Source organism: Drosophila obscura, unplaced genomic scaffold, assembly GCF_018151105.1.
Source record: "Drosophila obscura isolate BZ-5 IFL unplaced genomic scaffold, ASM1815110v1 contig_200, whole genome shotgun sequence".
NCBI classification, from domain to species: Eukaryota; Metazoa; Arthropoda; class Insecta; order Diptera; family Drosophilidae; genus Drosophila; species Drosophila obscura.
Window position 1 is genome coordinate 581,533 of NW_024542791.1, and position 283,798 is coordinate 865,330.

Below are 283,798 nucleotides of genomic sequence, written 5' to 3' on the forward strand. Positions count from 1 at the left end.
CTCTCTCGCAGAACTTTTATAAATGGCACACATACGCAATATGTGGATATGTGTATGGACAGAATGACAGAGTGAAGGAGGGGATAGAGAGAGGGTGGGGCAGACAGAGTGTGACTGTAACATGGTTTTGTTCTGTGGCTGCACATTCTCTCTGCTCTGCTGGCTGTCTGATCTTGCTGTCACTGCAATGTAACGGTGTGCGTGTCCTGATGTCACTGCAAAAGTATGTATGTGTGTGTGCGTGCCTTTATGTAATCTAGAATGTGGTCTTATTTACACAGCAGCTGTATGAGGGAGATAGAGTAAGTGAGGAGAGAGAGGAACGTTGTTCTCCTCTGCTGGCACCCCCATTGCAGGATTGTATTACATAAGCGACAAGCAGGGCAGGGCAGGGCAGGCGATAAGTTTCGCTTTTTTTATGCACATGTGGGCGTGGTACACACCACACATACAAACACAAACAAAGAACGAATATACACATACATACAAACACTCCTTTTGTCTGTCGAGTATTTTGAACCTTCCAGGCGCTGGCCTTGAACCTACTACTGTCGATCGGAACGGACAACGACGGAGGCGGCGGCGTCTCGGCTCTGGTCTGCTCTGCTCTGCCGAGTGTTTGCAAAACAGAAACCCCACACACAAACAAACACACTCACGCGGGAGCGCCTTATGAGTGGGGAGTTATAAAAACGACTTCAATTCATTTTTATTTGTTGTTGTTGCACCCCTGCAAAGGGTATTACGGTTTGGGCCAGATGTTTGTGGAGAAAAATTGAGGAAGTATCTCTTTAGTATATTTTGTACAATCAGGAAAGTTTGGCATTTGATAAAAATCGTAGAAATATAATAATAATAATAATACGTGCCAGAGGGAACCATCGATCTGCAAGGGTATCAAAAGCTTCGATCCACAGTTGGGAAGACTAGACCTTATTTTTTCTCATTCTCGTTTTTGTTTTCGTTCTCTTTTGTTCTTGTTCTTGGCGAGTGCCAGCGAGCCTACAGTTGTTGGTTTTGCCATTCACATTGGCAATGCGCTGGGGACGAGACTCGTATTTGCCTGACCCCACACAACATTGCACGCACACGCACTCACTTCTATATATGCATCTGATTATGTGTGTGTGTGTGTGTATGTGTGTTGGAGTCTGTCGCAAGACCTTGAGATCGTTTCTTGGCGTTGGAGCCTCACACTTTTTTTCCTCCGCTGCTACTGCACCAGCCTCCCCCCAAACAGAGGGAAACAACTGTTTTTACACCCTGTACATGTTACATGTACTAGAACAAGTGTATCTTGTATCTTTTGTGGGTGAATGCAACAGGCAGGCCCCCTCATAAACTAGATTCAGCGCTCAATAAAATCCATATGTGTCGATTTCTGTTGGGAAAAAAAGGGAAAAGACACTATTTAATAGAGCTGGGGATCCCAGCCCATTCCTAGAAACGTTACAGGAAATATTCGACATTTTTTAAAAAAAAATATTAGCTCCTAAAAAGTATACGGGAGTGCTTTTTAAAATACATATTTGAAAAACTAGACCCAAAAAAGTGCTCAACTTTATGTTGTTTTTATCCAAAATTGCATCTTATTGGCCTGCGCAAATATCAACCTACCAATTAGTTAATTTTCTGCTGATAAATCGGAGCATATGGTTTACGTCTATAGCGTTATACTTGCTCTGCTGTGTTAACTTCTATATTTGAGTTTCTGCTTGCTAGCTTATCTGAACCAGGGCCACCAGTTGGTTGCACTGGGAGCTGGGGCTGGGTCTGTCTCCTCGCTCTATGTCGATTACGAATGCATTCTGCTTATCACTCTCGATAAGTGCCCACCAATTTGTACATACTCGTACATACATAAATGTGTATGTAAATGTGTATGGAGAAGTGCAGCCGTCAGCTGTGGCCTTTGTTTCAATATTTATCCACTCAGTCTGTGTATACATATACATATAAATGTTTGTATATATGTATGTGGGTGGTGGAAATAATTCTAGATTTGATAAATGACGGAGTTCAGGATTTTCAGAGGAGTGAGCGAACGATAAGCAGGCAAATACTGACGGTTTCTTTCCACAATCTCGTATTTGACCGATTCGCCACACAGAATTTGGGTTCAAGGCTGATGAACCGAAGTGAACTGCAATTTTTGTGTGTATTTTGTTTACGACTTCTATTGCATCACACTTTTGTTTTATTTGCGATTACATAGTACATATGTATGTATGTATGCATTTGAATATATATTTGCATCTATAATTGACGCTAATTGAATAATCTCTGAGTCACATTCACTGGCCAATATGCATCACACGCAAAATGCTCAATTTGATGTGAATGGCAACACAATAATAATTTTAAATCGATAATTCCTTAATAATCATCATTTTGTTTAGTCGTCAAGCCGTAAGTTTTAACGTTTAAACTTGATCTGATGGGTGTGAAATATGTTATGTAAGCGCGCTCAAAGTCAAGATTTAAGCGTAAGCGGATTTTTAATGGCTTAAATTGATTAATCTTGATTTGCTAAATGTTTATTTGCAGATTTATACACATAAAAAAGTTCCTTAGTTGCAAATTTAAGCTTTACATATGTAAAAGATAAGTCTGACATTTTCGCAGCACTGCACAAAGTCGATATATACTGCTGCAGGGTATATTCTTATGTATATATAATGTATTATATAGGAAACATCGTTTAATTAAGAAGATTTAACACTGTGAAAAAGAAGGATAAAAACAACAGCTGAGAGCACATACAATTTCTGCCCTGAATTTCTGCTCATTCCTCTGGATTCCATTACTATACATATATACGAGTATTTTGTATATTGTATCCCCCTTGCCGTCGTAATTTGTGAGTTGTTCTACATTGAGATTTATGCGTTCATTAACGACAAGTACACAATTCCTTAAATCTTGAAAAACAAAATATATGTAAGTATGACTAAATATGGACTTACTTTCATCTGTAATGTAATGTAACGTATTTTATTGCTACGTGCATGAAGATGCATGTACAGCGTCTTCCATTCAGATCGCCAAACGTGACTCAGTTACTCATAGGAACTACCGGATATTTGTCATCGATATTTAAATTATATGAACGTTCGTTAAGCTCAAGAGAATAGGGTAATAATAGGGGAAGAATAGGGGGAATAAAACTTTCTTCGGGTTCTTAAGTCATAGAGGGAAAAAATATAATACATATGTATGTATTTATTGCGTAATTGAATATGGAGGGAAGTGGAAATTCGTACATATGTACATATGTACATATTTTTGTTCCTTAGCCCTGATGTACATTTGATGTGATGTAAATTTGGATGATGAGCATCTACCCTTAATTCACTCCCAAACGATTTGCATTAAAGATAGAAATTTGTGTGTTCATTGGTATGATTTTATAGAAATAGTAGTGGATCAAAAACAAAAGGGCATGCAGTACAAGTAAATGTACAGCTGTACATACTTACATACATATGAACGATGGTTAACCAACCATTCCACATCTCGTTCTAGAATCTAGATTCCTAAGACGTTTCAATCTGGTTTTCATACCCTCAGAAATAAATACATATGTAAATTCTGTTACACTCCCACACACACACACAAACACACACACACACGCGTGCAGAAGTTCGCATGTAGTAGAACACTTGCACTTGCTGTTCGTCTGTCACTCTCCCTCTCTGCTCCTGTGGAAACACAACACTTGTCTGACTCTCTCACTCTCTGTCTTTCTGTTCCTGTCTACGCTTTCTGTGGGAGGGGTGGGTAGGGAGGGAGTCTGTGTGCTTGTAAATATCCGTTATATGCGAGTTGTTTTCGAATATGTACATATGTATGGGAGTGTGTATGGATGAAACAAAGAAACAACTTTTCTGGTTGCACTCTGTGTGTGATGTTGCAAATGTGTGTGATGTGACCGCCAACGCAACGTCGTAGTTGTATGTACATATGTAATTGTTGGCGCTGTTTTTGTCGCTGTCAAGTCCAAGTCCGGCGACTTCCGCGTGCAAAAACGCGCGTAATCTCGCCATAGACGCGACCAACCCGATCACCAGACGTTCTATATATGTACGTTCTAATGGCGCTGCTCTCACTCTCTCTCTATCTCTCTATCGAGCGGGAAGACGCACCTGCACCTGTTTTTAGTAGTTGGTTCGCTTTGTTTGTTTGCTTAGTGATTCGCTTTTATCTCAAGCATCGCGTAAAGTTTAAGGTTTATGAATGAAACGCAGATACAACTACAGAAACAGCTACAACAAACACGACACAAAAACTGCAAACAATCGAATGAATGCCTCTATTAAACGTCCCTCTAAGGGGCGCGGGGGGTTGGGTGTCGCCAGGGTGAGGCGTGAGTCAGTGGCGTTGCTCGTGATAATCATTGCGACGCGAAGAAAGACTGACAAAGAGAGCAGACGGAGAAAGAGAGAGAGAGATCAGAGTTGAGAGCGGCGCCGAAAATTCAGCGATAGATGTGCTTAAGGTAGCCTGTGTTGATAGGGTATACTAGGCTGTTCGTGGAAAGGGGACCTGTGGGAGATCTTTGAGTATATCCAATATACCACTAAGGACTTTGCCTAGTTTCCTAGTCAGGCAACTTTCTTGGTACAGTCCCTCCGAGAAGCCCGACCCCCTTACAATCTAGTGGGATCTTAAGTTACCCCCATTTACATAGAGTACTAGAAATTATGTATTACAAAATATGTCTAAGTGTCCATGCCGCATTTAATGATATTTTAACAAAACACAGGGTATTTCCTGCGTGTACTACTCTTATTTTTGCTTACTTGTTTTTGTTGGATGAAATTTTTTTGGCTTTTTGTTTTGATCGCGACGTTTTCGTTTGTTTTTTTGTTTTAATTTGTTCCGTTCCGGTCTCACGTGTTGTTGTTTATTGGGTTATTGCATATATTATATGCACATGTAGTATATACCAACTATATATGGGGTTTATTTGCGTCTCTTTTAATTTACCTACACACATACATACACCAACATATACATGTATTACATACAAACATATATGAAGAATTGCATATTTTCAATTTCATTAATTGCGCCACAAATTACAAAAGAAATTACCGAAAAGGCTTGGCGTCGCCGCCGCTAGCCGCGTCTTTCGTTCTTGGGTTTTTGGCCTTTTGTTTTGAAATTAAATTTCACTTTTCGCTAGAATTTTCGAAGCAGACTTTTGTTTGTTTTTGATTGGTTGTTGTTGTTGTTGTTGCCGCAGCGCCAAACCAATCGAAAATGAAATTGTTGCAGGCAGGTCGCAGTCGCTGCCGCTGCATTAATCGCTGTCGGCGTCAGTGTTGCAGCAGCAGCGCAGTCAAATGTTCTAAGAGAGAGAGAGAGAGAGAGCGAGGGAGAACAAAACGATCGAGAGCGAGCAAGTTCAAGCAAAGGAGAGAGCCAGACCAGACACAGGCGCAGCTGTTGGAGCGAACAAGTTCATTGCTAAGGTGAAACATGTTGGCCATCGAACATGTTTGCGTTGCATGCTGCGGCTCGACTTGTGGGGCTCTGTTGCAGAGCGACCCAGTTTATTCTTTGTTGCCGTTGCTTTTTTTAATGCTCTTACCTTACCGTCGTGTTCTTTAACGGGGTCCCCGCTTTCTCTTTTTATTTTGGCCAAGTCAATTGATATGCTGCGCTATGATGTTTGATGTTGGGAGTCAGTCGCGGCCAACTATCCCTCCCCATCACCCCCTCCCCTGACGATCATTCTCAAATCGTGCCTGATCTTTGCTTCAGCCCGAAATCGAATACCAATTCATGTTCGCTATAATGGTTGAGGGCCTCAACACGAACGAGCAAATCCAGCGCTTTGCATGAGTCAGGATTATTAACACATACATATGCATGCATAGATACATATGTATGTATGTATATACATATATACTTGTCCAAGCACTCCATTCATACACTAGTAAGAATTTTTTTGAAAACTTTACGGGAAAACAACGTTTTGATGGTTATATATGTACATATGTATATTTTTCGGTTATGCACAGTATTAACCTTATTAAGTTATCAGATGATTCCATTACGAGTATAGCAACAGAATCGGTTGCGTATGCCAACGACACGCAAAGTGAAAGACGAACGAACTTTGCTCTTGAGGGCGTAAATGCTGGGAAGAGTGTACCCACACATTTGCTAGTTTCGCATCGTCCTTATTGCGATGTTAAACTTTTCAAGGTTAAGTCTTTGGCTGGCGTCGCCAGCGTGCAATGACATTTGGTCATGGCTATGGCTGGGTGGAGGAGGAGCGGGGCAGTGCTGGGCAGGCAAAAGAGGGACCAGAAACATCACACGCACACACAGACGCAACAAACAGTTCGTTCACTTGCCGGGAACTTCTTCTCTTCCTGCTCCTCCCTCTGACCCAAGTGTCTGCCACAATTCCTGCGCGACTACAGTGGGTCGGAGCAGTATGTTGTTGAACTGAAATATATGAGTTTCGCTTTCACTAGGTTATGTGTGGAAAAAGCATACCCATTGTTCTGACACGGATTACCGGGACTAGATTAGATTCCGATTAACTTGAGATTAATGAGGATTTCTGATATTATTGATGCATATACGGATCTCGGTCACATGTCCGGAATTTACCCAGGGTCTTTTCAAAAAGTATCCATTGAATTTTACAGTCAAGCTTCCTGAAGGCTAAAATTTTCTCAAAGCTGCTCATTAAGCACTTTCTTGGGGCTTTGCAACCACTGTGCCACTCTCTATCTCTCTCGTTCTATCCGTCTCTCCCTGCCCTCTTCCACCCTGATAATAGTCTGCTCGTCTGGATGTTATTGCTCACGTACGCTCTCCCTGTCGGCTGGCTGCACCCTACGCTTTTCGGCTGTGCAGTTTCCGAGCATCGTTCTGGCTTTGAGCAAGGACAATGCCGTTGCATACGTGATCGAGCATGTCGCAAAGGCCGCCCAGCAGACGACGAAATTTCATTAGCATGGCCCAAGCTTACATAAGGCTGAACTCAGGAGCGCGGCAGGAAGATGACTGTTTGTGTGTGTGTGTTTGTTGGGGCGTCGTCTGCTGCTTGCTCAGTGAAAGGGAAAGGTTATTAGACTCGTCCTGGGCACGGGGTGGGGGTCCAGACATTGGCCGCTGCTGCTCCTTATTGTTATAATAACCTTTCGGTTTTCTGTTTTCGCTTTTCGGTTTTTGCGGAGGGATTTGTCGACGGAAGAGCATGGCATGGCATGGATGGATGTGGAGGTGGAGGTGGAGGGGGGATCCATCCAGGACGGCGTCATGCGTTGTAGGATGGCGCAAAGACAGGAGCAGAGTCACGAGGAGAGCCACGAGCAGAGCCAGGAGCAGGTCCCCGAAGGCGGAGGCAGGTCGGGCCCCGGTACAAGTGCAATGACAGCAGTCGACGTCGGTCGGCAGCATTACGAAAGGCTCCCTCCCACGCAGTCACTTTCTTTCGCATTCTCGCTCTCTCTGTCTCTCTCTCTCTCTCTCTGTGGTATGGAAGAGCCGACAAACTCTCGGCCCAGTCACAGGCTCAGATTTTTTCGGGGATATTACGGGCATTGACATTGGACTACAGCAACCTCCTGGCAGGCGTCGACAAATGGCGTCTTTAGTTGAATGCACGAGGCGGCAGCACGCAGTAAGGTTACAGGACATGGACCCGCTAACGGTCACAGAGGCCTATGGCCTCTAGGCCACAGCCACTGACCAGAATGACAGCTAAATGAAATCGAGCATTGGATAAACATCGAGTGTGGGATTAATTTCCAAAAATATACTAAAATAGAAAACCAAAGTGGAGCTTTGCGCGGTTGAGTGTAATTAATCTGCAAATTCAGTGGAGTTCTTTTTAAAGTGGGAAAGTTTTTTGCACCCCAAATATCATCGTATTTTCTAGATGTTTCGGAAGAGTTTGCAGAAAAAATTAATTGTTGTGTTTCGAAAAAACGAGTAGTTTTTAAATTCAAATTTAAAACTTTTTTATTTCAAATATTCCGAAAAAAAAGGAAAAAATTAGTTGCCGTCTTTCCAAAATGTGTGTGTAAAAAAAAAAATAAAAAACTTATTCAACCCGTCGAAAATCCGAAATTTCCGCCTGCCCACGCTCAAAATCTGGCGCTGATTTCTTATTTGTAGCAGCCTGCAGATTATGGGTCTACCATAATACCTTAATTTAATAAATTAAATTGCCATTATCTCCGTGTTCCGTAAGGATTACTCACACACATTTTAATATCTCAATTTCTAAGCAGATTGTGAATGGTGAAATGAAATTGATTGTGTTTTTATCAAATTAGTTGTTGTCGATGGTAGTCACCCACCGAATTAGTTCGATCAACTGAAGCTACATACAAATACATATGTACATATGTACCAATGTCATCCATTGTAATGAGTCACCTATTGGTGCAATCAGGTGCCGGTAGCTGGTGAACAAAGTGGGTTATTAAATTGAATCAGGTCAGTTATGGCATTGAAATTATCAATTTGAAATCAAAATTATTAATTTCGTATCTACATTACTACATACTCGAATACATTCATGATTGACCACTGCAGAAATTTCCGTACAGCAATGAAAATTATAGTTTATAGACATAATTATTTAAACTTAATAAACCGTGATATCATTTTGTTTGAACGGACGCCCATGACTTTAATATAGTTATCCGTCCAAGGAGGATGTCTGCTTAATTGATGTGGAAGAGGATTCCAACATAGCTCAGATCCAGGGGAATCTCAACAATTAGAATAACTTTGTTGCTCCTTAAGTTCCAATTTCTGGACACATTTTTTTTTACAGACTAATTCATAAAAAACCTTTTTAAATTTTGAAAACCAATTTTAAGTGTAAATTTTCATTTTGACCTTTAGTTCAATACAGTAAAATTAGCCTATTGTATGAATAGGACACCCCACGTTCCAGTATTGGACTTTCCCCACATATTACTCTATAATCTCCGGCAAATTCTTGTAATCTATCGCAAAAAAAAAAAAAGTTTCTCTAATACTCGTGGTAGTCAAATTTCGCAAAGACGAATTGCAAAAGAAAATTCGGTTTCCCTAACAGCAGAGAGAAAATGCTGCCAAAGATTTTATGAGGTCAAAACTCATTACAGTTGTGGCAGTTGTGGCACGCTGTTGCATAGTGTTTGCCTGCACGTTAGCCCCGATTTGGCGAGTGGGAAAAAGAAAAGCTGCAGCAGCAGAGGCGGTGGCAGCATCGGCCCATGACAGTTGCAGTTGCAACTTTCTAATGCGGCAACAGCAAAACAGGCGATGCAGCAGCAACTCAAAACGGATGTGGATCGCGGCAACAACTGCAACGTGAACGTGGGGCGCATTATGTGTGCCACAATGCAACAGCAACAACAACAATATCAGCATCAGAAACAGCAGCAGCAGCAGCAACATGCAACCATCTAGCAAGAGCAAGAAAGAAAAACGAATTTCTCCAAACTGCTTTCCACTGCAAATTACTTAACTATTTTCCCAGTTTTCGCTTTGTCGTGCAATTTGCAAGCAGTGGTTGCATGTTGTTGCATATTAGCCAGAGCCAGAGCCATGCCCACAATAGCAAAAAAAAAAAAAGGGGCAGCAACAAGCAGTAAGAGGAGACACAAGCAGCAACATGAGATACAAGCAGCAGCAGCAGCAGCAGCAACAGCAACATGAGAAACTAGCTGCAACCAGCGCGCCAGTGAAAAGTTGGTCATGACAATCAAATGGCAAACAACGTGCAAAATTCAAGGGGAGTGTATGTATGTATCGGTGAGGTGCCTGCGTATGGGTGTGTATCTATGTGTGCGCACTGATGCATTCCGCCTGCTGCAACTGCAACACTGCAATTTAGGTGAGCCTAGGGTCGGTCTCCCTTCCTAGCAAAAACCCTCGCCATCCATCGGACAACTTTTGCAACTGACACGACAAGGGGGGGGCAGACACGGCACGGAGAGCGAGTGGTGTGGAAAGGACTGGAGGGACAGGAACCCCTGGCAGAACTCCACTTAGTCACTGGAATGACTAACCGACTGGTTCGACCCTAAATTCCCGAATGAGTCAGGGTCTTCAGCTCTTGGCCCAGACATTAATTTAAAGTGCAGACGTCAAGTTCACTAAGGTTCTTTTGGGAAATGCAATCAATGGAAGCGATGGGAAAGAGTCATCATAGAAGGATTTGCCATGAGGAATGTGCAAAAAAATTATTAAAAATTATATAAAAAGCCACTAAAAATAAATTAATTAAAAATATAAATATATAAAAGAATGCGCGTGTTAAAATTTAAGACTTAAAAATAAAAATCAAAGATATGTCTGCATTGGAATTGTTATACATTTCTATAATTTAACTTTTTTGAACTTTCTTCAAACATATTGAAACACTTGAAGAGATTCAACAATAACTGAAGAATTTAAAATTAGATTTATTAAATAATTGTTTTTGTTTATATCGAAAAAATGAACACTTATGGAACATTTTTGATGATTCAAGTATGGGATAAAAAATACTATTTTGACGAAATTAATTGTCAGCATAAATACTTACCTATTTAAGTACAACTAATTGTAGAAACTTCCCTCCTTGGCTGGGATTAAGAATGGGTACACTGAACAAAATTTATATTATTTGATGACCAAAGACAGACCAGACACGGAACGTAACGATTGTAATTTTTATAAATAAATTTAAATTGAATTAAAAATATAATATAATCTTTAAAATTTCCAATTTTCTACTTAATTTCTTAATATACTTTTCAAGGGATTCTAATGATATGTTGATACTCTGTAATCAAGCGTATTTTTTTAAAATTTTTGCACGGCAATCACATGGATTGTAAGCTTTTTTCCGCAGTGTACATAGTATATACCGTTACCCCCTTTAATTAGAAACAAATTAAGTGTCCCTCAAAGATAGTATTTATCTTGGATCTATTAACTTCTTTCTCTGTTTCGCTGTATCTGTGTTTCTAATTATATTTTATTTATTTTTTGTTAGCTTGTTTGTGGGCTCAGCCCACTTTTCGATGGGCGATTGTGATCTGTAGTCGTCCCAGTGGATGGTGGATGGTGCCCCAGTGATCTAATAAACTCCGCATTGTCATTCGCTTCGCTTGGCATCTCTCGGCCACACACACACACACATACAGCCAAAACATATACATATATAGAGAAAGACAGACATAGATACATAGAGAGAAAGACAACTTCATTTGTCACTCAATGCCCAAAGCACCGAACTGGGACACCATTCATTAATTTATCGCATGCAAAACAATCCGCCAAATACATGCATAATGTGCACCGTGTGTGTTTGTGTGTGTTTGTGTGTGTGTGGCAGCTGCAATCGGTGGAAATGCAGCCGACACACAAAAAATAGAAAGTTTTTCTCTTTTGCCAATTGCCATTGGTTGGCCGGGGCAGCATTTGCTGCAATTTTCTCTTTGCAATTTGATTAAATAAAAATATTGTGTAAAAGCTGTGGCTGTGGCTGTGGCAGTGGCAGCAGCGCAACTTTCCAACTGCAGTTTTTGGCGCTATGTAGCTTGCCCCACGACTTCTAAGTCGGTTACTAGATGCAATAATAATTGCATTTGTCCCACTTTACTTTCACTTGGCCAACGTGCGGTGCAACGGCAACAGCAACGGCGAAATGCAACAAGCAACAAGCGACAGGCGCAGCAGGCAAACCAGCGACAGCGACAGCGGCGCAAGCGTCGACTTTGACTTTGTGTGCCTGTTGCATCTCTCTCTCTCTCTCTCACTCTCTCGCTCTGTCTTTCTCTGTGCTGCATGAAAAGCTAGCTGCAAAAACTTTTTCCAGTCGCTTGGGTGGAAATTGTTTGCCGTTTGGCTCTGCCTGGCAAAAAGGAAAAGTGGGTCAAGCGCACCATTGTTGCACTCGTAGTTAGATGCTGTCGCTGCTCTGTTGCAGTTTGCAGTGGTTGTTGCTGCTGCTGCTGCTGCTGCTGTTACTTGTTGCATGCCACCCCACTTAATTGACAATTGCCTGCCACAGAGCCCACAGAGTTTTGCTGTGGCATTTGATTTATGAAATTGGGTTAAAGCTGCTTTCCTTTTTCATACCCATTGTCGGGCACAGACACAGACAACAGGCAACAGGCAGGCATTGTGTCGGGTATTCTAATTTTGCACAAAATTTGCTTACGCAAAGAGAAGGAAGGGAAGATTTTTGCTATTATCCTGATCCTGTTATGCAGCTACGGAAGATGGCCTGGCGTACCAAGGGTTCCCGGAATTGTCTTTCATCAGTGACATTCTAGTAGACTTCAGGGAAACAAAATACGAGGTTGGTGCGACCAGCCACAAAATCAAAATGGAACGACACCTGGCCAGTCAGCACGCGTAAAAAAAACATCAATATATAAAGTGCCATGTAACATTTATTTATTCAACATAAGACATTTTCAACACTGAAGAAGATGCTTCTCGCCTCTCTTTCCTGGAAAAACGAACACTAACTTAGTGTTCGTTTTGACAGAAAATAAGATCCCACGCGGCTTTGGGGCTCTGTCCAGCGAACATTCAGTCTTGGGTGTAGTTGGGTGCAGGAGGAGCCGGAGTTACATTCGCAACGACCTCCATGTTCAACATGGTAGATCTGGCCAGCTCGGAACGCTGCCTGGATGGACTTTGGCCAAGGGCGAACGATTCCAAGCGGGCTTCAACATCAACGAGGGTCCTCTGACTCTGAGAAACATCGGCGGCGCCTTGGGTTCTGGGCAAACGCAGGCTGCAGACATTCCTTACCGCCAGTCCATGCTGACTATCCTGCTGGAGTCGACCTACCACGCATGAACTACATTACCCTGGTGGCTTCCTGCTGTAGCTCATCCGAATACAAAATATGGCCGATACCTCCCCTGGGCCACACGGATCGAACTCTCCAAATTAAAAACGAGCCCGGTGGTTCGCAGGGATCCCCAAAAGATCCAGATCTAGGAAAGATGAAGAGTCCAGCTAAAGAAAATGCTTTGAAAATGGTCCGCCGAAACGTGTTACCTTCTTAGACAGGTCATACTTACAGGCCATGTTGAGGGCGTGGAACGGGAAGAACTTCCCAGTGATTGAACACGGAATCATGTTAATGTTCAGTTTTCGTCGCTCGGCTGCAGCTTGATTCAGTTGCAACTCCCGCCGCAGCCATTGCCCGTGGCATTTGCATCTCCTGGGACGGCGACTTGGGACTTGGGAGAAATCATTTTTTTTGGATGATTTTCTTTTAGTAAAAAATCAATTAGGGGCATAATCGCACTCAAGGTCTACTTAGTCATTCAGCTGGAGGGCTTCGGGACTCACCTTCTCGTGTGGGAGCGGTTCTTCTGATTCTGGGATACATGTTGGCCATCGGCTTCTTTTCAATTTAAAGAGTCCGTTCCGCATAGCGCAGGGTGCTCGAGTCTCGGGCACATTATATATTCAGTCGAACAACAGTTGGAAATCATCAGGGTGACGGCGGACCTGGCCAACAAGTCCTCCAGGAGAAAAGGCAGCCTGGACTGACGGTAGGGAATGTCTGCACCCCGCGTTGGTCCAGATCACAAGGCGCTGGCCATGTTTCACATAGTCAAATGATCCCAGTTGATGTTGAGGACCTCCCTGAATCGTCCCGCACTGACCAAAGCTCATGCGCAACCTTGCGAGCCTGCCAGATGGACCAGGTTGCACATGGAGGTCGTCGCGGATGTAGCTCCGGTTTCTCCGGCAGCCAACTTCCCGGCCAGCATAATAATTTTGCACATGGCTTGGGTTCGCCACGCCAGGCGACTGCCCGCTAGCCAGAGCCCATAATCAGTTGATCCAGCTACCGCCCGGGCGGAGCTGTCCACCGCAACGGAGGTCTGATGGAATACGAATACAACACAATGCAATACGAATTAAAAAAGGATATAGAATCGGAGCTAAAACTTTTGTGAATTAATTTTCTTACCGACTCCGACCGACTTGCCTGATAACTGTGCGACGAATTTTCTCGAAGTTAGAATGTTGAGTATAAAAAATGAAAAAAAAAAGTGTTGCAAAACGTCAACCTTTGGCGGCGTCTGTTGAAAATCTGTTCGAGCCGCGTTTTCACGCTATGCTACACTGTGCTGAATGGCTGTCCGTTCCTACACACGTGATCCAAAAATGGAATTGGTAATGGATGATGGACATTGATGAAACATTGTATGAGTAAGCAAACGGATGTTGAAGGTGTAGCCGAAGGTACAGGTGGATGAAGGAGCTGGGACCTGACGGTTTATCTCGTGACAGCCAGACATTAGCCAGTATTGGCAGATCTATTTTTTCTACTAAAAAAAAAGCACAGTATATATATATGAAGTCTCAAAAGCCATTCTTCAGGCTATGGCTTCAGGCTCGCTTTTATTTGAATAATTTTAATTTGAACATCTAATCAGCAACCAGTTGGTCTCGGTTCTTATTAGATATGTATACAGTTCTTTGTGTACGAGTATTTTTGTGTATTGTGTGCATCCCAGAAAGATTCAGCGAGTATGTATGTGTATGTGGCGAGGGCATCACAAACTCCATCAGAGCGAATTATGTATTACAGTGTCAATTATGTGTTGATGTTGAAGACTGGATTTACTGTCGCTGACGCTTTTTAGTTTTGAACAGAGTGGTGTGAAATACAGCCCGGCACATTGGACAGCTCTGAACATATCCATCATTTCTCGCCTTAAACGTCTTTTGAATGCAACCCTTGCAGAAGGAGTGACCGCAGGGCAACTCATAAGGATCTTCCATCTCGAGCAAACAAATTCGGCAGGTTTCACCTACTTTTTCTTTTTCTGCATTCTTTTTGGGGGTCTCCTTAACAGTTTTTGCCTTTTTTGTGGTCTCCTTAGCGGGTTGTCGGCTGGCCTTACGCTTTCGCGGCATTGTATTGGAATCACGCCTGGAAACAAACGCTTTTAAACGAAATTTATTTTGCATTCCAGCACATAAATGTGTGTTACCTGTTTCGTAGTATTTTCAGGACGCAAATACCCAGGAAAATTGTTGACATAAGAAGCATGTTTAAGGGCGACATCACAAACTGAACTGAAACAAACTGATACTTGGATAATATTCTTATTGCTTGTTGCGAGTGCAGTACGAATATGCGTCATTCAGCACAGTGTAGCATAGCGTGAAAACGCGGCTCGAACAGATTTTCAACAGACGCCGCCAAGGGTTGACGTTTTGCAACACTTTTTTTTCATTTTTTATACTCAACATTCTAACTTCGAGAAAATTCGTCGCACAGTTATCAGGCAAGTCGGTCGGAGTCGGTAAGAAAATTAATTCACAAATTCACAAAAGTTTTAGCTCCGATTCTATATCCTTTTTTAATTCGTATGGCATTGTGTTGTATTCGTATTCCATCAGACCTCCGTTGCGGTGGACAGCTCCGCCCGGGCGGTAGCTGGATCAACTGATTATGGGCTCTGGCTAGCGGGCAGTCGCCTGGCGTGGCGAACCCAAGCCATGTGCAAAATTATTATGCTGGCCGGGAAGTTGGCTGCCGGAGAAACCGGAGCTACATCCGCGACGACCTCCATGTGCAACCTGGTCCATCTGGCAGGCTCGCAAGGTTGCGCATGAGCTTTGGTCAGTGCGGGACGATTCAGGGAGGTCCTCAACATCAACTGGGATCATTTGACTATGTGAAACATGGCCAGCGCCTTGCGATCTGGCCCAACGCGGGGTGCAGACATTCCCTACCGTCAGTCCAGGCTGACTTTTCTCCTGGAGGACTTGCTGGCCAGGAGCGCCGTCACCCTGATGATTTCCAACTGTTGTTCGACTGAATATACAATGTGCCCGAGACTCGAGCACCCTGCGCTATGCGGAACGGACTCTTTTAATTGAAAAGAAGCCGATGGCCAACATGTATCCCAGAATCAGAAGAACCGCTCCCACACGAGAAGGTGAGTCCCGAAGCCCTCCAGCTGAATGACTAAGTAGACCTTGAGTGTGATTATGCCCCTAATTGATTTTTTACTAAAAGAAAATCATCCAAACATAAATGATTTCTCCCAAGTGTAGGAAGCGGAGAGCAGCGGCAGAGAAGGATGTTCCTCGTCCGAGGAGATGCAAATGCCTCACAAAACGTGCGGCTGCCTCTCCACGGGCAATGGCTGCGGCGGGAGTTGCAACTGAATCAAGCTGCAGCCGAGCGACGAAAACTGAACATTAATCAGATTCCGGATCCAATCCCTGGGAAGTTCTTCCCGTTCCACGCACTCAACATGGCCTGTAAGTATGACCTGTCTAAGAAGGTAACACGTTTCGGCGGACCATTTTCAAAGCATTTTCTTTAGCTGGACTCTTCATCTTTCCTAGATCTGGATCTTTTGGGGATCCCTGCGAACCACCGGGCTCGTTTTTAATTTGGAGAGTTCGATCCGTGTGGCCCAGGGGAGGTATCGGCCATATTTTGTATTCGGATGAGCTACAGCAGGAAGCCACCATGTAATGTAGTTCATGCGTGGTAGGTCGACTCCAGCAGGATAGTCAGCATGGACTGGCGGTAAGGAATGTCTGCAGCCTGCGTTTGCCCAGAACCCAAGGCGCCGCCGATGTTTCTCAGAGTCAGAGGACCCTCGTTGATGTTGAAGCCCGCTTGGAATCGTTCGCCCTTGTCCAAAGTCCATCCAGGCAGCGTTCCGAGCTGGCCAGATCTACCATGTTGAACATGGAGGTCGTTGCGAATGTAACTCCGGCTCCTCCTGCACCCAACTACACCCCATACTGAATGTTCGCTGGACAGAGCCCCAAAGCCGCGTGGGATCTTATTTTCTGTCAAAACGAACACTAAGTTAGTGTTCGTTTTGCCAGGAAAGAGAGGCGAGAAGCATCTTCTTCAGTGTTGAAAATGTCTTATGTTGAATAAATAAATGTTGCATGGCACTTTATATATTGATGTTTTTTTTACGCGTGCTGACTGTCAGTGTGTCTGAGTAATTTTTATCACTTGCATAGAAACGGAGTACCATGTAGCATGGCGTACACTACCCCCCAACGTTCGGACCAGCTTGTGGTTTCGATCTAAAAAGCAAAAAAAAAAGCTTTCATGAAACAGGAGACACTCTCTGGATATAGCTGTCCCGTTTAAACAGGCCTTAAGCAAAGACTCTATAGAGTCTTTGCCTTAAGGCATCAAAATAATTTCCCCATACTCCTTCAAATATTGACGTTGTGCAACACTTTTTTAAACTTTCATTCTACCTTCGGGAATATTCCTTTGCACAGCTGTCAAGGAAATCATTGGAAACGGTAAGAAATTAATTTTACAAAAGAAAAAGGTTACAAATAAGCGAAAAACGTTTTGATTTCAGTCGTGATCGACATAGCGAAATGGCGACTAAAAAGAGCGACATGCCAGCTGGTGCTGAGTTGCCGCCAAAGCCGGAGCCGGAGCCAGGGAGCAGCGATGGAGCAGGAGAAACGTGCCCAATTTGCTTGGGTCCGAAAGTGAATCCTATGGCATTGCCATGCACTCACTCGTTCTGTATGATCTGCTTGGAGTTTCTGGCTGTAAATACATTTTTGCGCGATCTGGGTGATGGGCTATTGGAAATGCAGCGTTGTCCGGTGTGCCGCAACTGGTTTTGCATTTCGCAAACATTTGCCAATTTCCAGTCATAATTCTGAAGGATGTGAATACAATACGTACCTGGCATACCTGTATCCTGAAATTATACACAAAACCAAAATAAATTCCCATTTAAATAATTATATCTGAATGTACGCAGGCTGTAAATGAATTATGTGGTGAGTGGTTGATTTTTGTAGCACTTACGGGGAAGCATATCCACATCTCTCAAATTCCTTAAGCCACTTGATCCGTATTCTGCCTGCTGGTTACGAGTGCCAGGCGCCCGCTCTACCATTACAGCTTCGAGGAGTCGCACTGGCCGGACCCTTTTTCTTTATAATCGTTGCTTTCACCTAACAAAAATCTCCAAAGAAATAACCTATGGTCTCAAGGTCTAGGCCTTTTTACAAACAAAGCGACGAACAATTCTATTTATTAAACATTTATCTACATATGTACAGGTGCTTGCATGGTGTACCCAATCAGTCAACAATTCGTTAGTTTTCGCCTGTGAAAAATGAATCGATTTGCATATACATATCAAGGGATATATGCATAAGGGATTCTGATTAAGAAATTCAAACATTCATTTTCGAGGCTGGCCACAAATTGGGTTGGCATAACTCTCCAACTGGAATATGTAAAGCAGAATCCACTGATTGCCATTCCAACTCAGTTGGAATTCGGTCTTTGGCAGCCCCCTGCTCATGGGACAATTGGCGTTAAATTTCGTTTCCGATTTCTGCAGAGCGTTTAAGTCGCGGAATCAGCTGTCATCTGCTGCACCCAATCTATCCTATTTCGGAACCAATAGCTATATTTCCATGCAGGGTATAAACCTGCATATCAGCACCTTCATTTCTTGTAGTAATATTTGTGGATTTTTTTTTTTTTTGTGTTAACATTTCGTCAATTTATTTACTATCATTTAAAGTTTCTTTATATATTACTCAATAGTACAGTAGATCGAACGATTCAATCTGATAATTGTGGGGGGGCGTTTTTTATAGTTAGTTTTTCTTTTGTTTTTTTTTTCTTCTTAATCTTTATACATTTTGCGCTTTGTTGAGGTTTGCTGTACATATACAAAAATTACACTTTATATTCAATTGTTTTTTGTTTTTGTTTTTTTGTTGTTTTGTTTCACAAACTCATTTCAAAAGTCTTTTGTCCTTTTGGTCTGTAGAGTTTGTGGCTAAAATATTTACAGAGTCTGAATGTTGTTTGTTTAGCGTTCGTTTGATTGGTTTTTGGCATCGAAATAATAAATAAAAAACGGTTATTATTACACTTTAAACTTAGGAAATATTGTGGATCAGAAATGGCCCCATAGCCCGGAGTACTTTTAGCTCGGGGCTTTCAGGGTTTTTTTTGAACAGTTTGTGGAAATGTTTTTAGTGGACAGTCAATTTGCCACTGGCTTTGGGGTAGGTCCTATTTCATGTGTTTCATAGATTGACTTGAGGGGGTGGCCGGCATGGGAAGGATAAATGAAAATGAAACTAATATAATAGCTGGGAACGGCGAATGTTTGGTTATCGTCGATGCAGTATGTTGGACAGAGTGCGTATCTGCTTCTGGAGCTCCGAGTCCATGCGATAGCACTCCTCCTCGATGATGTCGCGCATCTCACGCAACGCGGGCAGCTTGTCCGCCTGCATGTTGAGCAGCTCGCCAAAGAACTTCGACCAGACATGCTTCTTGAGGTAGCGCGGCAGCTTCTGGCGTATGTCCCAGGTGGTGCCGCGCTTTTGCGGCTGCATATACTCGCCGAACAGCATCACATGGACGGTGGCCGCAATGCAAAAGAGATCCGTTTCGTATGACCAGGGTCGCCCCTCCTGCATTTCGATGCAGGTGAAGCCATCGGTCTGCACAACCTTGCGGAACTTTGTGTGTTCGCCGTCGGGAAAGAGCGACATATCGATGGCACAACCAAAGTCAATGAGTCGCAGCGAGGGCAGCGGACTGTCCACGCTGGGCACACGCATCAGCAGAAAGTTATCCGGCTTGATGTCCGCATGGACGATGTGCTGGCGATGCAAATGATCCACAATGTTGCATATTTGCGCCGAGAAATGCATGACCAGCGACTCGTGCATCACTTTCGTGGTGGCCTGGCGTATCTTGTTGTTGATGTCCAGCAGCGAGCCAAAGGGCGAGAATTCTGTGGCTATCAGACTGGCATTTGGCGCAATTATGGCCGTTGAAATGTCCATCAGTCCCGGCAGCACCTCCGGCTCCGTAATGCGTTTGAGTACCTACAAATAAAAGTCCGCATTTAAGTGATCCATAAATGGTATGGCTTTGCTTTTATCCTTACCTGATCACATATGTAAATCTCCCAGGTGTTTGGCGGCTTCTGGTACTTGAGCGCCACCACATTGCCTGTCCGCGAATCGGTGGCCTTGTACACCGAACCGTACGAGCCACGGCCCACCTCCTTGTCAATGTTGAACTGCACACCCTCGAGCACGTTCAGGGTGCGCGTATTGGAAATTTTTGGCAGTGGCGTTTGTACGATCTTGTAGCTGGCATGATCATCATCGTCGCCGGGGAAATTCAGTTTGGTTAGGAAGGCGCGACACAGTTCACTGTTGAACGGATCGATGGCCTCCTTGGCCAAATGCCGGGCTATGGTCTCCACAGCCTTCGATAGACGACGCTCCTGCGCCTCTGTGTCATGTTGCGTGGCAAAGTACGAGTTCTCCTGGAATGTGGAGAAGTCCGTCAGTGCCGTCGTCGCGTTGCCATTGTTGTTCGTGTTGTAATTGTTATTGTTGTGCGTTTGCAGCGTCTTGTTGCCCGTGGCATTCGCCTGCGAGGTGTCCCTAAAGTGTAGCCGATCCACAGCCAGGGCCAGCGAACTGTTGGAGTTGTCCAGCCCAGTGGCACTCGAGAAGGAGAAGTTGGCATTGTCATTGAAGGTAGCATTGTGTATGGGCAGGGCGGCACTTGCCGAGGCAGTGGCTGCATCCACTGCACCAGAAGCGGCAGCAACAGCAGCCGATGCCGCATTGGCCGAGGCGGCCACTCCCACCACATCCGCTGCCGAGGAAGAGTTGCTGTTGCTGCATAGATCCGGCTGGAATTTGTTACGCTTAACCTTGGTGCGCGCGCGACGATAGCCGTTCGCCTCGCTCTTGGGCGTCGATGTCTGGCCAAGCAGATACGGATGGAAATGGTGGCCGCCATTACGCTGACGCTGTATGCTCGCTGTGGCTGTCGCCGCTGGTATGGGAGAGCAGGCGGGCTGTGGTTCCAGCGGCACATGCGGCTGCTGTGGATGCTGCTGCTGCTGGTGGTGGTGCTGCTGTTGCTGATGCTGCTGCTGCTCTTGCTGTTGCTGATGCTGCTGGTGGTGGTAGATATTCTCAATGGTGTAGGCACTGTACGTGCTGCTGCTCTCCAGTGTGCGCTCCTTCTTGAACTTGATCTTGATGGAGCGATTCTCCTGTTCGAAGGTTGTCTGGGCACTAAACTGCACGCCCCCATTGGTGTATCGTTCAGTCTGGTTGTCCTCATCCACTTCCTCGTCGTCGTCCTCCTCCGCCTCCTGATCGGAGTCTGTATCCTCCTCTTCCTCCCCCTCCTGCTCACCTTCGTCGTCCTCATCATCGTCGGCTTCCTCCTCTTCTGGTATCTCCCCAGCATCCTCTACGGCCACCTTCTCTGCCGCCGCTGCACTGGTGTCTCCTCTGTTGTGTCCGTAGAGCGCTCCATCCACGGCAGTCATGTAGTACGAAGCCTCCGACTCGTAGGAATCATAAAGTGTCTGCTGCTCCTGTTGATCCAGCTCCTGCTGTTCCTGCTGCTGCTGCTGCTGCACTTGTTGCGCCGTCGGCTTTTGCTTTCCCTCCAGCATCTGTTTGTATTTGCGGGCCAATATCTCCTCGGGACTGTACTCGATGCCAGCGCCTGGCGGATATACCAGCTGCTTGGCATAATGACAAACACGCGACGGATCGTCGGGCTCCTCCAGCGTTAGGGCTGGCTTCCAGGTCTCATGATTATTCCGGCCATATGGATGGAAATTGCGCGGCAAACGTAGTCCGGCTACTTCAGAGTTGGCAGGAGATGGCGATGGAGTTTCAGCTTCCGCATTGCTGGTACTTCCATTGCCATTATGTTGCGGCTGTGGCTCTGGCTGGTGCGCTGCTTGTTGCTGCTGCGGCTGGGTCTCCTGTGGCAATGCCTGCTCCTGTGTTGGTGGTTGAAAGTGCGCCTGAAAGTAACATTTTGACATTAGAATCTTTGGCCCAAAAGATATGGATAAGTGCTGATACCAACCTGTGGCGCATACTCTGGCTGGCTGCTGCTGCTGCGGTATTTGTGCTGTGGCAGGTGGTGGTGCAGGTGGGACCTGCTGCTGCTGCTGCTGCTGTTCATAGCGCGGCTGATCCTGGTAGTGCGTCTGATAGGCAGCCGCCTGTTCCTGAGAATGAGCCGGCGGTGGCGGCGGCGGCTGTTGTGGCGGATATTGCTGCTGATAAACAGATGCGTGCTGCGGCTGTTGCGGCTGCTGATATGGCTGTGGACGTGGTGGATAACTTTGCGGCAGCTGTTGTGTGTAGTTGGCCAGCTGCTGCAAGGCATCTGGTTGCGGCTGTTGTGCCTGCTGCTGTGCCTGCTGCTGTTGCTGCCGCTGATAATGCAATGATCGGGCATAGGTAAACTTTGTGTGCGCATGTTGGAGCTCGGCATTGCTTTGGGCCTTCTCCTGGAAGGCCAGGTTAAATACAGCCTCGGCATCCTTGAACTCCTCCCGCGACTCATAGTAGCTGGCCCAGCCAATATAAAAGGCGGCCACTTGCCGCCCCGTGCCACGCTGGAACAGCACCTGATAGAAATGCAGCGGATCCGTTTGCATGGCAATGTACTTCAGCCACAGGCGCACCATGCGTGCGTCCTGCCTGTAGTAGTCGCTGTGCTCGTACTCGGTCAGACAGCGCTCGAGGGTCTCGCGGAATTTGAGCTCCGGATCGCTGTGCGCATGGTTCTCGTACCAGCAGATGTAGTTGTACCAATGATCGAGGGGATCCGGTCCCTGGTACAGCGATATGGCATGCTCCCACGCCTGCTTATCTTTGAGGAAGCCGTTCATCTCGTCGGGACTCAGGCTACTCGCTTGAGTCTGACTCTGGCTGGGGCCTGTCCGCATATACGAGTGCATGGCCATTGCAATAAGAATGTGCCTACTGTTGTTGCCCGAATCCTGATCTCCCAATCGGAGTCGGAGTCGGTGTCGGTGTCCTGCCTGCGGGCAGACCGAGGTTTCGTAATGAAAACAAAAAATTTATATCAACAGAAGAGGAAACACACTCCGGATGCAAGGGGGTATCGGCCGAGCTATCGGAATACGAATACTCCAACGCAAAACGTTTGTCGCACACAAAACCTAATGGCGTTTTGCCATTGGAACGCGGTTATTGCACCTAATTTCCATCAGTTTTTCGCCCTTTTGGCTACGATCACAAAAATATTTCTGCGTTTTTATTTTTTTTTTTTTTTTAGCTTACAAATCAGTGTGACCGTGGGCTTACCGATAAAATGTACCAGCTGACCCCCAGAAATATACCAAAATATACATTATAATTTTCAAAATATACCGTAAATATACCGAAGAAAATTAAGGTTATGTGTATGATATTGGAGCTGAGCTACTTCGCAGTTGCCATTTATCGGAGCTCCGGAGCCTTCCACATTCAGATTAAGGTAAAGGTGGGAGATTAAATATATTCTTATATACCGATATACCGTAAATATACTTTGAACTCGATGTGCCGTCAAAATATCCCGAAAAGTATATAGTATACCGTAAACGGTCACTCTGTTGCCCATGGAATTTGTTAGTGGTGGTGCGATAGAAACATCGTTATTGACAATCAATGTCGATATATTATAAAGAAAACAATAAACATTGGCTATTATATCTTTTAATAAATTTAGGAGCAACAAATAATTGTTATCATAATAAAAGAGTTGATTTTGTCAGACTTTGTAGTTAAAATTTAGCATGATAAATTGATATTCTGCAGTCCGATAGCTCTGACTTCGATAGTTGGGCCAGTCACAGGAATGCCAGCTAGTGTCCCATCCCTACGTGAATGTTTTAGCTACTGCCCGACAGAAGGCGCCCCTGTGCTCGGCTATTACTGCATTATATTATTGTTTTTTTTTAATCAATCGCCTAAGCCAAAATACTGCAACATTCAAGTGTTGTGTTTAATGTTATTTGTTTCAAAGTGCATATCATAGTTTAGTGTAGAGTTCCCTTGTCCCTCCCCCACACGCACCAAAGCCAGACACGCGTTTGCTCTCCTTCTCCACCACCATCTTCCCTTACGCTTACGCTTATAGTTTTGTCGACCCCTGGCCGTGGAATTCCCCCCCAGGTGCAGCGGCAACGCAATAGCAGCAGCAGCAGCAAGCAGCGGCAGCGTTTTATCGATTTCACCGCAAGATTTTCCAAAAACGGCTACAAACTGCAGGCGCCCGCGTATCCGCATCCCCCGTGACAATGGATCCCGTGTGTCCCGTGTCCCGTGTCATCCGATCCGTATGAACAGAAACTGTATCAGATGTTCCAGAGCTGCGAAACGACGCACTGCGGCCTGCTGGACGAGACCTCGCTGCTGAAGCTCTGCTCGCTGCTGGAGCTACGTGACCAGGGGGCGGCATTGATCACCAGCCTGGCACCCGCCAAGTTGGGTGTTTCCTTCGGGCAATTCAAGGAGGCGCTGCTCCATTTTCTGGGCGCAGAATTCGACAGCAGCACAGCGTCGCCGGGATTTATGGGTAAGAGAATAATCTGTTTGGGTATTTGGTTCGCGGATTAGCGAGCGGGCGAGCAGCTGGTGGAATGGTCGCGATCATAAAACCGATCTATGTAATCGCCACTTTTTATGATTAGCGGCTGGGTTATAACCTACCTGATCGTTCGCCACAGGATGCCTCAGGTAGCCGACTCTGACATATAAGAGCAGCTCTCTGGCTGGCAAACACATTAGTCCTTGTTGAAAATGGGAACGCGCTTCTACTATCGCCGCGCTGGCGGTCAAATCACAGATCCAATAATTGAAAAATTAGCCGCACGCTTTGGTAGAGAATTTGACAAGCAGCCACAACAACTTTTGGCTTTAGTTTCTCATTAATTTCTTGGTGTTTCTTTTCATTTTAGAGCGTTCTTTGGTCATTAGCGATGAGCCACTGGCCAGCACATATATTGAAAGTCCACCGGAATCCTCGGATCGCGAGGTCTCGCCCAAGCTGATTGTGGGCACCAAGAAATATGGACGCCGCTCGAGGCCACATCAGGGTGGTGGAGGACTGTATGAGCTGTCCGTGACGGACTCGGACAACACGGATGAGGATCAGCAACAGAAGCAGCAAAGGAGTCTCAATGGCTGCGATGATCTGAGTGTACAGGTGGGTCCTAGTCATTATTTCTAATGGATTTCTAGGGAACTTATGTCTGAGCAGTGATACGTGAGTGAAAAGTGGAGCTATAAATGGATGCGGCTAACAAATGGAAGAGCAAATTATGGCAGAAATCCTGCCACAGCACTGACTTTCTTTTGGTGAAAAGCTGCCATTTTTCCAGACTTAAATTTGTCTTTGAAGAACCTTCTTTAAGCACGACTGAACGTGTTCGTTCCTGTTTGAAATTGCTGATTTCGGCGGCGTTTTTGTTGCTGAAACTCAACTCTTACCCAGCTCTAATCCGAATCTACCATCTTCTGTGCAGGTCCAACGTTCATCCTCACAGAGCGATCTTCCAGGCAGCCGGCGACTACGTTCCGTCCATACCAGCGGCAGCAAGCTGAAGCGTTGCGCCTCGCTGCCCGCCCGCAAGAATCTGCAATCGCGAATGGGTGGTGCAGCCACAGGAGCGGGTGTGACATCGCCCACGGCGGCCAGCAAGCTGAAACAGTTGGCCAAACAGAATCAGCACCAACAGCAAAATAGCAGCAGCGTCGAATCTCTGGGTAAGTACGATAAAGAGCAAACCCCATCCCAATCCCCGGCAGTAAACTGCCAGTTCCCAGTCACTTTTGTTAGCCCAAAATGCCCAGAAATTATGATTAAAGCAAAGGCAAAAACACTACTTGTTGTTGTTGGTACACACCGCAGGCACCCACCTCCTGCCTGCCACTGCCACTGCCACCGCACCGGCGTATGAGCACGGGAGATGCTACCACGGCGGACGTTTGTTCTGCTGCAAAGGTTTGTGCCGCTCTCTCTCTCTCTCTCTATATCTCTCGCTAGAGGAGGAGCATTCTCCACATCCAATTCCAATTCCAATCATACAAATCCGGTATCTAATCGCACCCTATGTAGCCCGCACCGTTTAATTGTTGTATAATCACATAAATACGTTCGTTCCTTGTACTAGATTATATTTACCTTTCTCCTGTCTATTACCCAAAAAGAACAAAGAAAAAACAGTTGAAACTCCGCAGGGGATTTGATTTGGCAAAGAGATATATGAATGTGGATAGTTAGGATAGTACAGATAATACAGATAGATAGTTATATTTGAATTAGTGGGCACATAGGCCACACATTGATACTCGACACACTCACAAAAATGCTAGAAAAGAGAAAAGAGCTAAGCGCTTCGAGCAAGAAAAAACAGCATACATGTTGTGTGCATGATAGTTCATATTGTTTTTGTTTGAGCAAAGGTTAGAGTTGCGAAATCGTTATTAAAGTAACTAAAATAACTTTAGTAAAGTGCTTTCCCGTATATTTCGTATTCCGTTAAATTTTGGAATGCCTTCAACTTGATTCCTTGCACATTGCAGTTGGATATTAGCTTCCAAAAAGATTTTTCGCTGCATCTAAAAAAATTCTGCAAGAAAAATTACATGTTCCGTTTAATTTAAGTTATATTTTCCGTTTAATTTCGGTTTTTTTTTTTGTAAAAATTCAGCGTAAAAATTCCGAATCGCTAGTGTTAAGTGCTCCCTAGTTCGCTATATCATTGGAAGCAAAATTGTCCGTTCGCTTATGTGAAATTTGCACAGCAAATCCACTCCCGAATGTTTCCTTGAAGAACCTGAGCAGCCACTTAGCAAAGATTTATATTTATTCTGTATGCCAAACTATTTCCACTGTTGGATGTTAAGTAAAAAAACAAGTAAACTTTCGGCGCCTTCGCTTACACCATCACCACTCACCACCCACCACCCACCACACCCGTTCCCGTTTCCTTTCCCTTTTCCTTTTCCACTCCCCCCACACCTGGTATCTTGGGCTATAAATGTGTACATATTATATATTGTACGACTGACTCGTGCATAATCTAATCATTATTGTTTGCTGAATCGCTAATTGCCGTGAGAATTGCAGACATCGTGACGCCGCAGCAGCTGGAGATGATTAGTGCGGAGAGCATTATCGATGCCTGGGATCAGGCCAACATCGTCAACAGTGGCGCCCTGCTGCATGCCCTGGGCTTTGATGAGGAGGAGGTGAACCTGATGCAGCTGACCAAAGTGCTGGAGGAAGAGTCACGCAGTCCGCTGGAGCAGGATCCGCACACGAATACGCTGCGTGCCTTGGTGGCCCTGCAGTCGTCCGAGTTGGCCAACTATCGTCGCGCCTATCGGCAGCAGCACGAGGAGAATCTGAAGCTGCGCTCCGACAATAAGGCGGCCAACCAGCGAGTGGCTTTGCTCGCTGCCGAGGTGGACGAACGGCATGCCACGCTCGAGGATAACTCCAAGCAGCAGGTGCAACAGCTGGAGCAGCGGCATGCCAGCATGGTGCGGGAACTGACGCTGCGTATGAGCAACGATCGCGACCATTGGACGGCCATGACGGGAAAGCTGGAGGCGCAGCTAAAGAGCCTCGAACAGGAGGAGATTAAGCTGAAGACGGAGCTGGAACTGGTGCGCAACGAGAACACCGAACTCGAGGCCGATCAGCAGAGGGCGCATCTGCAAATGACTGATCTGCTCGAGCAGAACATCAAGCTGAATAACGAGCTGTCCGGCCGTCATCAGCATGGCAGCAGCAGCAGTCCCGCGCACAGTCCCCATAGTGCACGGCGCGACAGCGTCGACAAGTCAGCGGCGGAGGAAGAAGAGATGCTGCAGCTGATGGAGAAATTGGCGGCCCTGCAAATGGAGAACGCCCAGCTGCGCGATAAGACTGACGAGCTGACCATCGAAATTGAGAGCCTGAGCCTGGAATTGACGCGCACCAAGACCAGAAATAAGAAGCAGGAACAAGACTCAGCAGAGGCAGCAGCAGCGGCAGCGGCCAGTGGTGTGGCGGCCACAAAGCGACGCGGCGACTCACCCAGCAAGACGCACATCACCGAGGAGAGTCCGCGTTTGGGCAAGCAGCGCAAGTGCACCGATGGCTCCGGTGGCGGTGGCGAGTTGAGCGATAATAGCAGCAGCAACAGCGGCGACTGGCTGGCCCTCAACTCGGAGCTGCAGCGTAGCAAGAGCCACGATGAGGAGCTGAGCAGCCTGAAGCAGCGCATTGCACAGTTGGAGGAGCAATTGCAGGCGGCGGGCACCGGCACAGGCACAGCCACGGTAGCCACCCCAGAGAGCCGCTGCAAGGAGCTGGAGGGCAGTCTGGAGCAGATGCAGCGCGCCTATGAGGATTGCGAGGATTACTGGCAATCGAAGCTGGGCGAGGAGCGTCAAATGTTCGAGAAGGAGCGCCAGATCTACGAGGATGAGCAGCAGGAGAGCGACAAAAAGTTCACCGAACTGATGGAGAAGGTGCGCGAATACGAGGAGCAGTTCAGCAAGGATGGCCGCCTTTCGCCCATCGATGAGCGCGACATGCTCGAGCAGCAGTACATCGAACTGGAGGCGGAGGCCGCCCAGCTGCGTTCGAGCACCGTGCGCATGCTGGAGGAGAAGTCCGAGGAGATTGGTTCGCTGCAATGCGAGATTGAGGATCTGCGGCAGCGCCTTGGCGAGAGTGTGGAGATCCTAACCGGTGCCTGTGAACTAAATTCGGAGTCGATTGCCCAGCTGAGCGCCGATGCGGGCAAGAGTCCGGCCAGTTCACCCATCAGCTATCTCTGGCTGCAGAGCACCATCCAGGAGCCGGCCAAGACGTTTGGCCAAGCCGCCGGGCCAGCAGATGAGGCCAGTGGTGGTGGCAGTGCTCTCGATATGCTGGGTGCTGGTGGTGGCTCACCATCGCACAAGGCGACCAGTCGGTGAGTATTCCATGACTCTCTCTCTCTCTCTGTGTGTGTCTCACGTTCTGTTCCCCTCTGTTGTGGTTGTTGTTTGCATCCTCATCATTTCCTCATCCTGTATATATGTTTTATGCCTCATTTTAACCAATATTTAAGCTTAAACTAAACTAGTACGTAATATATGTGTTTGTCCAATAAATATAATTTATAATGCCGAATGTTGGGTCACGCTATGTTGGGGGCTTACATTTTTCATTTTATTAGGAATTATTCACAGATTCTAGGAACTATTCTTTTATTTATATAAAGTTAGCGCATAAATGTACCATTTTTATTGAAGTCATAAAATATTTTTTATATTTTATAATATTATATTTAATACTACATATACTACATATGATATTAAATCTAAGTTTATTCCTTGTGGGGCTTTTTAGAGTTTTTGCCAGTTTCGTTTCGTTTTAATTCTTATTTATCGAGGACCGACGACTCTCAAGTTTTAAAATGTACAATTTTTTTTTTTTAATTAGCTTGAACATGAGATCTTGCAGTACTAACTCCCAGGGCCAGCGACTGTAAAGTTATTTACATATCAAAGCTTTGGTAATAGCGTATGGGGTCATTATTTTGTGATTACTTTTGAACACAATACCTACCCTTCTACCATAAAGAAAGACTTGGCGAAAGATATAGAATACATAATGCATCATTTCCAGATCTAGCAAAAATGCAATAAAAAATGCTGAAAAGATATGAACTTAAAGAAGTCCGAAGCAGAAGCATGTCTTGAACATTTTCCAAATAGCTTTAGGATTCTATGATTGATTTATTGTTCGATATGTGTATAACAATCCGATCCTTAAAAATAGTTTATAATGGGAAAATATTCGAATCCTTCAGTAATATGCGATTCTCAACACCTATTATCAAGTATAGATATATCCTATAAGTCTGCAAAATACTTGCACCCACCTGCACGTTATATATATTTTCTTACTGTCTATGTGGAGATTTTAAATTGATCTCAAACTTTGTTTGAACGTTATCCAACGACAGAAACAACCTCACCACCTCGGAGACGTCCATCTTTAGTACCACACCGTTTGACAGCACATCGTCTGGTGGGTCGCCCACCAACAGTGGATCATCTTCCGCACATGCGGGGCCGTCCGGACCAGCGCCAATCAGCAAACCCAAGCGATCGCAGAGTCCACAGCAGGCGCAGTCAGAGGGAGAGATAGCCGATTGTGAGACCTCGTCGACGGCATCCAACAAGAGCTTCGATACGCACAGCGTGGTGTCCACCAGCAAGGCATCATGCCGCAGCCACGAGAAGTGCAGCAGTCCCAATGTGCTGAAGGAGGAACTGAAGCGCCTCAAGTTCTTTGAGCTGTCGCTGAAAGAGCAGATCAAGGATTTGAGCCTGCAACGTGACGGTTTGGTCATGGAACTGCAACAGTTGCAGGAGGCGCGACCTGTGCTCGAGAAGGCCTATGCGGTGAGACATTTGAGCGGTTAAGTAAAGAATTAGCTTGATGATTAAATGTTGAAATAATTGCAGCGAACTACGCATCCAACGCTTCAGCAGCGACTGAACCAACTGGAGCTGCGAAATCGCCATCTGCAGAATGTAATCAAGCAGCAGCAGCAATATACCGAGTCCCTGATGCAGCGTGAGTGCCGACGCTCAGTCTTATGGCATTCCCACAATTGCAATATTAATTCGCTTTCTCTCTGGGTTGTTTGTTTGGCATTTAGAATCCTGGCGTCAGCATCAAGTGGAGCTCAACGATTTGCATGGCCGCATCGAGGCGCAGGGCGTTATGCTGGCCGATCAGACGCAACGTCTGCAAAATGCCGACATTCTTGTCAAGGATCTGTATGTGGAGAATTCGCATCTGACCGCCACCGTGCAGCGCTTGGAGCAGCAGCGTGCGCGCGTCAATCTAATACACCAACAGCAGCAGCAGCAGCAACAACAGCAGCAGCAGCGTTTAGTTGGTGCCGCCCTGGGCGGACTACCAGGCATGCCTTAGTCGAAACCAGAAGACAAAACAAAAACCAATTAATCAATCAATAGAGAGACATCGAACTTGAACTCATGCACCCATGCAGCGTATCGTTATGAATGTTATACATATATACATAAATAGACTTAATTTAGTAACTGTTTTTTGTGTGCATTGTCGTTTGTAAATGAATGTTGTTCGACACGAAAGAGGCACAGCATCGATACAAAACAAAAACAAAACAAAACAAAACAAGAAAACTAAACTCAACTCACCCACGCGCAAAGAGGAACAATCTCCAACACACTAATGTACCAATTTGTAACACAATAATCGACTAATAACTTAAAACTAAACTAAACGGAGAAACTATTTACACGCGCGCGTATTCGTTTAAAAAATACACAATATATAGATATCGGCTATATATGTTGACCTTAATAATTGACTACGCAAGAAAAAATAGTTAACGTATATTACATATTAGAATTATATTAGACGAAAAAGAAGAGAGAGAGAGAGTAAGAGAACAGTATTTTAAATTTGTTATGCCCCCACGTTTATCAAATGTTTATCACGTGCCCAATCCAAATGCATCGGAATTGTTGTTAATTTTATTGGTAGAACAAACAAACAAACAAACAAAACAATACAAAGCAAATGAAACAAAACAAAACAAAACAAAATGATCTATGATATTGATATAAATACTATGTAACGAAAAAAGACCTGTACATCTATCTGTAAACCATACGACACTTATCTTATACATACATCTGTACAATTGAATGTATTTTTTTTGTATTTATGCGATTTAAGTTAGCCAATACTCTTCGATTGCATTGCTTTTGCGAACGCGACATTTTTGTTAAACATTTTTCTGCCGCACGCGGTTCTTGTATCTGTTGGGGTAAATCCCCCTGATCTAATTATGTAATACATATTTCGGATTCAACACATTTAATTAGTACTATATGTTATATGTATGTGTGGTCAACGCTGCTTAACCCAATACTTTCGATCAAAGTAGAAATTTACTTTTTAAAAGTATAAACAAAAAATATCAACAAAATATTAAAAAAAAACCAAATATAAAATTATTTAAAAAACGCATTACCATTAAATGTTTATATTATATTAAGTAGGATGTGGATATGGGATACACCTCCTCTTGAGAGTATTGGTACTCATTGGATGCGGTTGACGTTGATTCGCTTTACGAATTTCCCAAAAGGGAATGGACTTCGAAGCTGAACTGTTAAAATATAAAAATATTTTAACAAATACTTCGAAGTTTCAAAAATTTAACAGGGTACCGTTTTTGCTTGAACCTTTTTATGTAAACAATGCAATAAAAAGGACTTCTGAAAACTTGCCAATCTTGTAGAAATTTTATGTATCTATTGGATAAAATTATTTCTTTAGGATGGAGAGGGCCAACTAGCTAGTAATAATAAACGGAATATCAAAATCGAGGAATATCAACGTTGAATGTTTCGAAAAAAAACAATCGATACTATCGTAGTAGTATCGGGCTCAAATAATTATTAAAAAACCATTGAAACCTTTTAGGAACTTGTCCATTGCAAAAATTAGATGCCACATGTCGATTTGTTTACAAATTTGTCTTCGTATTTTATAGCAGCCAATCCAAACATATCAAAAGCGCAACGACTGTAGCTCGATACTATCATGATAGTCTCAAAACCATCGATAGTAGAGGCTAGCAGCAGAATATCGATACTATCGATAGTGCCGTCTTTGGTTTGACACCTCTAAGAATAACAATAATAAATAATGTTGTGTTTTTCGTTTGTTTCTTGTGTATTTGTGGTTTTTGTGCATCTAACAAATGGTGAGTCCCAAGTTAAAGTCCATATAAGTGAAAGTAATAGGATTCAACCGTCCCAGGAGGCGGGAAAAATCCAGGGACGACATGTTTTTCACGGCTTGTTTGCTTGGCCATGTGTGTGTGTGTGTGTGCTGTTGTGTGTATTGCGGTTTGTTTTGTTATTCGATACGTGAAATGGCATTAACTTAATTAAATTAATGAATTCTGAAGGCACTCTGAAACAGCGACTGGCAAGTCACAAATAAATGCCAACAATTTTCTGTAGAAAAAGTTCCAGCACTTGAATGGCTGCGCCATTAATGTTGCAATGGCCAGGATATACCGAAAATCGTCCTAAAAGTGTCTAACTACATTTGTTATAGGCCCAAGTGTATGCATAATGTTGCTAAATGCAATTATAATGATTGCATTTAATCAAAATTTGTTTGCCTGCCATTTTGGACCGCGTTTTTCCTTCGTCCACCTGCAGCAACAGGCAGGCATTCCTGTACATTTCTGATTGGGAAATGTTACTCAAAGCAGTCTTGGAGACGTCATTCAAACTGAAACATTATTGCCGTTCATTGGCGTATATATATGCTGTGTCATATATTTTTGTGATATCTTTTCATAATTAATTTGTTTATAAATCAAGTTATTTTTCATGAGAATTATTTACATTCCGCTTACATGTATCTCAAAGTCAGAGTCTACACGTAGTTTAACTCTCTACATGTATTTTCCACCATGTTTGATTAAAAATATTCCAGCGAAAATAATAATAATGTGCCATTAGAAAATGCACATTCTAAAATTTATATTCATATTATAATGTTCGGATCTGCATAAAAAATAAATCTGTTTATGTGACAGAAACATTCAGCAGTCTACATGAGCAGTTTCACGAATTTGTCGTCAGGTGTCGCCTTGTCCTGGGAATGTAGAGTTATGCCGCTTATGTAGAATACCATGTAATTATTTTGCATAGCGATTTTTGCTCCCGTGTTAATCCTTATCTGATATACTTGACAGATTGAAAATATTTCGTAATATCATACAAAAATCGACATCAATGAAATTCAGAATGTGATTTTGTATGTAAGAGTATAATTCTTTCCCCTGATGTATTCTATGGGATTCAAAACAACATTCTTATTCCAACCGTTTTACCAATTTCACTTTCACCTTTTGCTTCGTTCTTAACACTAAACCATTCTCAAATGTGAGATCCTCCAATCGAGTCACTGGCAGGATCCTAAAGTTCCTTAAAACTGCGGCCAGGAGTACTTTGATCTCCAGAATGGCAAACTTCTGTCCAATGCAGTTCCTCTGGCCGGCACTGAAGGGCACAAAGGCAAAGGGATGACGATCCACTGTGTTCTCGGGTAGGAATCGCTCAGGCTGGTACTCATTTGGGTTTGGAAAGTGGCGCGGATCCCTCATTATGTCATAGATGTGGATGTTGATTTGTGTATCCTTTGGCATAATCAGACCATTCACGACACACTCCTCCATACATTGGCGACCAATGAAGGGAACGGAGGGAAACATGCGCAAGGACTCCTTGATCGCACACTCCAGGTACACCAGCTCATTGAACTGAAAGACACTGATGGAATCCGTGTCCTCGGGGAGCCTTGACACCTCCTCCAGGCATTTCTCCTGCACCTCTTCGTGCAGGGCCAGCATCAGCAGCGTGAAGATGAGGCACGTGGAGGTTGTGTCGTATCCCTCGAACATGAAGGTGTTCACCTCATCGCATATGCCCTGATGGTCGATCTGCCCATCCGCCTCGGCCGCCAGGAGGGTGTCCAGCATGGCGTACCGCTGCTTCTTGCCAAAATCATCCACGACGCCGAGCTCCTTTCGCTTGAAATCCCGCCGCCTACTCTCGATGATGCTACTGGAGAAGTCATGGGCAATCTTCAGATTATCGATGTGCTTCCGATAGTCGCCGTAAATATAAAAGTACAAACTGTTGTACAGAAAAGGATTGCAAATGCGTTGCATGATGACAGCTTCGATGGCATGGATCGATTCGCGGTATTGGAAACCCTCTGCCATATCATCCAGCTTGACGCCAAGAGCGGTCTCTGTAACGAGTTGAAATTATGAATTTAAATATGAATTAAATTATAAATACTGTTAAATTCAGAAATTGATTTACTGCAAGCCGGTACAAATTCCATTTAATATTGCGCCTCTTATTTAATTTTTTCATTTGAACTTGGACCCTGTGAAGCAATTTCCACTGCAAAGTCTGCCAGTCATGGTGATATAGTTAATATGAGATGTGTTTCTGCACTTACCGCATATATTATTCAAAGTAAACTGCGGAATGACTTGATTCAACACCAGCACCTCGCTCTCCCTCTCCACACTCTCATGCAGCATTTTGACCAGCTTGTGGCATTCTTCCCTGTAATATATTCATGTTAACAACGAAAAACACTCTTGTAGAATCAATTGCTCACTTGAAAATGGTCAGAAAAGACTGCAAAACATTGAAATGAAAGGCGGGAGTCAAAGCCTTGCGTCTGGCGTGCCATTTTTGATCTGAAAGAAAAAGGGGGATTTAATAAATGGGGCTAAAGAACAAACTGAAGCATCATCACACACCTGTGCTGGTCAGCAGACCTTCGCCAAGGAATGGCCCTAACAGACTATAAACAACGTTTTTAGTCAATAGTCTGTTGCTCTGGAATATCTCCTCAGCGTCCTCGGCTCTAACGACATTGTACATGGGCATTGAGAAGAAGTACCACAGATAATTTCGTCCCCGGGCATTGGCACATGAGTCGCGCATGAAATTAAACACGGAAGCTGGAAATATCCACACTCAGAGTTGCCTTACGACTGGCTGCTATTCCCACTTACACGGCGTAAAGTTGACCAGATCAAAGTTATTGCCGAACCGAGTTCTGCCGGGCATGACGGCTATTTTACTTTCCAGCGGACTGCCATCTTCTGTTTGAATTCGTTTGCATAGGCTCAGGACGAAGTAGCTGCGGTTGAGACGCCGCAACAGGACACAGCCAAGGAGCACAATCAGCGGTAAACCGAGCAGAATTTCAAACATTTTTTGTAGCTTTTACAGCGGAGAAAAATGAGGCGCCCTCACAGATTAAGCTCTAATCTACAAATGGCTGTTGACGATTAATTACTAAGTAAACTGAACGAATGTGTTTGCGAAATAATTATGGAATATACCTAGTATATAAATACACATGTTAACATACGCAATGATCTAAATGAACCAGAGGGGTAGATCGGTTTCGATCATTCCTATGACACCTTCAATAATATTGAATTTTAAAGTGAAACAAGTATGGTCCAAAATGTTCTCCTTTGTGGCAAATAATGCTCCCCAGAAATTTCATAATCGGTGAATTTTTGGTACCAATAATTCCGATTTGATATAGAGTCAAAAAAAAAGAGTCATACTAGTACGCGTTATATTCATTGGTTTATTATTTATTTATTATTTATTTATGGGTTTATTGGTTTTTTTTTTTAGAGCATTTGGGGTAGAGTTATTCCATAGCTTGTCGCAGGGTATAAAATAGTCGAGATTTTCAAGGAGAAAATAAATAGTAGCCGCAGCGATCTATTAATCCATCAAGTCATTATTGTTTCTGTTTTAAATGACTGGAAAAAGCTTTTTATACCCGTACTCAAAAAAAATTAAGGGGATTTTTTTTTTTTTTGAAAAAAAAAAATGGTTTTAAAAAAAAAAAAAAAAACCCCCCCCCCCAAAAAAATTTTTTTTTTTTTCCTTATCCCCCCCCCCCCCCCCCCCTCTTTTCCTCCCCCCCCCCCCCCCCCCCCCCCCCCCCCCCCCCCCCCCTCCCTCCCTCTTTCTTCCCTTTCCCCCCCCCCCCCCCCCTTCGTTAAACACAACAAAAAAACAAATTTTTTTCCCCTTTTTTTTTTTTCTTTTCTCTTTTTTTTTCCCTTTCCCCCCCCCCCCCCCCCCCCCCCCCCCCCCCCCCCCCCCCAAAAACAAAAAAAAAAATAAAAAAAAAAAAAAAAAAAAAAAAAAACAAAAACCCCCCCCCCCCCCCCCCCCCCCCCCTCCCCCCTCCCTTACAAATTTAAATCCAATTTAAAAAAAAAATTTTTTTTTTTTTCCCCCCCCCCCCCCCCCCCCCCCCCCCCCCCCCCCCCCCCCCCCCCCCCCCCCCCCCCCCCCCCCCCCCCCCCCCCCCCCCCCCCCCCCCCCCCCCCCCGCCAACGAATTAAAAAAAATTTTTTTTTTTTTTTTTATTATTTTTTTTATTTTTTTTTTTATTATATATAATTTAAAAAAAAAAAAAAAAAAAATAAAAAAATTTTTTTTTTTTTTTTTTTTTTTTTTTTTTTTTTTTTTTTTTTTTTTTTTTTTTTTTTTTTTTTTTTTTTTTTTTTCTTTTTTCCCTCCCCCCCCCCCCCTTTGAAGTAATAAACGTACTTAAATATAATAAAATGCAAATGAACAGGTAACGCATTTTATTATCAGAATAAATTAAGCTGCAAGTAATTTTTGGTACATCTTTGGCAATGAAGTTTTCGCATATATGTATGTAATTCCTGTAAACATTCTACCTTCGCACCAGCCTAACCTGTACATTCTCTTGTGTCCTCATCACTATGCCATACTCAAATGTGAGATCCTGCAATCGAGTGAGTGGCAGGATCTTAAAGTTCCTTAAAACTGCGGCCAGGAGTACTTTGATCTCCAGAATGGCAAACTTCTGTCCAATGCAGTTTCTCTGGCCGGCACTGAAGGGCACAAAAGCAAAGGGATGACGATCCACTGTGTTCTCGGGTAGGAATCGCTCAGGCTGGTACTCATTTGGGTTTGGAAAGTGGCGCGGATCCCTCATGATGTCATAGATGTGGATGCTGATTAGTGTATCCTTTGGCATGACCAGTCCATTCACGACACACTCCTCCATACATTGGCGACCAATGAAGGGAACGGAGGGAAACATGCGCAGGGACTCCTTGATCGCACACTCCAGGTACACCAGCTCATTGAACTGAAACACACTGATGGAATCCGTGTCCTCGGGTAGACTTGACACCTCCTCCAGGCATTTCTCCTGCACCTCTTCGTGCAGGGCCAGCATCAGCAGAGTGAAGATGAGGCACGTGGAGGTGGTGTCGTATCCCTCGAACATGAAGGTGTTCACCTCATCGCATATGCCCTGATGATCGATCTGCCCATCCGCCTCGGCCGCCAGGAGGGTGTCCAGCATGGCGTACCGCTGCTTCTTGCCAAAGTCATCCACGACGCCGAGCTGCTTGCGCTTAAACTGCTGGCGCTTGCGCTCGATGATGCGACTGGAGAAGTCGTGGACTATCCGCAGGTTCTGCAGCTGCTTCCGATAGTCGCCGATCAAGTAAAAGTACCAGTTGTAGTACATGAGCGGATTGCAGACGCGTTGTATGAGGACTTCTTCAATGGCATGGATGGCTCTGCGATATTGTTTGCCCTCCGACATGTCATCCAGCTTGACGCCCAGAGCGGTCTCTAAGACGAGAAGGGGGATATGCATATTAATAATTGGTGTCGCCACTTTTATTGAAGATCAAAAGATCGATTGGCGTTTGAACTTTACAGCATTAAATAGCTGCAATTAGCCAGCGACTTACCGCAAATACTATTCAGTGTAAATTGTGGAATGACCTGGTTAAGGTCAAGTTCTCCATCCAACTTTTTGTCTAGCACTTTGATCAGCTTATTGCATTCCTCTCTATCACAAATCAAAGATTAGCCACAACATAGTCATTCCCATTGGCTAAGTACTCACTTGAAGATGACCAGAAAGGACTGCAAAACATTGAAATGAAAGGCAGGAGTCAGAGCCTTGCGTCTGGCGTGCCATTTCTGATCTGTTGAATATATATCGAGGGGGGTTAAAAATTGACTGATTTGATTTCAGATATTATGCCAACACAAACCTGTGCTTATGAGCAGACCATCTCCCAGAAAAGGTCTCAACAGATCGTAGATCACATTCTTTGTGATCAGTTTGGTGCTCTGGAATATCTCCTCGGCCTCCTCGGCTCTGATGACATTGTAATTTGGGGCAAACAGAAAGTACCACAAAAAGTTTCTGCCCTGAGCTTTGGCAGCAGAAGCCCGCAAAAATTTGAACAAACTGGCTGGAGAGGAAGAGTCCATTAGGCATCTATAGACTACTACGAATAGAAACTGTCTTTAATTACAGGGTGTGGCGTTGATAATGTCCAAATTGTTGCCGAAACGCGATGTGCCCGGCATTACGGCCACTTTGCTCTCCAGCGGACTGCCATCCTCAGTGCGCACGCGCCTGGTAAGCGACAGGATAAAGTACGTCCGATCGAGCCGCTGGAGCAGCAGCCACACGGCCAGGAGCAAGAGCGGTGTAGCCAGCAGGGCGATCAACATGATTTCTTTTTGTCGCTATAGTATTTCCCGCCGATCCGTTTCACGGCGCTTTTCACAGCCCACTGGGTCATGGAATATTGTACACAGCTTTCAGCTCAAGTCGCATGCTGATAGTCACAATCAACAACTGTTTTGTACAGTATATATTACTTTTATTATCAGCCTGTTGTGTGGGTAATTTAATCCTCATGTGGATTAGGATTACTATAGCATTTGGATTTAACAAAAGTCTATTGATGTTATTTGTGTGGATCCATTAGGATATTTCATTACTTGCTCACCAAATACTGTATCGTAGATTATGTTGTAAAGACTATATACGAGGTGTGGAGCAGTCGATCATTGGCGTTGTTATCAGTAGCTCCCGTAGCAGCTCAGTAGCTTTTTTTATATACTCGTATGAAATTATACGCGATTAAAAAAGCGCCAAAGTTCAATACAATAGATATGTATTTAAGTCTTTACTGAAGCGCAACTAATGGAAGGGAGCTGCATAGCAAATACTCTTCACGAAGAATAATATTTGTTGGGAATATTAAATCACAGTCGCCTACAATTTCACGACATCTCTAAAAGTGGGCTTATGTATGCGCCTCCCTTTAAACACAAACTTTTAAAGAATTAATTTAAAGAGTTTGGTAAAATAATTTCCACATTGATTTATGATTTATCTATGACCACCATAAATAGACATAATTATATGCCTTACTATATAAATAGGCTACAAGTTCGAATTCAGCAAACAAGCTGTGTCCGTTCTCTTATGGGTAATTTTTACAGCCATTCGACGAATGTGCCCAACCAGAAACCGGGAACACGGGTATTAGTCAGGCTTGACGTGTGATCTATTAATGACCATATATCATATACAATAATAAGTAAGTATAGGTACATCATATACTAAATATTACGCGGCACGCGATTCAACACACGTTGGGGGCACACGCCCCCAAAAAAAATAGTAAACAGAGAATATTCGGTAAAATTAACCATACTAGAAATTTTCAATATGTATAAGTATTTTCGAACAAGTAAAGTGTTCATTCAAATACTCCAAAGATTGTCCATCTAAATGATAAAATTCAAAATGGAGACTTTCATGACCCAAATAAAAAAAAATCCACTCTGCACAAGCACAAGTTCAATGTAAGGAACCTATAAAAAAAAATGTACTACCCATGGCTCCATCCAATTATCATATCAAAACCAACAACATCTAATTGATTGCAGCTTTTAGCAAATATCAAAATGGTATTGAAGGCATTTACAGTATTCCCCTAAGCGGTTCGATCATATAATTTCCTTTATAGGAGTACGAGTAAATGACCATTCCAGATTAATAACAATTTCTTGGCTTTGCCTTGCCGAGATTTCCTCCCAGTCAATGCCGCATATTTTCCCATCGTTCCAACTATGGAACTGGCTACAAACAACAAAAAAAAAAAAAAAGGAAACCAAAGGAAAGAGCATAAAAAGCAGCTAGCAGCAATGTCGCATCAAAATGCCGCATTGATTAAAGTTTGATTAGCTTCGGCCCGAGTAAGATGGCGCATTTGGGCTTGAAGAATTAATTTGAGCCAAGTTTGTAATGCGCGTACAGAAATGGCAGCAGCAAGAGCAGCAGTCAGCAAAGTCTCAGAAGCAGTTGCAATAGAAGTAAATGTTGCAGAACAAAAAAATAAAACGAGTATGAAAAACAGAGGAGTCTAACAAATGTGTGATACCTGGTGTACCGTGTAGTCAGTGTAAATTATTTTGTTTGTATCAAACGAGAGTAAACTCTCGAAAAATTACAATTAGGTTCGAAGGAAACGAATTTAAAATAATAATAATAAATATGTAACCATTGGATTTGTTTTTGTTAGATCTCTAGCTAATAGAATTTCTGAAAAATAAAGCAGATGCGTATCTGAAATATTCTGGCTGCCACAGGCTGCCTTTTCATTTCCCAATTTGCCATAAGTGAAAGGAAACATTCCTTTATGCTTAGCTTTCAAGGTGCAAATTAAAAAACATCGCTAAATATTCTAGGCCAAAAATTGGATGGACAACTCCTGTATAACTGATACTCTGATACTCGCTGCATAAAGGGGTATCAAAATTAAATCACTGTAATTACATTTTCTGTGGAAAAGGCCTGGAGCCGGAGACGAACGCGCAAACATGTTGCCCGACGAGTGCGTGGACATTGGCGACGGCAATGACAAAAATAGTAGTCAATGTGCTTCATGGAACAGACGCAGCAGCAGCAGCAGCAACAATCACAGCAGCAGTGCAGCAGCAGCAGCAGCAACTGCATTTGGGCATGAAAAGTGCAGTGCCGGCAGTTGGAAAAACTTGCCCTGAAAAGCAAGGCCTGTCTCTGTTTCTTGTTGTTATGAACAAATGTTATTGCAACAACAAACACGAAATGTGCTGTGCGGCAGGAACAGCAGTACCAGTAGCAGCAGCAGGAGCAGGGACAGGAGCAACAGCAACAGCAAACAATACTCATTAAGATGCAAAAGACGTCGCTTGCCGCTTTTTAGAATTACTAATTGAATCGACGCGATCAGTGGCAATTGCAGCGGCATTGCAGCCACAACAAACTGCGGTGGCGGCATTCAATGTTTGTTGTTTCAACTGTTTGTTGCACGGCTGTTGATGCTGCCCCTGTTGCCACTGTTGCCACTGTTTCCACTGTTGCTGTTGCAGTTACAGCTTCCGCTGCGGTGTGAATATACAAACATACGCATTTTTATTTATTTATGTACGTGTCGATTTGCGGTTTGCCATTCTGGTAGGGCCCAAAGCTCTCCCTCCTCCCATCTGAAACTGTATATCTGAATCTGAGGCAAAACAGAGCAATATTGTTGATGCACATCTGTGCAATTCGCTTGGGGAAATCGCTAAAATAACAAAGACGGTGGGGATACCAAAGGGCGAGGCTGAGATGAAGGATTACTTAATTCTGCGAGGACTAATAAGAAAATGTAGCAAATTATTCGAGGAATTCTTAAAGGAAGGGTGAGAAAAAATAAATAAAAAATAATAATAACAATGAGAAATTATTACAGTACTTATCGGAAGCAGTATTCTTTTATACTTCCTAACTCATTTTAAAAGAAAACCCGAAAGCTAACGCCATTAAGCGATAATCTCTTTCTTTGACTTATAAATAAGTAATATAAATTAGAGCTACTTTATTGATTGAGATTTAAGATGGTTTAATTAATGGGTTGATTTTGTAAATTAAGGATTTATCTGATTTAAAATAATCAGATTTTTCTTTTATTGAGATAATAAAATAATAAATTGATAATAATTAAAATAATAAGAATAAATATGTAACCATCGGATTCGTTTATGTTAGATCTCTAGCTAATAGAATTTCTCAACCATAAAGGAGAGGTGTACTGAACATTCAAGTTGCAGAATATTTACTTTGTAATTCGATAATGAGCAATACATATCTAGGATTCCTAGATCATTCTTTGTTTTCCCTATAACAACCCACTTAACCTTTTTACAATACAATTCCCATTCCCAGTTCTTCGCTCTTTTAATTTAAAATTCCCAATGGAGAAGTGGCCTTTTATGATTTTCATTTGCATCCGTTTTCAACAATCCTGTCAGATTCCGAACATTTTTTGTAAAGTGCAGCCAGTGAGAGATCTTTTTTCCATGTTTTTCAGTGTTTGACCTTCCCTCCTGCCAGTGGGAGGGGCTAAGCACATAATCGTGTAGCAACATGTTGCTTGGGCGCGCTGCAACATTTTGTTTATTTGTGTGGCAACATGATTTTTCAATTATTGCAGCGGCATGTACAATTTTTTTGTAAAGCGCTTGCATATTTACCTTAACACCTCGTCCATTCCATGTTGTTGTAGCGCTTTTTTTCTCGTAATTCTTTTTTATTTTGAGTTGTGGTGTTTCTTTTTTTTTCTTTTAAGTTGCGTGTGTTTGCGACAAAAACAACAGCAAAACAAGTAAGGATGCCTTTGGCATTCGATATTGCGACTATGTGATACCTACCTTAAATTTGGTTTTTTTTTTTAAATACTGAATGGAGAAATAGTTTTACAAATAAAGGAAAATATAATAAATTAAAAAATATAAATATAAAATATAATAATTTAATAACCTTTTACTTGAAACGTTTTTACAGAAGTTGCATATCGAATTCTGTTTGATATTAAAGTTCCCCAGCTGGACATTGCTTCGAGTAATTAATCCAGCACTTCGCTCCTGTGCTCGCCTGTGCTACATACTGACCCCACTGGCACAGGGTATCAAAACAGCAACAAGCAACAGGCAAGAGCGGCGACGGCGACGTTGACGCTTGTTAGCCATGTTGCCTGCCTGACACTTGTTGCACGGCCCCGGCCTGGCACGGCATTCTACCTCAGCAACCTTTTTGCGGTTGCATTGCCCCCAGAAGATCTGGTGTTGCCACTGTTGTTGTTGCCCCTGTTGTTGCTGTTGCTGGTTGCTGTCGTTGGCGTGTGTCTCTCGCTCCACTAAACTTTTAATTAAAATTTTGTCGTATCACAGTGGCTGGCTGCTGCTTCCTTTTGTGGCTTGTTAATGTCACATGGCAGAGAACGGCAACGGGTCGGGCCAGCGTTGATTTTTATGCAAATTTTTGCCAGCTTTTGGTTGATTTTTTTTTTGTCGGTTTTGGCCACCGACTTGAGAGGCTTCCAGAGGCTAGGGTTCGGGTCTGGGTATCGGGTTCCCATGAAGAGTAGCGCGCCTCATCATTAAGTTGTCATGACCATAATCATCTTTGGCGACGGCCATAAATGGTGGGGCCACTGTCCATAGATCCAACTATGGTATCCTCTCTCTCTCTCTCTCTGTCTGTATATGTCGCTCCAAAGCAATCCATCAATATGGCAATTGGAATTTCCTTTGGCAGAGTAAGAAAAAATAGAAAACTTTTTTATTGATAAGAAAATTGGCCAAGGCCCCAGTAAAAGGAGTTTTTTTCTTCATATTTGGAGTGGCAACATCATCCCATATGGATTTGGTGGTGGCATGCACAAGATCTCTGGTTGCGGCAATTGGCCAAGATTTATTGACATAATGAAGACTAATTCGCGCGTCTGTGGCCGCACATTTTGACAATTATTTATGTTGTATTAAGTTGTTTGGCGGCTGCGCGCGTGTAACGATGTAATTAATTGCCATGGATTAGATGGCAGCATCGACTGAGGCCTGAGACCTGGTCACGCAGATAGCAGAGGCGGGACGCAGTCGAGGCCGAGACACATACTCATACTACGACACTACTACCTGGCCAAGAAAGCAGCTTAGACCCATAAACAATCGAGTTTATGCTCAGACTTCATCTATGGTGATCTGAAATGGAAGCACTTCAGTTGGTTATTCGATTTTTATGCGATTTTAAAGCGATTTAAATATGAATAACAAAGAATTTCATGCTCGTACGAGTGCGTATGAGCAATTAATACTCTTCAAGCTAACTGGAACCTGAATGCTCAAGTTTTGATGTTGCTTTTAATTTCACACAAGAATGTCGTTCCGAAAGAGAACGAGAAAACTTCTGAAAGATGCAAGAAAATTCAACACTTTCCCTAAAGAACTGAAGGCAAAATTACAGCAATTTAATTTTAAGAAAAAAAAATTAAAACCCTTTGAAAAAATAACAAAAGTGAAAAGAAAATTGCTTTCTTCATTCAGACATCTATCAAATCAAAGGAAGGTAAAATGTTTCTGCTCTCACAAATTATTTGCAAACGAAAAACCTAAAAATAGCAGTTCCAATAAATAAGATTATTAAAATATTTTTGCCTTTCTCGTCTCTCATTTTATTTTAAAAAATCTAAAAACAGACTGTGCACTTCTTGCTCACATGCATTAAAACCAAACTAATTATTTTTTACTAATATCAATTCCTACCCGCATTAGATATTAGCAGCTTAAGTGTCCTACCACTTTACGTATACGTATTATTACTTTCAATTTAAATATAGATTAAAATATAAAACTGCTGCTGCCTGGAATCAATTAAAAAGCAAATTTAATTTTAACAACCGCTTCGAATGGCCGCAGAGAGACGAACCATAAAGTGTACACAGACTTCGGTCGAATCGGAGACAAATGGAATTTCCTTTCAGGGGATTTGTTTTGGTTTTATTTTGCGTTTCAGTTTATTTGCGAATTTGTTTTTTTTTTTATAGAGCCGCTACCATTATAATGTTTATGGGTCCGAAGCTCATCAAAGTTTAAGCAGGCACTTTATAGGCAACTTATGATTATTTCCACCTTTTGTTTGTCGGATTTTTAGAAGCTGCCAGAGACAATAACGAGTGTTGACAGCCGCCCCCTACCCCCCAAAAGCCCCCCCACCAGTCTAGTTAATTTTCCTTAACAAGAAAATCGCACGAGACTCGTAAAGCTTAAGAGAGTTCCAGCAGAGACAGCGATGGGGAGAGTGACAGTGAGAGCGCGTCCCTTGGGGGATCAAACGTTTTTTGCCGCGCCAAAAACGCGCGCGACTCGCGTTCAAGGCACTAATTGAGTGCGACAAGGCGTCGGGGTGGGGTGTGTGGGGTGTAGGGTGCACGAAGCCCGGTGTGGCAATGCGTGGTGTGGGGCCCTTTGGCCGACTTATCCTTGTGCAACGAAAAAAAAAATAAATACAATTTATTACGTATGCTGCCCCATTCCCAAAACCAAAAGCCACAAGCACACACACACACACACACACACACACACACATGAAGGACAATGCCGACCGGCCTGCTCCTCCACCTACCGCTTATATTTATTGCTTCCACGAAACGCGCGCGTCGGTTCCGAGAAATGTCTTTGGCTCAGGCGATCTCCTCTCCTCTCCTCTTCTGCCCTATGTCGGCTATCTGTCTGGCTGTGCGGCCAGCGAGCGGCTTAACAAGTCGACACTTTTCTTCACACCTCTGCATAGTTGGGCCAAGAATTTACTTGCCCATATTAAGCTTAATGGCAGCCCCGTTGCGATCGTCCAAAGGTCCGTCCCCAGCCCATCTGATCAGCGACGCGACCAGCAAGCACTGACCAGTGGCAGTTTTGCTGGCAATGCGGTTATTAAATGCAAAAATTAAGATAAGCCGCAGAAGGGGGGTTTCTGTTTCTGGATATGAAATGGGATCTGGTCCCCTACGGCCTACGGTCCCACTCACCACAGGTTAGCGTTAACGATGCCTCGAAAAATTGGCAGTGGCCCGCAGCTAGACACTAGTTCTTGGGGCAATGTCATGGCTAATTAGCAATAGAGAAGAGAGAAACAGAAAAACAGAAAAACAAGTGGCCAGCATTGGGGTGCCGAGGCTTTAATTAGCCTTGAAGATTGAATGATCTTTTTACGCTGGCTAATCTGAATTATTATATTATAAATACTTGCCAGCTGCAGCTTAACTTCTCTCACAAGAATAATATGTTTAAAATAAAATAGTATAGGGTAAGAGGAGGCTTAGAGGAGGAGCAGTTCAACCGAATGTTATTCCCTAGGCACACAGGGAAACAAACTATAAAATACCTTCCTCTGCCTGTTACATGCCGCTGTAAAAATAGTGCATACCCTAGTAATCTATCGAGGCACAAAGAAAAGGGTGTATTCCTTCTCTAGGAAATATCCGACAGTCTTCTGGTCAGCCAACATTTGGATGGTTAATATTTTCTCCAGTTCGAAGTCGTGGGCATAAATCGCCTCACTTTATGCCATTGAGCATGGGCCTGGCCCAAAGCTAGCCAGAGAGAGGGACAGCGAAACCCTGTGGCAGCTGTGACGCTGACGTTGCCCATAGAGTGGGCTTTTTATAAGGCCAACGATCGTAAAAATACAAAATTTATATGCACTTAATTGCGGTCTCCTTTTGGGTCGCCAGACCAGCGGAATGGTCGCTCGCTGCTTCAATAAAAGGCAACCAAATTGTCCCTGCTTATGATGCACTGAATCAGCTTTGAATTGTCACAGACTGGAGGATTAGCAGGAGAAAGGGGGCAGCAAGTGGCAAGAGATGTGGCATGACTATTGGTTTTTTTTGTTATTCCCTCTTTTTTCCTATGGACAGACGAAGTCTTCTTGCGCTGTCATTCTACAAGATGTTAAACTGATTCTAGATTGGATTGTAAGGGCAATCCACATAAAGAGAAATCTACTATTTCCTAGGGCAGGTTTTTGCAGGGTATTCAAATCGGTGCAGCAGGCGTTTCAGCACCTTTCCTTGTTTAGTTGGCTATCAAATGTTACCCACAGTACGCATACGAATATTGATTTCATTAGCTGTTATCGGTCAGGCTTCAGTGGATATGATTTCTGCATTCAATTCTAGCTGGAGCTCCCCGCCCCACTGTGTATTTGCCGTCACAAGTTCTGCGTTGCGATTGCGTTGTTGGAAGCCTGCCAGTCCGTGTGTTGTGCAGCAATTTAATTAAAAAGTTCCAACCACAATTTAATTAGAAGAGTCTGCGCGCACTTTCGCATTGGCGTTTGGGCATGGGGCATGGGAACTGCTGCAAGGCAAGGGGCTAATGACGCGTCCCAGTGGCGACACCTCATCAGCCTGTGGCCAGCGGCCAGAGGCCAGAGGCGGGTGGCTGGTCGCGGGAGGCTGCCTGGTCGCTTGGCAATTGCCAGATATGACTTTAATTTCATTTAATTGGCAAATGGGCCTGCAGCAATGCAGCTGGGGAATGCTCATTACGAGACGCACTTTAATAAGCTGCGAGCAGGCGAATCGAGTGGGAATGTGTTGATCCAAACCAGACGGTGAACGGCATTCGCTAAGCTTATTTCCTGTTGCCACGAATTGGGCATGCTTGGGGTATGGATGGGCTACCCATCTTTCAGCTCAGCCTCCAGCTCGCACCAAGGTTCATCCGTTTGGGTTGTTATAGGAAACTAATCAAGCGATTTGTTGCGCATGCGCGTGAAGCGCTAAAATGTGCAATTCTCAACCACCAAAAATACTTCGCTTTGCCATCTTAATAGCCTGCGTCCGCACTTGGCTGTCCGGGGCCAAGTCGGAGGCTTTAAGCCCACCGAGATTTATGCCACCAAAGGGCGCAATATATTCCGATATGATTAATTGTGCGTCGCATTTTCGCATTCTCCTCATCCTCATCCTAAGCCACAGCCCCAGCCCCAGCTACAGCTACAGCCTCAAGCTTCCAACTCCAGCTCCAGCGATGCAAAGACGGCGATAACAACGCCGCAAAATATTTCTCGATTCTCCACAGTCTCTGCTCTGCTCTGCTCTTCCATAACTTTTTGTGGGGATGGCAGCGGACTGGACACGTACGAGAAATTTCGCGCTTTGCTGGAAGCCACTCGGATGCTGAGATTCCGCAGTATGAGGCGGCATACTCCTTGCAGCCTCAGCTCAGCTTTTATGCAAAAAGCAATTTATTTCCTTTTTTTTTTTTTGTTGTTGTTGCCTGCCGCTCAATCTATGCGCAGAAATCTCACTCACTCGCCAGTCGCTTGCCCAACACACACACAGACGTAGAGAGAGGTTGCTGTGGCATGTACTGAGTATTCATGCAATCCGTGCCTCACTGTACCATGCGCAAGAGATGACTGACAATGATCAATATACAATCTGCATATGCATGGCCCATGCACTACCCGGCTGTAGGTATTTACCTTCTCCAAGAACTGAACTGAAAGGCAACGGTTAGAATCGCCAGCAGGAAATCCAATTGGACGCACCAAATTTGTTTTTGGCGAATCGAAAGAGCATTCCAATTGAATAAAATGAATAATCCATACAAGATCCCTGACCAGGAAGCAGTTTTGATCCTATAAACTGCATAGGAAGATTTCTAAAATGCTAGCTGCTAGGACACTATAAAAGCTGGCTGCTATAAAACCATAAACGCTGACTGCGTGAAGATAATCAAAGCTGGTAGCTATGACACTAATCATAAAAAATGACTGCTATGAAACTATTAGGGCAAGCTGCTATGAAACTTTATAGGCTGTCTGCTGTGGCACTCCAGCTAATTTCCTAGCTGTCAGCTTATAGTAATATAGCAGTTAGCTTATAGTTAGATATCATTCATCGCTAGTCAGCTGGAAGAATTCGATAAGAAAACAAGAGACCCTCATAAAGGTTTGCTGATGGTCCTGGAGGAGTGTGTTGATTATAAATAAATATAAATAATTATAATTTATATATATATGTATGTATATGCATATAAATATTATAAATAAATAAATTATAAATTATTTTACTATTTATTTGAATTTAATGAATTTAAAAATTGAATTTAATTGAATTTTAAAATTGGTCTTTAGACCAATATAAAAGTCATTGTATTTATAGCTAAAAGTGGAAGTATTCCAACCCAATGTGTATCCCTCCAAATATTTGTTCGCTGCGTTCCTTTTCATTTTTCCCTTACTTAGTTGTATTGCCACACAACAGCTAAAGTATCTTTTCTTGTCTGGGCTGTCCCTACCTCAAAACTCGACTCGACTCTGACCAGACTTGAGCGTTTTGGGCCACCCTGTGCCGCTCCTCTCAGGGTCTCGTCTCGTCTTGGATCGTTTTTTGTTTTAGTGCAAAGTCGTGTCTGATTTTGCATAAAATGTGTTCGAGCCGAACTGAAATTGAAATTGAAAATGGCAGTGCAAATGGAAATGAAAATGACTGAAATGCCGTCCAACGTCAGTGTGTGCTGCAGGGGTTTGTCTTTCTTCTGGGGGCCTCGGGGGTTTTGGGTTTTGGGTGGGCTTTTGGCGAAGCTTCTTCCTGCCTGTGGCAATGTTTCCGTTGAACCCTAATCAGTGTGTCAATATATGCTTGAGGGGGGGACTCTTTGCCAACGCTGTAAAGTGTAAACAAGTTTGAAGTTGAATTGCATCTCACTGTGGCAACCTGTGTATGACTTGTATCTGAACCGAGAGAGAGAGAGAGAGAGAGATAGCTGCCAGCCCCCCTCCCCGCAAACACCCACTGACAGAGTCAACCAAAATTGAGTTGATTTTTATCGCTGTCACATTTATGACATTATCGGGCGGGAATCGGTTAATATTAAAACCGAGGGACCCAGGCAACGTACGAGTAGACGCACGATCATTCGCCGCTGGAGTGCAACACCTTCCTGCCATGAGGGTACAGCGATTGTGTGTTTATTATGACTATTATTATTGACAGCCCCTCGTAAATAACCCCAGCGTAGAGGCATAGCCGGGCAGGCCATAGGCTCGCTGGCTCGCTGGCTCTCTGTTTAAATTGAGCCTAACCACTCGAGTGCATTCATAACCCATAAAGATTAAAGTCTTACCGATAACCACGCGGCACCCTGCCACATTTGTTGCTGCTGCTCTGTTGCTCTGTTGCATGCAGCATAATTAAATTTAGTAGAAAGATAGAGGGCAGCAGCACCCACAAACAAAACCAACAACAAAAAAAAGCAGAAGAACTTTTGCTTATCAACATTTAATTTGTAAATGTCGATGGTGGGCCAAAAGCGAAAAAAATAAACCGAACCAAACCGAACCAAACTGAAAAAAAATACAACCTAAAAATAAACTGGTTCTTAATTAAAACGACATTGTCGAGTTCTCTGTAAATAATCGTAACGAATCAAACGACAACATAAAAAAAAAGAAACAGGCAGAGGAACACCGACCCAGAGAGGTCCAGAAACGAGTATCATCAGAGCAGAGCCCTGTACCAAAAGAACACCCAAAAAAAAAAAAAACCCTAAGCCCCAGAAAACTACGCCACGCAAAGGTCTCTCTCCCGCTCCACCAACTCTTATAATTTGAAAACATTTTTCTGCCGTTCCCCACATTCAAACGAGAGAACTGATGGTGGGGGGTGGGGTATAGGGATCACATGAGGACGCTGAGGGGTAGGTGGGTAGGGGCCTGGCCTGGCCTGGCTTTGGGCCAACATTTCTTCTTGGCCTGTTTTGGATCTCCCTTTTTTTTGTTTGATGCCGTCCGTTTCGCCGATTCTGGTGTTTGTGTCGCCTCCAACTGATTTATCGAGAGCGCTGGCACTTGAGACGTTTTTTAATTATATTTTTGGTCGCTTCAAATGACAAGAACTATTAATTTTTGTTCCTCGCATTCGTGGAGTCTTTGGGAGTCGTAAAAAAAGGCGTTAAAAGGCCGCGCAGGAAGACGAATCGTTAGCCATAAAAGGAAGGCAGTTTTATGGGAAGCAATTTTGACGCTGATCACTGGAAATTAAAGGAAACGAAAACTATTTCGGTTCGGCAGTTCAAATAGATAGATAGATGGAGATTAGACAAGGAGTTTTAGGGGACTAGAAGGAGAGAAATCAATAGAACTTGTTGTTTAAAATATACATATAAAGGAAGATACTCCCAGTATCTGAAGTGTGGCATAAATTACTATATAAGTGCCCCATCTCTCGCTTCCCCAGTCATCCCTAAATATTGTGCTTGTGACCCAGACAACTCCAAATCCGAAACTCATTTATCACATATTTAGTCACACTTGCAATCATTTGACATATCTTTCATCCAGGCACATGCAATGTTAAATCATGAATTTCATTATAGATTGTTAGAGGGGATGACTTCAGAGAAAATCGAACCACAAAGGGTTGCAATTATGCATTGGATATGCATAAAGAATTGAATGGGAAATTTTTTGTCATAGGAAAGAAAAGAAAAGGGTTGGAAATATGACCAAATAAAATGAAGGGAAAACTTCACAAACAAGTCCAGAAAGTACCCTTGATTGAGCACACAAATTGGTTTAACATTAGAGACTGCAAAAGTGCTTCCTCTCTGATTATAATCCTCAAACTTCTACAATGCTTTCCCGCTGCTATAACTGTTGATGTAATGCCCTTTTATGTAATTTGGAATAATTGTGGCAGTCTAATTGATTCGGCAGCTAGCAGCTGCTGAAGCAGAATTCCACTGCCAGAATTCCCAGCCTGATTCGCGGATCCATTAAGAGTCGTTCCAGGCCCCAGTTGTTTATCCCAGTCTCAGTCCCTGTGCTGGCTGCGGCACTGTGCGTGCCACGGCAACGACGGATCGGACCGGACCGCACCGGACCAGGGCGAAACAGTAGCCAACTGGCATGGAGTCAAGCCGCCACATAATCTGTCAAAAGAAAAAGTTCATAATAAATCAAATGTCACGTAAACAATATTATTAAAATGATGCAGTCAGCGACACGGCACTGGAGATCCCAGAACGATACTCTGGCCCGAGTCGCAGAGCCCGACCCAGACAACACTCATTAAATGAGAGCCTGCGGCGGGCAGAAGGGATCTTTGGGTCTTGCATGCAAAGTGAAGCAGCATTGGGGCAGCTTCCACTCCAACCTCCAGCCTCATTCTCCTGCTCCTACACGTTGTCGTTGCTTATCTGCGGCTGCGGCTGCCTCATTCTGCTGCTGCTGCTGCGGCAAGCATAACGAGTTGGGGCATTTAAGCCCCAAGCCACACACAAAAGTTACAAACTGCCATTCAGGTAGAAGACCCAGAAACGGAAAGAACTACACTGAAACCAAAAACCATACCCAAAATGAGTAAAGAATATACAAAGTATTATGGAAAATAAATCATGCACAGCGCATGTATTTTGTTTTTGAATTTTCTCGCGCATTCTCTTTTTGGCATCACTTGTCGCAGAATTTTGCTGGAATGTGGTTATAGAATTTGTTATTTATCGCAAAAGCGAAGCTAAGTGCAGGCTTTCCCTCAGTGTAAGAATTTTGGTTGAAACAGTGATGGGGCAAGGATGATGGGGGCAGGACAGGAGACGCGAAGATTGGCGAGTTTTTGTGCAGCTTCTGCGCGCATTTAGGACGATCGGTCCAGCGGGTTTTTTGTCAACGTCGCGTCGCGTCGCGCCGTTCACGTTCACGTCCAGGGCCAGACGTTGGACTGGGCATCCCGAGAGCCGACAGCAGCTTTGTGTCAAAAAGGCCGGTCCCAGCGCTGTGCCCGTCCTCGATTCCCGTCTGAGTTGCAGGTACGCGTTAATCACACTTTACGTTTGCCGTTTTTCAGATTTTGTCCGCTGTTTTGTGGTGGCTGTGGCTGCGGCTGCGGCTGTTGTTGAAATACATTTAAAATTCCAGCCACGTTTGGCGGCCAAGCGAATTGCCTTGGCATTAAATTAAAGGCTTTAGTGCCACCAGCACCAAGGTCCGCCAAGGAGTAGCAGCAGCAGCAGCAGCAGCAGGAGGCTGCCTTTTGTGGGCCTTTGGGGAATATGCTCAGGCTGCAAATTTCACACCTTTTGGAGTACAGTTGCAGGACCCAGCCGCCAGCCAGCCAGCCAGCCAGAGAGAGAGAGAGAGAAGAATTGAGAGAGCGAGAGAGAGAGAATGTATTAAGTGTAGGCGTGAACCTTTTAGGAACCCCCCGAAATGGATTGGGGTTGAACCCGCCATTAAAGCGTAACGAATACCTTTCGTTTATGTAATTTGCTTTGTAATAAGTTGTGTAGAGCCTGGACCCTGGTCGTTGAACCAGCCAGCCATTGCCCATATCGAGACAGCAGCAGCCCACTCTAATCGATAATTTATTGCAAGCCAAGGGAACAATGCGCTGCACTCCGAGCATCCAGCAGCATCCAGCATCGGGCATCGTTCATCGTTCATCGACTGTGGAATCAGCTAAGTCCCAGTCGCAGTCCACCACCCCCGCCCTACCGCTTGACCAGCAGAAAAACAGAGCTAAGCCTATGGGGACTATGGAAAATGCAAGTTTGCGTTCTGTTCTGTATTTTCTTTTTTTTTTTCGTTCGTTCCTTTGCTGCATTTTTTCCTGTTTGTGGCAGATGTGGATCTGGATCTCTGGCCGTACGGACAGAAAGAGAAAACACGAAGCTGTGCGAAGCTCTATGGCGCAGACTAATCTGCCAGAACATATCGCCAGGAGACTGGAGACCCGGCTTAGGTCCCGGCTCTTCTCCTCCACTGGGGGTTAGTTCTCTTTGGTTTCCTTTTTGCAACTTCCTCGTCTCGTTGAATTTATGTTTAAGCATTTCATGGCATTGCCATTGCCAGTCCACGTACTGTTCTCGATATGAGATCTTTTTGTATGGTCTAGGGATGTGTGCGTGACACGCAAAATACAAAAAATAAATATTTAAAAATTGATTAAAAATATTAAGCAAAAGGGAAGCAATTTTAAGATTTTAAAAGAATGTTTAACTTACTTTTGTTGCTAGTACTTTTGTGATAGTCCTTTCTTGCCAAAATAAACATTATTTAAAAGCTTTTTTTTCCTTCCAAAATTATTTAAATATTATTTCGAAAAGTTTTGAATACTTTAACCTTATGAATGAGTGTATTCTACACTCTAGAGTTCCCTATGAGCCATGAGCTATGAGCTATCATCTACAAGAGCTAATCAGATTGCTATGCTAACATCTAAAAGTGTTGCCTAAACTGGGAGAGGAGGCATTATCGAATTGTTTTCGTAACTAGCTCAAATCTTTAACCCAAATCAGAGTTACCAGTTTCAGTTTCAGTTACAGCCATAATGAAGCCGCTCCTTTAAGCAAACCATAAATGCGCCTCTGACTGCATTGGTTCAAGACTTTTTTGTGTGTGTTTGCCCATATATAAATTCTGCTCGTGATTTATTTTTGTTCGTTGACCATCTCTATAGGCCCTGTTTACGTTTTGCTCCTTGCTGCAGCTTTCGTTCGCAGCTTGGCCATAATATTTATGCCGTTTGTGTGCCCTTTGCTGCCTGCTGCCTGCTGCTGCCTGCCACAGACGATGTCTCTCCTGCAGCTTCATCTCCAGGCTGATGGCGGCTGCTGTTGCTGGCTATGGCTGTGGCTGTGGCCGGGGCTGGCTTTGTGCCTTCAGCTGGGTTGGTGTGAAATAATGATGCCGTTGCACAGATAAGGTGCCTTCTAAAAGTGGAGTTTCGTGCCTGCCCCATTGTGATTGGGGGATTGGGATTGTGTGCGATCGGGCCTTATAGAGTGGAAGGCAGCACAAGAAGGAGACCAAGACGAAGACGAAGATGGAGTTGGAGCTGGAGTTGGAGGAGCCAGGAGGGCCTGCGCTGGAGCCACAGAACTGGAGACAGAGTCAGCACAAAATAACATAAATGGCTCGACGTCAGACGAGAATGGTAAATCTTGAGCTGTGCATCTTGGGATGCAATTTGAAATGTGCTTCGTTTGGGGTTTTCCTCTCCTCTCCTCTGCATTCGTTTCGTTCTTTTCGCTCTCTACTGTCCATCGTTTGGCGTCTGGTGTCCGCTGTCCGTTGCAATTGCAAATTTCTTTTAATAAGCCTTTTGACGCCTCGATGCCAATGCCAATTGTAAATTGCTTGGAACCTGCTTCGAGGGGCAACAGAGTATCTCAAATTATATATACTTAGCGCTGCAGCCCTTCCGGTCCGATTGAAATAGCAGACCAAATGCTTGACGCAAACTGAGACGAGCATAATGAGGCACTGGCACTGGCTCTGGTACTGGTGCGGGCACTGCGGGAACAAGGATGAGGTGTAACCCTCTCGTACCCGTACCCAGCGGAGGTCACTGGCGGTCCAGGTTCGAGTCCGCGTTGGCACTTGGATAGATGTCTATAGTACAGTGTGGGTCAGCAAAAATAAAAAAATATAAAATATAAATATAAATATACAACATAAAAATATAAATATAAAAATATATAAAATATAAATATAAAAATATATAAAATATAAATATAAACACAAATATTTTATGTTTTTTGCCAAGATTCAACTATGGAAATAAATCAAAGAAATTCTCTAATACGGGTACTTCTCATGGTGTATAGTAATTAATTAATATTAGGTAATACGAGCAATAAGAACATCTTTTGCTCGAGCTATTTCTCTGCACCCATAGCATGCGGTAACGGGAAGTTTCTATAAAGAATTCAAATTATTCTCGTTATTCAATATCTTCTAAAGGATCTAAAGGATACAGATTATGAGTTACTGCTGAGATATATAAAATCATAGGTAAAAACAACGCTTAGTTTTTTTTTCCAACAAAACGATCCAAAACCCTCTAAGCTTTAGACTCCCTGGGACGTCACTTGTTTTCAGCCCATCAACTGCCATTATTGTCTTGAAACTCACTGTACAATTACCGGGTACTTTGGGCAAAGCAATGCGAGTGCCAAATGATGGCGATGGAGGGGGAGGCGCAGAAGGAGGGAGTATCCATTTCTCATTTCGTTTTTTAACAGCCCCGTTGCCTGATCATTTATCTTGTCAAAGCTAATTTAAAGTTGGGGATCTCCCGCCCCGTCTCCGTGCCTCTGCCTGCGCGCCTTTGCTGCTGCTGCTTTCCTGCTGCCTTATTTCGCACGTGAAGTGTTAAAGAGCAACAGCCACAGCAACAACAATGAACACTGAAACCCACACACACAAAAGATCGCAATTTATTTCTTCCCGTGGCACTGGGGGCTAAAGCTGAAGCTGAAGAAAAGAAATTCAACCAAAAAAAAAAAAAAAAATATTCGTCAATTTTTGTGCAACGTCACGTAGAGCTTTTGTTGTTGTCGCGCTTGTTATTTAGCTGTTTTTCTTTTTTTTTTGTGTGTGGGGCAGCATTAACACCATGTCGAACAGTGTGGCGAGGGTTAGGAGATGTATTACTCTTTGTACTTCCTATACTTCCTATATGTGGTAGGTGTAGGTAGTTGGGAAATGGTTTATATAAAATTAAATACGGTTATGAAAGTGTGTGACATTTTAACTGTGTATAGATCGATGCATTGGTTTGTTTTTTAGGATCATTGAATGAATCTTAATGTTCACAAGAGAGTGAGGCATTATTTTCATTATTTAGGCTGTAAGGCTGTAAAAAACCACGTATTTTTAACCGTATTTGATCTGTTTGATCTATCCCCAAAGTTTTCACTCAAAAGCGCACTACTCTAGCATTAATAGTGTTCAAAGGCCAACTGTTCAAATAGCCAAAAACGACAGCTGCGCTTTAACTTGTTTACCTGATTCAGGATTATATTAGGAATTTTTCACGTTTTCCCTCTTAATAAATTATAAATATTATAATTATAAATCTCTTTTGGGAATTATAAATCAGAAATATTTGATTGTTAGCCTCCTGCTTTATGGCCAGGTATTTTCCTTTGCCCACGGTCCACTGTCACTGCCACAGCTTGGGTTTGGTGATCTTGGCATTGCCATTGGAAATTGAAAATTGGCATTGCTTACTTATTCATGCGTCAAAGCCGACTCTTTGGCATCTTTTCGCAGCAGCGTCTCTGGGGGGAACGACAAGTCCCAGCGACTGTTTGTGACTCCCTGACTATGCGACTTGCTTTATGCGTCCATTGTGTGTCGTCTGGCCAAGACCAGGCCAGACCAGGCCAGACATTGGGTAGGCAAGCTGGGTAGTGGGTAATGAGCTGCTGCTGCATGTGTCTAGCCATAGGACATGCCACCGCGAGTCTGCCAGTCACTCATCAATTAGACTTTTCCTCAAAAATCCACCCGAAAAGTGCTGCTCGCAGCCAGACGAGTCTGCTACTCTGTTGGTCTGTCTTTGTGGTCCATTGTTTTGGTATACCTTTACGGAGGGTACTTAAGCTTTCTCATTGATCCTTGGCACAGGAGGAAGCAGAATTTTGTTATCTTATCAAGTACATATGTGCAATGTGTTTTAGATTAGCAATTACTTCCCAGTTGGATGCTCCTTTGTCTGTCGCTGGCTGCTTATAGTTTATTCTTTTCCCATATCTACGCACTCCAAACATAGTCCAATTCTATCTGTATCTAATAAACAGATATTTAAGAGTATCTACAGCTTCGTTCTGCGCGGCTACCCTTTCGCTGTGCCTTGTTTCTTTTGGGGTAAAGGCGAACATGATGTTCGACACCACAATTTGTGTTGTACTTCGTGTACTCGACATTGGGGATCCAGGAGAAGAGAGGATCGGGCGGAGGAGACGTCGTCGTCGCGTCTTTTGCATTGCAAAGTACAAATGGGGAACGACGCGCAGACGTCGCTGCTGTGCAACGACCCTGAAGGAGCCGCCTCCAAATCGAGCTGCAGCATTGTTCAGCCACTGCGCCTGGCCTCGGTTCGTTCTGTGGCAATCAATTGTGGCATCTTCCTCCCTTTCTCTCTCACTCTCTCACTCTATATCTCTCTGTGGATGCGGCAGAGACCTCGTTTGGTTGCTTGGATTCCCTGGGCTCCGGGTTTTGGGTCTGGGGGCTGGTGCTGGAGTTGTTGGTAGGTGATATTGCCTTATCTGATGTGTCATTTCTCTGTGTCTGCTTCTGTGACTCTTTGCACGCGCATTGCGAGCCTTAATTTTTGGTCAACAGTTTTTTGCTTGTTAGCCAAGTTATGCGGCGACCGCAACGTGGCCCGGCCACAGCCCGAGAGCAAGCCACCGAGCCAAAAACCAAAAAAGAGAACGAAGAGAGAACGTTTACCACATTGCCCAAATAATTGTCGTGTGTTAGGCGGCTACGTCGCCATCCTCTTCCACATTTTGCCAATTATGAGGCACGCTCCACGCGCGTCTCTCCCTGTCTCTCCCAAAATGTTGCAGCACGCCCACATTCTCACTCCGACTCCCACACCCACACCCACTGTGATATGGCACCTTCCACCTCATAGCTGGCCTTTGTGGCCCCCCAAGCCATAACCAAGTTTTCCTTGGAAAGTCCAGGCCATGCCATGCCATTGGAGTGTCCCCCGCTATCAGGCGGCAGGCATCGGGCAAAAGTTCGCCTCTCCAGCTGGAGACCAGACCCCATTCCGATGCCGAGACCCATTCCCCCACGGTCTGGGCGAGCAGCATTCGTGTTTATCAAAACGAAATGAAATGAAGATCTGCATAATATTTCCTGCTTGGCAAATAATGGTGGCAATGCCAGAAATTGAGAGACATGGAATTCTTTCAGTCAATATGCGGGTCCTGGCTGCTATGGGGATGGTACAAAAATGTTCCATATTTAAAAAATAAGATTTATTTAGTTATATGTAGTAAGATTTATCGTTACTTAAAGTGCAGTAAAAAGAGGAAGTTATTTTTGGAAGGATTATACATTTTCAGTTTTTGGTACGAAATATCAAAAAAGTCCCATAAACTGGGATTTTGTGCTTTGGTTTATTATGTTAAATTATATTATATTATATTATATTATATTATAGTATTATTATATTAATTATATTATATTAATTATATTATATTATATTATATTATATTATATTATATTATATTATATTATATTATATTATATTATATTATATTATATTATATTAATTATATTATATTATATTATATGCTATAAAATAGATTATTATATTTATTATATTTTATCATTTTTATATTTAACATTGGCACCCCATATCGAATATATATAATATATTATAAAATATAAATATATAAATAAATAAATATATATAAATATAAAATATTATATTATATATTTTAAAATCGATATACAGTGCCAAGGTTAAATCGAAATTTATTTTTTATTTGTGTTAAAATAAAGAATTTCGCCGAATTAAATGATATTTTCAAAACGATAATGCTAAGGGATTATTATCAGTTTATTGACCTGACATTTCCTGAGCTCAGATTACTTTGAATATAGAAGCAACTTATTCCCTTCAAGCTGTTCTTTTCTCTAGAGTCTAAAGCTTAGACAACGATCATCAGTTATCCAGCTTCCACATCGAATGCAAATTAGCCACAGCAGCAATATCTCTTCTATCTATCTATGTATCTCTCTTCGATTCCCTCAATGGCAACGTGTGGCAAATCATAAAACATTTCCAATCACAACAGCCGCATTTGAATTTCAGTTTCGGTTCGGTTGTAGGCTCCCCCATTGTTCCAATGGCTCCAACCACAAAGAGCATTTCGTTGTCTAATCAAACGAAATCACATCGAATCCGAGAGTCAGCGATCATCGATCTTGTTCTACTTTTCGAGCTCAACCTTTTGTGTTTCTTTTAGTTTAAATATATTTTTTTTTTGGGTTTTTTTCAGTCGTAACAAATTTCTTGTGCCCGAGCGGCGCATACCTCGAGGCCAGGCCATTGGCAGTGGTTAACAAAAGCAATGGGCCATTGTGCCACAACAATTAACATTTCCAGATCGAGTGGGAGTTTGATATACTCTACTCCATCTGGTATTTATTGATTTAGCATTGCTATTAACAAATTTGTGGGCCAATTAACTACATAGATGTCTTTTGCTGTTGGATTAGCATTTAATGCGAATTTTAGCGATTGCGTAGGAGGAGTCTGGTGTGGCATAACACATTCACACAACATTCAGCTCGAGAGATCTCGAAGAGATATTTATGAGGGTGCGCGATCGTTAACGTTATTCATGGTTCGATGTATCTAACTGGTACAGCTTCTGCTGCTGTTGTTGCTTCCTTCCTTCTTTGGTTTAATGATATCAAATTTCACTTTGTTCAGCTACTATTTTAAATGCTTATATTCGAAATACCAGCAGGGGGGTTTGATTTGTCGAGGAAACTCTATTTCGCTTGCATTTTAAAATATGTTCTGGTTGAAGGAATGCTGCTGCTTCGGTTTGTTAATAAATCTTTGTGGCATTTTTGAGGATTTTATTATACCTGTATTTCATGAATTTGCTAACATTTTGATGCTCGTTGATGCTTGTTATGTATTTGATAGTTTCTGCTATCAATCTTTTGACAGATCGACAGCTGTTTATATAGGGAAACATACTTTAAGTTTTGGTTTGCCTGTTTGGGAACTAATTTTACTTCATCTATCAGAAATTCTTACTCAAATGTAAACTATGTTTACCAAAAATATTTTTGCAGTGTGTAGATCACTTCCGGTACAAAACAAGACTTGAGAGAATTTTTGAAACGTACTTTTCTACAATTCAAAAAGATTTAATACTTAATTCTTTTATAATAAAAAAGGAATTAAATGTGGGTAAGCGGTATAACCTTTCTACCTCACTTTTAATGTGTGTTTCGGGAGACATATTAGAGGTACATCCATGTCTGTTGTATCCTACAATTGTAGACTCGAAAATTTCTGAAGATCTCTTGAACAAAAACAAAAAGCTCTTTGGCAGCTGTCGGCGAATGTTCGCTTCTGCTTTTGGCCCTTGACTGCCAGACAGTCTTTGAAAGTGATACCATGGCATGCACAGATACACACACACACACACACACACAGACAGACAGGTATGCTAAGACACACAGCTATGTACAAGCCCATACATCCCGTACAGTTATAGTTCGGCGGGGAGGACGACGACGACGCGTCAAAACACTCGAATGTGTCAGGCCTTTAACACTTTTACAATTTGATTTGCGTTGTCTCTTTTCAAATGCGGCTGTCGTCTTCTCTTCTCCACTCCTCGTACGTTTGCCTCCCACCCCCTCCGCCTTTGGGTCGTTTTTATTTTGGACACACTCGCGCCTTGAAGGTTCCCCAAAACAAAAAACAAACAAAAAAAATACAGCCAAGGGACAGCCACAGTCGGAGAAGCAAAAGCAAGAAGCAGTAAAATATGTAGATGCTCAAACGAAACTAAAGAGCACTAAAAAAGCAAAAGCAAAACCCCCCTCCTTCCATACCGATTTCCAGAGTCTTCTCTCTCTCTGGTTCTGCGGTGTGTTGTGTTGTGTTGTGTCTGTGCTTGTTGGCATGCAAGACGAGCGGGCAGCACTTCATATGACGACCGACCACGAGAGACGAGACCCTTTTCAGGGGCCTCCTCCTCCTCCAGATTGAGATCGTCGCTGTCTTTATCATTGGGCATCTCTATCTATGCATCGGTGTGTGTATGTGTGTTTGTGTGTCTGATTGTGTTTTAAGGTGGAGACGTGCGCGTGACACGATTATACATACATATGTCGTGATAGCCAACAACTTTATACCCTCTAAAGATCAGCTAAAAGTTCCATTTGCAGCAAACTTTTGCATATTTTTTTTTGTGGATGCAGTTTTGTTTTCCCTAACTTTCGGGATCAAAGCTGCTCCCCCTCACGAACCAGTAATGGTACATCTCTATTTGCTGTGTACCTTTTGCCGCTGACACTTGCACATATTTTCAATTTTTGTTCGGTTCCTGGTTCTGCGTGTTTTGCGGCTGCTGTCTTGTGTTGTGTTGTGTCCCCTGCTGAAATTGTAGACAATACATTTATCCGAAATGCGCCTCTTCACACTTTGGCATTCAGCAGAGATACTCGAGTCGAGAGATACGCCAAGCAAGAGAGGCAGAGAGAGATTGAATTACATGCCAACGTGGCTGCTGACATATCATCCAAGTGAGAGACCGACTGAGCATCCGTTGTACCATCCATCCCCATGCCATACCATACCCAATACCCAATCCCCATCCCCATCTCCATCCCCACTCGCATCCAACGAAATTGCCGTCTCAGCGCGCGGTTGGTTGCATCAATTTCAGCGCTTTTGGGTGACATTATTCAATTTAAGTGTTTTCTATAGAATCTTCCCCATAATGAGCATCATGACAGGAAATCTTCAATTGCGGCAAGAAAAATTGCTCGTTGTGCTGTACGCCGCCGCCTCTTTGGGATCACTGTGGGATCCATGGCACCGACTCGTCGTCGTCGTCGTCGTCTGAGCGGCCTTTGAAATCGAGAACTGCGCAAAACTTTTGCCAACGTCATAGGCAATGATGGTCTATGGCCAGAGACATCACATCTCTACGATGGCCTGCCTGGTGGGGCATCTAGGACCACCCAAAATGTTGAACTGCGTCAAAGATGAAGGAAGCTGAAAAATTATGCGGCTGCGTTTTTCAATTACAAATCAAAACGTCAGTCAAATGTTGAAAAATATTTGGGAAAATACATGCGTACACATCTGATTATATAAATAATCATCATAAATGCATGACTGCGCCTGTCAGAGGGGTCTGGCAACACGACGTGGCATGAATCGAGGTGGTGGCCCTGGGTGGGCATCGAGTTGCACATTCGTCTGAAATAGGAAAAACCAACAAAGCCAAACCATAAAGCCATAAATAATAACAAAAGACGTTTGCCGAATTGCATTCTGGATGTTCTGTATTTATGATAGATGATTGATTGCCAGATTTAGTACGGTAAATATGTGCGCATCGAAATAAATAATAATTATGATACAAAAAAAAATAAGATGTAAAGAATAAAGTTCTTAAACTTGAAAATTTATTTAAAATATATGGAAAGGGAAGGATTAATGGAAAGGTTAAGGAAAAATTATCATGAATATTCTTTATTATTACATAGATTTTTTATTCTTGAAGGAATTTTTGCATGTAAGCTGTAAGATAAAATATATGCTGTAATTCGTCTGTTGTAGCCATTGTGTAATATTTTTAATCAACAGATTAATGTTGAATATGATAGCCAAAAAGATGCATTGATAAATGTATACAGAAAATATGGATGGATCAAGGGAGTGATCGAAACAAAGATAAATAGCTCTTACAGATATTGAATTATTCCCAAAGATAGAAAGCTGAACAACATTCCTTCAAATTTTAGCTTGATTGTTGTATTTATGCATTAATTTATCATTCGTCTAGTGCCCGCAGAAGAAACAAATTGCTTTATGCATTCCAAATATGTGGATCAATCAACAAAGCACTCCAAAAGCTTCTTCATTAGGCCAATCTCCTCATCTACTACCTTTTCTCTGGAGAGTTGTATTAAGTTATTTGAGAAAACAAAAGTGCGATTAATGATGGAACGATCTATTTTCTTTGGGAGGGCTCTCTGACTCTGACTCTCTGACGCTGCTGTAGACAAATTGATGTGATTTCAGCAATTTGCGGCCATTCTTTCCAGGCGAGAGATCATTATGGTGCATTTATGCCCGGCCCGGCCCAAATTGAAGTGAGGATTCCCCCCATCCATACCCCAGCCAACACCTGGGGGCCCCGAACACTGACAGTGCCCATTGACAGTGCTATTATACGATGAGTTTTCATTTCTCATTTGGGTTCGTTTTTCTTCATTTTTGTTCTTTTTTTTTGTCTTGTTCTGGCGTGATCCGAACGAAAATTAAGGCTGCATTGTGAACCGAAGCAATATGATTAAGCAGAAAAATGCTGCAGAGGCTGGAGATGAGAGGCTGCAATGCTGCATGGCCCAGCTGCAATCAGCGGGTCCAACTTGTTGTAAACAAATTGAAGTGGCACTCACTCTCCTGCTTTTCCTCCTCCTCCTCCACCTCCTTCCTCTTGTTGGCCATTACGGATTGCACTCGGCTACGGTTTGGATCGTACCGTACCCCTAGGGATGCATGGGGATGTACGTGCCTTCATTAGGCCATGCAGAGCGCGTAGGCCGAATGTGTAAACACATTCGGTGAGGGTCTGAGGGGGCTCTCCGACTGGGGGCTCTGGGCTGGGGGCACTGATTTCCATTCCGAATGCGTCTCGTGTGCTATGCGTAATTTTAATTGATTTCATTTACGCAGTTTTGACTAATGTTCACACGCCCCCGATGGAGGGTGTCCGAGAGTCCCAGAGGAGCAGCAGCGGGGTGCAGCTCATTTAGCATAGACTCGGCGCGTTGATGGACAGAATCAGAATCCACAACTCCACAGCGGCTGCTGCTGCACTCTGGCCGCGGCCACATTCGCTGCCGCGGCCAGGAATGTTATTTTTGGACCCCCATGTCCCACTCACGCATCCGCCGGCACTCCCGTGCCCGCTGCCAACCCACTCTCAATGCATAATTTCCTCACGAAAAAAAAAACCCAGAAGAAATCCGTAAAATAATATTCACTTTGATCTATTTTAAAGCAGAGACTGCAACTTTTTGCTGAATTTAGTTTAAAAGCAAAACGAACAAAAAAATATCATATTTTTAATTGCTAGAAAAGTGCCAGCACTCTGTCGGTTGACCCAATTTCGGGAGTCTTTCCGCCTGGCTAGGGGTTTGTCGTTGGTATCCCATAGAGGATACTTTTCTTTTTTTTTTTGGTGCTTGGATACGAATTTAAATGGTTTTGCGGGGTATAAAATCATGTGTTATTTTGGAAGTTACGTAATTTTATGCTGGTTCTAAATTTGATTTAGATTGATGATGGTGCACCCAACGCTCTAATGCGAATTTTTCAAAATATTTAAAACATTAAAGCCAACAAAATATTATTTGGTAGTTGATTTAATAGGATTTTCAATTTTTTTTAAATCAGAATTTTGAAAGGGGATATTCTGCATGATATTTTAAGGTTTGTTTTAATGTTTTCCAATTTTTTACAAATTTAAAAACCGTATCTAACCTTTAGATATCTCCCCTAAAAAGTCAGCTCCATGGTAATTTAAATACACAATTTATACATTAATTTACACTTCATAAACTTCGTTAAAAATACCTACTATTAATGCCAGCTCCAAAAAAAAAACTCCTCTTAAATTGAGGAAATATTAAAAAAAAGCTGAATATAATCTTATTAAACTATTTTATCTGATGTGCATACAACATCTATCATATTTTATTAAACGTTTCCCCTACTTAAAATCTTTTGAAAGTTCCTCTTAATTTACATACTCGCATATGCAATTCTCCCACACTCTGTTAATGGCCCCACTCTACAATCACCTCTCCAGCGAAACTACTTTTGATTTCCCCAATAGATAGTCTTGGCTTTTGGGGTTTCCTTTTACCCATTTCTGCCATCAATCTTTGTGTTGACATCCCCCCACTCTGAGCGATTTGGCGAAAACGTGTGACTTAGTCACAAAAAATGAAACCAACTTTAAATAAACCTTAGAGCTTGGTCGGTGGGGGCCATCAATCAATCAGTCACTTAATATGAATATGAATATGAACCCGAACCCACACATTCATTTGTGGCGAGCATTCGCTTAGCATTCATCATTACTTATGTATTTTGTTATCTGTGGCAACAATGTTGGCAATGTTTTTGTTTTGGGTCTGGCTACTGCTGCTGCAACTGCACTCGAGATTGGAACTCTGCGGCAGGCCTTATTTTGTATTTTTTTGCTGTTAATGCAACACTTGAAAGAAAAAGCACAGACACAGGAAAAAAAATACAGCTAAGCAAAAGTTCAGTGAGCGGTCGGACAAGACCGACCGAGACCCCCCTTTAAAAGTCGGTGCTGCTAGCCAGACCACACCCAATTGATTCTCACTCTCTGACTGAATGACCGACTGGCTGTCCCGTCACTGAATTCATTTGTAATGCAGCCGGCATTTGCTTTTATTTCCCCGTAATTGCGAATCTTTTGAAGCGATGCGAACCGAACCAAACCGAACCGAACGACGCTTCGCTCTCGAACTATATCATCATCGTATGCATATTGATTGATTGCCGCGGCTATTTGCTAGGCAATTTGCACGTGCTCCAATTTGTGCTCGAGGGGTTTGGTTTGTTGGTTTGTTGGTTGTTGTCGCCTTGCCTTGCTCTCTGCATAAGGAATTAGTTACCCCGGCACCTTTCCCAACACTGAAAGGAACCACTTGTAGACTTTAATCTTTAAAGATTGAATTTTCGTCATAAAGCAGGAAGAATCAAAATACAATAGAGAGAAATTTTACTGAGACTCAGTGAAGAATTAAAAATCTGCAAGTTTTTTTGCTGAGAATATTTCTCAAGAGCATAATACTCATATGTGTGATTTTCCCAGTGTATTTGTTACCTTACCTTTTCCTATCAATTGATTGTTGTTTTGCTGCACCCACCTGGATTGTCACGTTTCTTTTCTTTTCTATTCTGTTTTGTTTTGTTCTGTTTTTGTGTTTTGTTTTGGTTTGGTTCTTGGAAAGACCCGTAACTATTCCACCCACCATTCACAATCTTTGATAGATGGCTTGTGTAACTGCCAACCGAAGCGAAGAGTGTTGTCTGTGTGCGAAACGACACACACAAAATTATTAGCCCCAACAACGCTTTGGGGGAATTACGTAGCTCAGTCTGCGAATGGAGTCGACAAGTGCCAAGGCACTCAATCAATTAGCGATAGTCAAACACTCTCTTGGGGGACATGTTTGGGTCTTTATCAATTTTGGATTTGCATAGTCAGTGCACTGGGCTGGTGGCCTGTGCAGTCCAAAGGCCTTAAATACGCTGCTAAAGTTTTTGGGGGAGTTTCAAAAATCCAAAGAGTTTCAGCAGAGCTGATAAGACAGCTGCATATATTGTAAGATGTACAAATAATATTGAAATTTGAAAACATGCTCGAAAATGTTGTCTTAGAAATTGACTTAATTGATTTTATCGTATTATTAAATGTGTAAAAATAGTCCACTCAATGAAATCCACTAATAAAATTGATATTAGCTTTTATTCCGTTTGAAACTTTTTCTTTGTAGGTAAGAAAGCATTTAATAGATTCATTAAACAAATAAAAAAGTTCTTACCGTCTTTCATTTTATAGATTCTTGTACATAGATTAGATCATCTAAAAGTCGTTCATTTTCTATATTAGCATTTGGTAACCGTAACATACCACGCCTTCTCCCAGTCCACCCCCATGCCATTGCAGTTTATTATCGGACTGGCACTCGCATAATTCATCGGACAGCATTTTGACAGATTTACGCTAAAAATTGTGCGCGTTTTGCTGGCGATTTTTGCCCACCCAGCGAGAGCGCGCGTTTTCAATTGCCCGTTGAGTGACACACATTTCATTTCCCTGTGTGTTGTGTGTGTGTGTGTGTGTGCCTCTGTCTCTGCCACTCGAAATGAGACGCATCATAAATAATAAATAATGTTTTGATAAGTCCGCTCAGGCCGAACCACATTTTGGTTTATCAAATGATGTATGAAGTTTGTTCATTAGTTTTGGCAAATTTATCTGGGAAATGCTACGCTCCCTCTTTCTGCCCCTCTGCCACTCCTCTGACGTGTAGTCTCCCCCCTTCCGCTAAGACACAGAGTCTGAGCTGCTTCCGCTGACTGCCTTTCATGCAGCCAGACCATGAAAGTTGCCCAGTGGGAGCCCCGGGAGCTGCCAGCGTCAACGATTCGCACCTCAATGAAGTGGATGAAACAAAGTCCCCCCCCTCCCCATCTAGGCAGCAGCGTGGGCCGACGAGTCGTCAGCGTCATCCTCGAAAGTCTGGATTGCGTGCAGACGACAGAACTAGACGTAATCTCGGCAGGCCTGTCAAACAGTATCTTAAAGATGCGCGCAGACGTCTTTAAGTCGCTTGGGAGACGGGGGCACTGGCAGCAGGAGCAGCAACAGGAGGCAGACTGGTTTTCGAGGGAAGCGGCAAATTACAGCCTTTTGACCAAGTTTATGACACACGTTTAGCTGGCAGTCTATGAATCCCACATGCAGTCAACTTTGCCCACGCTCATCCGCTAAAATACGGGAAGAAACCCCAATCCAAGCCAACTCAACCCAATCCCCTCTCTATTGAACTTTTTGCCCCACCAATATCTTCCCAGAGACGGCCCTCTGTATTTCTATTTTCAATTAAGATCTCGTATTTCAGGCGCCCCACAATCCGACAATTGTTGTTGTTAAATTATTAATTGACATTTGCCTGGCGCCAGAGAAGAGCAACAACACAAGTGCGCCCAGTGCCAGTACCAGTGGCAGTGGCAGGGCCGTGCTCCCCATGTCACTCTCCCGCTCTATTTTTTGTTTGCCGCTGTTTCTCTCTGCTTACAAATTAGTTACACAGTTTTTCAATTTACTGCATTTCTGAATGGTTTCCGTTGGTTCGTTCTTCTTTGTAGGTGAATTCAGTGCGAATGTTTGGCCAGACGACGAAGCCATTGCGGCCGCATTGAATGCCATGGAAATGGGATCGGGACCGAGTTTGGAGGGATTCGAAGCCATCACACACGACAACGAGAAAGTCATGGAGAGTGGTAAGTGTCCAAGCAATTAACAATGATATCCCAAGTGGTTGACTTGAAGTGGTTAGAAATAAGCCTTAAGTGAATTTTCGAAAATTGAATTGAGAATTATGTATAATAATATTAAGGATGGAGGATATCAATTGTATATTTACATATTGGTTCTAACACGCAGAAGGCCCGCGGTTTGAATCCTGGGCGAAAAAAGATACAATACCTCTTTTGTATTAGTTTTTCTAGTGTAAATAATTCAAAAAAGAATATTACACCTGTTTCCGCCCGGGATCGAACCGGGGGCCTTCTGCGTGTTAGGCAGATGTGATAACCGCTACACCACGGAAACCGATATACTTGTAGTGAACTAACGCGAGCCACAAAATTGTATTTTCACGGAGACTGATATACTATTGGGAACTAACGCCAGTCACAAAATTGTATTTCAATAACCGCTACACCACGGAAACCGATATACTTGTAGTGAACTAACGCGCCACAAATTGTATTTTCACGGAGACTGTATACTATTGGGAACTAACGCCAGTCACAAAATTGTATTTTCACGGAGACTGATATACTTATTGGGAACTAACGCCAGTCACAAAATTGTATTTCAATAACCGCTACACCACGGAAACCGATATACTTGTAGTGAACTAACGCGAGACACAAAATTGTATTTCAATAACCGCTACACCACGGAAACCGATATACTTGTAGTGAACTAACGCGAGCCACAAAATTGTATTTTCACGGAGACTGATATACTTATTGGGAACTAACGCCAGTCACAAAATTGTATTTCAATAACCGCTACACCACGGAAACCGATATACTTGTAGTGAACTAACGCGAGCCACAAAATTGTATTTTCACGGAGACTGATATACTATTGGGAACTAACGCTAGTCACAAAATTGTATTTCAATAACCGCTACACCACGGAAACCGATATACTTGTAGTGAACTAACGCGAGGCACAAAATTGTATTTTCACGGAGACTGATATACTATTGGAACAACGCCAGTCACAAAATTGTATTTCAATAACCGCTACACCACGGAAACCGATATACTTGTAGTGAACTAACGCGAGCCACAAAATTGTATTTTCACGGAGACTGATATACTTATTGGGAACTAACGCTAGTCACAAAATTGTATTTCAATAACCGCTACACCACGGAAACCGATATACTTGTAGTGAACTAACGCGAGGCACAAAATTGTATTTTCACGGAGACTGATATACTTATTGGGAACTAACGCTAGTCACAAAATTGTATTTCAATAACCGCTACACCACGGAAACCGATATACTTGTAGTGAACTAACGCGAGCCACAAAATTGTATTTTCACGGAGACTGATATACTATTGGGAACTAACGCCAGTCACAAAATTGTATTTCAATAACCGCTACACCACGGAAACCGATATACTTGTAGTGAACTAACGCGAGGCACAAAATTGTATTTTCACGGAGACTGATATACTTATTGGGAACTAACGCTAGTCACAAAATTGTATTTCAATAACCGCTACACCACGGAAACCGATATACTTGTAGTGAACTAACGCGAGCCACAAAATTGTATTTTCACGGAGACTGATATACTATTGGGAACCAACGCTAGTCACAAAATTGTATTTCAATAACCGCTACACCACGGAAACCGATATACTTGTAGTGAACTAACGCGAGGCACAAAATTGTATTTTCACGGAGACATCTATTGGGAACTAACGCTAGTCACAAAATTGTATTTCAATAACCGCTACACCACGGAAACCGATATACTTGTAGTGAACTAACGCGAGCCACAAAATTGTATTTTCACGGAGACTGATATACTTATTGGGAACTAACGCTAGTCACAAAATTGTATTTCAATAACCGCTACACCACGGAAACCGATATACTTGTAGTGAACTAACGCGAGCCACAAAATTGTATTTTCACGGAGACTGATATACTTATTGGGAACTAACGCCAGTCACAAAATTGTATTTCAATAACCGCTACACCACGGAAACCGATATACTTGTAGTGAACTAACGCGAGACACAAAATTGTATTTCAATAACCGCTACACCACGGAAACCGATATACTTGTAGTGAACTAACGCGAGCCACAAAATTGTATTTTCACGGAGACTGATATACTTATTGGGAACTAACGCTAGTCACAAAATTGTATTTCAATAACCGCTACACCACGGAAACCGATATACTTGTAGTGAACTAACGCGAGGCACAAAATTGTATTTTCACGGAGACTGATATACTATTGGGAACTAACGCTAGTCACAAAATTGTATTTCAATAACCGCTACACCACGGAAACCGATATACTTGTAGTGAACTAACGCGAGCCACAAAATTGTATTTTCACGGAGACTGATATACTATTGGGAACTAACGCCAGTCACAAAATTGTATTTCAATAACCGCTACACCACGGAAACCGATATACTTGTAGTGAACTAACGCGAGGCACAAAATTGTATTTTCACGGAGACTGATATACTATTGGGAACTAACGCGAGGCACAAAATTGTATTTCAATAACCGCTACACCACGGAAACCGATATACTTGTAGTGAACTAACGCGAGTCACAAAATTGTATTTCAATAACCGCTACACCACGGAAACCGATATACTTGTAGTGAACTAACGCGAGGCACAAAATTGTATTTTCACGGAGACTGATATACTTATTGGGAACTAACGCTAGTCACAAAATTGTATTTCAATAACCGCTACACCACGGAAACCGATATACTTGTAGTGAACTAACGCGAGCCACAAAATTGTATTTTCACGGAGACTGATATACTTATTGGGAACTAACGCTAGTCACAAAATTGTATTTCAATAACCGCTACACCACGGAAACCGATATACTTGTAGTGAACTAACGCGAGCCACAAAATTGTATTTTCACGGAGACTGATATACTATTGGGAACTAACGCCAGTCACAAAATTGTATTTCAATAACCGCTACACCACGGAAACCGATATACTTGTAGTGAACTAACGCGAGCCACAAAATTGTATTTTCACGGAGACTGATATACTTATTGGGAACTAACGCTAGTCACAAAATTGTATTTCAATAACCGCTACACCACGGAAACCGATATACTTGTAGTGAACTAACGCGAGCCACAAAATTGTATTTTCACGGAGACTGATATACTTATTGGGAACTAACGCCAGTCACAAAATTGTATTTCAATAACCGCTACACCACGGAAACCGATATACTTGTAGTGAACTAACGCGAGACACAAAATTGTATTTCAATAACCGCTACACCACGGAAACCGATATACTTGTAGTGAACTAACGCGAGCCACAAAATTGTATTTTCACGGAGACTGATATACTTATTGGGAACTAACGCTAGTCACAAAATTGTATTTCAATAACCGCTACACCACGGAAACCGATATACTTGTAGTGAACTAACGCGAGGCACAAAATTGTATTTTCACGAGACTGATATACTTATTGGGAACTAACGCTAGTCACAAAATTGTATTTCAATAACCGCTACACCACGGAAACCGATATACTTGTAGTGAACTAACGCGAGCCACAAAATTGTATTTTCACGGAGACTGATATACTTATTGGGAACTAACGCCAGTCACAAAATTGTATTTCAATAACCGCTACACCACGGAAACCGATATACTTGTAGTGAACTAACGCGAGGCACAAAATTGTATTTTCACGGAGACTGATATACTTATTGGGAACTAACGCTAGTCACAAAATTGTATTTCAATAACCGCTACACCACGGAAACCGATATACTTGTAGTGAACTAACGCGAGCCACAAAATTGTATTTTCACGGAGACTGATATACTTATTGGGAACTAACGCTAGTCACAAAATTGTATTTCAATAACCGCTACACCACGGAAACCGATATACTTGTAGTGAACTAACGCGAGGCACAAATTGTATTTTCACGGAGACTGATATACTTATTGGGAACTAACGCTAGTCACAAAATTGTATTTCAATAACCGCTACACCACGGAAACCGATATACTTGTAGTGAACTAACGCGAGCCACAAAATTGTATTTTCACGGAGACTGATATACTTATTGGGAACTAACGCTAGTCACAAAATTGTATTTCAATAACCGCTACACCACGGAAACCGATATACTTGTAGTGAACTAACGCGAGCCACAAAATTGTATTTTCACGGAGACTGATATACTTATTGGGAACTAACGCCAGTCACAAAATTGTATTTCAATAACCGCTACACCACGGAAACCGATATACTTGTAGTGAACTAACGCGAGGCACAAAATTGTATTTTCACGGAGACTGATATACTTATTGGGAACTAACGCCAGTCACAAAATTGTATTTCAATAACCGCTACACCACGGAAACCGATATACTTGTAGTGAACTAACGCGAGGCACAAAATTGTATTTTCACGGAGACTGATATACTTATTGGGAACTAACGCTAGTCACAAAATTGTATTTCAATAACCGCTACACCACGGAAACCGATATACTTGTAGTGAACTAACGCGAGGCACAAAATTGTATTTTCACGGAGACTGATATACTATTGGGAACTAACGCTAGTCACAAAATTGTATTTCAATAACCGCTACACCACGGAAACCGATATACTTGTAGTGAACTAACGCGAGCCACAAAATTGTATTTTCACGGAGACTGATATACTTATTGGGAACTAACGCTAGTCACAAAATTGTATTTCAATAACCGCTACACCACGGAAACCGATATACTTGTAGTGAACTAACGCGAGGCACAAAATTGTATTTTCACGGAGACTGATATACTTATTGGGAACTAACGCCAGTCACAAAATTGTATTTCAATAACCGCTACACCACGGAAACCGATATACTTGTAGTGAACTAACGCGAGGCACAAAATTGTATTTTCACGGAGACTGATATACTTATTGGGAACTAACGCTAGTCACAAAATTGTATTTCAATAACCGCTACACCACGGAAACCGATATACTTGTAGTGAACTAACGCGAGCCACAAAATTGTATTTTCACGGAGACTGATATACTTATTGGGAACTAACGCTAGTCACAAAATTGTATTTCAATAACCGCTACACCACGGAAACCGATATACTTGTAGTGAACTAACGCGAGCCACAAAATTGTATTTTCACGGAGACTGATATACTTATTGGGAACTAACGCCAGTCACAAAATTGTATTTCAATAACCGCTACACCACGGAAACCGATATACTTGTAGTGAACTAACGCGAGGCACAAAATTGTATTTTCACGGAGACTGATATACTTATTGGGAACTAACGCCAGTCACAAAATTGTATTTCAATAACCGCTACACCACGGAAACCGATATACTTGTAGTGAACTAACGCGAGGCACAAAATTGTATTTTCACGGAGACTGATATACTTATTGGGAACTAACGCCAGTCACAAAATTGTATTTTAATAACCGCTACACCACGGAAACCGATATACTTGTAGTGAACTAACGCGAGGCACAAAATTGTATTTTCACGGAGACTGATATACTTATTGGGAACTAACGCCAGTCACAAAATTATATTTCAATAACCGCTACACCACGGAATTGATATAGTTTTTGGAAACTAACGGCATTCAACGGCAGCGAATCATTCCAAGAACCGCTATGCTTCACCACGGAAACCCTGGGGTCCCCAGCCAGAAACCCAAAACCGCTTTACCACGGAAACTGACATACTTATTGGGAACCAACGGAAGCCAAAAATTTCATACCAAAAACCTCTACACCACGGAAACCGATATACTTATTAGGAACCCGGAAATTTTATTCCAAAAACCTCTACATAATGAAAACAACTGACAGCATCCCCACGATTGTTGCTAGAATTAAACGAACAACAGAATTGACTACATAAATTCGAGCAACTTTCAAGTATAGCATTTGGCGGTACCGCTTACAACATCCTCGATAGTATAGTGGTCAGTATCCCCGCCTGTCACGCGGGAGACCGGGGTTCAATTCCCCGTCGGGGAGAGATGTAAAATCATTTTTTTTTTCTGTTTTGTTAAATTTTTGTAATTTTCCGTGCTATATTTTCGTTTTTTAGGGCCTATTCAACAAGAAGCTAATTAAACGGAAAATCCTAAACATAGATGTGCTTGTCTCCTGGTTTATTTTGTATGGTATCCAAATTCTGCGTACTAGTTTTCAATATGAATCCAAATCCAGTGGTTTAGAAAAAAAAATTATTAAAAATAGTCAAAAAGAGAACAAGAAAAACAAAAAAAATTAAAAAAAAAGATTTTTCATCTCTCCCCGACGGGGAATTGAACCCCGGTCTCCCGCGTGACAGGCGGGGATACTGACCACTATACTATCGAGGATGTTGACATTGGCTTGCCAAATGCTACAATTGAAAATCGTTAGAATTTGTGTAGTTAGTTCTCTTTGTCATATAATTCCGTGCCCAGAGTTGTGGAACTTCGGTTTTGGTTTGGAATCGCGTTTAGTATTGAATCTTAAATATTTAGACAGGCCTACAATTACCCTCAAAAGGTGTTAATGGCGTTGGGAGGATTCTTAATACGCCTGAAAATTGTGTTTGACGCGTTTTATGTCACATCGGGACTAACGACTGTCTGTGAATATACAGGGTGGCTAGTAATACCGAACTTTTTTAAAGCAATACTACTCAAAATCAAACATGATCAGACTTGAATTTTCTTATGAATTCTTTTTCTTACGTTTATTGTGAATTGATTCCACAGAGTTATTATTTTGACCAATTGATATTGCGAGCTCTTGAGCTGTGGAAGCAAAACTAACCTTTGTTCAAAATTGCATTTGCAAGGAAAAAAATATCGTAGTTTTGAATTCCCCTAAAATTGAAGGATTATGTGATGCACTGTATCTTGTGTTGCTTCCGTGTTTCTTTTTGAATCTTATGTTTTTTTGCACTATCATTCATTAGCTTGGAAAACTTAAATTCGTAAATTTTCCGTCACGAAAATCCGTTATTGTGGACGTTTTTCATGTGCATGCATATCTGAGAACTGCTATACACGTCCCTAATATCTCAAATTTGTTTTATATCTAAAATTACTAAAACTTATTACCATCAATAGTCCAAAAAACTCTTAGAAATACTATAATTTTAAGAACTATAACATTTTTTATTGGAATTTCCCTCCCTATTATTTCGCACAGCCCAGAGTCAATTAAATATGAAAAAAAAACATGTTACTTTTATTTTTTCACCGTTACAATAGAGTTTTTTACTTTTATGACTGTATGAAGATGATAACATTTATGGATTAATTAAAAGAATCAAGAATCAAATGCCAGCTGATCTGACTTTTAGAATTAAAATAGTGGAATAATTAATGATTAGCAAAACCAAAAAATAGATCTTATACTAGAACATAGATCATGAAACGTTCCACCTTTTTCGAGTTTTCCGTTAGACTTCGGAAATTCAACATCCTCGATAGTATAGTGGTCAGTATCCCCGCCTGTCACGCGGGAGACCGGGGTTCAATTCCCCGTCGGGGAGAGATGAAAAGTCTTTTTTTTTTCCTTAATGCCTGGTACTAAAGGAGTAAATATAGCATAATTTTAGAATTATAAAGATAGTATCTAGTTGATATAAACATACATGTAACAGCAATAATAAACCATTTCCGTACCTATAATCTATACATATGTATGTACATGGGAGAGAACCGGCTTACACATTGTCAAGCAAATGCATGACTCGACCCGAAGAGAGCCGAACGTGAGAACTCCTAACCGAAGAGGCCTTTTCGTGTGCTCATGCAAGTGTGTATCCGTCCATGCTGAGCGATTTTATTCGAGTGATTTTTATGTGCTTTTGCAATTATCCATTACCGTTCTTTGATACATATTTACTTACATGCAAAGATAGTCTTTAGTACCAAAGTGACTTAAAACGCGTCAAACACAATTTTCAGGCGTATTAAGAATCCTCCCACCGCCATTAACACCTTTCGGGAGTAATTGTAGGCCTGTCTAAATATTTAAGATTCAACACTAAACACAATTGAAAACCAAACAGAACTACATACAATTATTCTAACGATTTTCAATTGTAGCATTTGGCAAGCCAATGTCAACATCCTCGATAGTATAGTGGTCAGTATCCCCGCCTGTCACGCGGGAGACCGGGGTTCAATTCCCCGTCGGGGAGAGATGAAAAATCTAATTTTTTTTAATTTTTAGTTAAATTTTTGTAATTTTCCTTGCTTTATTTTCTTTTTTGAGTGGCTACCCCCAACAAGAAGCTAATTAAACGTAAAATCTTAAACATAAATTTGCTTGTCTCCTGGTTTATTTTGTATGGTATCCAAATGCTCCATACTAGTTTTCAATATGTAGTAAATGGTTTTGAATTCAAATCCAATGGTTTAAAAACCCAAAAAAATGAGCAAGAAACAGATTAAACACAAAAGAAATTTAACAAAAAAGAAAAAAAAAAGATTTTACATCTCTCCCCGACGGGGAATTGAACCCCGGTCTCCCGCGTGACAGGCGGGGATACTGACCACTATACTATCGAGGATGTTGTACGTTACTCGCCAAATGCTATACTTGAAAGTTGCTCGAATTTATGTAGTCAATTCTGTTGTTCGTTTAATTCTAGCAACAATCGTGGGGCCTTCCTTTTTGGTTTGGTTTTGCGTTTAGTTTTTAATTTAATATATTTAGACAGGTCTAGAATCACCCTCAAAAGGTGTTAATGACGGGGGGAGGATTCTTGATGCGTGTACAAATTATGTATGACGCGTTATAAGCCGCTTCGGGGCTGAAGACTCTCTGTGCATCTACGGCAGTGTGCAGGCATTTATGAGAGAGTGTGGGTAGATTTATGCGCAACGCTGCGTGTAATTATAATTTATCGTTGTTGAAATTCCATAAAACTTTAACACCTCTCACCTTGGGACCGTGAAGTGCAGCAGAGAAGAGAACAGAAAAGAACAGAAACCGAAACGAACCCGAGAAGGAAACAAAATGAGGAAAGATGGTGGAAGAAGAGGCCCTGTTGCATGCTTAATTGCACTTCACTTTGATGAACAGTCATGGAGGGGGGTGGTAGGGGCACCACTCGAGAGTGTTAATGATGCAACAGACTCAAAGGGACAGAGTTGCATTTACACCTTGGCAAGTTGTGTTCCACCAAGAGATTTGGTCTCGTTTTTCGAGTCGATTGTTTTTCTGTATCTCTAAGATCCAAAAGCATTGCAAAAGTGTGCAAGAATGGAACAAATTCCAAGCATTTTTCCACATGTTGCCGACAGCATGAAATGTCTTTCGGTTTATTTATACACACAATGAAAACTGTCGCCCACGTTGACACAAATTTCTGGTACACTACGAAAATTTCCATGCTGCAGATACACAGATACATACGCCGAGACTCGACCCGGTGGTATCTGTGAGATGGCTGGACACAGTAGTGGCTGCTGCTACCAACACAAAAAAGAGCCAAGAGAACAATCTGTTGTATGTATGTCTGCTTTGTTTTTGGGACTGGGATCTTTGCCTTTGACTTTGATTTAAGGCCCAGCCACACTCCAAGTGACATCTCCTCGAGAACCTTTTCAGTTATTCAGTAAGAGGACGACCGGAGACCCTTTTGCCTTTTGTCTGATTTGGGAGCCTGTTGCGCACATCTGTTGGCCATGTTGAGAATGTTGAGAGTGACCCTGCCAGCAGAGCAGCCGAGAAGGTTTCTCTTCCTCTCAGTATCTGTATCTGTATCTAATGTGAGCTCTAACAATAAACCCAAAGATACAGATTCGTTACAGATACAAACGATCCATTGGGCCCGCCACTCTGTCTGGCTGCGCCCGTTCTGTATATGTTTATTGTGTTTGGATTGTGGATAGGAGAGTGTTCCCCCTGTCTGTGCCGTCCGCTTTTCACACGAAATACTCAAAAACATTCAAAATGGAATACAAGTTCTATTGTATACAACAGAATAAAATAATGGCTATTTGCTCGATTCATTGCCGGAATTTCCATCTCCACCTCCTGCTGCTTCTCTTGCTCCTACTCCCAGCTCCCAGACAGTTCTTCAAACTCAAATACAAATTTCAAAGCACAGTGCAGTGCTAATGGAACAGGTAAATTGGAGTCGAGTCTCGGTTAGGGGCTTTTTAGCACAGGTGCTAATTGGGCAGTGCAGCAAATCCTCACGTTTATCTTTTGGGCTTACTCCATTACGCGCATTAGCACGAAGATCGTATGGAAATTTCGCGCTAAAAAGAGTTTTTTCAGCATATATTCAGCCTCTAATCAAATGCGATCCGCACAAGTCATGGACTCTGCGCATTCCACTTCAAGCCACGTTGCATGCACCACTCCACTCCACCTCTACGGCTGTAAAACTTAGACCTGGGCAGGCCAAGTGAACGAATCGAATAGGTAATATGTACATATAACATTTTGGTGCTCAGTGAAAGCAATAGCGTGGAAAATTGGGATAAGAATATTGTAAATTATCTTTTCAGCAATAAAAATGAATAAAAAGGTAATGCCTTTTCATTTATTTATGATGAGGATTATCTTTTATGGTTGCTTATATAATAAACTTAAACATTCTGTCTAGAATATGAGTATTTTATCTTTCTTCTTAATTCAGTTTTTTGACTGGTCCCAAGTGGTGTTAAGAATATGTTTCTGAACATTGCTTGGAAATTTTCTCAATTAATTCTCGCTTTTGTTGAACCAACATCGTCTGAGTTTTTTGTTAATCATCTGCATTGGATCCATATCATTTGAATTCTTGGAGGTTGGTTCATTGGTTCAAAGTTTAGCAGTTGCTCGAAGAATTATCAGGGGACTTTTTTAACTTATCGCTAAAAATTATACCCATTCTTGATATCAACGAAGTGCAGCCATAAAACAAAGTTCTTTTTCAATACATTTAGCACCCGCCAACTGATGGATAATTTAAGAAATTATGAAGCCAAAACTACAGAATGATTCTTGAATAACTCTACGAAATATATGGCTGCCGTTGATTCCGATTACTCAATCGTGTTGGTCTGGTCTTCCCCTTCCGCTGAGATCTGATCAAGGGTATCTGTAGAATCAAGTTGATTTTCTGGTTCCCCCAAAACAGTGGCCCTCTGGCCAGCTGCAGTTTACTGCTCTCTTGGTCTCTGGTGCAGCACTCAGTGAGTGCCGCGTCTGGCTGTGCGCCGCATGACTCCTACACTTGAGAAATCACACCTCGGGGGCAAAGGCAGGGGCAGAGCAGCACAAGAAGTGGCTGCCACAACAACAAAAACCACTAAGAAATCTTGGCATTCAGGGAGCTAAAAGGGCATCATCTATAGATTGGACTAGACAAAACCAGAGCAAAGCAGACCCAGAACCAGACCCAGACCGAGGCGGAGGCAAAGGCGAAGGAGCAAAATGAATTATGGCCGCGGGCGTGATAATAAACGGGAGATCAGTCCGCCTGGGTCTGGGGTTGGGGTTTGGGGTTTCGACTGGCGGAGTTTGAGAGGTTAAAGTTCGGGTGCACTCGCCTGTGGGTTATCGCTGAACAAAACAAATGGAAATAGCTTTTGGCTTTCTCTATGTGAAAGTTAAAATAATCATTAGAATATTTGTACAGTCTTTTTAGTGGTAATGGTGCTAGACGCTTGGAAAAAAAAATATTTAAGGTATACAAAATTTCACCTGCGGCTGGATATTAAGATGATATTAAGCTTTTATATTCTGTGAAGTGCGGATCAGAGATATCTCTTAAATGCGTTTTTAATGCGGACAGTGCTCGGAGTGTCTATGACTACCTGGTGGCTAGAAAGGAAGAAGTGCTAAGCGCTTCTGACACCAGGTACCAGGCACCAGGCCGAGACGAGACGAGACCACAAACAGAAGACTATCGTAGACCATAATTAGCCGCGACTACTGTGCGGCTAATGAAGGCAAAGAGGCTGGACAGCGCGCTCTACGCTCTGCAGAGGCAACCGCAGCCGTAGTGATATCTGCAAGTACGTGTATCTCATGGATACGCTCGTGAGAGCAACAGCAAAAGGAGTCAAACTATTAGTTGGCAATGGTGTTGCTGCTAATCACTGGCCTGGTGTGTTGCCTCGAATCGCTAACAAATTCGACCAAAACTGTTATTATTGTTGCATGCTGCTGCTGCTGCTGCCCCCATATGCAAAAGGGCCCTGCAATTATGCACCGACCAAGCTCCTCCCAGTCCCGCTTCCTGGGGCACGTCCCCCCGTATGCGGCCGTATCTAGATATGTCAGTTATAATAAGCAGCAACGAAATACGAGCGCACAGACAACGGCCACGACGACGACGACGACGATGCTAACCAAAGATCAAGATACACACGCTCGAGCTCTCAGATACAGATGCACCCGTGCACACATAGATACACTCATACTAGGGTGAAAAAACTTGAAATTCAAGTGTTCTCTCTCTCTCTCTCTCTCTCTCTCTCGTTTTGTTTGTTGGCTCTCTCGGCTCTTGTCGGCTTTGCTCTCTCTCTCGGTTTTGCTCTCTCCGGTGTTGCTGAGATATGTTGCCAGCTAGGCGCAACAAGTGCCGCAGCCAAATGTTGCTGGTACACCGTTACACAGGGCGTAATAGGTGGATTTTAATATACCTGTACTCTAAAAGGAGGATTAAGGGGTATATGGATGTGTGGGGAAAGGTTTCCGACCCCATAAAGTATATATATTCTTTGTTCAGCATCAATAGCCGAGTCGATTTAGCCATGTCCGTCTGTCCGTCCGTCCGTCCGTCCGTCCGTCCGTCTTGTTGAGCGCCTAGATCTTAGAGACTATAAGCGCTAGAGCAACCAAATTTGGTTTCCAGACTCATGTGATATCACATTGCTACAAGTGTTTTTCAAAATTTAAAATTAATTTATCGATTCAGCGAAAAAGGATTTTTGTTGCAGCTCTAGTGCTAGGTGAACGAGGTCCTAGCAACATTTCAGCTGTTGTCATCACACCCGGCAACCGGTTCTTAGCAACATCTGCTCTCAGCAACATCTGCTCTCAGAGCGTACATATCCATATATATTCTTGTTCATGAAAAATCGCGCCGAATCTTTGTTTGAATGTTCAAAGTTGCGGCCGCGTCGCTCCGTGTTTCACATTTGCGTGCGTTTGGCTAGAAAATTCGTGAGATCTTTGTAACCCATCCCCGTTGATAAAATCACACAAAAATAACGAAAATATATTATAAAAAAAATAATAATATATAGTTTATAGTTCTACCTGTTGCACATTCAGTATCTGATGTGTTATGTGGTGCGCGTTTTGTGACGTATTCGTCTCTGGTGTTTACCTACGCTTCGTGTCCGAACAACACACTCGAGGTTGTATAAATACACACACATGTTTACGGATAATATTATTAACTAAATAATACAAAAGAAAATGTGTCTCAATCAAATCAGTTTCAACTAAAAAATAATCAACAACAGAACATAAGAATATATCTATGAAAAAGAGAAATAATAGTGTTTATTTTGTGCTAGTGCTGATCGATTAAAATCAAACCAAAATAGTGCCAAACGTTCTTTGAGATCCAGTACAAAATAATAATAACAACAGAGAGAAAGAGAGAGAGAAACAAAAAGGATTGAGGATTGAATTTCACCTGATTTGTATTGCCACCTTTCGTATATAATTATAATCAACGTGATCACGCGCTCACACCACACCACACACACACAAACAAACACACAAGAGGATACAACAACAACAGCAACAACAACGCTTCCAACACCAGATCCAGCAACAACAACAGCAACAGCAACAAAAGCTTCTTGCATCCGTTCCGCCCTGCCTACAAGGATCAAGTTTGGCAGAACCCATAATTCTGCGTCTGCTTCTTCTACATTGGGCTCCATGGTGTCGCCGGCTTGACCGACGCCGTCGTCATAGCCCCGCCAGCCCCCCTCTCGGCTGCCAGCTCCTGTCGCCGTCCCCCCAACGAGGCGCTATAAACAAAACCCAAAAGAAGAGAGCATACGAATCCAGTTCTTTGGCGCACACAGATACTCCGTGGAGCCAGAGAAAGAGCGAGAGAGAGGGAGAGAGAGAGAGAGAGATTGGATCCCCCTTCCTGTGATCCACGATCTCGTGTGCTTTTGTTTTGCTTTTGTTGCGCGCTGCTTCGCGTTTATTGTTTTGTTGCACAGCCCAGAAGAGTGAAGAGTGAAGAGGAGTGGAGTGGAGTGGAGTATAGAGAAGAGAAGAGTGTGTGCAAAGGAAGAGACTCTGTGAAAGGAGAGGAAGAAGAACACAACCACAACACCAACAAAGTTGCATTGCAGCCGCCTGCCTGCCGCTGCACCCCGCCCCACCCCGTACAACAATCATCAGACATGGCGCCGAAATCCAGAAAGAAGAAGGCTCATGGTAAATATTAATATAACATTTCTTTGCTTTTTATACTCTCACAATGCTCTCGGAATGCGAGTCGGTGGAGTACGGCTGCGCGATGTTGCCATTCGTGCAACTTGAACAAAATCTAAAAATCTCAAACGATCTCCGTGAACGATGGGGCATATGCGTTCCATAAAGAGAACTGGAAGAAAGTAAATTTGGGAAGAAATCAAAAGCAGCTGTAAGCCGAAAACTGGAATCTATAATGTCTTAGAATGTCCTCCAAATATCCGGAGTGCCGTCTAGAAATTCCTGGAATGGAAATCATTTTCCCTTGTATATTTTTGGTTGGCTGCATTTGTTGTCCCTGATGTCTTATCCATCTTGAAGATCTTGTAGATTTTAGTGAGATATGAAAAGGAGCAAAATATTGTAGCCGAAAGATACATCTACATTTATTTCCAACAATAACTGACCTTTGATTAGTGCATTTAATATTCGTATTGGCTCTTATTTGTTTGCCACGATTTAAGTTTCCCTGGGGAATGGCTGGCCTTTGGCTGACTCTTGTACTTGGCCATTTATAGTTTTATTTGCGATTCTCTAAGAGATTTCCCCCACCCCTAAAGCTTTCACAGGAGAAGAAGAAGACTCTGCCCGGCCAGGTCTTGGCCCGCTTATCGTGGAGCTGATCGGCAGTACGGGCCGGGTACATGTTGGTGCCATTATCATTGGTACCATGATCATTGTCGTCTCATAAGTATGCAGCGCTCATATTACAAATCTTTGAGTTGAGCATATCCTGTTGGCCCAACTCTCTCTCTCTCCCTCTCTCTTCCCGCTTGTGTTTTCAATTGAAATTCGTTTAGTTTTTCGTTGTGTTTCTAATTGCGTTTTGTTGTTCAGTTCGTTTCGGGATCTTATTCTATGTATGCCAAGTGTGCGGCTGGGATTTAGACAGAGGACAGAGGACAGAAGACAGAGCCTGACCATCCCAAGGAGATCCCATCGGCTTAAAATATGCGACGTCTCCGCCTGTCGTTGTCTCCTTTTTTCCACTCCTGAGAGTTTGCCCATGTTTTTCTTAATTTTTTATGACCCTCAAGCAGGTAGAATCCGGAAAAAAGAGAGGGAGGGAGATACAATGGGGCACCGGCACCCCTTGCTCTGATACTCAAAATACAACAAAAAAAAAATAAGGAAAAGAACGAACAAAAAAGATCAGCTGTCAATTTTATGGGTGCCACAGTTCTTGTTCTCTCTCTTTCTCCAACTCCAACTCCACCTCCACCTCTACCCTCGCTATCTTTCTCCCTCTCTCTTCCTGGGGTGTTGCATGCTCATATTTTATGCCTTTTTTTGTGTGTGTGTGTGTGTGTGTGCCCAACGTTGTTGTCATTTCATTTCATTTGCTTAGATTATTTTGATATGCATCTGAGCATTTGATTTGATTTTGGGACGGGCACAAAACGAATTTTATGACTGCGCGTGGGGATGGATTAGGGAATACACAAAACAGGCATAGCGCATTGAGTATGTTAAGATAATCCCCCCCCTTCATTCTTTAGATCTTTTAATAACTCGGATAAGATTGTTATTTAAATACGAACTGTATGCAAAGGCAACACTGCAACACTTTTGTGGATCTTTTTATTAGCCAACAAACAGCCGGATTCCAGCTATCTCACGTCATACTGCGTTTACGTGTGACTGGCTATTATCCAAGTGGCAGAAATGGAATAGATGATTTTTTATTGCAGGGCAGAACAACAATGTACGCCAAGGTCAGATTTATTATAGGGTTTACTTGTAATACCAATACTTCTGGGTATGTACATAGCTGCCTTCCTATCATTTTATTCGAATGAGGTCACGCCCATATGAAACATTTTCTTTAACAGGGCGGGAATCCAAGTCATTCCAAAAACACGTCATACAATAAATATTTAAATACGAAAGATGCCTCGTAAAATGTTATCATAAAAATGCAACTGAAGTCATAGAAATATTCTGCTTTAAAATGCCGATTTAAACTGGTGAATAATCTTTGAAAAAAATTAATCAAAATCTGTCCCATGTTATTTATTTCTTAATTTTTGTAAGCATTTTTCGTTCGTTTAGAAATAACAGAAAAAAATTAAATCATTTTTATACCCGTACCAAAAAAGGTAGGGGATAAGATGTGGAAAAGTGGGTGTCAACGCAGAGGGAAACGTTCGACCCCATAAAGTATAATTCTTGATCAGCATCAATAGCCGAGTCGATATAGCCATGTCCGTCTGTCCGTCCGTCTGTCCGTCCTCCGTCTTGATGAGCGCCTGATCCAGGACTATAAAGCTAGAGAAACCAAATTTGGTTCCAGACTTGATACATGCAAGTGTTCAAAATTCGCCCCGCCCCCTTCCCCCACACAAAGGACGAAAATCGTGGCGGCCGTTTAAGAACGATAAAACTAAACCGTATCGAGTCCCATATCCCATTCCAATCTGAATCAGATCGGATCAAATTATAGCCAGAATGAAGAAACGTTCCCCCTCCCCCCCCCCACACAACCAACTCTTTTCCCCACTCGCACACTCTGCTCTTCAGCGCGAGCAACCCCTAGGGGGATGTAGAATCTAATTGGAACATTACAATCACATGTAAGATGTAGAATATACATTGTATATGTAGATGTAGATACAATTAGCAAAAAAATGTAAAATGTAAATTTCTAAAATTCTAAATCATAAGCTCAAAAATGTATATATGACTGAGTACGGGAAATGCGTCCCCAGAGCGACTCACACGCCTCTTTTTTATCGATTTGTAGAGCGTAAATTTTCTACGTTATTTTACTTTACTTTTCTATATTTTATTCATTTGATTTAATCTGAAAATAGCTTGCCTTAAATATTATTTAAATTCTGCCTTTGATCTGCATTTTTATGCGCTTAAAAACGCCTTAAAGTCGCTTTGGCATCCCGTCCAGCTGCAGAGCAGAGCAAAGCAGAGCTGTCTGATTATATGATTTGCTTTGTGCAGTCACAGTCACAGTCGCAATCCCATTCCCAGTACCCGGTCCACAGTCCTCAGTCTCTCTTAATAATAAATTCGCCACGGGGGGGGTACGTCGTTCCCTGTCCCGTGGCCCAGCCCCTGCCCCGTTTCTGGTTGTTCTTTTAGTCAGGCGGCTGGTTGGTTGGTTGCGCCCATGACAAATCGCAACAAATGCCAAACAACAGACAAGATAAAACCCTCGAAAGCGCAACAAATACGAAAAACACCTTTTGATGTGGGCATTGTGTTCAAAGACAAAAGATATCAGGCACGGCACAGCACAGCCACACTCTGGCAGGGAAATCCGAGTGAATTTTCCTCGAAAATGGTTCAAAAGAAAGTCAGTTTTGATTGAAACTTTAAGCTGCGCAGGACAGAAGGGTTTCATAAGAGTCCCTGATATGGAGCGACATATGCAGTGCCTGGGGGGCAGTCGTCGATTCTGTTGAACGTGCTGTGCTGTGCTGTACAGGCTATGATGATCGAATCGAAGCACTCGACATGTTTCGTGGAATCACCTTCAACAAAACAAAACTCTATGCTTTCTAAACTGATATAGAATTTGATGATAACACGCCACAGTGATAGTGTGCCTACGTATGCGTATCTGTGGGGTGTGTGTGTGTGTGTGTGTCTATGGCAGTACTAATTCTCAGGTATATGACCGACCGACTGGCCGCTGTTTAGGTTATAGGTTTGGTAGTTCCCGACCTAATCTTATCAATTTTGTCGTCTGCCGCCGCTGCCGCCGCTGCTGTCGCCTGTGCACGTAAACAAACAAAATAAAAAAATATTATAGTTATAATAATAATAAACGGAAAGGGAAACAAAAACAAGTCAGAATGATAGTGACAATATTTCGACTATGGGATACCTGGCAATCAGATCATATTTCGATTTTCATTGAGCTTCGATGATAGGTCGAGCAAACTAAATAAAAAATACACTTTAATAGGAAGATGCCAACGTAAGATTGTTTTCCAATGAAAAGGTGAAAATGAAACTGCCTGTTGCATAAATCTTTGCTAGTGAAATAAACCCTTGTACCCCACACAGTATCTGGTAAAATAATAAAAAAAATCATTTCTGCTCTAAAAACCCCTTGATTTTACGACCAAACGTGTGCCTGCATGTACAATTTTTAAATGCATTTTAGTGGCATTTTTAGCCGCCTCAGCGCATAACTTACAGCTTTTCACCCACAGATCTTTTCGTGAGAGAGAGAGAGAGAGAGGCATGCCCCAAAAAAACAACAGTAACTGTACCCTTGTCGAACATCTAAAACATATATATTATATTTCAAACTGACGTTTGTGCTGACCATTGACCGAATAGTTTTTGTGGCTTGCACTTTTCACACGCGCGAATTTCCTCAGTGAAATTTCATTTATTTTTACTTTAATTTAAATGCCAACCTGTCGATTTATTTTTTCGCTTTCGGCCAAGACACGCAAAAGAGGTCATTGATTTGTCTTGGGGTGGGCCTTTCTGTGTGTGTGCGTTTTCATTCTGAGCGATCAGCAGAAACCCCGACTAGACGACGACGCGACCACCAAAAACCGCTCTAAATGCTGTCTGGTCGCGTCTTTAGACGGAATCAGACAATTGGTTTTTGTCTGATCTGGCGACGGCTTTTTATAATGTCGGATCGGTGCTACGTGCATATCATTGAATCAGCTATAACTCTGACATTGGGCTGGCCTAAAGTCACATGAGTTTAAGGCAAGAAAAATGCTAGAATTATAATTGATTCCCCCATGAGATTAGCTAATTTTTCCAGGAATTGCAATAACAAGAGATGTCTTATAATAATTTAAACGGGTACTTTCCCCAATAAAACCTGTCTAGAAAAATGCATCTAATAATGCAATATAATAGGTTTTATTATGTGTATTCTTTTTGTTGGCATAATACTGAGAAAATTGTTGCACAACTTAGACACAACTTAAAGGGCTGCAGAAAAATGGAAATATTAAATAGAGGAACGGGAAGTTGCAAGAATAAATTACATTTTAGTGAAGTGTTTGATTAATGATCACAAAATAAATATAGGTATCAATGGGAAACTTAGGAGACTTGTTCTGAAAGAGCTTATTAAATTCTATGTAATTTTAATTCCTACAATTGTTGGGAGCATCTTTTTGTACATTTTATACGTTTTTTATGTTCATATTAAGATCTCCATTCATTATCGGATAAGTAGAAATTATTTGTTTAGTTTTATTTTCTCGGCTCGGCTCGGCTGCGTTCCCCTGCGATTCGAGTGCAGCGTCCGCATATCCTGTTCTGCGGATCAATCCCATTCCCATTCCAATTCCATTCCAAGCGATCCGATGCGATCTGTCGCCAGCGTGTGGAACACACATGTGCTGTGAGTGGAGCGCGTGAAAATGACGACTAAGGAGAGTCCCAGAGTCCGGGGTATGGGGGCATGTATGGGTTCTGTCCGCCTGCGGGGCTGATGAGGATGAGCGTTCGTCGTTCTGCACCGAGGAGATGCGGATATGCTGAATGCTGAGTAGGCGGCAGCTGCTGCTGTTTGTCAAAACATTGGCATGGAATTTTGCTGTGAGGCGAGGCGAGGCGAGGCAAGTGAAATGAAATGTATCTGCCAGATACATATGCACATCTCTCACTCACTCTCTCTCCCTCTCTCTTTCGCTGTCTGGTGGGGCATATGTACATATGTAAATGCAGTTTCCTGTCAGGCAGAAGAAACTCCATTAGCGGACAATAACAACAGCAGCATCCACGAATTCCGCTTAATTTCGTTGACGATTAATCAAAATCAAATAAATGCAAGTAACTTGGATGGGTAGATGTGTACTCCTCCTCCTACTCCTACTCCATCTACTACTGCTACTCCACTCCTCCTGTCTCCTCTGCCCCGACCTGCTCCCGCTGGCTGTGCTGTTGATGGATTTCGTGATAAATGAAGTGAAATTTGAGTGAATTTATCTCAGAGATCCGTTGTTCAGGCTGTTCTTGGGTTGTTTTTTTTTCTTTCGTTTTGTGGCATCTCCACAAACAAATGCGTTAAATGCTTCAAGCGATTATCTTATGGTCTGCGCACAGACCTCAACTTTTGGATGATTTACATACATACATAAATATGTATGTACGGGAAAGAGTACAGATGCGCGTACAGTGGCGGGTTCTCTCCAGTTAATGGCACCTTTAATGCTTTATTAGTTTGGTTGTAACTTTCTTTGGATGTAAAAAGATGGGCACACAAGGTATTAAAAACATTCATCATATTTTGTCTCTAGTGGTGCTATTTTTATGACCCCCACTGTTGGCATACGCATCAGCCATGCACGTAGCCATGTCCCCGTTATTTTTACGAGTTTGCTTTTGGCTTTTGATTTATGCAGAGGATGCTATCTCTACGCTGCTGCATTCTAGCTGTATTCTACCGCAGACTCTATCTTTCACTCTCTCTTCCCTCCTCCATCTCTTCGCTGACACTGGCTCTCTCAAGGTCAAGTCTCTTTATAGCAGCCTCTCCCATTAACAGTGCTCTGTTAAACGCGATCATTGTTTACGGCTGCTAATTGGGAGAGAGACACGTTCGCTCACGTTTTGCTTCGATGTCCAAAATTCTATAACTTTTATTGTACTCCCTGCCTGCCTGCCTGCCTGCCTGCCCATCCTCCTCTTCACCCAATCACCTATTGTTTGCTGGCGGATAGGTAAATGTGTCGCACCGACAGACAGCACGGCGGCATGTTTATTAGACTGCAAACACAAACACAACAACAACAACAACATACGTATGTACAGTGGCAGACAACTGTTAGCCGCACAATGGGAAAAACGAGAATTCGCGATTCGCAAATCGCAAATCGCAAATCGAGAGCCAATGACAACGCACAATGGCACGTTTTGCTCATTTGGGCGTATGTGCATGTCATATAAAGAACCTGTCGCAATGATTTAGTCTTTCGACTGTGGGATACCTGCAAAATCAGATTTCAGAACTAGGCAAATATTTTATCATCAGAAAAGCAACCAAATATTGGTACTACAGTCATAGATCATTTTGGGTGTGATAAATATATAATTGGAATGATTTTCAGCACAAAAACTCGCTTAGGTAGATTAAAGCTTTATATGTAAATCAATTAAGTAGATAAAAAAGGGCAATTCTATTCGATATCTATATATTTCAATAGATTTAAATATTTTGAGCGAACAGGCAAACTGGAGAATTTGTAAAGCTTGTAAGGAAATGCATCTTAATCTTCAACAAATATATACCCTAGGTACTCATTGAACCATATACATACATATGTACGTATATTTCTATAAAACATTTGCATTTGTTTCTACCTATATATTTGGATAAATCATTTGCATATTTTTGGTTTCTTACGCGTACACATGTATTTATATTTGTTGTTGTATTTTTCTCTCATTTCGCTATTTAAAAGCCAGCACACGTCATGCTTGTCGCCGGGGCAGCCTTAAAAGGCAGCGATCGGATCGGATCGTAGCGGCACAACAGCATTTGATTCATCATCAGGTGACCAAAAAAAAAAAAGGCAAAAAAAAAAGCATAAGACTAATTGCCAGGGCACTCAAACAGTCGGGCAGTCGAGCAGTCGAGCAGTCTGGGCCTAGAGTCGGGCCAGCAACATGTTGCCATATCCGAGGTACCTATCTACTATATAGAATGGTCAACATGTTGATAGTGGATCCGGTGATCGGTTGGATTGGCTGCGTTTGTGACTGGGCTTTTGTGTATGCCGGGCGGGTTGTGCCCATAAATTGAATTGACATTTTGACGCGACTTGCATGGGTTGTTGGCCGAGACGGCCCACCCACATTGGCATAAATCTGGTATGCAAATTGGCAGCATGGGCGACAATGTTTGGTTGCTCAATGATTCATCATCATCATCATCATCGGCAACGATTCCCTGTTGCCTGGACATCCGTTGCAGTTTGGGTTTCCTGTTTATCTGTCAGTTGAAACAGGAAAAGAGGGGCCCCAAAAAATTGATAGCTGATGGATCCTTGGGCAGAATTTGCATTCTCCACTCCAGAAATTCTCAACAAAACCCGCCCGCCTCTAGACAATTGCAACGTCTCTGAAGTCAGACAACAAATTGCAGATGCCAACAGAGCAGACAGCTTGACTTTATTTTTGTGTCGCCAAGCTATAGCCATATTACGTATGTACATATATACCAGACGATGTCTGAATATATATGTATGGTGTCCAAGTTTATTTTCAGCCAAATAGCATTTGGTATTTTGTCTGGCAGTCGCATAAATTTCAAATTAGAAACAAAGAGAAAGAAACAGCCACAAGGCAGACACTGCCACAGGCAACGACATAGTCTACGACTACAACTAATTAGCTGTTCTGTTGTTTTTATTTTAATTTTGACCCAGGCCCATACAGTCTCCACCGCAGGCATTGCCATAGCCAGCTCATCTCCATCTGTTGGCTACCGGCTACTGTGGATGCCTCCCGCAGTCGGCGGCGGAATCATCACGTCAAATCTTTGATTTTAGTGACTTTTTGCTAACGCCTTCTCCTGATTAGCATTCGATTCCAATTTCAATTTGAATTTTGATTTCAATTCTGTGATCTCCGATCAGCAATCATCATCATCATCATCATCTTCATCGCCCCAATATCAATATCAATGTCGTTGCTCCCTGCTGTTGCCTGCCGTTGCCTGCCGTTGCTGGTTTGCTCAATTCGATTTCTTGATAAAAATCGCCATAAAAATTGTATCAGCTGCTGCTGCCGGTGCCGATGAATTATGCAAATCGAGTATTCGCAATACATAAACAAGCCAATGCCCAAGATGCTTTTTTTTTTTTTTGTGTTTCTTTATATATTTTCCCTTCATTGGAATTGCAATGTCCGTCCATAAATGTCAGCTGGCCGATAAGATTTTTATGTTGACTGTTGATTTTTATTTGTGATTTTAATTTTCCCCCATACATTGATTACTTTCAATTGCTAATTTATGTTTGATTTTTAACCTTTTTCTGCATCTGTTCCTCTCGTTTCAGGTAAGTTCGATATCAAGATCAAAGCGAAAAATCTAGAAACGGGAAGTTTTAAGTTCAACAACAAAGGGAACCTAATGATTGGTAAAGTATTTGGGTTAAAAGATGCAACAGAATCAAAAGATATCTTGAAAAATCGGAGATTTTTCTCTAACATTTATTTTTGAGAAGTAAAAAAAAAATTAATTTATGATTTATTAAATTACCGCCTAAAAATTCATATGAATTTCCATCGACCACCTTTAAAGAATTTTTCAAAAATGTTGCACCTCTTCAAAAATTGCTGGCGACTCGCGCGCGTTTTAAAACGCCTCTCTCTCATGGGTGGTCCAGCCAGCAGCAGCAGTCGCCAGTCGGACGCTGCACTTGCCAGCTGCTGCAATATTTCATATTTGTGAGTGCATATGTACATATGCTTTTGTGTGTGTGTGTGAGTGTGTGTATATTTTTTGTAATTTTTTTTAATAATTTTGCGCTTGCAATTAAAAATCATTAAGCCAAATCAGCGCGGTCTGCCCGCCGGGCTCTCTAATTAAAGCTGATTGTGTTGATTTGCAAAGGGGGAAAATACTGAAAAAAAACTCACAAAAAAATATAGGAAAATTATGCGAAAATGTATGTGTATGAATGCTGCAATTGTTTTTAATTGCCAGAGAGAGAGAGAGAGAGGGGGAAAGGAGAGTGAGTACATAAGCCAAAATTGTGTCGAGACATAAATCTGGCCATCTGCTCATTTGGGAAAAAAACTTCTCCTGGCCTTTTGACTGCGCTGGCCTGGCCTGGCCTGGGATTGGCTTTTGGAGGTTTGTTTTACGAGTATTTCGCTGTTAGCATTTCATTCATGATTTCCAAGACACAGAATTCCGAATAGAATTGGAAACACACACGAAACAAAAAATAAATGTAGAAATATAAATAGGCAGCACAGGCATTAATTATAGCCATTTATAAGGAAAAATCGTTTTAAAAGTTGTCATGCCCGAAAGCGTATGGAGTGGTGTGTGTGTGTGTGGAGTGGTGTGTGCAAACCAAACAGTCAAACAGCCGAACCAGCCACAGCCTCAACAAAGGCTTGGCAACCGCAAATACAGCATCGAGAAACCGAAACTCGTTTACCTTCGCCATCGGTTCTTATTTTTATTAGGAAAACAAACGATTTTGTTTGGACTTTAACTTTTGGTTAGAGTCTTTTCGCTCCCCATCTCTCTCTCTCTCTCTCTCTCTGTACCCAGCCGATGATTATTCTTGTAGATTTGTATACCCAAAAATTCGGAATTGGGGAATTGGAATTGCGATTCCCACAAGGATTTATAGAACATAAATCTGGGTCCCTTGCTGTTGACACCTCCTAGGCGGCGGGGGCTCTAACTTCCACAGAAAGCGACCTACAGGGAGGATTTACATAAATTTCCAGGTATATTCATTTTGACAGCTATCTATAAGCGTTAGTCAAATTCCTCATGACAATGCGAATTCTTTTAGGAATTTAATTGCTAAGCTGAATTTATTTATTATAATTTCTCAGGGCAGTGTGAATTCTATTTTGGCTTTAATTTCTTAGCCGAATATACGAGTATTCGATTAGTGTCTTTATTTGGTAACTAATTGAATTAGATTGTGGGACGGATAGTGGATTCCTTAAGTTATTTAGTTCTATAAATGGTTCTGTGCCATTTTGTTAATGAATATATTTGCTGGACTAATTTCGAAATTAGCAGAAGCACTGAAATTGAGATTTATTAGGAAGTTTATTTAGGAGTTCTTTTTTTAGTGCCATAAATGCTGAAAGTTGTCTTAGAGATTTACAATACAGTGGCATGAATCCGAATGGAGAAACCCAATGGAATAATTTTAGTTTTTTGCTTCCTATAGTTCAGTTTATTTATCGCAAATTCATTACCTAATTAAAGTAATTTAATAATTGATTTAATTTAAAAATCAGATCTTTTTTATCATTTGTTCACCGTCCAATGGACAAGGCGACCCAACCACCCTTTGTTAGTCCGTATAAATTACAAATTGTACATTGATTGCAATCAGTAATTACTGGAAATTATATTTTGCTTAATGTTCTGCATCGGTAATTGCCTCTTTAAAAATCGTAATTAAATCCATAATTTATCTATGGCTTGAATTTAAATTTGCAGCATTATTAACCGCCTTTTAAGCTTCACACTTCACACAATTATTTAGTGTCTGTTTGCTAAGCTTTGAATATAATTTCTCCTGGCAACAATGGATCGGCTAATTAAAGAATAAACTACATATACATTTGTATGTGTATGTATGTACTCGCTGTCTGTACATATGTACGTATCATCGGATGTATGTACTTATGCGGGGCTATCTATAAGCCCATTGTTCATTGAAGGGGCGTATATGCAAAATGCAAAATGGGTAGAAAACAATTAATTGCTATTGATTTACGGGGCGTATGCTTGATTTATTTAGCAATCGTTTGACCAAAAACCAGGCGGGCATTCATTTCCCCATTTTTTTTCTTCTCTTTTTCTCTATATTTTTTATATCCCATCCCGCACAAATAAAAAATGTATTTTATTTATTGCCCGCGCATGTGGGCTCCAATGGCACACGAAGGCGCAAAGCCCTGTGGGCATATAGATGATGACTTCATTGCCATTGTTGCAACATCATCATCCATCCAGCAATGGTACAATACGAGTAGTACTTCAAGCAAAAAGCAGTAGCTGCCGTAGCCATATAATGGCCAATGGCCTGGATACAGACCAGCAGACCATTCAGACCGCTGGTCATGCTCCTTCTCGAATGAAAGCATTTGTCATTCAACGTTCACGCATGACAATATATCCAGTCAATTAATGGAGACTCTAGGAAGGAGATAAATATTAAGGACTATGCGTTGGGATAGATTCCACCTCATTTATTTGGCATCTTTTGAACTTAAAGTTTAATAAATTTTCAGCACCACCAAATCAAGCTGCTTGTAATTGTAGGATGATCAAAATATCTAACACTCTGTTAAAAATAATGCTGAGGCGTTTGTGAAGTTATGGCTACTGCTGTGGCTCCGACAGCCTCTGTGTTTCTGTGATCTGCCTTCTTGACACTTTCCTGTGTTTCCTGTCACTGCTGTGACTGTGTTAATGTGACTGCTACTCCCACTCGAACTCTGTTTTCTTTGCTGTTACCAGCTCTTGTTATTGCTCTTTCTGCTGCGAGTATATCTTCAGTCAATCCCCAGATAATTTATGCAGCACTCTATGCTTTGCATTTCAAGCAGTTTCCTCTCGGATCACAAGCTACTCAAACAGGTCTAGAAACCAATGTGTAGACTTTATACATGATTGTATATAAAATACATAAGATCGGATTGGTTTGGATCGGCTTGTGGTTGGCTTGGCGAGTGGAACGTTACTTTTGAACCCGGATGTGGCAGTGTGCGTGTGTGTGTGTGTGTGTGTGTCTCTCTAATGCGAATCAATTTGAGGCTAATGTAGATTGCTTTCGATTTATGCAGATTATGCAAAGGGCGTTCCAAATTGAACCATTCATTCTGGTCTTGTCTGAGAGCTCTGCTCAATGACGCAGCTGTAGGTGTAGGATTTTTTATGTCTGAGATTCGAATTCGAATGGTTTACGGGTACGGCGGTGGCACGGAGTGCTCCCCGGGTGCCATCCACAGCATCCGGCTGCCCACGCACCAGACAGACATTTTGTTCAGTATTTTGTTAAGCCAACTCTCTCTCTCTTCATCTCTCTCCCAGCTCCCTTTTGGTGTTACCCAAAATTAGTCCCTCCATTGCCCACGCGTCTCGCGTTTTTTCTTTTTTATCGCCTAGAAGTCGCACTCGCCTGGCTCGCGCTTGTTTGGGCGTTTGCGATTTAATTAAAAATATGCGACACTTAATTAAAACGCATGCGACGAGAGACGGAGACACTTGCAAATATTTAGAGAGACTGCCGCGCATTTTATTAAGAATTTTGACAGCATTTTGATTAAGAGCCAGGCCGCAGTTTGTAGTACCAGACCCAGCCAGCCCCAGCCCCAGTCCCAGCCCCAGTCCCAGCCCCAGCCTCCAGGCACTTGTGGCAGGTTGACGACGCTGTGATGCTGATGCTGATGCCTGAAGCTAAATAACCGACGCCCACGATAACAAATTTTACTTTTTCGTTTTTTGTTGTGCTTCTGCGGTGAACCGCTCAACGAGTTATGGGAAATAACTGGTTAGCTGATTTATCTATAAGCCAGCGATGGAAGACAAAACAAGTAAGAACGGTGTGATCGTAGCTACGACTATGCGATACCTGCTAAGCCGATTTGTATTGAGTGGGAAAATATCTAACAGCAGCTTGCATATCAGAAATTGGACTTAAGAAGTCTAAGTCTACACTAATCCCCATATACCATTGTCCGCTACGTCTGCAGGGTATCGAAAAAGTCAGCCATTCATGCATCTTACAGCTGGCCAAAGGCAAAAACATGTTTGTATTGGCTGTGACACGTTTTGAAAGTCAATTAAACGCTTGTAAAATGCATTTATGCAAATCGGAACGCATTTGGAATGTTAGCAGCGAAACAATGGCTGTTAAGCCACTGTAAAAGTCACCGCTAACAGCGATGCAACAGAGCATGAACAGTGGCAGGAGATGGGCTGATCTGACTGCATTTTCCAGCCATTTTACCCGTCGTAGAAACGCGTATATCAAACTGCGGAATGTCGTCTTATCTGGTCAATAGATTCATTCTGGGTGAACCCATAACAACAAAGAAAGAAACATATAAGAAAGAAGTGGAAGTGCGCAAATGCCTTGATTAAATTTGGCAAGCGCACAAACAATTGCTTCAGCCACATCTAAATTGGCCCCAAAAAGAATTATATAGCCAAGGCAAACAAACAAACATCGGATGAATAGATGGATAAAAGGCCAACGTCAGCAAGTCACAAGTGCCGTGGACCGCACAAAAATAAATCTGCCAATAAAAATAAATCCATCCATGGTAGATAGCATACAGTACGAGCCATAAATGAGGTACTTATATAGCCGGGCCTAAAGACAGTAATAAAGTCAAATGCCACCAAAGCTAATTCATTAGGGGACTGACTGCCTGAAATGATGGAAAACAACAGAGGAAATAACGACGCCCACTTTGTGTTTTTAATTTTGAAAAATTTGTTTTATTTTTTAAATTTTTTTTTTTTATAATAAATGCCAACACGAGTACGGCTACGGGTACACGCCTTGGTGCGGCCTACGTTAAACAATAAAATTGAACATTATTATATAAAATCGTATCGCACAAAAACAAGCCATGAAAATGAAAACAGACGCCCACAGGCCCACGGGCCTGAAAGGAAAATGATCAGCGGAAAACGTGCAGAAAGGCAGCACATAGTAAGGGGAAACTTTTATACTCTTACTGGATAGAGCAGGGAATTTTTTTAATCTTAAATTTAAATATTCAAATTTTTAAATTTAAATTTTTAAATTTTAAATATAAAATTACTGAAGAATATACGTATATAAGGCAGGCCTTAAATTTCATGAGATTTTCATTCTGCAAGGTACCTTATCCTCCTGCTACTGGAACAATCTTGCTCTGAATCTGCCTTGGAAAAATATATACAATAAATAGTTCCGTAGTAAACAACTCTTCAGTCACAAGACGCTAAGATCTGTTCACATTTAAATGTAGATTAGACTCTCATATCGAGCGAGAGTATTTCCCCAATTCGACTTGTTCTGCTCACACATTTTCCCCCTGTCTATTTGGGTTGGGTTCGTGTCTTGGCTGATTATTCTCCACCTTAGACGTCACAGACTTGGATTCCCATTTGTTGTTGTCGATGGCCTGCAGTTTGCCCGCTGATTTTGTTTGGATTGAGTTGGGCGCTGCTGTTTAGATCATTGATGAGCTCACACCACCTGATTGTACTACGTACAAGTAGCGTAGAGTGGCGGGAGAGAGAGAGAGAGAGAGATTTGTATACCTATTGCCAGTATATATAGCAATCACATGACTGACTGACTCTTGGGTTGTTTTGCATAGCAGATCTCGCGTTGTGGCAGAGTCTAAAGCGGTGGCAAAAAGCATTCCAAAGCAAATGAGGAAGAGATGGATGGCAGCTCAAGCTGCAGCTTGGCGGAGCCCATAGAATAGATATTTTTAGCGATGTTTTGCGGCACGATCACGACAGTGAGGCGGCAGGCGATCCACGCCCACAGCCACATCTAAAGACCCAGCCCACAGCCCACAGACCCAGAGAAGAGAGAGAGAAGATGATGATGATGAACGGATTGTGGGGGAAACTGCTGCACCCATGTGTGCGTATGTGTGTGTGAGAGAGAGAGAGAGCAGCAGCGTTGGCAGCGGAAATCGTTAGCTGAATCATGCCATAAAATATTCCCCATATGCAACAGACGACAGTGCGTTGCAAAACCATAAAACCCAGCCAATTTATAGAACGTTGATCTTGAATATTTCCCAGCTTCCCAGATCATCAAAGATGCACAGAATTCAACGATTGCCTGCTCGATATTTTACTCTTGCAGAGCACTGTTAATGGCTTTTGCCAAGCAGCTGCTCGCTGCGTTGCAAAGACTAATTAAAATTGCAATCCATATAAAGTAATTACGTTGCGGGTCAATGTCGTAGTCTCTGTGGGGTGGGAGGTGGCGGGGGGATTGCCTGACCAAATGTGGCCGGCCCCCCCTGCTTCTACGACAGAAATGGCAATCAATGCGGCGCTTTGGCTTGTAAATGGAAACTCTGAAATGAGACAGGCTTAGATGGGCTTGGAAACTAAAGTAAAATTCATGAGAAAAATAGCTGGCAGGAAAAACTGAACAAGCGAAAACATTCACTCAAGTTTCCTTATGTGAGAAGTAGTGTCAAAGATATCGCCAAAAGTCGAACAGCACACAGCCAGATAGATAGAGGCGGCGATTGCTGTGGCACCTCTAATTGAATTAAAATTCGTATGGCACACACATATATTTCGAAGCCAGATAAGTTTCTTATCAAATCTTAAGCACTCGCACAAACATCATTGAACAAATTGAGTTAGCCTCAAATAAAAGTACGTCTGTTATCAAATAAGGTTGAAGCACTTATCTTACTGGGTTAGCTGTTGGCTTAACTTAGCAATTGATTTACTAAGCTGCTAATCAAACTATTAAGCTGTCGAAAAGGGCTGACATACCAGAGAAAAAGCTGCTCTTTCTTTGCTTAGCGCTTATAGTTCGATCGACTAAACTTGGTTCTGATTGTCTGCAGTTTTTGTACGAATATATAAATCGTTTATGATTGGAACGTTTATTTTTATGATTTTATGATTTTTTTGTTCTGTTATTTGTTTGCCCTTGTCCTCCTCATGTTGTGGGGGCATCTTGCTGCAATTTCCTTTTCGTGTTTGAAAGAGTTTCACATAAATATTGTTGTTTATTGCGAACAGCTAACACACACACACACACACACACACACGCACACACACACACACACACACTGACATGAGCAACCTGAAGATTGCTTTGTTCCTGGGCCTTCCAGCAAGTTTCAGATACGTTTTTTTTTTGCTTTTGCTTTTGCTTTTGTTTTGTGTTGTGTTTGTCGGTTTTGTTGAGTGGCAAGCGCGTGCACTTGGCGCCAACTTGGAGCCGCCACATTGCCTTGCCCCTGCAGCAGCAACGAGGCAACAATTTGATTTCAAAGCGCGACGTCTTCCTCGTTTCCTCCTGCCCTACCCCCCCTCAGCTGCGGCGACGTTGTCTGGCGGATGCCTTCGTCCGCGGCGCGTTTCATAATTTGGTTTTTCCTTCTGCTTTTGACTCGTTTTTTTTTTTTTGTTTGTTTGGTGGCCCTGCTGCAGGATCTGCTGTGTGTACAAAAATTCATAATTTGTCTGCACCGCAAGGGGCTACTGTGCTACGTGGATCGATTCTCGTTGCTGCTCCCTGGTAGAGGCAGCATCCAGGCAGCGCGAACAAGAGAGTGGGAGAGAGAGAGAGGTGTAGAGGGGAGCAACAGGTATGGCAGATGTGAATAATATATGTATAAATGCGACAATGAAAGTTGAAATACAATTGAAAATATCTTTGGCAGCAGCAGTCACGTTTTCGCCCAGCCTCCCCCCAGACACCAGACATCAGATACCAGATACGTTTGGCGCGATAAAAACAGCCAGCAAACCGCCTCGCGGGCTGCTGCTGCTGTTGCTGCTGCTGGCAGCTGCTGTCGTTTGCTATTAAATTGTAATTAAATTATTATCTCGCGAAGGCACTGCTGGTGGCTGCTGATGGGAGGCGTGGTCAGATGCAAACAACATCCGCCAATTTGTTGATTTGTTTCGCATTTTGCATGCGCTCTGTTTCTGCTGTTTGCTGCAGCTACAAAAGTATCTAGTGGCACAGCTGTATCTGCGGACCTGTACCTGTACCTGTACCTGTGAGTGGCTGCAATTGGCATGCCGTCAAATATCTGCAAACAGCCTTGAAGACACGCGACTCGCGACTCGCTCTCGCACTCGAATCGCGGGTATCCGTCAAATGCAATTGCCACCAAAAAAAAAAAAAACTTGAAGCATGTCCGTGTGTCTCATTGTTTGTGCCACAAAAATGCACAAACCATTAATCACTAGCAATGTATCTTTAACTGGTTTAGGAGATCATTCTATGGCCCCCCGATCTCCATTTTGTGGGAATGTTTTTGAGTGTCTTTGCGGGATGTTTGTTTGTTTCTGGCATCACATAACAAGCATAAAAAACTGGGCAAAGAAAGGTAACCTGAGCGCTTGTTGTTCCCAGCCCAACGAATAAACAAACAGAATCCAATATCAAAATGCGAAGTTTGGTTGGGGAACGCTGCAAGTGTATCTGCCATTTGGGCGCTTCTTTAAACGATTGCTGCACGAACGAATGAGCGCAACACTTTACGACATATAAATAGTCGAGTGCGCTATAAAATGTGTCTAAAAATAGTGTTAAACACAGGCACAGCACCCCCGCACAGACGCTGTCTTTAAGCCATAAAAAATATGGCACATTCAGGCGGGCATTAAATGCGTTTTTATGAATGAAACTGCACTGAGACGGACGGGCCAGTAACAGCGTCTGCAATTAAATATTAAAGATATTGAGCAGGTCGGGGTGCAGGCTACGGGATCCAGCCATGGGAACATCCACACAGCCACACAGCCACCCACTCATTCGCGCACTCAGCCAAATCGAACCGCAGCGAAACGAACTTAAAACAAAATATTCACAGCGGAAAAGCTGCAGCTGCAGTTAACGAATATTTGTGTACCCTTGCACAGTAAATAGAGAGAGAGAGATTGCTATTGCGGTGTCTCCTTTTTTTCCCGGAGAGAGTACAACAAGTGGCCGTAGCTCATTCATGCAACGAGTGCCGCCTCCTCCTGTGCTTCCAGTTGGCCTGTCGCATGCGGCAAATGGCCATAAAACGCGCATACTCGAACATATGCCCAATACTCCGAACGCCCACCCATAACTGTAAAGCTGTAGCCCCAAAGACGCAGCCGTCCAAGCGTTGTCCAAGTGCAGCCACAGAGGCAGCCAAGCAGCTACCGAACAGGCAACAAGCAGCAACAGCAGCCAGCAACAGCAGCCAGCAACAGCAGCCAGCAACAGGCAGGCAACAGCAGCCACTTGCAACGAGCTTGTAATTAGTTGCAGATTTGCCAGCGACCTGAATCAATTGCCCGAGTTACCGTTACCCTCAGGCCTGGCCCCGCACCACACCCCTCCGTCCAGCGGTTCCAACTCTTCATGCTCAAACGCATTTTCATGGTAGAGTGCGTCGCGCGCGGTTTGCCAGCGTTTTTAATCGCTTTGCCGGACAGTTGGGGGGCTTAACACAATTGATTGATTCCTGGGTTGGATTATTAGCGCAGCTTTTGGGTAAGGGATAATGCCAGAGATACGACGACGACAGTCAGCCCACGCTTCAAAGCTCAAGTGCATTTTAAGTGGCCATCCAGCTGTGGCTTGCGAGCGTTTTGCCAGCATTTAAAGTGCATATTTGCCTCATAATGGATTGACGTTGGCCAGGGATAATACTTAGCATCAGACATATCAGCCCACGCTCGAGCTTGAGCTCGAGTCCAGAGCGATTTGCTTAGATAGTTAGTGCAACATTTACGATCTTAAAGTTGATCGATACAGCGGGCTACCATTGCAGTTGCATAAACGATTATTGATCTAAGTATTCTCTGAGAATCACTGGGTGGACAGTAATCGGCTTTATGATGGTAATTGATTGTGCAGTTCCCCTCCCCAGAATGCATTTACAGCGGCTCAGAGCGCGTTTCCATGCAAGTATATTGTTATGGGAAGAAGCTTAAACAGTGATTGGATTTGCTATTATTTTTATGCGCCACTCGGACAGTAATCGGCTTTTTCATTGTATTGATTATGCAGAGTGGTGTATTGGATAGGTACACAATATATTTGAATAAATTGGATTTTTGCTGATGAGAAGTATTTATAGTAATAATAGAATTTTCTTAGTATTTAATATTGGAATAGCAGTAGGAAGGGAATGGGTTGCACAGCAATCTTCTTAATCATGCACAGGACATGCAATTTGTGTGTGTTAATTATTTTTATTTTTTTTACTATTTATTTTTTTGCTTCTTATTTATTTTCTTGTGATTTTTTCGCTTGTGCAACGAGCTAAATCTCGTTTAAATATGAGAGAGAATTAACTGAGAATTTCTATTTGCACATATACCTCTACAGTTTGTGCCCATTAGATATATGCTTAGCCCATGTGAGCCCATTACTTATTCCTAACTCTTCCTTTCTCTTTCACTTACAGCCCGCTCCCTGACCTGCTACTGCGATGGCAGTTGTCCGGGCAATGTCAGCAATGGCACCTGCGAGACGCGACCCGGCGGCAGCTGCTTCAGTGCCGTCCAGGAGCTGTACGATGAGACGACTGGCATGTACGAGGAGGAGCGCACATACGGCTGCATGCCACCCGAAGACAATGGCGGCCTACTCATGGTAAGTTTGCGGCATATGCACAAAGAGGAATTCCATACTAAATTTGTTCTTTCATTGCAATTACAGTGTAAAGTGGCCGCTGTACCGCACCTGCATGGCAAGAACATCGTGTGCTGCGACAAAGAGGACCTTTGCAATCGCGACCTGCATCCCACATTCACGCCCAAGATGACAACGCCAGCACCGGAGCTGCCGGTGAGCAGCGAGTCCGTGCATACGCTGGCCCTGTGCGCCTCCATCATCGTGTGCCTGTCCGTGTTCATGCTGATCGTGGCCACCCTCTGCCTGACGTACAAGCGGCGGGAGAAGCTGCGCAAGCAGCCCCGCCTGATCAACTCCATGTACAACTCGCAGCTGTCGCCGCTGTCGCAGCTGGTGGAGCAGAGCTCGGGCTCCGGCTCGGGTCTGCCGCTGCTGGTGCAACGGACCATCGCCAAGCAGATCCAGATGGTGCGACTGGTGGGCAAGGGACGCTACGGCGAGGTGTGGCTGGCCAAGTGGCGGGACGAGCGCGTGGCCGTGAAGACCTTCTTCACCACCGAGGAGGCTTCGTGGTTCCGCGAGACGGAGATCTACCAGACGGTGCTGATGCGACACGAGAACATACTCGGCTTCATTGCCGCCGACATCAAGGGCAACGGCAGCTGGACACAGATGCTGCTGATCACCGACTACCATGAGATGGGCAGCCTGCACGATTACCTCTCCATGTCGGTGATCAATCCGCAGAAGCTGCAGCTCCTGGCCTACTCCCTGGCCTCGGGCCTGGCCCATCTGCACGACGAGATCTTCGGCACGCCCGGCAAGCCGGCCATCGCCCATCGCGACATCAAGAGCAAGAACATACTGGTGAAGCGGAATGGACAGTGCGCCATCGCTGACTTTGGCCTGGCGGTCAAGTACAACTCGGAGCTGGATGAGATACACATTGCGCAGAATACGCGCGTCGGCACACGGCGCTACATGGCCCCCGAGGTGCTCAGCCAGGCGCTCAATGCCCAGCAGTTCGAGGAGTTCAAGCGGGCGGACATGTACTCGGTGGGCCTGGTGCTGTGGGAGATGGCACGGCGCTGCTATACACCCATTTCGGGCACCAAGACGACAACCTGCGAGGATTATGCACTGCCCTATCACGATGTGGTGCCATCGGATCCCACCTTCGAGGACATGCACGCCGTTGTGTGTGTGAAGGGTTTCCGGCCGCCCATACCACTGCGCTGGCAGGAGGACGATGTCCTGGCCACCATCTCCAAGATAATGCTGGAGTGCTGGCATCCCAATCCCACAGTGCGACTGACCGCACTGCGCGTCAAGAAGACGCTGGGACGGCTCGAGGCGGACTGCCTCATCGATGTGCCCATGAAGATTGTCTAGGCCTGTGCTTTGCACCCACCCCCCCCCCCCAAGTACATATATATTAAATATGTTTTGTAGTCTCGTTCTAGGTTTGACCTAAGTTGCATTTAGTTTCCTTCTGTTTTTCCCTGTTTCAATTTCAAACGACAGAAAAGTCTTGTGCCCGGGAACTTTCTAGTTATAAAGTTTTGTTTCTTAGATCTAAGTTTGTCGCTGGTACTTGAGGGGTTCCCCTTTTCAGAGGTGCCTATACTACGGTTGCTTAAAAGGGCCGCGCACTGATTGTAAGCTAGAAATTGTAGCAATTTAATTTAATTTAATTTAAGGTTCATCTACATCTAGATCGTCTTTTGTTGTCAAATAAGTGCCCATGCAAAATCTTTGGTTAGAAAAATGCTTTAACTATTTGAGAAATATTATATGCACACACACAAACACACATACAAATGTATGTAGATATATTTTGAATATGAGAAGAACAAAAAAAAAAAACTATCGAAATTCGAAATTTACATGTAAAATAATAACCGCAGTAGCGGTTTAGTTATTGTGTGCCAGCTTTTTGTACCGAACTGATCGGAACAATTGAGGTAATACAGCATATAAACATGCATCATATATGTATGTGCTACTTGTATGTATGTTCTGTTTTGTATTCTAATGTTTAAGTTAAGTCTTAGCCGCATTGTGCAAAAGATACTAAAATGCTGCCTTATGTAAAATCCACAGAATTAGTTGCCTTAAGACAGAGTGTAAAGACAGAAGCCAGGGAGCTAGACTTTTTACCCCCGCCACCCTCCATTTACATACACATAAATATATTTATATATATATATATATATACACTATATAGCGATCGTGAGTCCTGGTTCTTTTGTTTTTGTTTTGTGTAAATATGGCAAAGATGTTTATAGGCCGCTAATCATACATATACATACACATATGGTATATACATATATATTATATATTATCGTTATAAGCGATGCTGTAAATACTTATATGCGAGTAGTATCTCTAACTGTTTAACTTATGTATGCCTTATCGAGTAATCCTTTTGTTTAAGCTACAACTAGACACTAAACGCTATATCCCATAGGAGCAGTTCGTAAGCTATATATATACACATATATATATAGATATAGATGTATACCGACCGATTATGGATGTGTAATGCGATATTTCAGTTTTGAGTTTTCAATTTTCAATTTTCAATTTTCAGTTTTGATTTTTCATTTTTTGTTTGTTTTTGTTTTGTTGAGTATTGCGCATAGACCTAAACAAGAACTAAAGTTTTGTACGAAAGCGTTTAGTTAATTTATTTAAAAATAATAAAAAAATTATTATTAAACCCAAAAGCTTCTTTTTCCACGTTGGTTTTTGTGTATGTCAGCAAATAATGATTACCCCCAGACGCCCGCCTACTCGCCCGCCATCATCTCCATGAATTCTGTAAGAAAATTACGCGGATTAATTTGACATCTATATGGGAAGGATGGAAATCAGAACGCACCATCAAAGTCCACAGTGCCAGAGCCGTCCGTGTCAATTTCGGCAATGATGCCATCCAAATCGCTGGACGAGAGCTTGTCATCGAGGGCGGCCAGGATCTCCTTGAGGGTGGAGGTGGTGATGTAACCATTGCCCTCACGATCGTACAAGCGGAAGGCCTCCTTCAGCTCCTTTTGTATGGCCTCGGCATCCTCCTCCTCCAGGAAATGGGCGGCAATGGCACAGAAGCCATCGAAATTCACCTTGCCGGTGTCCTCGGGATCGTTATCATCGACCAGCGCCTGCAGTTCGCTCTCCTCGAACATCTGACCCATGCTATTGAGGATCGTCTTGAGGCGTAGCGTCTCAATGAAGCCCGTCTTTTGTGTGTCGAACATTTGGAATGCCTTGCGCATGATGTCCATTTTCTCATCGTCCTCCTGCATTAAGCGTTAAGCGTAAAAGTTAATCCGTTGGCACGGCTGATTGCACAATCAATGAAAATAAACCGGATAGATACCATTTTTGTATCTGTGTGTGTGTGCGTGTGTGTGGGGCTGCGCGCGGATCTGTTCGTGTATCTTCAATTCCGATCTCCAACTGAATAGATGGCCTGCTGCTGCTGCTTCTGCTTCTGCTGCTGCTGCTGCTGTTCTAGAATGCGTTCCAACTGCGTTGGCCTGCGGGCGCGCACTAAACCGATCGTCTGGCCAAGATCATTATTTATAAACGGCATATTTTGCTTAGTGGAAGCGTCACGCAGCAGCGGCAGCAGCAGCAGCAGCAGCAGCAGCCCACCTCAGCAGAGGCAGAAGTCAGAAGGCAGCAGCAACAGCAGCAGCAGCAGCATCGCTGGCCGAGGCAGAGCTGGCGTGGCAGTAGCAGCCTCATCCATCCATCTGTCCATCCTTCACAGGGGGGTAAGTACTTTCATCCACATACATATGTATTGCTGCTTTCGGTTTTCGGCTTTCGGCTTTCAGCTTTTGGCGCAACAATTTATTAACCGCGCCATCGGAATGCGGCTGGTTGTGGGGGAGGGCTGGAGAGGGTGCAGTCCCGCAGACTGATTCTGCCCAGACGCAAAAATCTCAATCAGATCAAAGTGTTACAGGTGCACACTGGTGGCAGGGGGGTGGCTTGGTGTCGGCTGATGTCTAAGGTCGGGCCAAAGCATCGACGACGTCATCAGGTCTCTTCCATCATCTTTTTTTTCCGCTTGCCACAACGCAGCGCACGCCACGCCACAGTTATGCAAAGAGCAGCAGCACACACACACACACACACACACACACTCCCTACCAAATGTGTGTGTGTACCAGCATCCTCCCCCACATAACGGAGAGTGTGTATGTGTCTGTCTGTCTGTCTGTCTGTCGTTCGGTCACTCAGTCACTAAAAATCGACTATAAACGTCTTCACAATCAGTCACAAAATCAGCGCGATTTTCTCACGGTAATTGTATTTTTAGTACTTTATAGCAATTTTTGTCCATATGATCGTGAGTGGGCCAGATGCCCACTGGTGCTGCTGTGGCCTGCCCACAGTTCCACAAGATCTCTGCGGTTAACCGCCGCCCTGCTGCCCTGCCCCAATGCTGCGATGATGCGATTGTGGGGCTCTCTCTCTCTCTCTCCTCTCTCTATCGCTCTGCGCAAAAATGTTGATTTGGTTTTATATTTTTGCTTTAAAACAAACAAACAGGCATTCGGGCACTGGCAAATGGACATCAAGGAAGATGGACAGGCCGGCCAAGTGTGTTTGTTTCGGGCATGGGGATGGAAACTTGGATGTTGTAGTTCTCTGTTCTCTGTTCGCTGTTCTCTGTATCTGTGGGTAACCTTCCGGCGGCATTTTTTGGCAAAGGCAGCAGCAGCAACAGCAGCAACTTTTGATGGTCATTTGATTTTTATTATTTATGACAAAACGTGAAACACTTTTGGAATGTGTCCCCAGACAGGAGGTTCAGCTGCTGGGGGCGTGCAAAACGGGGTTCAGTGCGGCTCGATTGTTTTTACATACATATTTAAGAACAAAAAACAACAACAAAAAATGATGTGTTGCCCCCAGCAAAAATAGACCACGACTGCGGCACAAGTTCTAATTTCGTTGCTGACATGAAATTTAAGGCAAGATTTACGATGTAATTACCAAAACAAATGGTATTAGCCAGGAGCGCAGTCAGTGTGGTTCACAGCGAAAATATTTAACAATTTGAAGCATCCAGGTGGATGGTAAATGGGAAGCATATAGGAAGCAGTATGTGGACGCTTATTATTTTCGTAATTGCATCAAAGAATTGCCATAATTTAGGTTTTAATTCGACTTTTCAATGATCAGTCAATCGTATTGGGTTTTTCTTTTGAGAAAGAAAGATCAAAGCATCTTAGAGCATCTTAAATTGAATTAAATTCTCATCAGGTAGGGCTACAACTCTTTCCGGATCGCTGGACAATTTTCATTGACTAATTCATTTCCATTCCTCGATAAATGATTGTTGCATAGCCCCCAATTGGGCCGCATCTTCGAACAGGGCCGCAAGAAATTCAATTACAAATGTTCCGCATGTACATAAATATGCAAAGCATATGTACATATGTATGTATGTATGTACATGTGTATGAATCGTTCGGCTGAACGAACCGAAATTGATTTAAATAGTTTATGCAACGTGGTGCATCTCGTCCGACAATCAGAACTCTGACTGAACTGGACACAGCCGGGGAACGTGTCTCCGCTTTTGGCTTTTTCTCTTCTATATAATGGGTACACGGCTAATGGTAACTGAACCCTCAATGGAACCTCTGTTATTCCAATTATTTTATATAGAAATTGCATGGCTTTGGGAGCTTTAACTTTTGTGTGTATACCCAAGAGGGATATGAATAGAACTTTATATATTCCTAAGGGTATTTCCCTATCCTATTTGCTGCTTTTTCTATTACTTGGATGCCCTTCTCAATCAGGTCGACATGTTATATATCCTGGAGAAACACAAGTGAACGACCAAGTTGATGTTGGAGCGAACACTATGCGCAATGGGCCTGGACATGCGCCAGGAACAAGCTTTAGGTATATGTGAGGTCTGTGTAAAATAGTATGGGAATATTTTGGGCTTCCAACCGTTGCCCATTATGAGTGGGCTTTTCATTTTCCACATGGCAATCAACAGGAGAGGCGCAGCAGCGTCAATCATTTCGGCAACTCGTTGGCCCAGATGACAGATGCCAAAGCAAAAGAGCTGAGAGCTACCTCTTGGCCACATTGTGCAATGCCAGTCTGTGGGTGTACACATATATCGAAGGCAATTTCACGCGCCTTTGGCTGTATTTATAATGGAATTTTTGGTTGCGAGGGGCGGCTAGCCAAAAGCCAAAAGCCAAAGCCGAACCAATTCGAATCGAATTGAATCGAATCGAGTGAAACCAAACAAGTGTGTGCATTCCGTAACTATGAAGCGACGACAGCTCCGGATGCAGTCAGTCAGTCAGTCGGTTGGGGCTCAAATCCAAATCAAAGCAGGCGACAATGTTTGATCGATAAAAGTCAAACGAGTGTGTTAGAAAGTCTCAACGTTTTGGGGCTGCTAGTCACAACTCCGAAACAAAGTCAATATATTTAGTAACTAGTAAGCATTAGAGGCAGTCTGAGCTGGCGCCAAACAACGCGGCACCGCACTGAAGCAGAACTGAGAGCGAGCTGGACAGCTAGCTCCTGCTTGGGCAGGACAGAGTAGAGCAGCAGCAGCAGCAGCAGCAACGACAATGGAGGAGCTGCAGGATGCGAGCATTCACCACATGACCGCCAGGGTTATAACGGCCATCAAAACCGCCAAATGCTATGAGCCTGTCTACAAGGAGCTGCAGCGCCTCGCCTGCAGCCCCAATGTGGATCCCATCGATATGCGCAACACGCTGGAGGAGGCCATCAAGGGGGCCGGCCTGGAGACGGAGATACGCAACATTGTCTACAATCTGGTGCGCAGTCGTCTGTGCAAGCCAGAGGCCACCACCACCAAACAGCTATCGGTGAGTAGCGCAGCTATACGAATATACACAATTGATCGGTGGGGACAATATCGTATAGATATATTCTGGTATAATACACTAAATAAATTCACGGCCGCTTGGATCGATGATTGTGGCGTAATTAACCGTAAGTTGTAGCTTACAAGCTAAGACCGCTCGTGAGCCATGTGGATCGCGAGAGCGAGCTTGAGCCAGATCTGAGAGCGCTAACAGAGAGCGCTAACAGAGAGTCCAAACATTGTAACAGCTGTTAACGCAGCGCGCTAGCACGCTGTTACTCTGTGATGTTAACAGCGCTGTTGCGTACACTTTGAAAGGCTGTTAAGCAGCCCGGGACGAAGCGGTCAAGAGACACAGACCGTGCACAATGACGACTGCTAACGTAAAGTCGACTCCTTTTCGCTTGCAGAAAACCACGCTGAGTGATCCTCTGGGCTATCTGAAGCGAGCCGGAGTACTATGGGATCGACGGGTGCGCAAGAGCTTGAATGCCATGTGCACGGAGCTGAAGGTTCCCCTGCATGGACAGCCACGTATCAGCGCAGATCGGGAGGACTTTATGGCCAAATGGAATGAGCTGAGCAACTACAGCATGGGTGAGAGCACACAGTCACAGATGCATTTCCGATGCAATTAATGAATGAATTATAATGAAATTTTCAGATCTAGCCAACTATCGACCTGTGTACGCACCCAAGGATCTGCTAGAGGTGTTGCTCTCGCTGAAAGGACCTGCCAAGACCACCGAAAACACAGAGTAAGCAGCCGCTCAGCGCCAGTCCATGCTCTGCACTCTCAGCTTTTCCCTAACCCACAGCCAAATTCCACAATGGGAATTCTCGCACATTGCTCTGCCCGTGAAGAATCTCTTTGAGCTGCGGACACACTTCGCGGATCTGCTGCGCAGCGACGGCTACCTGGGTGTGCCGGATCTGACGACGCAGTGCCAGCGCATCCTGGAGGGTCGGCATGCGCCCATGTGTCAGCATTTCCTGAAGAAGGGCTGCACTCCGGCCCCATATCGAGGCGCTCTCTGGGCCGCTGTGCTGGATAGCAAGCTGCACGACTATGTAAGGGATAGGCAAACTTTTAATTAAGCACTATCTGTAGATAATCTCTCGCTGCCGCAGGACATAGAACACTGGCAGAAGCTGCGGAATACAGTTTGGACCACGGATCACATTGTGGACAAGCTGGTCTTCAAGGACATCCAGCTGACGGCCTCCAATGATGATCAGTACTTTGTGTTCGAGGATGTGCTCTATCAGGTGCTGCTCTGCTTCTCCCGCGACACGGACATTGGCAACTGTGTGGACTACGAGGCGTTTCCGGTGAAGGGCAGAACCTACGAGGGACCACCCTCGGGCGTGGTGCCCTTCCATGGGATTTGCATGTTCGCCGCTCCCTTCTGCTATCTGTACGATTCGCCGGTTAATCTGTACTATACATTCCGTGCGTTCTATATACGATACTGCCACCGACTGACCACCATCAATACGCATCCCCAGGGAATTGTCAGCCTCTGTCTGCTGTTCGAGAAGCTGCTGCAGACCTATGAGCCGCAGCTCTGGTCGCATTTCCGTGAGCTACAGATACAGCCGTGAGTACACACAAACGACACTTTGGAAAGGATTCTAATCAGCCTGCAATCTTTACAGTTTGCGCGTTGTCTTCAAGTGGCTAATGCGCGCCTTTTCCGGACACCTGCCACCCGATCAGCTTCTGATACTTTGGGACTTGGTGCGTAACTTTCTCAAACTGCTTTCGATCGGAAGACTTCAAACCCCGTTCAATCATTTCAGATACTGGGCTTTGATAGCCTGGAGATTCTGCCACTGTTTGCCATTATTATTTTAAGCTTTCGCAAGGAGAGCCTCATGCAGGTGGCTTCCCTGGACAACATCGAGGCCATACTGGCGGATCTGTCCTCGATCAAAGTGCTGCCCCTTGTTCAATTAGCCCTGAGTCGAGATTAGTGATTCGAATCGGTGGTTCGTTGCTGGTGAAAATTCTATGTAATTACTCGTATTAAATTGAAATTGTCCACAACTGAAAAAACGATCGATCCAGTGGGGCTGATGGTTTATTTGCGCGTCTCAAAGTCCAGCCAGATGCCGCCCTTCAGGGTGGCCATAAAGTAGGTGTCATCTAGCTCGTTGTCCGTTCGTGTCTTCGGATTGACTTTAATTTCAAAGTTCTGCACAATCTCCACCAAGGCGGCCTTGAGTTGGGTGAGTGCAAACCGCATGCCTGTAAGCAGAAGGATCGGTTCATTCTGATCTGAGACTGACAAAGACCGAAACACACCTGGACAAACGCGCGGTCCGTCGCCGAAGCCATAGTAGACGCCAGCTTCCCGATATTTGCGCACACCGCCATTGACTTCCAGGAAACGCTCCGGCTTGAATGCCTCCGGCTCCTCGTAGTACTCAGGATCGTGGTGCATTGAGTTGGCGGGAATGATCACCACATCTCCGGGCTGGACACGCACGGTCACACCATTCTTGTTCACAAAGTCATGGGCCTGCGTCACCAATTTGCGGGCGGATAGCAGGGGCGTAAAAATACGCAAAGTTTCTGGGAGTTCAGAAACCATGGAAATAAATTGGGAGGAGTACTGCCTCGGTGGGCAGAGGTCAGTGTTTCCTTACCGTGAATACAGGCATCGATGTAGGGCAGTTCGCTCAGCTGCTCAAAGGTTAGATCTCCCTGGCCAATCTCATCGCGCACCTTCTGCTGATCCGCCGGATAGCGGCCCAGCAGCAGGAGCGTGTGGGCGAGCACCAGAGCCGTCGTCTCGAAGCCATCGGTGAGGAATGTCATCGTGTGCGATGTCAGCTCCACGGTGTTCAAGCCCTTCTTGTCCTGCAGCTGCAACATGTAGTTGAGGAAGTCATCGCGCTGTTGCTTGGGATTCTCTCGCCGCAGAACGATGCTTTTCTCCATGATGTCGAAGAAGAACTGCTCCACATCCTTGGCGAACAGCGCCACGCTGTACAGCTTGCGAATGGGTGGCCAGAGGTTCGCGGCCATGGTGTAGAAGATGAAGCCAAAGGACTGCTCGAACACGCGCTTAATCATGCCCACCAGCGGCGTGGGGGTGTCCGTGAAACTCTGGGCGGAGATGCCCAGCACGCAGTCGGATACCACCTCGGTGGTGTAGCACAGGCAGAGATCCTTGGCATTGTTGCCATCGGCGGTGGCCATGCGCTGCTGTCGTTTGATGTAATCCACAAAGGCCTTGCACACGCTCTGCGACACTGGATAGACGGCCTTGACCTTTTTTGGGGAGAGAGCGCGAGAGAGAATTGAAAATTTGTGGGTAAGAAGATGCAATTTAACCCAAGAAAATAACTCAATCAAAGCTCTAAAATTCTCCGAGAACCAACAACCTTCAATTGACAGCGCAGTTTTTATATTTCATTGGATTGCTTCTCCTTTGATAGTCTATACCAGGCATCGGCACGCAGTCACTCACATGCTTTAGTGCGTCTATGTGCGAAGACACGAAGGCAAATACGTTGCTTATTTCTCTGCCGCTGCGGCAGCCGAGCAATTGTGCAAAGGGCACACGAAGATGGTTCTCTGCCGCGGCGGTAGACGAGCCGAACCGCACGAAGTTTGTACGCTCTGCGTGTGCCGACTTCGCTGCCCGAGATTTATTCAATTGCACAGTGCATACGACGCTATGCGATTCAGATGTTCAATCAGTTAGAGCGACACTCCCAGTTTGCTATTAGATACATCACAACGTCAAAATACACTACGCTACAAATATGCCCACGTAATTATACAGCAGCACTATCGGCACTTACTTACCCGATTGGCTGATAGTCCGGGTGTTATCTCCGCACGCCTCTCCTTCCACTCCTCTCCCATTAGTACAAATGGATTGTTGGCCAAGATCTGGTCCACCTTTTTGTTTGCCTATAGAGAGAGAAAAAGACTGCGGTGTAGCGAGAGCTAAGAACAGATCTACGAGTACCTTCACTTACAAACTTTCCAAATTCGTTGTCGTGAAAACTACGGAACTCGCCCACAAAAATCTTGTGTGCATATTCCGGACACAGAATCATTAGCTGTGGGACTCGTGTGTTGAACACACCCACAACCCTATCCGTGTCCTTGTACTGCCTGCAAGTGGAGCCAAAATTGGGAAAATACTTAAGCCTGAGTGTAACGTAACTTTTCCTTACCGATAGATATCATCAATGTCGTAGGCCATGTTCCGCTTTTGGGTGAAGACGCTGGGAAAGCTGCCCACAAAGGGCCATGCCTTGGCCGACTTAATGCCACGCTTCTTCCAGTAGCTAAAGTTCCAGGTCAGGAATATGTAGACCAAGGCCACCAGCGCGGCCAGCAGCAGCAGCAGGGCACAAATGGGACACATGATGCGACCGGTCGACAGCACAGATGGAACCAACTGAGGCTCAATTGAGCAGCCAGCCCCAATGATTTCAATTGAACCTGATGTCAGTCGCAGCTATATACGGGTACGGCGGGGTGGTGGAAATCACTTGGATTCGCCTAATAAATAAATTGATAGAACGAACTGGCTGTTTGCCGGCTGCGATTCCGGGATGGAACACAAAACACACAGCACAACAGCCCCCACCAACAACGTTTCATTGTGTGATAAGATTCTGGTTTGCTATCAAGATCAAGAGCTAGAATTATTGATGATAAAAATGAATAATATACAAGGCACAGGGAGAGTGCTCTTAGGCACTGGCTGCCCTGTATCACTCTCTGTCTGCCTCTCTTTTTCTACTCTCCATATACTGGAAAAAGGTTGCCCGCCCAAGTCAGCTTTCACTGTCCTATTTCTGTAATCTATGAAGTAAAAAGGTGCACTGATAGCCATACAAAAGTCTTTTGAAATCTTTAATAAAGTTCTAATTAGTGTTTGCGCAATTTTTACTTGTAATTAAGTATTCTTGAGGTATTCTCACTATATTCAGATGTGCACTTAGAGGGCTCCAGTCTCTAGTATTAAAGGGCTGCGGCGTTACCTGATCCTCGGGCAGCTTCACCTCTCTGAGCACAGTCGCAGCACCACCATGTAACATTCGAAGGAAATATACATGGAAATAATCTTGATTTGAAGATCAATCTTCTCGAGTGACTTATTTTTAAAGTTACTTGGTTGGCACCAGCTGATCCATATTAAATTGTTTTATATTATGTGTGTAGTAAATTTAGGCAGCATAATGCTTCTGCTTGGTGTTGGATCTATATGGGATATACCCTGGAATCAACAAAAACATTAAACAAGTAATCCATGCCCAACCAAACCCCATATGTCAGATTTGGGATCGTGTGAGACTGCTGGAAAAATATCAGTATAGTTCGGCACCTCCAGGTGTGAACACAAAATTCTAAATTTTCAAATATTTATTTCGGTTTTTTTTTGTCAATTAGATTTAAGTTTAAAGTGATTATTTTTTAGAAAAAAAAAAAAAAAAAATGGGTGATGAATCCCCAAGGACACTCAGAGGACAGAAATGACTAAGAGGACTGCTACACTAAGCTACAGGAACGATTAACAAGCGAGAAGTGAGTACAAGAACATACATACATATGCATGTACATATGTAAATGGTATGTACAAGTAATACGCTCAACAATCCAACAGGTACGAGTGGCACACTTTGGAATATTCAAAATTAGAATTCGGCGATTAAATGGGGGCACATTCAATGGCATAACAAAATACACTATAGAAACTGCAGGTTCGTATTATCAAACCAATATGTTGATCTTTCTCAAACTACAATACTTGTATGTATCCTACAGGTTCACATATGTATTTCCACGGCATTGGCTGGTTGCCAAGAACCAAGAACGGGGTCTTTGGCGTCGTCGGGGTCGGCAGTGTCTTTGAATATTCGGGGCTGGGCTTCGGGACTGGGAATCGGGGCTGGGCTTCGGGACTCAGCATTGAGATTTGATTTGAAACTTTATATACTCGTTAGCTCTGAGCTCACACCAAGGGAACTTATTTTGATACTAATTTTAAATATATTTTGATACGAAAATACATAGAATTGTCGAATTATTATTTTAAGGCTACACCCTAGAGGGCCTGGGAGGACTCAGAAGCCTCGAGGAACTCCGATTGGATATTCGGATGGATATTGATGATTTGATTGAAATCTGCCGACTGAACAAATACAACTCGACTACTTAAGGATAATGTCAAAACACGACCTTGGGGAAATATCGGAGAAGTGCTGAGAATTTTAATGAGGTTAAAGAAGGAAACATACATATATTAAGCTAGTCAATTCTTCAATATCATACAGACCAAACTGAGAACTTACGCTCTCTATGACAAAAGAGAATGTGAATGCCTCCGACTACAGTAATAGCTTACAATAATAGAAAATTTTAAATGTTTCAATTAAAAATTCGCATTAATATTTAATAATATTTATTAATGGAGAACTCCAGTCGAGTTGTCTCGGACTAAACCTTTCGTTGCCATTATTTTCCTAATTTTATTGAAGTGGGTGTTTTTCACATAAAAACATAATTATTATTGTTTATTCACTTAGTTTTTGAAATTTCCAGCCGGTAAAGCGCCATCTGTTGGTTTTTACACGAACAGCCTTTATACAAGCAATTTGACATCATTGACATCAGTACTCTACAGAGCTTAAAATAGTTTTTGCTGCCCTTGCGAACAACGAAAAGCAACGCAAAGTTAAGCTTCCCGGACGTTCCAATTATCGATATTTTGATTATACAGCGCCCGCAGCAACTACGAATTGCACGAGTCTGGCAACGCCACAAAAACGACGTCACATTCGTTTTATGTTGTTTTTTTTTAACCTTAATATGTTAATAATACAATAAAAAAGACTTCTGAAAACTTGCCAATCTTGTAGAAATTGTACGTATCTATCGGATAAAATTATTTGTTTGTTAAACAAAAATCGATACTATCGTGATAGTATCGGGCTCAAATAATTATTAAAAAACCATTTAAACCTTTCAGGAACTTGTCCATTGTAAGAATTAGTTGCCACCTGTTGATTTGTTTAAAAATTTGTCTTCGTATTTTATAGCAGCCAATCCAAACATTTCAAAGCGCAACGACTGTAGCTCGATACTATCATGTTAATCTTAAAACTGTCGATACTATCGGATAGCAGAAAAACATCGATACCATCGATGCCCTCGATGGTTTGACACCTCTAGTTTGCATTGTTTTTTTTTTGTTAGTTTTTGTTCGCTTTTATTAACGTTTTCGGGTGCTGATTCGTCATCGTTCGCGTAGTGATTGTGTGGTGTTTTCGTCCCAGACTTGTTACTCAAGCTACTACAAGACAAGTTTCGAGTTTTGAGTGCGTTCCGTCCTTGCTATTTGGAGTTTGACCTTTCTTCCCCGCACTTCCGGGGTGAACTATTTGTGTAGATGCGCTGCTTGTGAAATCCAGAAAATAAGATCTAAGATCATCCCGTACACATCTCGTCTCGTCTCAATCAGAGTTCGGAGCCGCAGTCGCAGTATCAATCATTCTGTCGCATTCGCCTGTTGCGCCTGTTGGGGTGGAGCTCTCTCTTTCGCCTCTCTCTTCTCTCTCTCACACTCGCTCACTCTCTCTCTGTGAGTTTCCCCCACCCCGTTCAGCTGTTGCGTTTGCGTGCGTGTAGGCCAGCAGCAGCATTTTATGTCCATTTGGATGGTGGAAAAAATATAATACTCTGTGTCTCTGGCCCGATGTTTAGTGCGAGAAAATTGTGATATACGGCACGTGCCCGTAGAGCTGTTGTTCTGTCTGGGACACTGCTCCTCCTCCTCCGTTGCACAATTACTGTGTTTACACTGCCAACAGCAACAGTGCCACCAATACGAACACCAACACCCATAACAGTGTTGATTAGAAGGTAAGCAACAGTAAATACTTATGTTTTGCAGTTTATATAATTCCCCGTTTTCTTTCTCCCTCATTCGAGCAACTTGTTTTACCCGTATGTACATATGTACATTTGTACATCTATAAGATACATACTATACATGTATAGATGTATGTATGCATGTCCATATGTGTGTAGCTGTGGGATGTATGTACATACATACTTGTATTGCTATTAATTTACGCTTTCTGCTTGGCTGCTTCAATTAATTCTTTGGTTTAGTTTCTGCCTGCTGCCCGATGCTCTTATACATTTTGCTTAATTACCACACAAGCCCCGTACCCCGTGCCCCGTACCCTTACTCTCTCATAAGTATCTCTCTTTTTCGCAACAAGCAGCCGCGCGCTCTCGATCGTGGCAAGGGAACTCATTAGCCCTCCTACCTATCCCCTAAAAGCACCGAAATGAAGTTTCTGGCTGGCCCATGTCTGCCCATACCACGATTCTCCTCCTCTGTGTGTGGATACCCTTGGATGGGAGTATGTGGATTATTCCAAGCCCCCAATCTATAGCACAGATACAGATCAATTCAGATTCCCGAATGGTATTCCTTCCAGTTGGATATACCTTATCCATCATTAGCTCGTGTTGAATGCTCTCTGCTCGTGTCATTTTACTCTTGGGAAATTTATTTGAAATTGTCTAGTAAAACTGTTATATCTTTTACAAAGTTCAGGCAATTTAAATCAATAGGCCAAATTCGCTGTAAATTCCTCAATCTGTAAGGGTATCTAAAGCCTCGACTCTGAACCAAATTAAATTTAATATCTTAAAAATCAAACTACTATATCATATAGTAGCTGCCATAGAAACTACCGATCTGCAAGTGTATCCAAAGCTTCGGTCCCATAGCAAGCGTTTCTTTCTTTCTTTTTGTTTCGTTTTCTTGCGGCTTGTTGAATGTATTTAAATTTTATTTGTTCAATTGTGAAAATCGCAGTTTCACAAAATTTGTGAAAGTTTTGGTTTTCCATAACTTTGGTTTTCCTCTCCCATGGAGCGGCATGAGCGTTCAGTGGCCATGCCATGGATAATTAATGCAGCACAGTGATTGCTTTCGGCTTCTCTTTAAACAATAGGAGTAAATATTTCCACTGTAGAGATTGAATGGGAACCGTTTAATGTTTATTTTATTAATATTTCGGTAGTAATTTCAGTTTAGTAATTGCAAGTAATTCTCTAAATGGCGGTAGTTACTTCGGCTTAATCCTTAAATAAATTTTAAGAGGTATTTAAAAGATCGATTTAAAAGCAAATATTTTATTTGGATGTTTAATTTGTGTTTTTGGATTTCTTTGCCTTTGGTATCACTTCATTTATAATAAATCAAAGTTTTGGTTATCTTTTAATCTGATAAAAACAGCTGTTAGATACGAGTAGATGACGAAATATATTTCATAAATTTGGTAAAATAAACTAAAAATAAACCTTTTATTGATCCATGTATGTACATAATGATATGTCTATTTCAGTATGTATTTTGATACAATTTTGAACCAGAAGTTAGTTTCCATTTGAAGGTCATAATAAAAACAAAAGTGAGCTGACCTTAAGATGAAATTCTCTAGTAACTAGATTGATATTTCGTTGATTAATTTTTTGGTTTTAATTTAAATATCTTTTGCCAAAAATGGGAGGAAGTGATCTACCGTGATCTTTCTACTTTATATCCTGCAATAACTTTGATATTAATTTCCCTTTTAATTTGTTTTTTGGCTTTTTTCCCCTTGCAGCTTCATCTATATGTTGTGCATTGTCCAAAAGATGTTGTGATGGCAAAGATGGCATCGGGAGATCTTTCGCTGACCAGCACGAGCAGTCAAGAGGGTGAGTGGATCGTTCATTAATCCCATGCGAATAATCTCTGAAGCTGTACTTTTGGTTTTCATGCAGAAGAAAGCTCGGAGTATGTGGGCTATGACAACACACTTCGTCCGCCGTCCAACTCCAGTGGGAGCACCACGGCCGCCAATATGGCCAACAACAATGGCCCCACCAAGGACGTCAACATCAACAGCACAGCCATTGTGGGGGTGTCCGGCAGCGGACACGGGAACGGCAAGAAGTACGAACTGCTGCAGTCGCAGTATGAGGTGGCGGTGCGGGAGCTGAGCACGCTGCGGCAGCAGCACTCGCACACAAAGCGTCGCTGCGAGGAGCTGGCCACCGACCTCAATCTCTACCAGGAGCACTACGTGGCCGACAGCAAGAAGTTCACGGACATGGTGGAGGAGAGTGCGCGGCTCAAGCGGAAGCTGATCCTGCTGGAGAACCAAAGTCAGCAGAGCCAGAACCAGAATCAGAATGGCAGCGCACAGGGAGCGCCTCAGGGAGCGGGCGGCAATCCGTATTACTTTGGGAAGCCCTCCACCTGCGATGGCAGCTGCAGCGACAAGCTGGCGGAGCTGAAGAAGGAGCGCAGCATGCTGGTGGTGGAGCGGGAGAAGTACAAGAAGTCGTACATTGAGCTGGAGAAGGAGCGCAACTACTATCGAGAGCGGGGGGACGAGAACCAGACGCTGAAGGTGCTGCTGTCCAAGGAGACCAAGAACGTGGTCTCGCTCACGGAGGAGCTGAACCAGCTGCTCTCCGAGAAGGACAACGTGCTGCAGGAGACCCAGAAGATGTCCGACGACCTGGTGCTGGCCAACAAGGAGATCGAGCGTCTCAAGAAGGACGAGCAGCTGTGCCGCACCGAGATCAAGGCGCTGCAGCTGGCCAATGCCGAGCTGAAGAAGCGCGACCTGCTCAAGTCGCGTGAGAGCTCCTGGTCGAAGGAGTTCTCCTCCAGCAGCAAGGAGGACAGCAAGGAGCTGGAAAAACTACGCAAGAGCCTGGAGAAGGCCCTCTCCGAGGTGGATCGTGCCGGCCAGGATGCCGATGAGGCGAAGCGAGTGCGCGACTGGGCCATCTCGCAGCGCGAGAAGATCGTCCAGGAGCGCGACTCCGTGAAGACGCTCTGTGATAAGATGCGCCACGAGCGCGACAAGGCCATCTCCGACTCGCTGATGGCCATACGCGACAGCGAGAAAATCAAGAAGCAAAAGGACGAGGCCCAGAAGAAGATCGATCTGCTGAAGGAGCAGCTGGAGAACCAGAACCTGGACAATGCCTCGCGCCGCAGCTTCCGCCTGAGCAGCTACGAGGGTGAGGATCTGCTCGAGATCGAGCTCTCCAACTACGATCATGCCGTCGATCTGGGCATCATACTGGACGACAGCAACAAGCGGAAGCTCGTCTGCGGCGTCACCAAGAGCTCGCCCGCCTTTGGCAAGCTCAAGATCAACGATGTCATCTGCAAGGTGAACAACATGGACTGTCAGTCGCTGTCCCGACGCATGGTGCTCGACGAGATACGCGCCTGTGCGCCGCGCAGCCTGCTGCTCGTCTCCCGCACGCGTCACAGCAAGCGGCATCCGTACTCCGTGCAGCTGAAGACACGCGATCGCGACACCCTGCACGGCCTGCAGCTGGACATGGGCGTGTTCATAGCCAAAATCGAGCAGAACTCGCTGGCCTTTTACGAGCCCGAACTGGACGTGGGCGACCGTGTGCTGAGCATCAACAACAAGTCCATGGACTCGGTGCAGTCCATCGAGGAGGTGATGCAGCTGCTCAACGATTCGCGCAGCGACAGCCTCAACATATTTGCCCTCAAGTATGTGCAGGATCAGATGCAGATGCCGCAGGGCGGCGAGGGACACTGCCGCATGACCACATCCTCGGCGCAGACCGACTCCATTGACTCCATGCAGCAGTTGAGTGGCGGCGGTGCGGCCAGTGGCTCAGGTGGTGGAGGCGGAGGCGGCGGCGGCGGCGGCGGCGGAAGTGCCACCAAGCACCCCTCGAAATTTGCGGACTTTTTCCTGCGGAAGCTTAAGTTCAGCAAGCCGGGCACACCGGACGATAACTTTGAGCAGGATCACGACGATGCCCTCGCCGCACTGGACTCGGTGCTCAGCGAGAACAGCTCGGAGAAGAGCAAGGAGAATCTCTTCAATCGCAAGAAGCGCACCAAGAAGGAGAAGGAGGCGGCGGCCAAGAGCATGGGCACCTGGCCGCGGGCCAGCATCTCGCACGACAATCCCACGGGCACCATTGGCCAGCGTGGCGGCGAGAAGAAGCGCGCCCTCATGTCCCTCTTCACCGCTGGGCCCATTAACGTGGACAAGGACGATGATGTGGATGTCCATGCGGATGCGGTGGTGGGTCATGTGACGCTCGACAAGCCGCTGCAGCAGCAGCTGCAGGATCTGCCCCCGCCACTGCCGCCGCAGCTGTCCAAGCCGCTGGCGCACATCCGGAATGCGAATGGCAGCGCCATCAAGTCGCATCCGAATCGCAACTCCAATCCGGTGAGCTCTGGACCCTCGGCCCTGTTTCCTCCCTCCGGAGTGGGCGGAGTGGGCGGCATGCCCGGGCATCCGGGATATCCATCCCATCCCCGGCACTCGCTCTACGGCGCCACCATGTCCGCCGCGGATGAGCCCCAGAAGCCGCTGCAGCGTGCCGCTCCCCTGATGGGCGCCAATGCCCGCGTGAAGATGCCCTCGCAGGACCGCTACGGCGCCCGGCCGCACAGCAATCACCGCCTCTCGCTGAATATCACGCCCAGCGGGGATTTCTACCAGCCCAAGACGAGCGGCCAGCAGGCACAACAGCAGGTGATGAACGCCAGCGCCGGAGGTGGTGGAATGGGCATGGGGATGGGCATGGGCATGGGTATGGGTATGGGCTCCGGGACAGGGCCTGGGCCGGCGGCCGGGGAGTTTCCCGTGCGAAAGCAACAGATCTTCGATGTGTTCCATCCGCCGCCGCTGCCCAAGACCAGTGCCAGCTCCAACTCCAACTCCAATGCCGTCTTCATGCCACTGAATCCGACGCGGGGCATGCCCCTGCATCCAGCCGGAAGCCAGCCGGCGGACGTGATATCGCTCAAGTCGCAGAACTCCATCGAGTCGATACTGTCCGCCAAGAGTCCGCCCATTAGCGAGTACAGCGTCTATCCGAAACGGCATGTGCCCATGCCGCAGGCGGTCAAGCATGTGCCCAAGTATCCCAGCGACAGCGAGAGCATTGGCTCTGGCATCCTCGGCATTGGCACGGGCATCTACTCGCAGCAGGCCAGCCACATCTCGGGCAACCGGCACACGCAGCTCTTTCCCACGTTCGCGCCCAGCGTCCAGGGTCTGCGCAACACGCGCCGCTCCAGTCCACTGACGCTGCCATCGCCGCCGCCACAGCCACTGGCCACGGTGGCCCAGCATGACAGCAGCAGTGCCATTGGCATACCCACAGATCTGGACTACCCGCATCCGCAACAGCATCAGCATCATCATCATCAGCAGCAGCAGCAGCAGCAGCACATGAATCCCCATCCACTGCCCCATCCGCTGCCGCCGTACCTGGACTATGGCCACCCAAGCCATCCCAGTCATGCTCCGTATCCGTATATGGGCGGCGGGGGTGGTGTCATCTACGAGGGTGGCACCTTCCCGCGGAAGAAGGACAACCAGAGACTGCGCATACCGTCCAATCCGAGTGTTGCCAGCAAGAGCAGCAGCATGGTGAAGAACAGCTCGGGCTCCATCGACCATCACTATGTCACAAGCATGGCGCCGGCCTCGTCAGCCTCCTCCTCGGACCGGGCGCCCGTTTCGCTCATGAGCACGGCCATCCATGCCAGCTTTGGGGTGAGTGTGCCCGGTGGGGGAGCTGCAAATGGGGCTGGAGCTGGTGGCGGCGGCAGTGGCCGCGGCTCGCCAATGCCCCAGGTGCACGTGGAGGTGCTCAGCCATGGGGCTGGCAGCGGCAGCAAGCGCTGCTCCAATGTGCCCGCGGATTTTCTCTGCCCTGGAGACCTTAGAAGAGTCACCATCGACAAGCGCGACAAGTCGCTCGGTATCACCATTCAGTGCAACAACAACGGGGGCGGCATCTTTGTGTCGACCGTGGCTGACAAGAGTACCGCGATGCGTGCCGGTCTCCAGGTGGGCGATCAACTCTTGGAAGTGTGCGGCATCAATATGCGGGCGGCCACGCAGGAGATTGCGGCCAATGTGCTGCGCCAGTGCGGCGACTCCTTCACCATGCTCGTCCAGTACAATCCGGAGAGTAAGCAGATCGATGCAGCAGCCCCAATCGCATCCAAACTAATCTCCGGCTCTCTCCCTTTGCAGAGTTCCCTTCGATGGAGTACGAGATGGGTACGCACAATCTGGAACCAGAATCTCCCCTCAACCATTCGGGCTCGCCCACGCCGCGCAACTCGCCGCGTCCACCGGCCCGCAATGTGCTGGCTCCGCTGCCCCTGCAGCCGCTCACCCTGCTGCCATCGGCAGCGGCGTCGTCCGGTGGCTCGCGAGCACCGCTCTCCCATCAGTCCATCAAGGATCAGAGCTTCACCGACAGCCTGGAGAACCAGTCGGACATTAGCAGCAGCCAGGACATGCCCTCGTCGGCGGCCACCACCACCACGACCACCGCATCGGCCACCTCGACTGTGTACGATGAGGACCCCAAGCCGGCATTGCCGCCGCCTCCCGTCTCCGTTCCGGCAGAGAGTACGTAGAGCCACTCTATTCCTGTCTGACTAACCCAGCTCCTTGTCCATTACATGCCTTCGCAAGGGGCGCAGCAGCAGTAACCGTTTCGACTCAGGTACACACTCTAGCTCAGCCGTCGAGTGGGTTGGTTGGGCTTAGCCACAATCACAGTAAACAGCAATAGAATAGGCAAGGGACAAGAATAACGGACAAACAAGTAAGAGTGGGAAATGCACAGGGAATGGAACAGAACCGCGATCCTTGAATGAATACTTGCGGACGAAGTTTGTGAAGAGTTGTACACATTTTAGCTACGCGTAACTCTCGTATGCGATAGTCCTCCTGTGGTACCCAATATATTCCTAGACTGAGGGAAAACAGAATCAACTGTGAGCTCTTCAAAATATTCAACAGAAAGGCTTTCCAAACTAACAAAAATTTCTCGCTAACAGCCTTTCCGTATTGGCGCTGAAACTAATTTTGGATTCTTGTTTTTCCAGCTCTGCGGTACGTGACGCTGCACATGGACAAATCGAAGAACCTGGGCATCAAGCTGTTTGGCGGCAACAAGGTGGGCATTTATGTGCACGATGTGGCACCAGGTTCACCCTCGGATCATGCCGGCATACGCAAGGGCGATCAGATTCTGGAGTATAATGGCGTTGACCTAAGCGGAGTGACTGCCGAGCAGGCGGCCAATGAGATCTCCAAGCTGACGGACACCGTCACCATGCTGGTGCAGAACAAGCTACACAGTAAGCATCCTGCACACATCCTGTGCATCCTGTGTTTCCCGTATTAACTTGCATTTTATTATCCGCACAGCACTCAAGCAAATAAAAGACGAGCCGGGTGATTCGTTCTACATCCGCGTGGGGTTTGATCGGATCGGAGAGCTCAACGAGGACGATTTACGCTTTGTGAAGGATGAGGTGCTGTATGTGGACAACACGGTTTTCAATGGCACCTTTGGCCTGTGGAGAGCTTGGAAGCTGGACGCCATGGGGCATCGGAAAGAGTGCGGCATTATACCCAGTCAAATGAAGTGCGTACCAGCTTAAGGCTGCTTAATATCTTCCATATCTATGCGTATGTTCTATCCGTGTTGCCTTGCAGGGTGGAAGAGGAGCTGCGCTCGGGCGAGGTGGTCGACTGTGATACGGGAACCGCACGACGCGGCAGCACCTCGGCTCGGCGTTCGTTTTTTCGTCGCAAAAAGAACCAGCGCAGCTCGTCCCGCGACTCCACGGAGATTGCCAGCTTCAGCAATACGCAGCTCAGCTTCTTTCCGGACCTAGGCCTACTCAACGATGATGGCGGTGCCCTGAGCTATCAGCGTGTGGAGCTCTTGGACTGTAAGTGGTGCCAATCCCAATCCCCAAAGGTCATCTAATATCGCTGTTCTTGTCATGTAGCGCCCACACGTCGGCCCGTACTGATCATTGGACCGTTGTCCGAGTGCCTGATGGATCGCCTGACCATTGACTTTTCCAATCTGTTCAAACTGTGCGAAGTGACGGCCATGGACTGCTCGCAGGAGGCCATGGAGGAGGGTCTCAAGGAGAACATCTTCGTGGACTATCGCCGGCGGGGCAACAAGTTCGAGTGCACCACCGTGGAGGCCATCAGCAATGCCTGCAAGAATGTGAGTGGACCACATATGCTATTGAGTTTCGTAGCCTTTTCAATGTTAAGAGTTCTGCCTTTAGGATCGACGTCACTGCATCCTGGATGTGTCGATATCGGCCGTTGAGCGGCTTCAGCGTCTGCAAATCTATCCGATTGTCCTGCTGCTGCGCTTCAAGTCGGCCAAGCAAATACGCGAAATCCGTGATTTTGGCACTGACAAAATCTCGGCCAAGGCAGCCAAGGAGATGTACGAGCGGGCCATGAAGCTGGAGACTGACTACAAGCAGTACATATCAGGTGCGAATCGCAGCGTTTATTTCCACCCACCACCCTTGTGTGACCATTTTGTTTGTTTGTTTTTCGTTTGCCGTCAGCCGTCATACCTGGCGTGAGCATCAAGCACATGTGCACTCAGATCAAGGATGCCGTCGACAAGGAGCAGGACAAGCTGCTCTGGGTGCCCGTCTCGAGTGCCTGATGGCAGCAGCAGAATGGATTTCGCACATAGTTTCCTAGATTTAATTAATGCTAAGTGGTCCGAGCCTAGTATTTTGCAATGCGTATCAATATTATCAAGTTTTGTATTCGTTTCGTTCAACGCAGAGTATTCTATGGGCGTCCGTAGATTTTGCAAACGGCAGCAAGGATGTTGTTTGCATTTAGGGCGCGGTATTTCTACTTGTTTCATCGTATCCGTCAACTAATTTATGAACTATATCTGTAGCTGTAGCTGTAGCTGTAGTCAAGTATGTTCTATATGTTTTGTCTGCCTGTCTGTCTGTCTGTCTGTTATAATTCTCTGTAGCGAATTGTCCACAATTTATTATTATATATCAATATTTATATAACTGAAAGGAAGTCTGTAAGGCATCTAAACTACATACATATGTAATTGTTCTACTTTGTCTGTTTTGTATGCTATCAATCTACACTTTATTATTATGTATTATGTAAGTACATAAACCTTTAGATTTGATACACACACACACAGACACACACACCTATAAACCAATTTAGTGGCTTTAATTCCGTTCAACTGTTTAACTGTGTATATTAAATAGTTTCCAACTCTAATCTAATGTGAGATATATATATATATATATTTCGAGCTTTACTTACTTACCTGTCGTGTGTGCCTTTGCCTTTGAACCTGACAATCAGAACAATCGGCTGCCAGTTGTGCAACATTAAACGTTTTTTTATTCGATGAACAATATTATTGGATTAATGGATTGATTGATTGGGTGTTTAAAAACAAACAAAACAAACTACAAAAAAAAAGAGAGAACACTATCACTAGCCGTAGGTGGTAATCGGTTAAGCTGTAATGAAATGAAATGCTTGAAAAGAATATGCAATTTTTTCTACACATAAATACAATTTATATAAATCTAATTTATCATACCCATATGTATGCCTTAAAGATTACAAATTAAATATATATATATCAACGTATTAAATACATTAAAATCTATTTTATACATACGTAAGCATTCTACATATACATACATACATGCAATCTATATGGTATATACATACACACATACATATATGTATGATTGCGTACATTTTTGCAATAAATATTTTTCCAAAATGCCTTCGCTTTTTGCTTTACGCTCTAGATAATGTTATGGCCACTGTTTTGATATATATGCATTCCCAATCTGGATTATGGATTATGGTTAATGCTTAACTTAATCTGAGTAGATATTTATTATTATTACTATTATATTTTATACATAAGTAAATTAAATACCATCGGACACGGCACGTGGGCCGCGATATGTTCAAAAAGTATTTCAAGGTACATTCGCTCTTCAAAGTGTTGGCTAAATCGGGCACTATGTCTGCCTATATTTACAATGACATAGTGCCCACGCTTAAACGATAATCTAAATGCTATGATTATGCTATTCAAATGGGTGCTATTAATGTTCGTAGCCCTTAGACTAGCTGGAAAGTGAGACTGAAAGATCTTGCGGGAGGGTGCGGGTACTCCATTAAATCTAAAAGAAATATTCTATTCAGCTACTGTACAATTGATGGATTCATGCTCTCTGGGAACTATCCATCGAAGAAGTCGAAATCATCGCGTGGCCTATACCACTCCTCGGTGGCATGATCGTAGATGGCTCGCTGCACCTCAGCCTCTGCGGCCTCAATGGGGTCCGCCCTCGGTGCCAGTCGCTCCTGCGGCGCATCGAAGCTGCTGTCGGAGCGTGGACTGCGTGAGGTGGCCCGGAACTCCATCGGTATGTTGTAGCACTTGCAGATGCAGCTGGAGGGGAAGCGGAACCAGTCGGAGAAGATGCCGCGGCACTCGTTGTGCGGATCGTAGGCGAGCAGACGATGCAGCCGATACTGCTGCTCGCAGCGGCAGCCATCGCGGCAGAACATCTGCTTGAACTCCTGGGTGCACTTCTCCCAGTGGACGTACTGCTCGAACGGATACAGATTGAGCAGGGCCAGGACCTCACCGCGTGTGTTGTTCGCCCAAAAAGGGGCCACCACCTCATCCTTCACCGGACAGGCATTGCTGATGAATAGAATGAAATGGGAGGGGGGAGAGATTAGCTTTAGTTCAGAGCAGATCTATGATTAGACTTACACTCCGCGCATGTTGCTGCTCACCGCCACTGGCTCCTGCTTCATGGCATCCTGAAAGAGTTGACCCTCGCGCACCAGTCCCGCTTTTGTTGCGGCTCCTGTCTGAGCTGGAACAAGAGCTGGTCCTGGTCCTGGCGCTGGAGCTGGCGTGGGCGCTGCTGTGGTGCTGGTGGTCAGCGGCCTACGCTGCTTCTCCGGACTGAAGCCTGTCGAAGAGCCGGAGAACAGGGAAGCAAAGCTGACGGGCGTAGTCACCGATGGGGAGATTGCAGGCGAGGATTTGGTCGCATTGCGACGTATCAGCACGGTGGCTGTGGTGCTTGGAGCCGCTGTGGTTGTCGTCGTGGGCACAGCCCTCAGAGTGGCCGAAATGGTGGCGGCTTCTGCAGGCTTTCTCCTCCGACTGGCCGTGGCTGCGGAGCTTTTATTGGGCCCTGTGGTGGGCCTGAGAGTCGTGGGTGTCGGAGCATCCGCCTGCACCTCGCTGCTGAGATTCCGCAAGCCCAACTGAGGCGAGTCGATGATTTGGATGTTGTCCCCAGTCCCCGCACTGCCCGGCGATGGAGTGGTGCTGGTGCTCGTTGAGATGGGAACCTCGTAGACACTGTTCGAGTCCGGATTGGGAACTACTGGGGGATTCTCAAGAGGAGCAGCAGCTGTGGTGCTCGTACTGGTTGAATTCGAGGTGGAGGTGGGTGGCAATGTCGTGGGGCTGGAGGTGGAGCTTCTGGCCGTGGTACTGGTGGTGGATGGCGCCTCCGTTGTTGTCGTTCCCTTTGTAGTCGTCGTCGTGGTCGTGGAAACTGGTCGGAAGTGCGGCTCCATGAGCACATCGTTCCCTTTGTAGCTCACAAAGTCATCCCGGTCACGATCACGATCCCGATCCCGATCCCTATCCCGACCATGCATCAGATACTTGGCGCTGCGACGTCCTCCATCCTTGCTGTAACGCTCAGCGGTGTCCTCCATATCATCGTCATCCACCTCGTTGTTCTGGATCTCATCGCGCAGTATGGATATGTGTCGCACATCCCCGTACATGCGCTTCATCAGTCCCTGGTTCTCATGCACAAATCGCCGCACTGCATGCCAGGGATACGCGGTTCCGGGCAGATGGCAGAAGGCCTGCTTCCCCAGATCGCAGGGAATGGCCGCCAGCATCTGGGCTCTGCCGCGACGCGACATCTTGCCATTGGGTGTGCAAGAGTTGGCCGAGTCGAAGCCGAAGCCTGTGGCGACAATGGGCAGGGCTACCATTACGACCAGCAGTAGACATAGGATGACATCGTCCTGTGATTGTGGAATATTTGAAAGGAAAATTGAATAGTTTCACATTTAATTCTACAATTTATTGCACTTTTGAACCTTTGGGTTTAAAAGTCTCTGGGCAATAAATGTTGTGCATACGAGCCTTCAGATCTGAACTTAGCTGAGAAAATACCTTGTAGGTTAGCTACAATGATTTCCCGCAACTGTGCAGAGGCTTTTCCATTCTGAAATTGTTTTGCTAAAAGGCTTTTCCCCATAATGATTGAAAATTTGTTTGCTTTTGGGGTTGCACAGGGCAAAGATCTGCAGCTTTGACGGCCGAAGAGGAAATCTTATTTGAAATGAGAAATGAGAATCGACTGGTGGTCGCTGATAAGCAAATGGCGTGACGCTAAAACTCTCTTTTTATTGGCCTGGGAAGTGGGAGAATGCGAGGGATTGGAGTCGAGTGCACCTGGCTCTCACTTGGGGCCAAAAACAAATTGTCTCCGTCTGCCGTGACCGCGCCGTGACGAGGCAGAGTCACTACCAGAGCCGCTGGAAAATCAAATTTTACTTTCACGCAAAGCCAACGCTGGACAATCACAAGTCATAAAGATGATCGATGTGCATTTGCATGCCACAGACTGCATCTATAAAGAGATAGATACATATATGCAAAGAGAGAAGGAGAGAAAGAGAGAGAGACTGACTGGTTGCAGCAACAAAGCGGATGAGTGAGTGGCCACCGGGCAACCGGCAACCGGCAACCGGCGGAAGACGAAAACGAAGACAACCGACAGATGGCCAGGCCACTGCCGCCAGCCGGCAAAGTGAAATGCAAAGAGCAATCAAAAGCGAAATGGGTTACTACCCAAGTAAAAGTAAATTGCGGCACAGGCCGCCGCCTGTAAAAGTCCAACCGCAACGCCGCAACGTCGCAACGATGGAAAATCCCAGGCATTTCCCCACCCCCCCAGTTAGTGTGGTGGGGCCCTTTCAACTTTCCTTTTCGGTTGCACAATTGTTGAAAAACTGTGCTCAGACGTTTCAGTCGGTGGCCAGTCCTCGTTGGCCAAGAGCCCGCAGCCCAGAGCCCCCGCCTTATATGGCAGATATAGGGAACGGGCCTGTCTCTTCTTTCTCTCTCTCTCTGTCTGTCTGTCTGTCTGGCTGGGCGAACCGGTTCGCTGCCCAAAAATTGATATGCATTCAGTTATCGCCTATGCCCGGACTCGCATTCGTACTCGTACATACTACTCGTATTTATATTATATCCATATTATATGCCACACACACACTCGCATGTAAGTATCGATCGCGAATGATTCACTCGCCCTGCCGAAAAGAAAGTGTTCGGCTGGCTCCCTTGTGGTTTTGTTAGCGGATGTGTGTATCGGTGCCATAGTGCGAACTTAACACGCTACACGATTGGACTATGTTATGTCATCTGGGGGTTTGGGCGTTTGGGGGAAAATTCCAGCCTCCTGATTAGCATATGTAAACATTTGACATTGGGTCAACACGATTGGGTTGACTCTATTTCGTAATAGCTTCTCGGAGCATTCGTTTCTCTCAAGAGGAGCTGCAGTTACTATATATTTTTACTCGGAACATTTTGTTGGTGTTGTGGTATGTAACATAAAGGGTATTTAATGAATTACCATACCAATTTAAATGTATTTAAGGTGAAGCTTTAATTTCATATCGGCTATCCCAAACTAAACGGAAGATATTTGCAACTTTTGGCATCGATCCCTTAGATAAATGATAGAAGTATTCAATAAGGGAATTAAGGCCACAATCCACACCCCCGCGAGTCACACTTTAAATCACAAAATTAAACTCTATCCGCATAAATCCCAGAATGAGTTTCAGTAAAGGAATCATTTAATTCTAATATGAATAATGTTGTTCCAGAGCCTGTCAGAAAACATCTTAACATTTGCTGAATTCCTAGAAAAGATCGAAATTATACAATGCCTCGGAATAAGAAGAGGCATATGAAGGGGCAAGTAATTTTCGCATTCCTTACCACAATGTGGGGCAACTATTTTTATAATCATCTTCCGTACAGAATCACCACAATCAAGTGATTCGCTGTGCCTCCCCCACGTTGGGCAATTATAATGAGAAAGTGATCCGAATGATGATTAGATTATGGGGGGATGAGACCGCAAGATGGGTGCGAAGTTGCGAATGAAATGAGACTGTGGCTCTCTTTCCAACTAATTTGTGTTGAAAACCAAATCAGGTCAAACCGACAAAGACAAATGCGAGTGCCAGCGATGCCTGAAATGGAAAGCAGAATTACTTTCGCTTTGTTTGGCCAGGGTATCGCGATCGGTGGGAGCATTAGTGTCGATTGTCATGTGCAGCAAGACAATTAAACCGAATCTCATGCAGCCGCGGGTGAGTCGAGTCGAGTCGATTGGAGTGGAGTGGAGTGGAGTTTGAGAACGGGTCCATAGATCTATGGCTATGGCCATGGCTCTTCATTAACATTGTCATATTTCTTGGAAGCGACAACGGCCAGTGGAGGCCAGAAGGAAATTGGAGCAAGTGATGCTGCTGCTGCGGCTGCTGCGGCTGCTTCAGTGGCTGTCAGCAGTCCGAGTCGGTGAAACAAATCAATATGTCCAATCAGCCGTGAGAGCTTGCCCCGCGAGCAGTGCCGCAGTGCCGCAGTGCAAATGGGCATTAAGTCAACTTGCATCGAGGAAGACATTTGTCAATCGTAGACGCTGATGCCGAGCTGTCGCCACAGAAATGTATTGCAACACTTTAATGTGTCAGCGACTTTCTACGAAAACCAACCAGATGGGCAGGACAAGGCAAGGCAGCAGCAGCAGCAGCAGCAGCAGCAGCAGCATCTCTCGGCACGAGGAGATGTTCCAGTGTATGTCTTCATTTCCCAAATACAATGTTGCCCCAAGTCTTTCCCGCTGCCTCTCTTTCTCTCTGTCTCTGTCTCTCTGTCTCTCACTCTGGCATTGCAACTTCAACGACAGCTGCTAGAATGAATTATTTATAAATCCAATTGGCTCTGGAAATAAAGTTGATGTTACATTTAACCAAATTTGGTGGTGCGGTGGTTTCAGTGCTCTTTGCTGTGGATGCTGCTGTCTCTGCTGCTAATTGCCAGCCAGCTGGCGAATGGTGAAATTTCCACAAGCCACAAAACAAAAGACTTAAGCGACAAACTTGACTTTAGCTGCAGCGCCCTCTACACTGGATTCCCACTTCCATTCCCATTCCCATTCCCATCCCTAGATCGAATGCATATTCATGGATCGCTAATTACTCGATGAAATTTCACTTGTGGCCAACACCGGAAAAGGCCCCGCAGACCGCCGCAGTCTCTACCCAAATTGGCAAGTGGCTGTTTTTGGCATTCGCCTCTTTTTTTTTGTTTTTTTTGTTTTGTTTTCTGTTTTAGTCTTACCAACTATCGGGCCAAAATCCAACAAGTCAATCCCCAATAACCAAGGTGAGCCGCGGCCCACAGTCGGAGCCCCCCACCCCCTCCGATTTGCTCTCGAAGAAAGTGAAACTTTTTTTTTTATATTTCATTTCATTTTCGTCTCTCTTTTTGGGATTGCTTTTTTGTGTTGTTGTTTGTTTGCTGTTGGTTATGGTGTTGTGATTGCGTAGTCATGCGTTAAAAAAACCACACACAAAAATCGATACAGCGACGATACAGCCAGAAGTTGTTAATATGCATAAAACGCTTAGAGCTCGGAGCAGCGCCCAATGGCTGATCGATTTCAACACATTTTTGAGAAATGGAAACGTCCGAAGACGTGTGACCATCTCTTAATTGCGTTTTCATTTTCATCAATGGAACAGGGCCCCAATAGCCCATGGCCCCATGGCAGCCGAGGGGCAATCAATCAGTTACTCCTGATTGACACTAATATGACAATTCCCTGAGCGGTAAGCTGTGGAATCGAGGGTTTCATGGTTTATTGGGGTCTTTCAGCTCTTTTCTGACAAATATATATTTAATTTATTTAATTCTATTTATTTAACACCAGTGGCAATAGTTGTCTTGGCTTAACAGATCGAAATAAGGAAAGCTGATTTATTACAGTAGTTTGGGGTAGGGAAAATAATTCTAAAAAGCAGTGCTGCAATTCCAACAAATGCTCAAAGGAAATTAATTTAATTTTACCAAACCACTGCACACATTTCTCCAATGGCTGTCAGCTTGTGGCATACGTATTTATTTCTGTATATTTTGGTAATGATGAAGTTCGTAGAGGAATTCTAATCGCAGTTATAAAACTTTATTGCTGTCGATAGCGAAACACTTCCCCTATGCAAACTCTTTATGTTGGCAAACAATTCACTCACTCAAAGCACAGCTAGGGATAAAGATATAGCTGAAGATAGCCAAAGAAACAGTTACACAAGCAGCCCAGCCCCACTTACCGTTATTAGCTGTGTGATCCGCAACCGCCTATCCATTTGGGTGCGCTTCATTGTTCACTTTCACTCGATTGACACTCTCCCAATGCCGAATGCCGAATGGCAAATGGCAAATGGCGAATGGCAAATGCAAAACTTAATGGCAAATAGAAATCTGTCAAGGATTCGGCAATGTTGGACAAAGACACTACGCGGCGGAAATTATTGCTCGGAGTGGAACGGCCTATATGTCCGTCCGCCGATCAGCAGCTGACGAAAGTGTCGCACACTCGGGATCACATCCACATACACATTCGGGATAACAATTAGCGGTAAAATCCATATTTTCATTTAACTACACACAGAGTTTTCGCTCGGCTTGGATGGGATGCAGTTTTCCGCGACCTCTGGTGCCCCGCTTTCGTGCTGGGCTCTCTGGCTTTTCCCAGTGTAACCGCTGCAAGACCGTGTGGAGAAGGAAGTCCCAAGTCCCAGGCCGAAAATCAAAATCACGTTCACACGCTTCGCGCTCACGTTTGCAACTGCGCCAACGACGCCAAAGACAGCACCAGCTTTAGCTTCAGCTTCAGCTCCAGCTCCAGCTGCAGACCCCGTCCCAGAGACCAAAGCCAGACCCAGACCAGACCAGACCTCTCTCCCCTTTGCTCACGACAGAGAGCGAGCCCCAAGATCGGTCGGCTGGGGCTCGGCTGCGCAAGCGAAAACGCTTTTTATTTTTACGGCTCTGTTCGGTTTTTTTTGTTTTTGTTTTTTCTTTTTTGTTTGATTTTGTTTCTTTCTTCTGGTTTGGTTTTGTTTTCTGTTTTTTATTTTTGTGTCTTTCTGTCTTCTTCTTTTTTTGCGTTTGCAGGAAAACTTTTTCTTATTTATTATTCGAAGCATCAGCAGCGTCGGCGTCCGCGTCGGCGTCCGCGTCGTCGGGTGGCGGAGTAAATGCAAACATTGAAAAACGAGCGAGCGCGCGACCAGCAGCTGAGGCATCAAGTTGGCATTCCGACTAACAGATACCTGGTACGTGGCAGAGAAGGTAGTCTGGTAACAGCTACAGCTAAATTTCTAGATAATCTCCACTTAGACATTATTCTTTAATGATTTTTTTTACAGCTATCCATCTAATCAAAACATCGAGAAAATGTGCGCTAATTTTGCTGTGTTCTTTGATTATTTTTCTCTGGTTAAAGAAACTGTCTGAGCACCATTGACTGAGGATTATCTGAGGATTACAAGTCCCTCCAGGCAGTATTGGGTACATCATAAACCGTTTAGATACCCACTGAATATCGTTCATTAATTGCTCCCACCCTTCCATCTCTTTTTATTTACCTTATTTAAGCACATAAATAGTTAGTAGTGCGCTGACTCCCAGGGCTTTTGACGCTTTATGTATTTATTTATTTTTCTATATATTTAAATTCACTTTTATCATTTTTAAAGATCATTCTTTTTGTGTGTAAATTATCATTAAACATCTCATCAAACTACCCTCTGTGCTCGCTACGAGGGCAGGGTATCCAAAGAGAATCAACAAATATAAATACTAGCAACAAGAAACAGCGCCACACGCAACGCCAACGAAGAGCGCGGCCAATGTTGATGTTGGAGCCGAGTCCGAGTCAGAGGCAGAGGCAGTGGCAGAGACTGGCACTGTGAGACCCAAGAAAGAGACGATGATACGTCTTTGGGGCTGGCACTACGACGACGAGTGCGTCGTCTCGACTGCTTAGTAGGTCAGTAGTGGACCTGAACATTGTTGTTGCTTGGGTTTTTGTTTTGATTCATTTGCTGTGGATGTTGCTGTTGCTGCTGCTGTTGCTGCTGCTGCTGAGGATTAGACGGTCAAAGCTTGTTTTGGCGCGCATCTTCATGGCTTGATTGGGAGTGTTGCAGTTGCCGAGGGTTGCACCAATGAGTTCTCAGATATTATGAGTATAGCTAAGAACAGAGTTTGAGATTTTTCAGTTTTTTATAGCTTCTTAAATTTGTTCCCCAGTATTGTTTTATATTTTCTGTAAAACAATCAAAAATCATTTTCATTTAAGGGAATTAGTGGAATTTATTTATTGATAGTGATAATCCCTTGGAGTCTTGTCTCAGCCTTTCGAACGTCTCTTCGAAGCTCTCCAAGTCCTGTGTATTAGTTCGTACTCCCTTCAGATCGCATACATTGTTATCCCATAACTTATCAAGTGGCCCTCGCTGGCGCCTAACTGGACAGAACTGTTGAAAGCCACTTGGTGGCCGGGGCTAGCCTCGGTTTAATTATTGTTGTGTGTTTATTATGTCTTGCCCAGCCCCCCGTCACGCCCACAAGGCACGACAAGAACAGTATTGTGTTCATTTGTTTCTTGCTGTACTTATTTTTGGCTTATTTTTTATTGGCTGATTACATGCCGCCACACGTCCACGTCCACGTCCACCACTTGTGGCAGAACTGCCAGCATAGCAGGGGGATATCGGAGACCAGCACATGGAATGGGGTGGTCCCCATGCCTCACGCCTGACGTCTGACGCCCGACGCTTCACGTGTCCCTTACCCAGTGCCAAACTGGTTCCCTGCCAAATGGATTCGATTGCGAAATACTAGCAATACTACGAAATACATGCAAACTTTTACAATAAAACACTGTTTGTGTGTGGACTTTGGATGGATTTCGTTTATGGATTTGTCGGCGCTAAATGGCAAACAAACTGTGTGTGTTTCCTCATGCAACTCATGGGCTTGTATGCATGCTCGTATCTGTAGAGATACATACTATATTTGGGGTAGAGCAAGTGAAAGTGCAAAAATAATAATTTTGGTTGCGGTTAAGCGAGCTCCAGCCCAGAGCTCAGCACAGATCCCCACACGTAGCAGGTTCACGGCACTTGGGTGCTTTAATCATGTGGTCCCAGTTCTACATATAAATACTACCTGCGTTTGTACAGACTTACAGTGTGGTTCATACAAGTAAAGCGGGGAAAAAAGATGGCGCAATAAATACAATAAAAATTGCATTGAAACCTTGCGGCATCGAAGCCCGTGTGAGTGCTCCAAAAATAACGATAATTAGCTGGAATGAACTCAATCATTTCGAGTAAGTGTAATGATGCAGTTCCAGGCAGTTTCCTGTAGCTTTAAAGTGTCCTTCAATTGGGAACTTTAACGTTGAAGAAGCACTAAAAATGGTGAAAAACTTCAACTTTGGATCGCTATATCTTCAGGTATATCCATTCTATCGACACGAATCAACAAATCCTCTAGATCCTCTAGGTCTTTTGTGACCTTGCGTAATTTTTGCAATTTTAGTTGAGGGGGTGGAATAGAGAGTTATAGAGAATTATTCAACCCCACCCAAGTAAAATTTCGAAAAGTGCGCAAAGCCACAAAATCGCGATTTTTAAATTTATAAAAAAGATTCGTAATTCGAAAAATGAGGAACTCATTCCACGCTTGGAATCGAAACATTCATCAAGACCATCCATCAGTTGTAATCCTTCAGACATCTTTCGTAACTTGATCCTCGATTGGCGGCTACTGGCGAGGCGTATTATTTGGGGTTATTCAGCGCAATGGATATTATGACTTTTTTGCACCCCAAATAATGGCTTAAATATGCAATCAGAACAATCCCATTAGCGGCCACAGCCACGCGTTGCAGCCACATCTGTGCTTCGTCTCCCAGCGGGAAGCATCATCATCGACGCCATCATCATCAGCTTTAGCTTCAGCTTCAGCTTCAGCCTGCAATTATTGCTTGCGACGCCGAAATGTCTGCACCGAGCGGCAGCTGGAGCTGGATGCTGGATGCTGGATGCTGTCTCATGGCGCGATGAAAGTGCCCCACTGGCTGTGGCAGAAGGCAGTTTCCCATGCGACTTCGAATGGAACTGCAACTCGTGTTCATTAGCGTCAGCGTTGGGGCAGGGGGAAATGCGTGGCGTGGCTTACAACAACATGAACAGACAGATAGAAAGAGAGAGAGAGAGAGAGAAAGAAAGAGAGACATATGTGTATGTGCGGACAGACTTCAAAGATAATAATGTTTGAAATTTTCAGCAAACAGACAAATAAACGTTCTACTTTCACCAAAGCAGCAGCACCAGCAGCACCAGCAGCGGCAGACAGGCTGGGAGAGTACAAAGAGTAGGTTGGGGGTGGAGACGTTGAGAGGTGGTGCCATAAAACAGATGATTGGGGTGCCAGAACACTTACAAATATAAGTTACGGAAATTAGAGATTCAGTTTGAATTTTAGCGGTCATAGCAGTCGGCTGAGTGAAATATCAGTCGGCTTCTGAAGTACTGCATGCATGGCATTATACAGCACTCTACAGTGAACGCCTTAGTACGTTAGTGGACAACCGTTTTGCAGCACTGTACAATCAGCTGTTTGAAAAAAACAACAAATTAAATAAACATTTTGGAAAAATACACAAAAAACTGATGGAATTCGTAGATAAAATGGATCTGGAGAATGAGAGAGTGCTCAAGCTGATATTCCCCGATGGTGTGCCAGGTATTTGATTCAGTCATACAGCAGCGATGGCAATGAAAATAAAATTTCCATTTCCATTTCCATTCGAGACAATCTGCGTGGCAATCCCGAACTGGACAACTATCTCGGAAAACTGGGCACCTACAAGGTGGAGCAGCTGAAAAAGGAGCAAACACGCCTGGCCGACGAGACCAAGACCATATTGGAGCAGACCCAGGACCTGGCCATCTCCAACTACAAGACATTCATCACGACGGCGGAGAACTCGCGGTCGATATTCAACGAGTTCCTGAAGACGGAGGAGCAGGTGGGCACACTGATTGGCAAGCTGCCAGAGTTCAGCGGCAAGTGCGAGCAGTTCCTGAAGGACTCCGCCGAGCTGAACGAGCAACGGCGCCTCAATTCCATAACGCTGCAGAAGAACGCCCAGCTGCTGACGATACTCGAGCTGCCGCAGCTGATGGAGCGCTGCATACGCGAGGGACGCTACGAGGAGGCCCTGGAGCTGGCCGCCTACGTGCAGAAGCTGGGCCAGCATCAGGGCCACATTTCTGTGGTGAACGTAGGCTTCTGCTGTGCCCCCCACCAAAGATGTTTATTGAAAGCATTTACCCTTTCAGAGCATTGTGCGGGCCGTGGAGGCCTTGTGGCACACCATGCTGGTGCAGCTGGTGGCCCAGTTGCGTTCGGACTTGCAGCTGCCCAAGTGCCTGCAGATCGTTGGATACCTCCGGCGGATGCAGGCATTCGGCGACAACGAACTAAAGCTGAAGTTCCTGCAGGCTCGCGACTCCTGGCTCACCTCCTGCCTTGAAGCCATTGCCACAGCGGATGGTAAGCTACCGGAATGGATGCCAACAGATTCTCTCACTCATTGAGCGTCGTCCCTACAGCCCAGCAGCATCTGACCAAGACCATCGAGATCACGCGCATCAATCTGTTCAACATCATCACCCAGTACCGGGCCATATTCCCGGAGGAAGAGGCCGCTGCCAAGGCGACGGGCGGTAGTCTGAGGCCCTTGCAGGGTGTTAGCTGCAACGGCGATCGCCTCTTCCAGGCCTGGCTGCACAACAAAGTCGGTAATCGCTTGGCAGACGCCCTCCTGTTGATTTTAATCTCTCGCTCTTCTCAGATCAATGCGTTCTTGGAGACGCTCGAGAAGGATCTGGAACGCGGCGTTGGATCCATTGAGACGGTCTTGGGACAGTGCATGTACTTCGGGCTCTCCTTCAGCCGCGTCGGTGCCGACTTTCGGGCCCTCATGGCCCCCATCTTTGTGGGCGTGGTGCAGCGCAGGTTCGAGGCCAGCATTGAGCAGGTGAACGAGCACTTTGAGCAGGAGCTGGAGAGGTTCACGCTGATCAACAAGGTGACGCTGCACTCCCGCAAGCAGCTGGATCCCGCCTCGCTGTCCGCCAGCGAGCACGAGTCCTTTGCGCCACCAGAGACTCTTCTGGACTTCTACCCACTGGCCGCCCTCTGCAACGGCTATCTGAATGCGTTGAACGAGCTGCGGCTCTGTGCCCCACTGGCCCTGGCCACAGACGTCACGTGCTGCTTGGAGCAGTCGCTGCAGCTGGTAGCTCAGCGGGTGCTCGCCTTCTACCGCCAGGAGCAGCAAGCCTTCACGGGCAACGAGCGCGAGAGCTTCGTGAAGCTGTGCTCCTGCCTGGCCTACGACCTGGTGCCCTATGTCCAGCGCTGCATCCACGGCGTCTTCCCACCCCAGTCGCTTACCCTTCACCTGGGCATCAGCCTCCTGCAGCTGGAGCAGCAGCAGCTCACCTTTCTGCAGCAGACACGCATCCTAGAGCCCCTCAAGCATCTCCTGCCCACCAAGGTGCTGCTACAGCCACCGCCTGCCCAGGCAGCCGCTCTGGAGGCAAAGCCCAGCGTCAATCTACCCGTCGCTGCCGAGGGATGAGTTCTGGTAGCCATCAATCTTTCCACATTTCTAAACAATGTTTATCGGCAGTAGTATATACATACTCGTATGTTTTTATTCGTTATACATGTAAATAATAAAGATTAAATATTGAATTTTATATGTGAGTATATGCAAAAGAAATCTCTGTTCGGGGAACATTTCCCAAATGGGAATATCTAATGCCTATTCCCGAGTGTATTGGCTCCGCAAGCCTGCATTTATTTATTATGTGCATTGAATATTGATGATAAGTCCTCCCTTAATCGCTCTCAGATTCGCTCTCTTTGTAGATCTCTTTATCTCTCTCTTAATCGCTCTCTTCTACGTCTCTTCCTCTCTCTCTCTCGTATGATTCGCTCTCTTCAACGCTCTCTTCCTCGCTCTCAGATTCCTCTCTTCATCGCTGTCTTCATCACTCTATTCTACGTCTCTTAATATCTCGTATGACTCCTATGATCTTTCCATCGCTCTCTTCCTCGCTCTCTTCATCGATCTCTTCATCGCTCTCTTCCTCGGTCCCTTTATCACTCTCTTCATCGCTCTCAGATTCGCTCTCTTCCTCGGTCCCTTTATCTCTCTCTTCATCGCTCTCAGATTCGCTCTCTTTATCTCTCTCTTCATCGCTCTCTTCTACGTCTCTAAATATCTCGATTCCTATGATCTTTCCATAGCTCTCTTCCTTGCTCTCTTCATCGCTCTCAGATTCGCTCTCTTCCTCGGTCCCTTTATCTCTCTCTTCATCGCTCTCAGATTCGCTCTCTTTATCTCTCTCTTCAACGCTCTCAGGCTCGTCCTTGGAATCGTTCCAGTCTGAATCTCTCCATTTGGTGACAATAACGTACGTTTCAATGTCAATGGCAGTCATAGAGTTCTGAAAGTACGAAAACATAAAGTGAGACTTTGTGTATGCCTATCCTATCCTGTGGGATATACGTTTCGCTTACCATGGCATATATTTTAGCATATGACCCGGTAGTCCGTATCTCCAATGGACCTTGAGTTGAGGGATCTCTCACTGATTTTAGAGTTTCCAGTGAATATTTGATGAAGTAGACGTAGGAAAAGAAGCTTAAATTTCCCACATAAATACACTTAAGATATCGACATTCTACAATAATGTTATCATAAATATATTGGTGTCCAGGTCGGAAAGTGATTTCCAGATTCTCAATATTAGTCATGTTAGCCAAGAGGGAGAAGCTTCCATAGTCTCTGAAGCCACACTTTAGTCTTGTGATTGAATCAACCTGCACGAGGTTACGAGCCTCCTCAAAGTCGATAAAAGTGCGCTCTATAAATAAGCTATTTAATTTGGTGGAATCCTTCAGTGAAAGTGCCCGGAAGAGAACTGCTAGAGAACCCCTTTTGGGGAAACAGGATATTGTCAGATCTTCGAGGTGCAAAGACTCGGCCAATCGCTCAATGCCCTGGGTATCTTTGATTGGGAGCTTCAAGGACTTCAGTCTCGGAATTCGAAGAATAAGGTTTATTGCGGTAGCTAATTCCTGACCGACTGCCAGACCATCGATAGTTAATTTCTGGATATTTGATTCGCCAGAAGATGCAAAAGCAGTGAGCAGATCAACCAGAGAGGTTTCACCTTCCCTAGTTGTTATGCCCAGATGCTCGATGCAGTTTCGCTGTGACAGTACATCCAGGCCCTCTGTGCTGCAGAACGCGCACTCGAGTCCCTTCAAGGAACCTATAGCTGACACTTCGGTCACCTCTTGGGGGGTGAGACCTGCGCCCCTTACAGCCAGATGTACCAGTGTGGGGCACTTGCTGGCGGCAAGACTCCCAAGAAGGTTCTTCAGGGAGCCCGCTCGATGGGAACCAACAACCAGCACTGCCAGATGGGGAAGATGAGCCAGCTGTTCTATTTCTATATCCTGAACATGGGATACACTGCAGACGAGGGTTCGGAGGGACTTCATTCGACTCACTTCCCTCAGCTCTTCATTGCTCATTTCATAGCGCCTGTCCACTCTCAGTTCCTGCAGAGTCTCGCCTTGACACGCGGCCAGCTGTCTCAAGAAATCGCGCATGGAGCCATCTTCGAAGACTCCAGCAATAAAAACCTTCCGCAAATTCTGCAGGCCAGCTAGGGGATTCAGTTCAATGCCGTTGGATAAGTCATCCCCTAAATAGACATTTAATGGAGAAACAGTCAGTTTCCCAGTGGACTGATCGAACGTTATTTCGTAGGGGATAAACCTGGAATTGTGTCTCAGAACTTTTAAAACTTGGAAATTGCTTAAATGGAGTAAATGCCGCAAACTTTCTTCATGTATCCTGCCTCTAAAATTGTTCAACGAAGGAATCCTGGCCAATTCCATAGTGTCACCAAAGTCGAGACATTGGTGTGGTATGTTCAGACTCTGTAGATTGGAATTATATCTCATTGCTAGGGCGGCAAGGAGTTCTCTCAGGGACCCACCACTACGCTTTTCTAGATCCATATGGGTTACAGATTCAAGGCGGGCTAAGGATTCTATCGCGAGTCTTTTGTGTCCAAAAAAATCCATGTCAAGGTACAATTTATTTGTTTTCCGATTGAAGGATATCCTCCCCTTGCCGATCAGTAGATCAATTTTATCTTGACAGGCCTCCAAAATTTTGACGAGGATCTCACCCGATTCCAAGTTGGCACGAGGGGACAGCTTTAAAGCACAGCCTATCTCAATTCTAGTCAACTTCGTGCAGGAATCTGTAACTGCAAGGACACCAGGCAATATATTGTCTAACTCTTTAACGCTATTCAGATTCAGATATTCCAGTTCGGTTAGTTGAGACAGAAGCTGAATGTCCAGATGGTTGAAGAAATCACATTCCAAAGTTCGCAAAGATCTCAGGCGGGCCAGTTCCTTTGCCTCCACAGCATTGATCCGTCTTTCCAAACACAACTTTTGTAGTGTCTGCGGCTCCTTCGAGGCCAGAGCAGCCAGGAGGCCCTGGAGGCGCTGGAGGGGTTGTGGGTATGAGTATGATTGCGCAGACATAATAGTCAATTCTTCGAGCTCGGGTAGCTCCGCTAGGAGCTCAGCGTTACTTTCATCGTAAAATCCACACGTCAACCTCTTCAGGGATGCGATTTTAGCTATTGCTGCGGTTTCCCATGCCGTGATTTCTCTCAACGACAAGTCCGTCAATGTGGGTGCGTTCCTGAATCCATTGAGAATCGGCTTAAATGGATGAATGATTGAATCGCGCGATCTGTCAAGACCCAGAAAAGACAAACCTGGCAGAGTCTCAAGGGGACTGTAGTCGAAGGCATTCGCAAACTCCATGTTCAATTCAATTCTAAGTTTCCCACTTGGTTCGTATGTTATTGTCGAAGGGTCTAGCTCAATAATCATTGCCACCTTTGACTCCACTATAATTCTCAGAACTTGCTCGCATAATGTCCTAGAGTCGTGTTTGGACAGTATCTTCAAGTTTTTGAGTTTGGTCAATTGGGACAAGAGCCCAATGCTCTGGGGATCGTCAAATCCACACTCCACTCGCGTTAATGTAGTGATCTGGGCCATTGCCTGCGTTTCATTGTGGTCCAATGGTGCGTCGTCTATGTACAATCTGTTGAAGAATTTGCTCTGAGTGCAGGCCAATTCCTTCAGAAGAGGCTGAAGAGTGCCCTTCTCGTGAACTCCTTTGATTTCTAACCATTTCAGTCTGGGAATCTTAGCCAAAGGCCTGTATTCGCTTGCATCGCAGTCGGGTCTCATTTTGAAGCCGAGATATTCCAACTCTTCGCAATGAGGGACGATCGCGGCCAGCCTCTTTCCTCCCGTTTCATTGTTCATGAAGGACAAAACTCTCAAGTTTTTGTTCAGACGGCAGATTTCAACCAAATCATCAATATCCATCCGCACATTCAATCGGAGTTCCTCGAGGCTTCTTAGTGCTCCCAGACCCTCTAGGGTGTAGCCTGAAATATACAAATGTTCCATGTTAAATACGTATGCCCCTAGACCTAGACATATAATGCTCTCACCCCGCACATCAATGTATAACTTTTTCAGATTTGGCTTGTTTTGGAGTTGAGCTATCACGGTGTGAAATGCTTCAAAGTGATCACTGTGGAATGATTTGGGACGGTACATCAATTTGACTTTCGTACATAGTGATTCCCTGAGGGCGTGGCTTAGATTCCGCCAGAAGGTTTCCCTGTACTTTGCTGGCATATTCTTTAAGTTGGTATGAAAACGTCCGAAATTGATGTAGCTAGTTCTGATCTTAAGGAACAAAACATGTCTAAGCCTGTCATATAGATCCTCATCCCATGTTTCAAGCATATCGCGGAGCCGCTCGCTGCAAGCGGCCAAACTAATGAATTCTTCATACTTGGTTTTGTCGGGGACATTTTTTCTCTCTCTCTCGCAGTTCTCATTTATGTACTTAAATATTTCAAAGATGATCTCAGGTGGCAAATTAAAAAGGCTCACTTGACTCATTTTAAGTTAGTCACGGCGTTTGATTTGTTACAATTGCGAAAGGTTTTTTTATTGAGACGGTTATTGTTTTTTTATATTTTTATTTAACTTTGTTGTTTCGCTGGAAAGTTTTTGCTTGTCTAGTGAGTCACTCACACATACACACGCACGATAAGTTTACTTTTAACATAATTTATAATGTTATTATTAAAAATTAAAATTTTGTAGTTAATATGGCATCAAGTGCATGCTATATTAATGCGCAAAAATACTTTATAATCGCACTTTAACGTATGATTTTATATATATAAGCTGTACGGATAATTTACACGTCTTTCTAGCTCGCCAACGCCCTGGGAAATGCAACCAAAGTGTTTGCTGCCAGCAGGAAAAAAGCTGGGCGCATAAAAGCTTTTTTTACTACTCTCCGTTTCGCCCGATAAGACCATCCGCTTCTATATCGGGTACTCAGGCAGTACTACAGTAGGCACACATATTATTCGGACACCCTTGTCACTCTAGTTTGAATACCTATAACTTGGCGTACGGTTGTATAAAATTAACTTTTTCTGTTTAACTTAACCGTACGCCAAGTTATAGGGGTTTAAACTAGAGTGACAAGGGTGTCCAAATAATAAGTGTGCCTACTGTATATATGGACTATATATGAACGTAATCTAACGATTTATTTTACCTATACAATAAATTTGTAGCGCCGCATATTCTCTCTCCCACTCTCGATCTCTTTATGTTTACGTCTTTTGTTATCGCTGTTCGCTTGATATGCTGAATTTATATTTTGGTCAATGCGGGGAATCCCCACTCACCGCAAAAATCTCTCTCTTCTCTGACATTAGCTTCTAATTTCCTATGAAATCGGTGATGGTTCCTTAGCCGTGTAAATCCCCACGTTCCCATTGAAATCTGCACAAACCTTCATTTACTTTTAGAGCTGTATACTGCAGCGGTTCTTCCAGTCAATCGTTTTGTAGAATCACAAACTTGCCCAGCAACCAGACTCGCGGTGTGAGGCGCAGACCTGGTTGTGTTTTTGACCCACTAGGGACCGTGGTAAGGGACAGGGTGTCCGCGAGAGTGCAATAATATTTTTACTTTAGCGCCGAACGATCAAAAAGCGACGCTGGGGCGTCCAACCGTCAATGCCAAAGCCAAGCCAAAGCGGAGCAATCAGCTACTCCGTACCGATATCTCTCTACCCCCCCCACCCAACCTATCTTACGTCTATAACCTGACCAAAGCGTCGACATGGCGGGTCAGATTGGGCATGGTTACGGGGTGGCGTGGATTGGTCTGGACACGAGACGCGTTTATAAGCAATTTCGCGAACAATGACTAAATTTCGAGAAAAGCGAGCGACGATTTTGCTGCTGCTGTTTCTATGCTGCTGCTGTTGTTGTTCTAGTTTGCATTCGAATGAATCTGAATGCAACGCAGTTCGCCGAAAATTGGAAAACATGGCAGCTGAATGGACAACAACTAGTGGAACAGGAGGTACCAGAGGTAGGATTGGCGACTGGGCATCGGGACATGGACATCGGCAGAGACAGAAAGAGAGAGAGAGAGAGAGCAGCTCAACATTCAGCGGCGGCTTATCGTTCAACGTCAGCGCCGGATGCGTTTTGTGGCCACGGCCTGTGTGGGTGCAGACGATAGTCGGGGTGTGGGTAGGGGTAGGGGTAGCTATAGCCGTATTCGGAACCGGAGCGGGATCTGTTTGGAGGCTTCTGTATTTTTAAGTCCACCACTAAATACAAACGAAAGCACTCAAGCACAAGTTGGCCACGATTTCCCTGTCCCAAAACCAATTGCCGGCCTACTCCACACACACACACACGACTGGCACGCATTCCATTCCCCTTTCATAGGGCCGTAGTCGTAGTCACAGCCGTAGCCGTAGTCCGGGATGTAGTCCGGCCTGGACTCGTCATAGTACAAATGGAATTTGGGATTTTGATTGCGAATCGAAATAGATTTTGTGGTATTTGGGCAAGCAGTGCGAAACAAGCGACTAACAACCTGAGTCTGTCTGTGTATCCTTCTCTGTGTGTGTTTGTATCTGTGTTTGCACAATGTGCATGTGCATGTGCTAGTGCATGTTTGTGTGTGTTCATTTGTTACTTTGGCATCGCACGGACAACACTGCGTATACGCGCTTTATTCCATCCGTTGATTGATTGAGTTTGTGGAGGCTTTTTACACGCTTTACGCTCGCTGCCTTCGTTTTTGAGAGCCCTTCGATTATTCGATTTTGGATTTTTTCAGACCCCCTTCCCCGTCGTCGCCCCCACCACCCCCTCCTCGTTTCAGTACATCTGCTCTGTTTGTGCTGGTTTTTGTGCCGACCATTCGTTCGTTTTAATTCCGTTACCAAGTTGATTTTGTTAACCGGTAAAGTCGATTTTGCAACACCTGAAAAATTGCTGCTGGCAAAAAAAACTAAATAGAGACAAAGAGTACTTTTATGGGTCGTTCTTGGCAGGTTTTTTTTTTGGTTTTGCGAAATCCTTATACAATTTTGCACGTTCTGACGCTAAAGAAATCAGTTTATAGTATTTTAGATCATTTATTCCGCTCAATCAGGGATACCTTGACGAAAGAAGGGAATTCTAAGCAGTAACACTTTTAAAGTAAAAAAAGTATCTGGCAAATTCTGCAGTGGAAGCACTTCTGAGATTTACCATAATAATTTGATAGTTTGATACCTCATCGACTGGGCGCTCGCACATTAAGAGTCAGCAGAAGAGTAGGCAAATTAAATGCTCTGCGTAAAAGGTAATTATTTTTATTTTGGTTTTATTTTCGTGGTCTCTGTAGCTGCCTTAAGTACAAATTGGTATTTTTTCAATTTAAATAGACGCCACACTCGCACAGAGCACAGACACACATATGTATTTACACTCAGTCAGGGGCTGAGCAAAGCAAAAAAGAAACAAAAAATTGTTTGTTCGTTGTTCTGGAGCCAATATGAACAGTAAATTTTCGAGTCTTTGCCCAAAGGGCCCATAAATAATAGTTATTTTTGGACAACGATTATAGAGTACACAAACAAATACAAAAATATGACCTAGATGTGATATCTTCATGCCTAATCAAATAGTTGCACACAGAAGGTCTGTACTGGGTTCAGAATCTACGACACTAGCAATGGTCTGAAAGGAATAGCTGCGAGTGTTTGCATTAGTATCGGCTTATCGTTCAAGCTAAGCCTAGAAGCCTATATTCAAATTGATAATAAACAAATAAATAATAAATAATAATAAATATAATATTATATTATTATATTATAATATAATATAAATATAATAATAATAAATAAATAAAAAGTGAAGCAAAGAGATGTTTAATTATTTAATTGAGAATGGATTGCTACGTGCTTCGACAGTACGTATCATACGAATAGTGTTTGGGGTTTTGTATGTACATGTGTGTATGTATAACTGAGGTTACTTTTGCCAAAGAATTCGCTGAATAATGTCCAACCCTTGTTCAGTGTTCTGGCATGGATATTGTGTGGGTTGGCGAAGCGACGCGACGCGGTGCGATGCGATGCGACGCTGCTGTGCCATTGTCCGGCTGCTAATTTATCGGGATAATTGCCAAATGACCAAATGGGGAGTTTTATTACAGCTGCAAGAGTGGTGGGAGGAGCAGAACCAAAAGCCGAAGCAGGAGTACGACTGATGAGCAAAGCACAAAAATTGCCAGACAACGGAACGGAGCACTCCAACCATCCCCCCGACTAAAGGCAACGGGACTCATGTGGCACGTCTGGCTCAGGCTCAGGCTCTATCTCTATTTGTATATGTATCTATATCTGTATCTATAGCTTTTGTTGCTGGCTCTTACCCTGCTCAACCTTCGGCTGTTGCTTCTCCCCATTTCTGTGTATTTTTAATTGTAATTCATAAATTACATTATTTACCGACTTCATGTGTGATTCCAGGGGGGGAGGGGGTACATAAGAGGTGGGTTAGTTAATGATGCTGCCATTTGGGGATTGTTGCCCCGCACACACACCCACACACACACACCTAAACACACATGAGCTGGAAATCGATATCCCGGGGCACTGAATATATATCCACAAAATGGCCTTCTCATAAATGTCAACTTTGGGCTGTAAACTGTAAACGAAATTGAATTGAATTTGGCACTTAACACCGCGTGCCGTGCCGTGGCGTGCCGTGCAGCGCCGTGAACCACTCTTCCGAGTCAGTCGGATTCAATTTTGCACTGATTCAATTTGGATTCTTTTACTTATTCTTTATGCAAAATTATTGCCGCAGCGTATTGAGTCGGATAAGGGCCCAGCTCCCAGCTCCCAGCGCCCAGCGCCCAGGGTGGGGCTGTTCAACGAGTTGGAAAACACCCAGGGATTTCAGCGAAACTCTGCGGAGAGACAGCACTGAGACTGAGGCCTCTGCGTGTATGTAAATTCGCAAACAAATCACTCGAGCTCGGGAAATACCCTTAGGGGAATCCTTTGGTTATCCTTTAGCGATTTTTCAAATAAACATGCAACACATTTTTTAGAAACTCCTTCCCAGCGTGTCTTTGGCGCTGCCAAACTTTGACGCGTTATTTTTTCCTTTTCTTTTTTTTTTTTTTGGTGGGGTATCAGATTTCCGTCCAACTCGTTCGCTCTCCCCTGCTGGCATGTTCGGCGATGATGCCATGCCGCTGACGATGATGATGACAATGCCAGAGTGCGCCTCGAGGACACTCGGCTGACATGTGGGAGCGTATACCGTTATGGGCCAGGCTAATGGGCTGCCGCGGGCCAAAACGCTCATGACTTTGACGGATTTTGCTGCATGCAAATTCTGTTAGGTTTGCCTGATTAGCTTTTGGGGGACAGGACATAGATATAGGTGGGTGGGTGGATTGGGGGCAGGGAGCTAATCGCCTGGGAATCTGGTGGCATTCTTATTTGACATATCATTCAGCTACATTAGGAATTCACTTAGGGAAGACTACAGAAACCTTGCTGGAGCCACAGTGACTCTCCTATCGAGCTGCTTTCGATTGGTAGCTGAACAAGACATCACTTTTATTTTTTTTCTTTATTATTTATTTTTATTTATTTATGTTTATTTATTATTTTTTATTTTTGATGCAAGCCTTCGTGCACTCATCCATGGTCTCAAACTGATTTTGATTGCCTTGGCAGCCTCCGTAGATGAACTCGAAGCATTTGTTTCCGGTTTTATCGTAGGTAAATTTGCGCAACGCCATCCGACAAATACCGACGACACCCGGCGGCTGACCGCAGGGAGTCTCTGCATGGAATTGGGAGTATTTATGTATATAAAATATGTATGTGTATAATTGGGTATCAACTGCACATCAGACGCTCACCGGCGGTGCTGGCACAGGACGCTCCACACAGTATCCAGAAGAGCAAAAATAGCTTCATTTAAACGCAGTTTCGTTTCGGGGCAACTCAAATGATGAAATGATCACTTTTGTGCTCTTAAATCTTATTTGCAGCATGTGACGGAACAAATCATATTTTGCATGATTGGTTTCGGCGTTGGAGTGGAGTCCCATGGTCATGCCTTGGTAAAAGAAAATGTTCTGGAAATATTACAAATTGATTTGAGCTTAAAATAATTTATGGCTTACAACGAAACCACTATAGATCCAAATTTTCTGGTCAAAGTATGGTAGATAGAATTTACACATGGGCTATGACAGCCGAGATTCTGTGCTCAATCCAAACTCATATATTCAATTAATTCTCAACGATTCAATCGATGGCACAGTTCCATTAAATTACATATTTAATAATTAAGTATTTGTTTCTAGTTTGGCCATTACGATACGTGGGCTATATTTGACTGATGCAAAGGCAAAGACCGAGAGCTGAATCTTCATATCTGCAATCTTAATATCACTGAATACATCAAGGCACTAAAAGTAATATGTTATACAGGCCATAAGCCAGCTCATCAATCAGATCTATAAGATTTTATGTTTCAGATATTCCTAATCTAATTGTACATAATTCGAAGTTGCGTTTTTTCAATGGCATCTATTATTTTATTATTTTTATTTATTTCTCTTTGTTTGATTTAAAATTGACACTGAATTTATGGAATGAAAGTTATCCAATGCACGTGTTCATCTGGCAGTTCCGCATTTAATTTGTCATGGAGCATTGATCCAAAGTAGAGAGACAAGTTCCCCCACAACTGATTGTTGCCATGGTAGCTACCAGATCGGTTAATTCTTTTGTGCTGGTTCGAATTTCGTTCGGTGTATGCTTGGTACCCGTGAACCTCGGCATTCCCCATGACTTAATTAGCGAATGCCGTGTCTCGGTGGCTCTCGGTGAATGGAGGCGACAACGGCACAAAAGGATCTGCAATCAATATCCAAGTGCAAGTGGGCGGGCGGGCAACGCCCTGGAATGCACCTCATTATGACAATGGCGAACCAGCCAACCCCTCCGGCAACCCCATTTACTCTCCCACAAGCTGGTCTCCTTCTTGTGGGTTTTCCAGCCACTGCAGCTGCGAAAAAAAAAAGAAAATGTCGCGTTGCAACAAAGTTGAGTTAAAATCTGCTGCTCACCTCCAGTCCACCGTCCCCGCCAGACTACACTTTCCATCTGCTGCCCTCCTGCTTGATAGTTTTCTACAGCTTTTTCTCGGTTCCTTCTTGTTTTCATTTCACAATTTTTATTTTATTTCATACTCGTACACACACATAGATCCGATGTGGTAGTGTCTGTGCAAGTCTGTCTGTATATTATATTATTGCAACGCGAACCAATAACCATCGAGCGGGCAGCTGGAGACGCTGACGCTTCAGGATGCCATTGGCTCTGGCTGCCCATCCTCGTGCCGGGACACAATGGCTGACCCGTAGAGTGTCCCTCCCACCGCCGCCCAACCCCCTGCATTGACCTGATTCACCTGTCCGCACCCAGATATCTTACGGATGCGACTGGGAATACAAAAAAAAAAAATGAAAATGAAAATAAATAAAAAAAGGCTATGGCAGGCAGTGTGGGTGTTGTCCCTCCCATTTACCCATTTCCCCATTTCACCATTTCCTTTTGTATTGTGGTTATGATAGCGAAGGTGCCAGCAAGTCGAGCGGAAGACCACAGAACCCGCCATCCGCCATCCGCCATCCGCCGCCCTGTCACATCCTTCTCCTCCGCCTCAGCACATCCTTGGGTGGCCGTATGGCAAGGGGGCCATTGGGGGGGGGTGTCCTGGCAATATAATTTATTGAAGTTCTGGCATTTTTCAAAATGAAATTCTTTTTAACGATGATTGAACCTCGTACGTGGGTGTATGTATGTCCATCCGTCTCTCTCTCTCTCTCTCTCTGCCTCTCTTGCTGAGTGGGGATACCCCTCTCACTCTTCTACACACTGTCCTTCCTTGGAATATCTTGGATCCATTCCATGCTGATGGGTTTTGCACGTTTGGCCTGTCCATTGAACGCCATATTATTGGTCGATTGAAAAGTAAAACATTTTTTATTATCAGCACGTGTGCCGTGCCACCCACTGACCCCCCACACAAGCACAATGTGCCGTTTTATGGCCAGGGGGGAGAGAGAGTGAAATGTGTGAAAGATAGCGGAGATGGGGGAGGCGGGATGGGGTCTAGGAGCAGGCTACTGGTGTGGGCGTGCCTCTGACCACCTGTCGTCCGACGGGGCATCCATAAAACTTTCGACCCAACAACTACCCTTGGGTGCGCCGCCTCCAGTTACAGCTTTCGCAGCACTCCTCGCACTCGCTCCCGCTCTCCTTTCTCTCTCTCTCTCTCTCTCTCTCTGTCTCTGTCTCTCGGGCAGGTGAGCTCATGGGTTTTATGATGCCCGACCCCCAGCACGACTGCGGGCGACCCACACCCCAGCCTCGACCCACTTTCGGTTCCTTCATATTTGATAAGCAAGTTGGTGGGTTCTTTTCTTTCCTTTCTTTTTACTGTTGCGCCCCATCAATATCCTTCAACTGCTCTCCGTCCTGTCTCCCTCGCTGCGCTTCTCTCTTTCTCTTTCTCCCTCTCCCTCTTCCTCTTACACTTTTATATTTCTCTCATTTTCTGCATCTCTCTTTCTCTTTCTATCTCTCTATTTCTTGCCCTTTCTCTCTCTCTGTGTGTGTGTGTGTGTGTGGTTATAAAAATATTTCATTCAATTTTTTATTTCTGTTTGGCGCTTGGCTTGGCCTCTCGCTCGCTCTGCTCTGCTCTGCTCCGCCTCACGTGCCTTTCCTTTCCTTTCCTCTGCATCTTCCTCTTCTCATTCTTCTTCGTTCTCTTCCTTTTCCTCCTTCTTCTGTCTCGCTTGCACTGCTCCGTTTTTATGTCCAGCGATTTATTTTGCCGAGCCAGCGGACCACACGGTTTCTCATTTTTTCTTTTTTTTGCTCTTCTACTTTTGTTATTTTTGCTGTCCTTTCTCTCTTCCTTTTCAGCGGCCACAGGTCGGCGGTGTCCTGTATACTTTCCCCATCCCCGTTCCCACTAGAGGGGGGGCACCCCGCCAACTCCTCCTTTCCTTCCTTGCAGCCGTCTTCAGCTTCATAATTTCCCGCCCTGTCCAGAGCATTGTTTGCTCTCTCTCTCTCTTTCACTCTCCCGCTCTGCTTTCACCTCCTGTGGGTGGCTAGGGGGTTTGTGGGTGTTTCGCGTCTCCTCCTCGAATATGTCTGCGGCCACTGCTCCTGGGTCCTGTCGCCTGGCTCAAGTCTCTCCTGGTCAAGGCGGTGCCTCGGCTGGGTTCGTTTCCCCTCGGCTCAGTTTGATTTGGTTCGTTTAGGCCAGGTCCACTGCCACCCTGCCTCCTCCCCCACTGCTGGCCATGTTTGTTTGCACTTCTATAACAATGTTAGCCAGTCCGCGCCTAGGCCATGTACTGGACTCGCTGGGCCCGAGTATGGGCTCCTGTTGGGGTAACTGCTCTGTGGCTGCCTCTAAAATATGATGTCATACTTTTACTACACACGCTTGGGGTGCTAAGACATAATAAAATGTTCATAAATTGGATATGCTATGTACAATGTACATAGGAATGTACATATGTACATTGTATGTACAGTTCTCAGAAGCTAATCCTACCGCTAACCAAATTATCGTTCATTTCAATTTCTGATTCGATTTCAAGAGGAGACAGGAAATAATCATAAAAGTAGCAAAATATATCCAATCTTTTCCCAAATAAATATTGGAGAGGGAGAGAGAGAGGGATCTTCTAAATTCGGATAAATATTCTTTGGATCCTGGTAAAAATGAAATTAAATTAAGAGAGAACATCAATTGGTAATCATGAGGTAATCCTCACAGCAGATGACTCCATTAGAGAGCATCGAATCGGCTGGGCTACGAGACGCGAATGGGATGTGGAAAGCAACCTGCAACTAATTAAGCTTAGGACCAAATTGAATCGGCAAAATAAGAGCTACTCAAATAAATATAACTATGTACATCTATGGGAAGTATACAGAATATACATTTGTGTGTACATATATGTATGCATGTGTTTATGGCTCACATAGTAATACGGAAACTTTTACATCCGTGTGTGGGTCCGAGAGTGTGGTGTGTGCTGGTGGTGGTGCTCTAGAAACAGGCACTCAGCTGGGCCAGTTCTCTGGGCCAGTGCTTGGCCAATTTATTTGTGCCATTAAAATTGTATGATAAAGCGGGTCCATTAATTGTGTTGCTTAATTTTCGTTTTAACGCATTTTATCAGGCCAAACAACGAACGACTCGTCGTATCCTTGGGACGCCAATGGGGCGGAGTTCTCCCCCCGCGCATAGACGAAAATAATGTCTTACAGCTGGACTAATGTGCTTTCATTTGTGGCACAGCGAAATCGATGGACTCTAGCCAAAGAGACGCTGATATGCTACATGCCACAGGGAACGCACGCCTCTCGGTGACACGAAGCTGATTTCTGTTGGAGCTGAAGATGAGTCTCCATCAAGATCAGTTCACCTTATAAAATATATTTACTTACTTGGGCATACATCTATGTATCATTTGATGTACGTGATTCAGTAATTTCTATGCTGCAGAATGAATTTATGAATTTCATAAGGGATACTGCTATGTCCGTTATACACATATCTATACTAAAATAAACTAAAGGATATATGTGATGATATGTGTGTACAAGTGGCAATGACCAGGAGCAAACGCATACTAGCTTAGGCGGGTTCGACGCTTACATATATGTATATATATAAATAAACATTTATTCCCCTATATACATACCCACATGCCATATAAGGCTGCTGCGTGGGAGGGGGTGGGGAGCACGAGTATATATGATTTTTATTGTTATTGTTTTGTCCCTTTTATGATGTTGCACGTATCGCAGTAACTTTCCCAGCATGTGTGGGGCGGGTGGGCGTCCTCGTGTATCTGTGTCTTGGATGTATCCAAGATAAATACAAACACACATGCCATGCACACACACACACTCACACACACTCACACTCACACATATATAAATGGAAGAAAAATCGAAAGGAAAAGGAAGAAAAAAATGAAACAATAACGAAACGAGAGACGCTGTTGAAGTTGCTCCTGAAATAAGCTCTCCGACCCACCCACCCACACTCATGCCACCACCCACCCAAACAGACACACACACACACACACACACACACACACACAGAGATATGTATAACCTTGTGTATACGGTTATAATTGGGTGGCATTGAGGGTGCCGCCGCATCGCCTTCGGATATGCGTGGGGTGGCAATCGCGCCTGACTTTGGATTTCACCCCCAAAAACTGCTTTCTTTTTTGGTTACTTTTTCTTTGCTTTCCTTTTCGTTCCTCTCCTCTTTGTTGATTTAAGCGACTCCAGTGCTAGGCTGTGTGGGTGTGTGTGTGTGTGTGTGTGTGTGGGTTTTTAAGGGCTGCTCTTGTTTGCTGACGACTCCCTTTACCAGAGTTTTCCCTCCCCCCACCCCACCGTACCTTGCTGGCGTCAGGGTTCCCACTGCCTGCTCCGTTTCCGTTGTGTTTGTGGTTGTAATTTGAAGCCAGAAACAACGGGGAGAGTAATGCAAGGGTTCGTTTCCGTCGCGAGGGTGGGGGCTGGGGTGCCCCATACGAAACGTTATGGATTATGATATATGTACTATATACACACACATAACTTTATGCAATAAGCGCAGGTTCGCTCTGAAGCTGTTCTGTGGTTGGCTGCTTCTGGTGGATCCATTTCCCCGATTGGCTGAGGGCTGAGAGCTGAGGCAATGGCCATCCACTTCAAATTCATATTTCCTGTGGTTGCTTTCATAATTCCACTCCGGTATAGTGCGTATGCGCAATATTCCATCAAGGAGGGCGGAAAAGAAGCATAAATGAGGCATGGTACAAACGGGTTACCTGACTTGGCACTCCGATGCATTCGATCTGGCGCATAAGGTACCAAACTATTAATGTAAAGAATTCCTTGATGATGAAACATAAAATCTTGATATTCGATCTGGGGCAAGGCAGTTGTATTCTTCATCTCACAGACCTTTATCTTAGTCCGGGCATTCCCCTACCCCATAACCGAGCTCTCCCATTTCATTTTTATTGCTTTTCCCATTTTTTTTTGTTGTTGTTGTTTCCTGTGCCTTGCCCCATCCGATTATCCCAGCTCTGTGCATCCCCGTTGCTGTGTTGTTATTGGTTTTTTACTTTTTATTCCCTTTGAACTGGACACGGATTACACTTCGTCTTGGGGTCCGCAGTCCCCCTTGCTCACATGTGCATGACTGCGATGTTTTTTCTTTATATTTACTTCTTTTTTATATTTAATTTTTTCTGCTTTTTTTATTTGACGAAACTTCCGTTAGTTTTTTAGCATTTTCTGCAGAAAAAAAAATAGTAGATTTATTATAAGCGTTCTGTCGCATGTTTAAGAGAGAGAGAGAGAGATGGAGAGAAGGAAAGAGAGTGAGGTGGGTAGGGAAGAAGAAAGTCTTATGTGAATACGTGCAAGACTCCCCCACCCAAAGACCCGTACAAAAGCTGCTGACGAACGTGACTCCATACAGCACACCTTCCCGTTCTCTCTTTTAGACATTAATTCACATGAGTCTACATGTGTGTGTGTGTGTGTGTGTGTGTGTGTATGCGTGGGTGTATATTTTCCAGTGTTGGAAAGAGAGCGAACGAAATATGGCTGCTTGATCAGAGGGTGAATGGGTGGGATAACTATCATATATTTCTATAAAACCAAAGATTCTTGCACTGAATTGTAGGGGTTTCATGAGCACAATCGAGCCGTAAGAGCATCCACTTCTCTTATTCTTCGTTGCATTTTGTTTCAACATTTTTATGGCTGAAGTGCGAGAGGGAAGCCGAAGATGTCGTGGAACAAAAAGCGATGCGAGTGAGGCAAAAACAAATTCGCCGCAAACTAAATGTGTTTGTGGCATTTGATAGCGTCAACGTCAGCGTCAGCTCTCCCCTCCACCCCCGTCCAGGTGTAGGTCGCGATTGAGGTAAACGAACAGAAGGGGCGGGGGGGGGGAAATGAAGCTGAGGCAGAAGCGGAAGTAAATGGAAAAGAGGAGAAAAAAAAATTAATTTTATCCTTTCCATTTCCGTTGTTGCGTTGTTTCGCTGTGTGCGGTTTTCTCTCACTCTCTCTCGCTTACCCTCACTTACTCTCGCTCTCTTTCCTACAGCATACATGCACATGTGTGTGTGTAAGTATTTTCATCATACTAGTACTAGCATGTGGCTATTTCCGCTTCCTTTTTTATTGATGCTCCTCGCTCTGCCACTCCGTTGTCTTCTCCACCTTTTTGCATTATTTTAACGTGTGCTTTTCTCGCCCCTTCTACAGCTCGGCATAGACTCCGAACTTGTGAAGTGCCAGGGCATAATGTGTGTTGGGTGAGTGCATTAAAATATATTTTCCACTCGATCTAGCCAGACCCATAGCCTTTATAATAATGTACCTACATTTTTTAATATTTACTGAGAATTGTATACCTACAGCTTTTGGTTTAAACGTACATTTCCCATTGTAAATTAAATCCGTAGAAGTGGAAAAATCTTTATAGAGGGTGTCCAAGTAATCGACAATAGCTCACATATCCGTGTTTTTTTCTCCACCTTTTGTTATATAGTAAATCTTGAGGTTGAGCACTCGACTGGACGCCATTTTTTATTTTTTACCTTCGGCATCCTCCCACACCCGCTCAACCCACTCTCAAGCTCCTCGCCCCCTGCCACTGACCAACTCGACCCAGGCAGATGGTCGAGCGTCGCTTATTTTTCAATTCTGTCAGTTCCGATGGTCAGAAAATGTCGCTGGGGAGCGGCATACAGCGCCGGCCTTTACTCAGATTGCAAAAGGTGTAGGCGGGTGGGTGGTTGGTTCTTATGGATGGATGGGGGTTGGGTCGGGTCTCACCCATAAGAGTATATGTTTTATCTACGAAATAATTTATAGAAGACTCGACCCAAATGGACAGTGCCAAAGGGTTCCATTTCCTTATTCGATTTCTCTACTTTTTTTCTCGGTCGTAATGTGTTCAATACTTGGGGTTTTTCCCCATTTTAGATACTGAAATTTGAGCAGGAAGTTGTTATACAGTTGGGGGGGACTCACACTTTTCGCGCAAAAAAATCTTTTGTTGTCAATGTGGGATATGGGAAATCAGGCAATCTCTTTTATGAGTACGAGAAGAAGCGAAGAATTATGTATGCATGTACGGAATGGCATTAAAATTGTATAAGAACATATATGAGATTTAATTAAAGTCTTGTAACCAACTGATACGTACGAAAATACTTATATTTATGTATAATATAAAAATAATGTCTCCCTAATATTAGTTATACATTTTTTAGACTTATAAAAAAAATACAAACATTTAAATTAAAATGAATTAATGATTTGTAGAACCCACATTTCCCTTAAAAGCAGAAAGAATCGAATTCGGATGACTCTAACTTATTGCTAGCATTAATTCTGGCTACCGAAGCGGGGCACTGGAGAGTAATTAAAGTTGGGGAAGGTTGGAGACTTGTGTACAAACCTTATGCGGTGACAAGTTAGCTGGTTTACTTCCAGATATGCAGTCAGATTGGACGGGTCTCCAATGAATATAATTTTGGAGGAATCACATGCTATATATGAACAGTTCACAAGACAGCTCTACGACACTGCTCTGCTTGGCATTGATGAATGTAGAAATATTGAAAGCATTCATAAATGGGAACAGAAACCACATATATGAGGAAACGTTTAAGCAAGGTATTGTACTTAAATAAACAAAAAATCATCACCAAAATTAAGAACAGACATTCAAGATGTATCCCCGAGTTGTCTTCATCTAAGCGAAGTGCGTCCCTGGCGCTGTCTCGTCCCGCATTTGGCTGTCAGGCAACGTGGCAGGGATTCATCCGGCAGGCAGGAACCCTTTGAATGACACAGCCTGTAGGCATAAAATTATGTGCGCAATGCTAAAATTTTAATTCCAAATTTGATTCCCAACTCCAGCAGCTCCAACTCAGCCTGTGCTCGGTCTCCATCTCTTTTTGTTTTTCCTCCGAGGAGCAGGGCCACAATTTTCTTAATTTTCGCTGGATAAGTTTGCCGGAGCGTGTCGCATTCGGAAACCGCTTGCTTAAGGGAGGGGAAGGGTGGCCGTGGAGGCGCTATCGCGACAAAGACATCTCGGGGAAGGAAACATTTTTTGGCTTATGCCAAAATTACATCAAAAAGCGCTGCCGGAATGTAGGCAGACGTGGGCTCAGGCTCGAATGGGAAAAGTGGCAAAAGGATGGTGCTGGAGATGGAGGCGGACTGCAGGAATGGGATGGAATGCCTGGGCGTTGCCGACTTCGAAGGAGGTTTGTGTGAGGAAATGTCAGGATTCTTGTACGAAACTTCCCGGATAAAGATGGAAAAGGAAAGAACGCGTACGGCTACGGCTACGGCTATGGGTGCATGTTCGGGTGCGGGGAGGGAGTGATTGCTATCTTCATAATGACTTTGAAGTGTCAAACAATTTTCGAGAATTATCAACGCCGTTCGTTTCGTCTTTTGGCAAAGGTGAAAATTAAAATGGGACTTTTTGTTTAACTGAAACTTGATGGGCCCAACGGGTAGGCAGACAGAAGATATAATTATAATTTAATTGAAATGAAATTGTCGCTTAACTCAAGTGGGGATGGATGGTCGTTGAGGGAGGATGGCCCCTTGGATGGCCCCTTGGCTGGCAAAATAAGATTAAATCGCATCGAAATTCGAGACGGAAAACTTTGAATACCAAACACCCAATAAGTTCTCATCATTTTTCCACATTAATCTTAATTTCTGAAAATTACTATGGAGTGGAATCCATGGACAGGTGGATTAAAAAGGCATAGAGAAAAACTCTTCTACACACTTGTACTTCAAAATCGTAGTAAGGGCTCAGAGCATGCTCACCCTTGTCCTTTAAAATGGCCGCAGGCCCAACTGAAAAGTTAGAATAAGTGAGTCAATAAAGGAACAGGCCATCTTGTGCCGACAAGGACACAAACTATTTGCACACCAATTTAATATGCGGCACAGGCAGGTCGGGCAGGCCGGCCGGTTGATGGAGCTCGGATGGTCAGCTGTCGAAGTGGACACCATGAAGTTGCACAAACGCAGGGGGGGGGGGGCCACAACAGCACCGTCCACAGGGCTGCCATAAACCCATGAAAGAGAAAACAAAAAGTGAAGTAGGCATTTCTACATCTTTCGACTATTGGTTACCCGCTACTCAGAAGTGACACACACTTCTGTATCCTCAACTGGCCCAAGCAGAAGATAAACATAGCAGATTAATAAACTCCGATCGAGTACATGCGTGTATCGGCATCTACACGAACATAGCATACCCTTGGTCTGTACGATTAAAAGGGGTAGAAAAACGGATAAGTTTTGCCCAGGTTCGAACAATGTCCATGGAAAATCAATTTAATTTTTACTCATGTTCATGGCATGGCATGGCCATGGCCCTTCAAGGAGTTTGGTGGAATGGAAGCGCGGGGGGACTGCCCGAGGTGGAAATTTCACTTAAGTCACTTTGAACTTTCGTAAGATGCCATCAAAGTTAGCTCCAAAGTTACTGGTCAGTTGATTTTTCTGCCCCCAAGGGAGGGACCATTACGCCCGATATTTACATTTTACCCAAACCCAACACCAGGGGAAACCTTTCCTCGAACACGATCTGAAACATCGTTGAACAGACGCAAAACTTTCAGTCAATTTTTGAAGCATTTTTCTTTTTACTTATTTTTAGTTACAGGTGTGACAGGTCCTGTCACTATTGTGTATAGAAGGAAGCAAAATTCAATTAATATTTAACCAAATATATTAAATGAAATTAGATAGAAATTTTAAGATTAAATCAACAAATATTTCAACGCTGCTAACTAGCAAATAAACAAACAAACAGGTTTATCATCACCAGACAGAGTATCCCAAGGATAAGTTTTATTCAAGGCGACTTTTCTTCCAAGGGGATTAAATTATGTAAAATATATTTCCAGCTTCCCAGCATATTCTCTTTTGAGTGCCCAAAATTCGTGAGTCTTGCCCAGTGCCATAACAAAAAACAAAATGGCTTGCTTGCACGAGTAGTGTGTGGAACACGAAGATGAAATTGGAAAATCCGAACAAGAACAGGGACAAAATGAAGAGGGGCGAATGGACTTGGGGAGGCAGTGGGAAGGGTGTGGCACTTACATGACATGACAATAACTTTGACTTGACCACTCGACCGTTTCTCATATCTGGCCATCCATTCGAGGACCCCAGTCGCCCAGTCGCCCTCCCCCTATCCTGTCTCCTTGTTTGTTTGTGCTGTAGTCTTGTCGGCAGACGCAGGGTCAGATGGTCAGAGGGCTGACGGACACACAGCCAGAGAGACAGATGGTACAGGTACACACACATACAATATGTGCTGTGTATGTGCTGCGAGTCGTACAAGTCCGTCGTAATGCTCTTTTTTGGCTCTGATGCGATGCTTGAACAAAGAGAAATATTTATGCGTCGACCAACTTGACCAACTATCTGACTCCACTACCACGACCATTGCCTGCGGACGACTACGACGACGACGACGACGACGACGACCTACGGTACTCCAAAGCCAGAAATTCCCAATTCAAATCCAATTCGAAATCAAAGCTCCGCCAAAGAAGTGTCTCCCTGGACAGGGACAGGGACAGGGACAGAGAGGGTTGAGGCTGAGGTTGAGTCGTCCGGCGTGTTCTCAATGCTGTGTGTTTATGATGAAAAATGTCCAAAATTACTTTTGCCAGGCTTCTTTCTGGTCCAGAGTACATTGGATTGCTGTATCTGTGCGATGTGCCTGTGTGCCTGTGTGCCTATGTGCCTGTGCCACAGAGCGTATGCTGTGGCAGACACATGATGACCTTTTTGGGTATGGCACGAAAGGGTCAGTCCGAGACAACTCGACTCGAGTTCCCCATTAATATTTAATAATGCGAGTTGTTGATTGAAACATTTAGAATTTTCTATTACACTACTTGCACCCTCCTTCCCTTCCTCCCTTCCTCCCACCCTCCCTCATTAGAATAAATATCCCATTTCGTCAGTCGGCTAAAAGGGAGCTGTGATTTTATTTGTATATCGGAAATTAAATTGGAATAATTCAGTGAGGGGATGTAATGCAGCTGGAAGAGTCTTCTATGCGTCTTCTGCTATGCATCCATGCATGTATCCATCCCACATCTATCCATTCTCATTTATTTGGCATTAATGTTCCATTTTCAGTCCAGAAGGATTTGTTCAGTATCTTCCCCTTTGGACAATCAAATACAATTTATCGATGCCCGTCATCTCAGTGATCTGAAAACAAGAAAGCACAAATTGATGCATTTCTATCTATCCTGCGGGATATACGTTTCGCTTACCTCGTGTTGTAATGCAACATAATTTCGTATCTCCAATGGACCTTCAGTTGAGGGATCCCTCACTGATTTCAGAATGTCCAGTGTATTTTTTAGGAAGTCATCGGAGACGACTTTCATTCCCAAATCAATAGTCTTAAGCTTTCGACATTCTCGAATCATGTCAAGCAGATGCCCAGAAATATTTACAAGTCCATTTCTCGGAGTGATTTCCAGTCTCTCGAGATTAGTCATGTTAGCCAAGAGGGAGAACCTTTCTTCGTCTCTGAAGCCACACTTTAGTCTTGTGATTGAATCAACCTGCACGAGGTGACGAGCCTCTTCAAGGTCGATAAAAGTGCGCTCTACAACCAAGTTATTTAATTTGGTTGATTCCTTCATTGAAAAAGCCCGGAAGAGACCTGCTAGAGAACCCCTTTCGGGAATACAGGATATTATCAGATCTTCGAGGTGCAAAGACTCGGCCAAACCCTCAATGCCCTGGGTATCTTTGATTGGGAGCTTCAAGGACTTCAGTCTCGGAATTCGAAGAACAAAGTTTATTGCGGTAGCTAATTCCTGACCGAATGGCGGTCCATCGATAATTAATTTCTGGATATTTGATTCGCCAGAAGATGCAAAAGCAGTGAGCAGATCAACCAGAGAGGCTTCACCTTCCCTAGTTGTTATGCCCAGATGCTCGATGCAGTTTCGCTGTGACAGTACATCCAGGCCCTCTGTGCTGCAGAACGCGCACTCGAGTCCCTTCAAGGAACCTATAGCTGACACTTCGGTCACCTCTTGGGGGGTGAGACTTTCGCCCCTTACAGCCAGATGTACCAGTGTGGGGCACTTGCTGGCGGCAAGACTCCCAAGAAGGTTCTTCAGGGAGCCCGCTCGATGGGAACCAACAACCAGCACTGCCAGATGGGGAAGATGAGCCAGCTGTTCTATTTCTATATCCTGAACATGGGATACACTGCAGACGAGGGTTCGGAGGGACTTCATTCGACTCACTTCCCTCAGCTCTTCATTGCTCATTTCATAGCGCCTGTCCACTCTCAGTTCCTGCAGAGTCTCGCCTTGACACGCGGCCAGCTGGCCCAAGAAATCGCGCATGGAGCCATATTCGAAGACTCCAGCAATAAAAACCTTCCGCAAATTCTGCAGGCCTGCTAGGGGATTCAGTCCAATGCCGTTGGCTAAGCGATCCCCTAAAGAGACATTTAATGGAGAAACAGTCAGTTTCCCAGTGGACTGATCGAACGTGATTTTCCTAGGGGATAAATGGAGAGAAAAACAGTTTAAGCTTTTGCGATCGATTTAAGAGTTAATTACAAACCTGCCACCGATTCTTTTTTCAAAAACTTTGAAATCGCTCAAATGGATTAAATGCCAAAAGCTTCGCACATCGGAGAGTTGCCCTGTGAAACTCGTCCACGTAGTAATTTTGGCCAATTCCATGGTATCACCAAAGTCGAGCGAGCCCTTGTCTATGGACAGACTCTGTAGATAGTGAGTAGTTCTGGTCGCTAGGGCGGCAAAGAGATCTCTCAGTGAACCAGCAGCAAGGCACCCTGTTATTTCCAAATGGTTTAGAGGTCTTAGACAGGCTAATGCTTCCATCAGAAGGTTATTTCGATAATACAAATTTATTGCCACGAGCAGTTTATTTGTTTCCCGATCAAACGATATGCAGCCGCCGTTGATCTGTATATCAATTTTATCTCGGCAAGCCTCCAGCATTCCGACGAGCATAAAAGACGATTTTATGTCGACACGACTTGGCCGGTTCATGAATACATTGCTTATATGAATTGTAGCTAACCTTGGGCAAGACTTTATAACTTCAAGGACCATGGGCGATATATTGCCTAGCACTTCAGCGACAGTCAAGTGCAGCTCTTCAAGTTCGGTTAGTTCAGACAGAAGCTGAATGTCCAGAGGATCATAGAACTGACATTCCAAAGTTCGCAAAGATCGCCCGCAAAGGCGGGCCAATTCCATCGACTCCCTGGGATCGATCCTCATGTTTAATATATGAAACTTTTGTAGTGTCTGCGGCTCCTTCGAGGCCAGAGCAGACAGGAGGCCCCAGAGGGATCCTGGGTATGATGGCGCAGATGTAATAGTCAATTCCTCGAGCTCCGGTAGCTCCGCCAGGAGCTCAGCGTTTTGTGTTTCGACAAATCCACACGTCAACCTCTTCAGTGATACGATTTCAGATACCGAAGTAAAGCCTGGCAGAGTCGAAAGTGGACTGTAGTCTGAGGTGTTTGCATTCTGGTCTCTCAAATCAAGTGTAAGATTTCCACATGTTTCGTATGATATTGACGAATTGTCTAGCTCAATCCTCGTTTTCCCCTTTGACTCCACTATAATTCTCAGAACTTGCTCGCATAATGTCCTAGAGTCGTGTTTGGACAGTATCTTCAAGTGGTTGAGTTCGGTCAGTTGGGACACGAGCCCAATGCTCTGCGGATCGTCAAATCCACACTCCACTGCCTCGTCTATGTACAATCTGTCGAGGACTTTGCTCTGAGTGCAGGCCAATCCCTCCAGCAGGGGCTGAAGAGTGCCCTTCTCGTGCAGCCTTCTCGGAGTTCCTCGAGGCTTCTAATTCCTCCCAGACCTTTTAGGGTGTAGCCTGAAATAAACAAATGTTCCATGTTAAATATGTATGCCCCTAGACCTAGACATATAATGCTCTCACCCGACACATCAATGTGTAACTCTTTCAGGTTTGTCTTGTTTTTGAGTTGATCTATCACGGTGTCAAATGCGTCCATGTAATCTCTGTGGAATGATTCGGGAGCGTAACACAATTCGACATCGGTTGCGGGTGCGTCCCTGATGGCCTGGCTGAGGGAGCTCCAATAGGTTTCCTTGTACTTTGCTAACTCATTCTTCAACCGGGTATGCACCTCTTCAAAGTCGATGTTAATATCTAAATATCTGAATATTATGTACTTCTCAAGACTGTTATATAGTTTCGTATTCCAGTCACGGAGCAGCGCGGCAAACGGCTTGCAACAAGCGGCAAAGCTAATGAGATCGGCATACTTGATTTCCTCGAGTTCAGCTGGTCTTCCGCTCTCGCAGTTCTCTTTTATGTGCATAAATATTTCAAAGAAGCTGTAACTTGCCAAATCAAAGATGCTCACTTGGTCCATTTTTGTTATTTAATGGCAGCGTTTTATTGTGCACAAGTGCGGATTTTACAAAACAAATTGTTGTTGCTTTTGCGTGCATTCGCTTGTCGGTATTTATATATTTTTATTCGCTGGAAGAGCTTTTGCTTCGATCACGCACTAGTGATTCATACACAAGAACGAACAGTTTCCCCTCTAACATTATTATTTATTTGTTAATAGTATCAAATGACCTCATCATTTCTTAATAATTACACTTCAATGAACAGTTTTAAATAAATAAACAAATAAATAAATAATTAAATAATTCGTTCAATGTACGCGACGCATTGGATCTTCAACGCCTTCTCGACTGTGACTGACTGCAGTGTGGCTTATCTGCTCCCAACACGAGCAGCTGCTGGCAGTTGGCTGATAAAAGCTTTTTATAATTTTTTTTTTCTCTCATGGAAAGAACCTCTCCGTCTGTATAGTTAGCTAATCTTCCTCTCTCTTTGCAGTACAAACTAATGGGTTAGGTTATTTTGCTGGTATTTTTAATACCTTTTGTTGGATGGGGAGCAGAGAACAATTGAAGTATAATTGAAGCAATAAGTAGAAGAAATTCTACTTGCATAGTTTACATACATGAAGTAGCCTGTGTTGGCTCTGCTTTCTAATGTTGGTGTGACGGCTCTCTGGAATCGCTGCGACCAGTCTAATTGAATTTTAACGGCTGTCATTTCTCTTTTATTCAACTCTTAATATCCAGAATAGAACTGATATAGAACCGATTGGGATCCTCCAAAGAATGTAAGCACCATTCGTCGTACCATTCCAATCAAATAATTCGACATTTTAATGTATTTTCGTATCAAAATATATTTAAAATTAGTATCAAAATAAGTTCCCTTGGTGTGAGCTCAGAGCTAACGAGTATATAAAGTTTCAAATCAAATCTCAATGCCGAGTCCCGAAGCCCAGCCCCGAAGCCCAGTCCCGAATATTCAAAGACACTGCCGACCCCGACGACGCCAAAGACCCCGCTCTTGGTTCTTGGCAACCAGCCAATGCCGTGGAAATATGTGAACCTGTAGGATTCATACAAGTATTGTATTTTGAGAGAGATCAACATATTGGGTTGATAATACGAACCTGCAGTTTCTATAGTGTATTTTGTATGCCATTGAATGTGCCCCCATTTAATCGCCGAATTCTAATTTTGAATATTCCAAAGTGTGCCACTCGTACCTGCTGGATTGTTGAGCGTATTACTTGTACCACGTACCAAGTAAGTACATACATATGTACATATGTATGTATATTTATTCTACTCACTTCTCGCTTGTTAATCGTTCCTGTAGCTTAGTGTAGCAGTCCTATTAGTCATTTCTGTCCTTTTAGTGTCCTTGGGGATTGATCACCCATTTTTTTTTATTTTTTACTTTTTTTAAAAAATAATCACTTTATGCTTAAATCTAATTGACAAAAAAAACCGAAATGAATATATTTCAAAATTTAGAATTTTGTGTTTACAGCTGGAGGTGCCGAACTATACTAATATTTTTCCAGCAGTCTCACACGATCCCAAATCTGACATATGGGGTTTGGTTGGGCATGGATTACTTGTTAAATGTTTTTTTTTTTGTTGGAAATACTCGATTGGAATATTTCCATCACCAAAGTAAGCACACTAAATTAAATATCTCCGAAATCCTGGTGTTTATATGGACATAAATAATATTTATACGGATATGAATACATACGAGTACATATGCTGATCAATATATTGATTCTGTATGCTTAAACCTTAAACGTTTTAATTTATCTTATTTTCTACGCTAAAATATCAATATTGAGTATAATTCTCAGAGTAGATTCAGTTATACATAGCCTGGAGTCTAGGAATCTTACTGATATCGATTTTGTGCACATCATTCTCGGATTACGTTCTCGGACACGAATGAAGCTTATAGCGGGGGATGGGAATTGAAATCCCGGTGTAACTTTTATTAAGGTCCCGTGGAGGAGCAGAGCAGAGCAAAGCCAACAGCAAACAGCAGGAAACCTTCCAATTGCAGTCACCCATCAGAAGGACATAACGATAATTAATAGAATTTGTTCAGGGAATACGTAATGAGGGCTCCTGTCCCTGGCATCGCCAGGCGGACACTGCCCCATGAATTCCTTCCAGGATATGCTCGAGGGTATGGGGCAATCAATGGAGAGCGAGGACAAGTTCTATTTTTATTATTTTTCGATTTGCAACGCATTCATTTGGATTTTGTTGTTTTATTATTAACATTTTCATCCGCTCTTCACCATTGGCATTTTCGCCCGTTTCCGTTTCGTTCTTTGCTTCGTTTTTCCCTCCGTTTTCCCCTATATTTATTTTTTTTATTTTCTCACAAACAAACTTGAATTTAAATGAGCAAAGTGAGGAGGGGGGAGTTGTGGGTCGGCACTGTAAGTGTAATAAAAATTAACATTAATTCAGGAACAAGAAAATGGACAAAAATGCATATGACACAGCAAGGAGAGAGAGAGAGAGAGAGAGCGAAAGAGAGTGTTGTGTTGTGGAATTTTAACAAGAAAAATATGTAAATTGTCTTGTAATAAAAATGTCCAGCCCTCCTCCTACCAGACTTATCTGCAAATATAAATTTTATGAAACATTCCCCTAAAAGAAAGAAAGAAAATCGCAGCAAAGGAATTAAAATGGGAAAGAAAAGAATGACAAAAAAACAAACGCAAGTGAGAAAAGAAGAAACAGCAAAGAAAACAAAGTAGCGCCCAAGGATGGGGAGAACAAGTTATATCCCTGCAGGACATTATTTTAAATACTAATCCGCATCAGTTTTCATTTGAGTCCCCTTCCACTGCTCCGCAAAGATTCGTGCCCCAGGACATTGCCCCCCATTCTCGTCCCTTCCTGCCCTGCCCTGCCCTGCCCGTCTGAGCTGCCATCTTGGTTTGGGCCCGGGCGTCGTTACATAAATTCAGATGTTATCCCAAATGCGCAGCATGCACGTTATTAAAATAACGTCAGGCAGCCCGCAGCGGCACAGGCGACAGTTGGAGCCCAACAAAATGAGGAAAATACCACACGTTCCGGCTGCTGCTTCAGCTCCTGGGCCAGCTTCTGATTCTGGCTATGGCTATGGCCAATGCACGTAGCGCCAATTTGGGCCGACACTCAAGGATCCCTGCCATACATCTTAACTGAAAAAGGAGTATTGTATCGATGACTATCTGAGTATTCAGGCATTTCTGCATTTGAAAAAAATAATTTAGAAATATAATAAATATAATAAAAAAAGTGACGGACTTTAATTCTCGGCGACTAATAAAATCTTTAAAATTAAATTAGGTGCTTTTTCTTGTGTAAAAAAAAGCATTAACCTGCCTCCGATTTATCACTCTAACATGTAAGACTAATCCTAATCTAAATCCATCCACTTCATTCTTTCCTTGTCGTGGCGATCCGTTACTTAAATCCGAATGGGCTTCTCCTCTTTGCTCAGTTCTTTTTTAATTCCACTGCTACGATCGTTGGAACTGTATAGCTTTGGTTCTTGAGTTCTGCACAGCAGGAGTGATGCTTGTGGCTGGTCATTTGTGGCAATGCATTTGCATTCTATGTATTTGTTTACGGGCCGGACATCGCCCCCACGCCCATTAGCAATCTTCTGGTTATTTCAGAGCGTGTTTTGTTACGCTGATAAAACAAAGCCCCAGAAATACCACGCCAGCCCCATCCCCCACGAACGGATGCAGACTGCGGACCGCGGGGGACCACCAATTTATTCCTTTGTTCCAACGTTGGCGCTCCCTAATCCAAATTGGTGGTCAGGCGCGGCTGCGTGTGGCGGGGGTGGCGGGGTTCCACCTGAATTAGCAGCCGATAATTGTTGGGCCATATTTTGGACGGAACCATTGGCCGAGGCAACGCGCAATAAATGCAACCAGTCCACAAAATGCGTGCTTTTTCCCCCTTATATTGCAGCCTGATGCTGAGGTTCCTGGGGAATCAAAGAACAATAGAATGGAAAACCTAGTCTCTGGATAGCTAATGGATAATGGATAGCTTATATATCTAAGGATCATACCTGAATGAAGAAATTAAAGCTAAGGAATAAAAGCATAAAATTTGCTTGGAATATTGCTGTGCCAAATATTGAATTTGGGTTTCAGATCAGTCGCAAATCGGGATGCTGGCCCTTCAGTATTGATTTAAATATTAGCAAAAAACAATTATTGTAAGAGCAGAATATATATATATTTAATATTTTCTTGAATTCGTTGTTTCTTTTAATGAGTAGAGCTCCAAGCTCCATTAACTGGCTACTGCCAGAGTCAAAAATGCGTTGCAAAGATCCGTTCCGGGCACCGAGGCTGGGTGTTGGGAAAATTCCTGGTAAGTATGCACGATTTAAGGGCTTACTCTTTTAATTACTTTCGAATAACAGACAAATACCAAGCGATCTCATTGTGCAACCTTTTTTTGTTTTTTGTTTTGTTTTGTGTATGGTTCGCCTTTGAGGAAGGAAACAAAGCGGACTGCCTGCAGAGGAACCCCACCTAGACCTAAAACCGGGCCTGAAGCCAACCCAAGCTCGAACCCAAGGCAGGCAAAAAGTAAATGAAAATGCAATTTTATTTATTGTTATGTACACATTTTTCCTTTTCTTTTTTTTTTGCTCAGTTCGCGTCGAGCTTATGTAAATTTATTTATTTTGCGTAATTTTTCTTGTTTTTACAGAAGAATAAATTTGCCTTGTTGGGCCGCCGACCCCACTCCTCTTGGAGAAAAAAAAATTTAATTAGAATAAAAAGAGCGAGGCAGCGGAACCAAAGGCAAACTGAGGGACAGCGCAAAGAAGAGAAAGAGAGAGAGAAAGCTGGGCACAAAATTAAAATGAAATGAGGAAAAGGACGAACAACAAAAAACAAACAAAAAATAGATGGAGAAAAGCCGAATGCGAAGTACACGGCCAAAGGAGGAGGAAGAATTTTCCGGCTTCACTTTGCTGTACATTTTGCTCCGTAATAAGGCAAAAGTTGTGCAATTTTCATGTGTAACTGACAGCCGACGCCAACATTTTGTAATGAGCCCTCGGCCAGGGGCCAGAACTGGCCAGTCCTCGCCCAGGAAGGGGCAAAGTGGAGCCAGTCGGTGGACAAAGGTTGGCACTTGGCTGCCATGTCGCGTTCGCGTTGTCCAACGCTCAGACTTTGACTTGAGGGTATTTGCCGCAGCAGCTCCTTTCCCGCACTCACTCGTAAATTATAAGCCATAAAATTGTAACTGAAAAACGAGCGAAATCTCCATACACAGACTGAAGGATACCCTCTATTCTGGCTCTAAATATATTTGGATATAAAATTGATCGAATTAGCTATGGATAAAGTTGCTTAAATATTAGAGAAATACTCGAGAAATGATCTAAGGGAAACCTAGCCACAGTTTTTATACGCTTCGAACCCTTTAACTTAATATATCCATATGTACTGTAGATATACCCTTATCTTCTAGGTGTATGGAGTATAATAAGGGGAATTCCTACCGAAAAAACTGGCACTAGGAGTGGCTTGGGCCTTGTCAGCAACCCGACTTAATTGCACACTTTGTTTATGACTTCATATGCCATATGAGAGGCTGCCATGTACCCTGTACCCAGCTATCCCCCCGTATATCCGCATCTGAACTCGCATCTGTCTGTCGCTCATATGATGTCGCTCAATTATGGCCAGCTTTACGTCCTTTAGTTTGAGTTAAAATTTAATTACATTGTATTATGGAATTTATATGACAAGCGCCAGCAGAGCACTCCAAACAGCACTGCCACACAGTTTGTCAGTTTGAGGGTTGACAGAGATGGAATGGGATTAATTATGATGTGTCCTAAGTTGCTCGCTCGGTTTAAATGAAATGTAATAATTTTCGTTGAAGGATTTTAATTTGGAATTTGAACATTGTGCACATAATAAATTTTATCGCCTCTGGGGCTGCCATCGAGGACCATGCCAACACACATTCCCGCATCCATAAGGAATGTGGCGCATCTACGCATGTCTAACCAGAACATCATAAACATGGGTTGCCAAGGTTCAGCATCAACTTCAGAGCTTCACAAAGAACTGAAGTGGTTTTTGGCAGGTGTTGCGAGGGTTGGAAGCTTTTTACTCCTTCAGATATCTTAGCCCAGTAGCAGGTTTCGGCTTACCAGCACATGGCAGAGATGTTCGAAAATGTTGTGGATATATGCACACATGTTCTGCTCTCCAATTGCAAAAATAATATTGTAAGAAGAGCAGCCTTAATCGAGTTCTTATGTACAAAATCTCTCAGTATTAAAGTGTAACTAAGTTCGTACAAATATAATATAATATAAATATAATAATAAATATAATATAATATAATATATAATATAATAATTGCCATACGACATATAAAAGAGTTTCTGAAACATTTTCTAACTATTATTTTTATGCATATGTTTATGTACATCGAAGAGTCGGCTCTAAGGTTTTGCCTTATGTGGTTCAGCCACGCCACTCCCTCTCCGCGCACTGACAGTGGACATGGGCCAGATATAAAAACGAAGGCACATTTCTAGTGAATTCAGCAATAAATGGCATAATGAAGGAATTAATGAATGGACAAGGGCCGAGTCGAACCGCGCCGAGCGGAGCACGGGAACAGGGAGTGAGGGTGAGGGTGAGAGTGAGGGACAAACTTATGCAAATGCAAATGAAAATTAATTTAATCCGCAGTACGAGTAAATTTTCCATTTTAATTTAATTACATGGACGCTGCCTACGTGAGCGACAGCTAACCGAACGGCACAAAAAAAGGAAATCAAATAAAAAAGCGGAGCCGGACACTTGCGAGCAACCATTTTTTGCTTCCAGCAGAATTGGCTCCTTTTTTTCTTGTTGGTGGGAGGCATGGGCATTGGGGTCCTAACTATGAGATGCTCCGCTCCTGTGTCCACTTAAAGCCAACTGGGCAATTATTTTAAGCCGCATCGGTCATTTAGCTGGAAGAGAAATTATGAAGGTTTGCTTTGGCCCGGGTCTCAGCTTTGGGGCTGGTAATTAATTGGGATTGCCTGGGCGGTGTTTGCTTATGAAATTAAAATGCAATTTTCATTAAATCGGAGCGGCGGGCGGCGGGCGGCTTGGCGCTTTATTTAATTATCCATTCTGTGCCTACGAGAGCTCCTCGCTAATAGCGAAATAAGCCGGGATGGTATGGTGCCGAACGAAAAGAAATGAGACAGCCAGCCGGGCAAAAGGCGTGTCATTGCCAATGGGGCAGATGAAGAGCCAGTCCGAGGGACAAATTAATTAGCAAAAAAGCAATTATTCGTCTTCTGTTATTCGTTGCTCGCGAACCATTTGCATTGAATCCAATTGAGCGAGTGCTGCTAAGAATCTTTCTCAATCATATTCCATGACTAACTAAAACTCACAAGAGTCTGCACAAATCCGACTGCTGAGATCTGAGATCTAAGACTGATCTTAGGTGAGTGCTAGTAGCTAAGTTAACAAAATTGTCTACTTCCAAGTGTAAATATGTCTGTGCATAGTATGTACATATGTATGTACATGTTTCTCTCCAACCAGCAACTACGTGGACGTCCTTTTGTTGCTCCGCAAAATGGAATTCCTGTTGGCCATTGGGGATGGCCGAGGCAATTGCAAAGTGGAAGCGACATTATGTAAGAAAAATGCTAAATAAGCGCTTAATGCATAATCTGTACCGAGGCATTACACACACACACACACACACACACATAAAAACGTTGGGAGTTACGTACCGACCTGAACCCCATTCTGACCATCCACTGATCCACTGACAACGGTTGGTCGGGCTGCCCAGGGCTGGGGCCCAGGCAGATATGGCCCTAATGTATGACTGCCATTTTATATGCGCCTTTGAAAAATGTGCTGACACTTGGAGCAGGAGCAGGAGCAGGAGCTGTAGCCGGAGCTGGAGCTGTGGGCATGGGGAGCTGGGGGTGGGCTGGACAGCAGAATGATGGCGCTGGTGCGAAAGGGTTGACCCCAAACGCAATTGACCACGTGTGCGTGTCCATTGGGGAGGGGGTGGGCGGTCAGCGTTTGGCAGCTTTGGTGTTAGGGGGTAAAATCCTTTTATCATTTAAATGGCATATGGCAAAAGGCAGTTTGTATTTTTATAATCCCCACCAGCCCACCAGCCCACCAACCCAGCAAGCAGCGGAGAAAGTCCCCAATCCTTTCCTGTGTGCAGGCGGCGGGAGAGTAGAGTCCTTTCGGACCTGGCGTCAAGACATCACGAAAGTGCCGGACGCGGGAACGCGGCGAGAACAAATCGCATGAAATTTGTTCATGTCCATTGTCAAGCGGTTGCTGCCGTCTCACCTCCGGCCCGTGGGGAGTGGTTGAGTCCTTCCTGAGCCTGTACAGTCCATTTATTAATTTGCCTCAAATAACCGAAACCCCCATCCCCAGCCATAGGCGGCGAACGTAATCCCTTTACTCCCCCCACGACTCTGTCTCAGCGATTTTTGCGTTTTTCAATAAAGCAAAATGAACAATTTGCGGCACAGCAGGTGGAAATCGTCAACAGGAGTCCGGAGAATACTCCCCTGCCAAAAGGGAGGGGGGGACCACCCGAGGCGGAGATTTTGTGTCACTTTCTGGCGTAATTTTAGACCCAACTCTGTGATTGGCGGCCATCCGAAATTTCGCTCGTGTAGCCGCCAGTCATGTGATTGATGGTCCGAACGTGATCTTGAAGCAATGTTTAACTAAAGTTTTATGAATTTTAATGAAAAGTTACGACGAGTTAGCGGCCAAGGGGTTGCTTTCACCCACCAAGGGAAATGGTAGGGGTGTTTTTTCTGGACCTGCAAGAATGACAAATATCCCGGAACTATAAATAATTGTTCACTAAGCCAATGACATGAGTATTCTTAGTTGTGTTGCAATAAAGGGGCAACTTAACCAATGAGATTTAAATATTATGAATGCAAGACAGCTGGAAATTCAAAGTTTCGTGTATTGATTACTCTATTTATTATATTCCACATTTCTCCCATGCACTTTCTGAGATCGATTCTATAATGAACTTTCTTATATATTTTTATATTTATATTTCAATATTTATTTATATATTATACATATATTTTATATTTTGTTATTTTTGCTAAAAGAACAAATAGGTTTTGAACACTCAATGTTAACCATATTTAATCAATTAACACAATAATTATGCATAAACTTGTCGGATGTTGATCTATGTCTATGTCCCGAAAAATCGAATGAATCATCATGAATTACAGCCTTTAATCAGCCTAATTAATGCTTTTTAAAATGCTAAACTTTTTATATATTTTTGACTAAACTTAAAAATTTGTCTTCAGAGTTCTTGTAGAGCTCATGTAAAAGTCATGTATAATCTACACTGTAGAAACGTTCGTCCAATTGGCAATGTGTTTAGTTTTTATTGCCTACTTTCAGGCAGTGGCGGCGGAATTCCTCATGTGTGAGAATGGAATTAAAATTTCTTTGGCTTAAAGATATTTTTTTTCATTAAACTCAAAGCCGATCAATACACTAATAAGTAATATTAATATTAATTAATTAATACATATATTCATATATTTAATATATTTCATTCATAAGTGTTAATTTAAATTTGCATTTTTTTAGAAAACATTTTGAATATCTACGGAGAAAATAATTGCCTAAAATATATATATGTATATATACTATATATATATGTATTCGACTGAAGACTGTGATGAATAACTTGGAGCCAGCACTGTCCCGAAATTCCAATTTCAATCAAAAAATACCCAACCAGGCTCGCAGTCAATTTCCGGTAATGGCAGACATTACACTCGCCAATCATAAATCAAAATCTGCGCCGTTAGCCGCCCACTTTGAGTAACCCAACCCAAAACATCGTCAATTGTCTGTGTGATGTAACCCCTTTCGGTATCTTCCCTATCCACATCCTTCGAGTGCGCAACCCCCCCAGCTAAATATCAAAACAGATGCGGCGACATCGGACCAAAGCGAGGCGCTGCTCGTGTTGATGCTGCCGATGCACCTTGCCTCGGCATTGCCTTGACTAATGATGTGCCAACAAATTTAACGCAACCGGTTACCCGCTACCCGTTGCCTCTTGCCCGTTTTCCAGCCATATCTGACTCGAGTTGACTCCATAAAAAAGATGACAAAGCGCCTAATTCACTTAACAACAGCAGCAACAAATTTGACAATGAAAATCATATGTCATCATTATTAACAGTGAGATGGTTCGTTCCATTTTCCGGCACAATGGCCGCACATATGGCCCGCTTCCACTCCGTGAAGCTAAGCGGATAATTTCCAAATAATATCATAATCATAAGCACAGAATACAGAATAGGGGTTGCCTTTGCCGTGTGGATGGGCTGGTGTCAAGCGAGCAACCCTCTCGCCAAGATTCACCGGGATGGGGTGAGTCCTTTGGCGGGAAGTCAACCTGCTGGCTGCGTTCGAAGTTGCGCACTTCTGCCCTCACCTTGCGGGCAGGACGGCACGGTAAGGGAAGGGAAGGAAAGGGGCTCTAAAATCTCCGCAACGAAAAGGGAAATTATGGTAAGTGAGAAAATGAAAATGAAAATATGTCAAAATGTCTGTTAACCCTCGGGGCCAGGGCCAGGACCAGGACCAGGGCGAGAGATTCGTCCCCCTTTTTGCATATTAAATTAAAATAATGAAATTTTGAAACGCTTTTGAGATCTCTTATGGCCCTGCCGTTGTTTACATTGTACGGCAATAAAGGAGCGGACTCTCCGGATGAGCGGACAGACGGCTGGAACAACACCCCATAAGTCCCAAATAAAACAAAGCAATTGGAAAATTATGCACTTGTCCTCATCCTCAACCTCATCGTTCGCACAGTCCTCGTCAGAAGTATGCTTTTAATAATCAGCAAAGTGTTCAGCATATCTGAGGGTTGGCTTCCTTCCTTCCTTCCTGGCTGGCTGGCATCCTGCATGGAGCTGAGGGCGTGGTCGGTTCGGGCAGTGGAAGGGTTTGGCCATTTGTGCTCGGAGATTTACATAAAATGGGAAAATATGCGAGCCGGAATTAGAATGTAAAAAAGTGAGCAAAGTTGTGGATTACGTTGGGTGGGTGAGGATGGGGGAGGAGAGGGATTCGGTGTTGGAGATTATATTGTATGAGCTGGGGCAAGATGACTTTCGGGTTTTGTGGGTGAGCATAGAATTTGGTTAGGGCCATGGACATACTTTGGCGTAGGCTTTTGAAACTTGACCAATTATTACAGGCTTATGGGAGTCTCTAGGGAGTGGGGAATATATTTTGGGAATACAAATAGAAACCATTGAGAATGTTTTAAAAAAGAAAGAGGCAGGACTGGGTTTGTTTCTCCCTTCAAAGGTTGCTGCGAATAGTTCCATCCGCCTGGTTAATTGAGTTTCCATCATTGAACCTAATTTAATAATCACACACCCGTTACTGCCATCTGCGATATCTGGCCGATACGCCCACCGTTGGGCATATCAGATCGAACTCTCATTCGATTAACGTAAGGCCAAAAAATTATTCCATTAGGGCAGGACGAAGCCAGGCCGGGCCAGGCCCACGGCCTGCGGCCAAAACATTAGGGGAAACCAAACTCCCCCCCCCCAAGGAGGAAGCTGCACAAATCTACACTTGTCGAAATTCCCAAATGTCTACTTTTCAATGCGCTTAGCATTTTTAAGCTGCTTTTAATAAATTCGACACAAAATTGAATTTTCATAACGGTGGTGTCCTGCCGCTGTCGCACTTGTCCTTTTCACACCACCAATGGCACATTGGTGAGGGCGGAAGCGGGCGAACTGGGAACTGGGAACGGGCAACGTGTGCGACAGTCACTTAAAAAGTGATTCATGGACACAGTCACCCCGGTAAGTGAGTGCACGGCCAAGGGTGTGGGTAGCACACTCGCTTTCATCTCTCTCTGTTTGTTTTTTGTTGATATTTTTTTATTTAGGCTTTGAATGCAGCAACTTTTTATAAGAATTATTTTTAAGAGCCTCAAAATAATTGTAAAATTTTACTGAGTTAATTTTATTTGAACTGGAACTGTTTATACTTATATTAATATATATTTCCTTAGCTTAAATTTGATTACTGGCGCCATAAACTGTCTGCGAGTGACCATCAATATCGTGAACTGCGGAAAAATGCCTTTAGCAGGAGGGAAATCTACTGCCAAAACCTACATTTCATCGTTCTGCTCTTAACCGAAAATGTTGTGGGCTTAGACATTAATCTTTCACGCGTGTATCCGCTTCTACATCCGCGGCGCTTAATTTTACCACCCGAAGCATCAAGCCTCAGCTGGAATCAACCCTTGTGGGACTTTGTGGGGTTAAATAATTATTGTTTCTTGCCAAGAATTACAGACTGTGTGTTTCAGCAGTTTTTAGGCAGGGGAGCTAAAAATTCAAGAACTTGCAAACTATGGAATTCGATTTACTAGCTGGTATATTTTTCAAAACTATTCTTTTAATTGTACGAGCTATCCAATAATATGTACTCGTTAAGTTTGATATTTCCCACCGCAGTAAGTGGGATTTCCCAATTGAACTTTATGCTTTACCAACGGCTCTCATTTGCCTATCTTCTTGGGCCCGAGTTCCATAGCCAAATCGCAACGAATTTTGCATATAATTTTCCACTCACCACGCACTTGGAGTGGAGTTTGATATGCGCGGGTGGGTATATTATTCATGTGCATAATAAATGTATCTACATATTTGCCGCAAATAGCAAAAGCCTTTGGCCAGGTCTCACCTTGCCGTGGAGGGGATCGCGGTCTTATCGCGGTTCAAGTGCTTTCGGGGGCTCGAGGTTGAGTGTGTTTTTGTCCAGAGGGGAGTGAGACAATTTATGCATTCAAGTCATAAACAGCGAATCCAGCGTGTGGATAAGGGCAAAGGTTTTATTGTTATTTCTCATAATCAAGTGGCGCAGAGACGTGGGCCCCGCCGGGGAAATGTGTGTGACATTTACAAGAAAAACGATAAAATTATGAAAATTTTTACGTTCTGCCGCTGTGGACTCGAATGCGTGCAGAGAGTGGGCCCGGGCCCAATATGGAGCGGACTCAATGAACATGTCATAAGTGGAACCGAACACGTCCAGCGACAGTTGGACTTGTTGTTCCAGGAATCACAGCGCAGCACGCGCGTGCCACCAACTGCCTTCGAGCTGGGGCAACCAACAACAACTACAACTACAACTAGGGACAGGCACTTGGACTGGGACTGGGACTGGGGCTGGGGTTGGGGTTGGCTTGGGTTTTGTCAGATGTCAGGGAATATGACGGCGGGTATCGCGACCCGTTAATCACACGTAGGTGAACGGGGGCAGCATTAAAATGTCGTTGACGTACCAAAACACACAAAATTAAAATGAAATTACATAAAGCAAGAAATGTCGCTCACAAAGAAATTAAAAATACTGCGGCCCCCGCAACGCTGCTTGGAATCCCTAAACGGAATGGCTGGGCCGGGGGGTTACCGCTAACACCTCTCCGGGATCCCTTAATCGAATTTGCATTAAGCGATGAGCAGCTAATAATCTGTAAACCGAATTAAAAACAGCTCCCGGGGGCGTCCAAGGGGAAACAGCAAAGCAGAACCGCCGACCCCAAGGGTCGAGCCAACAAAAAGAAATGCCCAGAGATTAGCTAACAGAAAAAAAAAAAAAAAAAATATTCCAAAAGGACGAGACGTTGTCAGAGCCCCGAGCCGCACTCCGGAGTCTGCTGAAAAATATTTCCAGCAAATTAAAGCTAATGAAAGTGCCTCCCCCTCCACCGCCGACATGTTCGGCAAGTTCCAGGACTTGGCTGCCACCTTAAGAAAAACTGACAGCCATAATTCATGACCGTCTGCGATGGGGCGGGCAACGCCTCCTCTTGTGGCCCGGTCTCCGCCCACGGAGTGGAGTACGCTGAAAAATGCCCGGCCCCCCCCCAATGCCGGGGCTAATGATAATGATAACAAACATGCCTCAAGTCCTCAAGTCACAAAACTTTTTGACATGCCGCGCTTCGTTTCCATCCCCCAACCCACGGATGGGGGCATAGCCACTCCACTTCCGTCCAGGGATGTATATCCATATAATTCATTCCCTTTGCCGGGCTGGGCCAGGCCCATCCATCCATTTTGAAAATGTGAATTCTTGCGCATCATCATTGTTTGATTGCTCGTGCTGTATATATTCAGCGAAACTTTATTTTTCATTCTGTTTTGCATGTCGGGGGGTTGCCGATGCCGATGCCAATGCCGATGTCGGATGGCCCGGCGACTTTTCACTTTCTCGCTGGGAAAATCGCTTGATAAATTGGGGTCGAAATCATTATAAGCTTCCATCGTTGTGCTCCATCGCAGGGCCATTAATTTTTTCGAGCCGCCCTCCCTTTCCAGGGTACGGTACAGCAAGGTACAAGTACAATGCAATAATATCAGAGTGTTTGTGCAGCTCAAGTTTCGACTTAATAAATCTAACCAGTGAAAGATGAAACAAAATTGATGATCCACTCCCCCAAGTTGTACGAGTATTTCGTGTTATTTGGAATGAGTTTTGTTTTATGTTAAATATATCTCAAAGAGCGGTCAGCATTGTTCTATCCTTATTGTATTCCATGAATTAAATTTACTACATACAAATAATATTTATTCCATCAAGGATGAGCCATAAATGTCTACGATTTTGGGGCTGGTCTATGGTAATGTTTATTGTGGCTATAATTAATATTAATTATACTTTCCGGATATGTTCAACTGTTATAATTTACCCAACTAACAACAGGAAATGTACAAATATTTAACGCCATCATTTAATGTCTCATTCCGCTGCTGTTGAATCATCCTAAACGGACGCAAAATCGTATCGCTTTTCAATTGATATTTTCCATTTGGAATTCATCGCGCAATCGAATGCGAATTACATAAATCGAGTGGCAATCAAGCCAAAATAAATTATTAATTAATAAGTGAGCGTACAAATCGAGCGGGACGGCACAAAGCACAAAGCCCAGTCCAGTCCAGTCCAGCCCAGAGATACAGCAGCTCGATGCGGCATGTCCAAACGAATTTGTGGTGCAGTGCATCGAATATGGACTCAGAAAAGCCTAATTAAAAATTAGTGCAGTTTTTAATTAAGAGAAATACGAAAATGAGACTTCATAACCAGTTGCCAAATGCGGTGCAATAAAACAAAAACAGAGATTAAATAAATAAGCAGCAAGACAAACGCAAAAACACAAAACGAAATTGAGCAAAAAAAAAATTGAACTGAATACCGAGGCGACACATAAAGGCAAAAGCGACATAAGCAACATCAGAAGCATAAGCTTAAAAAATCAAGTGGTTTGATATACGCTTGGGGGATATCCTCTAAAGAAACTGAAGTTTCTCAATTAGATGCAATTTTAATGGGAAGTTTTCACTCACTAGAAATATTCTCTCTGTATCTGTAGGCTATTCCCCTGCCGAATATTGCGTTGAATGCCCTTTTGTCTCTCTCTTTAGTCAGAGATATTCATCTTTTCGATACTCCTACATTTTCGCGCAACATCATACCTTCTTCGTTGTCTACATGTACAGGGTACACAAAAAAAAAAGCAAGCAGCAACCAGCACAAGAAAGAACATAACGCGTTGACAAAACGCTGTCCGCTGCCATTTATGAAACCCATGTTGACATGCGCCGGGCACAGGCTGCTGCGCCTGCTGCTGCTGCTGCTGATGCTTGCAACTTCCACTGCAACTGCAACGGGGCAACAATGATTGCAATAATTTCTGCCGCAGTCGCTGCCACAGCAGCAGCCGCAGCTGCCGTTTTGGCCAGCAGCGACATTCTTGCCACAGGCCGCCGCCACTTTATGGTCATGCGCTGCGCCAACCCGCTCCAAATTCTTGCCGGCGGTGGGCAGCAGCGGCTGTGGCAGCGGAGCGTGCCATAAATTGAGCAAATCAAATGCCAGCTCAGACTCCGATTCGGATCCGAGCGGACGGATTGCCGCTCGGTGGGATGTGATTTGGGTATCGCAACCGAGTGCCCCCCCTCACCAACAATCCCCATCCCTGGGGAAGGCAAATGATTATTACAAAAGGCAACGCTCGCCAGTCGCCAGTCGCCAGTACCCAGTCCCCAGTCCCCAGTCAGAGTGGGTATACTCCGAGTACGAGTACAAGTACGAGTATGAGTATGAATACCCATATGGCGACTGTCACTTTTACAGCTGCCTGTTCGCATCGAGTTGAGTGTCCGAGGCTGCTGTGTGGTCGGCAACATCAAATCGCGATGCAATCGACTGATTGGGGCGCCCCCCCACTACCCACTACCCACCCCTACATGCGAGTAACCCTCTGAAGACTTGCCCAGGAGCCTAAGTGATGTGCACTCAAAGAAAAGCTTGCGATGATTGTCAAGTGGGGATGATACTGTAGAAAGATCTCTATGAGGTCTCTCTATTCGATGTGAAAATGTCACTAAAAAAAGAAATTGTAGGTATCTTAGACAACTGTACTTATAGATGCAATATGGATAGCTATTTCTGTCATGCCTAGTTCAATGCAGACAACTTCTGTAGTTCTGTAGTTTTGTGTAGTGTAACGAGACCTTTGCATCATCAGGTGATGGGATGTGCATACAGTGTCAGTGCTGTTGCTCTCTTCCGACACAACCACAAAATAAACCCAACGGAAAGGCACCTAAGCCTAAGCCTCCCCTCACGCCTGACGAGGCCTTTGGCAATTTACTTTGCACTCCCAGCCGATGCGAGAGAGAAAGGACTTGCTGGCATTCCCTTTAGGCTCACGTTGGCTTTTCTGACTGGCCCCCCCAAACTTTGATTTGGAAAAAAAAACTTGGAAAAGAAGGAGGCTGGAATAGATTCATTGCAAAAACAGTTGAGGTGTCTGTCAGTGCAGTTTCTGTACGCAATATGATTAAGGCCGTAATCCTTCCATTGATAGTTGGATTGAGAGCAACAGAGGAATCCTCTTAGCTGGGAAACTTCAGCTAAAACTCAATCGAATTATGGAATTTTTCTGAAGGAAGATCGATAACTACTTAAGTAGAATTTCCCCAAAACTCAGAACACAAACTCAAAGATGGAGCTGCTCTTTTGGGCATCCAAATCAAGCCATCTGCTCGGCGATTATCTCTGCTCAGTGATCACTTTGGCTAAATGCTTGCTTGTAGAGATGATCAATAAATAGACAAACAATTTAGCCGAACAAATGTTCGAACAATGTGCTGCATACCCCGTTTGGGGTTGCCTCGCCTCAGATCGCACATTTAAAATAGCGAAAACACAGCAAATATTACAAATTAAGCAAAATTACTCGGAACAAATTTGGAAATGAGCCGTCATTTGTTTAATGACAGGTCACAGCGCTGGCCGGGCCAGTGCATCGTGGCAGAGCCAACAAATTGATTGACGGCTGTCGGTCAGAAATGGAAATGCCACGGCAACTGCTGGCTGCTGCCTGCCGGCTCCAACTCTCGACTCGACTCCAAATCGGAGCCGACTCGGGTGCGGACGGCGTGACAATATTGACATAGTTGCGATCACAGTGGCATCTTGTGATATGTCCACTGGGATATGAGTGTTCCCCGTTGAGCCGGGGGGCTAACTGATGTTGGACTGATGCAAAGTTTGCCTGCATGTATTTTTTGTTCGCACTGATTTGACTCTATTGAATTAGGCAACGGCGATCGGTCGATCGGTGAGCGGAGATTGGCAATAAATCAAAAACAAGTTCAAAATTTGTGTCACCTCAGCAGCCAAAACGGTCACCCCAATTGGTGACGGCAACAGCAACGGCAACGGCAACGGCAGCATCGATCGCCTCGTACGTGATCATTTTATTGAGCACATTTGACTATTATTAGGGAAATTTAACACACATGACGCACTAAATACAGATTCGCCGAGACATGGACATGTGTTCCATGCAGTTTCTGTACTCGAACTCCAATTCGAACTCGTCTACGTATTTATGGCAACATGATTTATATCGCGCGCAATCCAAACTGGCCGATCGAACTGCGGCACTCAGGCAGCTTCACATTGCGCATACGCAGCGTTGCCGCAATGTGACAAATTTGGTTAAATTACGCGCTTGCATGAAGAACGTGCCGCACGTTGTTGCATGCCCCCATGCGCCCACTGCCAGCAAACAATGAGCAGAGGATCCAGAGCCAGAGTCGTGATCGTGTGTCGATCGCGGAGGCTAGAGCTGTTCCGGAAATCACTTTCATTGCCCAATTCAACCCCGAAGCAATTGCTGGGCTGCCCAAAATATCTTTAGGGGATTTAAAATTTTCTTGAAATGTTTTTTGTAGCTGTAGATATTTGAACTATTTAAATATAATATATAATGAGAGATAGCTAACCCAAAAACCCGTTTTTAATGGAACATAAATCGAACAAAGATTAATTTTGATTTGTTTGCAGCAAAAAAATCTCCAGAAAATTGCTGGAATACATCGCGGTGTACGGTGTACGGTGTACCCATAGATGTGACTCTGTGACACCCACACCTGGCGATGTGAATGCGGCCAACGGAAGTTGAATTCTTTATGGCTTAATGCTCGTTTAGACAACATTTTGGCAGCGACTAATCGAGCAAATAAAACAAGCCATATCTCTCTCAGTTTGCATAATATTAATACTCGCACCAGACAGGTCTGACTCTGCCTCTGCCTCTGCCTCTGACTCTGCCTCTGCCTCGGGGAATGAGAGACACAGACACGGAGCCAGAGCCAGCGACAGAGTCGAGTTTTGTTGATTTGAGTTACGCCGTCGATTGGTGTTTGTTTTGTCATTCAAATCGCCTTCTATGGGCCATTTGCATTCGGTCGTTCCTTGGCGTCTTTGCGCCTTTTGTTTTTTCGATTTTATGAGCGTTATAAAAATTTGCGTGATGGATACACAAAAGCGATTAGGTTTTATTTTTAATGTTTCAATTTTTTCGATTTGCCTTTTGGAATTTATTTGATTATTCTCGCATTTGATGTATGCCATTTCGGGTCACAATAATTCGTATTTTTTGTTTCTTTTTCCTGAATACAAAACAAATTAAACATCTGCATTAAAAAAGCGGTTGTCGGTCTCCATAGTTAAGTTGGATTGAAGAGTGATCCGTGATTCTCCTGTTGATTGACTTTCTGATGGAATTGCCATGATTAATTGTTAGCTGGGGTTTATGGGTCTACTCTCGTTATGGCATCTGGCATTCCTGGTGCTAGACAACGCGTTGGAAGATACATAAACTTGGATTTGGAATTATTAGAAAGGGTTCATTCACTGGAAACATGATCAAAGAATCAGTTGTACTGAAAGCAGTCTAGAATTGATTTTAAGCGCACTTTAAATCTGCGACAAATTTAAAGAAAAATACCTACAGGCGATCGCTGGAGCGTGTCCCACCCACCTGGACACGAAGGATTGGATAAAGGGCGCCCCCCGGAATCAAGATAAATCAGTCAAGCGGGAAACAATGTTTCGTCCCTGGGCTATCCGCTCCTCACTGCTTCTCTGAGTCTGGGTCTGGGTCTGGCCAGACAATGGCGTCTGCGAGGGAAATTAATTTTAATTGCCGGAGGTGCGTGCGCACTACAATAATTGGCAGAGGCCAAGTCCCTTCGCAGGACTGGCAGCACTTGCCCTCCCCCCCTGGGTGCAGACAAAGAAAGATGACACTTGAGACGGCGGAATCGGACAAAGAATGGCCCACGGACGGAGCGACATAATTCACAAGTGCAGGGGCAAAGGCAGAGGCAGAGGCGGAAAAACTTGCTAAATAATTTAAAAACTTTTCTGCACTCGCTGCATAATTGAATTAGATTAGTGGCAGAAAGGCTGGACGGAGATAAAGAGAGGGAGAGCAGAGCCGTTGCCAGCATCAAAACAAGTGTCAAAGCGGAAACGGGAAGCGGCGTCGAGGGAGGGAGAGAGAGAGAGAGAGAGAGAGAGACAGAGAGCTGACGGGTGAAAAGATTTCTATAAGAATTTGATTTAGCAAAGCTCAGCCGCAGCACTAAAGGAGCGCGTTGTGGTGGCAGCAGCTCCTCCGTTGCGGGGGCGGGGGCGGGGAGTGGCTGCTGGGTGAAATCGAGGCAGGCCACAAGGTTTTTCAAACTTTACTCATTTTCAAAATTACAATGTTGCCACAAGCGTGGCGCTCACCGCAGCAGCAGCAGCAGCAGCAGCGGAGGCAGCTAGAAAAATCTAAACGTAAGCAAAGTCAATGGGAAAACTTGGCTGTTGGCTGAAACGAAGCTAAGGCTACTGGGGGTAGCAAGCTGAGGTTGGGGGCCAGCTTCTTTGATGATGACAAAGAGGCAGGAGATAACAGACCAGGATAGCAAAGGACGCCGCATCCACATCTACCCATTCTTTCCACCCCCCACAACACACCACACCACACCTACGCCCATCAGTAGGAAGTTCCTGCAGCGTCTTGGCAGACATTTTTCTGCTGGCAAAAGTTTTGTTGGCTCAACCACTTGACGCTCGGTTACCTCAGCTTCCTTCCCCTTGCCTTCGGTGGAGCGGAGCACTGCCTTTGAATGGAAAAATATTGCACGCATTTTCCCGGAAAGCAGCGGGCAGGGGGAACGGAACAGTAGGAGGCAACAGAGGCAGCAAAAGCAAAAGCAGAAGGCTTCCTTCCTTCTTGGTGCTGCGGATGCTGCGGTAAATCAATTTCTGCAAATGAGATTTTTCAATTATAAATCAATTTTCGATTAAAATTACTTTTACGCATCTTCCTTTTAAGTTTCTCCTTTCCGCCAGTTCCTTCAGCCTCAGCCTCAGCCTTTTGTGTGCCTGTTTCTGTGTGTGGTGAAAACTTCCTGCCACGAAAGGGGGATCATCACTGCCAGAGACTGAGAAACATATAGGAATTATAGCTCGCAATAGGAATGGGAGCAGACTACGAGATTTCCAGAAGACTTTTTTCATTCAATCAAAACAACTAATAGAACATTTCAATATTTACTTTATATATTTATAGATTTTAATGCATTTAAATTATTCATGAACTCTGAGATTTACTTATGGGATTCATTATTTATGTCCAGGTTCAGAGTGCCTCTGATGCCATTCACACCTCTTTCCACGACACTTTTAAATATAAATAAGTACACTCAAGCTAGAGAATATTGACCAAGACTATGAGCAGCTTGGGTTCAACTGAGAAAAAAAGGAAAGACAAGGAAAGACCCCGTGGCATTCGCATCTGTGACTGAAACTGAAACTGAGCGACATTTGATCCGTGCTGGGGCTTTGATGGTTGACTCTGCAGAGCCAGAGACAGAGCGATAAACTGAGCCAAGAATGCAGTTCGCTTTATTTGCGGCTCTTAATTAAATTGTGAATTATGGCCTTCGATTTGCCAAACGCCATAAAGGCCACAAAAATATGAGTCGAGTCGCAGTCGCTGGCGCTGGCACTGGAATTGCCTCTCGATGTCGATGTTGATGAGGAAAAGCCAGCAAAGTTTCTGCTGACCATAAACGTGGCAATGAGGCTGGCATAAAATTTTACGATGGCCAGTGCAGAAAAGCAAAGCAAAACCAAACCAAACCAAAGCATCCATCAGAGCCGAGCATCGGCAGCGACCGTTGAGAGTATGGGGAGGGGGGGGTATGAGTCGACATCGATCGATATTAAATTATAAATGAATGAATGAAGTTTTATGACAATGCACAGTTGGAGCCGAGCTTGGGCACTGCACTTGGAGTTGGACTTGGACGTGGACTGGACTTGTCGCCAAGGTTACACGGCTGTGGGCAGCGCCCCTCCGCATAACCGTAGCCGTACCCGTGTGACGACTCTGCAGGTAGACACCATTTGATGGATCTGTGGGATCTCAGTGTGTCTGCCGCTTCCGCTGAGTTATGAGCATTGGTCGAAAGATAATGATGCCGTTCGATTTTCATTTTGATTGCAACTGCAGCAGAGACACAGAGACACGAACACGAGCCGAACAAGCAGCAACCGAGGCAACCGAGGCAACCATAAATCGCAGCATGTGGCACAGGCACAGGCACAGGCACGGGCACAACTCGGACGCAGTCGCAGTCGCAGATGCAGTCTAACTTCGATTCCGCAACATCGTTTGGCAGGTCGCCTCATGTCCAACATTCGTCATAAAGTTACCCTGTGGCCCGTGGTGGGTGGTGGGGGGGGGGCCTGTATTTATGGTCCTTTGCAATTAATAAATTTGTGGATAGTCGTGAATAAATCGGCAACTCGGCCGCATGTTTATTACAGTGATAAACTCTGGACATACTCTGGACAGGCAGAGGCCTGGCAAACACTTTTTATGGCAACTGGAATTTTCACTTATGACTGCGGCGCACCGATAATGATTGATTTGGGCCAATAAAAAGTGGCTGGGAGTGGAACACACATTCCCAAAGGGTTATTCATGTGCCACACGTGCCAAAGGTCAATGCTAATGGCATCCCCACCTCACCCCACCGCCCTGCAGCATATTTGAGTCCCATTTCCATCTCAATCCACGGGGAGGGTAAACACTTGCCCGCCGATCAATCACAATTCCTGTCTCCATCTCCGTCTCCGTTTCGGTTTCTTTTTTTCCAAAGTCTCGTTTTTTTTTCTTCTTTCTTTTCTTTTTTTTTTTTTTTTTTTTTTTGATAAATGTCACACGCCGCGTGTCTGCATCCCCCCCTATCCGAAGGAAGGGAAAACTGTAGCATTTTCTTGGAATTCTGTGGCGCTGCAACATTCTCCCAAGGATATGCCGTTACGGGAGCGTGGAGAGAGTGTCCTGGCAGCCGCTTTTGGGGCCTGTCATTGTCCCAGAGCGATTTTTTGTTGCCTGCCAGCCAGCACGTGATTCGGTGGGGGGAATGGCGATTGGAGTGGCGAGGGGAATCATTCGAGCCGGTGCAGATTTTATTTGACTTTTTCTGTTGTGTTGTTGTTGTTGTTGTCGAGCCAAGCCTTTAATTTATGCAGCCCTGGGGAGGTTTTGATTTTCATACGATTCGTGGATGGAATGGAATGGAGCAGCGCGCCCGACAATTGCCTCTAATTATGGTGTGGGGTCTGGACTGGCGGAGAATGTTTCCCATTCTGTAATCGAGCTCACTGAGAGTCCCATAAAGGGCTGCCGGTCGTCTCATTAAAATACTATCAATAGAAGCGATTAGAAGATATTAAATTCTAACTTAAACAAAGCTCCAACTGCAACAAGTAAGGGAAACCAAGACCGTTTTGACTTTTTAATGGAATTTCCAGCCCTGTAACCAGTCACCAGAACAGTCTCCAGGCTACCACCTACATCAGCCACACACGCAAGGACACAGGGACACAGGGAGACAGGGAGACACACACACACACAGGGACACATATCGCCGTCTGTCACATTAGCACATCATTCATAAGGACATGTGCCAATGGTTTTCAAATATGTTTTCCAGCCGAGACAGGGGAAATAAAAAACAGCCACGATGATGACGACGAGCCGCTGCAGACCTCCCTGGCGGATACGCAGGGCAAAACGGCGAGAGATTCGCTCACGGATTTGCGTTTTTCGTTTGCCAAAATGTCAATAAACACCCGACAAACGGACGGACAAACGGACAAACGGACGGGCGAACGCAGGAGCACACAGATATTGACATTTATTTTTATATATTTTATTTCTCGCTCCCCCAGTTCCTCAGTGCCGCTCTTACGCCGTGTCGTGTCCCTGTGATGTGATGGCTCGGGGAAAACTTTCTTATTTGGTTTCATTTCACATGTCACATGGACGCTGCTGACAAAATTTTATGCGAATTGGTTTCACATTTTGAAATAGTTTCATAAAAAGCAAATGCCATGGGCGCCCCTCCCCAATCAAACCCCCAACCAATTCCATTTCGATTCGATGCTCTGCGGGCGCTGTGCTGCCCTGCCAATGCGAGTGATTTCCATTTGACATTGATGATGTTTATTTATTTCGGTGAAAATGGAAAATATACAAAACATATATGTACATACGTACATATGTACATACGTCAACTTATGGATGTGTTTGTAAGTGAGTTTTTTGGTACTTGGTGTACCTGGCATTTGGCAAGAGAGAAAATTGGTATATTGGTTACATTAAAATGCATGCAAAATCTTTGTAGAGTTCCTACATTTATTGCTGATTTAACCAGAAGTCATTTGGATCTATCTGTGTTTATATCTGAATATAATAAACCGTGAGAGTAATCCTCTTACGATTTCAATGACCTTTTATGCCGCCTTTTATGCAATTCTGTTTGATTCCGAAGGATCCTTCTAAACATAATTGCACTCGGAATTATTCCGTACATATACGCGGCACAAGGGGTATTCCATTGTCTATACAGACCCGACTCTACATTGTATCGAGTCTACATTGCCTACTTGTATAATTTTACTTTTCCGTGCTCGATTTCTGCCCATTGTTGTTGCTCTTGTTGATTATGTTTCTACTTTTTGTTGTTGTTGTTTTTTTTTTTTGCTGTTTGTCGAGAGTCTATTTTGAAGTCGGTAGACAGTGATGGCTCTGTGACGGTGCTGCCAATGCCAATGCGAATGCGAATCTGTGTGTGGTGTGCGGTGACTCCCCCATCCTGATGGTTTGGATTTCATTTTTTGCGCTCTGGGCGCACGACAAGTTTGACTTTTATATGAAAACGAAATGCCTGAGATTGATTACCCATAGAACTTGGCCAAATTTAACGGAATTGTGAGTGGTTTTGCATGTTTGGATACCAGAAACTTTTTTTTTTATCTAGGATACGAGCGGGAGTGAGGAAAAAAAACAACAATTTTTTCTGTGTTCCTCCGAATGGAGCCGGATCGGCGCCCTTTGTGGGCTTGTGAAAATATTTAAATACGAAATTGCAACCAATCAAACAATTTTCCAATCAAAAGCTTCTGTTTTGGCAATTTTGAGACGGACTTGTGCCAAATTTTAAGTTGCATAATTCAACAAAGGGCGCTTTTGGCATCTGGCCATCACACCACCCACCCGAGCACCCCCCAACCGCCCATATGGCAGCCAACGACCGACCACCGACAACCGACTCTCTTTTACCTGTGCACACAAAGCAGATAGGCATCGCCAGGGAGATGGACCTGGACAGACCTTTGGCAGCGGCATCATCGAGCAACCGGCTACGCAATTACCATGAACAACAACGAACGGCTGCCGGGGGGGCGATGGTGGTGGGGGGATTTGGATTGGGATTGGGTGAGCCTGCTGCTCGTTCTGGCCATAGGGTCTATGGGTCTATGGCCAGCAAAGTCGTAAATATTCCAAATGTCATTTTGAAATCCTAATTTACGCTTCGTCGATCTAAAATGCACATTTGCACCCAGGCTCTGGCAACGCACCAAAGTCCCGGGTCCCGGGTCCCGGGTCCACAGCCACACTCCGCCGGATCCAACGCACAACGGACGCACTGCAATTTGGTACCCAAAAACGAACCCCACCCCACCCCTCCCACCACTCATGCACAAACCACTGGGCAATCCTTACCAGAGAGAGAGAGGGAGTGAGAGAGCGGTAGCGAGCGCTGCCCATCCTCGTCAGGATTGGCATGCCTCATCATCAGTTCGAGTTCGTTTTTGCAGCGCCATTTTGTATCGAAACATGCAATCAAAATTTTCAAATTTTCTCTCTCTGTCTGTGTGTGTGTGTGTGTGGGCGGGGAGGGGGGGAGGCTCACAGAGAGGAGCTGAATGTGTACACTGGCCAAACACACAGAGCACACACACACACACACACACACACACACACACATGGAATGAATTACAATCAGCACACAATTCAACGAAAAATGCCGTCCAATTTCTAAAATGTGCGCCAGCCGCTGCAGCAAATGGCTCAGACCAACTGCACCACCCAACCACCCACCCACACCCCCTCCATTACACCCTAGTGCAGTGCAGTGCACATCGGTTGGGGTATACCCCATGGGGCGCGTTAGGAAAATTAGTGCATTTTGGGGCTGGAAACCGATGGGATCGGTGGGAGGGCAGGCGGACAGGCGGACGGGACGGACCAAAAACAATATGTTTTCCAAACGGCATTTCCATTTATGTTGCATGTTGTGCACACATTTCCGCAAATGCATTGCCCCCTCCCTGCGGCACCAGCCCCTCTACCTTTGCAGTCACCTACCTACCCCACCATATCCACATATTTGCGCTCCTTTTGGGACTGTAACAGAGTTGGGGTTTTGGGGTTTTTGTTTCGAATTTTTTTCTGGGACACAGGCCCTGGACTGACAGGGGGACAGGGGGCTGAGTGCATTGTCTATTCCCTTTTTGTGGGGCCCAGATTGGAACGTTTTCGGTATCCTGATGGCAGGGCGCACACGAAACCAAAACAGAAGGCCCGTGTAACGCCAGGCTATCGGGTTCTCCAATTGATGCGAACAATCGAATGGTTAATCGGAAGTTGTTTGCCATTTGGGCACATTTACAATCCAAGTGAGTCCCCCGATCGGAGCTCGGCTCGGCTCGGCTCCAATTTGAAAATGGATGAAACACGTGATACAACAGATTGAGCGGTGGAAATTTTATCTTTAAGAATAATTTAGAACAAAATTATATTTGTAAGTTATTCTTACTTTACAGCGCGACTTTATTTATCATATAAATTTAATATAAATTAAATCGAATATAACAAGTGTAATTGTACCTATTTTATTTTTTTGGTTAGTTCTATATTTTCAAAATATGTTGGGCATATTTTAGCATTTGTTTAGCTTAGACTGGTGGCAGAACGGCAATTTTGCAAAGATGCATCTCTTTTCAGTGAGGTGGGGGATGTGGAAATTCTTTATCCAAGTGACAATTCAGCGAATCTTCTCGATGACGGCCACCATTAAGGCAAAAAGTATGAGCTATGACACACCAAGAACTATTTGATCACCTTCCCGATCTCCTTTGACGGGGTCCTTGAGGTCAATCGACTCCCAACCAACTGTGAATGCAGCTCCGAAAATTTGTTGCTTGCTTTGAACATCTCAAATATTTATGAACAAAATGTTTTATTCCACTCACTTTTATGCATTTCCAGGGTTTTCCAGTTCCAGGCCTTATGCAGGACAGCCCCCAGCCGTGTGTAAAGCGATCCGTTTTCACAAACTTCGCGGTGAGCCTCCAGACCGCTCTGAACATATGCTGCCGAAGGTCCAACAATCTCTGAAATTAAAGAGCTAAGCACATTAAATCGAATTAATTAAACAACAAATTTCCCCGGCGAGTCGATGAACTCCTACGAAAGTTCTTCGCAGTCCATAAAATGGGAAAAGCTTACGAGGTGTTTGCCATGTGTCATATTCCAATGGTGCGCCCAACACCCGGGCAACAGGGTCCAACAGTATCAAGAACGGGGCGATCTATTCCATTTGGGTGATGGATTTTAATGGTGCTGAACCAATAAAGATGGAATTCCTTTTCATCAGATCGGTCAGTAATAATCAACAGCAGTAAAATTAAAAATACATTTAACAAATATTGAATTTCAATGTAAATAAATTAAATTTAACACAAAAACACTCACGAAATCAGGGAAAAAAGAAACACACTAAGGAATGAGGAATCGAAAAAAACACACACACACACACACACATACAAATTTCGCCCGAAATCATAAAAAGCAAACGAATTTTGATGACTGAGAAGATTGAGTGACTGACTGACTGCCTGACTGACGGTTCGTTCCAAGTCCCACTGATGAATTAATTGAGTATTAAATGTTTCTTGCCCAGCCAGAGGTTTGACAGTAAAAACAAATAAAGCCAGACCCCCGAACAGACAATCGGGCAATATCATAAAAATTATACAGTAACCGCTGCCGCGCTCTCACCAGGCCAGGCCAACTCTGATCTCCAGTATCCCAAGTGTATTTGGGAGAAATGTTTTGTTGTTTTCTGCTGGGCAGGGGGGGGGCTGGGGCGGTTTCCTAGAATGGCCATAAGAACTGTTTTATGCTAATGAAGCCGCGGGGTCGGGTCGCCGCACTAAATCATGCTAATGGTGTGGCCCGATCGGACGCGAGGCTGTCTCTGCCCTTCAATCCATTCCTCTTGTCCACTGGTTAAATTGATTAATTTAATGCAGTAGCTGAGAGGACAAAAAACTCATTGGAAGAACATATTTTCGCTTAATTTGATTTCCGCTTTTGCCGGGCCATAACATAATCCTCCCCACGGTCCGGCACTTGTTCGTTCCGCTTGCCCTCGAGTGGCGCAATTTTTTACAGCCCCGAACCCAGAAAGGGTTGCAAAAATTGCCATTGCGCCACTGCCCCCTGCTCCTGCTCCTGGCCTGCCCTGTTCCCTTTTCTTTTTTGCGAATGTCACCAAATTTTCATTCGGGGGTTGACTCGACAGTTAACAGGCCGCCAGTTATTGATCTGAATGAGGCATTGTCAATCTTGTTTGATGCATCACCATGCCAGAGGGGCACAAGATTAATATTACTCCATATTCGTCTCGCGAAAGGGTTTCTCTACTCTTCTGTTCTGTTCTGTTCTGTTCTGCTCTGTTCTGCCCGTCTCATCCCGAGTGGCCGGCAAAAAGCGAATTTCCGTGTCATCTGTCAGAGGATTTGATGCGCCTTCTCAGCGCTTCGGGAGGCTCTCGATTCGTGTCGCCTGTCGCCTGAGGACTGCCACTTATATTTTTTTAAGGTACTTTTGGCATACTTTGGTTCTGCTTTTCCCTCATTTTCGACAGCTGTTTTCGCGTGTGAGTAGCTGGTTGAAGGTGTTATGACAGATACCCAAATAATTCCATTAAATGTGATAGAATTGCAAGAAAAAAATGGGCGAGGGAATTGGCTCTTAAATTACCCCAAACATGGGAAAGAAAAACTTAAATGAATCGGAATATAATCAACAATATAACCAACAATATTCTAGAGTACTGAAAAATAATAAAAATAATAGGGAGCTATTGAAATTTGTGATTGAAACCCATTGAATGTTGTTCCAGAATTATTTATATAGTATATATATATGTAGTATGTTTGTAAAACTTGTAATAAGTTATTCAATTACTTACTCAGAAAAACTGCAGATTATTATCTGCTTGGTTTTGTTGTGGTAAAGATCGGTTCCATATTTTAATTTTCTAATAATTTTCTCATCCTCGACTTATAGCACGAAAGTAACAACAGATTGGCATATATTTGGGTTGATATTAAAATACAGAAAACCTTAAAGTCTGTTAAATGTGTATCCATTTTGTATGCAAAAGGGTTGGCAAATGAAATGAATTTCTTTAAATAAATATTTATGACATTTTGTGACAGGAAAACAAAATATGTTTCATGTTCGATATTACTTTTGTTATTTTACTCGTATTTGTGTTCTCAAGTAATTCAGTTTGCCGTTCAATTGACTGCCTTTTGGGGGACGGAACGGGACTGTTGTTCCCTCGTCTTTCAGTCAAGATGCATAAATTGCTGGGCACCCACTTGAGAGGACTCGGGCTGTGCTCTGTGCCGTTCTGTTCTGTTCTGCCTCGCTCCTCTCTCATTAGTCTCCAGTTGTTTGGACTCAGCACATTTGTAACAATATTTGGGAACTAATTTTAGACGCAGCGACACAGGCGAATTGACAGCCCGAATATTTTAGGACAGATTTTTGACGTGCGCCCGTGATTTGTCATTGACATCATTATGTTACGGACTGCGCGGATCTCCCTCGCCGAAGCGCTGCAGACAAACGGGCTGCAACACTTCAGAGGAGGAGTCGCAACGGATCGGAGTCGGGTACTTCATCTGTGCCGCTTGGATAAACAAAAAGATGGAACGATAGAGGGTGGAACAGCTTGGGGTGCGGTGCCCGGAGAGAATTGGATCGTGATGGGGCATGAGCCGGTGGCAGTGGCAGCGGCAGTGGCAGTTGGTTCGTCATGCGCCATGCGTCGCCACATTTTCTAATTGATTTTAAAATGTTTCAGTTTGTATAAATAATTGCGTTTTTGACATTCCCTCAGTCCCCTCCATCTATTCCATATTTCGGGGGGCGCTCATATCGGCGGTGATCGCCAGATTCGGGCGGCCATGGCCCGTCGAGACTTAACTTAATTGCGCATCAGACGCAGTCCCCGATGCATCGAGAAGCTTACCCAGAACTCCATATTACAATAATTTAATTTATGCTTGCTATTTATTATTTTCTAAATTGTTTTGGAACGTGCCGCCGCCACGGGGCTCCATCTGCGCTCTGCTCTCGGCTCCAATAAATTTCGGCAACTAATGATGGATCCTATTTTTGGATGAAGAAGCTTCCGCCACCGCCGCAGTGTGTGATCCACGCTAATGTCCCGCTCTGGTTCCCCAAAATATTACCCGACTAATCCTTTCTCTCTCCATAGGAGCTGATGTTGCGTGCCAGCCCAGGCATCCCTGGGTTAATTTCGGGCATTCTTAATTGCCTTATGATGGGTTATAAATGCTCTAGGATACGAGCATATGGAAATAACTAATTAACTTGCAGACCGCGGATTTACTTTAATGGAAAGTATTTTTTTTTTGTTATTTATAGCCTGCTGCGTAACCCTGAAGCGCATGCGGTTGGAATTTGTACGTAAAATATCATTGGATGAGTTATTTAAATGAAGGAGTCTAATTGCAGATTATAACATATGAATTTGAGCTTTGAGTCCTTCTACATTCGATATGTGTATTGGTTAAGATGATAAAAGTGATGCAGTTATAGTTTTAAGCCAATATTAAAACCAGAAATATAAACAATTTAATCAGTTGTTATATTTCAAGGGAAAAAATAATTTGCCATTGCCATTTTAACATTTTTAAATTAAAATATTTTATTAAATTTTTCAGCTGTTTCGAATGCTAGTTTTCAGCTAATGGTAAGCTATTTATAGGCGAGCACAGTACACTACCCGAATATCCTCTAGAAATGCCTTGCACTCTTTTTTTTTTCTTTTTGAATTTATGGTAAGATTGAATAACCAATTCCCGCCTCCTCATAACCTACCATTTGATCTAGCTGCAGAACAAACCTATCCCAATTCCATAACCACCCTCCTGGTTCACTGTAAATTTGTAAAGGTACTGAAGACCTGGCAAATCCTTGGCAAACATCCATATCCACCAACCTGATGCTCATATTTAAACATTTGCTCACCTTCATTGAGAAGATGAAAAACCTCAGAGGGGGAAGACACATCGTCGGCGTCGTATCCCATTGCATCGCATCGATTTCATGCTGGGGGATGATTTCCATCCCAAACTAGAAGAAGAAAGCATTGGGGATGGATGGCGCATTAGGATGTGGGGCAGGCTGGAGTCGAACAGTTTGTTGACCCAGCCAGAAGACGAAGGGAGGCAGGCAGTCGGTGGTGGGAGGAGAAGGTTCAATTGCCACCAGCGACACTTTACACCACGCTTCCTTGTTTACATGCCGCCTCGATTTGTTGCAGGCTGCAGTGGGAGAAAGAGCAGCAGACAGAGCCAGAGACAGAGCCATAGAATGAGAATAAGAGAAAGTGAAATCACTTGAAATGGATTCGAAATGGGAATGAAGGGCCAACAGATGCGCAGGGAGATGCATTCCCGCAGAGGGAGACAGAGAGCTCTGAAAATGGGAAAATGTTTTCATAAATGCATTCAAGTCGAAGTAATTTTTTGCATTTACTTTGATTTGTGGCCAACGTCTGGCAATAGAAACAGAGAGAGAAGGGGAGAAAGTATCAGGAAGAGAAAGTACCAGGAGGGCATCTATTTTTTGTGACCCACGAACCAACTACATGACACGGAAAAGGAGAATTTAGATTGATCCTGCGCAGGAATATATCTAATAATATAATAATATCCGTGTTCTTCTATTCAAACACAATATTCCCATTCGACTTCTTATTACTTCCGCCTGGGACCTCATCCCCTTTCATAATTGCACATTAATGTGCAAATCTGCGTGAGCAAATCCTGCGCCAGCGGCGCCAGAGCCAATATTTACATTGGGCCAAAATCATTTCATAACATCTATGAGAGTGCTGGAAGGGGTGGGGCGGGGGAATGTAAACATAACGCCTTCCTGCCACGTGCCGGGGTCTACGTCTACCAGTGGCAACATATTAATAATGGAATCGCTCATAAAATTATAGCCACACCGAGCAACCCCCTTCTGTTCACACATTGTCGTCGGCTCTGGGAGGGGTGTCGCTGTCGTCGAACAGCAGCAACCCCACGAATTATGAAATTATTTTCCATAATGAGCGTTTCACCCCTCGCCGCGCCGCGCCGCGCCGCGCCTCGCGTGCTGCTGCGTGTTCGACAAGAAGTCAGCGTTTTGTTAGATCTCGATCAAATCATATTCATATCGTACTCGTACTCGTACTCGCTGGCCGGAAAATGTTGGCCGCGTGCCGCTATTTAGCGTCGATTATCCTGCCAGCATATGCCCCATGTCTCGGGGTCCGTGTCTGGTGTGGTGTCTGTCTGCGCCTTTTTGTATCCTGTTATAGCCTGTCATCGCCGCGTGCCCCGTGCCCCATGCCCCATGCCGAAGATGATTTCTCGCTTCCGGACTGAGCCAAAAAATAACTGTCTGCTAAGCGGAAACATTTCGATCCTTTCATGTAGATTGAGTGGAAGTTTGGTTCCGGAAATGTTGTGCATATTTACTGGTAACTCTAGGCTTTTGAATTGGTTGGGTTGAGTATTTAGGGTCAGGTCTCCCATCCCATTCGCGTTTTGGACAAGTGAATATTAAGGATGAGAATGCGAAGTGAGCCCTGCCTGATATATGAGGGGAGAATATGAGTCAGCGCTGGCCACTGTCGTTGATGAGGGGAAGGGAATTACTTCTTGCAAAAAAAAAAACCTAACCTATAATAATTATCACACGTTTTGGTATTTTTGTTCAAATACCAAACCAATTTGGAACTACAAACAATCGATGCCATGCCCCCTATAACGCTTTCGATATTCTCATTGCTCGTAAGCGCCATCGCCTGCCTTTGTTCCAGCTCTATTTTTTTCTGTCACTCAGCTTTGGGAAATTTGTGTAAAATAAGAAAAATCCAAACGGTGAGTACAAATTATTACCCAAAAAGTAAACAAAGTTAGCGAAGAAGTCCGCGAGTGCGTAGTGCAAAATAGAGAACACAGAAACGCAATTTTTTGCAACTAATGTGTGGCAGTTTCTGCTGTGTAAATATGTACATATGTAAAAATTTCTGTATTCCTGTCGGTTCGCGGCTAGTGCTAATTATAGTACTCCGATTCGCGTCTGGAGGTCAACAGCAGCAGTTAATGCTAATAGGGATTGCTCAAATCTAAGCCCACGTTTAATTAGTACAATTTAAGTTCATATTTCTTATTCTGATTATTCTTAATCACATTTAACCTCACATTTCTGCGATGCCGCGAAGCGCTTTCGTTTGTGAGTGCAAGTGAGACGACTAGCGTTTGGTTCGCGAGTAACAGAGCAAAAAAAAAATAACAACTTGCAACTGCGCCGCACTATTCGCGGTTAGGGGCGCACCGAAGGTTTTAACTTGCTTTTTATATTAATATTTTGTGTTAATTTTGCATTTATTTTTGTAATTTTCATTTCAGAAAGATCAACCATGGCATTTAATATGCTGATGTCTGCCGATGGAATTAAATTCAGGATCGCCTTGCCAATTATCCAGCGATGCGGACTGCTCATGGAACTGATGGACAGTTTGGAATTGAACGACGAGAGGCCCCAAAATGTCTATTTGCCTCGTATACAATCGAAGGAACTGTCTAAGATTTTGATATGGGCTGACTTCGACGCTTTGTTTTCGGATCGCTTTGACGAAGAGGATAATGAAGAGGAGTTCAAGCCATGGTTCGCCAACTACCTAAACGTATCCCATCAGTCTCTGCTACGGCTATGGCAGGGGGCCATGTACTTGAAAGCCAACGGCCTCAACCGACTTATCTGCAAGTACATACGACACATCATCCTGGAGAAACCACTCGCCACTCTCGAGCCTCTCAAAATACAGTGCTACCTCACACCCGCCCAGCGGGAGCAGCTGACCAAGGACGGAGTCTCGGTGGAAAGTATCAAGAAGTTCTGCATGGAGCATGTCGCTTATCAGAATATCAACACCAGTGCTGGAGCAGCCCGTGCAAGCGACGACAACGAATCGCTTGAATAAATATGTAGAATGTACATACATGTATTAAAGCTAAAAAATGTAATAGTCAAAATATACATACGTATGTGTGTATGTATAAGCCATATGTCCATAATTTGTTAGGCTCTTTTGCAGTCGACTTGGGCACCGCCCCTCAAACAGCTTCCCTGAACAGACAAATGACCTCGACAGGAATGGCCATTGTCCAGCCAGCCTTGAGCAGTGTTTCTGCGCCTACTCCTTTGCTTAACCCGAACCAGAATGCGAAGGATGCACAATTTCACGCTCAAATATTGAAAAATGATGGGTGTCAATATTTGCATATCATTCCCAGCCCAGAGCACAGAGCCCACACCGAGACCTGACGTGATATGCGATCGGAGCGTGACGGCGTTGGTTTCCGGGAAGTGCAGGCCCCGATAAGCCGGCGGAAAACGCAACGCCCTCCGGCACATCCTTTGGCAACAAAAGGGTAATGGCTGCAAATCCGTCGCGCCATATGCAAATCGCCTGAGAACCCTTGATCTGAGCCCATGTTCTTCTGGACTTAGTCCACGCTTAATTAGTACGCAAAATATTTGCCTTAATTGTCGCAAAACAAGAGGCGGACAATGGGCCGGCGAGAGTGGACTGTGTGATGCTGCCTGCCTGCCTGCCTGGTAGGAATTATAATCCCTTCGATCGGATTTTCCGGTCAGCACGCCTAGAGCCTTGGACATTGGCTTGCCTTGGACTACCTGCCGCGTTTGTGCTGAAGTTTGCACTAATTTTCGCGCATGATCCTGCGGATCAGGGAGAGATTCCGGTGATTGATCCTGTTTGCTGGATGTGCTGCGGTGACCCGACTCAAAGCGAAGATCCCCCCGGGCCATTGTCCAACCTCCTTTCATGCCGGCCGAAGTCCAGCTGGGAAGAAGTAGTCCGAGTAGTAGGATTAGAAGGAGTAGGGACAGTTGTCTGGGCGTTGCTATTGAGACAGTTTACAGGACACTTAGCTCGGCTTAGCCGCTCGCTCTCGCTGTGACTGACTGGCCCAAGATACAAATACGAAATTGATTTGTCAGCAAACCACACGAAATGCCAAAGTATTTCATTGACCACCTACCTAAATGGGCCCCGGGACCAGGACGAGGACTCTCAACCGAACAGAAAATAACTGAATACCGGAGGCAAGACCGAGAACTACCGCAGAGCGGCTCGGCTGCTGGCAAAAAGCCGGCATCTCCTTGACAACTTCTACCAATATATAAATCAATCAATTAAACTTTTATAATGCTCAGCATGGAAAATATTTTCGATGACCAACAAAAACAACAAAAACCCCAAAGAGTTCCAGTTGAAGCTCACGTTTGAGTGGCGTCAGCGGGACCAGTTTGAGTCCCAGTACCGGTCCCAGTTGGTAATTAAAATTTCAGCTAATATATCGAGGCTGAGGCCTCCTCTTTTTTGGCCAGCGTGCGACAAGCATATGACAGTTTGACAAACGGCAGACAGCCGCTGACGAGTCATCCTCTCCACCAGCCCCAGCCCCAGCCCCATCTTCATTCCAGCCTCGAAACATTAAAAGATGCTTTCTGGAATCCCGAGTATGTCCATTGGATGGGGACAAAAATCATATTAAGACAGGCACATTATAAAACAACATCGAGAAGCAGCAGCCCTAACCAAATGGAGGTCCTCTTCCACCTCTTTCACTCCTCTGCATCCTCGGCTGCTGGCTGCTGGTTCTGCCTCGCATAACTTATTAAAAAAGCAGCAGCAGCCTCCACGAAAAACACCAGAAATTACTCACCAGAAATGTCCGAAAATTGCCTGCGGCAGGGCGACCGTCTAAGCGCCACTTGGACAACGGGTTTCAAGGAATCTCTCTCAGAACCGCTGCTGGGTGCTGGTAGGGTACGCGGCAGCTCTGGGGGGAAAGAGTAGTTCCGTGGTGGGCGCCATTCATCGACTTTGGGAGTAACGAAGAGAGTTCCACGAATTGTTTGTCATTGAACTTTTGGCAAATTCTTCATTAAGTAGATCAAATTCAGTTGATTCTCATTACAGGAATTATGACAAGGGATGCGGAATTCAGAGCGTTTCCTGCATAAGATGTTGAGGGTCTTTCCAGATAATATTAAAAATAAAAGACACTTTTTGATGGTACAGAATATTTATTTAAATTAATTTAAAAAACCCTTCAAATTATAATTTAATTGCCATAATACTTTATTCTACTGCTCTTTTAAAGATATTGCACCTGGCGTTCCTTTTCGTTATTTCCATCCCATTTCCACAGAGTTATAAACCAAGTCATTTTGTATAGATCCATTTAATCTTGGATCTGAATTCCCGCTAACTCAATTAATAAAGTTTTCACAAGTCTGAATATACTTTTCCCCATAAACTCTTCCGCTGTGGGATATCGATTCCCGGTTTCCCAGTCGCAGCGTGATTGGAGTCGTAAAAGTGCCCCCGTCCGCCGTCCCGTTACAGATGCTTGGAGCCGGTGCCAGTGTTTCCACACAAATGCCATAAATCGAACAGATGACGATGCTGATCAGCCGGATGAGAATGACCATGAGGGGCAGGGGCTCTGTGGTGGCGGATGATGACAGGCACGTTCTGTGGTGCCCCCCTCCCAAAACTCCTGCCAAGTCGCGGAGTAATAAAAATTTTCAAAAATATCATAATTTTTGATTTCCAGCGAAGAAGAACTGGGGACGGCAGGCCATTAAAGGGTTAAAATGAAACCGTAAAATGCAACAATAAATTATGGAAAAACTAACATCAATTAAAAGTCGTAAACCACAGAAGCAGCCATCGCCAGCCGCCCTCCAGGAGGAGGAGGTGATAGGGAAATGAGACTGAAAATGCAGTAGCTTTTGGGGTAGGATAATGAACCGCAATCGGGTGATAGATAATAAAAAGGGAGAATGAAAATGTGATGAGAGCTGAAAATAGACAAATAGATTGAACCGCTGCCGGATCACTGATCACCGAAACACTCGTTAATATCGGACACACACAGAGAGAAATTCAGAGAGAGAGAGTGTGTGTGAGAGAGAGTATTGGTGGAGGTGGTGGCATTGTTTCAATAGAAAACCCATAAAACTCGGGAAAAATTGAAACAATTTTTACAGAAGAAAAACAAATGCAACTGCCATAAAATCATGAAGAAATGAAAATGCAATCAGTTTATGGATACACCATACTCGTGTTCAGGTCGCGACCCCTATACATACCCTATGTAGCAAAGCAACCCTGACCCGCGTCATAGGGTTGTGTGCTCGTGGATTTTATGGCTTTTCAAATGTTTCCGCAAAGGAGCGCAGCGGATCATAAAAATTTGATTTTTCCTCCGGGAGGAGGAGAGTGCAGAGTGGCAAGGCAGCTCATCCTTGGCCTTGGATTAGACGGGCGTTTAGGGCTGTTGTGCCTGTGCCTGTGCTCTGTGTTTACCTATAATAAAAGATAAATCGTCTGGTCTATATGTAGAGCAGACATCACAATGCACAATGCACAATGAGAGCGCGATCAGCGATCCACAATGGGCGACGGGGCGAGGTCGTAAACCCAAAACATTGTTGAATATGGATTCGGTTTACGACCCGCTCCTTTATCCTTTCGTCGAATATAGCATAGATGGATTCGGAATGGATTTGGTCTACCTGTAGCATGTTGATCCAGCCATACCACATCACTCCACTGCCATCCCAATCCAGTTCCCATTCCCGGCCTGCTTTCACCCCAGACTCAGCCTCTGACACGCGCTCGTAAAACTCTCTCGATCGATCTGATATCATTTGTTTATTTCCCGGAGACGGAGACGGAGCCGGAGAGTGATGCAATTAAAACCGATCGCTTCTCCTCCTTTTTGGCATTTCTTATCTGACCAAAAAAGAGTTCACAAAATTTGTCTCTAATTGCGACTAATTTTCTAGATCTAATTTGGATTCTATTTTTATAGCTCCTTGATGAGCTACTGTGGGAGAAAGGTTTCTTCCTACAATTGTTGGACTCTTCCTGGAAGAGTGTCTGACATCATGTGTCTTTTGATTCTTACAATAGGGAGGCAAGCACTTTTGACCAACAGTTCGATAAGATCCATTTCACTTGTGAGGACTGAGGCGGCGGCATCCTTTCTGTCATTGTTGGCACCATTAATCCCTAAACACTTTAAATTGTGTGTGTTTTTTTAATCTCATTACCTTTCCCTCAATTAGGGATTTTTAGAGTTTATTTCCAGCACTTTAAACTATGATTATCTTGGGAAGAGAATCTAAAGATATTCTTGGGAAATCTCTTAAGCGAAAATTGTAAATTAAAGTTGCAGAAAACATTATCATAATTAGTTTTACATATCTGATTTCTCAGGTGATGGCTGTACTGAAAGGATACTATGTCGGGATGCATCTTGTAATAATGTTTCAGAATTTGTTTAAAAATATAATCAGAAGTGAACAGCAAATAATAATTCTAAAAATATATAATTTAAGTTTTGTGAGACTACGATGATTCTCGTTAGATCTACAGAACAGTCTCCTCTTTTTCCTACCAAGTACCACCCCAATAGGCACATATTAAAATCCCTCAATGACACTTTCCCCTCCCATAGCTCCAGCTGTGAAAATTTAATAATTTTCAATTACCCATTTCACGTTTTGCATTCATTCTTGTGCATTCCCTAATGAAAAGCTCTTAACTTTGCAGACAAGTTAATTGACAGCATAATTCATTCTTTTTTTTCTGCACGGTTCTGTTATATTTTTATAGTGCGAAAATTGCACACGCTATTGGGCAAACACAAAAGATTGTCATTTGCTTTGCCTGCCCTGCCCTGCCCAGCCCTGCCCACCGACAACGCTGCTCGTCCTCCTGCTCTGACGATGTGCTCGACAATTTTTTGAAGTGATTTGTGCGGCTGGCCACAAGAAGCAATCGCAATCAAAACGAATGACACTCGAGAGTGGCTGGAATGGCGGCAAAGGGGCTCGACAAATATAATTTTCGCAGCATTCAGCAAATAAATAAATAAATGCAACAAATGTGTAACCATGAGAGTCATGAGAGTCTCGGATTGGAACTGGGACTGGAACTGGAAGGAAGGGGAAACTGAAATCGCGTTAAGTGAGTGCAATTGACAAAGGAAGCCAGCAATGAGAGAGCTCGGCGCAGGAGAGTGGAGTAGAGATGACGATGAGGATGAGGATGATGAGCTGAAGGAGCTCTCCAGAAATTATGCGTGCGTGAGGAGCGATGAAAGCTGCACTGAGAGAAAACGTGGTAGTCTTGCAAATACCCCTGTGGAATGAGTCGCAGATTTTTCTGCCCGTGTAGCCATTCTTGAAGGGGACGTTTGAGACGCTTTTGTCGCATTAGCGGCACTTGGATTTCCACCCATCTGTGGTTGCTGGCAATCAAATCAAATTAATTCAAATATTTGATTTGATTTGCGCAAAAGTTAAACGGGATTGAGAACTGGAAACTGGACACCTGCATCATCGGCGCTCGGCTGGACAGGACATCCGCAAGGGCACGGCGCCAGGCCAAGCACCCAAGTCCTTATCGCAATGAGAGTTATGAGTGGAACCAGACCCAGGACCAAGACGGGCGGCGCCTCACGATCGGTACCCCGATCTGTACCTGTTGTTTGAGTTCATAATTTTGTTTTTGTCAAGTCGCTCGATAGTTTTGTCGCCAATTGTCTGCATTTCATTGACCAAAACCGAAACCGAAAAACGAATCCAAAAGCAATGCAGAGAATCACCAAATCAGGGCAGGTAAAAAAAGGTTTTCCTTGTGTGTTTTCGATTCTTTTTTAATTATTATTGCCCGACGTTTATTTCGTTTTTGTTTCCCCCTAAGACAAAGGGAAATCCTTTTTTAATATTCCCTAAAGAGTGAGTGAGAGAGCGGGGCCGGCCGGCCGGCCGGGAGTGGAGTTGGGTTCGAGAACGGAGCAAATTTATGGCCAAGCCTCAGAGCTGTTGACATTTTCGTTATCTATTTTTTAGTTTCGTTATTTTCCTTTCAGTTTTCCTTTGCCCGCAGTGTCCTCGCCTCTATCAATGAAATATTGATCGACTCTCAGGCTGAGGTTCAGTCTGAGGTTCAGGCTCAGGCTTTGGGTCTATGAAGATATCATTATGAATCGACCTGTCTCTCTCTCTTTCTCCGCCATTGATTTATATGCAATTATACCTGGCCCGGCACGGCCCGGCCCAATGTCGGGGAATATTTAAATGTCGCTCTATAAAAATCTTTATCGACTCGCAGAGTTGTAAAACTTACGATGATCTCTCCTGAGAGATGATCCCTCTGCGAGTCTTCAGCTCTTTTGGAGTTTATTAAAGGACTCCATAAATGTTTTTCTGTTTTTCAGTACTTTTATTGGCTCCACCCTGGTTCGGGAGATTTACGATCGTCGGAGGCTTCGCGACTGGTTTTGTCCCCAAATCAGCATTCGACTACCGATGAGCCGCCGCATTGCAGTGATGTGATTGACATGTGACTTGGCTGATAAATAAATATCCCTTCAACACAATTTATGAACATCTTTGGGAGTTAATTTTTACGGAAAGGGGTTCATTACAAATATATCAAAACGAAAATCATGAAACTGCTAGAAAATAAAACTAAATAAAAAATGTCTTAAACTCACAGTCTTTTTTTTGTTTTGTTTGTATGCCCAACCCATAGTTGAGCTAATCTCAACTTCAATCGGGAGAACTTTAATTTCAATTTCAGAACCTGCATATTCCGACAATAATTCCGTTTACGAGTGAGTATAACCCAAGCCAGAAGCAAAATGGATTTAATGGAGAAATGAGCACGGAGCCGAGGCTCATAAACCAAACATCAAACGTTTTCGGAGCGATTTAAATGAGTTCGCATTTTGATAGAAAATTTCTCAGCCGTTCGAGTCTAGAATTCATAATTAGCCAAACCAAAGTGAAGGGGGGCTTATGTGGTGGGGGCGTGGTACAGGGCGGCGGCTTGAGGGGTACCTAACTGAAGAAAAATGAACCACAAAGGCGGCAGAAATGTTCAACATTAAAATCAAATTAAATTTTGTTCAAATTGTTAAAATTCCAAAACGGTAGCTTGGTAGCCCAAGCCATAAAACGCACCCTGGTGACCGGAGCACGAATCCGAAGCCCCTGCCTTTTGGAGCACGTAACCGCCTCCACCACATCCCAACCCAGGCCCGTGGAGTCACGCATGCGCCTCAGTCGTGGAGTTGGAGATCAGAGAACAGAGTTACTCTCATGGTCACACGGATCTAAGATCTGTAGAAGGTAATAGGCGCTTTAAAAAGTTTGGAAACCTTCCTGAAACAAGTTCAATGTTGGAGGGAAACATTAGCATAATTATTGCAAAAATGATCAAGGGTAATAGCTACGACAGTGATTTATAATTACACTAGAAAAATATTTTAATCTTCTTAAGTTATTTTTTATTAAATTATTTATAAATTCTGCCGATATCAAACCCTTTTAAACGGCTTCTGAACAGAAACAGAAGGTGTTGTAGAGCATTCAGTGGCTTGCTCAGTTTCAGTGTGAGTCGCCACGGATACCTATCACGAGTCTAGCACATCTCCAAGGCTCTTCGCATATCCATATATCGTTGTGCATACATATTCTATGGAAATTACAATTGAGGGACGGGACGGGGCTGGACTGTTATAATTTTTATGAGCGGCAGCGGGACAAGTGTGAAAAGCGCGAGCGGCCAGAACAAACGAACGTTGAATCCTTTGGCAGGACACGAACGCAGACGGGCAACACGGAACGTGCCTGCAGCTCGGAAATGTTTTGTGTATCTGCCCCGCCAGTGCCTCCCATAATTGTGGCAAACGATCGCTGGGCATTAGGAATGCTCAATGCATTCTGTTTTCCTATGCATTTTGGGCCTGCCTCTCTCTTTCTCTCTCTCATTATTTTGTTCTTTTCCTCGGGGGACTTTGAGGCAACCGCCTGGCAGGACTGTCTCAGGTCTGAGTGCGTTCGCTCATAAATCTGCCCGAGGCAAACCGACCCGACCCACAGGCGAACGGAAGTAATTCCGTTTTTTATTTTTATTTTATTTCAGTTGCATTTAATTTCGTTTTTACTTTCGTATAAGTATTTGTGTTGTTTTCGTTTTGGATTTTAAATTAGGCCAACAAAGGGACCGACCGCAGAACGATATTGAAATTCGGGTTTCAGATTATAGCCCGCAGATAGGGGAAAGGGTATCAGAACTGGGGTGACAAAACCCGAGCTAACCGATTGCATTTTTGATTATTTGTGTATTCGCTGGGACGGGAATCGATCGATCCCAATGAATAATGGAAAGGGTACCGGAACTGGCAGGAATCACGATTCAGATTGGTATCCATTGCATTTTATGAATACTATTGGGACTCACTTGATTGGTTTCAGGTCAAACTCAACTACTTAGATGTTAAAATTTAAATTTGGAAGCATTAATAGATTTCTATATAGTAGAAAAATAGGCAGAAAAACTCTTAGCAATATTAAGGAATTGCATTTTTTATGGAATAAAAGAACAGGCGCATTTAAATCCATTCAATCAAATCAGTCAGTATTTTATTTTGATTTTAACCATTTGCAGAACCAGCTTTGAACATGGTGCTGTTCATCCAATAATGCTTCAGAATATATTGAATGATCTCGCGTTAATTAAGCAATTTGCCAATGACCTTATTGAGTTTTAGCGAATCAAATATAAAAGATATTCACTCTATTGTTTTATGGTTATGATGCTAATGGATTTTGAGAATTCATGCATGGTCGGACCCCATATCGCGACCATCTTGGGCGTTTAACGATATTTTCCCCACCCCCCACCATCCAGCAAATCTGCATAGCCATAAAGCGGCTAACAGAGCCTTCGTACATGGGTCGACAGCAACCCTAACATTACTGTTTCTACCCCTCTTTTGGCCCAATCGAAGACTGTTGCGAGTATGTTAAGGCGTATAAGAGTTGCAGCGAGAGAGTGCAGCAGTTAACAGACAAAGAGACAGACGGAGAGAGAGTGCGACAGAAATAGCTGACATTTCGGAAATGAGCGCAGAGAGCGCACACACTGATACGACAAGGGTTAACACACACACACACACGCGCGCCTAAAGGTTAACAAAGAGTGCGAGAGAGAGAGGGAGAGAGAAAGAGAGACTAAGCGCTCTGAAGCAGACAGACAGACAACCTGTAAGAATCCAAAGAGCGAGAGGCGAGAGAGGCGCGCGTTGTTGTTTTCGTTATGATTATGAGAGTCTATCAAAAAACTTGTCTGCTGCCGTCGCTGCTGCATCTGTATGCGCGTGCATCTGTGTGTGTGTACTGTGTGCGTGTGTGTGTGTGTGTGTGTTATGATGGTAGCGCAGATAGATATGAAAAGGGCAGAACCATCGCTGTCGCAGAGGCAATCTCTGTCTTGTCGTTGGTCGACGCTGACGCCGAAGTGACGGCGACGGCGCAAAATGAGCGAATATGAGCGTTATGAATTATGTATTTGGCTTGTACATAAACAAACCCCATCACACATACACACACACAGGCACTCGCATACACACACACGCATACTGGAAATGGAGGCGGTGTTCCCGCTCCCTCGTATCCGCTTCCGCTCTGTCGTTGCTCTGCTTTCTTACTGGTGCGCAAGGTGCCGCAGAGATTGGCTTTCGACTTTTTTTCTGCTCACATTTTTTCATTGTTTCTTTGGCTTTACTGCTATTTTTTGCTCTGCCTCTCCTGCTGCCTTATATCTTGTATTTGTTGTAGTGTTTCTTGCCATTCCATCCTTCTGTCGCTTCTCGCAAGTGTTTCGTTCCGCTCCCACATTTTCTGCATTTTATTCACAATCTCTCTCTGCCGGGAAGAGAGCCTTCCCAGCTCCCCCTACCGTTACAATTTATGACAGCGCTGCCAGGAGCAAAAGCAGCGACGTCAACTTCGAGAGCTTTATTAATGCTTACTTTTATTTCCACTTTTTCTACTCGTATTTATTGCCGTCTTTTCCTATTGGCCCAATGATGCAAGTCGGGCAACAAAATTCTTCGCCGCTCTGAATGAATCTTTCAGTCATCATTATAAACCCAATATTGAATTAATAATTGTTAGAAAAAGGTTTTAAACTAGAGAATGAGTTTTAATTTTAGTTTAAGAGTCCTGAAAGTTATAGTCAGAGCTATAATTTCCTTTAGCTATTACTCTTAACCAAATGTTTTCAGAATCAGTTTCATAATTCCCCGCTTAGTTAATAAGCAGATTAATAGTTAGTACATGACTAAAATTATAATATTTTTTAACTTTTACTTGCTTATACATTTATTTCTTTTATTCATTTATTCATTTTATTTTTTAATTATATTTTATATATATATTATCCGGTAAAATGCATTAAAATATATTTTGGAAGCCAAATCAAAGCACATGATTGATTATTATAAATATTACATACGTATTTGCATGTGTTTTGTTCTTGACTAAAAACACATTCCTTTCCTGTTAACAAAGCAAAAACCATCATCTGTCGATTAACAGCTGTTTTTTAACAATCAAAATCGGTTGAATTGTTTTTAAATTTTTAGAATTGTTTAATTGATTTGGCACAAAAGATTTTTAATTAAAAGTTAATCAGAGCGAGAAACAAAGCTCGCTAAAATCAATTCATAGCTATTCGATTAATCATAACTCATTTGTCATATGTTTCTCTGGGGATGGAAACGATTTGTTAGCATTTTTTATCGCCAGGTGTTTTTTGGAACCGATTTGTGGAGCAGGTACGAAATATTCCCCAATCTAAAGCCCAGCGCCCCACAGATCTTTTCGGCAAAGAGAGGGGTACATAGAGTGGGAGGGAGAGAGCGAGAGAGAGAGCAAGTCGCCTCAGAAAGAGCGAGCATAAGGCAATAAGAAAATAATTAAAGAAGTGGGAGTTGCCCAAAAGTCGAAAAAAAAAGAAACAGAAACAGAAACAAAAAAGCGAATTTGATGAATGGCTCATAATATTCAACGAATACTCATACAAACACTCACACCACACAGCACACACACACACGCGTACGTGTGCATGTCATGCACGACTGACGAATAAGCGAAGTCAACGTATACTGGAGTGGGGGGTGGCTTGGCGGTGGGGGCGATACGAACAATAGCAAAGAACTGAAGAAAATCTTATAAAACCGAAATTAAAAAAGCAACAAAAACAAGGCTCATAACTGCGCCAAAGCGAGCGAGAAAGAGAGGCATAGCAAGAGAGAGAGAGAGAGAGAGCGCGCACAGCCAGAGTGCGAGGTAGAGAGCGAGAGAGTCTCGCGCAACAAATGGCAGAGGCGCGCAGACCTGAGTGCGAGCAGGCTGGCATATGCTGTCAGAGAAGGTGTGTGTGGGAGGGGGTTGGGGGCTTTGTATGAATTATGATAAATTATTAATCAAAGTGCGAGCGAGAAGGCAAGAGCCCGAGAGCAAGAGAGAGAGCCAAAGAGTAGCTGCTAAAAAGAAGGAGGCAAAGGTGAGCGACTCTCAAGCCGGAAGGAGGCGGAAGGAAGTCGAGCTGCTTCGTAACTTCTGCTCCTTGTGTGTGTGCGTGTGTGCCATATCCTTTTTGTTTTTTTTGCTTTCTTTGTCTGTGTGTGTGGCTCATAATTTTTCGAACAAGTTTCATAAATGTCCCACTGTCCCACAGGTAAGCGCTGCAGCAGCAGCAGCAGCAGCGTCGCAGCAACAGCAACAGCGACTGCGACTGAGCATCGCATCCCGAACCGAACCGAAACCAAAGCCAAAGCCAGAGTCGGAGCCAGAGTGTGAGTGAGAGTGAGAGAGGCTGCTGCTGCGCGACCACGGGCAAGAGGTCGATGGCAACAGTAACAGTAACAGTTAACCAAATGCCCGGCAGCAGGAGCAAGCGAGACAGCGCAATTTAATAAAAATTATGATGAGAGGGAAAACGCGCGCGCTACCTCGTGTGTGTGTGTGTGATCGTAGTATGTATCTATGTGTGTGAGAGAGCGAGCGCATATGAAAAATTATATGAAATGTGAGAGTGGGAGAGCATATTCAATGTGAAATGCGAGAGAGTGAGAGGGTGTCGCAGTATGTATGCATGCATGTATGCAACGTGTGTGTGTGTGTGTGCGGTGGGTTGGTTGAATGATTGTCAGGATGTAATAACAAAACACACACGAGCACAGAGAGCGAGAGCGAGAGAGAGCGAGAGCGATAGCAAGAGAGAGAGCGCGCGCACATGTAATAATGTGAGTGTGGCACGGCACGGCACGGCACGAAACCGGTCGAGAGCCGAACCACCGATGGCCGTCTGGTCGTGTGGCGGTTATTGTTTGTGTCAGTTCGACGCGCCACATCGAACGAGCAACAACGCTCAGATACAAAGATACGTTCGTTCGCAGCAGCAGCAGCGACAGCGACAGCGCCAGATTCCGAGAGCAACGTTGCGTATGCGTGACGCGTAATCGCGTAGAGTTTTCCACATTTTCCCCCCCTAATAAACCAACGAACGCGTAGTGCAGTGCAGTTCCACAAACGGCGCTGACAACCCCAAGACATCCAACCATCCATCCAGCGATGACAGTGCCCGGGCAGCTTTAGATCAGCGATCGGTCAGACCCAGAGAGAGAGTGAGAGAGAGAGAGCGAGAGAAGCAGCAAAGCAAAGCAAAGCAAAGCCAGCGGCAAGGCAAGGCAGGGCAAGGCGGTCTGCAATCCGCCGACGGCAAAACGATAAAGTGATCCAAAGAACGCGGTTAAGCTGGCGGTAACGGTGCAACGATAACGATAACGATCGCGCAACGGTAAACGGCAACGGTGTACAGTGTACGGTGGACATGGAGCGAGTCCTCCTGCGCGCATGACAAACGAACAGCCGCCGAGATCGATCCCCCCCCGTCCTGGGAGAGGCCTGTCAAAGCGAAAGATCAAAATATTAGAGTCCTCCCCGACCCCAAAACGCCAATACCTTCCCCCCCACACACACACAAAACAGTGCAATGATCAAAAGTTAACGGTACAAGCTAAATAAATCAAGAAACAAAGGATACAAAGTAAAAGGGAGAGAGAAGAGAGAGAGAGGAGAGAGCGAGAGAGAGAGCGAAAGTGCTTAGCAGATAACGGTCATAAAGTTCTCTTGATGAAAAATCACCTGTGCAACGTGCTGTGTGCAATGCGTAGTGACTTCAAGGATAATCACCAGGAGACCATCAATAAAATGATACAATTTGGCACAGTGAAATATGGCATTGTCAAACAGCTGAAGGATCGCGCTAGAAGCGCCGACAAAGGTGAGCAAAGTACACATGATATACATATAATTATTATTATTCGATTTTAAGTTTGTGGAAATCGGCAACCGAATGGTGGAGAAAGTAGAAATATTTTAAGTGCAGGATAAGCTCTTTTTTAGGCAGCCCTACGAGCTGTGTTCTGTTACAAATTTACTCTACAGCTCTAATATTTATGGATGAAATTCATTTGTATCTCCAGATAGTTACACGTTTTAGTCGTTTATTCGATGTGTGCATGGGAGAGCTTGTTTGCCAAGACGGCTATTATTTTTCCCATATTTATTGATGAATGGGTAAATATTTGTATTTCCCGTTCATGTTATGCCATGCAGACTTATAGCGGAAGCGGGCCTGTCCGTCATCTCTCAGTCATAATTTTATGGGCTACGATTTCATCAAATCAAAGCAAACAAAACAAACAAAACTTCAAATAAATATAATAAAGAGCAGATATATGCAAATGGAAGCTTTCAAAAGCAATTAAAGAAACACGCCTGCCGAAAGGCCTCCAAATACAAATATCGACTCATTTTTGTGCCTTTCCCAAAAGTTATTTCTATATAAAGTGGAGCCGAAGCCATATTTAAATCATATCGTTTTTAAGACGGTCCATTAAAACGAAATCGATTTTTGATTTATCATAAAAAACGAGATCGTGAACCGTGGGGCAGGCGCTGGGGAGGAGGAACCGAAGCAAGCCAAAACCAATAGCAGCAGATATCGAAAATTGAAACAAATCAAAACCAAAAACTGGAAATGCAAAACAAAGGAAATATAATTTATATCTCTGTGAAACAGAGAGTAAAACTGGTGCACTCTGGCACACAGACGGTGCGTAACAAAACCATAAGACTACATATAGCTTAAGAGCATTTAAATTCAAATTTAACTTAATATTTCCACCAATCGAATGCTGCTGATAGCCCACTGTAGCCCACTCTCAAAATTATTAATGTTGTCCCAAAATGTTGGTTTCCATTTTGGGGCCTTATCGGGCAAATGGAAAAACAGTTAAATCCAAAACTTCGTAGGTTGCAGCATTTAACATGAAAATTAAAGCGGAAAAACGAGAGAAAAAACAGAAAACAGATAATTTAAACACAAAACAAAAATGACAAATTTGTTAATTAACTTTAAATGGTTCAGTTATGCCGCCGAAATATGTAGATTTGGTTGGGGAAAATGCTTTTAAATTATTGTAGATGTATGTATATTTTCAAATGATAAGAAAAAACTTTCTAATTGTTGCATTCATGTTCATAAATGATAAATCATTTTTGATATAAACTAAAACTTTAAATAAAAAATTATGTTCCATACATTTCGATTACATACAAAATTTTTTAAATATCCTTATGAATATTTTTCCTCATTCCTACTTTTCAAAAATGTTCTTAAAGAGATAAATTCGCTTACAATAGAAAATATATCGAATTAAATAGAAAGCATTTCATTATTGGAAAAATGTAAAAATAATTTTTAGGTTTTATTGTTATTAAAAATATTTGATCGACTATTTTTCCCATAAAGTTTAAATTTAATGCCACACAATTGGAAAAAGAACAAACAATTTTTCTATTCTTTTTTCTTTTCTTTTGGTAAAATTAATCATTGAAAATTTGTACATAAAAAACAGATGATGCATATGCATGTACAGAGATGTGTATATACATACATAAGTACACATACATATGTACATATATCCATAATTACAAATGAGTTGCCATTAAATTTGGAAAATTGCCCATAAGCTTTAAAAAGGTGATAAACATTTTTTTGCTTATGGATTTTTGTTTCGCTTTATCAATTTGTTTGGCGCGGTTTTTATTTATACACCGCATATGAGTGTGCACATATACATATATGTATGTTTATATACTATATAGTGATGCATATAGCGATGGGCATTAATAAATGTTAACTCATTAGTGCGGGATAATAAATTAAATTAATATCGCAAAAAAAAAAAATGGAAAATCGAAGCAGAAACGCAGCGAGTTGTTGCTTATTTCCATATGATTTATTTGGAGTACATATGCGTATGTATTATATACACAGCTCCCTGTGCATATATGTATTTACGGCATATGCATATGGAAATGCTCATCAATTTATTTATTTAGCTTTATTTTGTTCACTGCGTCTGTCTGCCACTGCCACTGCCGCTTTTGCTCTTCTTTTGTAATCGAATCGAAGTCGCGCTCGCATAACTTAATGACATTAATTATTTAATTATTTTTATTTATACGATTTTGCTATCGATTTTTTTCTACTTTGTATTCCCCATTGGCTGGGCCTGGGCTGGCTCCAAAGTTCCGCTGCTCCCCGATCCGAACCGAGGGGAAAAATGAAATATTTATGCCGAAAACTTCGACATGAAACTCAATTGGAAACAGCGCGGCTTCCTCCTGACCTCTGGCACCGAAATCGGATCGAATCGGATCGGATCGAATCGGCCTGGTCTTGGGATATATATATTATTCAATTATGCCGCCACTCTGTTGTACTTTTGCATACATTTTTATGGTATTTTTTTTTTGTTGCTGTTTTTTTTTGCATTTTCCAATTGGCTGAACATTTGTTTCACCTCAGGCTAGCGCTCACGGTTGGGTTCGAGGCGATTTGCATATTGAATATGACGATGGAATAATTGAAAAATCAGCATAGAACAAAAGTCGAAGTCAATGGGGATGGTGGGGTGGAGTGGGTAGAGGGGTTTGTGGTAATATAAAACCAAAAGGAAATCCGATTTTAGTTAGCTACAAGAGGAGGGAATATTTTAATTGCAGGAATCACAGAACGCTTGATTATAAATATACTATTTATTTCACTTTACCATTTCCCCCCCCATGCCCTACTCTGAGTTGGATGAGCCAAAAGGAACAATGTTCCCTCGGGCTGAACCTGCGAGGAGCCGCAGCGATATTCTGTTGAAAATATTTAGACACGGAAAGTGCCAAAAAAGTTGACATTGCTTAATGGGATTGATGGACAGACTGTGGAGGAGGGGTTTAGCAATTATGAATATTTGTGGCCAGATGGATGCGGTTGGGGTATGGGGTTGGGTGGGGGTTCCAATCGGTTCGGCTGCTCCGTGGCGGGATTTATTCGCTTCCCATGCGCATACCCGTAATTCATTCGAATTTAGCCAACAGACACAGGCACACACAATTTATGGCTTGACTTAATCCACCTTTAAACTTGTACAATTTAATTTATATATATATACACACATATAACAATGGGAAATATAATTTCCTGCCGACAGCTCCACGTTTCACAATTTCATATTTATTTATCTGCCAGATACACAGATACAGATACAGACACAGACACAAATGCAGGGCAGCAGCGCCGAGCCACAGTTGTCAGTAGAACAAAATACATTTTGGGGAAGACAAAAAAAATAAATCTTTAAACGGCACACAAACACAGAGGCAGCCACCCAATCGATACATAAATATATACTATATGGTATATATAGATTTTGGTTAAATGTTTTGGGTATATTTTGTTTTTGGGCGCCCACGCATCAGCGGAACACAACTACAAATATAGTGTAGTATGTCGGTTGCCGAAAGCTAAAACTAAAAAAAATCAAACTCAAAATCCAAATCAAATCGGGGAGCTAAGGCAATGGCCTCTAACGAGGCCCCAACCCCTGCATGCCGCCCCCTGGGGGCACAACCAACACACAAATATAATAAACAAAATGCGTTTATTGTTATTGTAAATTTAACAATTTTATTACCAATTGCAAAATGACTTAACCATGTTCGAGACATTTTTATGTTCGTCATAATTGGAAGTTGTTTTACCTTACATTATTTTTTGCTGTCTCTTTTTTTTACTGAACTGAAGCGAAGCCGCCGCCGCCGCTTGAAAGGTTTATGGTGAACATTATAATTAATTTCAATTAATTAAAATACACTTCAATTATCGGCAATCATAATCATAACTCCTCTCCGCGAAGCGGTTTTCGTTTTTGAACTGCAATTGCAGGCGGCACAAAAATACTCGCAGGAATTATTCCCGCTAAAAAAAATCTCACTGCAAAATAAATACCAGGCAACATTTCGCTTTTCCATAATAATAACGCAAATAATATTGATGCGATCGATATGCAAATGGCGCTGATAGGCAGGCCAGAGATCACAGCGACCAGCCAGGCCTCTCTCTTCCTCTATCCGTATCTGTATCTGTATCTGTATCTCTGGCTTTGTGTATCTTTTGTGGCCGGACAGCAAGCACAAAACTCGCTCAACTCGTTTGATTTCTGTGCAGAAAATATGTTTTATTATAGGTAGGGGGCCTGGGGGACTGGTTCGTTGGCTCTCCCTCCTCGGACTTATCATAAATTATATTTTATGTGCGTGTGCGGCAAATGCTGCTGACCAATTTGGCTGCTTTTGGGTCCAAATCTGTGACTGGGTTTCTGGCTCTTTAGGCGGCACTCTGTTAATTAAGTGGATTTCGCTAAGGCAACTGTTTCCAAAGTTTCTGTTTCTGTTTCTGTTTCCGACCAAATTTTCTTTACATTTTACATGACTAATTTCCACACTCATACAACACAAAGCAAAATTCGATTGTGCATTGGCAACACAATCGATATTGTGGCCTTAATGCAGTTTTTATTTTTTGTTATTTTTTAAAGGCTGAGTCAGTGCAGGGACTGGACCAGGCCAAACGGCTGTCAACTGCTTTCTCTCTGGCAACAAGTGGCAGCAACAATTGCCACTCTGCCACCACCAGCAGCAGCAGCAGGTTGCCCACTGACTGGAAGACTAATTGTGGGCAGCCTTAGGAAAAAAAGTAGCTAATAGCAAGGGGGGGAGAGAACACATGCTGCAACAAGCAATGTAATTGCATTCAGTTAGCAACAGCAGCAGCAGCAGCAGCAGCAGCAGCAGCAACAGCAGCAGCAGCAGCAGCAGCAACATTCACAGGCGATTAAGTCATAGATGCCATAAGCAGCAGTGGCAGGGGGGGATCTGGAAGGAGTGGAAGCAGGGGGGAGGGGTCTGGGAGCCATCTGGGAAGCTAACCATAACTGGCCATGGCAGAGCCACATCTCCCGGAATGTCTTTTCCATGGAAACACAAACTTGACTTGCACTTTTCCCTCTTTTCTTTTCTCTGCTTGGCTTTCTGTGCCTTTAGACACTGGCAGCGATCAGGAGGAGAATGGTGGCTGCTCACCAATGACCACGGCCACCACCACGGCCAGTCCCAGTCGCAGTCCCGAGCCCGAGGAGGATCAGGAGCAGCCGCAGAGCCCCAAACACACAGAAACGGACGAGGAGACCATCGAGGATAACAACAACAAGGTGGACATGACGAAACCCAGTTCCGAGCTGGAGCTGGCCCACTCCCACTCCCACTCCCACTCGCAGTCGCAGTCGCAGTCGTCACCCCTCGCAGCACACACAACACAGAGCACAGAAGAGGCAGCCACGGCGGCCAGTCCGGCAGCAGTGGCGCCGGAGAAGGACATCGAAGTGGATGTGGAGATGCCAGAGACGCGGACCGCCGCGGGCGGACCAGCAGAGGAGCAGGGAGTGGGCGTGGGCGTGGGCGTGGGTGTGGGTGTCGGCGCCACGCCCGTCACCCTGGAGGCCATTCAGAACATGCAGATGGCCATTGCGCAGTTCGCGGCCAAGACCATTGCCAACGGATCGACGGGAGCGGACAATGAGGCGGCCATGAAACAGCTGGCCTTCCTGCAGCAGACGCTCTTCAACCTGCAGCAGCAGCAGCTCTTCCAGATCCAGCTCATACAGCAGCTGCAGTCGCAGCTGGCCCTCAACCAGGCCAAGCAGACGGAGGAGGGGACGGAGGACGACGAAGAGGAGGAGGAGGAGCAGGAGCAGGAGCAGGATGCGGATGTGGAGCCAGAGGAGCGCGAGGATGGGGAGACGGACACGTACGAGGAGGAGGAGCGCATTGCCGACATGGAGCTGCGCCAGAAGGCGGAGGCGCGCATGGCCGAGGCCAAGGCCCGCCAGCATCTGATCAATGCGGGCGTTCCGCTGCGCGAGTCCTCCGGCTCCCCGGCCGAGTCCCTCAAGCGGCGCCGCGACCAGGCACAGGAGCAGGAGGAGCAGGAGGAGGCGGCCGCTGCCATGAGGCGGCCCCCCACCAGTCGCCGGCTCAGCGCGGAGCTGGCGGGCCACAAGGAGAACGCCCAGGAGGCGCTGGCCAAGCTGAGGGACATGGAGAACAGGCCGTTGCCGTTCGGCTCCGATCTGGCCTCCAGCATCATCACGAACCACGACGACCTGCCCGAGCCGAACTCGCTGGACCTGCTGCAGAAGCGCGCCCAGGAGGTGCTCGACTCGGCCTCCCAGGGCATCCTGGCCAACAACATGGCCGACGATTTCGCCTTCGACAAGGCCGGCGATGGCAAGAGCCGCAACGAGCCGTTCTTCAAGCACCGCTGCCGGTACTGCGGCAAGGTGTTCGGCTCCGACTCCGCCCTGCAGATCCACATCCGCTCCCACACCGGCGAGCGGCCCTTCAAGTGCAACGTCTGCGGCAGCCGCTTCACCACCAAGGGCAACCTCAAGGTGCACTTCCAGCGGCACGCCCAGAAGTTCCCGCACGTGCCCATGAACGCCACGCCCATTCCGGAGCACATGGACAAGTTCCATCCGCCGCTGCTCGACCAGATGTCGCCCACGGACAGCTCGCCCACCCACTCGCCGGCGCCGCCGCAGGCTCCGTCCGGCAGTGCCGCCGCCGCCGCCGCCCCGCCCCCCATGCCCTTCGCCACGAGCCCCGCCTTCCCGGGTCTGCAGGGCCTGTACCGCCCGCCCATGGAGATTCTGAAGAGCTTGGGCGCCGCCGCTGGCGGGCCGCATCCGTTCTTCCCCCAGATGCCGGGCCTGGGCGCCGCCCTGAAGCACTCCTCCGGCGCCGCCGCCCACCACGACATGCCCACGGACCTGCGCAAGTCGTCGGGTCCGAGCTCGCCGCGCCAGCAGGAGGAGCAGGAGGACGAGGAGATGTCCGGCCGGCTGCCAGTCAAAACGGAGCTCATGGAGGAGGACAAGGAGGAGCAGCCCGAGGAGCTGGACACCAACTCGGCCAACGGTCGCTCGGAGACGGAGACGGAGCCCGACCCGGAGCCACTGCCCCTGGAGGTGCGCATCAAGGAGGAGCGCCTCGAGGAGGAGTCCTCGGAGCAGCACCAGTCCCAGCAGGAGCAGGAGGAGCAGGAGGAACAGCTGGAGGTGCGGAGTACGCCCTCGCCACGCGTCCGATCTCCGCCAGTGAATCACCATCGCAGCCATCACCAGCACCACCACCAGCATCAGCAGCATCCGCAGCATCATCTGCATGGCTATCCGCCGGTGGTGCAGCCCATCCAGCCGCCCGCGCTGATGCATCCGCAGCAGCCGTCGCCTGGGAGCCAGTCGCACCTGGATCACCTGCCCACGCCCGGCCAGCTGCCGCCGAGCATGCCCCACCGGGAGGACTTCTTCGCGGAGCGTTTCCCCCTCAACTTTACGACGGGCAAGACGCTCTCGCCGGAGCACAATTCGCCCGTGCGCTCGCCCGCCACCGGCGCGGCCCACGCCCATGCCCATCCGCACGGGCATCCGCACGGGCATCCGCATCCGCATCCGCACCCGCACGCCCACATGGCGCGCTCGCCGTTCTTCAATCCCATCAAGCACGAGATGGCCGCGCTGCTGCCACGGCCGCACAGCAACGACAACTCGTGGGAGAACTTCATCGAGGTGTCCAACACCTGCGAGACGATGAAGCTCAAGGAGCTGATGAAGAACAAGAAGATCAGCGACCCCAACCAGTGCGTCGTCTGCGACCGCGTGCTCTCCTGCAAGAGCGCCCTGCAGATGCACTACCGCACCCACACGGGCGAGCGGCCCTTCAAGTGCCGCATCTGCGGGCGCGCCTTCACCACCAAGGGCAACCTCAAGACGCACATGGCGGTGCACAAGATCCGGCCGCCGATGCGCAACTTCCACCAGTGCCCCGTGTGCCACAAGAAGTACTCGAACGCGCTCGTGCTGCAGCAGCACATCCGCCTGCACACGGGCGAGCCCACGGACCTCACGCCCGAGCAGATCCAGGCGGCCGAGATACGCGACCCGCCGCCCTCCATGATGCCCGGCCACTTCATGAATCCCTTTGCGGCGGCTGCCTTCCACTTTGGCGCCTTGCCGGGTGGACCGGGCGGCCCGCCGGGCGCGGGAGGGGCGGGAGGGCTGCATGGGGCGCACAACGGAGCGCTGGGCTCGGAGTCGTCGCAGGGCGATCTGGAGGACAACATGGACTGCGGGGACGACTACGATGACGATGTGTCCTCGGAGCATCTGTCCAGCAGCCACCTCGAGCCGGAGGGCGGCGGGTCGGAGCGGCCGCGGTCGGGGGACGACTTCAAGTCGCTGCTGTTCGAGCAGAAGCTGCGGATCGACGCGACGGGCGTGGTGAACACCAATCCGCCCGCCCGGCCGCGCTCCTCCGCCTCCAGCAATGCCCACTCCGTGGGATCCGCCTCGGCGCCCACCAGCCCCACCTCCCAGTCGCACCACCTGGCCACCAAGCCCAGCTCCACGCGCGCCAGCAGCCCCGCCAGATCGGAGGCGTCGCAAGGCGCCCTGGATCTGACGCCGCGCGCGGCTCCACAGCCTGCGCCGGCGGCCAGCGCCTGCTCCTCCAGCTCCCGCTCGCCGCTGCTGCCCAAGGAGAAGCCCATCAGCCCGCCCAGCAGCAGCCTGCCGCAGTCCGCGCGGAGCCCGCCCAACGCCCAACCTCCGCCTGCGCCGCCCTCGATGCTCTCCTGCTCGCCGCTGCCCCCGTCGGTGGCCATTGACTGCCTGCCCCCGGGCCTGCAGCACCACCTGCAGCAGCAGCACCAGCACCTCATGCAGCAGCAGGCGGCCGTGGCCGCGGCAGCGGCGGCCCAGCACCATCACCATCAGATGCAGCAGCACGCGGCCGCGCTGCACCAGCACCAGGAGCAGCTGCGCCGCGAGGCGCAGGAGGCTCAGCAGAAGGCGGCGGCAGCGGCGGCCGTGGCGGCAGCAGCCCAGCGCCAGACATCGCCCCAGCCGCCGTCGCGGGGGGGTCAGCGCGAGGATGTGCCAGCGGGCCAGCAGCCGAATCCGCTGATGGGCGCCCGTCCGCCCTTCGGCATGTTCCCCAATCTGCCGCTCTTTCCGCCCTCGACGACGCAGAATATGTGCAATGCGATGAACCAGATCGCCCAGTCGGTGATGCCGGCGGCGCCGTTCAATCCGCTGGCACTGAGCGGGGTGCGGGGCAGCACCACATGCGGCATCTGCTACAAGACATTCCCCTGCCACTCGGCGCTGGAGATTCACTACAGGAGCCACACCAAGGAGCGGCCCTTCAAGTGCAACATCTGCGATCGCGGCTTCACCACCAAGGTAAGTGCGGCAGATCAGATTCATCTCTCTCAAGAAAAGCAACCACCATCCCAGCCCATCCCATCCCATCCACGGGTGTCTTACGGGCTTATGGGACTCTGTAGATAGATCCCCCCACACCCACCCCACCCCCTCCGACTTTGAGACAGAGATCTAATAGAAGCTTTCCTTTTTTTTCTTGTTTCTTGTTCCTCTTCCAGGGCAATCTGAAGCAGCACATGCTGACACACAAGATCCGGGACATGGAGCAGGAGACCTTCAGAAATCGTGCCGTAAAGTATGTAAGTCTTCTATTAATATCAAACCCCCCCCCCACTCCACACCCAGCACCCCTTTTCGTTGATCGATCTTGGCTCAGCTTTCGTTTCTTTACTGAAATTCATTTGCAATCACTCCTGTAGTCATGCCAAGTCAAGGATCTTCGTTACTGATCCACAAATAGTCTTGGCACTTAGTTTAGCCTTTCATTTAATCCAGAATCTATCGATTGAGGATCAGAATAGTTGCATAATGCTTCATTTCCTACTCCTATTATTTCACTAGTACGATAAACTTCTCTGCTCCCTTTTTTCTTTCATTTAATACCCATCAGATCACTTTCTCTTGCCACTCCTCTCCCAACCCCAAAAATAACCCACAATAATTCCACTTTTACTTATGCATATTTTGTGCTCTGCTTCTCTCTTTACAGATGAGTGAATGGAACTCCGATCGCGAATAGGCAGACACTCAGCTATCGGCACGATCACGATCGAGAGAGATCTGCATGCCGATATCCAGATCACTTTGCTCCCAGAAGGCTGGCAGATCCACATTCAGATTCAGATTCAGATCAGATTCAGTCAAGATGCAATCGATTCTCGCAACCAAATGATCTCAAGGTTTAGAGCAAAAATACAGAGGAAGAGCGAGTGAGAGTGGTAGAGAGGGGCGACAGATCGGGCAGCACGCTGCTTGAAGATCGGAGTCGTGTATACAAAAATCGTTTATATTTATAAATTGTTGCCCGCAAAAATATTATTTGATTTGATTGTTGCTCCCAAAATGATGAAGAAGAATGCGAAAAGGCTGTTAACACCAAAAGCCAATCGATTCCTGAGCACACAGTTTCATAAACAATTTTTTATGATGCGGCGGCGGTGCTGCGTACAGACAAAATACACCTAAAATACCAATACTACTACAAAAGGCGATCATGAAACGTATCCAAAGATGCATCAAAAGCAATTTGTGTTCCAGCTAAAAACAGAGCAAACAGAAGACCTGGGACATGGAACCACAAAGCTGCTTGGTATACTTAGAAGAGACTGATAGCGTTTCATGTTCCACACAAAAAACAATAACTAAATACAAAAAACAAAACAAAAACAAAAACAAACGGAAGCATGCCACACAGTTGCAGATACTCCTGCGCGGTATCTGTGTGTGTGTTGAAGGCGTAGTAAAATCAAAATTCGAATTTAAAGAGCAAACAACTTAAGGTATATGCTAATAGAAATTTAATAGGTACCTAAGCGATGCAAGCATGTGTACAGACATACAGACAGACAGACATACAGACATATATGATATATATTATTATATTGTAGTAATGATAACCGAATTCCCCCTCACAACCACACACACCAACACAATCAAACAATCACCTAGGCATACATAAATGTTAATAATCTATTTGGAATGTGCAATAATATGACACGCTATAAATTTAGATGCTTTTGTTTCCTACTACTCGTAAATTAGTTTTTATTTTCCAACTCTTGTACATACTTACATACATACACATACACATACACATACACACATATGCGTACGTATGTATATGCTAGCGTATATATTATAATCATATTTCGAAATCCAAATGCTTTGCTTTCGAAAGAAATGGGTTAGAAATAAAACGGAAAAAAATGGGAAAATCTAAAAAAAAAACAAAACAAAACAAAATATTAAGAATTATATATGAGAAATTGTGATATTAAATGTAACAAACAAAAAAAAAGAAATACAAATTATTTGATTGCGGCGTGCCCACTGCAAGATGCTTTCCATATCACAGATGAGAGAACCCACAAAAGATATATCTAACATTCATAGTTAATTTAGTCGTTAGACGAGACACAAAAAACCCCCAAACCCAAACCCCCACTCTAATTTCACTTCACTGGCAGGAAGGATGAAAGGAAGGAAGGAAGGATTACTACCCCACACACGCCCCGCCCCCTAGTTATAAGCACACACACACACACACTTACACACCTAACTTACACACAGATACACTGTATCTGATGTATCTGACTCTGTTTCGTGTAAGCATTAAGCATAGTCTCATAATTTATTACGCAAGCGAAAAACCCCCAAAACAACACAAAACAAAGCAGCAAATGCAAAATACAATTAAAATCTATCGAGAGAAAAGAATAAACGTGAACGAATAAATATATATATATATGTATTTAAGTTATGAAAAATTAATAATAAATTTGGTGTTTTTCTTTCATGGGAGATTGCCTCCATCCCCGCGGCTTATCTCGATCAGGGTTCTGGGAAAAATAAACCAAAAAAAAAGACAACATTTTTTGGAGATTTTTTGTTTTCGTTGCTCAATTTCGTGGTAAACAGATGGCGCTGGCTGTAATAAAAATGATTAGTCAAGTTTATTATCGTCATAATCTTTTAATTCGAAATCGAAACGGAATATCGACAGTGTCCAGTCTCCAGTGTCCCACCAGAGAGAAACCGAACCGAACCGAACCCGAAGCCTGATCTATAATGGAGCGAGCGCGATCAGCAATGAAATATTTTTATTGCCTTTTAAATTGATATTTTACCTTCAACACAGAACAAATTTTTGCTGCCTGGTTTCGTCTGTTTTATATCGTTAGCTTTTTTTTTTGATTTTTTTTTTTGCTGTTAACTTTTTTCCCTCTTGTCTCCGATCTTGGATCTTCAGTCCGCTCGATTCGGCTTGGATCGGTGCGGATCGGTGCTTGGCTCTGTGGCATTTTAGTCGTTAATCAAAACATTTCTCGTTGACATCGCTTTGTCATCTTTTTAATGACGGACACCCGCTGAGTTCTGAGTGTCTGCTGTGTTGTGTTGTGCCTTCTTCTTCGGTTATTGTTCGTCTGTCATTCGCTTTTTGTTCGCTTTCAGTGCGTGTGATGGATGTTTGAACTGGTTTCGATTTGAAAATGTCATTTACATGTTTAAATCCAACCATAAAACAATGGAATGGAATGGATCTTAGTTTTGATTAGACTCCGAATGAGTATTTTTACTTTGCCTTGCTCCGTTTTAACGGTGTGAAGAGATACGTTTCAATGGGTGCTGTAAGTGTTGGTTAGCTGGGAGATTGGGGGTAGAAAAGTGACCAAAAGGAGTCAAGTAAAGTCAAGTATTCCCTTTCTAGTATTTAAAATACCTCTAAAAAAATATATATTTATTTGCACTGCGTTTCAAAGGCTGTTTATGTTTCTCTGAAAATTAGAACATATTTATTTTTATTGTGTGGCAGACAGTGTGCAAAACTTAGCTGCTTCCTTTCTGCTTTCAGCTCTAGATATGTAAATAAATAATATTAAATTCCCCTTTTAAATAGCAGCCTGATTCCTTGGCTGCTTCCACTCATTTTTCACTCTCCCCTCCCCACCGGAAACATCTGCTCGATATGCAGGAAACATGACAGCGAGCTATGCCTTCAGTGAGTAATTAACACGGTTAATATGCCAGCTCGATGACTGGCCAACTGGCAAACTGTCATCATGCACACACACACACACACACATATGAATAAATGAATGAATGAATGAACCAATGAATGAATGAATGAATTACTTGGGCTCAAAGAGTAGCCTGAATATCATTTGAGCCCTGAGAGACACACGCATCACTATCATCACTCCGTCAGCGGTTCGATGCGGCTCCTTCGCTGTAGGTAACCCCCGAGTCTGTCAGCACCTTCAAGACGGATTATGAAGGCAACCCGACCCATGGAATGGACAACCCTTGCGCCCTGCACCCGAGGGTTGTGAGCTGAGTTCAGTTGAGTTATTGCTGGGTGTCTGACGATCCCTGTTGATGTTAATTTGGGGCGTGTAATTGCCGTTCGCATTCCTGCAGTTTATTTACAGGTTTTTTTGTTTCCTCAACAGTTTTGTCACACATATCGCCCAGCGGCTTCCGTTCCGTTGCGTCCCTTCGTGTTCCTTGTTTCTGTTTTTTTTGCCCAGGCCCATGCCCATTTCCATTTCCATTTTTAGTTGTGTTTAGTTTAATTTGGGGCAATTTAATGGATTTACGACACGAGAGGGCAAACGTCTCCATTCCTGCTGCGGCTGCTGCCCGTTAAATGGCATCAAATTTAACTGGCAAATAAAGTTGCTGCTCCACGCACAACAACACAACACAATCGTCTGATAACTATTAAGATAACTACTGCAGCCATATTGGGGCTTCGGGATTGGGTTTGGTACTGGCTACGAGGTGGATGGGTGGATGGGGGATGGGCACTGGGCACTGGGTGCGAGGCAAATCCTTGAAAACGCTGGCAATAAATGCAAAAATCCTTACAAATAATATGAGAATGGTTATGGGGCACTGTTTGGGCTTATCGCAGGCATAAAAACCCAACCCAACCAGCAAAATGTACAACAAACAAACCAACAAACAAACAAACATACACCAAAAACAATCTAAACAAGAAAAATTGCACAAATTGCCGTGGCTTCGGATCGGTTCGGTTTCGTCGTCTCAGCCTCTCGCTCACTCTTCCCTCTCTCTCTCTCTCTGATATCGTGTCGGACCCACAAACGTCATCATCCTCAACAGTGGGCACAATGGGCGCCATACCATTCCAACTGGGCATAAATTAAAACCAAACTGAACAGGATTTATATGTGCTTCGACTTGGAGCTAATTGATTGACGCTTCCTGAATTGTTTTTTTTTGTCAATATTTGATATACGATTACACGCAGCACATTTGATTGTTTCCGCTGCAAGTTCGTTGGTTTCGCTGATCGATATCGAAGAAATTGATTGGAATTTATATTGGCATTGAAGGGCGAAATTTAAAAACATTTTGCAAATCTTATTTATTTTATTTAAAGGTAGCCACCTTAGATTTTACATTAAATATAATCAGCAGCACTTTATATTAATTTTAAAATGATTAAAATTGGGTATGGATTTATTTTATATATATACACATATAATATATATGTATGGCTACTTTGAAAATGTTTTCAAGCAGCCTTTTCTTTTCCATACCTTACCCAAGTTTTTATTAGTTTTACTTTCAACTTTTTTACAGCTGTGAAATTGCTGGGAAAATTATTATTTATTATTTATTCATTTATTTATTATTAATATTACGTATTTTTTATATCCCCTGATCAGACCTATCTGCCCCATGGTGCATCTAAGCAACATGCCCACCACCAACACCAACAACAAAGGCCATAACAGCAGCAGCACAAACACTAATGCAAACACCCAGCACACTGAAGAGAGTGTTGGCGGTGGTGCGGGAGGGGCAACCACTTCTATAGGAAAATCTAACGATTTGTTTGCATTTTTATTATTTCCTGCTGCTGCTGCCGCTGCTGAAATTGTCACACAAAATAAAATAAAACTAACAACAAGCATTCCAACAAATATCCACAGGAATATGGTGCGGCCTACCCGATCCCCAAACTCAAACCCAACCCCGTGCCATGCCGTGCCGTAGGTACGTCCTCCTGGTTCGTGCAACAGCAGCACCCGCCTTAATGGTGTTTGAGTAGCCGTATCTGTGTATCGGCAAGTGTCACTTTGGCACATCATTTGGATCCCCGGACACACAATGGCGGCCTCCGTTTGAGAGTCGGAGCTGAGCACAGGCCCAGCATTTTGACGTCGGCAGATTCGGAGAGGTCTGTCTGCTCTGTCTGCTCTGCCTGCCACACACACACAGCCGGGACGGGCGACCACTCGGAGAGTGAAGCTGCGACTGAAGCTGGGGACAGGGATTGAAGCTTAGTGGAGACTGAAGCTGATGCTGAAGCTGAAGCTCTGGCCCTGCAGAGCTGCAGTTGGGAGACCGGCCTAGACCTGGCGGCGATGCCTGAGCCCGAGTCGTCTTGGCGTTTGACATGCGCTCGCATTTAGGCAACATTATGCACAGGATTAGTTGACAGCAGGCAGGCTGCTTCCAGTGCCACCAGTGCCACCAGTGCCACCAATGCCTCCCAAAGCCTCTCTCTCTCCTCTGGTCACGTGCGTGCGGCTTTTGGGTGTGTCAATGTCTCGTTGCATATGGCTCGTGCCTGCCTGTCTTTGGGCAATCGACACCGTCATAATATTGCTCTGCCAGATTAATTGGCCCCCTCACTCGCATGTTAACTCTCCCTGTATCCCTTTGTTTATGGATGGGCGTTATTTGTCGATATTTTTGCGGCTTATTTGATTTACTTTTGCGGCTACAAGAGGGCGTCTACTCGGAGCACACTTTCGTAAGCCAGGGATAAGCTAAAGAGCAGAGCTGCGAGTGCTGCTGGCTAGATAAAGGAAGTTGGGAGCAAGTTTTGACAGAAACAATATCGAAATAAATTACTCTAGGTATATCTCATAACTTTACTATTAATTTAAGATTTAGTTGATTCAGAAATTAAAGTTTCTTTTAGCTGAATTTCAGTGTTGAAAGTCACTCAAGAAATTGTAAATAAATAAACCAATATTATGATAGGTAGCAGCAAACAGATCCCCTGAAAATAATTCCCATCCTTGAATCTGTTTGCTTTTGCTGCCATAAAATATGATCAGCATGAACCGAATGAATCCTGGAGGGCAGTCCCGGCAGCCATTACGGCAAATGAGACTCGGCACTGTCGTCCGTACACATCCATCCATCGCTTTGGACAATCGAAGGAAAGGCGATGGCCATTTGGCTCGAGTTGACGTGCCTGGCAACGCCTTGTAGGATAATTTTCTTCGCTCTGCCGATTGACGCTGCAAATGATGAAGCATTAATCGGGGCAGAGCGGCACTTCCCCATGGGCGTGGACGTGGCCTCCGAGCGCAAAACGGAACGTCGAGTAATCTGCGAGAGACACAACACAAACCGAGTTGGGAATTCTAAGCGGGGATGCTGTGGATGCTGCTGGACTCTGCAGTTTGCAGCAGTCAGCGCGATTTACTGCTTGGCTGCTTACCCCCATCAGTGGGAGTGGGAGGGGGGGATTGGGTGGCTACAACGTGGTGTGAGCAATGGCCATGTGATTACATGAAAAACACTGAAAAGCGAGTCAACTTTCCAACCAATTTTTGCCAGGCGGCAGCGCAGAGGCAGCGCAGAGGCAACGCAGCCATAGAGCACAGCGCAGAGCAGCGGAGACCAAAGTAGAAAATTACAACAGTTTATACGCTCGATACAGAGATGTAGTAGAAAGAGATAGAGACACAGAGAGAGAGAGAGAGAGAGAGAGAGAGAGAGATGGAGATGGAGTGGAGACCATACAAGCAACAATCCCGCAATCCCAGCAGCAATTTTCAAAATTTCAATCCCACTGCTCTGTGGATGGTGCCTGTTGGTACCCTTTCCAGGGGCAATATAATTTTGGGATTAGGTTTGAAATGTTTCCAAAGCAGTATAATAAGGAGTATAGTCTTCGATCAGATGTGATATATTTACCAGAATTTATGGCATATTTTTGATCGAGTCAGCAAAAGGCAGGCGTAGACTCAAATAAGCCAAGACTATGGTGGGAATATTCTTTTTGTTTGCGGCTGCTATTGCAATTCTCCAGTGAATGTGAATGAATGAATGTGAATAAAATGTGGTAATGTGACGCATTTTCATTATTCATTAAATTTATAAATTAAATATATCCTGGCAGATCTGTGGCTCCTGCCTCCACCCAAAAAGGGTATCTAAAGCAAACCCAAACGGAAACCCTGCTCTTCTTGGTTGTTGTTGTTGCTCCTCCAGTGATTTGTTTGTCGATGTTGGCAGTTGGCTGTACGGTTTGGGGATTGGGGGCTGCCAACGTGGCTGATGATGAGTGTGCTGCCGCTTCGATCTAATTTCTCATGCTGGAATCATCGATTCATCGTTTTGTGTTGCCCTGTAAATCAACGGGACAAAGCAGCCTCAACCCGACCCGGATATCAGTTGGAACTGCCAACCACTGCCGCCACCCGCTCCAGAGGCCGGACTCCAATCAATCCGAGCCAAAGCCAAAGCCAAAGCAATCCAGTGCCCAGTGCACTCCTCCCACTGTCCAAATCTAAGCGCTTCAAATATATTTTCCCCTCCGATTTGGGAGCAGAAACGCGGCATAATTGCCGTTTTGTTCGCAGAGAGAGAGAGAGAGATGGATAGAGAGGGGGAAATGGGGGGCTACAAATACAAATTGCACGTTTCAACCCATACATGCTCGAGCTGTTGCATGTGTGTGCGAGTAAGTATCTGTGTGTTTGTATGTGTGTGTGGCGAGTGTTTGGGTCAAATCAAAAAATCACAACAAAATTACTTGCCTGTCATGAAATTTGCCTCGATTTTGTTTCGGGGGTTTCTTTTCTTTTCTGTTTTTTTTTTCGGATTTCTTTTTTGTGCTCAGTACCAGTCTTCTTTTGCGGATGCAAAACGTTTTGCTATTTTATTTTGTCTTCCTCCGCCCCCCACCCACCGCTCAGCGAGAAGCAGAAGAGTGCAAAGTGTTCATGTGCTTTGGAGGTTGTTTTTTGTGTAAGTTTTTTTTTTTTTTGGTATATGTATAATTTGAATTTACAGTCAGTGGGCCGCCTTCCGCAACGTCAAATCATTGCAGGACTGTGGCACCAGGAAGTGCTGTAAAGGGAAAAGTTTAAGAACAATAATAAAAATAACACATAAAAATTTAAATAATAAACAAAATAATAAATACAAATGTGAATATTTTTCTTAAAATAAAAATTTATTTAACTAATTTTTGGGACCAGGAAATTAACAGAGAACTTTTTGATATATATATTTTCTTTTTTTTTACAAATTTAATGGCATTTATTTTGCAGGATATCTCCATATATTCCTTTCCTTGCAATTTTTGATTAATATGCCAAAAGTTGTCATGTCTCACATTTATGATTATAAACTACTAGAGCAAGCCAAGCAGAGAGTATAACTTTCCCTATTCAAATTGATTATTTTCTATATACATTTTTATGTTAGAATTTCGAAACCTTTTAGAGCTCAAAGCTCGCTCCACTGTGCAGTGATTTCCAATCAACGTGACGTATGAGTGTTTGGTTGTTTGTCAGCTCGGGGTTTGCCGTGAGTCCAACTCTTGTGCTGGGATTGGTACGGGGTCTGAGCCGGAGAGACTGGCGCTGGGACAGGCGCTGGAACTGTAACTGGGGGTCTGATTGTGTGAGTTCGAGTCTCGGGCTGGGGCTGGGGCTGGGGCTGGGGCTGGTCGTTGGGTCTGATTGGTTGGCTGGTTGGCTGGATGGCTGGTTGGCTGGCTGGTGGGTTTGCTGGTCGGGTCCTGGGTGGAATATGCAATTATGTATTTTTAAGTTCATGTTTTTACATTTGCCTTTGCTCCGTCTCGCTTGCTCCCTCTCAGTGCGCCCAATTGCTGTAAATATAAAATTGCAGCAATTTTCTATGACTCGCCTCGATTGGAGTCGACGACGCGAGCGAGCGAGCTCCGTTCCGGATTGGATTGGATGGTGGATAAGGGGAGGGCAGGGCCTGGGAACTCTGTTGGCTTGGCTTGGCTTGGGTCTGATTGCCACTGCCCCTGCTCCGCTGCTGCTCCACTGTTGCTGTGGTCTAACAACCGCCCTGTGGGTGGTAGCGGGCCCAGTTATTATGAATTGCTGCAGCAAATTGCCGGCAACCAGAAACGAGCAAAATGGTGACGGCTCTGGGGGGGTTGGGGCTCTCTCTCTCTCTCTGGGGCCGATTATCGGCAATCGTGCGGCATTATGGAAGATGTCTGTCTGGCCGTGCACGGGGCAGGCACTGCCAGTGTGTGGCATGTGGCAGCCCCGGTGCCGGCAACTTAATTTAGTCGGCCCGAGCACACCTCTTAATTGATCCGAGCCGAAGCATGGAAATAACCGCAACATCAACAGTTAGCCCGAAAATGCATTGCATTGGCCCGAACCCGAACCGCCGAACAAAAGGCACCACAGCACGACGAGCGCGGGCTCAGTCCGCACCACCGCTCACCTAGCTAGGCACAGCCAGCTAGCCAGCCAGCCACGGCACAGGTGTGAGTGGGGGGGGTCCCACTGTGGCAAGAGGTAACGGTGTTGTGTGTGGCAGGCACTTTTCGGGTGTCAACTACAAAATAACAACAAAATGTTTCGCGCTCTTATGAGTGGTGTTTCGGGCCGCTGGCCGGCATCGCCTCGAGAAACGTGATTGGACTTGTTTTGTTTTACGCGAATCGCGATTCGCTTTTTGCCCGGCCATTGTCAGGTGTGATCTCCATTGGAGTTTGGTTATACGTACACATGTTTGAGTTTAGGAGCAGATAAGGCGAATATTTTGTGTGAAATGTGTCGGAGTTCAGCCGTCATCCCAGGGTATGTTTCGTTCCACAGTCATTTGGTTGAATATTCCATCATCTGTGCTTCTTTTTTACACCCCTGTTTATTACTTTCTTCTTTCTGTTTCTATGTACCATTCATACATTTATCCACGTATATATTTTAGTTCCTGTATCCTGTATCCTTCCAGCTGCCAATCTGTATTTTGTTCCCTGTAAACCATCGACCCAACCCAACTAAAAGAACTCCTCTCTGTCGCTGGAGCTCTCCTAAAATGTTTGACTGGCAAAATGAGATGCATTTGGGCACCCAAAAACAAACGAAAAAAGTTTTCAATCGATTCTCGGAAAATGGCATTGCATTTGCATTAGAATCCGTCAAGTGTCTGGGGCACCGGACCGGGCCGGACCCGGGGCTCTCATGCAAATGGGGGGCAAGCCTGAAAGAAATTTAATTCAGAATTTTTCCACTTTGCGTTCCATTCACAAATTGCAAAATCCTCCTCGGGTGCCGCCCAGTTCTAGGCATTTTCTTTCCAGATAATTCCAAAGTTCATCCATATGTACATAGCTAACGCGGAGCAAACCTTCGGCTCTTAGTCGTTGAACTATTGGCACTTGCTGGCACTCTGTTGTTCTCTGCTTAAAAACCTCCATCTCAAGATGCATTTCATTTTAATCAATTTGGAAAATGCTGCTCACATGGCACCAGCCCATGCAGCCCATGGAACCATCCAATATACAATTTAAATCACACTTTGTCGTCTGCAGAATATCTACACATACATATATGTATGTACAGTGTACACCCATCGATCTGTGCACCGATTTTTATTGCCCTGTGCGAATTTGTTGTTTGTTTTCATTATCTGCAGCGCGCTGCAGCGATCGCTTTTCCCGCTTTTCATCCAATTCGCTTCATTCTGGAATGGAAATAATTTGCAATTACCATTAACCGATGCCGTAAATATTATGGCTAAAAACATGTTCTGGAATTCGTGTGATAATGATCGCTAATTCCATCCATGCATATATGAACCATGGCTCTTCATCAGAATTGTGCATTGCTGTGTGCCATGGGAAGCATGTTGCGAAATGTATTTAAAATTGGTATGCCAATGCCTTAGCTTGAATATAAATTTGTGTGCACATAGAGGAATGTTTTGATGGGTGTTTCACTTAGGTTTTGAAACATTTAAACCACTAAAAGGAGTTTTCATTCTCATCACTTTTCTGTTGTATGCCTTGTGAATAATTAAAGAAATTCAATACGAAATCCTCCTCCACATTTAGCCAACTCTTCCTGGGAGTACGTGTACCCCCCCGCAGCCACTTCTTAAGACTACAAATTTGTGCCGCAGCTTATCTAACAAGCCGCGTTAGTCAGGTCGGACGGGGAGTCGCCATATCCGCAGCTGAATTGTGAACTAAACGAGTGAATCGAATCGAAATCGTTTGAATATGGAAATCAGTGGATATCGATGGCGCTGATGCTGGACGGGGGCACACACCAACGCCAGTGCCAGTGCCAGTGCCACTGCCACTGCGACTCCTACTCCTAGTCGGTTGCCTATTTCCAAGTCCAACTCCACAGATCCGATGCCCAATGTCCGCCAAGTTGTCGATGCCAATGTTTTCTCCCTCTTTGCCTTTTTTTCTGGATTTGTTTTGTTTTGTTTTGTTTTATTTTAGGCTTTTGTGAACTTTTGTGTGCTTGTATTTGGCCAAATGAATTGCACTTTGTCCACCTCCTGCTCCACGGACTGCTCCCTGCTCCACGCCGCTGGATTGAGTCTGTTTGGGGGGTTCATTTGAACTCCTCACTCCTGCACTCCATTCAGTTCTTTTTGCTGCTGCTGCATATTGACTTTGATACTGCGATAGTTGCCCCAGAGGGGTACAGAGGGGGACTGTTGCTGCTGCTGCTGCTGCTGCTAGAGCCGAGGCTGACGCCAGGGCCGATAACAAATCGCAGATACATAATTAAATTACAGCGTTTTAATTTCTGTAATTAGTCACGACTTTGCCGCCAACGAATGCACCCAAAAACAGGGCTCCAAGGCGGCGCCAAGAGGCCACCAGGAAGAGCGACTTGGCCGACCGGGAGAGCCCCCCACGAAATCAAAGTCCAAGTGGCTCTGGGGCCCAGTTGATCCTCAGTTAGATCATCAAAATGATCTACTTTACACCGCGGCGAGCGTGGGCCATAAATCGAGCCGAGCCAGTCGAAAGCGAGCAGCAAAAAAATATGCAAAATATTTGGACATTGCGTGTTGTGGCAAGTAGGTGAGGAGAGCGGTCATAGATGGTGCGGTGGGGTGCGGTGGGGGGATGTACAATATCTGAGGCAGCTGCTGACTGCGCGTGCGCATTCACATATAAATTAAACAAACGTCGCGCATTTCACACACGCCACACGGAGGGGGTGGGGAGGGGGGACTGGTACTGAGACTGAGACTGCCAACTTGATTCATGAAATATGCGCGCACCAAGAAGCAGCAACAAGTCACAGACCCGGCAAAAATACCATAAATAAATAAATGAAAACGAAGAAAAAACAGCAAGAAATTGGCTCAAACTGGAGAGAGAGAGAGGGAGAGAGAGAGAGAGAGAGGGAGAGAGAGAGGAGAAGCCATGGCCACGTCGTGTAGACTCATTTAGACTCATTTGAATACCAAAATGCGGACACGAAGCGCCGGCCGTCCCCAGCTACAGCTCCAAGTCCGAGTCCAACTCCAAGTTGCAAGCAGGCAGCAACAGCAACAGCAACAGCAACTGCGACTACGACGACATTTTCTAGGCTTATTTATTTACGACTTTATTCCAGCTCCGCTTGAAGTGCATCCATCCCAGAGAGTCGCCAGCCCACTGGCAAACTTTGTTTTTTTTTTATGATCTCTGCAGCTGCCAGTTGACCACCAAGGCAGATGCTGCCTGGGATTCAGCTACTGCTCCAGCTCCTACTCCTGCTGCTGCTCCATCTCCGGCTGCAGGTGGTCATTTGCATGGGTCTTTAATTTGAACTCCATTTTGCGGGCAGTGTTCTTCAATTAGGGAGTTGTGTTGGATCATTGATCAATGAGGAGTAGCTGGCGGGTAAGATTTCCACTACATAGTGCGGAATAGAGTCGTAGGTTTGACTTGTGCTAGGAAAACAGTTCAAAAGAGAGCCAAAAAAATGTATAAGATCCGATATCTGTCATAAAATTTTTTGGGTGCCACAAAGCAAAATACCAGAGGCAGTAAGTAATAAATTAAATTCCCATTAAATATTTTTAGACACTTTCTAATATTAGTCTGACCTCAGTAACAATTCCATTAAATACTTTAAGCGTGCAGCTTAAGCACAGAGTTCCGCTTTCATTTCATTTTTGGGCATAGGGGGGCAAAGCACTGATAAATGGGGGAACAGAAGTACACACAGTCACACTGAAAAATATCCACAAATGTGCAAATATACACACACTTACACTTAGCCCCCAACTTCACACGTACATATGTATGTGTGTGCATGTGTACATGTGTACACATATCGAAGAAAATTTTGTGTATGAGTTGGCTAAAGTTTTTTAAAATAACGAAATGCGAACTCAGCGCAAACTAGCATCAGGATATGAAGAAAGTGCAGTTGATATACACAAGTATTTTTTCATGTGTAAGTGGAAGCTCGAAGCATATACTCATGGTGAAGTACAGTGCGTTTCAGTGAGGTAAGTGGCATTTAAAATTAATAACAAATAACATTTAATTTTCGTTATTATTTAGGATACCTTGGACAAGATTTTCATAAGTAAAATTCACTTTTGGAATATATTTCTGACTGATTGTTATATACAGTCTATTTTTGGATATTTACCAGCTGCTTTCAATAAATAGTTTTATTTATAAATAATTTTATTTATATACAAATAATTTTATTTATAAATAAAATTTAATAAATTAAATATTAAATAAAAATGAATAAATTAGTTCCCAATAAGTACCAATGCAAGGGTGGATTACACTACCGAAACCCACTGTATATACAGCACAGCTTTACTCTCAATAAACTTACATACATATGTACAAGTACATATGAGGTAAATACATATGTATGTACGTACACTCGTGTATGTGCTGCACCGTTGGGGGAATATACTCACTCGTAAAGGTCAAAAGTTTTTCGTTTGCAGTTGAAACTTTTTATGCAGCTCTTTCTTTATCAAGCGTGTTAGAGCACACACACACACAGGCACAGCCGTACCGTAAACTTCGCAGAGATGCACACACAACTGTACTCAGATATCGGTACGCTCCGGGGTCCTTGCTGGCTAAGTGCGCCATATCCTCTGGCCCACCGATTTCGGCATCCACGTCCGCCCCCCACACATACGAAAAAGGTAGTTTTCATATTTTTGGCTGCGATAAGCAGCCATGTCCGAGGGTGGGTGTATCTGTGTCTGTGTGTGTGTGGCGTGCACTTAAAAGAACGTCCAGGGCCACCGCCCACAAATCCACCTTTGACTAAACCACCTGCCCAGTATCCACCAAGTATCCTGCCATTAGCCAGTGGCCTAGCCTGGGGGCATGGGTAAACAAAGGAGCCGGGCAAAAAAAAAGTCGAGAGAATTTTCCGCAGCAAATGGCAAAGCATAAATTTATGTAAAAAGATCTGTGATTTACGGCCCGAGCGACGGGTAAAAGCAAAACTTTTATTTCCCTCCCCCGGAGAACCTCCCCTCCCACAAGCAACCCCCTGGCAAAGTCCCTCCCGCCTGCCGCTGCCAGGAGGAGCCAGGTTTAATTTATGGAATTTTAGTTTTAACGCCGACGAGCCACAACTTTGGCTCCCACTTCTTCTCCATGTTGTCCATTGTTCGGCCGCCGTGCGTGTTCCTGCCCCTGCCCCTGGACACTGGCCCCACGTGAGTGGTGACCCCCCAACTGGCCAAAACCCCAAACCCGAACCCCAAGCGAAACGAAGCAAAGCTGAAAGTTTGCAACGCACATAAATCAGATGCACTTTCGGCATTTCCGTGCACGGGAAAAAAAAGCATAAAAGAAAAGCGTCCAAGGACTCGCGGGTGCACGGAAATTAGCTGACTGAGCTCTGGCCGGAGTCCGTGGGGTCCGTGGAGTCCGACCAGACCCACCATCGATTGCAGTTATTGCAGTCATTTGTGGATCTATCTGTCTGCGTGGCGGGGCTAGCACTAGCTTCCTTCCATCCCGTCTGACAAATTCGAGTCATTTGCGTTAAGTATCCTTTTTTACATGGCCACGGACGTGCGGCTCTAATGACGTACGGGCCAACGTCAAAATTCAATTAGTTCGGCGGAAGCTGACTCCGTCCGGGACTCTTACTCTTACTCTTACTCTCCCCATCTTTCCCATCATAAACGCTGATGACGCTGGAGGGCGCTGCGCTGCGCTGCTCTGCCGCCGCATGAAATATAAAGCAATCTGCCTAATTGCCATTAGGTATTTTTCCTTGCCGAATTGCCGAAAAATTCCTGCCCGAGCTAATTGAGCGGGGGCGCTCATTAGATGCCGCCACACGCAACGAGGCAGCTCCGAAGGGGGAAATTGAAACCCCCAAAAATGGGAATGGAAGAAGAGGCTGAGTACCTTAACTTACCTCAAGTTAAAGCCAGTCGGAAAGCCCATTTCCCCTTCTTGCACCATAAATTATCGACATAAGCCAGGCGGCAGCAGCAGCAGCAGAAGCTCTCTCTCGTATCTCATAGATACTTTCGCTCATATTTCCTACGGCTAAGCTGGGACAGAAACAATAGCCGCTCGATAGCACAGAAGCAATTTCCAAAACATCGAACTTTCCAAATCCGCTTTGATCCCCCCCATATGGATGTCATAAAAAATTAAGTGAATCCCGCACAGAGGATTCCCGGCTGAGAGCCGAGCCGAGCCGAGCAGTAGTGCTGCAGAGCCGCATCTGGCCAAATATTTGCACACACAAAGGGATGTGCGGCATCCACTTGTGTGCGCCTCGACAATTTGCCATAATTCCAATGCCTATCTCTCTGTGTGTGTAGAGTACCCGTGGAGTATCCTCCTCCTGCCACCTTGATAAGTGTGCATTTAATTTTGTTTAAGTATATTTAAAAAAATATCCACAAAAAAAGAATGTACTCGAGAGCACTTGCTGACAGCTCTTTGTTTGCCCCATGTCGACACGCGACAAGTTTTCAGCTTTTCAATTTCCACCCTCCGTGGCGTGGTCGCATGCAGGGTGCTGGGTGCTGGGTGGTGGGTGGTGGGTGGAGGGTGGCTTATGTTGTTGCAAATCAGAGTGACAAGATAATAAATAAATATCAAAATATGTGATAAGGAGATTTTCAACAGCCATCAATGGAGTTGTCCCAGCCCAGCCCAGTGTGTGGGTTGGGTTCTTTTTTTGGGTGGGCGAGTGTCTCAATGGGCTGGCTGGTACTCAGCTGGTGTCTGTCTGTGGTGGTGGTGGTTCTGCACTCGAACAGAAGGTGTGGTTGCCAAAACGGTTAACCGGTTATTGAAGTGCCTCGAGAGGGGGCTGAAGATATGGAACAATGTCGAATAGAATGTGTCTTTAAAGTGCGCAGAATGTTTTCTTAATCACGGTGGGAGTCGCTGCAAAAGAGGAATTTGGCAGGGAATATTTTTGTAGCTTTAATGAAACTATTTCTTAGGGACAATAACTTTTAATTAACAAAAGTTCTAGTGAGTGTTTTACTGGGAATAAATTTTGGGAGAAATACAGTTGATGAGGCCTTTTAGAGGTGGTTACAATACGAACAGTTTTTAGTTAATGTAACTTTGGAATGTAACATAATATATATAGATTTATCAGCACAGACATAGTTTTACCTCCAGTATCCCAACCTAAATAATTACTACAGCTACTATTCTTCCCATTTTAAATATTCCAAGGCAATATTTTGAAGCTCCGACAGTAATTGCAAGCATTGCACACAACAAAAATATCTCCAGCACTGTGCAAACCCCCAAAGTGTTTAACCATAACTTCGTTCTTCGTTGTCCCGTGGTCCATCGTCTGTGGAACCCCTTTCGAGCTTTTACCCAACCAAAATTCCAGTCCAGTGCAACCTGTTATTGGTTTTGGTTTCGCATCTGGGGGGGGCATAAAAGAAATCCCTGCGTCGACGAAAACTGTGAAATGTCAGCGAGCGAAGTGCGAAACAAGCTCAAATGCCACTCAGCTTAGTAGCTCCGCTCCGCTCAGCTCCGCTTCGTCTGTGACTGTATGACTGTGGGCTGTGTGTGCGACTTAAAAGGGGTTAAATGGGAGGAGGACCACACCACACCACACCAGAAGAAACGAGCAGATGAGAGACGAAGCACTGTGAACAACCCCAAGGACTGACTGCATATCAGCCTCAAATTGGAAATGCTTGTCATATTCTTCATTTATCTGGCTTGATACATGGATTTTTCATTTTTATACCCACTCATAGCACCCACTCTGACCCACACACACACACACACACAAACACACACACCAGGAGACACAGACACCCATGTGTGAGGGGGGAATTTCATAAATTATTTGTCACAATTAATTGAATTGTGTCTGCGGGTGTGGATGGGTCAGTGGCCCGGCCACGGCCCCCCTGCATCTGCGAACTTTCTGCAAAAAATTGTGCACTGAACCCTCACGGAAACTTTGGCCCCGGAAACTCTTGCACATTTTCAGGAGTTTTTGTCAAACTTTTCTCACCACTAAATGAGCGACGGGCGGTACAGTATGGCGGCACAACAGACAAAAGGATGCGCCGCTCTGTGTCCGGGCAAATAATTTGATGAGATACGACATATGTGCAAACAACTTTTGTGCGGTGCTTCATATAATTGAAAATCATATACGCACAACAGAGCGCAGCACCCAAAAGCAAAGGACACTTTTTTTCTGCCGGGCAGGGTCTCGATACGCAGTTCCTTTCCCCCCCACAACTATGCCATGAGCGTTATGTTTTGCGGGGCAATTTAGAGGCCAATATCCTGCTGTGAAATATGCGGTGATTTCCTGCTCTGGCTCTGGGCCTTTGTTTGGCTTGCTTGCTGGTGCTCCTGGGCCTGGGCTGCTGCTGCTGCTGCTGCATTAGGCGTTGGATTTAGCGCTCAGAAATGATTTATGATTATGACAAATTGCTTGGCAGCAAGTGAAATATTCGATGAGGGGTGGCAAGTGCCTTTCATAGCAAGAAGCTTAGCAGAGATTGAAGTTACCAAAGTAGAATTTCATCAAGTATCTGCATCGGGATTGGGGGCAAAGGGAAGAACAAAAATCTACAAGAAAAGTGCTGATAGAAAGTAATATGGGAACGGTATCCAATACCCTTATAGTGTCGCTATCTTATTACCAAAGAACACCCATGTCCAAGTACTTAAATTAGAGGATGATTTTTCATTTAAAGTTAATCAAGGGAAGGAGAACCTCCCAGGCACCAATAAATAGTATGAAAAGTCTCAAGAAAACCAATCTTGTGTCTGAGGGCTCTTTCACGAGTCTTGGCCCCAATTTCCACGGAAAAGCAATATATCAAAGGGCAGGGAAATCAATGCAGCCATCTAGTCAGGCATTTAAATATATATATATTTTATATACGAGTACCTCAGCGGTGTTGGGGTCGCCTCGCAGATCAAATGCAAAGTGAAGGCATGGAAATAAATCAGAATATTTACATTTGGACCGCACGGCACCCCAGAAAGCCAAAAGCCGAAAACCGAAAACCGAACACCGAAATCCGAAACTAAAACTCAATGCGGTGCGAGCTGGTGCAATTAATGTTGATAATAATCAAATAATTAACTTTCTTAATTGAAAACAATGAAAAGAGTTTTATGCCCCGAAATGTTTTTCGGGTAACATTAACACCAGCGGCAGAGCCGAGCCGAGCCGAGGCGACGACAAGGGAGGGGCTGATCGTTGCCATTAGGGCCAGGCCATGCCTGACATTTGTCTCTAACATCTAGCATCTACCATCACCTCCGAGACGGAGTCTATTAAATATTTGAGGTTCCTTAAGAATGCATTAAAACAATGACTTAAACAATGCTGGCCGGGGCACATGCCCCTCACCAGCCCTGCGACTGGGAGTAATAATAAAAATGGTAAAATATTTAGTTTTATCCGGGGAAAAATAATAAAAATCGATGCCATAAGGCCTGGGCTCTGGGCCACAGCCATAAAATGTGACAAGACATAAAGCAAATGTCTAAACACACACACAGACGGAGCGGTGCACTTGCTATGTGTATCTGTATATCGTAGGATGGATGGAGGAAGGGATCGGGCCATAGGAAAGGATAGAGGACGGGTCTGGCACGAAGGATGGGCTATAAGGAAGCAGCAGCAGCAGCAGCGGCAAGAGCAACAAATACAATAAATTACTTGACGGAAGATATTGATAAGGTGGCACAGAGAACCCAGAGAGACAGAGAGAGAGAGAGAGAGAGATGACACCCAGTTGATCCCATATCCATCCGTGTCTCAGTCGTGGCCTTGTCACTTTTTATAGCCCATCGTCGTCGTCGTCTTCGTCTTCGTCTCGACATTGTCGCCAAAGATGACGCATGACAGGATGACCAACTGGCAGAGTCAAAGACGGAGTGAGAGACGGACCCAAATGAAATGAGTTAAACGAGGCAGGTAGGCCGGACTACGCAGGCTGATAAGCATTTCGATAGAGGTCCTCCATATGGAGTAATACTCGCACATATTGAAATTTGTCAAAGGTAGTAGCCGTGGCGAGGATACGGAGAGGGAGTGGAAACAATTTTCAACTTTACTCAGATTATTTTTTAAAATAAAATCAAGTGCATTTTTTTTGCAGTTATTTCAATGGAAGTGATGGATAAATTAATGTTAGTTGGGCAAGAAAATTATTGGAATTGGTTTTATTGATTTTCGTATAAACAATAAACAGCAAAACTATCAAATTATATAATATTCATATATATACATTTAATGTGTTAATTTGTTAGGTCAGATAAAAATATAAGCTTTATTCTCCGTAAATTGAGATACAGTTTATGAATGTTAAAATATTTTATAGTTGAATAAGCAAGCTCAATGATACTTTGTTTCTATTATAAATTAGTATTTAATAATCTGTATCAATAAATATAAATCAAGTGGGAACCACTTTTCACAGCAAACCAGTTGAATGGCTTCACAAGTAGTGATCTTGGGGTTAAGCGTGATCGGTGGAAATTGGTTCCAAGAAGCAGAATATTTAATATTAGAACAGTGGAAATTGTCATAGGAAATTATAGCAGGTCAGTCTACCCCTCAAACAATTCAAAGAGCATTTGACATTCGTTCTACAGAACATATTTTGTTCGTATAAAAATAATATTCAAATGACATTTGGCATGAGTCAGCGGGAGGGATCAGAGGGAGAGAGTTATGCATCGGCAGTCATGTCACTGCGGCGGAATAGTGGCAAAATAAATCGGAGCGAGACTTGTTTTCATATTCGTTGAATATGGATGGAATATATTGGCATTATGAATAATCTTTGCTGGCCATTCGGCCGAAAACCAGTTAAGATTTGTGATCCCCGGCGATAAGATTCGCTGACGATGGGAATAGAAGCACAAAGGGCGGTCTAGGCAACCGGAATCACGGCGATTCCTCGCAGTTTGAAGGGCATAAAAATTCATGTCGCTGCCGGAGATTCGTGGACGATAAAACAAATTAGCACCTCGATCGAATCGGCCTGGGAACGACAGGCGAGCAGGCTTGTTCGAACGAGTTGTAATAAACTAATAATTTATAAATTCCGTTTGATATTCAGCAGGCATAGAGCTGCAGAAATAATTCCCATGACCGTGCGGGGCACAAATCAACTGCCGGGAACCGAAACAGCGAGAGCTCCCCGTGTTGGCCAGGCCCAGTCCCAGTGCCAGTACCAGTCCCAGTCCGGATTTGAGGCTGAGCCGAATCGAACATGCAAATACGGCGACAATTTCCCAGCACGTTCGCGCAGACTCAAACCCATTAATTAAGTCCGTATCTGTCGCTGGTCAGTGGGGCCATTCCATACCAAAATTTTGCTTTATGGGGGTACCCATAACAGTGTCCGACAGAGGAAATTATGCAGCGCAATTAGCCGGGCATTATAATGCCCAATTGGCGACAGTGTCAAATTAAAATTACAGCCACAATCACAGATAGAGGCGCAGGCCGGCGAGAACCGATTGGACATCCGATAGATACGCAGACAGTTGCTCGTAGATAGATGGACAGATAGATAGATAGATAGATAAATAAAGGTTCAATTTTCCGTCATAAAAATCATTAGAAACGTGCTTGAAATCTCTGAGAACAGGCGACATATCACACCACGAACAGAACATGTCGTCGTCGACGCTGTCTGCGCATGCGCAGCCCCCCCGGTCGATCGATCGATCGAGCCTCGAAGTTGGAAGTTCGCAGCCGGCGCAGGTCGTATCTCACGGATGCCTTCGGGCTACTGGCTTGTCCCTGACACTTGAGCAATAATAATTGTCAAAGCTTTGACTCGAGTTGACTTATCGGACTGACCGAGTGGTTCTACCCGTCCCGTCGCTCGATGCGAACTCAATGAAAATTGTCAAAAGGCCGCCGCCGCTGGCGCCGTCGGCCCAATGGGCAGTCCTCAATACCAATTAACGCCACGCGGCGGGGTAGGAGAACTGAACATATTTAAATTACCGTAAGTACAATATTTACCCACTCATAAACGCCTCGCCCCGAGGTGCCATAAAAAATGTGATCGCCACGAAATTAACACGCGTAACCGACTCTCGATTCTCGACTAACTTTCACAGTGGAGGGGCACTTAAATATTTATGGCTTTCTGAATATGGCTTGGAATTTTCAATTACAGTATTAGAATGCGCCCATGGGGGCTCTGCTTTCTGTTTTTACTGTCGCGGTTGCATGGATCGATAAAGCGAATGAATCCGGGATCTGTGCAAAAACTATCAAAATACCAAAACCCAAGAGAAATACCCAAGAGAAATGTTTGAAAATCTATAGATTTATTTACATATGTTTTAAGATGGAGGATCGTATTTGTAGATATTTCGTAAGTCTTAGGGAAATATAAACTCGAAATTTTTTAATATTTCCAAATATTTCCAACTTAAGTGTCTCAGTAAATAAAAATGATTTATATGCATTTTAGCGACATAAACTAAAAGAGAAATTCTACATTCATTTGGGCATTCTATAAGTAGAATATTCCAAAAATGTTCGCTCATAAATTGTCTTTCCCTACCTCTAAATAAAATCATAAAATCATATTAACACCAATTTGAGCCGGCACATAATTTCAGCTACAAAATGAACCTACAAATTTTTGGATATTCGAAATGCATAAAATTTATGATATTTATCTTCTGCTTTAAGGCAATTGCAGAATAAATTTAATAACGTAAACAGATTGCAGCATAGAAAGAAGAGTGCGCGTAGAGGGAAACAAGTATCCCCAAGATAAATGGAGAATTTCTGCTGGTGCTGGTGGTGGTGCTGCTGCTGCTGCAGATGCATCTGCAGTTCAGTTTCAAATATTGTAAAAAATTATTGTTTACAGATAAAAAACGAAAGCCAAACGAGGCGAAGACACATATAAAAGTAAAAGGAACGTGCTGTCAGACAGGGTAGACCGAACTGAATCGCACTGCAGCTGGAGATGCTAGTGGTAGGCAACTGCAGAGATACAATTTGTTTCCATCCATCGGGAGCTGGCATCCAGAGCTGTCTAAAGATGGGCATGGACATGGGAATGGGCATGGGAATGGGTATGGGAATGATGGGGCAAGTGGGAGTCGGACTGGGGCCAGACTGCGATGTGATGTGGCGCAAATGAATTGTATTGGCAGCTGGCAGACGGCGCGACGTCCACGGAGCAGCATTAGCATGAAAAAAAAAATATAAAGAAAACCCTGGGACACACATCAATAAATGCATTTATTATAAATTTATGCCAATGCAGAGCAGAATCGACGCTAATTAATTGAACTTTTCATAAAAGTTTTATCCGACAGATTGTCGTACTCGTATCTATGCGGTATCCGCGGAGCACAGATGCCTCGTACTCGTACTCGCACTCGTATGCACATTTGTATCTGCCACTGCAGCTTAGCTCTTCTTGCTGGCTTCTGGCTGCTGCTGCTGCTGGCTGCTGCTCATGTTTGCCGTTGAAGCGAGCCAATGTCTCACTCGAGCAGTCCTCCCGATGGCCGATGCTTGATTACTAATTGCAAACGCTGCAGCTCTTTTTTTTTTTAGCGAGGTTTGCTAAAAGAGACTTTTATAGTAACATATTCAAATGGAGTTCCTTGGGGAATTTAAAGAGGATTTTTAAGGAACTAAGAGGAGTTTATTTACATACTAGAGCAAATTAAAATTAAATTAAAAATCTAGTATTCTACTATTACTTTTCGAAAAGTGAAATGACTGTATTGTATCTCCTATAATTCATTCATTACAAGTTTGTTTCCTTTGTTACAATTTTCCTTTATGGCATGAAAAACGAATAAGAAAAGCTGTTCTTTTATTAAATTCTACTTATAGCCGCTATTCCTTAAAGTTATATTAGATATATTTCAGTCAACAATGAAGAGCTGCCGAATTCCAAAAACTTCGGGGAAGTGGCATTATTTTGTTTAAATTTAGAACTCGAATAAATCACAAAAAAAAGGTATTTTTAATTTTTTTTAGCTTTTTTAATACCTCTCCCAAGTTCGTATAATTCCCAAAAAAATCCACCAAATTCTGTCTTAACTTTTTGGTCAGTCCTCGGAGCAGGGCAGAGACAGAGCAGCCTCCCCTTCGCTCTTTTGGCCCCAGCAGTCGCACTTGATTGCTGCGACACAAGTTGGACCTCCAGCGGCAGGCAGCTATTGCCACCAAGACCCAAGCCAGTTTTCACTCTCAATCTTCATCGGTATGGGATGGGATGCGATGGATGGAAATGGTATAGGATTGGGATTGGGAATGGGAATGGGGATGGGGATGGCTGGCAGCACTGGGGCAAGGCAACAAGAAAATTCGATGTAACAACAAGTAGATTTACAATTTGTGATACTTCCCGTACTTCAACAACTAAATAAATATTCATCTATCGATGTGCTGCCTGCCCCCTGCCCCCTTCCCCACTCCACTCTTTCATTCTGGGAGCAACAAAAAAAAATCATGTCAGGCGTCAATTTGAAAATGTTTAAGTGATTTGTTTACACGCGGCAGCGTCTATTAACGAATTTATGTTAAACAAAGGGAAGTCGTTTGTTCAGAGACCATCTCCTACCATCCACTACTTATGTACGTACCACCCCAATATTCCAACAGCCCAAGACCCGGGCACTGGGCAGCCTCCAGTCTCTTCAGACTCTGCACTCGCCTCGAGTTTCCCCAAACATCTCAGTCCTAGATACACAATACACTTCATAAAATATTAATCTGCTGATTTATGATTCCATTTTCCTTTTTTATTGGACTGGAGAGTGGACCGGAGAGCAGCAACGTGCAGCGGAGCGGAGTGGCGTGGCGTGGAGTGGAGTGGAGTCCACGGACATAGTCTCTCATCTGCAGTCAGGTTTTGGCTTCGGACTCGGCCTTTGTTTATGCTCTGTCGATCGGTGCCGAGTGTCGATGCATCCCAAACAAGCGTAAACATGTTGATGGTACATTGTGGCTCTGCTGATGGTCTCGTCCGACTGGATTCTGTTCGACTACGAGCTCCGTATGTGCCACAGATAGTTTTCCCGCACCGAATGGGGGCACGTGTTTGACACAGATGCAATGGTTTGTCCAGCCAACTGAATGTAACTCAATTGAAGTTTACCCGGCGAAGGAGAGCCTGTGAAATTTGAGGAATGCATAAGTAAAATAATTGATTTCAATTGATTGGAACAGGTCTCCTCTGTGACCCAACTAGACTTACATTTTTGTCCCTTTGGGTGTAGAAATCTTGGGAATAATTATCTGTAATCAATAAGTCTAGAAGAAATTGCATGTGCATTCATGCATCTTTGAACCCCAATTCTAACCTTTTCGTATCCGACTTCACACAGTCACTAATTCATTCAATATCCGACTATAATTATCTGTAAAGTCTTAGCACGATCTGTCCCCAGGGGATCTTCACAGATAGACCTTCCACTGGTCTAGTACTACATCAAACTATAGCCTAATATAATCTTAAATTTCATACACCCGATCGTCAGTGCTTCCCCCTTTCCAGACCCATCCAGACAAGTACGAAGTACAGCCACAGATTTGATTGGTGTCCAGCTGCGATTTGCGATATATCTTCATTAGATTGGAGCGCAGAGATCAGCGCGGCAGGGCTGATCAAACGGCCAGACCGATGTCTAAATTTAGTCAAGTTCACTTTGAACTTTTCAAGAGGAATCCATGCGATTTATGGGGCCGCCCAGCATCTGATTTGATGGAAGGCCGCCCGTCGAGCAGCGAGCATCGAGCAGCCAATGAAATATGAAATGATGACATGAATATATACATATATACAGTATATATGTATATACAGAAGGAGCTGAACCTGCAGTTCATGGCCCGAGTTGAACTTTTTGGGGTGGGCATAGGCAGAGTAAATATGTATGTACATATATCTGCGTTGAAAAGTCTCACATAAATCGAGGCATTTAGCTCAGCGACGGGCGTGCCTAATATTCATGCAGATAATTCATCTGCCAAATTGCCAACGAATTACAAATTAATTTGGAGGCTCAAGGCGGCAGCCATGAAATTGAGCATTTCCAGCCAAATTGAATATTCAAAATTCTCCCAACAAACAAAATAATAAATATCGCGCAACTAATTGAACTGCTTCGGTCCCGGGCTCAGGCACTGAGTCAATATTTGCATAAATTAGCGACGCTTCGTGGGCCTCACGTGCACGGCCGCCGAACCGTCAAATGCAGACAATGACAATAAGTTTCTCCGGTTATCCCTTCTCCGGAGAGAGTGTTGCAGATGCATCCTCCCTTATATTGAGCGCGGGGCCCTGGCCCGGAACTTGTTTGCTTGCTTAAGCCATTCCTGGGTGTCCTGTGTGTCCTGGGTGTCGTCGTCCTTTGAACGGGTGTAATTCTGCGGCAGCGTGACCAATTAATTTGATTGTAAAATGTGAAATTCGTATTAAAATCAAATACAACAAAAATGACAACGCGTATGACGGGAATATTAAAAAGGATGCCAGTCCTGGGCGGAGGCTGAGGCCGAGCCACCACCAGCAGCAGCAGCGAAAGCGAAGCCACCCCATGGACCAAGGACACAGAGTCAGCGCCAGAGCCCGAGCCCGAGCCGTAGCCGGAGATGCTGTCGCAACTTTAAAGTCACGCACGGAGTTTGCGCGATTTTTATGATAATTTCTCACAGCGATTGGGCCCCGTCCGCCATTGCTGTGGATCCCTCATTCCCATGGCCAAAACTCGAATCAGAACCCAACCCAGTCACGCAGATAATGCAGACAGGGCGAGGGGTGGGGAACGGAGGAAAAAGGATATTTTCCGCTTGACTTTCGTCTTTTATTTCATTCTTTTTTTTTAATAACAACTCAAATGCGCAGGTCCTCGGCCGATCGAATCGCTGAAATGTAAAAAAGGGTCGTCCTATGTATTTGTCTGCTGTCTCCCAGCTCCTGCCCAGTTGCCTCCCAGTTGCCTCCTTTTATGTCTCGTCATCATCCTTTATTGGCGCAAAAACTTTTCACTTGAATTGCGTATTTGCATATTTGGTGAAATTAACCGAATCGATGAATTAGCATAGTCGAAAGTCAGATAAAAAACTAAAAAACACAAGGAAACCCCCAAGTAGAGTTGAATCCATTAATACCCCGACTGTTTCTTCGTAGCTTTGATTGTTTCTAAGCGTAGTGGGATATATATTAAATCGATCTGTTTAAGGAATATTGACTTCCCCTTGCCCTTGCAGCGGGTGCATTAAATTCTTGGGTGCAACTGCTCGCAGTTTTAATTCAAGTGCACGCTCCACAAACATATTGAAAGAACGTATACAACCCATTGTAGCTGCGAGTATTTGCCATCCAATACATTAATGATACTGCCACTTGGATGTACAATATCATGTTGAGTAAACATAACGGCGAGTGAACTACTTTCTGGATGTGGCTCAGCAGCTACTTGCTTATTGCCACATAACGAACATGAAAGTCGTTACCCATTTGCCCCGTCAACAGTAGCAGTTTCTCGGGCAGCTCTTTCCATTCCCTCGCTTCCTGTAATGCCAGTCCACGAACACAACACACAGCACACACAGGACAGAAGTAAACTGAAGGAGCGCGGACGTGTGCATTATCCAGCCAGAAAGTTATGAGCTCCACTGCCCTGCCCTGTCCTGCCCTGCCCGGCGAGGAGTGGAGTGGAGTGGAATAAAATTCACTTTATATGCAGACCAATAATATTTCCATTTGGCGAATTGCCCTAGATGCCACGCCCTGCTCGAACCTCAGCTAGATGTGCCACAGAGGTAGTAAAGAACACAACGGTTTGATTGTGATAACTCCCAGAGGACACAGAGGAGCGCTCCTTGGATTGCATTTCCCCAGTCCGGACTCCGGAGACGGCACAATTTTCATGGCATATGACTTTATGAATGCTGTCTCCGAGGGAAACACCGGAGAGAGCAGCGCATGTGGAAAAAACAAAGACATTTTTGGTGTGAAGAAATCCGTTTTGGCACTTTCCCGGAAAATTGCCCGAGAATTGTTATGTGCACTTCGTGACTTGGTCTGTTTTCCGCCCCTCCTCCTATTCCTGCCATATGCACTGCACTGACTTGCGAATTATCGGAAGGCTTTAAGATGGACAGGACAGGGCTTTAAGGTCAGCGAGGGGAGACCAGAGACCAGAGACCAGACCTCGCTAACCTCACAACCCCTTCGTACTTGAACCCTTCTCTCGGGGCGGCAATTATGCCCCGGCAGCGGCATGGTCATTAAATCATTCATTCCGGGCCATTTAATAATTTTCGCAACAAAGCTCGCGTCTCTCGCTTTCTCTCTCTGAATGGGAATTGGATGGGTGGGCGTGCGTCTGTGCTCCGCAGAGCAGGGCATAATAATTCATTAGTGCTCGGAGCCGGACCCAGACCGGGACGCAACCTGAACTCGCGCTCATAAATGCCGAGCAGCGAAACAATAACTTAAATAGAGATTCCCCGCCCCCATACTACAGCAAAAAGCCCATCACTAAAGCAGGCCACAATGGGCGGAATCAGAAGGGACCACGGACCATGGACCATGGCCCAGAACGGGGCAGAAGGTCAAAAATGATAAACGGATATGAGCAAAGGATATTTTTTCGTTTCCTTTTCCGATGGTTGCGTTGCGAGCACTGCCATTGTCGTTGAATAATTGCAAGTCGCATTGAAGGCGACTCAACCCCCGATTTGGAGCTCTCTCTCTCTCTCTGTTCATGGTCTTGGCTAAGGTCCTTGTACGGCTCTTCGTCCTGGTTCTTTTCATGGCACAACAATTGCAGAGCAAAGCAGAGCAGAGCACAGCGCAAAAAAGTTTAAGCTGTCAATATTTTGACTTTTGCTGCCTGCTTTTGTGAAGTGGGCGTATAATTAATGGATCTACTACCCCAGCCAGCCGATTGCCGATTGCCGACTCCCATCAATGGACAAAATATTGTGGATTGTGAATTGTGAATGTGAATGTGAATGCGAATGGTGGGGGCAAAAAGGGTTCGAGCGGGCTCTCGGGTTCGGGTTCCCTGGCTTTTGCTATTGCTTTATTTATGGCAAAATAAATTGAAATGTCAACCGGGTGGGTGGAATATCATATTCACCATCAAACTATGAGCCTCGCACATTGTGTCAGACGGCAATTTCATACTCCATATGGTAGTATGGGTGGCATGGGTGGCATGGGGTATGTGGCATGGGGCATGGGTTGAGCATTCCCATTATGTTTATTGCGGCACGCAGGAACTACACACACAAGTCGCTCCGAACGGTCAATGGAGTTCAATTACACTTTTGAAGAGGCCGCCATAAAAGTTCCAGCACAATGACATCTTCGTCGGCATTGTCCTTCCGTCTTGAGTGTCCTGCCAATGGGCCTAAAGTATGAGTCCAGGGGAGCGGACCAAAGTGGACCGTTAATGATGTGCAAAAGGGTTTGAGTTTGACTTCGGTTCTCGATGTACCAATTCATTGTTGATACTTCTTTTAGTTGGTATATTAGAGGGTATCGAAGGGTGTTGCATTTGCTGCTGTTTGGGGTGTGAAAAGACCAACAAATTATAGCAAATATCAAGGAAAATTCTAACTGATGTTAAGAGCTTTCGAACTACATTTTGGATGGTACTTCTGCGGACTTGGAAACTGAAATTTTACCACCGATTGGCTTTAATTTTCTTTCACTACCATCTACATACATCGCGGTACGATGGGTCTTCAAAACCTGTGCTAAGACATCTGTAAATCAATTTTCAATCACTTTCTTCTGCTGTGAACACAATACCGAAAATCGCTACAAATTCCCTTTCACTGTTGGGATTTTCTTCGCCCTACTTTGCGTGCAGGTCAAGCCCTTGTATCTATCGCACAATATATCAAAATTTTATGATTTCGCTCTAGTCCGGGCACAGTCCCAACATGGGAGCGGTGGCACCAGCACCAGCACCGGCAAAAGCCTGCTTTGAATTCGGGAGTTATAGCCATGAATTTATGATATTAATTCGTGATTATTATTACTTCTCGGGACTGCTACTGTGGCAGTGGCACCCAGACAGGTGGGTGGGGCAGCTGGGCGACGTGAGGCGAAAGGCAATATGAACAGAAATATGAAATTTGATTTTATGGCCCCTGATGTGTCGTGTTATGAGTACGCCAAAACACGACACTCCGCACCTGCGGGGCATGTAATGAGCTTGTAATTTATGAAGGCCTAAATGAATGTGATTGCAGCCAAAAGAAAAGATTTCCAAGCCGAATTCTGCGCTTAAATCGACTCAAGTTCTGTGGCGGCTATTACCAGTTTTCAGTCAATCTAATCATAAATTCTAAATGCTTGTAATGGCATTCTTTGTATGCAAATGCATTGAATATACCTCGTGCCTGTGGCAGGGATTGCTTTGCACTTAATTAAATATTCGTTTCGGTATGCAGCACTAGCACTCATTAAATAAGAGTGAAAGGGCGGCATGGTACGAGTATATGGGGAATAAATACCACTGGAAAGCAGTTTGATTTTCCCCTTTAAAAATAATGATTTCTGGATGTATTTTGCTTTATGGTTTAAATTTAGAACCTTTAAAAATCTGCCTGTACAAAGTGAACCCTTTTATTTTTATTGCCCCATCAGTGGGAGCTGTGGGTGATTTTTCATCCACGACCCCGGCCAACCTCCGCGCTTATGGGCACGTTTTCCGGGCTCCACTCATATGGCGGAAAATGTTTTGTGTGCTGGCTTATAGATTTCACTTTGTGATTGGAGTTTTGCATTCATTTCGGGGTAATTCATTTTCAATTCTGATTCGGTGGCGCGTACGTGCCTGCCACATGTGGCAGCCAGCAGAAAAGAGAGAGCGCTCTCGAGCGACCGAGTGGCGCGGCGCGAATAGTGTGCGAATTATGAGGAATTGTGTCTAGGCTAGGCACTCGGCCAAAATGCAAATCAACCTGGACTGGGGGCGACACAATCCCCTGGCCGGACTCCCTGGTGCGTGCCCATGTGGCTGTGGGGGTGTGGGGGTTGGGGGACACGTTGCATGGCTCATAAATATGCATTTCAGGGGCTCCACGGCTCCATTGTGCTGCTGCTGCTGCTGGCCGCATATTAGTGGCAAATATTGCTGGCCACAATAAAAACCGCATTGTGAAAATGAAATTTTCATTTATGCGCTCATTCTCTGCAGCGCAGCTGTTGATCACAGCCACAATAATCCGCCACACGGGACTGGACAGCCAGCCAGGCAGCCTGGCTGGCAGTATTATAATGCAAAATAGATGACAATTATCGCGGCTGGTTGACGTTGACTGGCATCAGAGGGGGCATTGGCTTTGGCTTTGGCCTGCATCGGCTGGCAAAGCAGAGAATGCAGATTAATAAGTGGCATGATACGAGTACAATGAAGGCAGGAATGAATGTCTGGCAAGTGTTGACAGCAAAAAGGATAAGTTCGATTTAATTATGCTATTTATTGATGGGAAAAACGGAGTTGTAATACGACTGAATGGAAGATTGGAAATGCAAATAAATAAATAATATAATAAAAAAATAATAATATATAATAATAATAAATAAATAAATTAAATTAAATATTAAAGAGAATTATTGCTCTTTATTTTATTTGTACTGAGACTTTTGTGGGGAAATTCATTCATATTTCAACCTATTCATATAATTCAAACCTCTGTGGGCGGATAATTTATTTGTCTGTCGCTTTGCTAAATAAATTCCCACCTTCTTTTGTTTCAATTTCGAAAGTCTCTTTTTACCATTCAGAAATCATTCAAACAGCAATCAGTCTTTGGATGGGTAAAAACTTTTTGAATTGTGCGCTCTCCAATTTATACTTCCCTCTCTTTCCAGCTATCTCTGGTACCCCCCAATCACTCTCTCTCTGTCTCTCTTGCTACTTTACTGAGTTGCTGCAATGAGCAAATAAATTCACCGCATACAAAAATTTATAACGCCAACTTTTCTCATTAAATTTTATAAAAGGCGGCATATTTTAAACTTTTTCGACAATAACGGCATTATCTCACCTGGCTGGAAGAGTGAGCGGGTACAGTGGAGGGAGGGGGAGCACAGGATGGGGAAGGTAGCCCTGAGGCATTGCAGTAGTTGGAAGAGAAGCACTCAAGCGGCAACGAAACTTAATTTCTATTCATTTGCTAAAATTCATTCACAGTGCAAAAGAGAGCTACAGCTGGAGATACCGAAACAGAGAGAGAGAGAGAGAGAGAGACGAAGAGAGGGCATGTGTGTGTGTGTGTGTTGGTGAAGGTGGATGGGTCGTTGAGGGGGGGGTGAAGTCATATTGGCAGCGGAAATGGAAGCGAAACTTTTGTCTTCACACTCGTGGATATACCCGAGGATAATGCCACGACAGAGAATGGATGAAATTAAGAAAACTAAAGGTAAGCAGATTAAAGAACCAAGAATGAGCAGGTGATGGTGAGTGGGGTGATGGTGTGGGGGCTGGGGAGGGCAAAAAATAGTTTTCCAATTAAACTTTATCCTTTTGCTTTAATTTACCGGTTTCATGCCTTGTCGCCTCTTTCGACCGCAGAGCAAAACGAACCGAGTGCCAAAATCCCATTTTAAAGTTTTCCATTTTCCATTTCCCGTTGTCTACCATCCATCCAGCCATCCCCCCCTGTATTTCCTTCTCCATTAGCAGCGATTTCTTCTTGACTGTTTCCGATTCTACATTTCAAAAGTTTTGCGGCTCTTCGTCTGCTCCGTCAAGACTGAAACTGGATAAGCAATGGCACCTCCCGCCCCCCTTTCGCGCGAATGCACCCCATAAGAAGCCAAAAATTGTGATCAGCTTTTTGGGGGCAAAAAAAAAAACCAAACAGAGAAAGAAAGAAAGAGAGAACGAAGGATCGAAAAGGGTACAAAAATGTGAACATTTTTCTCCCAGAATTGTTTCATGTATTCCCAATATTAATTTGGTCAATTTATATTTTATTTGGAATTTTTAAATTGGTAACGTTTTTCGGCTCACATATCGCGCTGACCCATCGGACACACCAGACCAGACCAGACCAGACCCGACCCAAAGGATCACTCCCGCGGATAACTCTGCTGTCCGTCTCTCTCTCCCCCTCTTTCTGTCCTTCTGTTTTGGCTCTGCCTTTCCTTGTGTGTGTTCGTGTTAAGTGGCTTAAATGGATCGAGCAGCTCCAAAGATTGTCATAACGTGGGGGCTGCTCCCACATACACCAACAGCAGAGTATGGAAAAATATGTTTCATATATTGGTGGGATTCTTTTGAAATTCGTTTCCTCTTTAACATCTCCTCGCTGGGACACTGCCCATTGTCATTGTCATTGTCGTCTTGTTATGGTTATGATATTGTTGCCGCCTTTGCTGGGGTCCATCCTCGCGGCATTCGGCACTCGGCACTCGGCATATGAATCCATCCATCCAAAACAGCAGCCGACTGACCGCAGTCCAGGTCCCTGTCTCCCGTCCCCCGTCCCATTCGCAGTGGCAAGTCCAAGCTTGGGTCTCATCTGTGCTGTGCACAGTAGCATGCCAGATAAATCAATGTGTCAACACCTCTTTTTGTGCTGTCAGTTTTTTATGGTTTTCGATGATATTTCGCCTATTGTCAGGCCCAGGGACAGACGCACGCGGCGCAGCCTCTTGACCAGTTTTGCCCGTCGCATCGTCGTATCCATCCGTGTGCCGCTGCCTGCTGCCCATTTGGTTAAATCGCTTGAACATTGCGACTCTCAAAGCTGGCTCAGAGTCGGAGTTGGAGTTGGAGTCGGAGAGTCAGCTGCTGACATGACCATCGCTCAGCGCTTTTTGTCTGCCTTTTAGCACAAGAATTATGGGTACCCTGGTGCCCCCCGAACATCGGCCCCTCTACCCGAGGCCAATGATGGAAACATTTCCAGCGATGCGAGGCATTCAGAGTCTCTACAGGCACAGCCACAGCCACTGTACCCCGTGCCTCGTGCAGTGGTGGTGGTGCTGGTGGCGGTGGTGCAACTGCAACTGGATCAATTTCAGTGGCGAAACGTTTAACGTGGCCGCGCTGTCGTCTTCCGTCAACTGCCGCCGCTGCAGCAGCCAGTTCCTGCCCCATCCTTTGCCCGCTCTCCTTGCTCTCCTCCCATCACTGCCCCCACCCCACTCAGTCAGGGGGCTGTCCGGCTGTCCGGCAATGGGGTTTTGTTTTGTTTTGTTTTTTTATTCTGTTCTGTTTTCCTCTGTTCTGGGGGCTTGCGAAATTTGAATTGTCTGCTTTTTAGTGAAGATTTATGGCAGTCTCGTTAAATTTTAATATAAAATAAAAGTTTTTAGAAAATCATGCGAACGTCAGACGTCAGCAGACGTCAGTCTGATGCCAGAAGCAGCCGCAGCTGAAGCTGCTGCACATCCAATCCACTCGAGTCCACTCCACTCGAGTCCAATCCAGTTCGATTGACATGCAAAGCGAATTAGCTGGCCATAAATCGGAGCCAGCCCAAGTGGAGTTAAAATATCTGCAATTATTACAAATTTACAAGTGGCCAACCACTGGCTCTGGGAGCCCAGCTCCCAGAGCCCAGACTGAGTCCCAGACCTAGACCCAGAGCCAGAGCTGAGGCTGCTGTGAGAATCTTGGCGGGCTGCTCTTGGCGGGCTGCCAAATGACCCTCGGGGCTATCTGCGGCCAAACAGCTTAGACATTCCACTGGAATCGCTGGATGGCACCAGGCTGGGTTCTTTAACGGAGATCACTGCTCCATGTGGTCATAGAGAGGAGCTTCGATTACTGCTTTCCATTTTTTATTTATTTATTTCAGTTCAGCCAGATGCAATGACCTGCGGATCAATGATCCGATCTTCTCCCACTCCCACAACGATTACTTCTCAGCTGGGACAATTCCCAAGGACTGACAAATAAAAAATAATTAGGCATTTAGCACGAAATCCCGGAAAAGAGCCGCAAAAGGCCTTTCAACAAAGTCTGAAGATTGCCGGCCATCGACCAGAAGGAATCTCGAAAAAGTTCAAATAACTTGAGAATTGTAACAAATCATTGCCTCATAGCTGCTGCTGCTGCTGCCTCTCAGGCTGCTGGCTGGTTGTCATTGCCGTTGTCATTGGCCATAAATGCGAGCGTTTATGAAACATAATTTGATCGGAGCAAATGCCTCGGTGTCGGCATTGACGTTGACACCGACCCGACAAGATGTGTCCCCAGATAACCGGCAAAAGAGAGCAGCAAGTACGAGTGTCTGTGGCAGTGCGTGGAGCTGCGGAGGCTTTGAAAGACCGCCCCGAAAAACTGGCCTCAATGAAGTTTGCTTTCTGGCTTTCTTCTGGCCGCCCCAAAAACACGAGCTGGTCTTGGAGAGCGGAGCTCTGGGATCTGCGCAGAGTTGGAGTTGGAGTTGACTTGGACTTGAAGTCTGGTCGGTGCGATCTGGAAGCTCGTTTAGCGCTCATTTGCGGCGACTCTGGTGTGTGGTGTGTGTAGTTGTTTTACTGATGTTGGGGCTGTCGTGTCGGCTCGTGTTGACGACGTCGACGACACATAAATTGCGATTAAAATGATTAATGCTCAACGCACGGCGCAATGTTAATTGCCACCGCTCCAAACTCCACACAAAGTCCAGTGCCAGTACCATGCCCCCCGGCACTCCACTCCTAGAGATCTAGAGATCTGTCCCTCTCTTGGCTGGCTGCTGCTGCGAGTACGAGTATTTGCATAAATTTGTTTTGACGCTTGTAATGAGCTGTTTGTGGCATTTTCACTGCCACTATCGAGGAACTTTTATCGGGCCCGAGCCAACAATAATTTCCATGTTCGCTTTTTACTGCCTTTACTGCCGGCCCGGCCGTCCGGCCGCCGCTTCTTTTATTTTAATTTTTCCTTCTTAACATATTTGAAATTATTATAAAGCATCTTTGAGCCGGGGCCCTCTAATCGCCGCTCAGCCATCGCCTTTCGATGGGCCCCAAAACGGAAGTCGAAGTTGGTCAAAACAATTTTGGGATGGGATGAATGAAATTAATAAGTGCCAAGTGCTATAATGCCAGTGTTAAATGATTGCACGCGCAGATAGACGAAGGGGCTTTGATATTTAATTATAAAATGTCTGCGGAATGGAATGGCGTTGAGCAGACAAGAGAAAGATATGGAAAAGTATTCCTATGGAACAGCAGACTTGTGAACAGAAACTACGAGAGTAGGGAGATTTATTCAATACTCAACACGGCTCTTAAAAGTCTGGGGAAATTCAGTGTTCTCTTGAGGATCTTTTCGATTTAATATTTTTTGCTTTTATTGATTTATTTATTAATTAATATAAATTATTATTATTTAATTAATTTGTATGTATTTCGTGATTGATTTATTTTAATTCGAATTTTTTTGGAATTGTTTTTATTTAATTCAAATCATTTTAAATTTTTGTTACCTATTTTCTGTTATTCTATTATATTTTGTGTTTATTGTGGCACAACAATAGGACATTTTAACTGTTGGTTAAAACAAGCCTAGCAATATCTAAAAGTTTTGCATAAATACCACTCAAGCTCTTTGAGTTTTTAAAGGTTTTCTTATTCATTTTGATGGCATTTGAGGACAGACACGTTCCTAGGTGGGCGTTGCTTTTGAGTCTCTTAAATGTTATGATCGCTATGGAAATATGTACACATCTAATCGAGTCACAATTTGTCAGTTTGACATCAAGCATTTAGCCATTCAGACGGAACACGATTGAGGCCTACTGCCCAAAGCTGTCCAGCCATTGAGCCATTGAGCCATTGATATGTAAAGTAGCATTTGGCCGTATGTTTTATGGCCGGCACACACGAGTATATATACATAAAAAGCTATAGCTATTCATTTATGTATGCCCCAATCTGTGTCTATCTGGGAGCTGGGTGTGTTCCGGTCGGTCCATTCTCGCTGCTCAGTCAATGGATTGGTACAGGGGGTGTGGGATGGGGGGTGCTGCTGCCTAAACAATTGCAACAATGTAAATCAATCAACTTGCTGGCTGGCTATGGAGGGAATTTTTATATTTAATTTAGTATTTCCGTTATTAAAATCAAAATAGAACCATTTAAAACTCACCTGCACAATAATTTACAGGCTGCACCTTAAATCGAATCCGTTGCTGCCTGCCGTTTGTCGCTGTTTCCTCTGCTGTTTACACAGGCAACACATCGAAATTTATAATCACAACAATAACAGCAAAATGAACAATAATATTTGTTAACGCTCGAATAGAGACGCGCCCAATAATTTTATTGAATCCCCGACCAGAGCCGATCCGATCCCGATTGTAATTTGAAAAATAAAAAAAAATAAAACAAAACGAAACGAAATCGAACACAAAAGTCGAAGCTCATCGGCAAACAGTAGCTACAGGCAGCCAAGAGTTTTGGCTGGGAGTCAATGCTATTCGATGCGATTCGTTTCGATTCGTTTTGTTTTGCATGAATTTCGATTTTCATAAAATTAATGAATATTTTAAATTGTGTTCCATGCAAAATGCCGCCGGAAACGCGCTTTGCTGGAGAGCCAAAGGGAAAGAGAGGCAGAGTGAGAGAGAGCCACCTGTATTCGTATTCGTATTCGTATTTGTATCTGTTTATTATTGGACTGGCTTGGCCGGATGCTCACCCACACACTGACACACTGACAGACCCATACATACATATGTATAAGTATATATGTATGTTTGTATGTATATATATCCATAGGTATTGATTCAGTGGAGACACCACGAATCGCAATCTGATTTGGCAGCACAAAAAAAGTCTTTTTGGATTCATTCAAAATTCTTCCCCTCTATTGCCATCTCTCTTTCGACGCTTTATGTGTCCATCTCTTTCTTGAGTTTTGGGGCTGGGTCGGACATTGATTTGTACAAATTTTGTTTGGCCGCCGCAGCATGGCAGAAGCACGCACATGAATGGGCTTCGATCACAATAAACAAATAGTTTCACAGATAATATTTTTGAAATGGGCACAGGCACGCACCCACCCACCCACCCATCCGCCTAATAGGTCTCCTGCCCTGCCCTGGCCTGCCCGGCGTTACACCTCCTCGCCCAAAGCATCCCGTATCCAACCCCTCGATCTACCGTATCCGATCTATAAACAGAATTTTTCATTCATTGCTGCTCGACCGGACCGGACACACCGCCGCCCACGTTCATGCGCCCGGCCACCCCCAAACCCGAGCGCGTCCCGACGATCGACTATCGACGATCCCCTAACCCCGATTTCCGATCAACATTCCCTGTTCTACGATCTCTGATATCTATCCCCAGAGTCCGACGATTTGTGACGTCAGTTTGCAACGGAGCACAGTGGTGCAGAGCCATAAGAAATGGGAAATAAACCTGCTTCCAATGACTAAAAATATATCAATGAATTTTGGAATATTTTCCCTATTACAGTGGGATTTAAATACATCTCGAACCACTGTGCCTGGGCAGCTGTAAGTCATGCCTATTGGTTGTTGCCACTCCTGTCGGTTGGTTGGCGGCGCATTGGTCTGGGGCTGTGGCTGGGGCTGGGGCTAGCGATGGCATAGATCAATTATTTGTCAGTCTGTTCGTCGATTTGTTTATTTATTTATGGCCGATCTCTTTATGAATGAATGACTAATTGCCGTCGTGGCAGTTGCTATGTGATGGATTAATGCCTAGCAACTTTACCTCTCAAGACCCCCTGAATATACCACCCCAGATAAATAGCCAATAGCCTATGGATGAGTTATGCAAACTACGGAGGCAGCGTCCAGATGGGATTACAACAGAAACAGGCCCGAGAGATCGGCACCATTCACCTGGGGGCATTATGGATACTTTTTTTTATTCTGTTTACGACTCGCCCAGATGCCGTGTTGACTATAATGAATGGGGAGGCATTTGAGTTCTGTTTTTCCCCCTCACTGACTGCCGATCCGCTATGAGCCGCTTACCATTTTGTTTGTTCAAACAGCATTTCGCGATGACAGCGCAAGTATTTGCCCCTTTGATGTTGCTGAATGGACTGCTGCCCATATTGGATCGATATTAATTGCCAATAACGGATGATGGAAATGTTCTCGGAACGCACGGGGGAATGCGCGATATTTCCTAGAAAAAACAACGCGAAAATATTTAAGCACACATATTTAAAAGTTTTTCTTTTTTGGAAAATTTAATACACTATGGAAAATTCCAGTGCAAATATTGTCTACAGTTGGAAAGACAGAAGACTTAAGTCTGAGAGCGATAGGAAATATGGCGAATAAGGAAAGAATAATTTGGGAGAAAGCTTCAAAGCTTCAATTCAAAGTGCATTCAAAGTACCTACAGAAAAATATTTGCTTCATTTCTCCAGGGTATAATCTACTATTAATATTAGCAACAAATTAAGACTTGGTCTGGTCATGACTGCAGCCGTCCATCGTTTATCCAATGCCTCCGACCACTGCTCATAATCATTTGCCCAGTGCAGTGGCACGAATCGTCTGACGAATCTCTGACATTGAAATGAAAATTGCTGCGTGGATGTGTAGCCGTACAAGTTGGCATCTTGTTGCCTGTTGGCTGTTCGTCTGTTCGTCGCCGTCCGATGTTGTGACAATAATTGCCGCTAAGATACTGCTTGGCCAGCCGCCCGATCCGATGCGCTTGGCATGATTAAAGACGGCCTCAAGGTGGCCCTGCCGAGTGACCCAAGCCGCGCTCCACTCGTCGACTTTTTGCAGCCATAGAATCTATTTTCTATTCTCCACAGAGTAGGAGGGAAAGAAGTGCTGGATGAGCTCTGGCTCTTTGGCTCTGGCCAAAAATTGTGGCTATTGTTTGGTGGAGCAAACGTTGTCCGTGTCGCCAATGTCGCCAGAGTTGCCTTCGCCTTCGCCATCGCCATCGCCTTCGCCTTCGATTGTCTTGTAGACGATGTTGTTCGAATGAAATTCACGGCTTGTATTTTGTTACGTTTCGTTTGCTGCCGGGCCGGCAACTTTTTGCACTCGAATGTTGCTGCTGCTCTCTGCAGTTGTTGCAATTGTTGCTGTTGCTGTTGCTGCCGCTGCTGCTGCTGCATCTGGTATTGTTCTTTGAGTCTGGGAAAGGCAGGCCAGGGCCAGCAGCAACAGCAGCGGCAGCAGCGACGCTCGGCTGCTAATGACAATCTCATAGACGTTTCCGCAGTTTGTCCAAGCTGTTTGTACTCTGTCCAAACGAACATGATTTGAAACACAATTTTTTGTTGGTTTATTCCACTGGAGACGGACACTGGTGGCTGGCTGGTGGCTTGGTGGCTGACTGTAACAGGAGCCGCGCAATGTGCGAGAAGCGGGTGCAACCTTTCAACCGACTTTCCGACTCGACTCCACTGCAGACTTGGGACTCCAGACTGGTGGCGCTTGGGCCAACACGCACCGACAATGACAATCGATTAGAGGCACAGTAGTTGGTCATGTCCCGTAGAACACTACTCGGCCCCAGCTATGCCATGCCGATTGTACTCGCAGCCCCGACCGGGTCCCGGGCATGTCTGGAATTTCTACGAGTTGTGTAGCGCTGACAAGCCCAGTGGAAAACAGCAGCCAACAACAACTGTCGCCACTGCCACATGGCAACCTGTTGACCCGCTGTGCAGCAGCAGCATCCACGGGTACTACTCGTACTGCCTAGAACTTCAAAGTGTCCGGTCCATGCCCATGCCCTTGCCCTGGGGCAGGCACCGGGCACACGGGGATCAAATCGATGGCCAAACAGTAGCCAAAGTTGTGGCTAATGTTGCCTTGCTGTTGTCCATGTCGCATGCTCAACTTTGATTTGTTTTGTGCCTATTTAAAAATTGTCTTTTTCTCAAATTTTCCTTGGGCTCTGGCTCTGGGACGCCCGCCGGTGTCGGTGTCTGTGTCCCCACTGCCCACTGGCCATTGGCCATTTCCACTTCATCATAGGCTGGACCCAGCGTCCACCGGGGGACCCTTCTACTGCTGCTGCTGTTTGCTGTTCGGGCGACTACAAGTCGGCGCAAAATATTCCAGTGGCAACTTTTGCACAAGACAAGACCTCCAGACACTGTTGTTTCTGTATTTTCTTGCTGCTGCTGCTGCTGCTGCTGCTGTTGCTGCTGCTGTGGTTATCGCCTCTGTAAATGCCGAACCAAACAAGTGTCAGTTACGCACACATGGGCTAAAAATTATGCACTTAAATGGGAATAATCGTTAAGAAAATTCACAACTTAAAAATGGTTTCCTTTGAATATTTTTTGAATATTAAATGCAGCATTATTTTCCATCCAACTGAGGCACAAATTAGTCCAAAACTATTCCTAAAATATACAAAAATATCCCAAAACATAGCTTGTTTATTTGGTTCTACGCCGCCCCAATCTTCCTGGTATCTTCGGTGAACAAACTGCGATTAGAAGAAATACCCGAAGCAGAGACATCAAAACACGTGAGAATCGCATGTACTTTAATCTGCAGTTGGAGACGATGGAACGCTCATTACCTTTGGATGCCAGCCAACGAGAAGGCTGCCTCTGCCTCTCTGCAAAAGTAACTCTGTGTCACTTGGAGCTAGGCATCGGCATTGGCAGTGGCATCGGCATTGGCATCTCCATCTTCATCGCCGGCTCCATCTCATGTGCGTCTTGGCCAGTTTATGGCAGCCATAGTCGAATGGCCGCCGGCCGATGTAGAATTTCAACCATATTTAAATTATGGAAAACATAAGCGAGCATTTCTGAAGCGACGAACATGAACAAAATCAAAAATTCCAACAAGTTACAAAAATAACTTGCACCGGAGCCCACTTAAAGCCCTGCTTAAGGCGAGCTGCAACTACAGCAACAGCAACAGCAACAGAATGTTGCAACAACAACAGCAACATGGGCACAGGGTACACTGCAACACTGCAACACTGGAACACTGGACATTCGACGGGGAGAGAGAGGATCAGGCAGACAGAAACGCAGAAGAATTCGCATTCGCGCTCATTGCTGCAGAGACAGAACAGGAGACTCACTCGACGCTGCCAGCGACAGACAGTACAACTCTCCTGGATCCTTTGGCCAGGAGCAGAGTCACGTGGGGTGGGGGTGGCATAGGGCGCGATTGGTGGCGATGTAAATAAGACATATGATGAAACTTATCGGCTGGATATATGCTTTGTTGTAGACTTCACATTGGTGTAAAAGTGTTTTGGGAACCTTTTATTATTTTTGGTTTTATTTTAGTTATTTATTTATTAATGTTCTTTGTACGTGCCAGCGCTATAAGTTATTAATCTTTTTGATTTTTTTCCAAATTTATTTCTTATATATTTATTATTATTTAGGGAGTCTTCGGGAGTTCAACATATGGAGTAGTTATTCCCTAGTTTATCCCACAAAAATATTTTTTTTTTTTTCTACTTTAGACTATACCCGATTCACCTGAATACGCTCCTGTGGGATTCCTCTGCCCGGCTGGTCCTACACTCGCCGCAACAAATGAAGCTAACAACTCGGACGGCGTCTGGCAGTCGTCGATGTCGTCGTCTTCTTCGTCTCCTTCGTCTTCGTTGTTTCAGCCAGCGTCGCGTCTCCGTCGGCATTGCGATTGGCTTTGGCTTTGGCCGTGGCCGTGGCTGGCTCGAACGGCAACAACAATTGCAAATAGCAACGGCCACGAAGCAACTGCAACGGCAACGGCAACAACAAGCATGGCTGAAGAGCTTACAACGACAATTATAAAATGATGACAATACCAACAACATGCGATGATGGTAGGTAGAATCGGCCGAGACCGAGACCGAGAGCGAGACCGAGAGCCAGTCTTAGGCCCAAGCTCAGGCTCGGGCTCAGTGAGCCTGCCTGCGCACGAAACTCTCACGATCTGGACGATTGGCATTGGGAGTCGGTCGGACCTGGAGCTGGACAGGGGGTGGGACAGGCGGGGGATTGGCAGAGCTGCAATGCCGGGAATTCGCCGAAACAGCCCACGAACTGATCGTCGTCGCTGTTTCGCCAGCGACAAATGTGTTTTCGATTGGTTGGTGGCCCTGTCCCGGCCCTGTCCCTGGTTCCTGCTGCCCAGCCTGGCTCCCAGCCCCAGCCCCACCCCCACCCACCGCATTCAAGTCGGCGCCACAGGCGGCAATAATGTACACCACAGCTCTAGACCCAGTCCCTAGTAAGTAACCACAACCACCTCTCCTCCCACAGAGTTGTAGTCAAAAATCGAAAACTAAAATGGTTATCCATGGTACTTAGTGATGCGAGGGGCAGAAGGTAGTTTGGGAAGAACTTTCAGAGAGTAATCCTAATGGGATACCCCATCAATGTTGGCTGAACTACTCGCTGCGAGAAGTATAACAAAAGATATAACCCTAATCCTGGTAGTACTTCATTTCCCAGGGATCTGTTGGAGTAAAAGGAAATCGACCTGTAGTATTTTATAGCTCTTGAATATTGTAATCATTTTCCTGCGAAGCTTCTGAAATTCAATAAAAGTTCTCCCCTAGACTTTATAAGTTTAGAACAGACATTTGGATCTCAAAAAGGTAAGTAACATGCCGAAGGAGTATCCCCCAGTTCATCATTCGCTCTGGCATCTAGCCTGTTGCAAGCAGCGACGCAGGCAACGCCTAGATACAGCCTCCAACTGGATCTTCAGCTCCTCTCCGGACTGCCACTTGTTTGCGATTAATCGCTAGATCGACGCTTTAGTTAATTTTTTCCCAACCGCAGTCGGCAGGCGCCGCCGAGTGTGTGGGTGGCAGCGACTGGAGCTGAGCCTGCAACCAAACTGGATCTGAATCTGGATCCCCCTTTGGAGGGGTCTGATCTCGTTTCTGTTAATTGCCACAACTTTTATGAGTCGCAATTGGGCTGCTTGGGCTGCGCTGCTCTAGGTGGTGTGGTGCAGACAGTGGCGCTTGCCCCATTTGCATATGTATGTGTTGGATGCGGCCTGCCTCGGAATTGTCCATTTTATAATTGGATAGTTTGTCACAGGAGCAGCATACGTAGGCGGTCATTTGCTGCTTAAAGCTCACTGACTGCCAGTGACTGCGTTTGAGATGGTCAGGTTAATATGCATATTAACCATGGAACAGCGAACAGCGAACAGCGAACGGGCTCTTAAGCCAGCAGCAGCACGAACTGAAGGAAACGATTTGGAGTTCAAAGGAAAAATTAAGATAACTCTCAATTCAATTATATGGCATACTGAGACATTTTTAAATGACTCCAGGAGGGAATTATAAATTAGAATTTGATCCTACAGCTAAAACTGAACCATTAACAATACAATTTTCTTATCGGAGGGATACTTGCTGAAGCTCGAACCTCCGCCCTTAACTTTCAGGATAAAATCTCTGTTGGAAATTCATTCATGTTTAGACCCACTAAAGCAGCCGCTGGGAAGTGGACAATTAAAAAGTTTCCTTGGGCATTGAACTGTCACAATCGTTAAAAGAATGCTTATAACATATTTAGCCAGCGATCGTTGTCGGAGACTGCAACAGATAAATACATACAGACATACACACATACATATGTACAATATATATACAAATAAATACGAAAATAAACAAAATAAAAGGGTTATGTACTCCTTCGATCCTGGCGATCAGACCTCGACCTCTCTGCCCACTTTGTTTTCGTATAATAATTTTATTTTTATTTTTAATCCCAGCGATCGCAGGAGCAGGCAGCAGGCAGCAGCAGAGAGCCAAAGTCAGAGACTATCGCACAACATACGACGATGTCCAATGTTATGTTGTCACGATATCAAAGCATTTTAATTGGCCGATTTATAGATTTAATTACGTATTCATGCGAAACATCGAATCCGTGATTCGTAAAAACACACACTGCGTCCCCCCCCAATCCCGCCACCAATCCGCAGTGATCCTCAGCAAAGCAGAGATAAAGATACAGATACAAAGAGAGAGAGAGAGCAGAGAGAGAGAGAGAGAGAGCGAGAGAGGGCTTGGGCTTGGGCCTAAGATTCAGAGCCTGATTTCTGTGCTGGCAACGCAGCAGATCTTTACGATTTCGAATCTCCTTGCGCGGGACGAGACCTGATCGCCCCCCCGAAGAGGTGCTACGGGGTGGGGGAGTCGTCATCAAGAAGAAGAAGAAGAAGAAGCAGCAGAAGGGAGCACTGGGAGGGAACTATGCATAAGATCTGATGGCTGCGACTGCCATTCTGCACTGAACACTGAGAGAAATCTCGAGACCGATTTTCGCTCGACGCCAGAGCCTGTTGTTTGTTGGATTTCTGGCACCGAAAAGTGAGTCTACATCAGTTGTTTCTCCCAGTGTAGGCGTAGGCTCTGCCTGAGATGCAATCTGCAGCTGAATCGAGCGCCACACGCCGTCGCTTTCAAATGCAGGAACCGCAACAGTCCGAAATGGAAAGGGCCGAAACGAACCGAATGCGAGTGTCCGATGGTGAATCGGAGTCCGAGTCCGAATGTGAATGTGAATGTGAATGCGTATGCTCTTACATATTCATTTGCGGTGTGGGCATAAAAACCATCATAACAAATTTGTATTCGTGGCATATGTATGTACGGGGGAAAGCCCTGCCTGCCCTGCCCCTGCCCTGCCCTGCTCCGCCTCTCCACACCTCTCTGACCGAAGGCGTGCGCAGAGCCATTTATGAAACCATTTCGGGGGCACATTTCATGCGCCGTTTTAATATCTTTATTGGTCATCATCATCGTTGTCATTAAAAATGAGAATAATAAAATCATAAAGTCCGATTCGGCCACGATACGGAAACTCGGACCGAGACGCAGTCGCAGGTCGCACCGAGCCGAGCGAAGCGGCGTGGAGCGGAGTGGAGTCGTCTGTCTGGACAATCGTCAATCGGACAGCCAATTTCTGTGCTGTGTGCTCTGTGGCTGTGTTGATGATGTTGTGCAAAAAGCGAAATTATTAAATGTTGTGCCTGTCTCGCATTTTTAATGCGTGTGTGCGCATTTTAATTTGCCCACGTAGCCAGCCCCAGCTGTGGCCTGGGGCCTGGCTCCTCTCCATGGGAGTGGGCTTAGACTTGGACTTGGAGGGGGTTTCGCGTTGGGGTCTCAGGTCTGGGCCACTTAATTAGAATGAGTTCACTCGCTGGGCAGAGAGTTGGTCATAATGTAGCCATAAATTATGCATAGCAAGTGCGTCGATCCATGCCCTGCCAGGCCACGCCATGCCATCGGCACATAAAGCCGCCGAAATTATTCAATATGACAGTCGTACATGACAGTTGATTTAAGAAATTTCATCATAAATGTCAAAAGCCAATCGCTCGGCTCGTAGATCTTATCCGCATTTTCTTTTGTTGGCCCCCAGCAGCAGAAGAGATAGGTCAGGAGAGGCATGGGAAGTGGATGAAGAAGAAGAAGCCGCCAACACCATTTTGCGGTTTCTGGGACATCTGTCTGCAGTGGCTGCATATTTCTTGGCCATCGTGCCAAAATGATAATATGCAAAGATACGAACGAGTATATGGTCACACATACATATCGATATTTATGTACAAGAAGTGGTAATAATTTTGTACATTTTACTGTGAGAATCAGCCCAAGCGGGTCAATGGAATGCCAAAAAATGCTAGAATTTACATCGAATATCAACTTGCATATCCCTCGCATTTCTGCAACCATAATAAATAAAATAAAACAAAACAAACATTAACCCTTTTGTTGAGTGCAAATAAATGTGATACTTCCCGTTGGGAAGTCTCCACCGAGGCTCTTGCGTGTCATCCATATCGAATGACACTCGGCTGCCCCCCCCACCCTGCGAGTGCCAAGTTCCATATACTTTTGCGCTTTCATAGCCACAAATGAACGATGGGAATTTCGACAAGTTGTGGCTTCGTGTGTTAGCCAGCGTTTAAGCCCAATTGACCGCATATCAATTATGATATTGAAATGTGCGAAGAAGCCTCGCTCAGGCCTGTCACTGCCGCTGTCACTGCCACTGCAACACCAGCAACAGAAACAGCAACAGCTCATTATGCGCAATAATTGAAGCTCCCCCCCAGCCCAACGACTAGGGTGAAGGGATCAATTCGCACCACGGCGATCGATTTCAGGTGCATCCGGTTGAGCGGAGGGCTGCAGGGCCACGCCCAGTCCTGGTCTGGTCAGCGGTCAGATATATTAACAATATGTTGCAATGTTGCACACACACAGTTGTTGTTTTTGTTGTTGTTGTATTCTTTTACGCTGCGGTACGGATATGAATGCAATTGTTGCTTGCCCCCCGATGGCCTTTTGTTTTTTGAATACCCCTCGTATTCGGGCAGCAAGGGTATGCTGTGTATTTATATAAAATATAGTTTAAATTGGTACCGAAGCCAGCAGTGAAGGGAAGTTCCTTTTGGGAACTTAATTGATTAATTTTAAGACTGATCTTTAGGGATAATTCCCCTACTGCCAGGTATCTTATAGTCGTAATTGCTATTGGTATGTTGTTGTCTCGACTGTTATGGTGAATTAACATATCATACACACTGTGGGGAGACCTTTTGGGTGCGGCCCTCTGACGTTTAATGTAAATCAGAGCGCACATTAATTTCACAACTTTGGGCTGCAGTTGGAGACGGAGACGGACAGTTGCCGAGCAGGAAGTCGCACGATGAAAGCCCTGTAATTGAATATGACGACTGCTGCTCGGTGGCAGAAGGAAGCAGCGGGCCAGCAGCGGTCACTATGGATAGGGGAGGGGGGGGGTTGCAGGTCAACTGGCAATTGTACTCGAACGAATGGGTTAAGCTGGGCAGCGCGAATATTCCCAACGGAAATCAACATCTTTGATTTCAGCATATCAATTTCCCCCGGACACGAAGGCGTGGCCACAATGGGCACTGTGAGGGTAGTGAGGGGCAGGGGAAGGGGTTCTGTTTAATCAACGTCAACTGTAAACAACGGACAACATCTAGTGTTTCCTCAAGCAGTCGGGGGACGAGTGGCGGAGTCTCTCGTATTTGCACTTGGCCTACAACCTACACAGCAGAGCATGCCATGTGTTGAGGGGGGTGAGGAGTGTAGACCCCCTCCTGTCTTTGTCCATCCATAAGGATATGCAAGGCTATGTTCATTGTCAAGGCATCAAACATCTTGGCTTCTTGCAGTCCTGTGCAGCACAAATATTTGCCATCAAACACAATCCAAAATGCTTCAACAAAACACATACTCGCACGCCTATGTATGTATGCATGTGTAACTTTTCTATGTATTTACATGCATATAACAATAATATAATATTTTGTCTTGGCCAGCCGAGGGCTGCCGGAAAAGTGCTCAAAGTTATGGAGTTGCTAAGGAGACTAATGAAAGGTAAAGGAATAATCTGGAAACTTTAACGAACTGGTATTTAAAATTAAGGCACCACTGGAATTATTTTGAAATATTTTTCCAGTTTTTTTGGCCCTTCAAAGCATCATAAAATAAACTGCAACTTGACAAACTTTTAAATTAAAACCAAACTCATCGATCGGCCCAACTGTCTGTCAAAGACAAAGTAAAATTTCTCCAAATTCGAATCTGTTTTTTCAAGAGAAACAAATACGCATTTATATCTATGAGTTTATTGTATTTATTTCATCTTCAATTTCCAGCACCGCATGCAGGGGGCAGGGAGTGTCACCCACTCATAAATGTAAAGCTTCACACTTGTCCGGCAATTGCAATTGTGTGGCATTTGTTTGGGCTTTTGCTGCTGCTGCTGCTGCTGTTGATTGCTTCATTGTGGCCTTTGTGCGCAGGGCCCTACAATAATAATATGCCACATTCATAGACATTTAGGCAGAGACAAACAAGCAGGAGAATATTATTTGCTGGCTATAACTAAACCATGGCCCACCGAGGAGCCATGGACAGCTGCTTGTCTGGCCAAAACATGCATTTAATGATAAACGTCACAAAGGGCCAACTGCCAAGGACACCCAACCCAATCCATGCCAGGGATAATTTAGTGGCATTTGCATTTGGTGGCACAAAACACATTGAGAGAGAGGGAGGGCAGAGGAAGGGCAGAGGAAGGGCAGAGGAAGGGCAGAGGAAGGGCAGAGGAAGGCCAGAGGCAGTGGCAGATGGAGCTAGTTTGCGGCTGTCGATATGCAAATTTTGATATTGATCCATTGATATAACAATCAATATTTAAATTGCCCCCCAATTCACTCGCTTTGATGATTTGACTTTGCTCTGTGTGTGTGTGTGTGGTGTGTGTGTGTGTGTGTGTGTGTGTGCGGGTACGTATACGTGTGTGTGTGTGTGTCTGGACTAATGTGCGTCCATAAAGACAAATTCCTGATTACATGCAACAACTGAGAACCCACAATTAGACAGTAAGCTGTCGATTGTAAATACATATGTACATACACTCGTATGGGATGCATCTATGTACAAGTAACAGTATGTGAGCAGTAGATACATACATATGTATGTATATGTAAGGGTGGCAGGGGAATTAGAAATAAACATAACGATAGCGCACTAATTAAATGTTACGTTCGTCAAACGATCTGCCATATCAGCAATTGCAAGCAATTAAATCTTAAACCATAATTGCAGTTTGTGGAGAATAATTTCTCGAATAGTTGCACTCAGATTTAAAAATGTACCTACAAGGAGCAGGAAAATTGTACAAAGCATAAAGTTTTCACTTATATATATCTTTTGCCATTAATATAACAATATTTAATCTAAAAATATTTTTTATTTAAATTAAATATTTTTACATTCAGCTTAAATGTACTTCCTATTCCTCGAATATATTTTATTTATTTTTAGTAATTTTATTTATGTTAATATAAATAATTAAATTAATTCTTTTTTATATTAAAAAACCGGAAAATTAAGTTAAATATATTGAATTATTTTTGTAGCCATTCCATTTCTCATCTGAATCAAAAAAGTATATGTTTCTTATTGAAACAAGTTACTTGCAATCCAAATGACATTTCTATAATCGTTTAGTAATACCAACAAACCAGCAGCTAGCTGTGCATCCTCGTCCAAGCAATGGACAGACAGACAGACAGACAGGCAGCGCTGTCAATGTCATCGATTTCGCCATGGATATAGATATGCTTACGCGGAACTGGTGACAGGCTCAGGGGCGGGCCAAGAGGCAACTGCCGGTGGGGCACGGTGGCAAAGTAACAAAGTAATTATGAGAGTTTTGTCTAATAGGCTTAAAAACGGTGTGGCAGGGAAAGCCAAGTGGCAGGAAGGCCAATGCTCGAAGGTATGAAGAGGGTCATGCTTGAGGAGCAACAGTCGAGACCGAAACAGAAACAGAAACCGAACCGAACCGAACCGAACGGGGCGAAAAGCCCCCGGGCAAGTTGGTAATAAGAAGAAGGCAGAATGAACATTAAGTAGGCAGACAGTAAGACAGCAGAAGGGTTAATTAGAAGGATAATTAGTGCGTAATCCGATATGTCAACAGGGGGGGTAAGCATGGGGTTGGGGGGGAAGGACAGGCGTAATGAAATTTGGCGACGAAGCGAAAAGTTATTACAGGGCAAAGACGGAAAAAGGCATCCCCGGGAAACCCCAGCCCTGTGCTGAGCTGCCAAAGACAAAGTTCAAATGCCCAGAAAATTATGATGTTAAGTCGCGTCTCCTTCTCAGCCTGAAACTCAAATTCCGTTCCCTGTTTATTTCTGGTGCTCCTTTTGGTTTTTGTTTTTGGTTTCCTCCGCCTCTGACGAAGTCACGACGACTTGACGATGTTTGTTTTTAGTGTCGCTTTAAATTATGCGCAGCACACATTCGTCGGCGAGGGACGACAAGGCAGGAGGACCATCCCGACTATAAGATACCCAAGACTCGGGCCAGACTCTTTGACTAAGAATTTCCTTAATACTTTAATGAATTTAAATATCTATATGTGTACATATAAAAAGGGAGAGATGTATGGTGCATCCTCACGTGGGAACGGCTGGGAAGATTTGGTTTAAAGAGACAACTTTACCCAGTCCGCTAGTATTAATATATATTTATTATCCAAAAGGTTTCTATAGTTTGCTGTAGCTCGTGCTCCGATCTCCGAATTTATCCCGAATCGAATATACCCCTTATACCCCAGCAAGCCCCAGGTAGAATTATGAATAAGCACGCTCTGCAGGTGGAGCACAGCCCGCCGGGCTTCACATGCCATTGCACAGACCAGACAGACAGAACCGAATCGAACCCGATGCCGTGCCGATGCCCATCCCCCTCTTGCTGTGCTGCTTTATGGCATTGGGCGCCACCCAATTAAAAGGCACTCGCCGGCCATTAAAAGCCAGGCCGGCACATCTCAGGGGTACAGGAGAGGCTGCTGCCATCGTGTGCTGGCCTGGGCCTGGGCCTGTGCAACATTTCGCCGTATTTTTTGCAATTAGAGAATTATTAAAGTGTCGTTAAACGGCCGGGGAGCCTCGCATATGAATCATGCACATTTTTATGACGACTGTCAGGGCTCGTGAGTATTTATGACCTCGCACAATGGCCATAACAGCGTAGCGGGGCGGTTGGCACTGCCATCTGAGGTTTGGGGACACAGAACTGGAGGTATTCCGAGAAGCAAACACTTGCGGGGTGTATCGAGTGCATGTGATGCGAAATTATGAGTGTTTCTGAGTAATCAAATCAGCTGGAAAAATTACAGCAAGCAAAGATACTAAAGAAGGTGTTTGGGCAGTCAGTCAATAATATATTTATAACAAAGGATACATTCGTAAGCTTTAAACATTTATTTTGAGATTTTACAAATATTCGGCTGCATCCATGAATCTAATCTAGATTATATTCAATCACAAATTTTTAAAGCACGAAAATTCTAATTTGTTTTGCTGTATTAATGTATTAATTAATTAATGCTGTATTACCTATGGAAAATTAAAAAAAAAATGAAGAAATTCTCATAATTATAACAATCGCCTATGTGTATCCACTTCACACTCAAAAACACCTTCCCTTGGAGGAAACTAAATATATATAAAAACAACATTCATATCATATCTGCACAATCATATCTTAAAGTCATTTTCCTTACTCGTACTTTCCTTTTATCTGCTTTACTTTTCTTCCTTCGAGCCACAGCAGCCACAAAAGTATTTCGACAAATCGTGATTTACGTTCGAGCCGGAATAAAAAGAAAGAAAGTTGCACAAATATTGAAATATTATATCCATATTTATTGGAGCTGTCTCCGGGACTGCGATGCGATCCAATCCAACACAAAACAAACGCAAAGCCAGCGAGGAAATTGAATCAATGAATTTAGTGCGACCATCAGCAGAAATTACTTTTATGATAAAAAAGATACCAAGGCCCGGACCCAAAAAAAAAAGACCCATCCATCCAGCCCAGGCTAACCCGCCACCCCCTTGGAAAAAGGAACGAAACGGAAAGGGACAGACAGGACAAAGGAGCTGGCTGGCTGGCCGGCTGGCTATCTCATATCATAATAAGCGCTCATCAATTTCCATTAAATTTAATATGTCACACGGACCAAGGATAGTGAACCGGAGAGTGACCATTCGAGTGGACAGTCAGTGTCCTATCCCTATCCCCCCCATCCTGTTTGGCCCCATCCCCATGCCATGGGCCATGCCCATCATCATCGTAAAAAGTGAACGAACCATAAAAAAGCTTTTTCATAATTTCCCTCCGATGAGTGCGAGTGCGAAGCGAGGCCAGGCCAGGCGGAAGTGCGCAAAAGCGGAAATAAAATATGATATGAGCTTGTAATAGATTTTTATCACTATTCGAGTGCAGGGGAGTGCGGTGGAGTGCGGGGGAGTGCGGGGGAGCAGTGGGGAGCTCATTGAAACAAATGAGCGTGCTAAGTGAAAGTTTTGATTTATGCCGAAATAATATACGCCAGGGACTGACCTGCAAAATGGATAAGCATTATAGCCAGATAGCCAGCTATCCAGCTAGCCAGCCAAATAAAAACGAAAGAAAAATTGCACACCAAATTTGAGCCAGACATGCAAACCCAGAGAGAAGACTTTTGTCCTGTCTGTCTCTCTGCTGTCTGTCCAAGGCCCCAAGGGGGCAAAGACAGAGACAGCGGCATAGACAGAGACAGAGAGCGAGTGTGGCAGCATTGACAGGGCATTGAATGGCAAATGTGTTGCAAGAATGACAATTGGCTATAATTCAATTCCAGTTGGGCACCGATAAAAAGTGCAATAGCTCCCCGAGCATGACCAATGGCCATTTGCTGGTATCCCTATGACTCAGTGCTATCTGCGGACACTAGATACGTATCTCCGGGGTGGGCTACCTGCTGCTGCCAGATCAAAATTAATTAGCCGCACTCCAATGCTAATGCAGATGCAGCGGCGACATTTTATCAGCGCTTCCAGCTGCGTCCCGATTTTTGCATTTTTCATACTTCAATAATTGAGGGATCCCATGCCCCCACATACACCCCACCCCGTCTGCAAGCTCCACATTGGGAGCGGCAGCCAATAAAAGTTTAACGAGCATTACACACGATGGTCGGCACATAAAAAAAACGCTGTCCCATTTCCAAGGAATCGTCATCATCGATGGATGGATGGGATGCGATGGCTGGCTGTACGGCAGTCTGGGTGGATATGTTCTGGCAGGCGGAATTGAGGTGAAATGTGTTTCCATAATTGATTAATTAATTAATTTTGAGGCCATTGCGAAACGATGGCAATATTTTCCAGACCCTGTCCAAACAAAGTCATTCGAATCGACTTTTTATGGCGACTGACAAGCCGTAAACAATTTTTTTAAGCTGAAAATTCTCTGTTTGATTGCAGTTCTTTGATGGATATAAATTTATATATTTCTGTTGCATTAGCTGGGTATATTTTGCAGGCTATAAGCTGCGCCTATTTTTGGAATTTTGAATAAATTAAATGAATTAAAATATGGAAATAAATCCAAATTTGTAGTAATTTTCTCTGCCTTTTTTGCTTATGCTAAAATGACACTTAGTTGTATATGTTAAGTGCCAACAAACGATCTCAAAATATGAACATTCCTCCGAGCCACAGATTATCATATTCAGAGGCAAAAAAGAAAAAGATTCCTTTGTGATTCGATTTCTGCAAAGGATTTGCATGGAGTCTGCTGGAAATAATTGCCCCGCGAATGCATCTATCAATATGTGAGTACCACAAATATGGATATGCAAATAACTCCAGCGAGGGAAGATCCAGCAGTGGGACAGAGAAAGAGAGGCAGAGAGGGAGCGGAGTCGGAGTCGGACACATAACTAACTGGATTTCTCTCTGGGGGCTGTCAGTGGAAAAGGAAATGCAGCTCGGCTGTGCGCGGGTTCTATTTGCCCCGAGTGTGGGACAAAGATGAATCCGCGAGTGCAGAAATTGTGGCACTTGATATCCATAAATACGTCACAATGTGAAAGTCTGTGCAGTGTGGCAGTGGCATTGGCAGTGGCAGGCAAACGAGTCTCAGTCTGTTTCTATTTATGCAAAGTCGCAAAAGACATTGACTGTCTTTGGAAGTGGAAGCTTTGCAGCAGGGCAGCATTCAGCGGCATTCACTCTCTTATGAAATGGTTTTTGTCATTTATTTATCGCTTTTCCACACACAAATGAAAACTGATTGAAATGTGTCTCTGCTGCCCCTGCGGAGCCCAAGGCAGAGGGAGTACTACCCCCCTTCCGCCCAGCCACACAGCCACCCAGCCACCAGCTGGTTGGGAGTTTGTGGGGTTCCTGGAAGATCCGCGCCTAGAGCAACGACTTTGCCTAATTTGGGCCTGAAGGCAGCAACATCAATTTGGCCAATTATATTGACACTTTCGCTCCGACCAACCAGCCAGCCAGCCAGCTCCGATCCGTTCCGATCCGCTTCGACCCAAGCAACGGCAATCGGCATCAATCGACTCAAATCGCCGCTGCATGCAACATTCTACATTCAACATTCAACACTCATAGCCAGAACAATGTCCGACAAGCTGTGAGCTGCCAAGACTCGACTGAGAAATTGGCATATCTCCGCTTGACAATCAAATCTCGGCCTTAAATAGACGCAGTCCCCAGTCTCCAGTCCCAGTGCCAGTGCCAGTGCCAGCCGGCGACCCCTAAGCCGACTCCCAGACTCCCAGTCAACGCCTCGGATGCAGATGGAGCCCAGCCCGAACTGGAACTTGGAGTGTTCATCAATTCGCCGCCGCCGCCGCCGCGCCGCTGGCTGCCCCACCGGCTCGATGATGTCGCGATGACCAGGCCCAAAAAGTGCCGCGACGCAAACGCAATCTCTGTGAGATCAGCCGCTGCCTCTGCCGCAGCTACGGCTAGAGATGCAACAATGGATGTGTGGCTGCAACTGCGGCAACTGCGGTGATCGTGACACAAGTGCGAGGCTGCAAGCAACGCCTCACTCAGCCCCCGGGGCCAGGGCCAGGACCAGGACCAGGGCTATCAGAGGTGCCGCGGCAATTTTTCAACACCCTGCAGCACGAGGCAACCTCATCGCGGTGCCAGTCTTAGGCCCAGATATTGCAATTCGGTTATAAAAATTCTAACTGGAGCAATTGCAGTCAGAGCTCAGAGGATCGCCGATCGCCACTCGCCACTCGCCTCTCGCTTGGCCTTTGGGGCAAGGTGGGTTACAAATTTGTTGCAAGTGACATTTACTCTGTTTTGCGGTCCGTCTGGCAGCCTCTTCATTTAGCCGCCAAATGGCCAAATGGCGTACTCCAGTTTAGGCCCCAAGTCTCAGCCCCAGCAGAGTCCCAGCCACAGCCACAGCTCCAGCCACAGGTACAGCCACAGCCCCAGGTACAGGTACAGGTACAGGTACGATAATGATCGTGAGAGAATTCATGGCGCTGATTGTTGCGACTCTCTCGTCTCGAATGGAATTTTAATGCAATCGCCGAGTGCTAATTTGTGTTTGCTGTTAATTATTATGGGCCAAGTCTGATGCAGAGAATAGACAATCCAGAGCCAGAACGAAGGCCAAGTGCAGGAGATGATCAGCACAAGAAAGTTTCATAGGCAATGCCGGCAAACGAATTTTCAAATAATTATAAATTAATTAATGAAACAACGAAGGTTTGTCAATGCTCCAAGTACTTCATTACATAATACTTTACACCTCACCTACGGTAAAAATATTCGCATTAATTTCCCAATGATTTATAATCATACCGCGTGGATTGGTCTGCCTTACCGAAATATTATGGGCATACATAAGTTGATGGTTGATGAAACATCAGGAGGTGGGTTTATTTACTATTATCATTTACTCATTATTAATATCAGCAAATACAAGCTGACAGAAAATTTATTTAAGACTAACTTAATTTCCCATAAATTTCCACTCCTTTCGTATACAGATGATAGATGAAGTTTCCTGTATTTCTGATAGAGTAAAATATTCTGCGAGAATATTACACTTAATAAAAAATATCAGAAATCCGATTCAAGCACTAGAAAATCCCACTAACTAATGTCCGCCATCTCCGGACAATCCAAACATGGAAACAAACACACAACAGAGAAGTGCCTGCCTTCTTAATTCAATATCCATCTCCTCCTGCTGCTCCTCCTGTTGCTCCTCCTGTTGCTCCTCCTGTTGCTCCTCCTGTTGCCGTTGCTCCATCCTAGAGTGCTGGACATCCGACAAGGCACACATCCGATCTGCTCTGGTGCTGGTGCTGTGGCCTGGGGCTTGGGGCCTGGGGCGTTGCGCACAAAGTGTGCATAATAAAAATTTGAAGTCGCGCTAAATTGGGTGATAAAGTTGATCTGGGCACGATAAGGCCATTATAAATGCATTTAATGGCTAAATATTAAATGTATATTCGTGCTGTGCGACGACGAGATCTTGTCGAGACCCCATCCGATCCTCGCCTCGCCTCGCCCAACGTGGTGCTCCGTCGTGCTCCGTTGAGTTCTTGGGCCACGCTAGAGGCCTGCAGTGGGTTTTGTGTGTCGAGTCTGGTTCTGGCCCTGGCTCTGACTCTGGGCCTGGTGTCAGGTGACAGGCCGTGTGGCTGTGGCTGGGGCTGTGGTCATGCCTGAATTTATGAAGTTGTTTGCGCTTATTAAATTTTAAGTTTAACACTTTTTCCGCCGCCCAGCCCAGCCCCGACCCAACCTAACCGAACAGACATGCAACGCCACACTTGCCACTTGGTTGTTGCCACTTACCACTTGCCACCAGGCCGGGGCCCGGGCCCGTGTTCCCACTTGGCAGTTGGCGACAACTTGGCGATGCCTCGCGATGCACAGATAAGATTCGGTGACTGCGACTGCGACTGGTTAGCCCCCTCCCTGCCCCCAGCGGACTGGAGCAATTAGCCCCAGGCGCTTGAAATGTGTTGAAAGATATTTGATGAATGGATATTTAGCGTGTCGGGGCTACTTAAGCGCATAATTCGGAGGGAAGGAGCTGCAGAATACGAGATCAAAGATCATTGATAGGATGGAGGCCACAAAATGATGACATTAAGGAAGAGGCATGAAGTGGAGGGCGGGGCAGAAAACAAGTAGCAAGAACTGTAGGAATAATTTCCACTGAGGAAATTCCTCTAACCCCCCTTAAGCATGACTCCCACGCCTACACCCAAATCTCCCTGCCATCCCCAGATCCAAGCTTCACCTCCTTCGTTTCTATTCATGAGGCTGACCCACACCGGACCCGTACCAGTGTATCCAATTTATTTACATTGAATGCACAACGGCAGCCTGGCAATATTTCACGCCTTCGACTGGACTCGAATCGAGCGACTCGAGCGACTGAGCGACTCGACCGACTCTATTAGATGCATTTTGCGACATTCAAATAAAGATGTCGCTGCGAATGAATTATGAATTATATCACGCGGCCCGCACCAAATTTGGTCAAATCCGGACACAAAAGTAAACACACACAAGCAGATGCAAAAGACTACACGAGGCAAAGACAATGCCCCAAAGCGAAGCCAGGCCAGGCCAGAGATCCCCTGAAGCTGAAGCTGAAGCTCGCTCCCTCCTCCGATGGCGCTGGCTGAACAATGACAATGGCCGCGACTTGTCCACCGTCCGCCTGCTACAAGAAATATGTAGGAACAACAACGACAACAGCAACAGCAACAGCAACAATAGGCAACCCCCAAGCCCGGGTCGGGGGTGGCACTGGACCTGGTCTTGGACCTGGACTTGGAGTTGCAGTTGCAGTTGCAACCAAGTGGCGACGATATGCCAACGGCAACTGCCGCATTGTGTCGTTCTTTTGGATATCTTCATATGGCCATTGGCCGTCCCAGCCCAGCCCATCCCATCCCGTCGCGTCGCGTCCTTTTGCTTTGCTTTCCGTTCCTTTCCTTCCCGATCCGATGCTAAGCGAACAGAACGCTGAGCATTTAGTTGCATTTATTTGTTGCTATTAACTGGCGCGCTGACGCTTATCGCCCAAGCCCAAGTACAAGTACAAGTCCACATCCACATCCAAGTCGAATGCTAGACACGGAAAAGGGAAAAAGGAAAAGCGCATGCGGCGAGAACAATTGCCAGCGAGCAAACGAGGCAGCGCCCCCGCCAACAGGGCAGAGCCGTCAGACGTGGCCACAGCCCAGACCCTGAACCCTGGACCCTGGGCATAGTGGTCTAGGATTATACAAAGCTAACATAAAAATGGGGATATTCAAATGAGACAGCCAAAGTGTGGGAAGAGGCAAAAATAGTTAAAGAAGTTGGGGGAAAAAACTAAAAATAAAATAAATAATAACAAAAATATATTTCATATTTATATCCTTCCAAATATTCTGTCAGTTCATTTGCAGTTCTTATTCTTCAGTTTCAAATTCAAATGAGAATTAAAATTAATTTTTTCCACACACCTCGCACCACTGTCCAGTGGCCTGGACTCCCGGCAGCCTCCGCTGGTCGTGGCGCATGTATTGTTATCGCCTCCACGAGATGCGCGTCCAGGCTCCAGGTGCAGGCTCCCAGCTCCAGCTCCAGCTACAGCTCCAGCTCCATCGAGTGCATTCTTATGCTATATTTCTCGTTCGATTCCCGGCCGCCTGCATCTGCATGTGGGGCTGCTGACTGCCTGCTTGCTGCCTACTGCCTGCCGTGGGTCTGCTCATATGGCTCTCAAAAAAACGCCATGTTCATATCTCAGAATTGGTCTGCGGCTTCTGCCGGCTACCGTTGCCCATGCCCATTGTGATCCCGCAGCCCCAGAGAGCGAGAGAGTGCAGGACGGGTGCAGTTTCTGGTGGAGCCGCCGCCGCCGCCGCCGCCGCCACTGTGGGACCTTTTAATGTGCCTGGTAATGCTCATCGTAATTTTTCCACATTGACGCTGGCAGCTCTTTTTCCTGGCTGCTGCTCCGGCTGCTGCTCCATCTGGCTCCTTTAATCTGCATATCTTCATTTGACTCTGCCGCTCGGCGCGCCGCTTTTAAATGCTCGGCAACCCTGGCGGGGGCGACAGTGGCGGCTCTCCAATCCCCTCCCCCTTTGCTCTTTGGCGTTTTTAGCAAAATAATGAGAATCATGATTTCTGCTCTGCGGTTCGTTCTCGGGCTCTCGAGCTGCCTCTCTGGGCTCCCTCCCGCTTTGACTCGGTTTCTGTGGTCCGACGCGATTTTCAGTTTTTACGCCATTTTATTTGGCTCTTTTTTGTTTGTTTTTTGGGTACCCGGTGCCCCGCCGTTTTATTCGCTTTGTGTGTACAAATTGATATGCAAATTTTTGAGTAGCTCTGCCCTGAGCCTGGGGTCTGAGAACGAGCTGAGTCCGGGTCTGAGGAGGCTCCTCAGGGCTGCTGCACTTATCGTGGCCGAAATGAAATGCTACGGGGGTAACCAAGGTTAATTAGTCCCAAAGTGTTGGCCAGCATCCAGGGCTGTCATCGAGAACGGGGACTAGCTGGGACTAGCTTCCACATGGAGGCAGCAGTGGCAGGAGTGAGCGGGCGGCTGGCTAGTCATGTGTGGAAGATTTAGGAGCCATTTGTGGCCACACTTCATCTCCAAAATGCTGCGCGGCTTAATGAGCTCGATGGGAGTACATACACCAAAAAGAGATTTATTTCTTAGGAATAGAATTTGCATAAAGCGTGAAACAAACAACGCATAAAAGATTATAAATTCATATATGCCCAAGTATTATTCAGACATTAATCTCCATACTCCCATTATAGCTGCAGCGTCAATCTTTTATCTCTTGCAATTATTAATCTCAATATGAATGTCGTGAATATTTAATGCAAGTATCAGACGA

The 283,798-nt window shown here is 44.6% G+C and overlaps 18 protein-coding genes, 4 long non-coding RNA genes and 6 other non-coding genes across 45 annotated transcripts; 13 read left to right on the top strand and 15 right to left on the bottom strand.

The window, feature by feature from the left end:
* Positions 1 to 14,523: 14,523 nt before the first annotated feature.
* Positions 14,524 to 15,276, bottom strand: LOC111073042 (nuclear factor 7, brain-like). 2 transcript variants are annotated; one of them, XR_002607644.2, is made up of 2 exons: positions 14,991 to 15,276; positions 14,524 to 14,942 (listed from the first exon to the last, which is right to left on the bottom strand). XR_002607644.2 is itself a non-coding variant. In XM_022365167.2 (2 exons), the coding sequence occupies exons 1-2, from the start codon at positions 15,062 to 15,064 to the stop codon at positions 14,617 to 14,619; spliced, it is 387 nt and encodes a 128-aa protein (XP_022220859.1). In that variant the 5' UTR covers positions 15,065 to 15,141; the 3' UTR covers positions 14,524 to 14,616. The 2 variants fall into 2 exon arrangements, 1 of the variants encoding a protein (XP_022220859.1); XM_022365167.2 differs by having other exon boundaries at positions 14,524 to 14,929; positions 14,991 to 15,141.
* A 1,709-nt stretch (positions 15,277 to 16,985) lies between these two features.
* Positions 16,986 to 17,751, top strand: LOC111073063. Its single transcript, XR_002607659.2, has 2 exons — positions 16,986 to 17,292; positions 17,355 to 17,751. It is a non-coding gene; the product is annotated as an uncharacterized LOC111073063 (long non-coding RNA).
* Positions 17,752 to 18,747: 996 nt separating this feature from the next.
* On the bottom strand, positions 18,748 to 23,154 carry LOC111073054 (putative mediator of RNA polymerase II transcription subunit 26). Of its 3 annotated transcripts, XM_041593870.1 has the most exons (4): positions 21,978 to 23,154; positions 21,905 to 21,922; positions 19,938 to 21,839; positions 18,748 to 19,875 (listed from the first exon to the last, which is right to left on the bottom strand). In XM_041593870.1, exons 1-4 carry the CDS (start codon positions 22,791 to 22,793, stop codon positions 19,150 to 19,152), a joined length of 3,462 nt encoding a protein of 1,153 aa, XP_041449804.1. In that variant the 5' UTR covers positions 22,794 to 23,154; the 3' UTR covers positions 18,748 to 19,149. The 3 variants fall into 3 exon arrangements, with proteins under 3 accessions (XP_041449804.1, XP_041449805.1, XP_022220877.2); XM_041593871.1 differs by having other exon boundaries at positions 21,918 to 23,154; XM_022365185.2 differs by having other exon boundaries at positions 21,905 to 22,244.
* Positions 23,155 to 24,158: 1,004 nt separating this feature from the next.
* LOC111073045 (blastoderm-specific protein 25D) lies at positions 24,159 to 28,812 on the top strand. The gene is made up of 4 exons (XM_041593819.1): positions 24,159 to 24,412; positions 24,795 to 25,042; positions 25,362 to 25,602; positions 26,969 to 28,812. Exons 1-4 carry the CDS (start codon positions 24,196 to 24,198, stop codon positions 28,810 to 28,812), a joined length of 2,550 nt encoding a protein of 849 aa, XP_041449753.1. The 5' UTR covers positions 24,159 to 24,195.
* A 3,752-nt stretch (positions 28,813 to 32,564) lies between these two features.
* Positions 32,565 to 106,007, top strand: LOC111073070 (bone morphogenetic protein receptor type-1B). Of its 2 annotated transcripts, XM_022365200.2 has the most exons (4): positions 32,565 to 32,654; positions 68,694 to 68,828; positions 103,129 to 103,316; positions 103,383 to 106,007. In XM_022365200.2, exons 1-4 carry the CDS (start codon positions 32,597 to 32,599, stop codon positions 104,688 to 104,690), a joined length of 1,689 nt encoding a protein of 562 aa, XP_022220892.1. In that variant the 5' UTR covers positions 32,565 to 32,596; the 3' UTR covers positions 104,691 to 106,007. The 2 variants fall into 2 exon arrangements, with proteins under 2 accessions (XP_022220892.1, XP_022220894.1); XM_022365202.2 differs by lacking the exons at positions 32,565 to 32,654; positions 68,694 to 68,828 and adding an exon at positions 81,997 to 83,277 and having other exon boundaries at positions 103,383 to 106,006.
* On the bottom strand, positions 33,718 to 35,772 carry LOC111082085 (probable cytochrome P450 4ac2). The gene is made up of 5 exons (XM_022378266.2): positions 35,508 to 35,772; positions 35,250 to 35,453; positions 35,105 to 35,186; positions 34,940 to 35,049; positions 33,718 to 34,723 (listed from the first exon to the last, which is right to left on the bottom strand). Exons 1-5 carry the CDS (start codon positions 35,707 to 35,709, stop codon positions 33,783 to 33,785), a joined length of 1,539 nt encoding a protein of 512 aa, XP_022233958.2. The 5' UTR covers positions 35,710 to 35,772; the 3' UTR covers positions 33,718 to 33,782.
* On the bottom strand, positions 37,099 to 39,114 carry LOC111082084 (probable cytochrome P450 4ac1). The gene is made up of 5 exons (XM_022378264.2): positions 38,844 to 39,114; positions 38,577 to 38,780; positions 38,426 to 38,507; positions 38,268 to 38,368; positions 37,099 to 38,145 (listed from the first exon to the last, which is right to left on the bottom strand). The coding sequence occupies exons 1-5, from the start codon at positions 39,043 to 39,045 to the stop codon at positions 37,211 to 37,213; spliced, it is 1,524 nt and encodes a 507-aa protein (XP_022233956.2). The 5' UTR covers positions 39,046 to 39,114; the 3' UTR covers positions 37,099 to 37,210.
* Positions 69,087 to 69,159, bottom strand: Trnav-aac. Its single transcript has one exon. It is a non-coding gene; the product is annotated as a tRNA-Val (tRNA).
* Trnad-guc lies at positions 74,818 to 74,889 on the top strand. Its single transcript has one exon. It is a non-coding gene; the product is annotated as a tRNA-Asp (tRNA).
* Positions 75,168 to 75,239, bottom strand: Trnad-guc. The gene has a single exon. It is a non-coding gene; the product is annotated as a tRNA-Asp (tRNA).
* Trnad-guc lies at positions 76,337 to 76,408 on the top strand. Its single transcript has one exon. It is a non-coding gene; the product is annotated as a tRNA-Asp (tRNA).
* Positions 76,991 to 77,062, top strand: Trnad-guc. The gene has a single exon. It is a non-coding gene; the product is annotated as a tRNA-Asp (tRNA).
* On the bottom strand, positions 77,363 to 77,434 carry Trnad-guc. Its single transcript has one exon. It is a non-coding gene; the product is annotated as a tRNA-Asp (tRNA).
* Positions 106,003 to 106,863, bottom strand: LOC111073075 (troponin C). 2 transcript variants are annotated; one of them, XM_022365206.2, is made up of 3 exons: positions 106,681 to 106,863; positions 106,183 to 106,600; positions 106,005 to 106,119 (listed from the first exon to the last, which is right to left on the bottom strand). In XM_022365206.2, exons 1-3 carry the CDS (start codon positions 106,681 to 106,683, stop codon positions 106,091 to 106,093), a joined length of 450 nt encoding a protein of 149 aa, XP_022220898.1. In that variant the 5' UTR covers positions 106,684 to 106,863; the 3' UTR covers positions 106,005 to 106,090. The 2 variants fall into 2 exon arrangements, with proteins under 2 accessions (XP_041449850.1, XP_022220898.1); XM_041593916.1 differs by lacking the exon at positions 106,681 to 106,863 and having other exon boundaries at positions 106,003 to 106,119; positions 106,183 to 106,606.
* Positions 106,864 to 109,681: 2,818 nt separating this feature from the next.
* LOC111073071 (TBC1 domain family member 19) lies at positions 109,682 to 112,246 on the top strand. Its single transcript, XM_022365203.2, has 7 exons — positions 109,682 to 110,188; positions 110,598 to 110,784; positions 110,852 to 110,945; positions 111,006 to 111,258; positions 111,319 to 111,788; positions 111,847 to 111,928; positions 111,991 to 112,246. Exons 1-7 carry the CDS (start codon positions 109,925 to 109,927, stop codon positions 112,162 to 112,164), a joined length of 1,524 nt encoding a protein of 507 aa, XP_022220895.1. The 5' UTR covers positions 109,682 to 109,924; the 3' UTR covers positions 112,165 to 112,246.
* Positions 112,187 to 114,634, bottom strand: LOC111073072 (probable cytochrome P450 28d1). The gene is made up of 6 exons (XM_022365204.2): positions 114,385 to 114,634; positions 114,184 to 114,322; positions 114,008 to 114,115; positions 112,840 to 113,467; positions 112,496 to 112,765; positions 112,187 to 112,438 (listed from the first exon to the last, which is right to left on the bottom strand). The coding sequence occupies exons 1-6, from the start codon at positions 114,576 to 114,578 to the stop codon at positions 112,272 to 112,274; spliced, it is 1,506 nt and encodes a 501-aa protein (XP_022220896.2). The 5' UTR covers positions 114,579 to 114,634; the 3' UTR covers positions 112,187 to 112,271.
* Positions 114,635 to 115,530: 896 nt separating this feature from the next.
* On the top strand, positions 115,531 to 116,228 carry LOC111073076. The gene is made up of 3 exons (XR_002607663.2): positions 115,531 to 115,744; positions 115,824 to 115,920; positions 115,985 to 116,228. It is a non-coding gene; the product is annotated as an uncharacterized LOC111073076 (long non-coding RNA).
* A 1,149-nt stretch (positions 116,229 to 117,377) lies between these two features.
* Positions 117,378 to 127,763, top strand: LOC111073034 (disks large homolog 5). Its single transcript, XM_022365154.2, has 10 exons — positions 117,378 to 118,081; positions 119,845 to 119,938; positions 120,005 to 124,225; positions 124,291 to 124,674; positions 125,157 to 125,411; positions 125,482 to 125,701; positions 125,773 to 126,011; positions 126,072 to 126,301; positions 126,366 to 126,582; positions 126,660 to 127,763. Exons 2-10 carry the CDS (start codon positions 119,884 to 119,886, stop codon positions 126,761 to 126,763), a joined length of 5,925 nt encoding a protein of 1,974 aa, XP_022220846.2. The 5' UTR covers positions 117,378 to 118,081; positions 119,845 to 119,883; the 3' UTR covers positions 126,764 to 127,763.
* A 285-nt stretch (positions 127,764 to 128,048) lies between these two features.
* Positions 128,049 to 135,128, bottom strand: LOC111073055 (protein spaetzle 4). The gene is made up of 3 exons (XM_022365186.2): positions 134,575 to 135,128; positions 128,894 to 130,182; positions 128,049 to 128,821 (listed from the first exon to the last, which is right to left on the bottom strand). The coding sequence occupies exons 1-3, from the start codon at positions 134,623 to 134,625 to the stop codon at positions 128,350 to 128,352; spliced, it is 1,812 nt and encodes a 603-aa protein (XP_022220878.2). The 5' UTR covers positions 134,626 to 135,128; the 3' UTR covers positions 128,049 to 128,349.
* A 3,792-nt stretch (positions 135,129 to 138,920) lies between these two features.
* Positions 138,921 to 141,093, top strand: LOC111073050 (conserved oligomeric Golgi complex subunit 8). Its single transcript, XM_022365176.2, has 5 exons — positions 138,921 to 139,066; positions 139,135 to 139,607; positions 139,666 to 139,879; positions 139,939 to 140,123; positions 140,181 to 141,093. The coding sequence occupies exons 1-5, from the start codon at positions 138,994 to 138,996 to the stop codon at positions 140,970 to 140,972; spliced, it is 1,737 nt and encodes a 578-aa protein (XP_022220868.2). The 5' UTR covers positions 138,921 to 138,993; the 3' UTR covers positions 140,973 to 141,093.
* Positions 141,019 to 145,751, bottom strand: LOC111073048. 4 transcript variants are annotated; one of them, XM_041593828.1, is made up of 3 exons: positions 144,967 to 145,751; positions 141,920 to 144,900; positions 141,019 to 141,846 (listed from the first exon to the last, which is right to left on the bottom strand). In XM_041593828.1, the coding sequence occupies exons 1-3, from the start codon at positions 145,424 to 145,426 to the stop codon at positions 141,388 to 141,390; spliced, it is 3,900 nt and encodes a 1,299-aa protein (XP_041449762.1). In that variant the 5' UTR covers positions 145,427 to 145,751; the 3' UTR covers positions 141,019 to 141,387. The 4 variants fall into 4 exon arrangements, with proteins under 4 accessions (XP_041449762.1, XP_022220866.2, XP_041449763.1 ...); XM_022365174.2 differs by lacking the exon at positions 144,967 to 145,751 and having other exon boundaries at positions 141,920 to 144,157; positions 144,214 to 144,340; XM_041593829.1 differs by lacking the exon at positions 141,019 to 141,846 and having other exon boundaries at positions 143,988 to 144,157; positions 144,214 to 144,900.
* A 4,723-nt stretch (positions 145,752 to 150,474) lies between these two features.
* LOC111073066 (kunitz-type serine protease inhibitor 2-like) lies at positions 150,475 to 150,881 on the bottom strand. The gene is made up of 2 exons (XM_022365198.2): positions 150,785 to 150,881; positions 150,475 to 150,705 (listed from the first exon to the last, which is right to left on the bottom strand). Exons 1-2 carry the CDS (start codon positions 150,840 to 150,842, stop codon positions 150,524 to 150,526), a joined length of 240 nt encoding a protein of 79 aa, XP_022220890.1. The 5' UTR covers positions 150,843 to 150,881; the 3' UTR covers positions 150,475 to 150,523.
* Positions 150,882 to 151,097: 216 nt separating this feature from the next.
* Positions 151,098 to 151,484, top strand: LOC111073064. Its single transcript, XR_002607660.2, has 2 exons — positions 151,098 to 151,345; positions 151,409 to 151,484. It is a non-coding gene; the product is annotated as an uncharacterized LOC111073064 (long non-coding RNA).
* Positions 151,485 to 163,842: 12,358 nt separating this feature from the next.
* On the bottom strand, positions 163,843 to 165,358 carry LOC121403781. Its single transcript, XM_041593825.1, has 3 exons — positions 164,652 to 165,358; positions 163,984 to 164,585; positions 163,843 to 163,847 (listed from the first exon to the last, which is right to left on the bottom strand). The coding sequence occupies exons 1-3, from the start codon at positions 165,338 to 165,340 to the stop codon at positions 163,843 to 163,845; spliced, it is 1,296 nt and encodes a 431-aa protein (XP_041449759.1). The 5' UTR covers positions 165,341 to 165,358.
* Positions 165,359 to 165,387: 29 nt separating this feature from the next.
* Positions 165,388 to 167,211, bottom strand: LOC111073037. The gene is made up of 3 exons (XM_041593793.1): positions 167,089 to 167,211; positions 166,023 to 167,004; positions 165,388 to 165,956 (listed from the first exon to the last, which is right to left on the bottom strand). Exons 2-3 carry the CDS (start codon positions 166,480 to 166,482, stop codon positions 165,820 to 165,822), a joined length of 597 nt encoding a protein of 198 aa, XP_041449727.1. The 5' UTR covers positions 166,483 to 167,004; positions 167,089 to 167,211; the 3' UTR covers positions 165,388 to 165,819.
* A 26,008-nt stretch (positions 167,212 to 193,219) lies between these two features.
* On the bottom strand, positions 193,220 to 195,824 carry LOC111073056. 8 transcript variants are annotated; one of them, XR_005967975.1, is made up of 4 exons: positions 195,588 to 195,824; positions 193,838 to 193,951; positions 193,582 to 193,736; positions 193,220 to 193,533 (listed from the first exon to the last, which is right to left on the bottom strand). It is a non-coding gene; the product is annotated as an uncharacterized LOC111073056 (long non-coding RNA). The 8 variants fall into 8 exon arrangements; XR_005967972.1 differs by having other exon boundaries at positions 193,838 to 193,974; XR_005967974.1 differs by having other exon boundaries at positions 195,584 to 195,824.
* A 3,667-nt stretch (positions 195,825 to 199,491) lies between these two features.
* Positions 199,492 to 200,738, top strand: LOC111073058. 2 transcript variants are annotated; one of them, XM_022365187.2, is made up of 2 exons: positions 199,492 to 199,587; positions 200,119 to 200,737. In XM_022365187.2, the coding sequence occupies exon 2, from the start codon at positions 200,130 to 200,132 to the stop codon at positions 200,691 to 200,693; it is 564 nt and encodes a 187-aa protein (XP_022220879.1). In that variant the 5' UTR covers positions 199,492 to 199,587; positions 200,119 to 200,129; the 3' UTR covers positions 200,694 to 200,737. The 2 variants fall into 2 exon arrangements, with proteins under 2 accessions (XP_022220879.1, XP_022220881.1); XM_022365189.2 differs by lacking the exon at positions 199,492 to 199,587 and adding an exon at positions 200,030 to 200,049 and having other exon boundaries at positions 200,119 to 200,738.
* Positions 200,739 to 213,022: 12,284 nt separating this feature from the next.
* Positions 213,023 to 225,165, top strand: LOC111073047 (homeotic protein spalt-major). Of its 2 annotated transcripts, none has more exons than XM_022365171.2 (4): positions 213,023 to 213,962; positions 219,125 to 223,380; positions 223,581 to 223,661; positions 224,072 to 225,165. In XM_022365171.2, the coding sequence occupies exons 1-4, from the start codon at positions 213,812 to 213,814 to the stop codon at positions 224,099 to 224,101; spliced, it is 4,518 nt and encodes a 1,505-aa protein (XP_022220863.2). In that variant the 5' UTR covers positions 213,023 to 213,811; the 3' UTR covers positions 224,102 to 225,165. The 2 variants fall into 2 exon arrangements, with proteins under 2 accessions (XP_022220863.2, XP_022220864.2); XM_022365172.2 differs by having other exon boundaries at positions 223,581 to 223,657.
* Positions 225,166 to 283,798: the final 58,633 nt, after the last annotated feature.

What these genes read in the sequence shown, in the direction of transcription:
- LOC111073071 (XM_022365203.2), top strand. Translation starts at nt 109,925, where the DNA reads ATGGAGGAGCTGCAGGATGCGAGCATTCACCACATGACCGCCAGGGTT. An exon ending in GCTGAGCAACTACAGCATGG is followed by an intron (nt 110,785 to 110,851) that starts GTGAGAGCACAC and finishes TGAAATTTTCAG; the next exon opens with ATCTAGCCAACTATCGACCT. An exon ending in TTCTGATACTTTGGGACTTG is followed by an intron (nt 111,929 to 111,990) that starts GTGCGTAACTTT and finishes CAATCATTTCAG; the next exon opens with ATACTGGGCTTTGATAGCCT.
- LOC111073045 (XM_041593819.1), top strand. Translation starts at nt 24,196, where the DNA reads ATGTTCCAGAGCTGCGAAACGACGCACTGCGGCCTGCTGGACGAGACC. An exon ending in AGCGTCGCCGGGATTTATGG is followed by an intron (nt 24,413 to 24,794) that starts GTAAGAGAATAA and finishes TTTTCATTTTAG; the next exon opens with AGCGTTCTTTGGTCATTAGC. An exon ending in CAGCAGCGTCGAATCTCTGG is followed by an intron (nt 25,603 to 26,968) that starts GTAAGTACGATA and finishes TGAGAATTGCAG; the next exon opens with ACATCGTGACGCCGCAGCAG.
- LOC111073054 (XM_041593871.1), bottom strand. Translation starts at nt 22,793, where the DNA reads ATGGCCATGCACTCGTATATGCGGACAGGCCCCAGCCAGAGTCAGACT. An exon ending in AGCAGCAGCAGCCAGCCAGA is followed by an intron (nt 21,840 to 21,917) that starts GTATGCGCCACA and finishes TGTTACTTTCAG; the next exon opens with GCGCACTTTCAACCACCAAC. An exon ending in AGATTTACATATGTGATCAG is followed by an intron (nt 19,876 to 19,937) that starts GTAAGGATAAAA and finishes TTTTATTTGTAG; the next exon opens with GTACTCAAACGCATTACGGA.
- LOC111073066 (XM_022365198.2), bottom strand. Translation starts at nt 150,842, where the DNA reads ATGAAGCTATTTTTGCTCTTCTGGATACTGTGTGGAGCGTCCTGTGCC. An exon ending in GTCCTGTGCCAGCACCGCCG is followed by an intron (nt 150,706 to 150,784) that starts GTGAGCGTCTGA and finishes AATTCCATGCAG; the next exon opens with AGACTCCCTGCGGTCAGCCG.
- LOC111073050 (XM_022365176.2), top strand. Translation starts at nt 138,994, where the DNA reads ATGGAATTCGTAGATAAAATGGATCTGGAGAATGAGAGAGTGCTCAAG. An exon ending in GCCACATTTCTGTGGTGAAC is followed by an intron (nt 139,608 to 139,665) that starts GTAGGCTTCTGC and finishes TTACCCTTTCAG; the next exon opens with AGCATTGTGCGGGCCGTGGA. An exon ending in AGGCCTGGCTGCACAACAAA is followed by an intron (nt 140,124 to 140,180) that starts GTCGGTAATCGC and finishes CGCTCTTCTCAG; the next exon opens with ATCAATGCGTTCTTGGAGAC.
- LOC111073072 (XM_022365204.2), bottom strand. Translation starts at nt 114,578, where the DNA reads ATGTGTCCCATTTGTGCCCTGCTGCTGCTGCTGGCCGCGCTGGTGGCC. An exon ending in GACATTGATGATATCTATCG is followed by an intron (nt 114,323 to 114,384) that starts GTAAGGAAAAGT and finishes CTCCACTTGCAG; the next exon opens with GCAGTACAAGGACACGGATA. An exon ending in CATCGATGCCTGTATTCACG is followed by an intron (nt 112,766 to 112,839) that starts GTAAGGAAACAC and finishes CTGAACTCCCAG; the next exon opens with AAACTTTGCGTATTTTTACG.
- LOC111073070 (XM_022365200.2), top strand. Translation starts at nt 32,597, where the DNA reads ATGTTGTGTTTTTCGTTTGTTTCTTGTGTATTTGTGGTTTTTGTGCAT. An exon ending in TTTTGTGCATCTAACAAATG is followed by an intron (nt 32,655 to 68,693) that starts GTGAGTCCCAAG and finishes TCTTCTTTGTAG; the next exon opens with GTGAATTCAGTGCGAATGTT. An exon ending in CGAGAAAGTCATGGAGAGTG is followed by an intron (nt 68,829 to 103,128) that starts GTAAGTGTCCAA and finishes TTTCACTTACAG; the next exon opens with CCCGCTCCCTGACCTGCTAC.
- LOC111073048 (XM_041593828.1), bottom strand. Translation starts at nt 145,426, where the DNA reads ATGAGTCAAGTGAGCCTTTTTAATTTGCCACCTGAGATCATCTTTGAA. An exon ending in GTTATACATTGATGTGCGGG is followed by an intron (nt 144,901 to 144,966) that starts GTGAGAGCATTA and finishes TGTATATTTCAG; the next exon opens with GCTACACCCTAGAGGGTCTG. An exon ending in ATGCTAAAATATATGCCATG is followed by an intron (nt 141,847 to 141,919) that starts GTAAGCGAAACG and finishes TCGTACTTTCAG; the next exon opens with AACTCTATGACTGCCATTGA.
- LOC111082085 (XM_022378266.2), bottom strand. Translation starts at nt 35,709, where the DNA reads ATGTTTGAAATTCTGCTCGGTTTACCGCTGATTGTGCTCCTTGGCTGT. An exon ending in TCTGGTCAACTTTACGCCGT is followed by an intron (nt 35,454 to 35,507) that starts GTAAGTGGGAAT and finishes GGATATTTCCAG; the next exon opens with CTTCCGTGTTTAATTTCATG. An exon ending in TCTTTTCTGACCATTTTCAA is followed by an intron (nt 35,050 to 35,104) that starts GTGAGCAATTGA and finishes AATATATTACAG; the next exon opens with GGAAGAATGCCACAAGCTGG.
- LOC121403781 (XM_041593825.1), bottom strand. Translation starts at nt 165,340, where the DNA reads ATGAGGATCGATCCCAGGGAGTCGATGGAATTGGCCCGCCTTTGCGGG. An exon ending in GAAAAAAGAATCGGTGGCAG is followed by an intron (nt 164,586 to 164,651) that starts GTTTGTAATTAA and finishes TTTATCCCCTAG; the next exon opens with GAAAATCACGTTCGATCAGT.
- LOC111073075 (XM_041593916.1), bottom strand. Translation starts at nt 106,606, where the DNA reads ATGCAGGAGGACGATGAGAAAATGGACATCATGCGCAAGGCATTCCAA. An exon ending in TGGCACTGTGGACTTTGATG is followed by an intron (nt 106,120 to 106,182) that starts GTGCGTTCTGAT and finishes ATTTTCTTACAG; the next exon opens with AATTCATGGAGATGATGGCG.
- LOC111073047 (XM_022365171.2), top strand. Translation starts at nt 213,812, where the DNA reads ATGAAAAATCACCTGTGCAACGTGCTGTGTGCAATGCGTAGTGACTTC. An exon ending in ATCGCGGCTTCACCACCAAG is followed by an intron (nt 223,381 to 223,580) that starts GTAAGTGCGGCA and finishes TTCCTCTTCCAG; the next exon opens with GGCAATCTGAAGCAGCACAT. An exon ending in GAAATCGTGCCGTAAAGTAT is followed by an intron (nt 223,662 to 224,071) that starts GTAAGTCTTCTA and finishes CTCTCTTTACAG; the next exon opens with ATGAGTGAATGGAACTCCGA.
- LOC111073037 (XM_041593793.1), bottom strand. Translation starts at nt 166,482, where the DNA reads ATGGACCAAGTGAGCATCTTTGATTTGGCAAGTTACAGCTTCTTTGAA. An exon ending in GTTACACATTGATGTGTCGG is followed by an intron (nt 165,957 to 166,022) that starts GTGAGAGCATTA and finishes TGTTTATTTCAG; the next exon opens with GCTACACCCTAAAAGGTCTG.
- LOC111073034 (XM_022365154.2), top strand. Translation starts at nt 119,884, where the DNA reads ATGGCAAAGATGGCATCGGGAGATCTTTCGCTGACCAGCACGAGCAGT. An exon ending in CAGCACGAGCAGTCAAGAGG is followed by an intron (nt 119,939 to 120,004) that starts GTGAGTGGATCG and finishes GTTTTCATGCAG; the next exon opens with AAGAAAGCTCGGAGTATGTG. An exon ending in GCGTGTGGAGCTCTTGGACT is followed by an intron (nt 126,012 to 126,071) that starts GTAAGTGGTGCC and finishes CTTGTCATGTAG; the next exon opens with CGCCCACACGTCGGCCCGTA.
- LOC111073058 (XM_022365187.2), top strand. Translation starts at nt 200,130, where the DNA reads ATGGCATTTAATATGCTGATGTCTGCCGATGGAATTAAATTCAGGATC.
- LOC111073055 (XM_022365186.2), bottom strand. Translation starts at nt 134,625, where the DNA reads ATGAAGCGCACCCAAATGGATAGGCGGTTGCGGATCACACAGCTAATA. An exon ending in GGATCACACAGCTAATAACG is followed by an intron (nt 130,183 to 134,574) that starts GTAAGTGGGGCT and finishes CCACAATCACAG; the next exon opens with GACGATGTCATCCTATGTCT. An exon ending in AGCAGCAACATGCGCGGAGT is followed by an intron (nt 128,822 to 128,893) that starts GTAAGTCTAATC and finishes TCTATTCATCAG; the next exon opens with CAATGCCTGTCCGGTGAAGG.
- LOC111082084 (XM_022378264.2), bottom strand. Translation starts at nt 39,045, where the DNA reads ATGTTGATCGCCCTGCTGGCTACACCGCTCTTGCTCCTGGCCGTGTGG. An exon ending in TCCTTTCTGGTCATCTTCAA is followed by an intron (nt 38,369 to 38,425) that starts GTGAGTACTTAG and finishes GATTTGTGATAG; the next exon opens with AGAGGAATGCAATAAGCTGA. An exon ending in TACACTGAATAGTATTTGCG is followed by an intron (nt 38,146 to 38,267) that starts GTAAGTCGCTGG and finishes TTCTCGTCTTAG; the next exon opens with AGACCGCTCTGGGCGTCAAG.
- LOC111073042 (XM_022365167.2), bottom strand. Translation starts at nt 15,064, where the DNA reads ATGTCGCCCTTAAACATGCTTCTTATGTCAACAATTTTCCTGGGTATT. An exon ending in CTGAAAATACTACGAAACAG is followed by an intron (nt 14,930 to 14,990) that starts GTAACACACATT and finishes GTTTGTTTCCAG; the next exon opens with GCGTGATTCCAATACAATGC.